The sequence below is a fragment of the Ixodes scapularis genome, unplaced genomic scaffold (genome assembly GCF_016920785.2).
Source record: "Ixodes scapularis isolate PalLabHiFi unplaced genomic scaffold, ASM1692078v2 PGA_scaffold2__306_contigs__length_199485367, whole genome shotgun sequence".
In the NCBI taxonomy this organism is placed as follows: Eukaryota; Metazoa; Arthropoda; class Arachnida; order Ixodida; family Ixodidae; genus Ixodes; species Ixodes scapularis.
In genome coordinates this window covers 139374162-139662519 of record NW_024609857.1, presented here as the reverse complement: position 1 = coordinate 139662519, position 288358 = coordinate 139374162, and the positions used below count along the sequence as shown (strand labels likewise).

Genomic DNA, 288358 nt, shown 5'->3' with positions numbered 1-288358 from the left:
GGCGCGGACTTTTGAATATTCATGCCCGGACACCGTGGATTTTTTTTTTTTTCAGCAGCACACGTAGTCGCTTAGAAGGCGCGAACATCGGTCCATCTTGGGTGGAAGCCTATAATTCATGCTAAAAACTTATGTAAAAAAATTTAAAGATGCTTACAAATCTTTATAGTGTGAAATTAGAGCGCAGCTCTTGATGTATTTTGATTTTACGATTTACTGTGCTAAAGAATTTGAGGAAGAAATGTCTAAATCTACAAATGTAGACCTCGTACTCCTGCATGCATAATATATATATATATATATAGGCATAAGTAGGTGCGCAGACAAAGCAGCTGTGGGATGATAAAAAAAAAGAATCTAAATTAATGGCGAAAAAAGTCACACAAGGAAACAGAGTAAAGTGCCGAAAACAAAGTTGTATTAGTTTACAAGAACGCTAGTTACGCGGAGAGTACACTTAAAGATGACAGAATAGAAGTCAAACTCAAAGGAGCTAGTTTTTATTTTAAAAATGGACAAAGATCGAGGTTTTTGGCACGTCTCAACTCCTTCACCATATTCCTATGTCACGTGCGCTGTGACATCAATGGGGGTCGCGCGGGGTTCCGGTGAAGCTCTCTCTCTAGCTCTCTAGAGCCATCAGTGAGTGTGTTGTCAGGGCCTAAGGAACTCAGGACTCAACCAGCGTCCGTTTAGAATCAGCCATTTAATCATCTGTCTCGAGCCCCTCCCTTATCTTCATCGTCGTCTTTTCCGGCTCACGCCCCGCGATGACTATAGCTCCTTGCACATCTCCCCCTTTTAGCTAAGGACTAAAGCGTACTATGGGTTTGACTACTCGGCCACTTCGGGTCACAACATGATCGGAATGTGGGGTCCCATAGGTCGGCTCTAGTGTTCTTTCCGCAATCGTATCTTGCGGTGGAAGGTCAGGTGATTTGGGCACTGTCGGAATCGGGACGAGATGAAATCGGTTCCGACTGAGGTTCCCATCCTGTGTGTTGACGCAGTAGGACCTTGGAGTGTCCACCGACGACTGCACTATTCCAGTTTCGCGTCGATCGGTTATCAACACTATCCCCAGGCATCAAAGGTTGAAGCCGGCGGACACCGTGTCGTTGGTCATAGTTACGCTTCTGATTCATGATCCTACGTTCTTCCCAAAGATTGAGGGCTTCTTTATCTACCTGACTTGGCTGAAGAAGGGAGTCAGCCGTTGGTAGAGAAGTACGCAATCTCCGTTCCATTAACAACTCTGCTGGACTGTAGCCGTTACCCAACGGTGTCGAGCGGCAGGCTTGTAACGCGACGTAGCTGTCCCCAGTTTTCTTCAAACTACGTTTGATATTGTCAACAGCAACTTCCACGAAGCCATTACTTTGGGCGTAGCGTGGACTGGATGTTCTGTGTTCAAAACCCCAACTTTCGGCGAACTCCTGGAACTCCGACCCTTCTATTTTTCGGAATTGTGGTCCGTTATCACTAAAGACTACTTCAGGTGTTCCGTGTCTTGCAAAGAAAGACTTCAAGCGAGTTATTATTGTAGTCGCCGTCAGACTGTTGAGAAGTTCAATCTCTGGAAACCTTGAAAAGTAGTCGGTGACGAGGAGGTAGTCTTTTCCCTCCAAGTAAAACAGGTCCATTGCGACTTTTTGCCATGGTCGATCTGGAAACTTTGATGGAATCAGTGGTTCGTGTCGGTTGTGTGTTTCTTGAATGCACTGTGTGCATGTGCGTACATCATCTTCCACTTGACGGGAAAGTCCAGGCCACCATACGGACTGTCGGGCACGCGCCCTACACTTGGTAATGCCTTGGTGTCCTTCGTGAAATCTTTGTAGGATGTCACTGCGCATTGACTGAGGAATAATAATGCGGGATCCTCTCATGAGGAGACCGTCTTGCAAAGCTATTTCTGACCTATGAGGCCAGTAATCCCTGCAGTCAGTCTGAAGCCCATTCCGTGTCGGCCAGCCTTCTTCACTGTACCCGACCAGTGTCCTGCACGTGACATCTGCAACTTGCTTCTCTCGGATTTCTTTCAACCTATGGTCGGTTGCCGGCAAGCATGCTGTAAGTCCACTGACATACAGTGCAATTTGCTCCTGAAAGTCCCCTTGACCTGTCTCCTGTAGAGGCTTCCGAGAGAGAAGATCGGCAGTAATCAAGGCTTTTCCAGGAATGTGTCTCATGTCGTATGAGAATCGCAGCATCCGAAGTTGTGCCAGAAAATTGGCACAAGGGGCTTGTGATCTGTTTCAATCAAGACGTGAAGTCCGGTTATAAAATCTTGGAACCTTTCACATGCCCACACGACCCCCAGGCCTTCTTTCTCCACTTGCGAATACCTCTTTTCGGTTTCAGTCAAAGTCCTTGAGGCATAGGCGACTAGTCGGTACGTTCCATCTTCTTGTTGTTGGCGCAGTACCACTCCTAGCCCATACGATGAAGCAGCAGTCGAAATGATCGTGTGCTTCCCTGGGTCGTAATGTGCCAACACTGGACTTCTTGTCAATGCGTTCTTCAACTGGTCGAAACTTCTTTGTTGTTCGCTTGTCCAGATCCACTCGTTTTTTGTGCTTAGTAGGCAGTTTAGCGGGTAGGCAATCTCTGACATGCCTCGAACAAACTTGGTAAGGTAGTTTACCATTCCGAGGAAACTTCTTAGTTCAGACACATTTGACGGCACTTTCATATCCACAATTGCTCTGATCCTGTTTGGGTCTGGTCGGATACTCTCCTGGTCGATGATGTTTCCAAGGAACTTAACTTGCTTAACGAAAATTCACATTTCTCTCCGTTTAGGGTCATTCCCCTGTCCTGGAGTCGTTGGAGAGCATTACGAAGCCTCTCGTGATGCTCTTCTGGAGTGCTTCCGTAGATAAGGATGTCGTCCATGTTGCACAGGACCCCTTGCAGACCTTCGGGAAACTGTGTCATCTTTTTTTGGAAAAACTCCGGTGCTGATGTGATGCCGAAGGGCAATCTCCGGAACCTGAACCTTCCAAAAGGTGTTATGAAGGTCGTCATATGTTGAGACTCTTCGGCTAGTTCAAACTGCCAAAATCCGGAATTGGCATCAATCTTAGAGAAATATTTCGCTCCAGCGAGTTGTCCCAACACGTGTTCTCCAATTGGCAAAGGATGCACTTCTCTTCTCACGTACTTGTTTATCTCGATCAAATCTACGCAGATGCGCACGTCTCCATTGGATTTTGCGATGCGACTATAACCATCCCAGAGCACCACTCTGTCGGCTCTTCCGCGGGTTCTATTACTTGCGTCTTGACCATTTCCTGAAGCTTCTCCTTTGTCTTGCCTAGCAAGGGAATGGCTATACTCTCCAAGGCGTCATCAGTGCAAAGGGAACTGCGTCATCTCCTAGCTCAATTTTGTAAGCTTCTTTCACGTGTCCCAGCCCAGAAAAAAGTTTGGGAAACTCACTTTTCGGCTTCACGTCTCCAGCACGTAAAGTCGCAACATCGCAGACCTTTTGGACGATTCCCAGCTTCTCACTGGCATCTCTCGAAAGAAGAGCTTCATCCAAGTCGTTAACAACGTACAGGTCCGCTTTTGTTGACTTGGTTCTGTAGGTCATGTCCTTCGTGATCATTCCCAGCACGTCTAGTTCATAACGACCGGGACCCTTTAGGATCTTCGTGGGCCTCTGCAGGGACGTCGCTGAAAAGGCGCTTTGTACGTCTCTGTCGGAATGACTGTCACGTCGGCGCCAGTGTCGACCTTGAAGACGATTGGCACCTCGCCAACTTGCACTGTCGCCGTCCACCGTTTTCGCATTCGATGACTCCAAGGAATGCAGTCTCTGTACTGGAAACTTGGTTTAGCGCTGCGGAGTTTCGGCATTGGCGGGCGTAATGTCCAATTATGCGACATCTGTTGCAAATCGCCTTTCGTGCCGGACACTGTTCTTTCGAATGCTGACTCTTGCCACAGCGTGAGCAGTGTCCAGTCGGTGCTTGAAACGGAGTAGAGTTGGGTACCGTCTTCTCGCCCACTCTTCCTCCACGATTGCCTTTTCTTGAAGGAGCCTTCTTTGATACGTAAAGGCGATCCACGTTGGTTCCACTGGACGTGTTAAGTCTGGTCTGTTGGTCCTTCACAACCTCAGACTGTCGCGTCATGTTTGTTGTTTTTTCAAGCGTCAGGTCTGGATCCAGCTGCAGTCTTTCAGAAAGCTTGTGATCTTTAAGCCCCACCACTATCCTCTCTCGAATCATTTCGTCGTGGAGTGTGCCGAAGTTGCAGAACCTGGCAAGCTTGTGCAGATCTGTTTGAACTCTTTGACATACTCTCCTTCTCTTTGACATGTTCGATGGAAAGTGGCTCGCTCATAAACAACGTTTCGTCTCACAACAAAGTAGTTCTCAAAGGCTTGGAGCACGACGCTGTAGTCTGTCATTTGCTGTTCAGGTAAACTGAGAGACAGCAGGATATCATCCGCTTTATTTCCCATGAAGTAGATGAGAGCATTCACCTGTTCTGTTCCTGGCTTCGCAGCGAGACCACTGACGACTCGAAATCGTTCGAAGCGGCGTTTCCACGAGGTCGATTCTTCTCGGTTCGCAAAGGTGTACGGCTCGGGGGGTTGACAAAAGAAGCTGGACGTGGCCATTGCTTGCGTAGCTGCTACTCCGGCGATATCGCCTTGGCCCACTTCTGACACCATGTGTTGTCAGGGCCTAAGAAACTCAGGACTCAACCAGCGTCCGTTTAGAATCAGCCATTCAATCATCTGTCTCGAGCCCCTCCCTTATCTTCATCGTCGTCTTTTCCGGCTCACGCTTCGCGATGACTATAGCTCCTAGCACAGTGAGCAGCGAGAACTCATTTGCTGGCGACCGCGTGACCACGTGCTGGCGGGCGCAGCGCCAACAATATGCCGAAAGGAGGAAAGTCTCACTCATCCGAGTCCGGCCATACCCGTCCGGCTCTGTCCCCCTCCCCCTCTGGCTTCTGGTGGCTGTTCGCAGTAGCAGATAGAGCTGACGGTTTTGTGGACCTAGGGTAGATGACGCCACTAAAACTCTGTAAAATAAAAGTTTTGTCGATGATACCAGGTTTTCGACGCATTTATATTTATGTTGGAACGACAAGGTTTATAGAAAAGTTACCTTTTATCGAGCAGGTATTCGCACAACTTGCTATCTTTCTGCAAGACCCCCATTGACGTCACGCCGTGTGTTCCTCATGGCAGCCGCTCGCGGCTGCAGGTCGGGAAATGTTCTAATTTTTGCCTCTCGATTACGCAGCGGAATCGCAACATTTCGAAGGAAGGAGGTGTGTTTTCTGTCCTTTATGACAAGATGAACAATGTGAAAAATAGAAGAGGCCAATTTTTTCAGCGTTAAAATTGTTACACAGCTCCTTCAAACGCAAGAACTTAGAAAAATAAATTGTCATATGGCAAATAAAATAAAGAACAAAAAAAAATAAGAATAAGGAAGGGGCCTGACGTTGGTCGACTCTCTTCTTCAGCACGGATCCAGCCCATATGGCGCAGTAGGGGGAGGGCGTTGTTAACGCGAAAGTTCGAAGGGGCTTGTAGGGAAAGAGAAGTGTAGGGGATGAGTCCATCTTTTGCCGCGGTGAGGAATGGCGGTTGTAGGTTCTGTTCGGAGGTGCATTCAAGCTATAAACGGCAAGAAAAAAAAAAATAACAAAACGTACTTGAGACGGTTTTTGGAGTTTTATAACATATTATTTGTAACGTCAGTCGACGTTTCGGCCTGAGACAGACCTTGTTTAGGCCGAAACGTCGACTGTCTTTACAAATAATATGTTATAAAGCTGCAAACCACCGTCTCAAGTACGTTTTTTTGCCGTTTATACTTTTCGACATCCTGCGCTGCCGTTTCTCTCTCTCTCTCTCTCTCTCTGTGTATATATATATATATATTTAATAAGTCAAAGATCCATACTTTCGGAATTGCTATGGTACGAGTTTATTGTATGTATTACCATATTGCAACAAAATAAAACGCCCAGGAAAAAAAGAAAAGCAAAAGGTTTGTTTTGGGCGCGTTTGTACGATAGGGCGGCGGTTTTCTAAGTTAAGGAGGCGTATATGAGATCTCCGACACTGCGGTGGGTACCATAGGTCGCAAACGGACGGCGCAGGCTCTGAAACATCTTCGGTACTAATTGCACGTAAGGCTAAGCCTATGTGGACGTCCGGTCTCCGCGACGGTCACCCCGCCTCCCCTCAGGCGCCGCACGCCGCGGAAGAGAGGGGAGCAAGGAGCAGATCGCGGGGCAAGAGGGGGGGGGGATTGCCACCGGATAGTCGTAAAGTCGTCTTCGTACCGGACAGTGAATTGAATATACAAATCGAAAAAATAAAAAAAATTAAAATAAATACAGATGTCTAGGATCAAGACCGAGCTACGGTGTGTGCAGCAGGACAGCATGGTGCGGAAGGCACAGATTCGCATCGCATAGCAATGAAAAATATAATATTAACGGATTTCGCATATGACTGGGGAAAATGGGGAAAACGAAGCGGCGGGTACAGAAGCGCGTGTGGGAGGCACATTGTTTCGTACACACGCACACACACAAAATAATGGCCCAATTCCAACTGCGAATACAGTGCCCCTTGGTCAGGGTGAGTATTGATGTTTTGTGCTAATTCTTAGACAACATTTTAATCGTTGCACGTTTTCCTGGGTTTTCATTTATTGCTTTATCGATCGAGTTGAATCGGTATATGAGATACAATTTGCGTTGCTCCCGTTTGCGGTCTGACTTGAATACGGTTTCAAAAATAGTTACCGAAAGGTTGTCGAACGAATGATGTGGGAGGATAAGGTGTTTTGAAAGAGGTAGGCTTGAGAACGAATTTGAATGAGATTTGTGATTATTGAAACGTTTCCTGAATGCTGTTTTCGTTTGCCCTATATATTGCATTTTGCAGATACTGCACTCATGTAAATAAACCACATCTGAAAAGTCACACGTCAGGTTCCCTCGAAAAGAATTGCGATTGTGTGCTGTTAGCGCCGCTATGTACGTTGCATTTGTTTGCAGACCAGACATCCCGGTTTCGTGCACGGCTTGCATTCGTCATTTGACAATGACGAATTTAGTCGAGAGTTTGCAAGTGAGTCTCTTAGGTTATGATCGTCTATAGACCACACCGGGGGCGGACAGAAACGCACGTTTAAGAATTTTGCGTTGTTCTAGAATATTATAGTATCGTCTCAGTATGTTGTTTACATTAGGAAAGTTCGTGCTGTAAGTTAGACATAGATTCGTGCGTTGTAGGTCGGGTTTGGGGGTGCGGTTCGCAATAAAGTCGTCGCGGTTCAATTGTTTAGCTTTTTGAATTGCGTCGTCAATTACACGTAATGGATATTTTTGTTTTCCCAGCACGGTCTTTAGGTTCTGGGCGCTCGCATCAAAATCTTCCTCTTTCGTGCAAATTCGTTTGAAACGGTGGGCTTGGCTGTAGGGGACGCTGTTTTTACAATGGCGAGGGTGGTCGCTCTGGTAATGAAGATAATAGAGAGTTTTAGTAGACCGCTTTCATCTTCCGCTCCGCTCTCAGGGTGCCAGACTGCGCATGCGCGGCCCGCTTCGCCGGAATGGAAAGCGGAGGTCCAGAAACGCGTTTTAGTAGAGCGTTTTTCTTCAGCGTAAGAGCGTTTTGAGCGGGTTCGGAAAATTTTAGAGTGCCTTCATACACACGCGCGCTTTTGCTTGAGTGGTGACATCTCAGCCATTTTACCGCCCAATCGTTTTTTTTATTATTTTGAAGTGCGCGCAATCCGGTGTCACTCAGCTCGAGCGCGTAGCTTTGGCTAATGCATAGACGCCATTTTACCGCTCAAGTCACGCACCGAGTGCGCGAGAGCGTCACGCGCTGGGCATTCAGGGCAACAATGGATGTCTTCACCCTCAGACAGACAGACATGCAGGCACCCTAGAAAATTTGCTTGCGTAGCCCCACAAGTGGACGTTTATAATACTAGTAAGACAAAAAAACCTAAGCGTTAACACCAAGAAAGTAAAAGGGAGCGTGATTGTAGAGGTAGTAAAACGAAGGCGACAATAATGAACACAAAAGAGTAGGCACACACCTGAAGAAATACTAAGCTATAAAATATAAATATAATCGTTCCACCTTGTGTGCGAGTGAAGCCGAAGGTATAAGCATGAGCATGTTGCTCTAAACGGTACTTGCACTGCACGAGCGCGCGTGCTTATCAAGGACGCTGAAAGGCCGGTAGTCGCTCTTGTAGCTTGTGCTCCACTCGAATTACTTATTCGAAGTAGAAAAATAAGAGAACAGGACAAAGTCTGCGCATTGCGAGTGCATCCTTTTGCGTAGTACGAGTACAGTGTTGCTCAAGGCTAGCAAGGCATCTGCACGATGAATCCCCGCTGTTCTCAAGGAAGGAGACTTCTACTAACGAGATTAACCTGGCGAGACATCGAATCTATGATTCCTATCCCTCGTGCCATCAAGCGCCGAAGCTTCCTTTCCGAACGCGGTTTGCTGGATATTTCCAACGTAGAAAAGAAACCCTTTAGGAAGCTATCCAGGATCGCTAGGTTGGACATTTGAGAAAAGGTACATGGAAGTGACGTAATGCAAAGGAGGAGCGTATCCTAGCAACACTCACGTGGCGGCTCTGCCCACTTTGACGCCGCTACGTCATCGCAAACTTGACACCCGTCACCCGTTTCAGCGACGTTCGGAGCCAACCACCGACGAGCGGAAGTAGCTACGCATTCCCTGAGGCGTCCCTACGCGCGGGATACGGGGTAGGATTTACTGCGACGCGGGGAGCAGTTCCTGCGTTTAGCGAAGGAACGGCAACCAATCCTGTGCGTCGCTGGCCGTCGCATCTGTTCTAGTACAGGTAAAAGTATTGAAAAACAATCAAAACCTTTTGGGCGTTGTTAAAACAAACCGCTTTTTTGTACCCTTTTGCAATACATTTAAGAATTAATTGGAGAGAAAGTTGTTCCAATATTATGCGGGATGTGCGCTACGCGCCTTCTTCTAACCAAAATGTCGAACCACGAGGAGCCGGGTGTGCCGGGGGCAGCGGAGGGGTCGGCGGAACCAACGGGGAGCGCGCGAGTGACGGCTGCTTTAGTCAGAAACAATTTTTTTATCTTTCGAGAACTTGCTATTGCTGTGCTCAAATAAGAATGTTTGGCGCAACATCTGTGATAATTCTTTCAAAGTGGTCCAGTGTTTATATGGTGGTGTGCTAGTCAGAGAATATATATATATTTTTTTTCCTTTCGAAATTTAACTATTGTGCTCAAATAAGACCAGAGTGTTCAACAAGATATATGTGCTATATACTTAAGATTGCCCAATTGCTTACATGGTTCCAGTCGATGCTCAGTTTTACTTCCAAGAATGAAATATTACATTCCATGTTATCACACTTTTATTCATGAAGTCACAGGTTTTTCTTTAAGAAATAAAGCAATTTTCAAAACAAACTACATGTGCACTGTCTTGAGATAACACAATCACCTAACTTTGATGAAGTACCATAAAAGAGATAATAAAATGGAGCAGAAGGCAAGACGCTTTGAAGCATTTGTAAAATGAAACAATGTCCATGACAACAATATCCCTGGTTCAATCAGCAACTAAGAAAGCAATCTCTGCAAAAGCAAGCATTTCTTTCTAGAGGTAGTCTAAATTACTTCTGAGTTCTTTGCAGGGGCAATCCAGATGACCTGTTGGTCTGGCAACTAAACCTCCGAACCTTTTCTGTCACTGTCGACTGCGTCGCGTGCCTTCTGCTCATAAAAATAAAAAAAGGCTGTATCGATTTCACCGCGATGCACTCGACACGTATCCGGAGGCAGCACGCTGGCTGTGCGACGAACTTCACAAGGTGTAGGAGCTGAAGAGAGTATGTAGCTTGTGGACGGCCATGACTGTGGAGCAGGAAGCGAAGTGTGCACTTTACGGCTTCCACGGGGAGGGCTTCACTGAGGACAAGGGTGTGACGGGGTCCTTGGTGGTCAGGACCTCAGTCGTGGTGGCGAGAGGTTCCCTGTCGCTGGCTGCGTCCGTGCTGGGCACCACCGCAGCGAGGGCGCTGAGGGGCTTCCCGACGGTGTCCCTGGTGGTCGGGACTACCGTCGTGGCGGCGGACCCCTTGCGTGTGGCGCTCCGCACGGGCACGTCTGCGGCGGGTTCCGAACCGGGCGACAAGGCGCTGCCTCATAGCCTTCCCCCTGTCCGAGAGGCCGACCGGAAGGCCGACCGGAGGGCCGGCAGGAGCCAGCCTCTCGGGAGCCGACGCTGACCTCTCCGAGCTCGGCTGAGAACCGTCCGAGCTCGGCTCAGACTCCAACTCTGACTCTTCAGGGTCGGAGTCTGACTCCGGTTCTGGCTCGCTCGATGCAAGGCAGATGTTGTGGAGCACTGCACATGCCGAGATAATGGCGGTGGCTGTTGAAGGGTGGTAATACAGAGCCCGGTGCCTTTGCAGACACCGGAATCTGTTTTTCAACAGCCCGATGCAGCGCTCCACAACAGACCTGATCGAGGAATGCGCCTTATTAAACCGGCCGCAAGCGGTGGAGGTCGCGTGGTTCCCGGGGACAGGGGTGACGAGCCAAGGCTCCAAGGGGTAGCCGCTGTCACCTGCACATGTAGAGGATGGAACATATTACATTCTTTACTTTTTAAAATAAAAGGCAAGAAAACAGCTGTGTGCAACTATGTCAATTATAATGTAACTTAAGTATGACTTAAAAGTGTGTTAATATTTCTGCACTACAGTATCAGTTTACATTATGATTAATTAGCACCAGCTTGCCTGCAAACTCCCTGTTATTTCATGTAACTATGTGTTTTCCTGGTGGGTTGTATGGGATGTGTGCACGATTCCTTAGGGGTGCTGTGTTGTATGCAAGTGCATTATTAGGCCCTTGCAACCGACAGATAAAAGCTCTGTTGCTTTTGGGAGTGTGGCCGTGACCTTAGGCACGGGCAGAGCAGAACACGCTTGTCTTTGGCAAGCAAGGGGATAAGGCGCCAGTTCGACGAACCTCTTTCCTAATCCTCGGTGGAGTTGGAGATGGGGAAAAGAGAGGGGGTGGTTAGATTGGAAAGGAGTCAGGTCCTGTTGGGACACGGAGGGTCTAATAGGAGGAGCTATATAGGCAGAGCGAAGAAGAAGGGTCAGGGAAAAGAATCCAGTGTGTGGGACAGAGACGACCCGAGGACAGATTTGGCGAGCCCCAAGTGGCCAAGGAGGAATTGATCCCATTCCGTACAAACTGACGACCGTCAAAGCGACCAGGCGAGCCCCCAGGTATCAGTGAAAGAGCTCCAACTTCATGCAAAAACCAACCAGCAAAAGGGTACAGGCAGACAGTAACAGTGAGGGGGCCGAACCGGACAGCGACTCGCACTGCGGTCGCATGCCTTGCATAGTCTATCACTGTCGTGAGATTGGTGTAGTGTGGCTTTCGTAGCCTGCAGAGTGTGAGAGTTATGTGGACATAAACAGATTAATGGCCAAACTTTGGGTGTTGTCTCACTTCAAGGAGTTCCAGCAACTGTGTCTGTGTGCCTCACAACAATCACAGTACGTGTGGTACTGTGGCTTTCAAGCAGTGGGAGCCACCGTGTGCGTAAGGAATGAATTTAGTGTGCTCACCAAGCAGGAACCGGCCGTCGCGTGGCACCTGCCCTTGCTCGAGTTGGTTTCGGAGCCAGGAAAATTGCCACACGAAGGAGTCGTGCACCGACCCGGGATACCGTGGGTCGATGCACATTATCCGGCAGTCGGCGTCACACACCTGAAAGTGAGAGAGATATTGACATGTAATTACCTGAACCCACAAGTAGTAGATTGTACTTATGGTTCACAAAGCAGTCGCAATTTCAGAACCTTTTAAGTTTATTTGTCTGACACATGCATGTCAACACACCTTCCTGGATGCAAGGTACAACTAACTACCTTGAAACAAAAATAATGTGTTTTTTTTTTACGGAAGCTTGCACGTTTTAACAGACAAGTATTATTTTTGGGAGAAGAGTCTCACGGCTCACATGCTACGTAGAGCACACGCTCGCGCAGTCGTGAGACTCCACAGCCCGCAGTCATAAAACGGCATACTTAAACCGTATCGGCAATACGTTTTTTTTTCTTTTTCTACAGATTTGGGGCGCGTTTTGACAACGCAACATGAGTGTACTTACCACCATCACGTTGAGGGCGTAGAAGCAGGTAGAAGTACTTGCGGCACCAGTACGCCGCCTTCGTGACGGTGGGGTCGTTCTTGGACGGGCCGACGATGGAGACCATGGTCCCGTCCACGCAACCGATGACGCCGGGTATCCTGCCGAGCAGCCTGAAGCCCTTCTCCGCGTCGAACCTCTCGCTCGGCGTCTCGGGGAAGTGGATCCAGCCACGCTGGACCCCGAGACGACGCACGATAGCGACGGACACGGCGCGGACCGCAACGCTGACTGTCTTTTGGTCCCGCGCTACGTGTTCGTCGCTCGCCACCATGTCTTGGAAGCTCCCCGTGCCGTAGAAGCGCAGTGCACACAACACCTGAAGCTCCACAGTCATGACGTGGTACGCACTCTCCTCACCTCCGGTTCCTCGCGAAGTTCGTCGCACAACCACCGCACCACGATCTTGGGCAGGCGGTATTGCTTCCGAAAGATCTCCTCCGGGAGCTCGAATGCATCGCGGTGTTCCCGATACAGCCTTTCTGGCGAAAAAAAAAGCTCTATTAAAGAAGAAGTCGAAGTGACGAGACGGCGACGCCTCGCCGCCGAAAACATGCTGCCAATGACACCTAGTTCCGAGCAAGTACCTTTTGAAACGTACTCGGTACAAAACGAAACGTCATTTTGTTGTCACGTCCGGTAGCCGACTCCGCCCAGTTTTGCCGACTCCGCCCACATTTTTCTAGGGAAATTACGTCACTTTTGTTTCCAACCAATCAGACGTGATGACGTCACTTCCGTGTACTAAAAAAAGGTACATGTACAATGTCGAACCTAGCTATCCTGGTTAAAGAAGGACCTGGCTGTTCTGCATGCGGGCCTCCAAATACCAGCACCCGACAGATCGGCGCAGGGTACTGCCAATCTGGCTAGACGCTTTGCATGGTTCTTCCTCGACTGGCCTATCCCAACCGTCTGTTCGTACTTGGATGAGCGTTTGGACGGAACTTGTCGGTGTTCTTCAGTTCTGTGAACCTCATCGTGGGTCACATCAGCGAGAGGTTCGGCCACCTCCTCGCTGACATGAACAAACATAGGTGGTTGACCCTGGCGAAACTAGAGCTGTGCTGACAGGTGAGACCCTGCATGGTTTGTGTAAATTTCGCGTTTCCATTGTTTCTAGCACAGCTGCTCTGTCTGGTGAAAAGTTACTTTTTTCTATACGCCAAAGGTGTACATAGGCAGTGTCAGGACAAGTCACGACGAGCGCGTTCGTAATCTATGAGTATTAGTAGGCCACTTTTATGAGCCCTCTTTGCTCTACTTTACGCTCTGCGAGAAGCATCGTCCCCACCGCGTATGCGTGGCCCGCTCTGAGTTGGAGCGTATAGTTAGCGGAGTGAGCGTGCGCTCCGCTTCGCAAGTTGTAGAGCGGACTGCCCTCAGCGTCCTTAGCGTGATCGCTTAGATCTCAAGATGGCTGCACTTACTCAATACGCGTCGATGTTTTTGACCGTGACCTCAGCTTGAAAGAGGTCAAATCAAAAAGTAAAGCGTACGCCCCGCGCGTAAAAAGTAAACCATTCGATTTGAGTTCAGTAACACAAAACAGCATAATCAAACGAAGTGAGCGAGTATCACTTTGCAACCAGCACGGCGTCGGTAAAGTCGTCGCGTTTTGTGGACGTCCTATGGCTATGCAGTCAGATGTACGGGTGCGCGTGCTTGAACGCCGATTATATCTGTGCATGCGCCCTCCTGTCGAAATTGCCACTGAAAGCTGACCACGAGCATAGCGCTCGCAAGCTGCACCAAAGAAACCATTCCTCTCAGCTTTATTTATTCACACTCGCTCTCAACTTTTGAATTGTTTAACTTTCCTCAAGAAATGTTTGCATTGAATTTCCTTGGTAGATTCGGAAAACAATAGAAACTTGAATGCAGCCTTTTTAAAAGTGCAACCCATGGTGCCGCTAGTCTTCGAGGCCGCCTTATTTTGGCCAAGTGTCTAGGGAGCAAGAGAGCTACGTCATTGTTTGTCGCGGATGCGAGTCTAAATGTATTAGACACGAATGCTGCGTCAATACTGAATATGAAATGGGTTCTAGTCACAAGTCTCGCACTAAAAGCGATGCCCAAAATATGGCGGCCGAATATGTTACGCGGTGGTGTTTTGAAAAGAGTTACCAATAACGGTCGAAAGAATATTCCACGTCAATTTTTTGTCTGGTAAAAACCAGACAGGCATAAACAGTGCAAAATTTAGCAAACACAACCCTGGACTTCTAAGCAATAGTGGTAGATTAGAACAGTTTTCAGAAGTTTCGTTTTGAATTCCGGCGTAGCGGGCCTCGCATGCACAGTTTGACGGCCTCAAACCTTAGATATATATATATATATATATATATATGGGTGGTTTCATCTCAAATCGTGCAGGCAAAAAGGGTCGAATTTTTAATTTCGATGAAAAAAATATATGTTATGGCGCTGTTTCTAAAACCGCAGTCGACATAAATCGCAAGTTCGTCGGATTTTCTGTTCTCGACTTATGAATTTTTAAAGAGGCCGCGGCGAAAAGCAGTGTTTTTCACACCCGTCGTGGGTCGGATGTTTCGCTTTATCTCCCGCCATGGATTTTCAGTCCACATTATATTATCTTGTTTCAAGCACTCTGTGGACACATTTAAAAGGCTCCAATACCATGACATAATTTTAGGCCTTTTGTTTTTTTTTCTGTAAAAATGTCAAAAACGCCTCCTCGGTCAATTGTTGACGAACTTTGACAATTAATTACTGGCGATCTACTTGGGTTACACCCAGACTTGTACCGTACGCATTACCAGTAATCAAATTACTTGTAATCGATTACTTTTTGGAGTAATTTTGTAATCAGTTGATTACTTTTATTAGGCAGTAATCACAAGAGTAATCTGATTACTTTTTGGAGTAATAAAATTACTTCTAACCGTTACAATTTGTCCACGGGACCCCCCCCCCCCCCCCCCCCCCCCCACCGGCACACGCCTTTTTTTTTATGAAATGACAAAAACAAAATTTGCTTTCTTTTTTTGCGAACGGAAACAATAATGATTTTTGCTGAGGTCAATCTCTTTCTATGTACATTTTCTGTAGAATGTCTGTTTCCTTTTTTTTTTCTTTTTTTTTCGAGCTGGGACTGGGAGTGGGGAGCCCCAGGGATGCCACATTGCGTGACAAAGGCCATTCAGGGCGAAGTTTGAGGAAGCAGAATGTAGCTTTGTGAGTCCTTCGTTCAAACTAGCCCCCTCACGCACACACACACAGAAATAAAAAAATCCTGCTTAGGGTACCTACTCGCAGCCCGCAGGAGAACCAGAACCGAAGAATGCCTAAAGCGGATGCAAAATATAACAAGGGCAGTTGAAATATTACCCCATTTCCCCTACGTGGTCTTTGTGACAAGCAATGTTTCGAGTTGAGAAGTGGTCGGGGCGATCTCTTCCGCTAATGGATACTACACATGATCCGTTTCAAATCCTGGAACTGCTGCTCTTTTGTATAACATGCGAGCTTATCCACATGTGAATAATAAAATGAGCGACGCAAACTTTGAGCGACAACCCTTGCTCAAGCTTAACAAGATCTAGAACCCCCTCCGCGCCCTCCCCCCCCCCCCCCCACACACACACACACGCACACACTGGCGAACGCCCAAATCATTAAACGTCTTCAAACGAATTCTATGCTTGTGTCCGCATTGTGAAGGTGCAACGACCACGAAGAGGAAGCCAGTTTTTCTTCTTCAATACATGTGCAAATATTAAATATAGGCTGGAAGTAGTTCATTGTTATGAGCGCTAAAGATGTGTCTTCACAAAATAAAGTAATCGGAAAAGTAACGATTACTTCTTTAAGTAATGGCCAATTACTTTGGCCGTCGAGTAATCAAGTAATCTAATCGAATACTTTTTAGCCGAGGGTAATAGTAATTGTAATCGATTACTTTTTTTTAGTAATGTGTACAAGACTGGTTACACCGATATTTTTTATGTCCACGGAGAGTCCAAAACAAGCTATTTATATTTATTATAAAATGCCTTGACTGTATGAAATATCCTTTGCGGTACGTTTACGTTAATATTATGCAAAAACCAAAAAGTACAATTTTTGAAATTGATTTTCTCAAAAAACTCATTTTTTTATTTTTTTTATTTTTTGTTCAAATGTAGATATGATAGTTGTCTACACGAAAATCAAGCCTAGAAAGTGTATATTTTGTTTGTATGATCTACATTTAAGCATCAATATCGTACAAAAACGTGCTTTTACGGCTCAAAATGGACTTGCGAATTGCGCGTCTTCACAAGCTTGGAAATAGTTTTTTTTTTTCAACGTTTCCACATAAAAATGAAATACAGTATTTCCACCCTGATATATTTATTGACTATTTAAATTTTATTATAGGCGGCAAGCTACATCAGAGGAGTTCCAAGAAGAGAAAGCAACACTTCTTAACAGACCAGCAGGTGTCGTAAATTTTTAACGTGTAGGAGTCGGCAGACGTCTTATTGATTCGGGGCCCTCATTGGCCTGCATGAACGTCCCGCCCTTTCGGAGCCAGCAGATGACCACGACCTTTCGCGCTTCTTGTGCTAGATAGGACGGCCCGTGACAGTAAAGCGAGCAGCGCACCCTGGTGTCACGAGGAGTGAAATGGTACGATTGTGTCGTTGACGCGGCGAACAGTGACAGCCACCCAGGAGGAGTCAGTCAGAGTATTGCACAAGGGAAAGTAAAGGAATCGTTGCCTGAAAGGATGAGGACACCACGGCCTTACAATATCGACGGTCAACAACTGTTCTGCCAGCCAAAACAACGCCACGTGCGCGCTAAAACCGGCGGCGCGGGACAGAAATCCCGCAAGCGCACACACGAAGATGGGCCGGTTTTGTTAGGGATGTGGGGAAATTTGAAACCAGCCATCCGTGCATGCGTGAAACGATACCGCCTGTTTGCCCTAGCTTCGAGCGCCCTATCCTTACCTTGAAACGGCCGTGCTCTCTCTCTCTCTCCGGGGAGATCCGATAGCACCGAAGGGTTATCTATTAAACTTGAGGAAGAAAACGAGAAGGGAGTGTTTAATTTTAATTATCCCCACCAACCCGCTCGTTCTGTCCTTATAAAGGGTTATCTCTTTTGGAAACAGCAGAGCCCGGAGACTGACATCAAAACGAGCGTGTTGGTAAATATATTTGTGTTTGTATTCTGCCCGGAGACTAGTTGGGTCGAAGTCAGCCTCCTTGTCAACTATAACCGTTTGTGAGGAGTGGGCTTCTCCCGAGATGAAACGTTAGCGCCGGCTGACGTGTTCTTTTGAAAAAGGGAAGGGGAAAGAGAAAGTTTGAGTAACTGCAGAAACTACCTCGAAAGCTCCTCTCCCGATATGAAGCTTGAAGCATAGTCTCGGTTACCTTCTCGCGCATCGCCTGCTCGAATCTATTCTTCACTTTCTTTCGTAGAGCCACTGTTCCGCAGAGCCGTCGTGGATGTGCGTAATAGAGGGAGGAACAGATTCAAGCATCATCTGGACGCCGTCATCCTGCCAGACTTCAATGTCGTGGGACCGACTCGTGTGTGTTTCTTCGCCCCGCTGAACTTTGTTTCTCGGGTGCGGTTTTTTCTGAACGTTTTTTTTTTTTTTTTTTCAATGTTTTCTTACTAACTGTTTGTTAGCACTGTTCAGTTGTTGGGTTTATTTCGTCATGGCGTAGCGGCCTGGCGGTGATGTAGAGAGCGTGTTCGCACGCATTTGGTTGCGTCCCGTTTAGGGAATGCCCGGGGGAGTTGGTTTTTGTTCTTGCCATGTGCGGCTGAGTTTTCCCGTCTTTATTAAATTATTGATTTTTGTTGTTTTTTTTGTTTTACCTTTACGTGCCGTCGATTTTGTCTGACTCTCCACCAGGCGTGGACCTATCGCCTTGCCACCGCTCGAACCTAAATACTTTATTATTTTTTTTAACGCAATTTTCGTTAAGATCGGAGTTGGGCAATTTAATTCCTATTTCTTTATTTTTATTTCCTACTCCTCTCTGTGACACACTCTCTGTGTGTTTCGGACCGTTTCTGTGTCACCACTTTTGTGTATTTCGGAACTGAAAGGACATTCCCTGGTGACCTGTGCGATGTGCGGTGAACAAGCCCCAGTGTTTGGTTTCGTAAAGAATGGTATATAATATATCGACGATGTGGTGACTTTCTTTGTCTTAGTAATATGACAGCTGATAGCTAGTCGTGCTACTTTACTTTGAAAGGTTTATAAATCGAAACAATACAACGTCTGTGCCTTTTGGTTATTGAAAGTCTACTAGGCCTGCTGATTTGGTTAGATATGTATCTCATGGTTCCCGCTCTTATCATAACATACATAAATATTCAATACCACAAAATCCGTTTATAATTGATTACAAAATGCAGAAGAAAATTCAAGAAAACTTTTTCACGATTCATAGAGACACATGGGTCGCTATGTCTGACTTAGGTCTTGCAAAACAAAGACGTCTTTTTCCGATATTAATGCCTAAATATAAAACATGCAAACAAAATATACACTTTCTAGGCTTGATTTTCGAGTAGACAACTATCATATCTACATTTTAACAAAAAATAAAAAAAATAAAAAATGGGTTTTTTGAGAAAATCAATTTCAAAAATGGTTCTTTTTGGTTTTTGCATACTATTAACGTAAACGTACCGCAAAGGATATTTTATACAGCCAAGGCATTTTCTAATAAATATAAAGACCGTATTTTGGGCTCTCCGTGGAAATAAAAAATATCGGTGTAACCCAAGTAGATCGCCAGTAATTAATTGTCAAAGTTCGTCAACAATTGACCGAGGAGGCGTTTTGACATTTTTACAGAAAAAAAGCAAAAGGCCTAAAATTATTTCATGGTATTGGAGCCTTTTAAATGTGTCCACAGAGTGCTTGAAACAAGATAATATAATGTGGACTGAAAATCCATGGCGGGAGATCAAGCGAAACATCCGACCCACGACGGGTGTGAAAAACACTGCTTTTCGCCGCGGCCTCTTTAAAAATTCATAAGTCGAGAACCAAAAATCCGACGAACTTGCGGTTTGTGTCGACTGCGGTTTTAGAAACGGTGCCATAACATATATTTTTGTCATCGAAATTAAAAATTCGACCCTTTTTGCCTGCACGATTTGAGATGAAACCACCCATATATATATTAATTTACGATACCCAGTTTTTTACAACCCTACAATGGAAATACGCTTTATCTTAGAGGAGTAACAAGTCCCATATCGCATGTTTTGGTAGTGTTTAAATACTGCCGTGTTGTAAGAGTGTTTTTCTTTGTCTTTTTTATTAGGCCGTCAAGGACAAGGGAACACCGCTGAACAACTGTTGGCGTTTTGTTGACCGCACAGCATGCCCATATGCCGTCCATCAAAAAAATTAGAAGACCACAAGAGGGTGCTCGTCGTGAAGCACCAGGCAGTGATGTGCGCAAACGGCATAATTTGACGCTGGACGAAACCTACAAAGACCATGGGCATTTTTTTGTTTGTTTCATATTAGAATGCATAAAATTATCGTAGTAAATCATGTTCAAGCTTTTGTACTGAGCGAAATACCTGTCCAACTGGGCTGAAAGGCATCTAGAAATATTTTAATAAAAAAAGTTTACTAACGACTCCCATTTTACTTCTCAGATGTGCGTGTGAATATTGCATCTAACCAAATTACAGTGTTACTGTTGAATTCAGTATTGTAAGAGTAGACTATGTTGCGTGGCCTTCTATTGCAAGAAAAGACCGTAGCACAAGTGAGGCAGAAACTGGGCAGGAGCTTAAGCTGAAAAACACACTTTCATAAACATACAAAAGCAATAAAAAGAAGTGTATAGTCAAGCAAAATGGTTTCATGTCACCCCCCAAGGCAGACACATACACTGCGCTCCACTGTTAATACGAACACGAAAAAAATCGCTTTTATTTGCAGTTTATTTCTTTGACAGCTATTGAAAAAGCTGAAAATTTGTCGCTCAGATTAGTGCCCCAAGCGAGCGCTTTATTCCACACCAATAGGCAAATGTCAGCCCCTCGAATTTAAGGTGAAAAATGAAAACAGGATATTGAATGCTCCGGCTAACAGTGTCGGGCAGTGTACATAAACACCAAGGCACCATATCACAAACTGAAGCATACGAAGAAGAAAAGACTCATTTCATTGGGAAAAAAAAATAATAAATGGAGCACTCGCTTTCGCGAATTTTCTCTGTCTTGCTGCCTGAAGTAACCAAACAAAATATCTGTCCGTTTGCCGACTGCTTTGGTCTTTGGTCTTTAACCTTTAATTTTTGGCTCTGAAGAGCCGCGGCACCGCGGAAAGCAGCAGCCCGTACCACCGAGGCCCGCGGTGCCACGTCTAGGGAACATGGTAATGTGATGAGTATATACGTGCTAGATGACGACGACATGGGTTGTTGGTATTGGGGAGGGGGGCAGTCCGATTCGCAGAAGTCCAGACTTCGTGGAGGCGGGTTGGGTGGGTGAGCAGCGAGCCATGAGGATCTTGCACGCCGTTCGATCAGTGCATGAAGGAGCACCAGGAACATAATGGCGCTATTGCTCACTGGGGTCCACTGGGGTCAAAGAATCATGCTCCAAGGAGGTAGTCCAGCCGAAGTAGAAGCTGCCGCCTCCTAGGAACCGAGGCCCAGGGCTCAGATTGAGACACCGCCGTCGCCCAGTGTGTCATCCTCTCAACGTCGTCGTCGTCATCTCGCATAGAAAAATCGAGCCTGCTGGCTTAGACAAGGCAGCACCTGTTCCCACCGTTCAGGGGCCGTGAAAGGATTGCGGCCAGCGATTTCTCGAAGCAGCCAGAGGTTCTTGACTACCGTGAAACGTTTTCTGGGGGACGCCTTTTCAAACAAAGTCTACGCAGCTTCTTAGTGCAGCGAGGTTCATAAGGGTCGAGCGCGCTCCCACGCATGATTTCAAATAAAGAGCACCCACCTTTCCAGAAAAGCACCATCAACCTTTACTGAGAGTGGAACGTACTTCTCAAAATGGCGACGATAGCGGAGCTGGCGCTCCACGCTCAAATCCCAGAGCGGGTCGCGCATGCGCGATGGCGACTCCGCTTTCCACAGAGCGGAGCGGGAAACCGAAAACGGTCTACTAAAACTCTCTAATGTTGTCGATCTGTCGGTTTACTGTAGAGATTTGTGGAGAGTTTACCATTTTTGAATTTTTACAGTTACATCTAAGAAGTTGATTTCCGTTTGAAAGTAGGCGTAAGTGAAGTGAATGTTCGGGTGTACATAATTGTAACCGTCTACGAAATCGAGCAGTTCCTTCTCGCTGTGTGTCCAAATAAGAAAGATATCGTCTATGTATCTCTTGTAGAAAGTTGGCCTCTGTATCCCTTGTAGAAAGTCAGAAAGAAATTTGGACTCTAGCTTTGCCACAGATATGTTGGCATAACTGGGGGCCATTTTAGGGCCCATAGCGGTTCCGCTGACCTGCCTAAATTATTCATTAAATTCAAATGCATAGAGTTCTAAGACAAGCCTCGTTAAACAATGACGTGACAATCCGATGTATCTGGTTTCTTATGAAGTTCGTACATGTCAACTAGAGCAGCTATTCCGTTGTCGTGGGGAATATTTGTGTATAGAGAAGAAACATCGAGAGTGACCAGGTATGCTCCCTTCGGTACGCACATATCCGAGATTTCTCCTAGAAACTGAGTGGTGTCTTTGGCATGCGAATCGAGAGTTGTAGGAATATTGCTTATTAATTTGTGTATAAAGCCGGAGATAGGTTCGGTTATTGTACCTACGCCTGATATAATTGTACCTATGCCTGATATAATAATATAATATTATTTAATATAATAGTTTTATATAAGGCGGAGAAGAGAGGGGAGGAGAGGCGGGTACAGAGGAGGAGGAGAGGGTCCTCTGTACCCTCCCCTCCTCCTTCTTCATACCCTCCCCTCCTGCCAGTTTCCCAGCTAAATTTAGCTGGAAAATTGACGCCATGTGACCGCAACACCAATTCAGTTCCCCCGCTAAAGTTAGCGGGGAAAATAACGTCACATGACCGCGTCATCTCACCTACTAACAAAATCAGTTTGTCCGCTAGATTTAGCGGCAAAATTTACGTCACGTGATTTCAACACCAATTTCATCTCCCACTAAATTTAGCGGGTAAGCTGAATTGGTGTTGAAGTCATGGGACGTCAGTTTTACCGCTAAATTCAGCGGGGAAACTGAAATCGCAGAGTCGCATTATGGGATGTCCCAGACCCACACACCAATTTGGTTTCTTCGCTAATTTTAGCGGGGAATTGAATTGGTGTATAGGTCTAGCTGGGACGACCCATAAAGCAACGCGCGCTTACGCCGACGGCGACGACAACGCCGCGAAGCACGGGAACGAGCGCCTTTGTGCTGCGCTCTAAAATAAACGTGGAAAGCAGGTAATGTCACGTGAGCCATTGATCCCGCTGCCCTGTTTTCCTCCCCCAGGCTACGACGCACGGAGCGAGGCCTCCGAACCTGCTCCTGGGTTGCATCACATTCGTGAGCGGCGTGTGCGTGTCCTCGCTGCCGGAGACGAAGTACATGGGACTTCCTGAAATCTTTAAGGCATACAACACCTTCGAGTAAGTCTGCCGAAGCAGCCTGAACAACGTGATTTTCAGGTTAGCGGGACGCTGGTTACGGCGACAGTCATTCAATGTTCCCCGAGTATCGAAACTCCCAAGCTCGAGGCGCCAAAATGGCGGCGGAATCTTTTTTTCTTTTCTACCTGTGGTCACCACGAACGTTTAAAAAGCTTGTTTTTGAGCAAAAACAAACGGAATAAAATGAAAGACGTTTACAATTTTCTGTGATTCCGCATTAGAGCGCAGCTCTTGAAAAAGAGCAGGGGAGGATACGGAGCGAAGGGTATACCCCTCCTCCCCCTCCCTTCCTTCTCTTCTGCTCCCCTCCCATTTAGCGGGAAATTTTCGCTAAATTTGGTGGGTAATTTTTTTCCACTAAAATTAGCGGGGAAATTTTTCCCCAAATATAGCACGGAATTTTTTCCGCTAGCGTGAAAGAATTTTCTGCTAAATTTTGCAGGAAAATGTTTTTGCCATATTTAGTGGGGAAATGTTCCCGCTGAATTTAAGCGCAGTGTGACGTCACCAGAGTGACGTCACACGCGACGTCTTAATGGGAACGTCCCATAATGCAACACGCGGTTACGCCGACGCTGCTCAAGCTGGAAACGGGCGCCCAAGAGCTGCGCTCTTTAAAGGAGCGATGCAACAATTTTTGTACTTTGCGCAAACACCGCTTAAAACGGATCCCTAACGTTAATGACCTATGAAACACGCGTTCGTTTTTCACTCCACGCAATAGAAGTCCCAGAAAAAAATTAAAGAAAAACGAGCAGTGTTCACCCCCTCAACTCGCAGCCAGAACAAGCGGCCACGTGATCTGGAGCCGATTATATGCCGCCAATGTTGATCATAGCCACGCGCTGGGGTTGGCAAAGCGTAGGACACGCGCTGAGTTCCAGACATTGTTATAGCTCGGCTGTTGTCGTCGTTGCAGCGATTGGACACGGGATCCGAATGCTTCTCGAGCTAGCAATTATCACGAGCCCAAGTCGAGTGCCCACGCAGGGCTCGGGTCCAATCTATGAACCGCATTCAAATATCGTCACTTGGGTGTTCTGCGATCCCCACGTTACGTCATCAAATTTTGCAAAGGAGAGATTGAACGAAAATAATTGCTTTTGTCCTTGGAATTTCACCGCAACAAAGGAGTTTCTTGGCCAGTGGCTTTGCGTGCGAGTATCCTTGAGTCCCACTAGTGCCGGTAAGCTCGTGTATAGTGAAAAACATTCCAACTGAATATCGTTGCACCGCTCCTTTAAGCTTTTTCTCTGGGAATATTTATTGGAGGTTAGTACAGAATAACACGGAGCTTCATGTTTTCATAAAACTTTACAAGGTTTTTCGGTACAATCAATATTTTCTTTATATACAATCATGTCTCACCGGTAACTTCAGGTAGCGCGTCCATATCCGGGCGCGTCCTAACTTTGGTGCTAAATAGCGACGCGTCCGCTTAGTAGGCAGGGCTTGGAAGCCCTGAAGCCCCTTCCCCCCATGTGATTTCGTGCCAAAATGGCCGATCACAGCCAAAATTGAACAGTGACGGCGGACGCTATCGAATGAGAAACTCTAGCAACGTACAGTGACTTATAGTTACGGCATGTGTGTCGGGCTCGTGTGCTGCCATACAGCAAAGCTATCGGCTAAAGGCCCACCCACATAGGGTGTATTCTCGACGAATTGACGCGGGTTTCAGCGGGAAGGGAAGGGAAGAGAAGAAGAAAAGAGGGAAAGGCCACCAAACCACAGATGGCGCTTTTCGTTGGCGTCTCGTCGGCGTTCGGTGCACAAAAGCACGAGTCGCGCAGACTCGCGCTTTTTATGAAACGAGGCAAAATGTAAATAGGCTGCGATATTACCGCCTTCCGCAAGGGCCCACTTCGGCGGCTAAATTGAGCCAGCAGGCCGGCCGCCAAAGCTATGGGCAAGCCAATCCTCGACCAACTTCTGGCTGTGGGGGACCCCGAGGTCCTACCACGTTAGTTTAAGTGAGGACATGGAAAAAGACAACGGACGACGTGTCTGCCTGCGATGGCGGCTTTCGAGCAGAATTCCCTTTTCGCGAGCACTCCGAGGCACTTGCGTGTACCGCCGCTCCGCGCCATCTCTTTTATTTTTATGTGAAAGATGAATATGTGTGTTTGTGTTCAGTTCAAGTTCAAGTTTTATTCGCCTCAAAGACGTTCGTTCGAACGTATTACATGAGGGGGGGGGGGGGGGGGGGGGATAGAAAAATACAAAGAAATGCAAGATGCAATGGCAATCAAAGAACTAACTAAGGCTAAAAATTAACAACAAGCAAAAACAAAGAACGAACTATACAGGATTCGGAACAAAGTTTACACAAACCGGGCACAGCAGAACTGGGGACACAGTGCGCAATTTATAGTAAACACAAGCAGACATGGCGCTGAAAACATATCATGGTACCAAAGCCGAAGATTTTTCGCGGAATATTATTTCGTTCTGTTCAGTGACTATGTCGTTTGGGAGAGAATTCCAATTTTTAATGGACAGAGCAAGAGGAGAGTATTTGTATCTATTAGTGCGACCGAATATAGGTGCAATTTTTAAGGAATGATCATGACGCAAAGAAATGTACGAGGCAGGCTTACAGTGAGTGAGCATGAATGATGGCATGTTGTAATAAAACCTATGAAAAAGAGTAAGGCGAGCGACTGTCCGACGTGATTCAAGAGAAGTTAAATTAGAAAGAACCTTTAGTTGGGAGACACTGATTTCTGTACTGTAGTTTCGATGAATGAAGCGGACGGCCTTATACTGGACTGATTCTAGCCTAATAATAAGGTAAAGTTGATGAGGAGCCCATATGGTTCTAGCAAATTCAAGTTTCGATCTAACGAGGGTATTATATGCAGTAAGTTTTACGTCCTGTTGAGCAAGGTATAAATGCCTTCTCAGAAATCCCAGAGTTCTTAATGATGTATTAACGATGTTTTCGATATGGGCATTCCAGGTTAGATCATCGGTAAAAGTGATACCTAAGTACTTGTATGATTGAGTGGATAAAATAGGATCGCAAAAAATTGAGTACGAGGGATTGTGGTGTTTTGAGGAATTAAAAGACACGAGCTTGGTTTTAGTAACATGTATGTTCATTTGCCATGTTAAGCACCATTCACCCAAGATGTCGATGTCGCGTTGAAGGAGCTCCGAATCGCTAGGATGAGAAATTCGGCGGTACATTACACAGTCATCAGCAAAAAGCCTCACTGATGACGAGATTAGTGAAGGTAAGTCGTTTATATAGATGAGAAACAAAAGTGGACCTAAGACGCTGCCCTGTGGAACTCCGGATTTAACTGTAATGGCGGGCGAGGACGTGTCATCTATACATACATACTGCTTACGATTGGTGAGAAATGATGAGATCCAACTGACGATTTGATCATTTATGTTTAATTGAGAAAGTTTTTGGAAGTAAGCGCTGATGAGGGACAGTATCAAAGGCTTTAGCGAAATCAATGAAAATTGCGTCAGTAGTATAAGAGTCGTTAAAGTTATCGTGGAGATCTGTTACGAATTCAAATAACTGAGTATCACAGGAAAGATGTTTGCGAAAGCCGTGTTGTTGAGGGTGAAGATAGCTAATAGATAGGGAATAGTGTGTATGTGATGTGTCTGTCTGTGTGTGCGTGTACATGCGTGTGTGTGTGTGTGTCTATGTGTGTGTGTGTGTGTGTGCAGGCGTTGTAAATGAAAATCGGGAGGGAAGGAGAGAGCACCCTGTCAATTCACGAGCTGATTGGCTGGCACCGCGACGCATGCTTCCGGTCCTTTTAAGTTCTAGTCAGGCGTCGACGAGGAAGAGACAGGGATATTTGTTGTCTAATTACGAGCATTTTCGTATACGACGAAATGTAAGGAGAGGAACTGGGCGTTTCAATGCTTGTGCATCATTCACTTGACTGCACTATTATTCCTGAATTTGCACAACTAAACGAGTCCTTTTTTGTCACCGCAGTGTGGCAACTGCGTGTTCAATGTAATATACAGACCTCCATAGGGGCATGTAAACGTTCTTCCTCCTGTGCTTGACAGCTTACTCAGTTATGTTAGTGACAATAATTATACCCTCTTTTTGGGTGGCGCTTTAGTATTGATCTGTTCAAACGTCAGCTATGCGCGAGGGGCCATATTCTGTGGTTGAATGACACGGTTTTAGATGTGTCACAAGAGAAGCAACAAGGATAACAAACAAAAACTCCACTTTTCTTGATTACGTTCTTACAAACTGCTATCAGGAAGCCATCTCTTCTTCAGGTGTAATGAGTTGCGTTATGAGTGACCATTTACCCATCTCTATGCTTACTGACACACACCCACCAACCCTCCAACAAAATTGGGAAGGATTTCGTACACGCACCATTACACTACAGAAACCTCAGTCTTGCAGGAAATCGATCGAAACCACAGACTAGGATATGTTTTAAGCTAACCGTTCACCCGACGCAGCATACGAAACGTTTTTGGAAATATTCAACAAAATTTATGTTGAGCACTTTCCATACAGGTTTTATCAAACCCAGCAAGAAAGCAAAAAAAAAAAAAAAAAAAACATTGGCTATCTTGCGACTTATTAAAAAAGATTGATATTAAGAATAGTTTGCACCACAAATTTGTAAAATCTAAAATATTTGAGAACCTGGCAAAGTTTAGGAAGTACAGGAATAAATAAAACGCGTTCATTCAAGAACCTAAAGAAGAACAGCATATAAATGTGTCTGGTAATGTTTTAAAAAAATGCACCAATAAACTATAGAAAAACCTTAATAGTGTAATAAATTCATCCAAACAAGATGCACTGTTAACAGAAATTGATCACTGTGGGGAAAAGCTATTTGGCACATCACTCGCAAATACGCACGTTTATTGACTACCTGGTTAGCCTTGCGGGTAGTAGTCCTAATGAAGCAAGCAGACAGGACCCTCATGGGTATATTAACGAACCAATGCACTCATTATTTTTAAGTCCTGCAGACAAAAGTGCATTAATATTGCCGAGTGTATCATCAAGAATATCGCTTCTCCGTTCATCTAGAAGATTCGCGTATACTCTTACCCCAAGCGTAAAAAGTAAGGAGGCTAGAATTATGTCTAGTCACTCTCACCCTAGTCCTTTCCAAAACATTCTAGGTCGAATATGCGAAATGACGAACATAGTAGATGAAGAGCCGTGCACCATATTGCCAATTCAGTGACTGACTCTCTTTCGCGATAGCCAGCTGTTACACCGACGCACCGTCGCTTGCTGCTGCTCCCGTCGACGCTTGCTGCTGCTTTCTCGGCGTGTGTTCTTTTTCGTTTCTGGCACAAGTTCGCCCCGATTAAATCTTTAGTTCATTCCGTTTTTTCCCGCCTCATCGTCTGTCCGCCGTTACGTTCTGATGAAGGTGCGGGGTAACGCAGCCAATGAAGCCTACCCCTCCAAGGACTCGCTGCGCAAGCCCAGTCCCCGGCTCAAGAAGACCGTCGGTGGAAACAACCGAGGCCCGAGGAATTGGCCGTGTTCGAGGTTTGCCCCGGGATTTCGTCTACTGCCAAAGGAAACCCACCGGTCGACGAAGCCGACGATGAGCAACCAATCGTCTCAGACTCCTGTCGTAGCCCCCAACGTCTACCTGCCCGTTGCCCCTAGGGCAGCTGCTTCATTCCGCGGCAATATTTGCGAAGACGTTGACGATTGGAGCCAACAGTATGAACAACTGGGTCGTCGAGGTGGATGGACGCCAGACCAGTGCCTGCAGAACATCTATTTTTCCCTTGAGGGAACGGCGCGACACTGGTACGAAAACCCCGAGACAACGATAACCTCCTGAGAACTGCTCACAGAGGGTCTGCGACGGACCTTTTCAGGTCAACGTCAACGAGAGAGAACCGAAGATTTGTTTTGGTGGAGAACCCAAGGCCCGGATAATACCGTCACCAGCTTTGTGGAAGACATCTTGCGCCTGAGTTCGCGCGCCGACCCTCAGGCCACAGAAGGAAAGAAGCTGCAAATCCTCATGCGCGGCGTAAAGGAACGACATCTTCAGTGGCCTCGTCCGTAAACCTCCCGGCGACAGTTGATGGATTTGTCATCCAGACAGGTAACATTAAGCGAGCACTGGCAACCCGAGAAGGCCTTTGCCACCGACACGGCGAAGCCTCAACCCTCGCACTGCCGCACGCTGAGCTCATCGTTGGAGGTGACAGCCTTCGCGACATCCTCCGGGAAGTCGTTCAGGAGGAGTTCTGAAAACTTCTGCCTGCAGCTGGTCGTCCAGCATCTCTCTCCATCGTCGCCACTGTCCGCGAAGAGCTCCAATGGGCGCTTCAGCCAGAAGTCTCAGTCGACGCTGCATGCACAAGAAGCACCGGCCCTGACATACACGTCGTGGCTCGTCGTCCGCAGCCTCCCGTCGCTCAACACTACGAAGCGCCCCCCCCCCCCCCCCCCCGACGTAATCCTCCATCGCTGCAATAATCCTGACGCCAAGACGAACGCCCTCAGTACGCACGCCCTTAGCGACATGCACCCAGGAAGTCGGACGTCTGGAGAACGGCTGACCACCGCCTGATCTGTTTTCACTGTGGAGAAGCCGATCACATCTGCCGGCGATGCCCCTATCGGCAACTCGGCCTGCGCGGGTCCCACCCGAATGACCCCCAGCCATGTTACGGCGAGCGTCCTCGAGAAATCGAGGGGTACCTTCATCGTCCGCCGTTTTCTGCTCACGCTTTTCGACGTGGTTCCCGCTCGCCTTAACCCTGACATCCTGCATCAGCTGTTCATAGGTCCCGCCGAGAAAGCCTGTCTCTTGTTTGCCGCTGGGAAAAATAAGCGCGGCAACCCCTGGAAGTGGAGTTGGCGTAGACCGACGACGTAAACAGCCTGCAGAACGCCGGAGACCTCCCACTCAACCGACGCCATGCAACGATGTCCAACAGCGTCAACGTTGTTATCGACGGCCACGACGCGTTGGCACTCATGGATACTGTCGCGGACTTCTCCGTATTGAGTGGGACACTCTTTCGACGCCTACAGAGAGTGACGACGCCATGGGAAGGGCCTCAACTACGAACCTCCGGGGGACACCTCATCACGCCTGTTGGAAGATGCGCTGATCGCGTCGAAATCGAGGAGCCCTGTCCAGTCAAGTTCCTCGTCCATTAGAACTGTGCGAGAGACGTCATCCTTGGCATGGACTTCCTGCGTGAATTCGGTGTCGTGATTGACCTTGGAGCGAACAGGTTGACGCTGCGAAAGCCCGTCCTAGCTCCGGAGGGATCCAAAACGACGCTAGCCGCCGTCCGAGTCATTGCGGACCACCTGAACCTGCTGCCGCGGTCGAGTGTTCTTGTGCCAGTCGTGAGCGATGCAGCCGGCTGCGGGATGTTCTTCTTGAAGGCAGAGTTCTACTGCTCTTGGGAAGAAGACTTGGCATCGCACGAGGCATTGCGGATTCCCAAGAAAGATGTGCAACTGTTCTCGTGACGAGCTTTCGACAGAAGTCGCGGCACCTAACGGAAGGTTCTGACGTGGGCTGCGTTGAGCAACTTCAAGTGTCAGTCGCCATTACCGCAACCTCCGAGGAACCTTCGCCGTCACAGTCCAACAGCATGCCGCCTTCGCGTCTGGATATTGACCCCAAGTTTCCCGGTTCAGAATGGTGACGGCCAGTTGAACTTCTCAGCGAGTGCTTCGCGACGTCTTCAAGGGTGCGACAAACGACGGTAGCAAAGCACCGCATCGTTACTAACGATGACGCACTACATATTCACCAGTCAGCAGGCCGGGTCTCTTTAAGAGAGAGAGAGAGGGAATACAAGAACAGTTCCACAAAATGCTGAACGACGATGGTATTCAACCTTCAACTAGTCCATGGGCGTCCCAGTTGCCCTTGTAAGGAAGGAGGACGGAAGACTGAGGTTCTGCGTGAGCTACCGCCGACTAAATGCCGTGACGAACAAAGATGTCTACCCACTTCCCCGAATCGATGACACCCTAGATCGGCTGCGCAACGACCAACACTTATCGTGTAAGGATTTGAACAGCGGCCACAGGATGCTCGAAGTCGACGAACGAGATCGCGAGAAGACAACCTTCGTTACGCCGGACGGACTGTACGAATTTAAAGTAATGCCTTTCGGACTATACGCACAGCGCCGGCATTATTTCAGCGCGTTATGGACACCGCGCTGGCTGGTCTTAAGTGGCAAAGCTGTCGCGTCTACCTAGAAAACGACGTGGTTGGCGAACACTTGAAGCGACTTCGGGCCGTGCTTCAAACCATCGGGTGTAGCCCGAATCAACCCATTCCCGTTTGAACCCGTCCCGTTTCGACCTATTCCCGAAACGACCTTCCCGGTTGAACCCGTCCCGTTCGACCCATTCCCGAAACGACCTTCCCGTTTGAACCTGTCCCGTTTCAACCCGTTCCCGAAACGCCCTTCATATTTGAACCCGTAGGATGAAACGAGAAGGTCGTTATGAGCCGGGTCGAAACGGGAAGGTACAAACGGGAAGGTTGTATTGGGAATGGGTCGAAACGGGAACCACCCTACTAAGAGGCTTCGTTCGGGAATTCGCCAAACTTCCGCGCCGCTGACATACCTTACGAAGGATGCCGTAAAGTTCGAGTGGACAGAAGAAAGAAAGCGGGCCTTCGACGAGCCTAAACATAGACTCCAGACGTCTCTGATTCTCGTCCACTTCGACCATTTTGCACGCACATAAATTCACACGGACGCAGGTAACATATAGGACTTGGCGCGGTGCTCGTCCAACTGCAGGACGGCACAGAAAGAGTATTTGCCTACGTCAGTCGGGCGCTCTCCAATGCAGAGATATATTACTCAACGACATAAAAGGAGTGCCTTGCCGTCGTCTGGGTGATAGGCAAGTTCCGCCCGTAGCTGTACGGAAGCCTGTTTTGAGTGGTCACACACCACCACTCGCTTTGTTGGCTTCCAAACCTGAAGGACCCCTCAAAACGTCTCGCGCGGTGGAGTCTTCGGCTTCAAGAATTCGACGTGAGTGTTACAAGTCCAGCCGCAAGCATAGCGACGCCGATTGTTTGTCGAGGGCACCCGTCGAGTTGGCGTCTGAGCGCATCAACGACAGCGACGACGATGTTTTTGTCGGTGCGGTGACAGTAAACAACAAGGCAGCACTTCAACGAAACGATCGTGAGCTGTGTGCACTCATCGAGCATCTGGAGGCATGTAATTGGCGCCAGATCACATAGCAGCTTGTTCTGGCTGAACGTTCAGGGAGTGAATGATGCCCGTTATTCTCTGTTTTTTATGCGACTGCCACTACGTGGAGAGAAAAACTAACGCGTGTTACGTAGGTTATGGATGTCAAGGATGAATTTTAAATGGTATTTTATGAAAGTACAAAAATTGTGCGAATGTTTCCAAGTCAGCGCACGCCGATAGGCACGCGCAGAGCCGAGAGAGCGAACTGAATTCCCGGTACTTCAGAGGACTTCTTGAAAACCATTTAAGTGACCGTTACATAGGAATATATAAGATGTGTAAAAAAATAAGATTTTATCAGCTTCAGTGCATGATTTCAGTGCATGATAGCTTGGCCGATCCCGAGTCTTTACCTCGATTTTTCAGGACCTCGTTTGTTTTGTCGTACGCGAAGTTCCGACCATTTAATTTTTCTCCTTTCTTTGGACATAATGGACAGCCGTGCTCTTCGTGTAATAATCTGCACATAAGTTGCTTCAAACGCCTCAAGCTTTAATATTTATATACTGCCAACTTAAGCGTTTCGGGGTGCCCTCCTAGAACGTTAACCAAACATCCGTCTTCAGACACTCCAGACTTTTCAGAGTGCAGACTTTTAGTAATTGACTCAACTTCATTAAGAGGTTTTCTGGAGCTTTGAATACCATAAAATTGGTGCGCCCATATGTATATAACGTGAATTCAGTCAGCCATTAGGGGGGACACTACCCAAGAGGGTCAACTTTTTAACATATAGCTTAATATGGAATGAAACTTACAGTATATACTGGCAGTTACAAGGCACAACGCACTGCAAAGTTTCACCTGTGTACATAAATTGTAAAGTAAATTTTAGTCGTTTTTATCAGGAACACACGGACTTTGTTTAGGAAAACTATCATCGGGAAACTACAGTAATACCCAACATTTTTCTACTTCATATCTGCAGCAAAATGCCTGGAGAGTGCAACCGTGAAAACAAAATTTCCAGAAAGTAATTTATTTTATGGTAACATCACAGTGAAAAGTAAATTAATTTTTTTGCCTTTTATGACGTCGACAAAAGCTTAGCATCTTTTATAAAAGAGATCCACAAAGACAAAAAAAAACAATTTCACAGTTGTATTGCCCATAAAATTCCAGTCAGGGAAAACAATGAGTGAGCCTTTCGCCTTGTCCCATTAACAAACGATAGTTTTCCTAAAGTGAAATTTATGCCAGAAAGCGGAACGGATAAAAATGCGTTCAAAGTGCTCTAACCTCTGCCTTTTCTTTAGCATCGGTGAACCGAAAATAATTTATAAAAAAATTACTATGCAGTGTAAACTAATGACACTTTCTGGGAATACTCTCTAGAGATGTTGGTGAATGAAAGTATGACATTCTTCAAAGTTTACTTTTTTTGCAGAATTTTTTTTTCTTCCTGGGTAGTGTCCCCCCTTAAACGACGCTGCTTGCCTCTGATGTAAGGTGGTAGAGAAATCAGTGCAATACGACTGTTAAACTATAGTTTCTAACGTGCTTCACGCATTAGGAATTCTATATACCCACAAGGTAGCAAACTGCTCGCCAATTTCGAAACTAGCAAGTGGTGGAATTAAACCAAGAATCCCTGGATATTAAATCAGCCATTAAATCAGGCTGTTTTCCTCTCTGCTGTAGGGTGGCGGATTAATCAGTGCAATACGACTGCTAAACCATGGTTTCTAACATGCAGCACATAGGGATTACATATCCACAAGGTAGCAGACTGCTCACCAATATTGGAGAGTAGTTAAACCAAGAATCTCCGGGTTGTACAGCGCATATATTTGCCTCAAGGCTGAAGCTCTGGCGATCTTGCACAATCGGCCAACGGTTCCCTCTTCATTTATCTACCACTGCTGGTGAAATTAACCTCTTTTGAGAGCAATAAAAGTTTTGCCCCTGGTTACATGCGGTATTTGCTAGCGCTGATTAACGCAAGCCGTGGATAACAGTGTCACAGCGTGAAGTGATGTGATGCTGTCACTTGACGTCATAGTTTCATGTGACGTCATGGTGTCACGTAACGTCACGTAACGATGCTACGTCACGTTGTAGCTTCGTCGTGTCCCCTGAGGTCGCGCTGTCACGTGACGTGAGAGTTTACGCAAAAAACGACGACCCGAGAGTTTTCTCTTTACGACTCCTCGCCGTTCCTGCACAGCGGCCAGACACCAATGGTTGTGAACACCAGTATACAACATCATCAACGTTACGTCAACATCCAGACTACATTCCAGGCGCGTACACCAAGAGCTGGCCATATAAATGATGTGCATATAAAAGCTAATTTTGAAGTTGTGTTGTTAGAGATCGATAAAGAAAAATCGGTGCTTTGATACAATGATCAATAGCAGGTGCAAAAATTCCCGTGCACGGGAAATTGTTTTCAGAGAATAACTTCTTATTGCGAATTTGGGTCGGTTCATCACAGTGGAGCGACCAGAACACGAACTTTATTGAAAGATGTCCTTGAGATGGTGGCGCTCTCTTCCCAGAAAATAATTTAGGTACCTTTGAAACCTATCGATAGTTACTGACAGAGGTGAGAGGGGCTAGGCGCTAGGCTTTCCACCTTTAACAACGCTTCGGTGCCTCGAGCAACTCGAGTGCGCGCGCGCAACCAAAGCACGGTGGAAGGCGTGGAGAGCGAGCTGGAGGACGGGCATTTGAACGACACGCCCTGCGACAGCGACTCTAACCATAGCCTCCTCTATACTCATAAAGCCTGGCAGTTCGACGACGGAGTCATATGGCGAATTCGCGTGGTTCTTTCCGCGCGCTCTCGAGCGCTCTTTCCAGAGCGCGCGAGATCGCGTGGTTGAAAGAGAGTGCTGTGGCCTGATCGGGTGGTTCATTCCGAGGGCGCCTCTCCCTCTCAGAGCGCTCTCTGGCACTCCGCCTGTAGCCGTCGGAGTGCGGAGCGGCGCAGGCGTCACGTGGTAGCTGGACGGGGAGCACGTGGTTTTGTTGACGATGGCCGGCAGCGGTTTGTGGTGGTGTGCGGGTACGGCATGACGGCGATTGATATGTGGTTCTACAAAGTGCTTGTGAATTCGACGGTGCGAGGATTGTGACAGACGGGACGACATTCCTTTGCGACCGTAACAGGAAAAGTCGACGTGTGAAGTATCCCCAGTGCTTTCACGAGATCGTTCATCTCACGGCGGTGAATCCGCTAAGCCTAACCGACGAAGAAACAGCTCGCAGAGCTCGCCGCTGTTTTACCGGGTTTTGTGATCGCTTCAAGAAATTTTCAGGTTTGGTAAAAGTGCGGTCAAAGGTTTGTGTTGTAAAATAAAGGGAGAGCCGAATATAATGCACCGTGATTTGTGTCACATGGCAATGCTTGCGCGATATTTTGCCGGGAGAAAAATGCGGTTTATTAACCATTTTATATTTGCCTGTTCTGTCGTACATGACCGTTATCGCAGCGCGTTCACTGACGAAAACGCGATGAGTTGACAACTCTTTCCAAGCGTTGGCTTTCGTTCCGTTCTGCGAAAATCAATTCGCATACTGCTGTTTTCTTCTTTTTTTTTTGCATGCCGATGCGTAAAACAATTTACGTCACAACAGTTATTTCGTCACGTTGCGAGCGTAAATTTTGCTCAATCGTCCACCGCACGCTGTAAGATCGTGTTGTTTTTAATGCATTACCAATGTCAAGAAATATTAATTCCGTGACTGGTCTGAGAATTTCGGAGCGCTCTGAAGCCAGCAGTTGTGATCGGCTGAAAAGGATCCAGAGTAGCTCTGGCGGTGAGGAGGGGGCGCTCTGCTGAATCGAGGTCAGAGGAGAGAGGCGACCATGCGAATTCACCATTAGAGTGCCTGGTCGCAGATTTGGAGCGCGAGGATCTGCTCGCAAATAGCTTCAAAGAGCAATTCCCTGGGGAACCGATAGGGGGAACCGGGACGCCAGCGCCACCTTTTGCAGCGGCGAAAACCCGAAACACACTTGTTCGCTCGGGAGAAGTGTGTTTCGGCGCCTCGCCGCAGCGGGGCTCTCGTCTCATCCGCTGTCTGTCGCTCCACCTTTTCCATTTCGGCGGCCGCTTCTCGTGGCGATCTGCCAAGCTTTGTCAGTATAGTGGAGGCTATGCTCTAACACACCTAATACATGGCCTTGCACGTAACGTCATCACACCATGATTGTAGCACTTCCTAGTGGTTTTTGCTCGAAAAAAAATTGCTTCTTTGCCATACTATCGTGTCAAAACTAGTTGTACCACAGTATGTGCGATGTGTAAGTGTGGAGAAACTGGATATGTATGTGACGACTGGATGACGCAAACGGTAGCGTGCGTAAGTTTATTTTTAATTAGTGGAATAAAGAGGCGGTGATAAAGTGGTGTGCACCCACCTGAGTGCCGGCCGCTCGATGCACACCCTTTGTTTAGGATGTTCGGGGTGTCGACCACTCATCCCATCATAAAGAATACTACGAAAAATACTATCACTATACTCCGTGTCACTAGTTGTGTGCAGTACAGGCGAAAGCAACGCGAGGCCAGGAGGCAAGGGGCAAGCACTTGGAAGTGTGTGTGTGTGTGGGGGGGGGGGGGGGAGGGGGGGAGGAGAGAAACCTGCTCTCTAACGTTCCCAGTGCTCTCCCATCCTCCCCTCACACTACATCGCCCTCCTTTCTCGTCCCGCCTTCCTAGTGCTCGCCCCTTCTCTCTTCGCCTGGTGTTGCCTTGCATGCACTGCACACAACTAGTGACGCGTAAAATACATCCCCGCAGTTCCGTGTACGGGAGTTTGCTAAACGTGTAATTGTCTCGACTACAAGCGTGCGCACAATTTAGTAGGCACCTCGCCACCAATGATGGTCACTATGCAGTATGCACCCGACGAGTAGCGTCACCGTCACCATCGCCGAGTGACTGCGCGGTGTCCCTTTGGCGCACCTTGTGTTTTCTCTGCTTTCTTTTGTCTCTCTCCTGCGCTCTTTCTCCGGAGAAGTCCGGAGCTCGCTCGTTTGACGAAGCAGAGCAGCGCAAAAACCTCGATACGTGATGTATCGAGGTTTTTGGGCTGACCTTCGGGTTGGACTGACCTTCGGGTCAGCCCAACAGCTCGGAGAGAATCTTGAGGAAACGACAGAAAACTCACTAGGTCCACGTTAATATATCCCGGGAGTAACACGAATGCACTCGAGGAAGATGTTAGGCTAGCTTTTGACTCCAATCAGTGAGGCTGCATGCGCTGCATCAGCTTTCGGCTAGAAGTCGACCTATCCACCTCCGTTCCTGGTTTGTGAGGAAAATGGTTAAGTGCCATCCATATAACACGTTCTTTGTTAAAACCGATTCGGTGGTGGAAAATGCATGTTACGGAAGGTATGCGCTCAGCTGCAAGACGAGCACAATACTCCCCGGATATGACGTCAACGCATGCCATGCGTAAAAACGCCGAGGCACGGTTTGCGTGGAAAGCGTAGTCCCGTGACCTTTTCTACTGAGACGTAGCCTCACGCTACTATGTAGGAATGTATGACGTTGCAACTCAAGAAGGTAGGGCGAGGGTAAGACGGGCCGGGGAGGAGAAAGCAGACGGAACGCTGGAGACAAGAAGGGGAAACCTCCTTTTCTTGCGAGCGTTCCGTCACTTTCGCAAATCAATGGTCAACAAGAATGTGCGCTTCACTATATAGTTCGTTTTCAATCTCTCTCAGTGTCAATGGCGAAAAAGATGCAACCACTCAGAACGAAGCTCCAACCAACCTACATAGACGCCTTGATACAATTCTATTGATCAAGGGGCTTTAAAGCTGTGTGTGTGCTACTAATAGGTTGACTGGGCCCGAGTTACAAGTGAACGCTTACGCAGCTCTTGCAGCCAATTCCTGCTTCACGTCGCGGTAACGTCTAGAGTATATATCTTGGCATGCGAACGCAAAAGGAGACGAGGGACACACAAAAACGCGTGTTTTTTGTTTCCCTTGTCTCCTTTTGCGTTTAACCAACACGCTCTCCTATTTCTAACTAGAATATAGAGACCTCGAATCATCTGCTTAGTAGCATCTTCAACTTCTTTCATCAGTAGACAGGAGGCCGCCATTAGTATAGCATATATGCTATACCGTCTATAGACTTTTTTCGTGTACTCTCGTCCCCAGCCACCTAATAGGCGTATCCGGTATGGGCGACGAAAAAATAATAAAATGTTTCAACCTGCAAATAGTTAAAAAATAGAGGGGAGGCAAAACGAGAATGTGTAACTATCACGCTTATATCGTAAATGCCTTCTATTGGTGTGGCGACGGCAGAAGAATGTTGTCGCCCATACTGGGAGTGACGACAATTCAAGAATACGGGCCGGGGAGGAGAAAGCATACGGAACGCTGGAGAAGAGAGGGAGAAACCTCCTTCTCTCTTTAGCGTTTTGTCTGCTTCCTCCTTTCCGGCCCGTCTTACCCTCGCCCTACCTTCTCGAGTTGCAACGGACTATAGTTTTGGAAGTTTGCTAGGTTGTTCTGGAAGAGGATATGGATGTTATATGTCTGGTGTTTTAACACAATAACAAAGAAAAATACGTATTTTATGCATACTTCGGCGCTTGTAATGCGTTTAATAATTATTCGCAGGTTCGTTGCCCTCCCGGTCACTATGATGCATCACAAAAAGAAGCTCAGTGGAACATCCAGTGCCGTTTCCTATTGGTCAAGCTTGAATATCACCTCTAGGCTCTCGTATTTGCCCTTTTCCCGAGTGTCTGCGGGACCCCAAACACACCCTCGCCACGGATCTGCCGCTCACCACGATCACACCAAACAGGCTGTGACTGATGAATCATTCCCCCTGCCAAAGAAGCTATTCGCCGATGCCCCAACTGAGGAAACAAAGGCGCAACAAATCGTAGACAAGTCTCGGCTGCTGCCTTCTACGCCGACCCAAGTGGACCATTCCGCTTCTTCAACAACTCCCAAATCACCGTCATTACCACTGGGGGCCCAGTTTATATCTTCAGTGGCGGCAAGGACACGCTCTGCCGCAGAACAGTCACCATTGCGACAGCCACACTCCCCGAACCAACCTCCGTCAAAACCGCTCGCTGTTGTTGTACCGTCATCATCCACATTGATGACGGCCAAGGCTACCATTATGCCTTCGAGGTCGAACACAATGACAGGTCAGGCAGAAAAAAATAGAAAGCGGAAACGCCGCCAGACGGCAACACCCACGTCGCAACCACTAACACCGACTGGGGTTGAGCTGTCTTCGGAGGTGGGCGCCCCGCAATAACGGAAGATCTTCCGATGAGACCGTAAATCACGAAGCCGGGGAAGCTGCTGCTTCAGGTCAGCCCAACAGCTCGGAGAGAATCTTGAGGAAACGACAGAAAACTCACTAGGTCCACGTTAATATATCCCGGAAGCAAATCGGTGATGATATTTAAACAAACAGTTGGTAGGAACACATCACAAATAGCTCAGAACCAGTGCAGTCCTCCCAAGGAGGACTAGTCTAATTACTCGGGTGCACTTAAGCCTCTTTTACATGCATAACCCGTGTCTGGTCTTCCGCACATGGTGTATGGGGTAAGCGTCGCTAATAGAGAGGGACACGAGAGAGTGTTGTTCTATTGCGCTGGCTGAATACGTACAACTTTTAACTCACTTAGAATATTTTGCCTAAAAAAACGCAGAAAGTACGTACGCAAGGCTCACGTTGTACAAAATATAGCTTGCGCAGCGATTTTGAGGAGAAACGTAACCTTTGTGTCAACTTTCGATGCCTCCGCCCGTATTACATAATTATTGTTTTGTTTTTGTTTACGTAACCTGATCAAAAAGCTGACAGAAATATTTTGATCACAAAAATATCGCTTTATACTCGTAGAGTACAGTGCACGCCATCACGTAATAGGCTAAAGCTGTTAATTGTGGTGTTATTAGTTATGTTATACTAATTAGTTTCATTTTCATACGCATCAACAACCATACGCCTATATGAGGCATGCCATTGGCCCTATTAAAACAATGTTCTAAATTACTGAACTGCACGTGTTATGGTGACCAGTGAACAATACAAATAAAGTGAGCATTGTCACGTTTTTTTTTTCTCATTTAGGAAAGTTTTATTTATGACGCCAGCAAATGTGATCTTCTTCAGACTTCCAATGTTCCACAATGTTTGGCATTCCGGAAGGTTTTCTAACTACGGGCACTAACGTGATATCTGCATTGCGTGTTGCTTGCGAGTGCTTGGGTTAGGTGACAGGATATGGATACCGCAGTGGGGTCACTAGGGTCAGCTGCACCCTGGGTGGTGGCCTCGCCGCGACACGCCCCCCCCCCCCCCCCCCCTACCACTGCTCGTCGCCCGCCGCAACCCCCCCCCCCCCCCTTTCTCGTAGCCCGCAGCCACATTCTCTTGAGCGCTGCACCGGGACCCCGGGGCGGTCCTTCCGGCTCCCCCTAGTGACGTCACTCGAATACCGTCAATAGTACCGTCAATAGAGAGTGAGAGAGAGAAATGTTGAAAAGAAAAGAAGCCTGGAAACCGTCAATAAAACACACTTCCTCACTGTCACGTGCTTTTCCGCAATCATCGACCCAATAAAGTTTTATCTTTTTTTCCTGTTCTATTGCGCGGGCTGAATACGTACAACTTCTAACTCCCTGCATAAAAGATGTGCGGCGTCGAGCGTCTGAGGACCTGGTTGTATTAGAAGTGGATGTTTGGTTCCAACGGCCGTGATTAAAGTCTCTCTAGGTGTGGTCGGGCATGCGCAACCAGAAGTAACCAAGACTGCACCTGAAAAATTGTATACTCGTGTTTGCCTGCACACTACTGTTTCTTTTTTCTGTTCTATATACCGTTTTATCGTGGGTAACGCCATTTTGAGAGCGAGAGAGAAGAGGGGAAAGGGATACCTGCGCTTTTCCCCTCGCTAGTGCGGTAGAAAGAGTGAAAGTCCCGGATGGGAGGCTTCGCCGGTGTTGGGTGTATGCATTGCCCAAACTTCGTTCGCGCTTTCTTCTCTGTTTTAAGCTCTCAAGGTTAATTCGAGCCACGGGCTTCGATGGCGAAAGTTCTAAGTCATCGGGACACTATTGCTCGGTTATAGGGTGCACGAATAACGACAGAAAGCGTCGAATACTGTCCGCGGCCTTTTGTAGCTTGCACGGAATCCGGCAAGGCGTGGGCGGCTTCATTGTCTTTAGGCTCCATCGCTTTCCATATGACCCCGATTTCCGGCGGCAGTGGGTTTCGTCCGTAAACCGAAAAGACTTTTCCACGACGTCATCCTCTCGACTGTGCTCGGAACATTTTGTGAATGGAGCGCGCACTGAACGCTGTACCGCCGATGAACAAGGGGTACGCTCGCAAGGTGCGTGCAAGTTTTCTCGTGGTACTTTTTGTTTCAGCTTGTAACTTTTTGTACCTGAATTTATCTTAATTTTGAATTTAACATTCTGTTGCTGAAAGTTGAAACATGATCATGCATCAATTTCGAATCGTTGAATCATTCACCGACTCGCTCCGGAAATAAGCCCGTCTTGACTCTGCTATTTTCAGTTCTCGACAAAAGACACTCGTCAACAAGGGATCTTAAAATAAAGCGTTTATAAACACCTTCACGCCGGAGTAAACGGAAAACAGCAGAGTCAAGATGGGCCTATTGCTGGAGCGCGTCGATCAATGGTTCAACGATTCGAAATTGATGCATGAGCATGTTTCAACTTTCAGCGACAGAAATTGAAGGTTTCTTTCCAGCTACATTTTGTACTAATTTCGAAAATAAGAATCTAGTCGCGTTGTGACGGTCAACAGATGTTCAGGGCTCTCTGGTATCCCGCAGGAAATCGCGATTCAGGAAAACCTATAGAACTAACTTTTCGACAATTTCCAGACACACTCGGCGGCGGAAATGAGCCTTCAACTAAGTGTTGTAGATGATAAAACCGAGTCAGTGTCACAACTTAAAAATATCAATATTAAGACAAATTCAGTTACAAACAGTTACAAGCTGGAACAGCAATTATTAGGAGAAACTTGGAAGCACCTTGCGAGCGCACCCCAAGTTCATCGACGGTATTAAGTGCGGTGCACACTGCATTCACAAAATGTTCCGAGCACAGCCGAGAGGATGGCCTTGGGGAAAAGTCTTTTCAGTTTACGGACGCAACCCACTGTCGCCGGAGATCGGGGTCATGTGGAAAGCGATGGAGCCTAAAGACATTGCAGCCGCACTCGCCTTGCCGGATTCTGTGCAAGCTACATAGGTCCCCGGACAGTATTCGACGATTTCTGTCGTAATTCGTGCACCCTATAACTGATCAATGGTGTCCGACCGGGGGATTGCCGCCATCCAAGCGCGTGGCTCTAATTAAGTTTAGGAGTTTAAAACAGAAGGAAGCGCGAACCAAGTTCGCGCAATGCATACACCCAACAACGGCAAAGTCTCTCCTCCGGGACTTTCACTCTTTCTGACGCAGGGTCAGAAAGAGTGACCCTGCGTCACTCTTTCTGTCTCAGCGGGTGTATACGCCCGAACGCAGCCTACGTTACGAGCCGATGCTACCAATCAAACAGCCCCAAAAGGGCAACGCGATGGCGTTCATCATTCTTCACTCTCTGTTCAATCATCTATAAACCAATCAAGCCCAGTGAATGCTAGGTGACGTTCGCTATAGTATGTGTGCCGCGGTGTGTGTTTGCTACAGCCTTGGACTGCGCTCTGATCCACGATAAAACAAGGTGTAGTACTGTCGGATAAAATTTAAAAAGAGTCATAAAACAAATTTTGGGCTTTTTGTCCTGCTTTAGTTGTAAATTATGTGCATTATGTTTAATTCCTTCTGTATTTTCTTCAGCTGGTTGTTGTTGCTGCCAGTACTGTTTTGTTTTTTTGTTTATTTTGCATCAGTTATTTTAGGATTTGTCTAGAAATATAATACGACATAAGTGTAGAAACGTCAACCTTTTCCTACTTTATTAATTTAGTATGTTTTATATTGGTAGCATATTATGCTGTATCACGTCTACTTTGTCTACACCAGTGATTCTCAACCATCGATGTTTCGCGGACCCCTTGTGGATCGGCAGAGATGACGGAGGCCCCCATTTGTGGTGAGGGAAAGGGCCAGGCATAGGCTAATTATAATAATTATCTAATAAATTGAAATAACTAAAGGCTAGTGTGAAGTACCTTATGGCGAATTCCACTGGTCGTTTTGGAGCGCGCCGGGATCGACTTTTCTGGAGCGAGCCTATTTCACTGGGCGATCGGGATCGAGACGGACGTGTTCCACCGGTCGTTTTGGATTAGCTTCCGCTCCAGATCTCGACCTGGATCCGATGGCGAATTCCACTTGGCGTTTTGGAGCGCGCCGGGATCATTTGACCAGATCCGGAATGGAGCACACGATCCGAACTGGGTCGCGGCGCCTACGGATCCCAAGTGGAACATGACCACAGCTCCGGGATCGCGGCGGGTTCCTTCCCGTCATTTAACTGCCTGGGAATCCCCTTTCCGCGGCCGCCGCGGTCGATTCGAAGACGTTTTCGCAATCGCAGCGCCAACACGTGCTCGACGCACGAGCGGCAAAGATGGCGCAGGAGCTCATAGCAAAGATTGTCGGAATGCCCGCAGCGCGGCCAAAACCTTCTCTTTTCCTTCCTGGAAAACGAACCGCCTGTCGAGCCAAGTAGTAAGCAAGCACCGATTTTATTATTCTGCTTCGTTCCATGTGGCTTGTTCTGTCACGGAACGAAGACTTTTTGGAGCCATTCTCAAGCCTATCTTTGTTGTAGACCCATCGCAACTGCCGTGGTTGTTGGATCTTACAGAAGAAACCATCGCTAGCGGGAGCGCGGGCCACGGAGAGACCAGTGGGAGCGGTGAGGAGATATTTATCGGAAAGCTGTAGCCCTGACTAGGGTGCCTTCATGTGCGCTTTGCTTGGGGTGATGACATCTGGCCATTTTGTTTCGAACGTTTATTTTTATTTTTTGTTCTCAAGTGCGTGAAAGAGCCTGTCCCTGCACGCGCTCGTGGCGCTGACTGTGCTACGACATTTTGTTTCATGCGATTTCTTTGTATTTCCCCTGTGAGCACGTGCTGTCGGCATCGGGTACTACAAACGATGGCATCACCCTAAACAGAAGGACATTGAGGCACTCTAGCCCTGACACTATTGCTGGTTTACCCACCAGTCATTGACGCTCCTTTGGGCTGTTACCCGGTGTCGTTTTCTACGCTCCTACAACGTCCCGCCTTTCGGCAGGCGGGGAAGATGCTAATAGTGGCAGCAGTATAGTAGCTTAAAATTTGTTTATATTATTGTTTGTTGTTGTAGTTGAAATGATAGTCTTTTTGCAGTATCCCAATCAGTCGCACATGAGGCCATGCAGAACCTTCAGACCAAAGGTGGGAGCGGAGGAAAAGGCAAAGGTGCTGGTGGTAAGGGATATCAAGACAAAATAAAGTCGAAAATGTTCGGCCGCGAATATGGTAGAAATCTAGATGACCAGTATGTTTCATACCGTGTTTTCCTCGGAAGTTTATTTTCAGAAAAGTGCTTCTGGTACAAATTTTCTTTCAAGTATAATAACTGCTCCTAAATCCGCTTAAATGCTCCTGTGATGTAGATGTCATCTGCTTAGCTGTAATAGCAAAGCGTTTGTGACAGTCTGGATTTGGAGTGCATGCAATTACCTGCTGCACTGGCGCTCAGAAGTGCTATACATAAATTTGAAACAACCTTTTTTTGTAGTCTCGGCCATAACCTAGCTACATCACACTAGAATGAATCATGACACTATTATACTTTCACAAGCATGGTGGGTATTGCATGTTACATTGATGTGTAATGCTCGCCAGCTCCTCTACACCACAATACTTGCCCGGAACTACTCAACACATGTCTATTAGAAGAGCCTACTTTTATACAGATATTATATGCAAGGGGTAGTAAAAAATTGTCAGCACTCTGGCTGTAGAATAATTTTAAGTAGCTTAAAAAAAGGAAAATACATAATTATTCCGCACAATCGATAAGCTTTTAAACAAATGTGTAAACAAATTTTGTATTCCCCTAAAAGTTCTTTAAGTAACTATTAGTTACAAATGCACTGCTGTATTCACCTCCTCATCAGACATCAATCTTGGTGTTCATAAAGCTTATTCTAAGAGGTATTTATTGGCGGATGCCTGCCTATGATCAAGAAAAAGTTCAGAAGTCAACGATCGGCTAGAAAATGTATGCTTACAGTTTTCTGGGACTGTCAGAGAACTGCTATTCAAGCTCATTGTGTTGTTGCATGACAATTTGAATCTGCCCACTGCTACCAACACAGTCGAAATCCTCGGAAACCTTTGTAATGAGGATGAGGAGTTGGAGTATCATCCCAGTAGTCCCGATGTCACCCCATCGCACGATTACCCCTCAAGAAATTTCGCCCCATCGCCCCATCGCACGAGCTTGCAGTTCTACCCAAAAAATTGCAGAGTGAATACGAAAGAAGTTTGGGAGATAGGCAACGTGCTTTTAAAATCTGGTCGATCATGCCGAGAAATGATGTATTTCCCTTTCTTGAAAGGTAAACAAAATAAAATCTAGAACCCAAGTGTGGAAACTTTTACTCCCTCTTTACATTTCTAACGTGTTTCTCTTTTTGAGCTTGTGAGTGGAGCGACGGAGAGACGAAGCTCCTACTCGATTGCTATGAAAAGTACCTGCCTCAGATTGGACTCAAGAAATTTAAAACTAAAAAACAAGTATTCATAAAAATTTCAGCAGTTCTATTAGAAAAACTTGGCTCAGTAAAGACATCTGACCAATGCACTACTCGTTTTAAAACTGTTCAAAAACGAAAAAGGCAGCAAGGAGGGCTCGTCGCCCATCCACTTCAGCATTGTCCAGCAGCCCTTGCCGGACAGCTGCAACAGCAGCAGCCAGGAACAGCTCACCAGGAGCTGTGGCTGGAGCCGCAGCAGCCAGCAGCAAGTACACAGCACCAGCAAAGGACAGGGGATCAAGAACTAGTGCCCCGAGAGTGCTGCACATGCAGCAATTTTTCGAGAGGCTGGTGCAAATGGAGGAAGCGAAGGCCAGAAGACGTGCAGAAAGAGAGGAGAAAAAGGAAGAGAGGCGGGAAGAAAGAAAGAGGGCAAATGCGGAAAGGCACAAAGAGCGACAGGAAAGGCATGCGGAAAAGATGCGCCTTCTTTCCCAGGCACTCAACATCACCAACAGTTGAGAACAACAGATTTCAACATGGCAGACGAATGGACCTCAGTGAATAAAAATCACCCATCATACAATTTCATAGTTTAATGTGCCTCTGAAATATACATTAGGCAACATCACTTACAAAGTTACAGCTCTCCATGCAAGGCTGGGCAGGAAAAGACTTTAAAAGTATTAAAAAAAAAACGCATAATGATGTAAACAATTATAGAACAACAGATCGATTTTCCTTTGATATCAAGCAATATGTATGAAAAACTCTTGACAGAACTTTTTGAGCAACACTTATGTTTCAGCGTAACTTGGTAAACGGTAAATGCTACGGACAATCTTCATGAGTCAATTGAGCACAAAGCAAAACGGATTTCAGTTCAGCATTGAGGACCACACTTTGACGGTGTGTATAGACAAGTGCCTTACTCCAATGCGTTTGCAGGGGTCATAGCATCTACCGGTTACCAAGTTATGTTGAGGCGGGGTATACGTAACCCTCATCCTTTTCTCCAAAGAAACTGAAATGGTTAGCTGCAGCCAATAAAGGAAAGGAAATAAAAATTACTGGATGCCCATCTGCACAAGCACCGCCCTTCGCTTCTGCTCGCCACGCTTTCGCAAGCCAGCTTCATTGGGACAATCTTCGTCTTCGTCGGGCACTCTGCGGACTATAGTGGTGCGCTGTCGTCTTCGTCCTCCTCCACAGTGTCGTCGCCACCAGGTTTGTAAAAGTTACTTAAAAAATGTACCTAAGATACAGTTACAGTTACTCATACAAAAAGGTACTTAGGTACGCACCTAGGTACTTGCTTAAAGATGTACCTAGGTACAGGTACAGTTACTTTAAAGATACTGCATTTATTTATTTTCCGTAAATTTGTCAAAATATATCGGAAGGAAAGCTTTTTATACTATGGATACACTCAAAAAGTGAAAGCCGTTTACAACTCCTTGTAACGCCGAATTGTAGCGCAGCTTTTGAGGAGGAGGAGGGAAGGGTACTAAGGGCCACGTGTTCTGGGGGGGGGGGGGGGTCACGTGAGGTCGGGGTGGGGGTCACGTGACAGGGTAAAGGGTCACGTGACCCCCCTCCGAGGTCACGTGATCTCGGGAGGGGGTCACGTGACCTGGGGGTGTCACGTGACCTAGGGGGAGGGGTCACGTGACCAAAATTTCCCCGCTAAATTTAGCGGGGAAATTTTTCCGCTAGATTTAGCGGGGAAATTTTTCCGCTAGATTTAGCGGGGAAATTTTTCCACTAGATTTAGAGGGGAAATTTTTCCACTAAATTTAGTGGGGAAGTTTTTCCGCTAGATTTAGCGGGAGAATTGTTCCGCTATATTTAGCGGGGAAATTTTTCCGCTAGATCTAGCGGGGAAATTTTTTCCGCTAAATTTAGCGGGGAAATTTTTCCGCTAGATTTAGCGGGGAAATTTACCCATAATGCACCGCGCGGTTACGCCAACGGCGACGGCGACGCCGCTCAAGCCGGAAACGGGCGCCTAAGAGCTGCGCTCTAAAAGGAGTTCGATAAATGTGCTTGATTGGTGTCAATGCGATGTCCACATCGGTGTTGAGTCCTCACGTGCCTTGTCCCCAAACTCCAGTTGGTTCACCGAGGCCACAGCTTCCACTGTTTACCATGTCACACCGAAACCGCCGAAACTCGCTTATTGACGTTCTTGCCCTCAGAGCCGGTGCTGACGCCGACGGGCCCAGAAGACGTCGGCCACATGAAGAAACGCATGAGTCGAGTGCATATGCACCTAACCTTCGCGACGACGAGCGAAAGGCATTAAGCTTCCTAGTTTTATTTTTTCTTTCGTTGGTCAGAAGAAAAATGCGTTTTTCCTTTCTTTCAAAACTTTCTCAGTTTTGATAACTGCAAAATGGTATATACAGTTTCCACAGAACTTCAGTGGAAACTGTATATAATACAGTTTCCACTGAAGTTCAGTGGAAACTGTATTATATACGCAACGGTACATTGCTTTACTATTGTAATTATAATTTATTTGCAATTATACTTTATATTGTATTTATGGCAGAGCAATGCCACCACCAGGACAAGATACAGGCAACAGAAACTGCGCACATAGTATAAGTGACCTCCTCCCTTGTAAAGCTGTCAAGGAACTTCAAACACGCAATGAAGTCGATTTCAGTTTGAGATGAAGGAAGCAGGTCGCTAGTTTCCCTTAACGGAGTTCTGAAACGATTACATAAATGCGTTTCGCTAGAACGGCATCGCTAATTCACCGTTCGCTCAAATGAACACCTACATTAACTAAAGTTTGTCGTTCGATGAAACATCATTGGCGGGGCTTCGTTCACTAAAACGTCGTTCGATCAAATCAGTTCCTCCAATGCCGTACCCAACTCAACGTTAATCACGGCACATGGTAGTGTGTTAATACTTCAAGATTTATAGTTTCTACTATTTGAATAGAAAAGTACCTGTAAAAAGTAGCTTCACTTAGTTACAAGTTACTGGAAAATGTACCTAAGATACAAATACAGATACCGAGAAATTAAAGTGCCTAGGTTTGTACCTCAGGTACAACAAAAGTACCTAAATACCGATTTCCAGTTACTTGTACCTAGGTACTTTACAACCCTGGTCGCCACCATCAATACAAAGATTGTGGAGAACAGAACATGCAATAATAAACTTCGTTGAACAGTCAACACCCCAGAACTCTAGCTGCTTCAAATGCCTAAAGCGATTCTTCAAGTCAGCAAACATATTTTCAATCAGAACTCGTGTTCCTGAAAACTTTGCAATGAAAATGCGCTCCTTCCTGGTTTGCTTCCTGTAGTTTCTATGTGGCGTCAGCAAACACTCCCTGATAGGATACGCAGCGTCGCCAAGTATGTGGTACTTGTCGACACTGCATATCTGAGGGAGCTTTGCAGCGATGCTTGACGTGCGGAACACCCTCCCATCGTGTACTTTGCTAGGGTGGCCGGTGAACACGTCTACAAATCTCTTACGACGGTCGCAAACCGCCTGCAGTGTAAAAGATAGGAAGTGGGGCCAGTTGACGTAGGTGGACCGGATCTTCTTAGCAGGGGCGAGTGGCGATATAGGAACCGTCGATGCACCCTACGCTGCCTGGAACTCCAGAGACCTGCAGTAAATGGCAAGTTTACTATGATTTATACAATGAAACTTTTTCAAATCAATATTGTTAACAACACAGGTGCACTTCTGCCAGTTTTTGGTACAGTGGGACATAACAGAACTGTTGCATTGTTATCAGCCAGTAGCCTCAAAAATTACAAAGCAAGCTATTTAAACTTTGCATAACCATAATAACAGCTTAAACACATGTTTTGTCTGTCATACAGGCACCACCATCGGCACATGCCAACAGGGATACCAACAAAACCGAATGGCAACCAGAAACTATTTCAGTAGGTTTACATACACTTTGGGTGGGCCATGGTTGGCAATAAAAGCCAGTCTTGTCAAACACCTGAATAACAAAACGTCTGGGCCCTTACGGCGGCAAATATAACAGTGTACACCATTTGCAAAGTTACTGATTCCCGATATCTACACTTTGAACACATAACTAATAATGTGTTTTTTATCATTTATTTCAAACAAAAAAGTCTTCATCACGACATTTAAGGCCCATACACAAATTAGCGTTTGAGTGCGTTGCGGCGTCCTTGAGGCCAGGAGCGCTCGGTTGCGATACAACGCGCCTTCCCACAACACTCGGTAGCGCAACGCAAGCGAGTGGAGACTCGCTCAACTCTTTGAAGTGTTGCGGTGCGTTCGACCAATCAGAAGCCGAGAGAGGAGAGTAGGGTCACGTGGCAATAAACCAACGCAAGGGGTGTGAGTTACGTGGGCTGTTCAAAGTAGGACAGTTTGTATCCTCGAAAAGTGAACAACTACAAGTAGCACAAAAAAAAAAAATTACAACTCTGACCTTCTGGAAGTCTTCTGCCATTGGTAGAAGGTCACCGGGGAACTTCACTACTTCCACACCAATGCTCAGGATGAAGTCCACTACCCGCGTCATCATTCGATGTAGGGAGCTCTCTGCGACGTTGAAGCGGCCAGCGACATCCCGAATGCAGGATCTGTTGGCTGCGTACCTGTATAAACAGAACAGAGTACACAGACATTTATCATGACTGCACAGCATGAGGCAGGCATTGCATAAATTTGACTGATGACAGAAAGTCTGAAATATTCACAGCCTAGCCATGCGCAAAGTGCGTTCCGCCGAAAACTGTCCGTTCGGCAAGACCGCTTGTTCTCGTAACTTTGAAGCGAATCCGCGCATGTGACCCTTTCCTGCTAATGCAGAGTTAACAGCAAAAGGAAAAAAATGCTATAATGTGGCCCTGCAAGCAGAGCCTATACAAGTTTTGCAAGTACGGACTCAGGGCGCTGCCATCTTGCTTACCTGAGGTGCAACCGACCATAATCAGCAAGGCGTCGTAATCTGATTATGGCCATGGGAACCTCAATTGAGCAAGATGGTGATGCCCTGAGGACATACTTGCAAACATGTATTTCTAACGTGCCCGTGTGCAAAGCTCTCTCTCTTTCTTCCGGCCAGCACCGGAGGAAAGAGGGATGAGCTGTGCACCTGAGAACAGCGAGGGACCACACCGGATCGCCCAACTGCTGGGGAAACGACCCAGTACAGCTTCGCTGTCAAAAAAAAAAAAAATTAAATTAAATTAAAAAAAGACTGAGACGGGCCATTCGTAAACAAGAAGGCGAAAAGAAAGTAGATGAGGGCAGCAGAGTCGTTTCTCTCAAAAAATGACCTGTTCAAATCGTCTGTGCCCCAAGGCAAGCTCACCGGAGGTTGGCTATGCTCCAGTGCCCGTAAACGTTTCGTCCAGCCTTAAGGCGAAAGACACGATATGTCTGCCAAGCTTTCAAAATGGCCCACCATCTCCATATGACGGATATTGAAGGCAGTTGAAGTAGACGAGCACGGGGCGGGCTAGAGGAAGCCTTTTTCTCGGAAAGGATGTTACGTCCTCAGCTATGCACCAAGGCGAGCTCACAGGCAGCTGGCTATGCTCCAGAGCCCAGGAAGCTCCCGTCAAGCTAGCTGAACGTCTACCCACGGTTTATGCACAATCACGGAGGGACAGCATTTTCGCACCCTGGATTCTAAAGAAAAACATTTTGCGATGGCCAACTGAAGCGTGGAGTATGTAAGTGACAGACCACTGGAAACTGGGTTATTGAAGTGTGAAAGCCATAGAGAGGCCTGCTTTTATGAATATATCTTCACATATGTTCACATCATTCTCCCTCCAATTGCTTTCTTGCGCTGTCCCAAGCAAATTCTGACAATAAATATATATATTACGCAAACGACGACGACGGACACTGTCGCGAAAGACGAAAAGGAGCCCGCGCAGTTGTGTTGCACGAGCTGGGAGTTTCTTCAGGCATATTTGTAGCAGCCATCGCTGTTGTTCTTCAATAGATCACCCTGAAATATAAATATCATATTCACCCTCACAAGTGGTGGAGGTGCGGGGTAGTGCCCGTGACCCAGCCCCGTGACCATCGCTCGAGGTGCCAGGACATCGTTCACGTGGATCGTATGAAACCGTACTTGTGCTCAACCCACTGATCTCCACTAGAAGGGGCTGGATGGCGCATTGAGCAAACAGGTTTGAAGCCACCGGAAGTGAGCGGCTCGTCCCGGAAGTGAGCGCTTGGCAGGCTTTGTAACCCTTCCGAGTGCTGGTTCGAAAAGCGCCGAGGGCGCTGGATTTTAGCTTGTTCCTTCAAGAAAGCCTGCTTGTTGCGCAGTAAGAGCGCATGCGGACCCGAGAAGTATGATTGGAAGCCATTCAATGTAAACATTTTGAGATTCTAGTTGATAAAGTTGTTCCAAGTTCAAATGCCCCATTTTCGGGATTTAATCCAGAACGGGAGTATTAAAACCCAATCAAAGACTCAAAAATGCATGGTCCAAGATATCGACTGAATGCACTAGGAAGCCCAGCGCACGCCCGACTTCAGTGGCTTCACCTGCACCAGGCTCGGAGAGGAGCTAAGCGCCATCCAGACCCCTATAGTAGAGATCAGTGGCTCAACCTAACCAACACGCCAGTGCCGGACGCCCGGCCCTACCACCACCAGGGGGAAACGTTACGAAGACGACGACGGACACTGTCGCGAAAGACGAAAAGGAGCCCACGCAGTTGTGTTGCACGAGCTGGGGGTTTCTTCAGGCATATTTGTAGCAGCCATCGCTGTTGTTCTTCAATAGATCACCCTCAAATATATATCAATATATATATATATATGTTCTAGGCTTCCCTTCTTTTCAACACTTCTCTCTCTCTTTCTCTGACAATATATTACTCTATTGCTTCTGAAAACAAAACAGGAAATCGGGATACCCCATTTAGAACCATATAAAGTATCTCAACGGAAACGCCTCACTCTGGTAAGAAAAATAAAATGCAACTAATTCACCTTCCTGAAAGTTGTTCAGCAGCTGCATGTTTGTGCACTTGGTAAAATGTTTTAGTCGCGCGATCGCTAATTTTATGCAAATTCCAAGTGAAATGACTGGCACTAATACACCTGATGGTATTTGTAGTGTCCTGAGGACACGAAGAAAGGGTCGACTAGTCCATTCGAACGTTGAACGAAAAAGCGTTTTTTATTCGAGTCATAGGTTGCCAGATCACGTTATGGTATGTACAGTGTTTCCAACATAAAAGCAGAACACAACATCATCCCCCCCTGAAAAACGAAACAACTAAGCAAAAAATGGCTAATTTATATGAAAGTCCTGCAGACGGGAGGGACGCCGTCGTTCTCTTGTCGACGGTCCTCTGCAAGGTCCGTCCGACCACGTCGTTCCTCGAGCCTGTGTAGGCGCCGCAGAATCTTCCAGTCGAAGTCCAACAACAGGGCATTCATCTTGTGACACTTGTACCGGCGATGTCAAAACTTCCCGACGTTGTTCTTCAATGGAATCTGGTCCAATCGTAATTTGTATTGGCGTCTCCGAAGCTGCTAGGCGATGTTCGTCAACCAAGTCTGCGCCTCCAGAAACTTGACATGGTGTTGCCAAAACTTCGCGATTCTCCCCAACGGAGTATTCGCCTTGGTTGTCCGAGACGGTTCTCCTGGCTGACTGCTCTTGATCTCCAGGAACGGGTAGCAAGTGTAGCAACCGTTTACTTCTTTCCGTGACGCACTCCTCAGGCACAGCCACCAGCTTGGAGGCATTCCAGCTGCGTCCGTCTTCCAAGCGGAAAGTGCCTGGACCCACCTGTTTTTGTATTTTCAGTGGTCGGGAATATGATAGCTCACCCTTACCGCCATTTGTGGGTTTACGAACCCGTACGAAATCTCCCTCTTTGAATTTTGGAGTTTTGGCACTTCTTTTTGCATCTGTATACTCCTTCGTCGAGCGCTGCTTGCTTTGGACACGAGCTCGTAACTGTTCCATTGCCGTGGCTGGCTCCTGGAAGAAGTTCTTTGACGGAAGGCCCATGATGTCAAGTCGGGTCCTTGGTTGACGACCGTGGAGGAGCTGAGCAGGAGACACTCCTGTGGTTGAGTGTGGGGTAGACCGATATACGCCCAAGTAGTCCACGACGGCTTCTTTAAGCGGTCGTCCTTCCAAAGCTGCAACTTGAATAAAGTCCTTCAGACTCCTGTTGAATCGTTCGACCAACCCATTGGCCTGTGGGTAGTATACCGACGATACACAGTGCTTGATTCCTCTTTGGTTCAGGAAGTCTTCAAAAAGCTTTGACTTGAACTGTGGCCCGTTGTCTGTAACGAGTTCTTCCGGATAGCCCTCCCGACTGAACACGCCTCGCAAGAAATCTATCACCGCTTGTGACGTAACTGTATTTGCAAAACAAACTTCCGGCCACTTGGAATGGTAGTCCACAAGGGTGACGACAAACTTAGGACCTGCGGTGGTCAGGTTCAGCGGGCCCACGATGTCCATAGCCAGCTTCTGCCAGGGCTTTTCCGGGAGAGTAACTGGACGTAGTGGTGCCACGACCGGTTTGGCTGACTTGTCGGCTGATTGGCACACGTGACAACTTCGCACAGCACACTCCACCTGCCTGTCCATCCGGGGCCACCAGAACTTGTCTCGAAGTCTTTGTTTGGTTTTCACGATGCCAGGGTGTGCCTCGTGTGCAAAAGAAACCAAGTCCGAGGTCAGCGAATCCGGCACAACAACTTTGTCTTCCCTGAAGACTATGCCATCCACCATAGACAATTCTTCCCTAAGCTGGAAGAAAGGCATCAGCTCCTGAGTGAGCATCCTCTTTGCCGGCCATCCCTTCTCAAGGTACTTGGTCACTAGCTGTAGGGTAGAATCCTTGGCCGTTGCGACTTGCACTTGATCCTTGGTGATGCAAGATGACACTAAAGACACAACTTCTTCCTCCATCTCTGGCTCTGCTGCTGCCACCAAAGGTAGTCGGGACAGCGCATCTGCGACAGCATTGTCGCTGCCTCTCTGATAGACGATGTCAAAATTGACCTTTTTCAGAGAATTTTGTGCGCATGCCCGAACTTGAGGAGAGAGTAGGAAAGGGAAAGGCGCCATCTTTGCGGGCTCTCGTCGTACGCCGCCTGGCTTCGCTCGCATCGCTAGGCGCGTCTGTCCGGCACTGTCGCGATGCCTCACCGCTGCTCGGCTGTTGGATGTACAAACATAAAAAAAACCACGCCGAACGTGAGCTTCTTTAGATTCCCGAAAGCTATCGCGCACCTCAAGAAGAAAGAAAAATGGATTCAAGCGCTGCGACGCCAGAACTCTGACGGGACGCCTTGGCAGTCATATGCGAACTCGCGTGTTTGCAGTGTCCACATCATTGGAGGTTAGTTCAATCATATTTGTTTGAACTCAGGAGATACCCGTTATACTCCGTGCAGGCTAGCCATTCCCGACACCTGTCTCCGCACCGAGTTTGCTTGCACGGTATAGCAGGGCAGCAAAGAGGCGGGACGCCAAGCCGTTGTCACGAAAAACAAACCTTTACACTTTCGCATAGTGTAAGAGCAGGTCAGCTATGTACTGGCATGTTCCGCTCAACCTGCAAAATTTATATTTACGCTTGAAACTCATTAAAATATTGAATAAAAAAATGTCCTACTACAGAATTTTATATCAACACGTCATCTAGTTCTATAAGTAGATCGATGACATAGCCTGGCCCTTTTTAGTTGCATGCTGAAGTACCACGAAAAAGACGAAGACGACAAATCTTTTTTTTTTTTTAGATAACTTATCGCGTCACGCATAAAATATGACCAAAGGACTGGCACATACGGATCTCAATACAAATGCGCCGAAAGGATAGCGACTATGGGGCTCATGCCTTACAAATATTGACACATCTTGCAATCCTTAAGACACATTATTACATCGCCACGGGTTTTACCGGAGAAATAAACTAACCCTGGGCAACGCAGTCGCAAGATGCTTGAGCGATATCGGCGCTCTTGGAAAGCGATATCAGTTGCCTGTAATGTCCCGGTTTCATAGACGGTGCGGTGCACACGTGCTCCTTACAAGGTGAACGGTCCGGTAGGGATCAAAGTTGTTCATCATGACCTTCTTGGCGTACGCTTCTTTGAAGGCCCATCCCTTCCGGAGTTGTCTGCAGTCCTTCGCGAAGGACCGATCGACGCACGCTGTGTTGACGACCGGTACCGATGCAGCATCGGCACTCCATCCGTCTTGAAAAGCGTACAGACGGATAAAGTCGGCAGTGTCGAAGACGGTTGCTTTACTCGATCCTCCGGGATCGTCATCAGCCATTTGTAGAGAACGACAGCCGGAAAACAGCGAGAAAAACTTTTCACAACGAACGCCCCAAGACGATCGCGTCGAGGAAGCGGACGGGTTGACGGGAGGACGGACTGAGCCCGCAAACGTTTTGAATTATCTCCGCGAGGGTGCGCCACGGTCGCTTCAACGAACTCTGAAAAAGGTCAATTGTAGTAAAGAAGTCTCGCTGACCACCTTGCAATTCGTAGTGGCCTCCTGCCGGAACCTCTGGACGATAACAGAGTCACAAGCGCCTGGTGATCCGTTCTAAGTAGGAACCTTCGGCCCCAGAGGTAGATGTGCCAATGTTCACAAGCAAACAAACACGCCAACGCCTCCTTTTCCCCAGCAGAGTACCTCCGCTCGGTAGAAGTCAGTGACCTGGATGCAAAGGCCACAGTGTGTAGCTCTTGCCCAGCTTGTTGCTGAAGGACAGCTCCAAGGCCAGTGTCTGATGCATCGGTAGTCACAACTACTGGAAGGTTAGGGTCGAACATCTTGATGACGGGACCCGACGACAGAACCTCTTTGATCTTCTCAAAGCTTCTCTGCGATGCGTCATCCCAAGTGAATGCCTGGCTCTGACGCAGAAGTTTCCTGAGAGGCTCGACCACATCAGAATAGTGTGGGACAAAACGGGAGTAGTAGCCTGCGAGTCCCAGAAATGACCGCAACGCCGAGACGTCCTTCGGTACTGGTGCTTGAACGATGGCCTCCACCTTCGAATGCAGAGGAGCGAGGCCCTCCTTGCCCACCACGTGTCCGAGGAAAGAAAGGTGGTCTACGTCGAACACGCCCTTGTCATTCAGTTGGAGTCCAGCCTCGGAAATGCGCCTCAGGACACGTCTCAGGTTTTCTTGGTGCTCGCTGGTCGTCCTCCCCCACACAATGACATCGTCAATGTAACAGAGAACCCCACTGCATCCTTTCAGGATGAGCGACATCATCTTTTGGAAGGCAGCCGGCGCTGATGCAAGTCCGAAACAGACACGCTTGAACCTAAACAGACCATCGTGGGTGACGAAAGTTGTTAACTCGCGGCTGTCGGGCGTCAGTTCGATCTGGTGGTACGCAGATGCCAAGTCGAGCTTTGAAAGCCTGGTAGCACCCACCATCTGGTGCAGCAGCTCCTCAGTATGGGGAAGTGGGAACCCATCCACGATGATGGCTTTGTTCGGTTCCCTCAAGTCGACGCACAACCGGATTGTGCCGTCCTTCTTCCGAACCACGACAATGGGTGAGGTCCATTCCGCTGCATCCACCCGCTCGATGATGTCGAGACGTTCCAACCGTTGCAACTCTTCAGACACCTGTTCGCGCAACGTAATGGGCAATCTGCGTAGCTTCGCAGCGACTGGCTTCACCGATGCACGCACCTTGACTTGATGAACGAAGCCCTTGGCCAGGCCAAGCTCGCCTGAAAAAAGATGTGAGAATTCACCGCGTAAATTCACTGGCAGCAATTCCGCTGAGTGCGCGACAGTTTGTAGACAACTGAGCGTGTCGCCGTGGATGTTCAGTTGCAGGTTCTGAATGGCATCCAGTCCAAGAAGTGACTTGCCACGCTGTACAACATGAAACAGAACACACGTGCGTGTGTGTTTGTAGGCCACGTCAGTTAAAAAACAGCCTTTCACTGGGATGCGCTTTTTGGAATAATCCAGCAGCGTCACCGTCGCGTCAGTCAGCGAGCGGCCAGCGAAGTGCTTGTGGAAGATATCTTCACTCAGAAGTGAAACAGACGAGCCGGTGTCGACCAGAAACCGTAATGTCACGCTGTCAACGTCGATGTCGACGTAGATCCCTTTCTCTCGCATGTTGTCAGGGTCCAGGTTCAAAATCGTGACAGAGTTCGTGGCCGCCGACGATTCTTTCGCGGCGTGATTTTCCTGCCGACCTTCTTGCCTCCGCTTCGTCTTGCACACCGCAGCAAAGTGCCCCCGCTTGTTGCAGTTGCGACATGTCTTGTCTTTGGCCGGGCATTCCTTCGCATTCGCGCGGTGCGCAGTCGAGCCGCAACGGTAGCACGACGCAGTCGACGCCTTTCCGGTGCTCCCACTCGTCGGCTTGTCGACAACTCGCTGGACGACGGGGTCTCCAGCAAACTCCTTCAGCTCTCGCTGAGTCTGTTCGATGTGCCTGCCGAGGTCGACCGCGCGATTTAGTGTCAGACTCGTTCCCTCGAAGAGCAGACGCTCGCGTATCTGCTGCGACGCTGTTCCCTCCAAGAGCTGATCGCGTATAGCCTTGTCAGCTGCCTCTCCAAAGTTGCAGTCCGACGACAACTCACGAAGTGCGGCGGCGTAGGCTTCGAAGGCTTCTCCCGGCAGTTGACGGCGCTGACGGAAACGATGTCTTTCCATCAGTTCGTTCGTCGCAGTCGAGAAGTGGTTGTCCAACACGTCCAGGGCTTCGTCGAATACGTTCTTGTCGTCATGCCCTTCGGTGACTCCTTCCTTTCCTTTTTCTTTGATGACCGATGCCGGAGTAGTCGGTGCTACACTATTGTAGATCCGCTGTCCTTCCAGGCCCAGCGCATTGAGCAAAATGGCCCTCCTGCGTTTTGGCGCGAAGTCGTCGCCGCCAACGGCTTTCAAGTAGTTCAGGAAAGCTAACTTCCACTGCCGCCATGGCACGCACGCTGGTCCCGGCGTAGCGAGGAACGGGGGTGGTGACGGACTGTAACTGAGCATGGCGTCCGCTCACCGGCAGCAGGCAGTAGCAGGCCCGGCAGGGTTCTTCAACGGTCTTCCCTCGTCGCCATTATGTAGTGTCCTGAGGACACGAAGAAAGGGTCGACTAGTCCATTCGAACGTTGAACGAAAAAGCGTTTTTTATTCGAGTCATAGGTTGCCAGATCACGTTATGGTATGTACAGTGTTTCCAACATAAAAGCAGAACACAACAGTATTCTTCGAACAGCTCAGCGTTTAAATTCAACTTGGGTCACGAACGTCTAAACACGGGAACCAACAAAACCAGACTGAGCATTCGGACTAACAATCTCTGCTTTACTGTCGATTTATTTAACGATGACATAAAGTAATCATACCAGAGAAACGACAGCACATGCTCTTCGGGCGTCTTCGCTGGTGATCCTCCGTGGGTCGCAGGTGGGAACATAGGCGAGGCTCCGAAGTTGTCAATCAGCTCGTAAGCGATCGGCCGCATGAGTCTGAAGTTCCTGCGAAACTGAACGTAAACAGTGCTGTAATTTAATCATGACGTCAAAGACACCTGTCGATAAGCGATGTGTATCAGCGTAGCCCACTTATCTCTTCATCCGAATATTTGTGAACAGTGTACAGGTAGGTCTCGATTTTCGGCCTCTTTTGCGGGGGTGCGAAAAGACAGTCGAACTCATGCTCGACATACAAGCGATCCTCGTCGTCGCTGCTACTCGAGCCGCCGCTGCTGGAGGAGCTGCTCGAGCAACTTGACGACGAACTGTCGTCAAGCAGCAGCAGCAGTAAGGTGGGCGGTACAGGTGGCACCTTCCGAGCGGCCATTACGAAATCTTCTGAAGCGGGATGGGCGAGATCCGGCGAGATGGCCCGCGAGAAAGGAAGTCACGTGTGTGCGTCGAGGGCTGGCCCGGCTGGCTTCCGGTTGAATCCGCCGAAATCGTCGGAGCGACGTTTCTTGGATCCAAATCGAGATCTGGGGGGCTAAGCTCGGCGCGGCGAGATCGAGGCGAGTTCTCCGCCAAACTCGCCGACCGCCGCGATTGGTCGGCGCCGTGCATGACAACACGCGCCGACACTCCCTAGATCGTGACGTTAAACGGAGGGTTTGAGCAACACCTCCTAGAAGACAAGGTCGTAGTGCTCTTCTCGTGACGTCGCAAAGGAAGGCCATCGGGGGCGCGCGTCGAAGCGAATGCAACGCGCGTAGATCGACCGTCGTAACGTGTTTTTAGTCCCATACGCGTGTCATATTAGCTAAAATGAAAGCTGCAGATAGCAACGGGTCTAGAAAACATTTTATTACACGAGCAAAATATTACACCGCTAAATAATCGGTACGAAATGGCACAAGGTATGCGTACAAGACGTCTATCGAAAAATGTGATTGTTTTAAGTCGAAAACATTGAGTCATGCAATTATTGTTGTAGGAATGCATATCTTATACAGAAATACTTTGACAAAATGGCGAGACACGCAGTGATTTTCAAACAGCAAAACAGAACATTTAAAAAACAGGTAGACATAGTCAACGCGGACAAGGCAAGACAAGCGTTTCTCACGATCATGTAAGCGACGTTATCGCGACCAGTCACTCAATTCTTGCATCATACCCCGGCCACATGGCAAAATTAATGTAATTTCGATCGAATGACATTATAGGGTCGACAAATCCGCTTGCGGCGCTCGTATAATCACTCAAGACCGCGAGCTGATTAAATCCTATATCACTGAACGAAAATATATTAACGTTTCCCTGTGGCAGGGGTACTAAACTTACTACTTAGTCTACTAATTAATTTACTTCTCCCTATGGGCTCGAGCTGCCTTAGAACAAAACATAACTTATTTTGTATATAATAATACTATCACCTTAATACAGTTAAGATTCTAGTATAAACGCGGAAAAGGCAATAAAATAACTTTAGTATAAATAAACACAGAACCACAAACAACTCACTTTCAATAATCACACAAACTTGATTTTCATCTTCCAGTGAAAACTAGATTAGCGCGCATATTTACAAATGTCGACACAACTGCATACGAATAATGACAAGGAACAAAATTGCAATTTATCATGCGATTAAAAAAAAAAACGATTGCAGCATCTTACTTGCGTCCTACATGAACAAGAAAGCCCGTAAATAAGTTGTTTCTCACCTGTCGATCCTATCCATACGCCCCACAATATCCGTTACGAACACATTTGAACACGAACTCCAAGAAGCCTCTCTTTGTCGAGAGAGAGGTCTATCGATTAGTCGACCAGAGCCTTCGTTGGCTAGTTGTCACACGTCACTCAAACCGTAGCAGGACTTGTTTCACGAATGCACGTAAATGCCGTAGTATCAAGCAAACACACAAAAAAAAAAAAAAAAAAAAAAAAAAAAAAAACTACCCGAGACTACGGTGATGACAGGAATACTTCGGGAAACAAGTCTCAAAAGTACCACACACGAGAGCAGCGGCGACGAAAGGCTTAGCGTTGTCGACCCATCTCTTGCTGGTGTGCGCTCCCTGCGACAACGACTGGATTTCTTTTCGGATTGCTTCCCTTCTGAGATGTTTCAGCGTTCCTTTTCAGACAGTCAGCAGCTCACACACAACGTAAATTTACCAGAATCGGAGCCATGTGGCATCAGCAGCATCGCAGCCGGTCCTTTCGAAAAGTGTGGGGTGCTGCGGAACTGCACGTAGTCCCGCGGTTACGGGAATACTCATAAATATAATTTTGGTACTCTCAACCTTGGTAGCGCGTTATATAATACGTTTATATTATATATATAATAAATTGTACAAGACTGCGCCTTTAAAACGTATATTAATGTCGGATAAGCGCGCATGAACGAACACCACCGCGCCGCTTGCACCGCTTGTCGAGGGACATTGTTTTCACGTCGATAGCGTATTCTCACGTAGTTGCGCCATGGACTTCCTTCCTCCGCCATTGTGACCTAACCTCTCATAGCATCTTCGATCAACTCGCACCGGAATCGCCCTGAAACCAACACAGTGCACAGCGCTCCTCGGTCGTGCAGCGCGATGTCGGTGCAACATCGAGGACAAACTGCGCCGCGCCGGTGCACCGCGGCGAGCTTCACCTTGCGTCACTTCGCGTTTTGTTCGTTTTTTCTTGCGTAGGTCAGCGCACGGTGCCCGTCTGCTGTCAATTGCTTCTATTCTTTTACTCGCGGATTTGACGGTCTCACAGAAATAAACATCGTGGACGTGATTGTCGATGGGGTCACGAAGCGGGTGACAATTCCACATGTATATGTTGGCCATCATTATTGGTTCAAGGAGACGAAACACCAGATAATAGCCGTACCCTGCTGTCATCGAAACGCTTCGCGCCGCTTTCCACGAAGTTCGTGCTTTTCGGGCGCTCCTTGCCACCGCAGCAATCGCCAGTAATCACGGCGATGGTGAGAAGCTCGTCGTCTCGCCGTCAGAAGACCCGAGGAAATCATCTAGTGCAGCTGCGAGGCGTGTTCGTTTTTGCAAGGTCGCCCTCTCGATAGTCTGCGCGTCTGCTACTCCCGCCATCTTCTCGATTCCCGCTCCTGGCCGCAATGCCTGATGGGACTGCCCCCCCCCCGGCGCACCGCCGATTTTCTTGGTGCCCGTTGGGGCAACGAAAAGCCGCACCGGGAGGGTGCGCTTCGTTGATCGAGGACGTCCGGTGCGCACCGGTGCACTTGATCGAAGATGAAGGGGCGCACCTCAGTGCCCCGGTGCGCACCGGTGCGGATGATCGAGGATGCTATCAGAGCGCTCTGGCCTTCTTCTCTAGGAGGTGTTGGTTTGAGGCGGTCGGAGAGTTGCATATTCGGAACTCGCGACGAGATGCGGTGACGTCATTGTGACGGGGCAAAAGCCGCCGCGGATGGGAAAAGCTTGCCGGCTCCGACCTAGGCGAGTTTGGGCGAGTTGGGCGCGAGATCAGGGAGAAGCGTCCAAAATGGCAGCGTTTTCGTTCGTGTTTTGCCGTCGCCATAGGTATTTAAACCACGCCAATGTGTTTGACATGGACGACGTTCATTTTCAACAACACTATCGCCTCTCGAAAGACGTGGTAAGGATGCTGTGCGATGACCTGCGTGGCGAACCGGGTTTGAGGCGATGGAGCCGTAAATGAACCGTCGCCCCCGTCGTTAATCCTACTTCCAAATTCTACAAAGTGAATCCTAGAAACAAATGTGTTTTTACGGCAATCTGCGACCAGGAACGCAATTTACCATTACCTACAGGCTTTTACAATTATTTTGCTGGGTTGCTGTGCTGCGTAGATGCAAGATAAACAGATGATAGAAGAAAAGCAATATACATGAATGGCGCAGACTAACAACTGTGTAATTTCTTTCTCATCTTTCTTCTTCCACACCGTATTTTGACAAACGAATTGGCCGTTAGTTGTTTCTTCAGCAGGAGAACATGCCAGAACATTGCGACATTGTCGCCTACTGTAGATAAGCAATTTAGCCAGTGCGGTGTGACTGCTAGCCTAGGGTCTTTAACGTGCACCACGTAGTAGTGATACACGACCGCATGCCGGTACGATGCTCATCAACATCGAAAAGGGCAGGGGTGGGGGTGAATCCACGATCCTGGGTTCTGCAGCGCGTTTCGCTCCACGTGCACTCTATTCTGAAAAAAAAAATATATATATATATATATTGTGGCTGTGTGGTGGGAGAAAGATGAGAAAGAAATTACACAGTTGTTAGTCTGCTCCATTCCTGTATGTTGTTTTTCGTCTAACTCTGCTTTAGTTTATATCTTTATCAAGAGCGTTTTTCTTGCATCTACGTGGCGCAGCAAACCATCACAATGTCTAGTCAACTAGCCCACATCCAAGCAATGTTTGTATAATTAGCATCCCTCCTGTTACCTATTCTTATTTGTCATTTACAATTTATAAAAAAATTGGGCTGTATTATTAAAATACGACGACCAACCAATCCCTAAATCAGGGGCCCAACGTTTCGAAGCCGGTTCGGCTTCTTCTTCAGGGGCGACTATGGAGGAAAGGAGCCGCAATCTTCCTTTTCCTCTATGACGGAGGCGAATGTGCATGATCCCATCTTCTTCCTTTTTGATCGTTTTTCGAACACAAGTGGTGGAGTCCGCTCACATATACAGATGGCAGTGCACCAAGAGACCTATTAATGTTTGTTGGCGTGGTCTGAATGTGCCAAGATTCGAGGAAGAGCCTCCGGCGAGGATTAGTTTCAATGTCCAGGATACGTGTGTTTAGAAAGTCAATGCGGTGGTCATTTTTTTCACAGTGTTCAGCAACCGCGCTGCGCTCTTGATCGAAGTTGCGCACATCAGCCTTGTGTTGACGAATCCGTTCATGATAGTTCTTTGTTTCCCCGATGTACGAGGACGGGCACTCCGCGCAGGGAATCTCGTACACCACACCTTGCGCTTTCTCTTTAGGGGGCCGATCGTTTGGTCGTGGCATAAAGCGTCCAAGGGTTGAAATTGGCTTGTGGGCCATCTGAATGCCCTCCTTTGCTAGCACCCGTGCCAGCGCTTCACTTGTTCCCTTGATGTATGGGACGCTGATGCGCGTGGTTGGCCGGCGTTTCGTATCAACCTGCGACTGGTGGTGTTGTCGGCTGCGGTTTTGACGACGGGCAATGCGGTGTATGAAGCTGCCCGTGTATCCGTTCTTCTTGAGGTCGCAAATGATGGTTTTTTCTTCTTTTTGTCGGTCAGAATCAGTTGAGCAAAGGTTCTTTGCCCTTGATAGGAGTGTGTTTACCACCGATACTTTATGGCTCGTTGGGTGGTTGGAGTCAAATTGTAAGTACCTTCCGGTGTGCGTTGGTTTGCGGTAAACTGAGAACTCGAGATGGTCTTTCTGCCTTTGTACAAGCACATCGAGAAACGGTAAGGTGTTGTTTTTTTCCCGTTCCACGGTGAATTGGATGTTAGGCTCGATCGAATTGAGGTGTGTCAAAAAGTTGTCTACTTGAGAATTCTTCATGACGCAGAAGCAGTCGTCCACATATCTTAGAAAAACCTTGGGGCTTTCAGCAAAGGACTGGAGAGCCTTTTGTTCTATGGCTTCCATGCACAGGTTTGTATGTATGTATGTATGTAGGTTTGTTGTATGTATGGTTTGTATGTATGTTGATACTACCTAAAACTTGGTCTGCCTCAACGGGGAAGATTCTCCCAGCTGTAGATGAGAAATTTAGCCATGCAGTGCCGTACAACCGCTAGCCTGGGGTCTTTAACGTCCATCCCGCAGTAGTGTTACACGACTGCACGCCGGTACGATGCTCATCAACATCGAAACGGGCAGGGGTGGGGATTGAACCCAGCATCCTGGGTTCTGCACGGACCTTTCGCTCGACGTGCTCCGAGCTGGCGTGCGCTAGCCCAGCCGGCCACCAATCCCCCGATTTAAATAAAATAAAAACCCCTCACTGCGGAGCGTAAGGAAAAATCGGAGCTACGCTGGGGAACTCGCCGCCGCCGGGGGGGTCGGAAATGTAAGAGGGGGAGTGGGAAACTCGCCGGGGCGGAGTCAAAAGAAGCTCCTCCCCTCCCTCGTGACGTGGCATCGGAAAAATTCCCGCCGGAGGCGAGCTTAGCCCCCCTGGAGCGGGAGCTAATCCAAAACGACCAGTGGAACACGTCCGTCTCGATCCCGATCGCCCAGTGAAATAGGCTCGCTCCAGAAAAGTCGACCCCGGCGCGCTCCAAAACGACCGTGGAATTCGCCACGAGAAAAGTCGCTCCGAGCATTTCGGCGGATTCAACCGGAAGCCAGCCGGGCCAGCCCTCGCGCACACACGTGACTTCCTTTCTCGCGGGGCATCTCGATCTAGCCTGATCTGGCCCATCTCGCCTCAGAATTCTTAATGGCCGCTTGCTTACCCCTCGGCTCGACAGCCGGTTCGTTTTCCAGGAAAGAGAAGAGAAGGTTTTGGCCGCGCTACGGGCATTCCGGCAATCTTTGCTAGAAGCTCCAGAGCCATTCCTGCCGTTCGTGCGTCGAACACGTGTTAAGCCTGGTTCAGGCAGTTGCGTTTGACTGCGTTTGACTGCGTTGCGGCTGCGAGAAACCAAAACATCCCAGCTGCTTATATCTCGAGCCAAGATGATTCCTTGAATTGGATTTCACGCTTCATACGAGGCACAGATGTGCCGGTGAGTCGCTTTCGCTTCTCGACGCAACGCAGACAAACGTACTCAAACGCAAGTGTTTGAATTAACCGGCCTTTAGCGGCGCGATTGCGAAAACGTCTTCGAAACGACCGCGGCGGCCGCGGAAAGGGGATTCCCGGGCAGTTGAATGACGGGAAGGCATCCGCCGACCCCGGAGCAGTGGTCATGTTCAACAGGGGATCCGTAGGCGGCGCGACCCCGTTCGGATCGTGCTCCATTCCGGATCTGGTCAACTGATCCCGGCGCGCTCCAGAACGCCCAGTTTGAATTCGCCATTAGTGAAAAAGTCATTTGTAAGAGCTTTCTGGGTCCAATAAACACATATGAATCATACAAGATATATAAGAACGTATAAGAACAATATAAGAACTATTTAAGATATATAAGAATATATAAGAAACTTGCGATGTAAGCAGTCGCGCGATGCGACTAGATCGCATCGCAAAAAAAGCTAGACGGTCACACCGGCGTGCGCGATGAGCGAGTCCAAAGCCTTCGTTGGCGAGCCGTTTCTCAAAAACTCTCGCTCCGAACGCCGTTGATTGGCTCAGCCGCTCCACGACTAGATCGCATCGCAAAAAAGTAGGGTCGAGTAGCGACTGCTCAAATCGCGTCGCTTTTTGCCCGCGATGGTCGCTTTTGCGATGAAAGTTATCGCGCGACTAGATCGCATCGCCGGTGGGAACGCGCCTTTACAGTTGGAGCCGAAGCTGCGAGTTGGGCAGGCCAACTGCTTTGGGCAAGTTTGCACCGCCGCTAGCGATCTGCTTACTCAAGGGCGTCCTTGACCAGACACCACCGTCGCTCGCAGAGCCATAGGAGCTAGCGTCAACGTACATGAAGTTGTACCTGGCATCTGTGAGCGCAAAGAGGACGACACTAAACGTTTTCTTGTAGTTGTAGTATATAAACTACCAGATTTTGCCGGCTTCACGATTTCAACGTGTTTGCCATCGATGGCGGCGACACAGTTGTGGAATTGCCACAGCATCTTGAAATCCTCAACTTTCTCCATCCATTCTGCTTCTGTGGCAGGTGTGCGCACCAGGTGATCCAGCGTGCTGCAGATGGCGAGGCACGTTTCCCACAGTACCCACAGTGCCTCGTGCACAGAGGCTGGTGCCAGCCGGAACTGATAAGCCAAGCTCTTCTGGCTTTCTCCTGGAAATAAGATGCACACCAATATTAGTGCAAGTTCGAAGAGGGAAAGAACTCGTGCAGAGCAGGCACTTATCTCCGCAAACGCGCTTTTACTATCTTAATAAATGTAAAAGGTAACACTAAATATAAAAGGGAACACTTGGTCCGAACTCCTGTTAGATATACGACTCCCACAAAGTAGGTAGGGGTCTAAATTTTGCGTTTTAGCCCTCGTCTGAACCGCAATTTGCTCCATAACTTGTAGGAGCGTCAAAAAAGCGTCATCAGCTGTCCCCTATTATATTTCTCACCACCTTAGCTTAACCGGTGGTACACTCAACTTGTGAGATGGGGTGCGTGAAGTATTGTATTTTAGGTTATTTTAATATTATCATGGGGAAATTTCGTTTTTCTCTTATAAGGTCTGATCAAGGTAATATCATGTTCTCGATCGTTCGCATTTAGACACCACCGCTGGCGTTAAATACTGGTAGACTTACAGCTTTCCGCGATGCGAGTTTATTTATGCGGGCCGAAAAACGCAGTTTCGTATTCTCGATCGTGCCCGGCACTTCTGACTCTATTACAAGCTGAAACCATGCAGTGGGAGAAACTGGACTTACCTGTGGCTAAAAACCTCAAGGTGAGCTCGAGTCGCGTGTGGGGCTTCACGCTTTGCCTCACGTTGGTGTCTTGTTTCTCGATAAGGGGCCCGACGCGGTAGGACCTCCTTGAACGTTGTCTCGTCCATGCGCAATAGCTCCCGGTACGCCCTCGGGTCGGTCAGGCGCAGTTCGGGTCACCAAACTGCTCTGCGTGGCCGTTTGCTTATTCAGAACTCACTCCCTGGCCCACAGTTCCGGTTGTTTTGCGGCCGCTTCGTCGCACTGAAAACTTTCGTCGATGAAGAGGGCCAACGCGAGCAACTTGCGCTTGGAAGTGTCCATGTTTCCGCTGCTCTCGTAAACCGGGAAGCGGCGAACTGCACCTCTGGGGATATTGGGGATATCCTCACCGGGTCCCTATTATTTCGTCGAAACTCGTTTCGTGGAATTACGTTTCGTGGACAACTTTTCGTGGACACACGTTTCATGGACACACGTTTCGTCGACACTGTGACATTTCGTCGACAATCGTTTCGTCGACAGCACCACCGTAAAACGTTTCGTCGACAAACTTTTTTTTCGCTGTTCCGAAAGGAATGCCGGAAACCTAAGGTACAAGCGCTTGTAAGAGATGACAAAGACGATGCCAAGCGCAGTTGCTCTCCAAGGTGAGCAACTGCGCTATCCTTTCGCTCTCATCCGTGCCACACGGAATAAGTAAGAGCGCGCAGGACTTCGCGCGCGGCCTATTCAGATATTTGCAAGTTCCGATGCCCGTTTATGGAACCGAAAGTTACTGGAAGAAAAAAAAAAAAAAGCGGTGGAGAAAAATATGCGTAGGCGCAAAACAAAACTTCGTTCTAATGGTGGGTTGCGGAAATGGGCGTAAACACTGATTTTTTTTTCTTTATATTGGTTATTTTTAAACAAAAATACAACTTCCAGCTTTTTATTGCAACATTACAACCCTAATATTTCACTTGAAATTAAACATGTTCATTACCCTCAATTAGTCAAAAGGAAAAGTGATGCGGTGTTTTACTGGCTACTGCGGCTTATACGCGAGAAAACTGTTTACTCGCACTCGTTTCATCGTCATTTATTTTTAAGGGCCGTTTAAAAAGGACATTACATAATAAGGGAGCTGTCAATGTCAAATAAAAATAAATAACAAAAACACGAAAACCAGTAACACTCGCACTACCGCGAGCACGCTGCCCGCGAGTAAACCTTAAAAAAAACTACATTGCAATGCAAAAACGGAAAAACACGAGAATTGGTAACATATAAATAAAACATTACATCAATTTTAGTCTTATTACACGAAGTAAACCATAGTTGATATCAAATGTGCAACTTAATGTATTATATAGCTTCTCTCGAGCGGCCGCCACACCCAAGGCCTCGGAGGCGGTAGATACCACTAGACGAGATCTGTCGGCAGCAGCCGACTGGTCCTCACACGCAACATTAAATTTTTCTTTTATCGATGCCAGCAGACAGATACTTGGGGTAAGTTCGTGGCCCAGCTCTTTGCATAAAGGAGCGGCTTCCAAATCTCGTGTTCTTTGGTCACATATTGGTTTATGTGCATGCAAAATTGTATTACAGACATAACATATGCAGAACTATAGTGTTATTTAATATCCAGAAGCTAAATATGCTAAAGTCTAAAACTCGTATGCGGTGTGGTAAGTACACTACGTTAAATACCCGGTGTTTTGAGGAGAAAACAACCGTGTTTTATCACCGTAAAGTAAACTACGCGTAGCCAAATGCTCAGTTTCTTTCAAAGTTTATTGCTTGCGGCTAAGCTCAGATGCCAATTCGCTTAAAAACCGATTTTATGCCATTTTCAACGGTAGAAAGGCTGTGTGCACCGCAAACAGGCCTCGTTTTTTTATTCAATTTTTTTTAAGACCTTCAGTGTTTTGACGTGTGGACTGTCTATGGTAGGTTCAGGTGACTCTTGAGGATTCTATCAAAAGACGCGACGCGCGGAAAGATACACTTGCTCTCGAAACGATCCTGCCACTTGTTTCAAAATAGTCGGAGTGCCGGAGGCCAGTCCGCGAAGGGTTGCATTCGATGACGTGCAGACACCTCGATCACGTATGCTGCCGAAAGCGTAGCCCTCAAGGGCAGCGCATCATGTTGAATGTTTTAAGAATCTAATTTGAGAAAGGAGAGTGGTCGAGAACAAAACTTCCCGGCTTTGACAACGCTTCCCCAAAGGTTCGGGCAAAGACGCGAGCGAAACCATACAAATCGTAAGTTCCGAAATCAGTGCGATCAGTGCCCCCCCCCCCCCGCAAAATAAAAAAAAAAAAAGAAAAAAAAAATTAAAAAACTGGACGAAACAATTTTCGGGGTGAGGCAAGATGGCTGCGCACTGGTTCGCGAGCTGTCGACGAAACGTCGCAACATCTGTCGATGAAACGAGCGGGTGCTTGTTTCCACGAAACGATCTGTCGATGAAACATCGCAGTGTCGACGAAACGATTTGTCCATGAAACGTCGTTCGACGAACTGATTGCCACCGATCCTCACCCCGGACTGCGTGAGTACAGAGGGCGGGAAAATTTTGCTCTTCGCCGACTCCGTCCTGCGAATGCTAGCCCGGTTATCTCCGAGTGTCGTCCTCTCCGACGCGGCTTTTCCTCCTCGCAGGTTTGTGACGTAGCCGGTTTTTCAAGTTTTCGCCGCGGAGATACATCTCTCGTGCGAATACACTATCAAAGGTACTTCTAGTAGAAGCAAGAACCGCAATTCGACCCGCAAAAACCGCGTAATAAATATTAAAAATATTAAAAGAAGGACAACACGGACTTCACTATATTAGCGATGTGCGCGACCAAAAATGTGTCGTTGCGGTAAGCTTTCCACGATTGGCCAAACCACGGGCACATGAACATTGTCAGAATGTCAACTTTGGCGGTGTTAGTTTCGGATTGCAATGGCTCCTAGCTTCCGCTGTGCTTTTTAAATGCACCATCGAACTCGTCGTCGCACCTGATGGTAAGTAGCACTGATCTCTATGACAATTGCTGGATCGCGCTTTCCCGCACCGCAAATGAGGCCACCGTCGGCCATCTTACGAGATATGCTCTAGCGCTGTCAAGCCTAGACAGTTACCATGGTTACCGTGTGTAGGTCACGTGAAAACAGAGGCGAAGGTCACGTGACCGCCACCTTGACAACGCTTCAGCCAAGGTTGGCTTCAGCGGATCTCGTAAGACGGCCGACCGGTGGCCTCAACGTTGGGTGGCCTAAATCGCGCAATGGGCTCGAAACGGGGAAGCGCGATCCAGCAGTTGTCATAGAGATCAGTGGTAAGTAGCAAGGGTAACAACTGGTGGACGTCACGGCGAGGCAAATCCCAGTCGTGACGTCACGGAGGGAAGCCATAAGAGGGCGCCACCGAAACATCTCGGCCAAAAATCTACGCCAAACAACGTGCAAGAATAAAAAAAAAAAAAAAAAAAAAAATATTGCAACATTATTGTTTTTATTCTCCGTTCCACCTTCAGTCCGAGCGCAGTGGACGCCACGAGCTACCCCAGCCGATTGGGCAGGGCAAGGTCACATCACTCTCAACTAGGGGTGTCGCGAACCGGCCGCGGTTCGAGTTCGGCCAGGTTCGACTTTTTCGAACTTTTAGTGGAAAGTTCGTCGAACCTCGTATTGAGGTTCGACTCGTGTGCGCATGCGCGACAGGCTGGCCAGTTGGCTTCGGATTGGATGGCAATGGCTAAGAGATGAATTAAGTGCAGCGCTGATCGGCTATTTCAGTCAATACAGTACTAAAATTTAAGTTATTAACTTCTTCAGTGAATAGAAGTAGTTTCTTTTAATTGCAGCTGTTCACACAATAAAATAACCCTTTGCATAAAAAAGAAATTCTCCAAACCTAGACATGCTTGTATTAAGGTCTGGCCACACTGTCCACAAAGTCGAACCGGTCGAATCTGGTGAAAAGGTCGAAGGTTCGTCGAACCGGTTCGACCCAGTCGAACCCCGAAAGGTCGACCAACAAATCTGGTTCGACAAAAGTTCGCGACACTCCTACTCTCAACGCTGGTTTGGTTGGGATGGCTGCTAGCGTCCGTTGCGCTCGGACTGAAGGTAAAACGGAGATTATTTCTTTTTTTATGTATGTTTTTTTCATACATGCTAGAGATTGCAATCAAATATATCAAAAGGCGCGCTTGTATCGCTAGCCGCAGCACGTCCAGATGAATATCTCAAATAAAATAATTAAATAAGCATCACACCTTTTCTATCTACGTCCCCAGAGCATCTGTTCACCGGTCTACTACAATACACAAAAATTTGTAACTCGACGTAACAAGACTTTTTCTTGAACTCTTCTGCCTCGCACAATGCTGTTGATGACTGGGTTGGGAGCGCGTCCCCGCGGAGACACGCCGCTTCCTTCACTTTTTTTCGATTACGCCCTCTCCGCACGAATGGGACGGCCGGAGAAGCGGTCGCGCGCTTCGGGATGTCGGAGACCATGCCAGCATATGTTTGTCTTTTTAGACTTACACTAGGTGACGCAAGCTACCGCCAGTTGCAAGGCGTATAGCCAGTAACATTTATCCAGCTGCCAACATCGTCCAACATCTATCTATCACGATTCACCAGCATGGCGGCATGGACGGCATGGAATGCCGGAGTCCGGCGTGGCTTTGTTGCTCGAAGGACTAGAGCCGAATGTTTCGGATGTTTCCAAGGTGCGCAACGAACGTCACTAGTTCTGCAAAGCGTCGTGTGCGAGTGCCTTGCGCGTGACAGCGTCTGCAGTCGCCGGGAGACCGGCCTCAAAGCACGACGGGCTTCGTCCTGCCACAAAGGTATGCGGAAAGTACCAGGGGGGCTATGTTGCGCTTTTTGCACTCCCAGGAGACTAGGGAGAGGGAGGTGACTTCAACGACACAGCAAACGCAGATCGGGTGTTGATTTCGTTTTCTTCTGTCAACATCCAATCTGCATTTGCTGTGTCGTTGACGTGACTTCCCTCTTCCAAGTCTCCTGGGAGTGCAAAAGGTGCAACATAGCACCCCAGGGGGGCTATGTTGCGCTTTTTGCACTCCCAGGAGACTAGGGAGAGGGAAGTGACGTCAACGACACAGCAAACGCAGATTGGGTGTTGATTTCGTTTTCTTCTGTCAACATCCAATCTGCATTTGCCTTGTCGTTGACATCACTTCCCTCTCCCTAGTCTCCTGGGAGTGCAAAAAGCGCAACATAGCCCTCCTGTTCGCACTGTCACGGCTGTGGCACCAAGCAGTGTTCGGCGCTTTGCTGTGGTCTTGTGCACCGGGATTCCTTGAAGGCTCGGTAAACACCAGCCCGCAAACATTTTAGAAATGTGACATTGATTCGTTCGTGCCATCCCGCAGTAAATGTTTTTTTTTTTAATTAAAAAGCGGCGCGAAATTCACTTCAGCACCGCTCCCCAGTTGTTTGGTTCTGATCAACGGTGCTAAATGAGCTCAGTCGACAAGCTCCGCATTAAAGCGCGAAACACACGTACGACCAAACCGTCCGATCCGACGTCCGACCGCGCAATACGACGGTCGCAGGCGAGGGTTTTCAACGCTCTCCGATGCTACGGAACCCCCTCGCCCCCCAAGGTCATTCCGGCAGTCCGCACGTCGGATCGGACGGTTTCGTTGTACATGTGTTTCGCGCTTAAAGCGCGAAACACACGTACGACCAAACCGTCCGATCCGACGTCCGACCGCGCAATACGACGGTCGGAGGTGAGGGTTTTCAACGCTCTCCGGATGGATGGATGGATGGATGCTACTGGCTATACCCTTTGTATCGGGCGGTAGCTTGCGCCACCTAGCCTACGTCTAATAAAGACAAACATTTGATTCCCCCGCCCTTCTAAGCCAATTTTCTCTCCCCCCCTCCTCCTAACTATCACCAGGTAGTGCGGGATATCGCCAGGCTGACCTTTGGGGGATCGGGCAAAAAAACTAAAAACATCACCCCCCGCCTCTTCCCCCCGGCGAGGGAGTCGCCAATTTTCCTCTGGTCAAACCTTGTCGGCGTTACCCCTGCACCCAACCCACTGGGGGACAGGGTTGAGACTTTGGGCCTGAGCCACGCGGGAGGGAGTCCCAATTTTCCTCTGTCCCGCCTGTCCCCAGCTGTGCTAGTTAGTTGTGCATCATTCAATTTTCCCTAGATAATTTCCACCAATCTTCTAACCGCCTCTTTGTTATTGTGATCCTCTTCTCCTCCGTCCTTCCATCGTCGCCAGCAAAGCCCAGGGCCCCGGCCAAACCCGTTACACCCTCAGGAAGGGCAGGACGAAGCCTCGTGCACCTTACAACTAGGTGCTCAAGTGTCTCACTCTCATCACGGCATGCAGCGCATAATGTGTCTATCTCCTGAAATTTAGCCCTATACGTCCTCGTCCTCAAAACTCCCGTTCTCGCCTCGAAAAGTAAAGAACTTCCCAGCGAGTTGTCAAACACATTTTCCTTTCGTATGTCCTGTTTTTGTGACCTGTAAACCGTTAGAGTCGATTTTTCCTGCATTCTTCCCTCCCACATTTTCCTCTCTGCCTCTTTCACTCCCTTTTTCACTGAAGTAGTCTGCTCAACCCCATCATTAGTGAGTAGGTATTTAAATGTAAGCTTTCGGGTTCGGTTTGTCCATTTTGTGTTTATGCTCTTCATGTATAAATACTTGTACACCTTACGTGCCCATCTCGTATCATCCATTTCAGTCAACCTTTGTTCAAATTTCAACTTACTGATTGCTTCCCTGCTCTCAAAAGACGACCAGCCCATGTCCCCCTGCACTCCCTCAATTGGTGTGTTTCCATGTGCTCCCAGTGCCAATCTGCCTACGCTTCTTTGCCGAATTTCTAATCCTGATTGAACCTCTGATTTCATGCAGAGCACCCCATTGCCAAAAGACAGTCCAGGTACCATCACTCCTTTCCATATACCCCTGACCACTTCATATCTGTTATAGTTCCATAGTGCCTTGAGCTTCATAATAGATGAATTTCTTTTCCCTTTTCTAATTATATTCTCCTCATGTTCTTCTAGATATTTCTTTCCCTCATTGAACCAGACTCCCAGATATTTGTATTTTTCTACATGGTCTATTAAAATGTCTTGTATCCGCAGGGGTCCCCTCTTTTCATCATTAAGCACCATTACTCCAGATTTGTCGCTACTAAAGCTCATGCCCAAGATGTCCCCTTCCTCTCCACATATGCCGGCTAGTTCCTGTAACATATCCTGGTTGTCTGCCATAAGTAATATGTCGTCCGCATACATCAGTCCTGGTATTACCTGTCTTACCTTTCTCCCTCCTTCCATATAACTCACATCAAAACCTAAGTTGCTCTGCTCTAATTTCTTTTCCATTTCCCTGAGATATATCATGAAGAGCAGAGGCGACAGTGGACAACCCTGCCGGAGCCCTCTTTTTATTGCTGCGGGTTGTGTAATTTCTGCTTCCCATGTTATAACTACCTTATTGTCTGTGTACACCTGCTGCAGAAACCTAACCAAATTTGCATCCAAATTATACTCTTTCAGCCGACCCCAAAGTATTTCCTGGCTCACATTATCGTATGCTCCCTTGATGTCCAAAAAAGCTAACCACAGCGGAGTTTGGTTCTTGATTGCTATTTCTATACATTGAGTGGTGACGAATAAGTTATCTTCCAGTCTTCTATCTCTTCGGAATCCATTTTGAAGCTCACCCAGTACTTGCGTATCTTCTGCCCATTCCTGCATTTTCTGCTTTACAATCTGCATAGCTAATCTGTAAAGAACTGAGGTTACCGTTATCGGGCGATATGACTTAATGCTGTCTTTGTTTCCTTTGCCTTTATATATTAGTCTCATTCTACTTAGTTTCCAATCATTGGGTACTTCTCCTTTCATAATTGCTTGATTAATCACCTGCCGTAACTTCAATTTGCTTGTTTTTCCTAGTGTCTTTATGAGTTCCATGGGTATGTTGTCGGGGCCTGTTGCTGTACCTGCTGGAACCTTACTTTCTGCCTTATCCGATGCTACGGAACCCCCTCGCCCCCCAAGGTCATTCCGGCAGTCCGCACGTCGGATCGGACGGTTTCGTCGTACATGTGTTTCCCGCCTTAAGGCGCAATCACACAGCGGAAAGACGTGCGTCGTGGGGTGAATTTTTTTGCTTATTTTTGTATAGGCAGCCGGCAATGGCCAGGCGGCGCCACGATAGTACTGCATTCAGCACGACCAACTCTATTACTTCCGACCACTTCACCCGGAGCGCGCCTACGGGGAGCGCTGTCCCCGGATGCGGCACGCCTAGTTTCGCGCCACTCTACTAGATGGCGCCACAGCTCAGCTGTAGAGTTCTGCTCTACAGCTGCCCTTTGTCGCCTTTGTTGTTCATGTTATACTTACAGGGATTGGAGAACAAACTAGAGCGGAGCGGATTTGGCTTCAACCTTTCTTTCATCAAGCAAGGTGAATGGATTAAACAATCACTACCGGGGCTGATGTATGCAGATGATATAGTGCTAATGGCCAGCAACAAAGATTTGCAGAAATTAATGGATAGCTGGTACAGAGGGAGATAAACTAGGTCTTAAATTTAGTCAAGAAAAATCGGCAGTGATGATTTTTAATGATAAAGATGGTGGCGAGCATAGGATACAAGAGGTCATGTTGGAGGTAGTGGATAAGTACAGGTATCTTGGGGTATGAATAAATAATGGTGTTCAGTATCTAACGGAGCATGAAAAACATGTAGCGATGAAAGGTAGCAGGAATGCAGCCGTCATGAAACATAGGGCTCTGTGGAATTACAGTAGGTATGAAGTGGTGAGGGGGATTTGGAAAGGGGTCATGGTTCCCGGCCTGACCTTCGGCAATGCGGTCCTGTGCATGAGACCAGATATTCAATCAAAGTTAGAAATTAAACAGCGGGGCGTAGGTAGGCTTGCTTTGGGAGCTCATGGAAATACGCCGAATCAGGGGGTACAAGGCGACATGGGATGGACGTCATTCGAGGGCAGGGAAGCTAGCAGCAAGATAGAATTTGAGGAGCGTTTGAGGGAAATGGAGGAAGAGCAGTGGGCTAGGAAAGTTTTCAGTTATTTGTACATGAGGAATGTAGATACCAAATGGAGAAAGCGAACTAGAAAATTATCAAGCAAATACTTGGGCGGCAGTGGGGGCGCCAACCAGGAATTACGGGTTAAGAAAAGGATAAAAGAAACAGAGAAGGGTCTGTGGGAAACGGGTATGCAGACAAAACCAGCACTGGAGACGTACAGAATGTTCAAACAGGAAATTTGCAAAGAAAATATCTACGATAATTCTAGGGGAAGCTCTTTGTTGTTTGAGGCCAGGACGGGAGTATTGCAGACTAAGACGTACCGGGTTAAGTACCAGGAGATGGACACTTTATGTAGTGTGTGTGGGGAGCAGGAGGAAACGGCTGAACACTTAATACTTTTCTGTAAAGGGCTTCACCCAACAGTTAACAGTGACCGGGCGGATTTAATCAAAGCATTGGGTTTTAAAGACAGTGACGGAAAAATAGACTTTACACGGGTAGAAATAACCAAGCGGAGGTTATCAGACTGGTGGCTAAAATCGAGGCAGGGGTGAGATTTAATCTTGGAATTCAAAACATATAATTAGATTTATAATGTTGGCTAGGTGGCGCAAGCCACCGCCCGATTCACAGGGTTTAGCCAGATCCATCTATCCATCCATCCATCCAGAGTTCGGGAGCAGAACGAAGGCTGAGCTCTCCGCGCGGCCGCAAATTGTCGATGAACAACTGACTTCCGCCTCATTCTTTTGATAAAAATTTCCTGAACTGAGAGTCTTTCCATCAGAGACCCCTAAAAGAGGCAACATGCGATTTAATGTACATTTTCGTTCAGCCTGGGCAAAAAATATAGCCACAGATCTATTGGAGTTCACTTGAAATTTCCTAAGAACTCGAGGGTTTATGGTACTGAGGGGTTGATGAATTTTCAGCATAAATTTTGTGAAGCAAGGTTAGTTCTAAGCGTGCTTTTATGTTAACTTGATTGGAAAATAGGTGTTGTTTAGTGAACTACTCAAACTGAATAATATTTACCTTTGCTACTGACGGCCTTTATCCACTCGTCCCGGATCCTTTTGGTGGGAAATTCATAAAAGCTGACTCCCACTTCCTTGCCTTGTTCTCACTTGCAGAACGGTACGCGGCAGTGCGTTTTCAGGTAAGATCGAACAACCATATCCAGTGGCCATTTTTAATTTTGATGAAAAAAAAAATTATTTTGCTTGCTTTATGGCCAGAAGAATAAAACCAATCCTTGTTTTCGGAAAAAAAATTGTCTTTGCGAAAAAGTGACAGGGCTGAATTCCACGCACAACGTCCCAGTCCTTTGGTTTCGATTAGTTTCACGTTCGGCAGTTTAGTGTTCAGTGGGGCAACCATCTCTGACGCCGACTTGATCATGACTTGGTGGGCCGTCGGAGGCTGTACAACGTTTTCTGGAGCTTGACACGACCCTAGATTTAATCACTGGCACTGGTGCCATGTCAAATTGCGGAAAAAACACACCTCGCTGACGTGTATTTGTGGCTCTGCAGCTTATGTAGTTGGTACTTGTTCCTTCTGCACCATCATTTGTGCAGGTCCAGTGAGCATACCTAAATTGGATTCCACGATTCTCCAAACCATTGTCTAATAAATTAAGTTACAGACAATCTCATTCAATCGCAATTTTTTCTCTTTTCTCTTTTTTTATGGATCTTTATTTTCTACGCGTTGTGCGGCCTTCCACGGCAGCGGATCAATTGGCGCCTCACAGGTTCATGTTCTGGCGCGTCCTGCTTCCTATATCATGTTACTGTTAAGGTTGTAGGCTGATCTGTTTGCAAAGTCGCTCCGGTTGCTTCCTTTACGTCGCGTAGATGGAGACGCTATACACCGGCTGTTGAAACAGGCACAGCGAAGCATGTTGGTGGCGCACCTCGATCGCTCGGGCCCATGGGAATTTTTGGGTCGGTTCTACGAAAATGTATTACGAATTTTCCCTTCAAAACTACCGTCCACCTCTGTGCTGTCAATTTGTCTTTTCCTGACCACCCCGTAGCATTTTTACGCTTTTTTTAATACTAATGAAATGGTGAAGAGTGGGTATGGGCACGCCCCATTTATAGCAACCGCGTTAGCGTCAATTTGGCCATGTTTCTCGCTTTACAACTCAAAAGCCACACAAATATTGCATCATGTTTTTTGTACACTCTGTTAGTACATACTATACACTTTAATTTCAGACAGTTTAAATAATATTAATGATGGTCTTTTTTTTAAATGATTTTCAAAATAATGCATTTTTAGTTAAATGCTTCTGTGTGAGCAATTCTTGTAAATTTCTCCCGCTAACCAGGACAACAATATTTCATGCAAAAATTAACTACATACAGGGCAACACACTGGCAAAGTTTGAAGACCTCAGCTTTTATAGATATGGAGAAAAATATTCTATAATCCAGAGCGTTATTGCGCAATGTGCCTGCCGTGTTTGCGATTTTGTTTTTCTCTAAATAACTACCCTAATACTCGGTGATTAATACTTTTTGTCAATTCTTCCTATGCCTAATTTGTCAGTGATTGTTTCTAGGCCCGTAGCCAGAACAGTTCTTTGGGGGAAACCGCCCGAAATGTCAACATCGCGCGATACGCAAAACGGGACGTGACTGAGGGGGCGCTTACAAATGTTTTTCGCAAAGACACTTTTTTTTTCCTAAAACAAGGATTGGTTTTATTCTTCTGGGCATAAAGCCAGCAAAATATAGTTTTTTCACCGAAATTAAAAATGGTCACCGGACATGGTTCTTCAATCTTATCTGAGATGCCCAGCAAGCAGTTAGACCATTCTGACTCTTCTCCTGTGAGCCCGTCTAATACCCCTGTCAGTCGGGAAAGTAAATGTCATTTTGATCGAATGTGATTCACCGCTTGGCAAATCGGCTGTTGATGCTGGCTCTGCATGGGGCGGGTGCACGCGCAGCGTGGCGTATTAAACACGCAAATTGGCCGATCTAAAATGTCATTTTCCTTAAATGCCATTTAACGTGCCCATCTGACAGGGGTATTACATTCTTCAATATCTGACCACCGACACGCGATTTCAACTGCCGCAAGCGTAGAAAATAACTTAGCCCAAAAGCAAGAACGAGACAAACCACGTGTAACAAGCTCGAAAATAAGCAAGAACGAACGCTTCCCGAGGCTCCGAGCAATGCTCCGAGGCGCACCAAGTACAGCCAGTGCAGCTGAGACGGATTGCCATCTCTCGGCAGATGCGCGTAATAGAACGTCGCCAAGGCGCGCGCTGTGGCCTTCGCGGGTGGAGTGGTCGGAAGTAATAGAGTTGGTCGTGGCATTCAGCGCCGCAAGCGGAGGCGCCTCTGTTAATGGGGCGGCCTATCTGCCCGCCGGGCCGTTGCGAGCGGCGGCGGCCCCGGTTTCAGCAGTCCCCGTGTGCACCTGCGTGCGTCCCTGGTTTTTTCATGCGGTTTTTTAAGACCATCGGGAGCCTTGATGGGTCCAAGTGTTTAGAGAATATTCTAGAGTTGTCATCTGGACACCAGTTTGAGTTGTCTTCACTACTTGTGGCCGCCCAATCGGTCTGTGCATCGCTCGTCTCCCAGGAAGTGACACAATACAACGAGAAGGCAGCGAATAGATTTATTGTACATCCCGGTTGCCCGTCTTCGAGAGCCGGCAGTCCGGACCCGCTGACCCTAGTTGTCGCCCATCGTTCAGAACTCAGTCGGAGCCCGTGTCCAGCAGGCCTGCGGATCGTCCTTCCCACTCCAGTGCTGCATAGGCTAGCTGTTCCGGGCTATCACAGTCAGTCTCGCTGCGGAACCACTACGGGATCGTCATAGCCCAGGCCGGTATGGCCAGGGCTCGCCGCTTCCGCCAGTCCTGACCCGAACTTCGCTGGTGGAATGCTCCCGGGGATCGCCATGGGCAAGACCAGCCAGAACGGCTCTATCGTTCCTGCCCGGTCCCAGTCTCGTGCAGCACGCTCTTCCTCTTTCCTCGCCGGCTGGCCCCGCTCGCGCCTCGCTCGGCTGTCCTCTCCTCCCGACGGCCACTCACACTAGAATAAAATTTGGAACTCAGCATGCTACATAACCGTACGCACATCGCAAAGCCTGGTGTAAAAAGGCGACAGGCAACAAAGTGTATGTAGAAGGATATCTACTCTTCGCACGAGCTGTTTCCAAACAAAAACATTGGCAGCCTGCTTTCTGCACGCCGTCACATTTGTTACTAGACTCAGCATTAAATTTGGTTGCTGAAACAAACGAAACTTTGTGCTATGAAAATCCACTCTCGCAGGTTTGGGAGGTTTTGGTTGCGACCACGCGTGCCGAACGGCATTAGCGGTGCCGGAACGGGCCGACGGGCCTTTCGCTTGAAGACCTGATCGCCCGATTCTTGACGTCACAGCGAAGCAACAATCGGCCCGATTGTTCCTATCGTATTTCCCTATGCGGCTGTCAAAGCGACTCGTAATACAACTTTTAATATGTTAATTTGCCGAGTAGCCTGCGAAACGAGTTCGTCCGACCACTTTCCGAGCCTGCACATATATTTTCATTCACTTCCCCCCAATAGTTTCTTCTCTCGACAAACGCGAGGTCTCCCGAGAAGACACCGCCGTCAAGTGGCCCTGTGTGACTGCTTAGTCTTTTACGACGTTGGCGTCGACGTGGACCAACGCGTGTTTTTTGCTCAGTGTGAATGCGCCTTTAGCCGCGCTTCGGAAAGCTGGCCCCCTCTGTTCGCGTGAGCGTGGTGGTGCTGTCGTCTCAGCCCGCCTAAAGTTCCTGTATCCGGGAAAAGTGGCGCATTCTCTTCCCTCCTCCTCCAAAAAACCTTCCTTACCCCACCTCTAACTTCCAGTTTACGACGGAAACACCCTCTGGAATTTCCCAAGCGTCTCAATGTCTCGGTCAGCTGGAGCGGGCGGGGTGCCGATCGTGTGAACTTTTCTAGTCTTATAAGTGTAGCATTGACCTCATTTAGAGTCCACATTCGCATCTGACCGTCTTGAAGCTGCTCTAGATCTGTTCGTCCAACCGTGAATCTCGAAAGTGTTTTGGATAATCGTCCCTACCGAGTCGCATGATCGGTCCGTGTCCCGTGAGTCTCCGTCCACCCTTCGGCTTCACAGGAATTGCAAGTCGTTTTTAATCATCATATCAAACCGCCAAATTGCAGTTATATTCATTAGATTTCAAATGATTCACTACTTTTTTTTTTAATATATGTCCTTGGCGAGCTTTCGGGAGGGTTTGGCCTACGGGCGCTAAAAACATTAGGCGGCCTAGAATGCGAGATACTTTTTTTCTTTCTAATCGAGGAAGCATTGATGTGGTTGACGCTAAGCTAGCATTTTTAAGCTGACTACAGTACTATTAATGATAAAAAATGGCTACATATTTCTGTGCGTGTGTACTGTATGCATGCTGTAAAAATTTGCGACACTGCGGGCCCGGCGGGCTTTTTGGTACGGGCTATGGGGCTATGCGGTGCTGCTACTCTTTCGAACGTAATAAATACTCTTTTCGTTATTTTATCTCAACCTGTTTTCTAGAAATGAAAACTTTGTTTTCATTTAGTTTTCATACTCTAATTTTATCAGTGTTTATCTTTTATGCTATTTGTTCTTATATATATAAAAAACAAAAACTCTTTATTTACGATTTACGCTGCTTTTAAACTCCTTTGCCAGCATCCTAGGGCTAGAAACTTGGCGCAGACTTGGGAACCAGCGCTCGGTTTCAGCACCTAATGGAGTGCTCATGAATTTTACTTTTATACAATTTTAATGATGACCTGAAAGTTCTCTATTCAATATGTTAATATTCATACATATTACCATTTGTAGATGTATATAAGGGAGTCTACATCAAATCTAAGAGTCAAGCAATTGCAAGTTATTTCAGTAGATAAGGAATGAGGTAAAAAAAAAATCAAATGTCATTCATAGCGAGTTCGTTTCACGGCACTCGTGCCCACGCGTGCCCACTCGCAGCGTGGAACGGGTTCGTTTCGGCCGGCACTCCACGAGTGGTTGCACTCTCCGAGTTCGTTTCAGCGCTGACACCCCACGCGTGCATGCACTCGCTGCACCGAGAAAATCGGGAGTGCGCCAAAATGCAATCCCGTCATGCCTCGCTCCGGCGGGGCCGGCGAGGAGCGGGAGCAGACGACGAGGGTTCGTCTGCTACGATATGTCCCGGAACCGAACGGAAAAAAAGTAGATTTTCTGATAGAAATCGCGTCCCGCGGGCCACGAAATCAAACGCGAGCTTGAATTGTGAGCGTCTGCTGTTTCCCGAAGAAAGCAATTGACAACCCGTGATTTATTTGCAGGTTTTAAATCGCTCTGTTGCCGTACAAACGCTGAAATATACCAGTGTGTAAAGGAATGCTCAGAACAAACGTAACAGCGGCCCCCGAGATATCTATCACCATCCGTGTGCGGGGAAAAAATTTAACATTTGTCGACAAAGCTCCCCCAGCAGAAACCTCTGACTGCTCAATAAGCATCAGAGAAAGCTAAAGATGGTAACTTTACCCGAGGATTGGGCAACATCATCATGTTTAACATTTACCTACGTCAGCTAACTTGCCCCGTCGTATTTTGTTCGAGAATGTTCTTGTTCTCGACGCCCTCACCAAGGCTAATATCTGATCCACCTATAATGACGATCCAAATAGAAAGTTCCAGTTTTGCTGGATATTCCAACAGGCTAGTTTTAAGCCGCACCCTTTCAGCGGTTCACGCATAATACCATGTTCAAACGGATCATGCTTGTGCTCGGACAGCATCATCAGGTTTCTTCAGTGTAAACGGTTATAAGGATTGAAAGATCTCAACCAGCTGCTTTGTAGACAGCTGGTTGCGGAAATTTACGCCGTCTGTAACTATCTCTGCGGCAGCCGAGCTGCTTGAAGTCATCGCAACTATAAACTACAGGTTGCAGCGACCAACGTTCCTAGATAAACGTTGGTAGCGACTGCATTCTCGCATTCCCACGCATTACTCCGATCAGAAAGGCGCTAGTTTCGGTTTAAAGTCGGTACCTTTTCTACAACATAGATGGCGGCAGAATCAGTCTTTTGCACTCGGTGCATTTGGCGAGTTCGTTTGAGTCCAGTTTTCCGTGCAACAGTCTGAGAGTGCGATGCATTCTGGGAGAGAACTCGAACGGTGCCAGTGCGTGTGAAACGAACTCGCTATCAGAGAACAATGCAAAACAAGTGAATGCGAGATAAACATCTCCATAAAAATACACAAGCACAGATGACGTTAAAGAGAACAAAATCAAAGTCAATTTTATTTGTTTCACAGAACTGCCAGCCAAGTAAAAGGCTATGCCAGGTGTATGCACTACAGGTAGAACACATGCTGAGTACAGAACAGTATAGATCACAGAATTAAAAAAGGAGATAAATGACACGGACACACACCATACGCCATCAAAATGCTTTCTTAACAATCCACAAATGTGCAGGTAGCTTTGCTGACAGGTGCAGTCACTTTTATATATCATAAAATACTTATAAAGCCCTTACACCTTCTAATGATCTGACTGATATGTAACACCTGAGGAGGGAATGAATTGTACAAACTGCAAGGGATTAAACGTCGAGTTCCTTGATGAGACGGGTCTGGAGTTATCTGTCTGTAGGTGCATACTCAAGATAAGGATGCACGAGTGTGTTATATGCTGCAAGTTTGACTCACCTTGTATGCTAAGAATCCATGATCTTGTGCATTATGTCCGACACAAACTTGAAGTGCTGGAGAGGCCAATGAAGTCTGCGTTCTACAGGCAAAAGATACCTCAATTCCCCAGTACCACAATGAAACCATATGGGAACCGCAAGAAAGATGAATCTTGAACATGTTCTCGAGGGTACCTTTACTCCATGCAGTCCCCTTCATACTGGACTTTTCGAGACACTCAAGTTCATCTGTGACGACAAGGCACTTTAGTCAAAATTTTAAATTGTTCTCTTTATGTTGCAACTGATACTCCTGTCATGCTTTTTTTTTTCTGCATTCAATACAGTTGTCTTAGTAGCTCTTTGTTATTCATCAGTACTCCAGAAAGACTGGCATTCTGATGATACTACCTGATACCAAGTGTAAACAGTCTGTCTGAAAAATAAAAAAAGATTACTATTTAGTCTTGTTAAGTGGCTAACAGTGAGACAATAAGCTCGGATGTAAGTATTGGTGTGTAACTGTCTGCACTCTGTCAGAAAATAAACGGCAGTCGAAAATGAAAACTCACCAGCTGTTGCTGCGGCAATCTGTCCAGGACAAGCTGGGGAAGCAAGGGCTCGTAGGGTACTGCTCAGACCTTGCTCTGGCAGCTATGGGACGGCACATACTTCTACAGGGTCTGTCCCAAAAGTTCCTGGAAATGTTTTATTTATAAATCATTTATTCAATATTAGTTTACAATCTTTTCAGAACTCTTCAAAGTATTCTCCTCCTGCTTCGATGCACCGTTGCCAACGCTTCACCCATTCATTGAAGGTGCCCCGGAAGCTGTCATCAGGAACCTCTTTCAGTGAGGTCGTCTCTGCTGCTTTTACCGTCTCCAGCGTCCCATGCTGAGTTCCTTTCAGGGTTCTTTTGATTCCTGGCAACAAAAAGAAGTCCAGTGGTGCCAGATTGGGGCTGTACGGTGTCTGAGGCAGCGTTGCCCCAGACACCAGTTGCTGGCCAGTTTGGCCAGCAACTCGGAGACAATGAGTGGGGTGTGGCTTGACGCGTTGTCATGGTGCAAGATCTAATTGTCGCGAATTTCTTCTTTCTTTTCGGACTCGTCGAACCCTGTTGCACAACCGTTTTGAGCACTTCACAGTAAAACTCCTTGTTGATTGTTTGTCCCTGTGGCACGAATTCACTGTGAACCACACCTTTTCTGTCAAAAAACACAATGAGCATTGCCTTGATTCGCGATTTGCTCATCCTTGCTTTTTTTGGGCGAGGAGACTCCATGGTGTGCCACTCGCTGCTCTGACGCTTTGATTCGGGATTGTACTCAAAAATACACGTCTTGTCCCCTCTGATCACTCTGTCCAAACATTTTGGGTCCGTTTTGTAGTGTTCATGCAATTCCTGGCACTTCACTCGTCAGGACCTTTGGCACCATTTTTGCGCAGACTTTCCTCATTTGAAGATCCCCCGTTAAAATGCGACAAACAATTCTTTTGGGTATTCCACACTCCTCTGCAATCATCCGAACACTTAATTGCCAATCTTTGTCCAAAACATGACACACTTTTTGCACCGAGTTGTCTGTCTGTGATGTCGACGGGCGTCCCAAGCGGTCGTCGTCATTGATGGGCTCCTGACCTTCCCGGAACTTCTTGTGCCACATAAAAGTTTGGCTTTGTTTCATCGCGTTGTCACCGTATGCTTTGCAAAGCATTTCGAGCGTCTCCGCCCCATTTTTATTCAGTTTCACACAAAAATTGATTGCATAATGTTGCTCCAAAACTGGTCCATTTTTTTCTCGACGAGGGTGCAGCAGGTATCTCTGCGCGGAGCATGACCTGCCTCTACAACTGTCCGCAGGCAACTGAGACTGGTCTCGTTTCGAAGCTCAGATTCCCCACTAATTTCTCCGCCCGAAGCCCTGCCCCGCCAGGCGGCATTGCAGACTACAAAAAATCATTCCGGGAAGTTTTGGGACAGACCCTGTAGAATGAATCAATGAACAGAGGCCACAGTTGTTGTAGGTGTGCCTCGGTTGACCTGGAAACCGTATCATTGTGCTAAACTCATAAGCAGCTGCAGCCCAGCACCCCAGCCTTCCTATGTCACATTCTCAGGGTAGCTAAAATGTTTTCATTTTGGCTCGAAATAGATCGCAGAAACGTCGCGAGATCAATAAAAGAACATTATCATTTATGGACAACTGCAACGTTAAGAAAGTAGTAGTTAACATAAAGCAAATTTAAATTAACGTGTGCTTATAAACGCGTCAGCAAGTTGCTGTCAAGCACATGGAGCATGCATACGCTTACACAAATGAACTCGCTTAACATAGTCATTGAGGGTGTCTCACAATTCGTACACTGTTGCCGCAAAGCTGTAGCAGGTACTGTAAAATAACGGTTCTAATATCTATCGCACATTTACACATACATCTCCAAATATACACACAAATCCGCGCTGATTGGAAGTGATGTCTTGAAATTCTTGCCCCTTAATCACACGTCTCCGAAATGGCACGCACACGCAAGGGAGCGAGGTTGTCACACACGTAAAGAACACATGAAAGAAATAACTCAGTTTTTTTGTTTTTTTTTAATTTGTAAATACTGTACGCCCTTCTGGGTGCTTTACAGGAGTGGAACTTCAGTTTTCATATCGTGCAATATTATATAAATTTCTTTACACCTTATACATTTTATATCAATTTGCAAAACCGCACTGGTTCATATCACTTCACATCACGCTACACAAGCTATCAGTGTACCTAGGGTGATTTCAGATAAGATCGCCCAAAGGGTGGCTGGTCGACATTTTTAAATCAACTGATGTTTTCATATGCCATTGTCTAGTGTCTGGTATAAACGAATCCACACTTAGTTTGGACCAGAAAAAAAATTTGGGGACAGGCAAAATCGTAAGGCATGAAGAGGTGGACAGTTACATTAACATATACTGATGGAGGGGGCACGTTTGAAAGTGAATAACTAAAAGGATAATGTTAGAAGAATTCTAATACTTTTTAAAAACAAACTATGGGTACATCTTGTTTGTAATATGAAGTAATAATATTTATTTAGATTTTATTTATTTTTCTAAAAATTGCCAAACATGCCTGCTCGAACGACAAATGGCAAGATTTGGACAACTGTATCTCAGGAAATAATTTAATAATTATCATATAATTTGTAGGTAGTATTTTACTGATATGTGGCTATTATTTAAAAAATAAATAAGGCATCTCAGTGATACGATAGTCAGGATATATTCAGGCAAACATCGGAAAAAAATCAAACAACAAAAACTTCCGACGGAAAAAAAACAACAAAAAAACACCACCTTCGATTTTTTTTAATTTTGGGTAACCTGCCATGCTCGATTTTGGCATTCATTTCTATTATAATCATGTTTCATTATTTTATTGAGAAAGAAGACACAAGTCCCCAAAGTAGGGTCCTTTTTCAAAGCCTACGCTTAGCAGTGCCCTATACGAGAAGTGACTCTGAGTTCCAGTTTCAGGAAACTAACACACATCTTTCATATGTTTTTATTCAGATGAGGTCACTGACAACTTGAGCAATCGGTCACACACTAAAAGTGAAGAGAAACTATATACAGAATTTTACATACAGCGACTAGTGATTTTACATATTAGAGACTAGTGATTCGAGAAAAGATGATGCAGTGTGAAGTTTTACTTTCCGGTATAACGTATACTTAAAATAAAAGAAACAACTTTACTTCCACACACAACAATAAAGATAGAATACTAAAATTGTTTAGGTTAGTTATGTATTTCCGGGGACAAACCATTTCAGGTGAGGTGTGCCACCACACCGGACTGTAAGAGCTTCGATACTCTCTGTGTACGATTGGATCGTGGCAAGCCGAGATATTTTATCCTGCGCGAGGATAACATTTCGTGATTCTCATATGGTGATCAGATAAGGATTATAAGCTATCATGAAGTAAAATAGTAGGTTAAATACCCTGCGCAGAAAACTGTGATAAATACGAGATAACCCTGCATTCAAAATTAGCAGTCCTTGGGGCATCAAATTTGGCACTTTACACTAAGGCTTTCCTCAATGTACCCATTTAATAAAGTTTCTTCTATTTAGATCCAACTGTTCGTGCTACATATATGTCACATTCTGTTGATGACTTGCACAGCCGCCACGCGTGCCAAGAATGAATGCCCGGAAAGGCGTGCACTGTCAGCCACTCTTCTTTTTGTTGACGATACCGAACAAGCTCATTTTCGTCCAGATACACAAGATGCACCCAGTTTCCCAAATAGAATGCTCATCATTCTCCTGGCCGTCTGAATTGTGTTTATTGAACGCTCTCTCAGGTTGTTCAGCGTGGCCCGGTGCTTCATGAGTCCGCCCACTCCGTCGCATGCATTTTCCCATGTCCAGATGCAGAAAATAACCACTGGGCATGTGGGCAATCATTCTGTGTAGACTGGTGAAGCTGGTAGCGATTCTTGAAATGGCTGGCGGCTCCGTCACTTACATACGTCACGTGCAAGTATACCGCAACGTTGTCTTCAACCCACTCTCACTTTTTTTCTAGAGTCAAGCACGTGAGAGTGACGTCGTCACACAGGTCCTCACTGATGATAGCAACGCTGTTTGTAGATTTTCTCATCGTCACTACACAGGTAAATATCGTAACTTTTTTTCTTCAGTGGTATGCTTTAACTTTGTCAGGAAGCACGATGGTCCAGTTTTCAGCATAGTCAAAATAAAAGACAATGCTCCCGCGTTGCATGCAGCTGCTTTTCTTCTTAGATCGCTTTATCTTGCGTTTATCGGATATGGTTGTGAAATATCCAACTTTCAACCGTTTTTTGACCGGCTTTCAGGAAAATCTCAAAATCCAATGTTTTTTTTTTCTTTTACAAGGTCATAGGACTTTCATGTTGGAAGCACAATCTCTTTATCCTCTGGGATATGAAGTTCCTTGAGTGTAAGAGACTGGCCTTTTTGGCAGTGATCGCAATCTCCTTCAAGACACAGACTTGTTAGTGGGCCGCACGGAGTTCGGTTCATCAGTCTTGAATGTTGAGCCTGTAACGTTCTCTACAGCGACAATACAAAGGTAATAATTGGTGCAGCGCACACAAATGCACACTTCCTGGTGTGGAATACATTTGACCCATCTAGGGCGGAAGGAATAAAATTTCGTTAGCCCAAGGCCGGAATCAGGATGGTTGTCTTTGTATACACGAAAGGCCTCTCGGACCGAGCGTGTCAGGAAGCGGTTTGGGAGGAACGTTTTCTCCCCGTCGAGCATGAGAGAGATCACGTCCTTCTGCTTGGGACCTTGACGCGAACATTGTAGCTCGTCTTTCGTGAAGTACTCTAGGGCAGCAGACATGTTCTAAGGGCTCACCTTGCACCTTGTGTAAGGATCCGGCTCATACCGCACGCCATGCTTTTCCTTACCTAAAACGTAAACACTGCCGCCATGTTAACCTTCCCTAGGTTAACATGGCGACAGTGTTTATGCTCTGTTGTATTTAGGTGGAGCACGAGTATTTGGGAGTTCTGCTCTCTGTCGGTGTGCTTCTTTGTGCCTGATATTATCGCCCGTAAAGCCAGCGAGTGAGATGGCGACAGGCACGACTGCTCAGTAAACAGGCATCGGTGCTCATATTGTGCTGGTTGAAGCGAACCCCCTTATCCTTAACAGCGAGTGGGGAAATACGAAAAAAGATTGTATCGGCCGTTTTGCCAGAACTAGCGACGAGTGTCGCTTGCTACTTCCATCAACTATTGCGCCATAATCGTGATCTTCGCGAGGACATGATTGTTGCTAGCCACAGAACACTATCACGCAGAAAGGGAATGCTTGACAATGTTTTTATTCTAGATATAAGTCAGGGATATATATAAGAGAGAGAGATGGAGATAGAGGGTAAGAGAGAGGGGCACATAGCGGCCCTAGGAAAAAAAATTAATCAAAGTTCCCAGTGAACGATGGCTTTGAGCTTCTCTCGGATCACTAGTTCGTAATATGATAGCTCTTTGTAGACCGTAGTTTCTCCTCAATTTTAGTGTGTGAACGATTTCTATAGTTATCAATGGCCTCATCTGAATAAAAATAAATAGAAGATCTGTGTTAGTTTCATGAAACTGGAACTCAGAGTCACTTCTTGTATAGGGCACTGCTAAGTGTAGGCTTTGAAAAAGGACCGTTCTTTGGGAAGTTGTTTCTTCTTTCTCAATAAAATATTGCAACATGTCTTTAGTAGAAATGAATGCTTAAATAGAGTATAACAGGGTACCCAAATTTAAAAAAAGAATCAAAGGTTGTGTTTTTTGTTTTGTTTGCATCTTAATGTTTCGTTGTTTGATTTTTTTCCCATGTTTGCCGAAATATATCCTGACTATCGTACCATTCATTTACCTCATTAATTTTTTTAAATGTTAGCCATGCATAAGTAGAATAAATAGTATCTGCAAATTATATAATAATGATTAAATTATTTCATTAGATACAGACCTTCAAATCTTGCCATTTGTAGTTCGAGCAGGCATGTTTGGCAATTTTTAGAAAAATAAATAAAATCTAAATAAATAATATTACTTTATATTACAAGCATGGGCGTCGGCAGGGTGGTGCAAAAGGGCCACTTGACCCCCCGCAGCCAGCGTGCCTACCCCCCCTCCTTTCCCCAGCTCTCTCGGGTACGGGGGATCGAATGACGTTGCGAAATAGCTTTTCTAGCAAACGGAGAAACCGAAAGCTATCCTAAAAATAAAATCCACACACTTTTGCTTCCTTGGATCCTTCAGCAATAAACACAAAAAAGAATAAAATCTCCCCTCGGTCAGTTGCGATCAGTTGCGCCCAGCTGGCAAAAAACAAAACAAAAGAAAAAAAAAATAGGGAGGAACATTTACTTCCGAGAACACCGCAGTCCTGTGTTGAGAGGGATCACAGGCATTCGGATGAAAGTCAGTAAAATGCCCCAGAAACAGAGCATCTTCTACACAGAGCGGGTTTCTTCCAAAAAGCCCAACAGAAAAAATCGGCGTAGCTATGAGTTGGAGATAGTCCGCACTCCCCTTTCGCTCCGTCTGCATAAGGAGTGCACGGAGTGAGCGGGCCCCGGGGGGAAGAGGGGGGGGGGGGGGGGGGGGTAGCTTCGGCATTTTGGGGGGGGGGGGGGGGGTGGGTGGGTGGGTTCGACTTCCCAAACGAACCTCCTGTCTATGCCACTGCTCACGCCAGTGCTTTGTTTTGTATATGTGCCTTTGGGTTTTTCTTCTCCTTTGCTCGTAGCATGTTGCGGTCATGGGAAAGGAGAAGAGAGGGGTCAAAATCGGGGCCAGGCGTCCTCTTTTGGACAATGGAGTTCTGCGAAACTCTGTTCGTACCATGTCAACAACGATACTCCCCCGGGCCATAACTCAGGCGGGAGAAGAGTGTCGAACTGTCCTCGTTGACACCACCATGTTCACACGTGTGACACGAATATCTTTGACAGGGTTGCCCACTTTGCTGTTGCTGGCTCTCTCTTCTTGGCCCAGTTGCTTGAAAGGACCACATTCCGCACCCAATCCCACTTTTTTATATAACCGTGGGCTGATATGGGGTCAGCAGTGAAAATGGACATTAGAAGATATTTTATACGGAAAGCTGACAGTGATAATGACAATCTATCTTGTGCAACAAAGAAGCACGTGACCTCAGAGCCCTGTCATGACCCGTAATCTATCGATGCACCTACTGTCTCCATCACTCCTGATCATTCTCTGGCTTAAAGAGCCAGCTGGACATTGGCTTTGCCCTCAAATCGACTCTCACAGGTATGCCAAACTCGTCTTTAATTGTGGGAGTATTCATGCAACGCTGAGCTTGATCAGATATATAACAACCAATAGAAAGATAAGAACCAGCACTCCAGTTCTAAAATGAGACAGAGCGAGCATGGCAAGCTAAGGGAACCCGCGTTGAGGAAATACGGAAAGTCACAATGGCAAATAACCCTCCTGCGGTAGCCCCGCCGTGCTAGCTTTCCAACACATCTAACGCAGCTTTCAGATGTCTTCCATGAACCCACAACCCGGGAAATGCTTTGAATTAATATTACGAGCGAAGACAATTTTGTGCAGAAAATTAGACTTGTATATTTTAGCAGAGGCCAACTTGGGGTAGCTTTTAAAAACTTGTGTAAACATCAAATATTGTTCAATATGGAAATAAAAAGGTATTGTTCATTGCTGCGACTTGCAAGTGACATGCAAGACAGTGCGTGTGACTTGCGTGCACTGTCTTGCTATTTTATTGAGTACGGTACATTTATGATGCAAATACTTGTTTATAAAATCTTTGTGCTTTTTCATCTCTGAGAGAATTATGAACTGAGTGGGCTGTTTTGTTGTTTTGCCGGGATTTAGACCAAATTGTTTTTTACTGTGCCTGTACATATTTATAAAATTGTTTTTTTTTTTACTTTGCAATTACTGATGCATTGTACTTTTTTAAATAATTGTTTCATAAAAAATATGTGTATCTTGCAAGCTGTATTTAGCTCTTTTCGTATTTTACTGTCAAACCCCCCTTCCCCTTGAGCGCACACAACCAAAAAGGGCTGTCAGTTTGCCCCCCCCCCCAAGACAAAATCCAGCCGACGGCCATGATTACAAGCAAGCTGCACCCATAGTTTGCGTCTAAAAAGTATTATAATTCTCGTAAAGTTATCGTTTTAGGTATTCACTTTCAAACATGCTCTCTCCATCAGTGCACATTAATGCAACTGTCCATGTCTTCATGCCTTACGATTTTTTCTGTCTCCAAATATTTTTTCAGGTCATAACTAAGTTTAGATTCGTTTATACCAGAGACTAGACTATAGCATATAAAAACATCAGTTGATTTAAAAATGTCGACCAGCCACCCTTTGGTCGATCTTATTTCCGTTGGTACGGATCCCACACCACGCAGGCCTATTCTACGGTGGGCCGTATAAATGTTGTGTATGCAGTCAATATCACCTGACTAGTGGTTTTGCCTAGGTTTCGCTTCAAAAATCCCAACTTTTTTGGAGCCGTACTGTACACATTGTCAATGTGGCGATTCCATGTGAGGTCGGCTGATATCGTAACTCCTAAATACTTAAAGTGATCAACTAGAGCTTTGGGATCGTTTCCAACTCAATATGTGTAGAAGAGGATGTTCACTTTTTTGCTAGTGATTCTGGCGGATACAGTTTTATCTGGATTAATTTTCATACCCCATTTTCACACCATTTTTAACAGAGTTGACAGACGAGTTTAAGTTTTCTTGATTCATGGGGTCGCATACTTTAGCATAGAGTAAAGGTCCGTTCACACTCTTGCAACCGAGTACGACCGAGAGAGACCAGAACGGTTTTTAAGCCTCTTGCAACCTCTTAGGACCAGCTCCGCTGCAGTGCATCCGGTCCTAAGAGGCAAGAGGCTTAAAAACCGGTCTGGTCTTTCTCGGTCGTACTCGGTTGCAAGAGTGTGAACGGGCCTTAAGAGGTCGTCTGCAAACATCCTAGCTGTAATGTTAGGGCTGAGTTCATTCACAATATTGTTTACCGTAAAATCCCGAGAGATAGCCCACCTAACATGAAGAGTAAATCGGGTGAAAATTTGAAGTGGGCTAAATTTCGGTGTACAATCAGAAAAGTTTAAAAAAATTGCTATTTTTAGGTTGTGTCCCTTCCAAGCTTGTTGGAACGAGAATACAGCGGAAACGAACGACGGACCAGTAGTAGAGTACCGTAAAAACCCGCGAATAATACAAAACATAATTTGAGAACTGCGAAAAAAAAAAATTTATCCGCGTATAATACAAAACAAAATTAGGAGTACGACAATATTCCTTATTTGCGTCATAACTGAACCTTAATCACTGTCATCACGTCCGTCAGACTCCTTGTCCGACGCCTCCTCCCAAAGGCAGTATAGTCTTCAGTGCCGTCGAGCGCATTTGAAATCCCGCACTTGAAAGAACGAGCGACGAGCGAGCGCCGACGCAGTGAAATCTTGGCACGGCGCATAAAGCGAGTAACCCAATGTCGGCTCGCCAAAGTTCTCATGCAGCAGCTCGGTGTTTACGGCGAGGTGCCGTTCACGTTGCTCTTTTACAAAGTTGGGGCGAAGTGCCATTCACGTTGCTCTTTTACAAAGTCGCTGAGACTTGCCTCGACGTCGGCGAACACGCCATTCTTCGGGCTCCTAAAGCTTTTTCTCGTTCCGTTGCACGCAAACAGAGCTTGCTTTTGTCGTCTCCATCCGCGGATGCTGCCCTCATTTACGGCGAATTGTCGTCCGGTTGCCCTGTTGGCAATGCCTTCCGCAACCAAAAAGACTTTTCTTTTTGAGGCGGTCGACTATCGTCTTCGCGCCAACGCCATTGCCGAGCCTCACTGTTGACGGATGGTGGCGCCTCGAACATTGTGATTTTAATGATGATGATAGCTGTTTTGAGCGCCTTATTGCTTCAAAACCGAAACTACGTCAAACAGCGTTAGATCGCGCCTCATCGAAGCTGAATTGTTAGGACCCGCGTACAATACGAGCCGCAAATTTTACATAGCAAAATTTGAAAAAAAAAAAACTCGTATTATATTTGGGTTTTTACGGTATACACAACACTACTATTACTAGTAGTGGGCTATCTTTCGGTGTTTAAAAGAATATAGCAAATCAATCCAAAAATTGGGGTGGGCTATCTTTCGGGGGTGGGGCATCTCTCGGGATTTTACGGTATGTAACATAAAAACAAGACTGGACCCAGCACCAATCTCTGTGGGACGACCCCCAAGTGGTTGACATTGCTCCGCTGATAGCCACAAACTGTATTCTGTTAGACAAGTAAGCCTGGATCCATGCAATTTCCGGCTTATTAACACTGTATTTTAATAGTTTTTGTATCCATTATGTGAAACTCGGTCGAAAGCCTTCGATAAATGCAAACAAACCGCGTCGATTTGGCCTCTCTCATTCGAAGAGCAGTAAAAGTCACCAAATGCACCTGGTACTTGTGTTACTGTTGACAGACCGCGCCAGAGTCAATGCTGGTTTCTGTGAAAAATGTTATTTGTTTCGAAAAAAGCATGAAGACTTTGAGAAATTATGTGTTCAAAAAGTTTGCAGCTCGTGCATGTCAACGAAATGAGACGATAATTGGCTACATTTTGTTTGTCATCGGATTCGTGGACTGGAACAACCTTTGCACAAAGCCAATTCGAAGGGACGCTGTGTTGACTGAGTGACGCTTTGAATATAGTTAAGTATTTGGCGACCCATTCCGCATATCGTTTAAGAAATTCATTAGGAATCTTGTCTGGTTCAGCGGTTTTCTTTGTGTTAATATTTAACAAGAGTGAAAGGACACCGGCCTCTGAAATATCAATGTCTGGCATAGACGCAAGTATGCCTTCGTCGTCCTCCAGGTCCAGAGAACAATTGCAGGAATCAATAAACACGGAACTGAAATATTCATTGTACCTCTGGGCCATTGCATATGATCCGAAATGACAACGCCGGTGTCTACAACAGAATCTATGTTCTGTTTTGATGGCGCAAGATATTTCCGAAATTTCTGTGGTGCTGTTTTCATAAACTCCGGCAAGGTGACGCCGAAATATTTTTCCCGAGATTCCTCAATTTTTTGTTTTAATTCATTTGAGAGGCTGGCAACGTCATCTTTGCTGAAAGGTTTTGTCTTGCGTCGCCGCTTTATTTTGCATTTTAAATTAATAATGTCACGTGTTATCCATGGATTTTTGTTTATTTAGTGCTTTATTTTCTGGGGGACATACATCTGCAAGCAATGACTTACGGTCTTTTTAAAGTAATTCCACATTGTGTTTACATCACCCGTACCATCGAGACCAGACAGACATTTCCAAGTAATCCGGTATTCCTACGTCATTTGCACTATAAAAATCATACACGCATGCATCCTGCCGTTTAATGGCATCAAATGAAGGAGTGGTATTACAATTCAGTAAAACAAATTGTGGTCTGAAATCCCATCGTGAATATCCACAAAAAAATTACACAACTTGTTACTTACAAAAGTCAGGCCTAATACCGAACTGCCTGCGTTCCCCCTTCTTGTGTACTCTTTTACAACTTGCGCCATATTGAAATTAAACACCATGTCAAGCAGTAATTGAGCATGTTTAGCCTTGGTGGCACCAGCCCCAAGAGTATCCCAGTCAATATTAGGCAGATTAAAATTACCAGCAATAATAAAATTTGATTTATTGGCGACATTAGTAGCAACATAGTCATGAACTGATTCCATAATTGACAAGGGGGAATCAGGCGGCCTATAAACTGCTCCAATTACATATTTCGTGCCACAAAAGTCAATTTTGCACCAAGTACTTTCTGTGTGTGGTTTGTTTCATTCATATTATGACAAGTAATTGACTTCTTCATAATAATCGCAACACCTTCCCCTCGCATTGGTCTGTCCTTGCATATATAATTTTGTATGCAGGGGGAACTACTTCACCATCCTGTATCTGTGAGTTTAACCATGTTTCGGTCACATTAACTGGATGTGGACAGTGAAGCGTCAAAATATACTCTAGTGCTTCGACCTTGTTAATCAAACTTCTGGCGTTCACGTTCATTATTCTTAGCTGCTTCGATGCTCCTGTGCCCTTATGTCACTTGTTTACAACTGGCGCGGGTCTATCTTTGGCTATTTTATTTCGGCAGCCGGCCTCGTTATCCCAGAAATACAAATCACTGCCAATCTGGAGCTTATCTTCAAAAAGTTTAACCCGACGCCCAGTAGCTCTCTCCGTCTCCGCACTATCCCAAAGCTGTTTTCGTTTACGTAATGTTTCCTGGCAGAAGTCAATTTGAAGGGAGATGCTGGAACCTTTTCACTTGTGACAGTTTTTAAAAACCTCAATTTTTTTTGTTATAATCACGGAACTTCATTATAATCTGACGTGATCGTTGCTCGCTCTTCTTTCCAAATCAATTTATTTGTTCAGCCATCTGTACTGTCACACTGAGACGACCACGAAAGAGTTCCTCAAGTACTTTTGATTGAACGTCATCATTTGTTTCGTTTTCAGGCTTGGGAACTCCGAATATGATCATGTTGTTTTTACGGCTCCTGTCTTCGAGGTTGGTTAACGCAGCTTGTTGGTTTGTAACCATTCTTCCAAAATAGGAAGATTGAAAAAAGTTTTTTACGAGAAAATGCAGTCTTACCTAGAAAAAAAAATTGGCGGATACAGCCTGGCGATTTCTTTCTGCTGCTCTGCATTTCCGCGCAATAAAACGCGCTCGAGCATTACTCCGATTCTTTAGACCCTTAGTCCGATGATGATTGCTTATCGCTCTTGTTGTCCTACAGTACACCATTTTGGTTGCCGTCAATCATGTTGCAGATGCTGCACTTGCGAAACGACTTGCACACCATTTCGTCTGGGAGCAACTTCTATGCAGCTCGGAAGTGGCAATCGTTCCAAGCAGCCAGTGGGAGTCAGATTGCTGTGCATTTCTGCATATGTGATTGCTTTTTGCTTGAAAGCTATTGTATACTGCCATCTCCTTCTGCTCATTTTTGCTCAGAGAGCAGCAATGGCGATTGCGACACGAGAAATGGGAAGCGGCACCAGGAAAAATAAAATGGTAGCATCAGGTGTTAAATATTGTAAACGAAGAGGAGGAATGTGTGCGCGACAAAGGACTGAAGACGAAGAAGTACGAAAAAGAAGCGCGAGGACAGAGAACATCGAGACGATCGAGGCAGTGGTGAGCGTTGTACATATCCTGCTAAGTAAATGCGATTTTCCAATTTACACCGTGGACATCGTTCCTCTAACTTTAAGAAATATTGGTGCCGAAACCCGGGACTCTGCTACCTTACTGACCCAACCGAGAGGAAAGATCGTCAATATTAACGACATGGAACGCGTGAAAAGCAAACGAACCACTCAGCGGCCTCTGCATACATGTCTACGAACCGAGGCAAGACAACTCATCGACTCCAACCAGCTCAGCCTTTCTGCTCTGCGGGTTTTGCACGATAGACTGAAGACTTGCAATGACGACCTGCAGCAGCTCAACGAGAACTCGTATTCGCTTCAGTAAGCGAATACGAGGACAACGCAGCTGCAAGCTTGGCGCTGCTCCGCCATCACATTGAATCGCTCCAAGCTCCAGGCCCACCGGCCCGAGGAATCGATCAACAAAACGAAGACTTCCCACTTGCTCCGAGTGCACAACAAAATGATCACGGCGATCACGGAGGTCCAGGGCGGGTAGGTGCAAGACTTCCCAAACTAGAGCTTCCTCGTTTTGACGGAACCGTATCCCAATGGCAGCCCTTTTGGGATATGTTTTGCCATACTGTTCACGAAAACCATTTGACCAACATTGATCGGTGCCACTACCTGAAGACTGCTGAGTGGGCCCGCAGCGAAAGCCATTGCAGGAATCCAGGTGAGCGAGGCATCCTACTGCGTCGCAATCGAAATATTGAAAAACCGATTTGGAAGCGTAAAAATTATCCAGCAAACGTACCTTGCCAACCTAAGAACGCTGAAGCCAGTCAAGTCATCTGGTGACGTGACTGAACTAAGGGAACTCCTGGACAGCGTACAGATTAACGTGCGAGGCCTAAAAGCGCTGGGTCTGCCGGAGCTGTGTACGCAGCAATGTTATTAGAGGTTCTTACCAAAGCAATCCCAAGTAACATCGTTGTTGACTATTATAAATGACAGAGTTTCCAAGAGAACACAAGAGAAAATCGGTCGTCAGAAGCAGAGCTTGAACAACTCTTATGCTATCTGCGTATAGAAGTGGAAGCCCGCGAGAAAACTGGGCTCGTCGCACTCACAAAACGAAGGCTGCCTGACGACACACGAAGCTCATACAGCAGCCATCTACCTTCAGCGGCGGTACTTCATAGTGACGCGGCTAAACAGCAAAGTGACTTTTTTTTTTGCCTTTCGCCAACGCACAACACCGAGAACTGTTCTTCTGAAATCAGTCTGCAGGAGAAGAAAAGTCGGCTAGCAAAGGCAAGTAGATGCTTTAAGTGTACTGCTATTGGACATCGGGCGAGAGACTGCCGCCGTAACGTACGCTGCTCAGAATGCAGGGGCAGGCACGCTACTGTTGTTTGCGATCCGATGTACAAAGCAAAGCAAAGAAAGGATCACGCGAAAAAGAGAGCGCCATCACGCATGCGGCAACCAAGGATGCATCCGCGACCTTAGTGGATAAACAGGTGCTCTTACAGACATTTAGAGCCTGGTTGTTGAACGAAAGCCAGTCGTGCTACATCAGAGGAGTCTTCGACAACGGGAGTCGGAGAACTTCCATAAGAGAAGACGTGTCGAGAAAATTGGGATTACGCACGGAAAAAACAGTTGACTTGTCGATCAAAGCTTTTGGAGGATCTAACGGAGCACCACGAAGGAAATACAACTTAGTACAAGTCGCCGTGATGAGCCAGTTCAGCCATTTTCAACACGAAATCGAAGCAATTGAAGTTCCATTTATCTGCGAGGAATTAATTGAAGCTCCCGCTACACACTCTTTTGTCCATAGGCTGACCAAGGAAGGATGGTATATTGCTGACTTTCTGTTATTCCCTGGACTCAAAGGAGAAGCTGGTATCAGCTTACTTGTGGGAGCAGACCAGATATAGAATCGATTCGCCCAACCAGGGGGCGCTTCGAAATTGCGATGGTAGCGCCACCGCAGTACAACACATGGTCGTGTCGCGCCGGTCGTGCTCGTAGCGTTGCATTGGCGTCGCAGGTATTTCGAGCGTACGGTGAAGATTTAGAGAAGGATAGAAAGCGTGCGAGAAATATTTCTCATGGTGAGTCAAAAAACGATAGAAAAGCTTCAATAACACGCATCTTCCACCGAGAAAGCGGTTGATTTCCCCGCCAACGAGTCGGGTCCGCCTCGCAAGTACGGCCGTGCCGGCCGTGCGGCGTCTACGAGATAACTTTACAGGTGAGCGGCACTTGTTTAAATTTTGCGCTGTAATAACATTGTGCCTTAAAGATTACTGATCACAATGAACCACTGTTCTCGTGAGTTCTGTTAGACGACGTCGGGATACTATTTTTCGGTCGCTGAACCACCGGCAGACTACGTTCTCGCACTAGAGGCTACGAGTGGGATAGCTTTTCGGGCTCGCCCACGTCGAAGAAATATTAACGTGTCGGGGATCGTGCGGGCATAGGGTGATAATTCCGGGAAGAGATAAGTCCCCCGCGTACAGTTGAGACTGCAGGTCCTCGCTGGGCTGGAGTCGCGGACCGGTACGAGCATTTTGCCGACGCTCGTAATTTTATTAGTATTGTTGAACACGCGTCCTCATCAGCCTGCCTCAGCAGTAGGGAACTAAAACGCCAGGGCACGACCTGAACAAAGGCCTCGTAGATTTATTACCAGGTTTTTTTGTCCCACTTCACTGAGGCAGTAGGTTGCAGTTACTGGGGACCTGCTCCTGCTGATTAATGGTACTTTTTCTGCGAGTTTGAACAATAATGTGCCGCGAGATTCTGTCAGAAAGAGGGGCAAAACAGTTGAAAACGAAAAGAGGCTAGCCTAGACTAAATCTCCAGCATAAATGTCTGCTATGCATATGACTGCACATAATTTTAATCGAATTTTCATGACAATGTTCAGTTGGATGGATTTATAAAAAAAAACTTCATTTCTCTTTCAGGTTCAAGTTGTCCAGTCCACATGCAAGATTTTCAAATATTGGCTGGGGGCTTGATTCATACTTTACTGTGTGGGACATTTTAGGAGGAAAATGTTGTGTAGCAAAGAAAACACCAGTGACACATGATAGGTTGTCATTAGTACAACAATTTTTATTTTCTGGAAAAATAATCCATGCCTGTCAGTGTTTCATTGCTGCTTCACTGAATAAAGTTTCTTTCGTGGCATGTTGGCATGTTTTGAAGCGTTTCCAGGATTGTACCGTATTTTCCGGGCTATGCTTTTAAAAATGAAAATTTTAGGCTGTGCGGACTATGCGGGATTTTTGTTTTTCAATATTGTTGATTATGACGAGACGGATTTTGTGAATGAAAGGGTATGTTAATGATAGTTTATGTATAATACCAGCTTCTTTTTGCGCTAAGAAAGCAGACATTTCTCAAGGTGTGCTGTCTATGAGAGGATATTCGTGACAACTAGGTAAGCACCAGGTGCAGACGATGCACTGTATGTGTACAATGTAAGCAAAATCTATTTTTTACCCCAAATTTGCCCCTGTGGACTATAGTCTGGAAAATATGGTACAGCAGCATAATGCATCGCTTTCAAAAATGTTTTGTTGACAGTGAAAACGATTTTTATTGAGTTTTGTCACGACCACGAGTAGGTAAACACACAACCTTGTGACAATATAAAAATTCTTCTCGTGCTCTTAACACGGTGACATTGGCGCAGACTCGAAGTATGGCTGGCAGGACACTTGCAGATGATGTACACATCTCGAGAAGCAAGGACTGTCCAAGAAATTGTAGGGCTGAGAACCCCGACTATTTCAGAGATCTTGCACGGCAGATCAGCTGTTGAAGATATTCCAGATCTCACGAAAGATGTCTCCCAGTTCGTGAGAAAGCAGTCGTCACCTAAGCTTATCCATCTTTAGCCAAGCTATAGGTCTTGGGGTACAGACTAAACCAAAACGTGCAACTCGAAGACGAAAGAGACTACAGAAGTTGCCAATGAACTAACAATACTTTTAACTGGCTAAGAACCGGGCACACATAGAGAATGCAACATAGATGAGGAAAGGTCACCTGTATCTTCGAGCGAGGGAGTGAAAATTAATTTAAATTAACTAAGAATCTTTCACGAGAAATTACAGGGTTGGTAGGTTTCCTGCAATTAGTCTTTATTAAACACCTCAGCTGGCATCTCGTCTAGTGACTTGTTGCAGGATGAGCCTCAGCGTTGTCCTTGCAGGTGTTCACGAAGTGCACGCTGCAGATCCTCGCTGACGTTGGCGGAATCAAAACTGAAGCGCCCCCACTGAAAAATAAGTCAATAATATAAGATCTCTGGTGTGATCAGCAGAAAATCGACACGAAATAATAGAAACTGTTATTGTCCCTAGCAAGTAAAAACATAATCAGGCTTTCTTTTTATTTTAAAAAGGAAGGGGGGGGGGGGGGGGGGGCTGGCTGGTTGATGCTGTTTGGAAGTGCATTCCTTGTGTGTGTTGTTTGGGAGGGGGGGGGATGCATGTGTATATTATAGCGTCGTACATGATGGCTATAAACAGCTAAAAAAAAACGGGAACAGCGATTAAGAAACACACACGGCAGAAGACAGCTGCAATCGCAACCCCCAAAGGCCCCTCCCCTAGCTAGACGTGTGCTGACAAAGTCAGAACGGCAGGCAGGGCGTCTCTTGTGAACAGCCGAGCTCCAGCACGTCTTCGTTGCCCTTCGTTGCGATGTGGCTGCACGTGAACGCTCGACGGTCGCGAGATAGAAACCCTGTCGACGGTTCGAAGCTAGTGCTGGAGGAACTGAAGCTTCTCCCTGCCGTTCTCACCCTGCCAGTGATTGTAGTTGAAATATTCGTGCCAAAGGGATCCAACATCGCGACCGAAGCCCCGTCAAACACCTCGAGGGAAGCGACAGACGCGCACGAAAATCAGATATTCCGTCACGCAGGCACTGCCAACTGACTTTCCCGCGTTCGGTAGTGATTCTGTTTCTATTCTGACACCAATTCTATTTAGTTTTTCCCGCGTATTTAGCAAAACTGATCTTCCAACGAACGAGAAACTTACTTTTGTCGGAGCACCGACGTGGTCCAGGCTTGGCGCCGTTCGAGTCTCGCACGGCTTTTCAGGGAAGCGGTAGAATTTTAAGGATCGACTACAACAACATTGGAGATTGTTGCTGCGATCAACAACGAAATATTCGTGCTAGCCGGGCTTTTATATCGTCTCTATCGCAATGAATGTTATATCCGACCGCCTACGACGGAGAAGCGAGGCGAAAAACAACGAGCCACTCGGACTCCGGCGTCCCGCCAGGGGCTGGAATGGCGCTGTAGTCGGCGGCGAAACTTGAGCGCTTCGGTCCTATGGAAATTCCTCCTGAACGAAGTCTGTTTGCATGGCGAGGACAAGTGCCTGGCGGCTATAAACACGAAGCTCGGTTGGACCTTCCAAGGACCCGTGACATCTGGCGGCGGTGTTTTCACAGAAGCTGGAACACACATCTGTGTTCTCCAAACAAACGGCGTCGAATCGGAAGTTTCCGACACGCTCCAGCAATTCTGGGAGCTCGAAAGCATTGGAATACTTGACGCTTCAACGAACTTCAGCCACGACAGCGAAGTTCTCCAACAATTCAGCAAGGATATTGCTTTTAAATACGGAAGGTATGAAGTAGCTCTTCCCTGGAAGAACCTTAACGTGGACCTGTCAGACAACCATACGGTTGCAGTCAAGCGGCTACACAGCTTGGTTCGACGGCTCATCACAGATACAGAGATGATCCAACAGCATGACGCAGCGGTCCGGCAATACGAAGTGGATGAACATGCAGAGAAGATAACTTGCGGCCGAAGCATACTTGACAAGTGTTACTACATGCCTCATAAGCCTGTGGTACGAGAATCATCAACAACGACAAGACTGCGAGTCGTCTTTGACGCCTCATCCCATGCACTTGGGGTAGCTTCACTGAATCATCATCTGGAGAAAGGGCCGAATTTGACCAATGACATGGCGAAGACGCTAGTGAACTTCAGGCTGCACAAGATAGGTCTCACGGCAGATATTCAACAGGCTTTTCTTCAGATATCTATTATAGGAACCGACAGAGACGCACTATGATTCCTGTGGTTTGAGCAGATGCCAAAGACAGGCCATCCCCTGCCTAAAGTGGAAGAGTATCGAATGACTCGCATACCTTTTGGAACGACGGCAAGTCCATTTCTACTGACTGCCACATTACAGCATCATTTCAAGCGTATGGAAGTAGCTTTTCAAAACACAACTAGGCTACTCTGCGAGAACTTTTATGTGGACGATCTAGCCACGGGAGTTTCGACTTCAAACGAGGCATTTCGTGTCTACAGAGAAGCTAAAGTCATCCTTGAGGAAGCTGGCATGACGCTTCAGAAATGGACCACAAACGGCGAGGCGCTTCGACGACATATTGGAAAGGAAGTTGCACCGTCTTCGGCTTCGGCAGCTAGAAAGGTCCTCGGTCTTTTATGGAATACCGACACCGACGAGCTTCACCTTAATGTCGAAACAGTGCTGCAGTTCCTCGGAGACAAAGACAACACTAAGCGTTTTGCTCTTCAGACGACAGCGCGACTGTTTGACCCTTTGGGGTGGTTGTCTCCGTTTCTCATCAGGATTAAAATCCTTTTCCAGAGGATTTGGGAACACGGCACCGACTGGGAGGAAGACATGCCTGGAGCATTACAGAAAGAATGGGACGAATGGTGTGAAGAATTCAGGGCGTTACAGACATTTTCGATTCCCAGATGTGGGTTGAAGAACTTTTTAGATAACTCTGCACGCCACCAACTTTACGTGTTTGCAGACGCCAGTTCGAGTGCCTATGGTGCAGTGGCCTACCTCAGGATCGAGGATACAACTGGAAATGTGAGCGTCCAACACTTGCTCTCAAAGTATCGGGTAGCTCCTATCAAACGTATCACCCTTCCTTGCTTGGAACTAGTTGCGGCAGTTCTGGCCGCTCGTTTAATGAAGTTCCTGAAAGAGACGCTGGCAAACAAGCATTGGAACATGATTTACCACTTGTGGACCGACTCAACTGTCACTCTATGTTGGATCAGAAGTCCTGCAGCCAAGTGGAAACAGTTTGTTTCTAACAGAGTGACAGAAATACAGACAGCAACGGATCCGTCTCACTGGAGCCATTGCCCTGGAAATGAGAATCCAGCGGATCTCTTGACTCGAGGACTTTCTGCAAAGGAACTTTTAACGAACAACCTCTGGTGGAGAGGACCTGAATGGCTATCAAGAGCACAGGAATGCTGGCCTGGGATAACTGCTGCCGTCGAGTCTACAGACGTGGATGATGATACGATATTGGAATTGAAACGTGATGTTCCAGTTCTCGTCAGCGTGGCAAATGAGCCGATATTTAGCCCTGACAAGTACAGCACTTGGACCAAGATGACAAGGGTGACAGCTTGGATAAAGCGTTTTGCAAACAACTGCCGTTCACCGACGACGCGTCGTGAAGGTACACTTACAGCCCAGGAACTTCGAGCAGCTGAGAATGTATGGTTACGTCAAGTGCAGCGAGAAGCATTTGCAAATGAAATGCTACAACTAATGAAAGGAGAAAACCTGGAAAATACTTCGCCAATACGAGACCTCCATCCCTTTATTGACGACGAAGGACTCGTCCGAATTAGGAGCCGCCTTCAAAACGCGGAGTTGTCCTACAACGAGAAAAGCCCCATACTACTTCCAGGTGAACACTCTGTGACAAGACTGATTGTTCTACATGCTCACAAAGCGGTGCTCCACGGAGGGGTCGGTGACACCTTAACTGAACTGCGTGCTAGGTTTTGGGTCACCCGTGCACGACAGGCTGTTAAACGGGTTACCGGAAAGCATCTACTTTGTGCCCGGTTCCGTCTTAAAGCGGCAAGTGCGCCGATGGCTCCCCTCCCAAGTGACTGAGTCCTAAGCTCTCGTCCCTTCGAAGTTACGGGAGTAGACTTTGCCGGACCTATTTTCGTGAAAAGCTGTAGCGTAGTGAAAGCATACTTTGTGCTATTCACTTGTGCTGTGGTTAGAGCCATTCATCTTGAGCTTGTAGACCTTACGGCAGACTCTTTTCTTATGGCTTTTAGAAGATTCTGTGCCAGGCGTGGCACCCCGCGAGTCGTGTACCCGGATAACGCTGCAACTTTTTAAAGAGCGTCAAGAGAACTAGCTGCAATGCACCAGTTGCTGAGAGAAGATGAAGTGAAAAACTACTATGCTAGTCATCATGTAACGTGGAGATTTATCGCAGAAAGAGCGCCACGGGGTGGGGCGGTTTCTGGGAAAGGCTCATTGGAATTGTGAAGACGTGCCTTCGCAAATTATTGGGAAAGGGGTCTTTCGATCTGCAACAGCTGGGCACCTTACTGTCTGAAACCGAAGCGGTTGTGAATTCACGACCGATCACTTTCATTTACTCCAGTTCCTATGAGCCAGACGTATTGACTCCGTCTCATTTTTTGTTAGGTTGTCGTATTCTATCTCCAACAGATGCTTCAGATGAGTCAAAGGCTCAGCTAGAAATCCTTAATCTTTGGATTCACCGACAGCGTGCGATGGAGCACATGTGGAAACGATGGCAGCATGAATACCTACTTGTGCTCCGCAGTTTTCACTCCCGAAAAGTGCAGCGTACTCATAATTTAAAAATAGGTGATGTAGTAATAATTCATGATGATAGTGTACAAAAACTGTTCTGGAAGACTGGGGTCATTACGGGACGCATTCAAGGCAAAGATGGTGTAGTGCGGGCATGTAAGGTAAAGCTGCCAAAAGGGAGTGAAATCATCAGGCCTGTACAGCGTTTGTACCCCCTTGAAATTCCCACCTCGGGCCCCGGAGTGTGTTAAATATTGTAAACGAAGAGGAGGAATGTCTGACTGAAGGACTGAAGGACTGAAGACGAAGAAGTACGAAAAAGAAGCGCGAGGACAGAGAACATCGAGACGATCGAGGCAGCGGTGAGCGTTGTACATATCCTGCTAAGTAAACGCGATTTTTCAATTTACACCGTGGACGTCGTTCCTCTAACTTTAAGAAATATCAGGCACATATAGTTGCCAGACTTTTTTTTTCTTTTTCGCCAATGACCGGCATATAAGACTATATAGTCCGTTGCAACTCGAGAAGGTAGGGCGAGGGAAAGGAAGGCCGGGGAGGAGGGAGCACACAAATTGTTAAAGGAGAGGAGGAGGTTTCCCCCTCTCTTCTCTAGCGTTCCATCTGCTTCCCCCTCCCCGGCCTGCCTTTCCCTCGCCCTACCTTCTTGAGTTGCAATGGACTGTAGGGTCAACTTCTTGTGCATTTGCAAAAAATAATTTACCCATATTCCGGTTTATACAGTAGATTTGGTGTGAGGATAGTGAATTTGAGGCACGCAGAAAAAGCTAGGGAAGTGTTCGTGGCAAACGCCAAGATGACTACAATAGTGATTTTAGTGTATGCTATAACCACTGCAGTAGTAGCTTTAGTGGGGTAATGATATTGCCGTCCTTCACTGGCGGTGGGTACATAGAGGGATGAATGGATCCTAATGGCTGTACCATTTATTTTATATCAGGTGGTAGTTTGCACCGCTTAGCCTAAATAACTTACTTTTCCCGCCCTCAGTGGTGGAACCGCTGTGCCATTTGCGCCTAACTCTTCCAGAACGAAAACCCTGCTACATGCTGTTCCAAAGGTTGTATTTGTGCACAATTTGCTTCATGTCTGCACCAAAAGGGAGCTGTTCTCAAAAAGGAAACTGAAAGTGTGGCATGTGGCAGTCTTGGCGATGCCACCGTAAATGAAGAAAGTGCAGTTATTTTTTCGGATGCCTAAGTACTATGTGCGAACAGTAGGGCTGTGCGTATATTCTAATTCTATGCTATTTGATATTCACTTCAGTATAAACTGCAATATTCATACTTTTCAAAGTATTGATCGCGGCAGGTTAGCCCCCTTGAGTGCGCTTCTCCTCAAGTGTCGATGCACCATGGAGAAGCAATATCCGCGGAGCTGACACCGCAATCTTGTGACTGACTTCGCCGCAGCGCAGCCGTGCACAGACCTTCAAAGAGGTATAACGCACGCGCGCGCCTAGTGTAATAAAAAAAAAGAAAGAAAACGGATTGGTGATATTTACATTGCAGTAAAATCTTCAAAATTTTACTGTGGCTTTTATGGAAGGGTGTAAGGCAGCAATGTTTTAACAACCTGTGTTCATTACTTGTGTTTGTTTTGTTTTAATTCAGAATTGAAAATATTTTCATATAGCAAGAAGGTTTATAAATCCGCTCAATTAGGTATGGTGGGGCTCCCTTATAGTTTAATTTTATGTCGAATTTGTCATTTACTTGCCATCCTAAGGTAGGCATTGGACTGTCTGAGGGTGCAGTCTACAAGTATAGCTAAATTAAATTTAACAGAGCTCATAAGTGGGCAATTAGAAGCTTGGGAACAACCTTTGTGAATTCAGCTGAATTTTTGTTTAAGCATGCTGTAACAGTAGTGAAAGGCATCGAGAAGGGTGCAGCAACCATTTAATATTTGATTCAAAGATATTCAACCAAAACCGCTAACAAGAGGTGGTGGTTTTGGCTTTGGTTAGGGGTGGGTTACCCCTGAAAAATAGCCCACCCTTATTTTTGGGCTGATTTGCTATTTTCTTTTAAACATTGAAATATAGCCCACTCCTATAATCACAGTGTTTGGATCAATGATGACCTTGGCATAAATGCGTCTACTTAGCTATGGCGGGTTATAAGCAAACATTGCTGATTGGGAAGCACAGTCATCTTTGCTTCGTTGCTTCTCGCCACGATAACAAGTTTGACAGAGACACATGATCTAAAAGTAGAATTTTTTTCAACTTTTCTTAATTGCACACGGAAAGTTAGCCCACTCTTTATTTTCACCCAATTTTCTCTCGATTTTATTAGGGCTATCTCTTGGGATTTTATGGAATTCACTTGGAATTTTCTTCAAAGCCAAGAATTCATTATTTTCACGTCTAACGAAGAGTTATCGGTTTTTGTGCGAACGGTGCTCACATCGATCACATGAATAGGTAATGCTACTCGTTGTGATCAGTTAAAGAGTAGCATGTGCTCCGCTTAGCTGCTCTAAGAAGAGTAGCAGGTTGAACATGAGCGAGGGCAGCGTGAGATACATTCAGCACAGAAGTGTGTTTAACACAAACCCTACAAAGTAGCCAAAAACACATTTTTATGTCAAACACAAACCGAGGATGCCATCGGTACTCCTAATAGGTAAATTGAGACATCTGGAAAATTACCGGCGTACAATTGTTCAATAAATTAATAAACATCTGTAGTGGTCAGGTCCCCTGTAGGTCTGATACCTTAAATATCTCCCAACACTTCAACAACTGAAGTTTTTTCCACAGGCTAACTTTTAAAGAGATTGTATAAAAGTTTTCGACATGGAAGCTCAATATTGTCTGCTCGAAAAGTGGGAATCTCTGCTCCAGAACCCATTGTTTTCTGCTACGAGAGCTGCTCCAAACCACCATTTGTCCGTTCCACCACTGCACCCTTTAAAATGTTGCCTCAAACTTTTGTCCCCCATTAGACTTCATAGACTATAACCCACCAATTCTGTGTGCAATTTCACACTTCCCTAGATCCTGCCACCAATCCTGTAACCTCCTTTTTGTGATTTTGTGAATACTTTGTTTCTTGGAGCCTGTGTTTGGGTTGGTGAGAACGACATCAGCCGAATGCCGGCGTTCGACGGGTGAGTGGAGACAAAGGCAGCTGGCTTTATGTCTACCCACTAATTATTCCAGTTGGAGCTCGCTGTTCTGATGTCTCTGCACAATCTCGCCTCCTCCTCTCTCTTTCCACCCACATAAGGGATTTTCAGAAATTTTCAATGCCACAAGGGGCCTGTTTCGGTTAGCCGACGCCATTAATCTCCGTGTATTCGTGGTCTTCGTCGGCTGTCGTCTGCGGCCAAAGTGCAGCTGTGGCTAGAGAATGTGTTCCCAGGCACAGACTAGGGGCACAACGAGCGACCGATGGTGGACCTGGCTGTCAAAAGTAACGCTAAGAAAACCCGAGTATTCATGCAGCAACGCGGCTCTCTCTTCACACACACGACACTACTAGCAGTGTCCGACTTCCTAAGGGCACTCGTCAAAATGGTGTGCTGCCACAAAATATTAGTTCCACCAATCACGAGAGAGACCACGTGATATCACGTGCTCGCGTAATCGCCGAGTTACGTGATCACGTCCTCACTGTAGGATACGTGATCAGGTAATAAATGTAGGTGCGTTACATGGTTGGTTTACTTTATGTCACACTGGGATGTGACCACGTAACATGGCGTCAGAGCGTTGTATGTCCAGTAACTTGATGTTGCAGTGCTACGTGATGCATGTTGTCACAGTGTCACGTGACCATGTAAGTTGACGTCAGTATCGCATCACGTTCTGACATCATGGGATGTCAGAGTGTCACGCTGCTCTGCACAACATAAGTGCAGTGATGCGATTGCTGCGCCATTTGCACCGGATTGTGCCAACATGTTTACCCTGCTACGTCCTACATTTCGGCAAAATGTGAGGAAGTAGTGCCAACATTGCACTGAAACTTAATTCCACTTAACTGATGCTCAAAATATAATCGCTCAGGCCCCGCTGCACGGCCAGATCGTTATTGTAGGCTCGTGTGAACTTTCAGAACTTTTGAATATCTTCTCAGGTTAGATCTGTTTACCCAACTCTGGTAGTAATGGGAAGTTTTACAAGATTTCTCATGTTTGTGGTCTGTTCTGGTTGGTTAGTTAGCTTCGTTGGGTGGGCTTCTCCCTGCGCACGGGTGTATTGCAGTGAAGGGAGAAACGCATAGAAGGGATTACAATTTTGCGTGCCTTACTTCGCTGCTATGCTTTTGCATATGAAGGGGAAAGCAGTTCTTTAGAGCAGGACATTACACACCGATATGTTAAAAAGAAAGAAAAAGGAGTTGGTGGGCACTGAAGTGACAACCCTGCATTGCAGTAAACATTTTAGAATAAAACTGCTGCTAGTCTACATTCTGACAATATATTTTTCAAATTCGAGATTTAGCTATGGCACTTAGGTATTGGGGAAGAGATCAGACCATGGCACCCCAAGCAGTTAACTTTAGAACTAACTACGCTGATGGGGAGAACAAATACAATGACTCAGCATTCAGCTGACTTAACCGAATGCGGTGTCAGCGTTCAGCTGGAGCTCGTGTTCTCCGGTGAGGGGGGGGGGGGAGGGGCTCTTTTGTTACCACTCCGGCCTGCATGAACAATGCAGCATGTACGGTGCCCAGCCCTGCACAAAAGCAGAAGTGGGTCAAGCTCGCACTGACGACTGCTTTCGGGAGAGATCCGGCACTTAACAACACTTCGTTTATTGTTAAGTATTTTTCATTACACTGTGCCCCACGCTCTATTGAAAAAGATTACATGAATATGCCCACAAGGCCTGTAGGCGTGTGCACAGGCCTTGTGTTGGGTAAACACCAAGGTGGGGGGGGGGGGGTAACAAACGAATCAGAGCACCCTCTATAGTTTGATTCCTTTCCAATAACGAGAAGATTGATATGAATACAGTTGAACCCGTTTATAACGAACCCGGTTAGAACGAATTATGGTCTATATCGAACACACGAAATTTTAAGATCAATATTCATGAGAAATATACTTTCTATAACGAACCACACATCGGTTATATCGAACTGCGAGCGCCCGCTACCGCCCCCGTGGAGACGCGCGGGCTTCCCTGCAATGCACAGAGTGACAGAGGACAAGAGAAAACCAAGAAAAACACGATGGCCCTTGAGAAGATGAGTCACAAAACCGACTGCGAACGCCCGCAACCGACCCCCGCGGAAGCGCGCTGGCTTCCCTGCCATGCACGGAGCGACAGAGGACAAGAGAAAACCAAGAAAAACACGACCCTTGAGAAGATGAGTCACAACACCGCAACCGGCCCCCGCGGAAGCGCGCTGGCCAATGATAGAGCAAGCGTGCAATGACGTTCTGATGACATCATCCTGCAGCCGTACCAGGCCGGACATGGCTCTTTTGTTCCTAGCGTTTTGCCGAGGAGGCTCGTTGTTCTTTGTGTCCTTCCTGTTCCCGCAAGAGATGGCGACCAAGGTGCGTTCATCGTTACCGTTCTCTACCAAGGTGGAAATAATCCGGCGCGTTGAACGCGGCGAGAAGAAGTCAGAAGTCGCCGCATCCTTCAAGATCGCCAGAAGCACGCTGAGTACGATTCTGAAAAACAAGCCAGCGATCCTGCAAAAGCCCCGAGATCGACCGAACGCCGACGGAAAGCGCATTCGGGCGCCTGCCTTTGACAGAGTGGAAAAGGCGCTGTACGCGTGGTTTTTGGATATTCGCGCTCGAAACCTTCCAGTTTCGGGCCCCATGTTACAGCAGAAAGCAAAAGACTTTGCCTTTTTGCTCGACGTTCAAGATTTTAGTGGCGGATCCGGATGGCTTCAACGGTTCAAGGAACGTTACGACATCGTCGGCAAAGTTGTCGCCGGCGAGAGTCGAGCAGTCGACAATGAAAGCGTCAAGAAGTGGATCGCCGAAAACTGTCCAGCAATTACGGAGCAGTACAGGCCCTGCGATATTTATAATACCGACGAAACCGCACTGTTTTGGCAGCTCCTACCCAGTCGGACCTTGGCACGACAAGGCGAGAAGTACCATGGCGGCAAGCTGAACAAAGCTAGAATTACGGTGCTCCTCACCACGAATATGGACGGGAGCTCCAAGCTTACGCCACTGATCATCGGCAAGAGCAAGGCCCCTATGTGCCTACGGGGGTGTCGGTCTCTTCCAGTGAAATACACTTCAAATGGAAAGGCCTGGATGACAAGGGTGTTGTTTGAGGACTGGCTGCGCGACTGGGATGAGAAGTTGTCCGAGAGTGGCCGCAAGATTTGCCTCTTGCTTGACAATTGCTCCGCGCATCACTGTGGTGCCACGCTAAAAAACATTCAGCTTCGTTTCCTGCCCCCTAATGCGACATCGATGCTGCAGCCGCTAGATCAAGGCATCATCCGTGCCTTCAAGCAAGGTTACAGGAAGCGTGTAGTGGAGCAGCTGCTCACCAAGCTGCGTGCGGGAAAAGAACTGAAGATTGATTTGTTGGGTGCTATTGAAATGCTTAGCCGTGCTTGGAGCGACATCGCGCCTAACACAATTAAGAATTGTTTTCGCCACGCGGGACTGTACCTGGATAACGACAGAGCAAGTACTGAAGAGGCAATCGAGGTTACGGATGACGACTTAAACGAGATGTGGAGAGACCTCGGCCGTCTTCCCGACGCGGTCCCGGATGGCGTGGAGCTGGAAGATTTTCTCGGAGTGGATGATGATGTCGCAGTGACCAGCAGTCCTTCAGACAACGAAATTGTCGCCGAGGTCGTGGCGGCTTCAGCAAACGACGACGACGACGAGGCAGAGGACCCAGAGGCATCTTGCCCGACGCTTCACGAGGCGCTTGCAGCGACGGAAGTGCTCCGTCGCTACTGTTCCCAGCTTCAGGGAAGTGGACTAAGTCTGGTAAACCAGCTATCTCGCGTCGAGGACGAAATTTTGAAGGACGCAGTAAAAGCGAAGACGCAGGCAAAAATTACCAGCTTCTGTCGGTAATATCAAAAGAACAGGTAATAAAGACTTCTCTCTGTCGTAAGTGCCACGACTTTTTTTTCCTTCTCAATTTTACGGAATTATCGTGTTCATTTATTGTCTGTTACCTAGAAATTTTCGGGCTTTCTTAGATGATATGTTTCAATATTGAAATTTATTGATAGAAATATGAATACATATGTTCCATCATGAAAGCTGCCTCGCGATAACACGGCTCTGAGCGCCGGCGTGACGCTCGCTACGCTCGGCAGCCATCGCCGCTATTCCGCGCGGTTTCCTTTCATCTCTCTCGCTTTTGCCGTCCTCACGAAATAGCGATATTTGCTATAACGAACTACTTGATATATCGAACTAAAATGCGTGTCCGATGGAGTTCGTTATAAACGGGTTCGACTGTAGCTCTAATATTATTTTTTGTCCATTCCCTTATTTTTACCTTTATATAGGTTCCTTCTGTTTAATGGCACAGTCGATGGAGTAAATTAAGACTTAAATAACTGCAACAGTGGACTGAAGCTCAAGCTTACATGTCTCCCAGAACAGATAATTCAAAGAAAATTCGTCCATATAAATGTAGAACTCATGTTTTTAAGTGTTTTTTTTTCTCCCGTGGTCAATTCATGTCTGGAATAAATTACCTAATGAAGGTTGTAGAAATTTCAATGTCAGAGCTGTTTCTTGAGAAAGTCCAGTCGTTATATTTAAATGTCATATTCAAGTGTCTCTAAAATCTAAATTTGTTGTGTGTGTGTTTTTTTTTGTTTTTTTTCGTGTATAACGACGTTTTATATTTGTTATAATTTTTTCGATCATGTATACTGTTTTTTGTCTGTCCCCCTACTGTAATGCCCTTTTAGGCATTGTAGGTATTCAAATAAATAAATAAAATAAATGAAGTATTTTTAAGACATATTTATTAACATGGTGATTTTTCTAATGAAATTTGACATGAAGCCAGTTATCAATGTTCATTAGCAAACAATAAGAAACTTTGTTTTTATCTAAATTAAGAATTGCAGTTTCATTACAAGCTTTAGAACTTAAATGAAACATCAGTCTGGGCACTACTTGGTTTGTTAAAATCTAGTTACAGCAGCTCATACAGTCCTTCGTGAGTCAGCATCTTACTGCAGTTTATTGCCACACATACCGGTACCGCGAATTGCGCAGTTGATGTTATCCCCGTCGGACATCGCATGATTGATAATCGTGCAACGTCCGACGGAGGTGGTCGAGGTTTCGGAATTTTTATGTTATAAATATTCGGCAAAAAAAAAAACAAAAAAAAAACGGGATGGGCGATTTTTCGGGTGCGGGCGTCCATACGAGATTTTGTGGTATACTGCCAGTTCTGTATTTGAGGGATTCAAACCTGCTGTGCACTTGATGCCAACAGAGGGTTGCAAAGAAGTGGGAAGGAAAAGTAGACATCATATTTTAGTTGCTCAGGCCAATGCACAAATTTTAGCATAATATTCAAACTGGTATGATTGTAAACAGTGTGCACTTATGCTCCAAAAGTTCCTTATGCTGCTCCACAATGGACCTTTGGCTGCTCTAACAGGTGCCCCAAAATGACTTGGAGCAATTGCATCACAGTAAGAGACATTCTTGATAATGGGGTTGGTGTCTGCTAAATGTAGCGAGAAATGATTGCATGTGTAGCTCCAGCAGAACCTTAAGTCCGCATTGTGCACAATTCTGACTTGGTGATTTTTTTTTTTGTTGCAAGAAGTGAAGGCATCTCGACGAGACATTTTGGCTCATTAGCATAGTGGAAAAAAGTCCCAGTTCGTGCGTGCAGCTCTTATGAGTGATTCATTTTTTTGCGAGCAATTGTGACACCAAAATGGCATGCAGACCAAGGTACCAAAAGGTGCACACTACTATATAGCTGCCATTTTGTACCAAGCCCTTAGAACATATTTAAGAGAATCTATGTACAAAGGATGAATCCTTAGTTTTATTCTAGCCAGAAAAACGTTTCATCTTTGAACAAACTTTTGTGCTAAATTTTGAAATAAACTACATAGCACTTCCACTGTGCGACACTGCTGATGCATACTGATAGGTGTTTCTTTTCCTTTCTGTGCGAAACAAAATGCAAGTAGCCTTGGATGCAGTCTGCTAACTCAGTGAGAGATGAAGAAACTGGTGATTGTGTTTTCATGCTGGATCACGCCTTTGGCATGTTTTGACGCTGCATATGCCTGAAGATTTCCTAATTTCAATTCATCACTGCTGTAAAGTGATAGTCTTGCCTGGGAAGAAGGCTTAGATGGTTTTCCTTGATCAAGTTAGACTGTTTCCTAGCTCTTTTATTGCACTATGACCACTAACTGTCCGTCAAAAATTGTATGAATATCAATGGGTAAACAAACCTAGACCAGAGTTCATTTTGGCTCTCAGAAAGGCAACCATTGATGTGCTTGCTATGCTGTTTTTTTTTTCTTCTATGGCTTGTACCCGGTTTTGTGTAACTAAATTGTTGTCTTACCTGGATATCGTATGGGAGTTAACATGACATTGCCAGTGTCTCCGTAGTGCTTCTCTACCATGGCATTGACACAAGCTTTTCTTGCAGTCTGAGTGCCCAAGCTGTGACTCTGGACCCGCTGGAATTGGCCACGTTCAACCTCCTTTGCGACCTTGCCTCTGCCGTCAACTCCCCGGGGAGTCAGGTACCGTGACTTGGAATACTCTTGACACGCTCCAGGCAGGACTCCTGGACCAGTGGCATTTCAACCTCACTTTGGACACTAGCAGTTCAGTGTTTCCAAGGGCTTTTGAAGAGTGCGCTAAAAAAAAAAAAGAAACCGAACTGCGTGGAGGCCTGTGATCTCCGTACATGATTTTGGTGTGCGGGCACTGAAGAAGAGGTTTTCCCGTTAGAAAATGTTAGCATGTTTCTGGTGCTGACACTGCTGGCAATGTCAGTGGCACGGCAACCTTGTATAACATAATGTAGGCACCTTTCTAAGTTTGGCTTTGTAGGTGGTGCCCTTTTAACAATAGTAGCGTCGTCTGCTTTAGTGGTTCTCAACCATCGGTGTTTCACGGACCCCTTGTGGATCGGTGGTGATGATGGAGGACCCCGTTCGCGTAAGGGGAGGGGAATGGTATAGGTTAAATGTAATAATTATTTATTAAATGGATATATCTAAGGGCTAGAGTGAAGTAGACCTCTCATATTTACGCACACACGAGAAAACTCGCCCTAAAACTGAAACATTTCTCGATCTGAAAAAAAAGACAACTTTTATTGCCGGGCTTGACTGATGAGGCAGGGCTTCGCGGACCCCTATTTGATGGCGGTCTCTGCGGCGGTCTCTGCTGCAACCAGGAAGGTGTGTACATCTTTTAAGGACTGACCAGGTTACTGAGTGAAGACTCTCTGCTGCATTCTGCGTCTTCTTTCCCTTGTACCGGTCAAGGAGCTGAGGCTCGGTGAGGCGCTGGTACACTGGCAGGAGGGCAGTGGCAACATGGTTCGCCAGCTTGTACTTGTGAGCTTGCTGAGGCTCGCCTTGGGCTTCTGCTGCTCGATGTCTACACCAGCTCGTGGGTCCAGGCAGACAAAGATGGTGATGAGGTTCTCCATCTGTCAAAGTTATGTGATAGAACATTACCATCACCGCTCGCTGCATCTCGTCGACGTCAGGGTGGCTTCGTAAAGTCATGCCATAGTAGCTGGTGAGCCTTTGATCAGGTCCTGCGTCGGAGCACCTCTTCCGTCGAGGGGCTGTCCTTCTTGCCCTTGGTGATGAGGGCACGCAGAGCAGATCCCATCCTCTTCTGAGTGTGGTTGATTCAGTCTTCCTTTTCAAACGGAATGAAAACATAGGTTGCATCCTTGCTGAGGGCCAGAAAAGTATGGCTGTAACCGTCGCATACAATGTTTGTGTAGCGCAAATTATTCTTGTCTAGGGAACGTCCAAAGACAACAGGGCCACCTTAGCTTCCATGCTGCCCGGCTTCACTTCACTGTTCCTCTGACACTTGTGCGACTGCATCCGCTGGCTGTAGGCCTTAGCACCTGGCTTTCGGCTTGCTGCGCACCCATACAAAGGTTTGAAAGAACCATAGAGTCCACCACTAACCCTGTGTAATATTCAATCACGGTACCCACACCAATGTGGGACGTGTGACTGCGCGTCATTCATGTGCCGTCATATACCACAGTCACATTCTCTGTGAAGGTTGGTTCCATTTCGTTGTACACTTTGCACACAGCATCTATGGCGTCAGTGATTACACCTGCTGCAGCTATATCTGCGGCAGGGCTGAACTTGGACTTGAGGTACCCCTGGAATGTTTTGTGTTACATCCCCCATGTGACTCTTTCATAACTGACCAAAAACCTGTCAGTGCAGTTGCACCCCTGCCAACACTCTTTATGGCCTGCATTGACTTTAAGTTCACCTCGAAGGCCCGGGCGCCTTCTTGTGGCGGTGATGACCACTGGTTAGCGACAACGCCACACGTAGAATAAGTTAGAAGCATCTTCACCGCCAAACCAAGCCTTGTTCCTTGCATGACGGTGACTCCCGGCTGCAAGCACTTCGGGCATGCTGTCTCGCTGAGGAGCACGTTCAGTGCTGTGACCTGAACCACCAAATACTTGTAGGATGGCTCTGCACCCGTGGGTTTCTGGCCTTCGCCGGTTAGATTCATTTTTTGCTCAGTTACCGACACTGAACTCAATGACTCGTGGACTGCAGCAGTGCACTCGAAACTAAGTTCGGTTGTAAATGCACCTGAACGGTGCGATCGGTGCTTGTAGAGGCCATGTCTTCGACGCCAGTAACAGGACACAAAGTGCTAGCCATCCGCAGCAAACTGCGCTTCAACAAGACGCGCCAATTTGAAATTCGGCGCAGGGAGAAGTTTTTTTTACTTTTCTTGGCCATTGGGGATTTCCGCTTGCGCTTGCCGAAGCGATGTGTCGTCCCATACTTCTTTTTAAAAGATCGTCGATCCATGATTGCGCGAAAAAGTCAAAGCGGGTGCAAGAAAACAGCATAATCCGAAACAAAGAAAAGCACTTTCTGCGAGCAGGTGAAAAGCGGCAGAAGAGCATACGCTCTCTCAGACACTGGCGCCGCCGGCGCTGTTGCTAGGGGCAATCACTTCGCCGGCCAATGACTGAGCGTGCCCCACCCGCTCGCGCGGACAAGGCCAATCAGATGGGGAGGCTTCCTAATTTTTGTGTTTTATGGCTTACTTCGCATTCGAAGAGACGGTAGATGTGGGAAATGGTAAGATGATGAAATGCGCTTTCCATAGATACCAAGATGACCGCGACCAGTAGCGCCGTCTCGGAAAAACAAAGGTTTGAAAAACATGGATTTTTCAGATTTCAAGCAATATTTCACTACCTGACCTCATATAAGTGATAATTTAGCGCACTTCTGGATAGTTTTCAACAAAAAAGCTTTGAGATGGCGTAGAGGAAGACCCATAGATGAAGTAAAGACTCGTCCTTCCTGGAACGATGCTTGTTTTCCCAATCCGTGTCGTTTCCCTCGGGCTTGATCAGGACCGGCTGATCGTGGAATGCTGTGCGGCGCTATGGGTGTCTGCCGTTCTTTTGCAGTCAGAAACCGGAGGACTTGATGGACGTTTTATGATAAATATATTTACAATGGAGCGCGAAAATGGTACAGGGGCTGTCACGCTGCTGCTGCCGCTTGCGGCAGCCCAACGCCAATTATAGCGCCTCGGCGCCAAGTTCTTTGCCGCGCATGGCAAGGCTCTGTCCCGCGAGATAGAATACGCGGGGACCTCGGGACCGCAAGAGGATGACGACTTGCTGTGCAGACGGGCTCGTTCAAACTCCACGCTCACACGCTCAGTCAGGGCTTAAGACAGTGCGCCAGAACCCGCCCTGTCCAATGAGGGTTTAATTTGAATCCCATTGGGCATGGGCCCCGACACCCTCTCAACCAATCGCACCAGAGACCATTGCTGTTGCCGAGGGGGCCATTAAGGTCGGGTCCTGCAGTGGAGTGTCTAAGCCCTGACCTGTTTATATTCCAAGGAATATCTACTGGTTCTCGGTTTTGGCGAGAACCGCAGATACGTGCCTCGCTGGAAAACATTCTTTCACCGAGCGTGGGCAGAAGCCTCCTAGGACACCAAAGGCACGCCGGACCCATTTGTGCGGCTGGGGAAGCCGTTTCACGGAGAACCCCACGATACTAGGTCCACGCCGGCGCGTTTACATGAGCTGTGCCCGGTGCCCTTGGGCAGAAGCATCCAAGGACACCAAAGGCGTGCCGGACACTTTTGTGTGCCCGGAGGCCCCCTGCCCTGGGTGAGAAAGGGAATAGCCCTTGGGGCGCCCTTCATGGTTAGCTGAAGTCGGGTAGACTTGACGAGCTGTCATGTCTAAACGAGGGGACAATTTGCGGCATCCCTACATGCCCCCCCCCCCCCCCCCCCCCCCCCCGAAAACTGCTATAGGACTTTTGGACTTGCCAGCAGTTACCAAGACAGGAAGGAATAGCCACAGCACTAACATACAAACACACTGCTTAACCTCAAGCGAGAAACAAAACAACAAAACACCTGGCTTAGAATAATCAAGCCTGGCACCTCTAGCACAAATTGCTAAATAAAATTGAGAAAAAAAGGACAAAACCTCTTACTATACTCCGTTTCTCAACTGCCCTCTTGCTGACCTGGATCGCTCGCAACAACGACACCATTGGTGCCGCAAAAGCTTTTACAACCAAAATATACCAAAAAAACAAAAAAGCATTGACAAAGCATGGCAAATCAACATTCAAGGAAAAACTGAAAACGTATGTTGAACATTGAACAACTCTGGAACGTTCGCTTGCACAAAATGACCACGGCAGTGATCGCCTCCCGACCTGCCCACGGCTGACACCAATCCTGTATAGAGAGTGATTAAGCGCTCCACTGCCACCCTGCAATCACTCCACCCCCAGGCTGTTGAACAGCCTAGAGAGCACGTCTGCATTAAGATGTTCCCTTGACTCCTCGATTCTTGCCATCGGCGTCTCTCGGTCCTCCGGGCCAAACGCCACGCATTGCACTTTGGAGTTGCCGGGAGCCGCGGGCGGCCTCCCATTTCTCGCCCGCAAACATGCTGTGGCTAGGTGTGACGGGCTGTCACACCTGTAGCATGTCTTGCTACCAAACTTATTTGTTAAAGGCGTCGAGCCCCTAAAAACTTTTTTTCCTTCCAATTTTTATGAAACCTCTCCTTTCCGGTCACTTTTCGCTCCAGAAAAAGCGGGAACGGCACCACGGCACTCGGCCTGCTCGTACAAGGCGAGGAGGTCTGTTATTTCCGTTCGATCAAACCACTCCCTTCCTTTCTTGAGGGTTATGTACTTGAGATCCTCTGCTCCAACGGACGCTTTCAGTTGGTCCGCCACTAAAAGTGCCTTTAGTTGTTCAAGGACTCCATGCCTCGTGCTTCCACGTAGTACGTTAGGTAGCTCGGTAGCCGCGTGGCAAATTGTTGCCAGCTTTCATTCTTTCTTTTTGAGGATAAGACAAACCGCCTGCAGTACTTGTCGGGCGAGAGTCGCAGCTCTTTTATCACGGTCTGTCTGATACGTTAGAACGAAAACTGGTCCCTCTCCATCCGTGAACAAATGTAACTGTGCCGAGCCACCACGAGTGGGTACACTAGGTGTGCCTGAACCACGTCTGGCACCTCGTATCTCACAAACAGACGCTCTACTGTGTCGAACCATACTGGCACCTTTTCGTCAGTTGGAAATTTCGGGATGGCTCCGTGGAGCATTCTCAAAAATGCCTGAGTGTTTCCCCATTTCTGCCCTCCTGACCGCGATTGCCTGCCAGCTCTCTCCCTCTCCACTCTTCCGCACTCAGCTCCGCGAGTCGGATGTCCAGCTCGAGCTGCTTTGTTTTTTCTCAAGCCATCTGGGCGTCCAACGAACTCACCTCCACCTCCAATTCCTTGTCGCCAGTTTTACTAGTGCCTGCCCCACTCCGCCAGTTATGCTTCGCCATGCGGCTGAACGCGCGGGTGTCAGTCGGGCCCGGTGGTCGAGTGGAGTTCACGAAGGTTGTTGACGCCACCGAACTCGCGAGTCCCCGACGTCGATAACCGCACACGGAGTCCGTTCCCCTAAGTCCCGATTTCTGCCGCTGCAGGCTTCGGGCATTGACGAAGTCTTCTTGAGGCTGGCTTCTTGAGGGTAACCCGTTGATGAGTCCCGCGGAGCCGGTATACCGCTGGATCAGCTGGCAGCTGTTGTCCAGGTCGTCTTGAGCGCTTGTCGCCGAACCCTCCCACGCTCCGTACCAGCACCGTCGTCGTCGTCCCTCTGGCACACAATGTTGTCCACACGGCTGTCGACATCCACGATCCTGTTGGCTGCGCCAGTATAGATTCGTCCTTTCCGGAACGATGGTTGTTTTCCTGGTCCTCGTCGTTTCCCTCGGGTTTCGATCAGGATCGGGTGATTGTGGAATGCTGTGCGGCGCTGTGGGTGTCTGCCGTTCTTTGCAGTCGAGAACCGGAGGACTCGATGGATGTTTTATGATAAATATATTTACAATGGAGAGCAAAAATGGTACAGGGGCTGTCACTGCCGCTCGTGGCGGCCCAACGCCAACAATAGCGCCTCGGCGCCAAGTTCCTTGCCGCCCACGGCAAGGTCTCTATCCTGCAAGAGAGAATACATGGGGCCCTCGGGACCGCGGGATGACGACTTGCTCTGCACATGGGCTCATTCAAACTCCACGCTCACACGCTCGGCCGGGGCTTAAGACAGTGCGCCAGAACCCGCCCTGTCCAATGAGGGTTTAATTCGAATCCCATTGGGTTTCAACCCCACACCCTCTCGACCAATCGCACCAGAGGCCATTGCTGTTGCCGAGGGGGCCATTAAGGTCGGGTCCTGCGGTTGAGTGTCTAAGCCCTGACCTGTTTATATTCCAAGAAATATCTACTGGTTCTCGGTTTCGGCGAGAACCGTTGATACGTGCCTCCCCGGAAGACGTTCCCTCGTCACCGAGTGTGGGCAGAAGCTTCCAAGGACACCAAACGTGTGCCGGACCCATTTGTGCGACTGGGGAAGCCGTTCCACGGAGAATCCCCCGATACTGGGTCCACGCCAGCGCGTTCACGCGAGCTGCTCCCGGTGCCCTTAGGCAGATGCCTCCAAGGACACCAGAGGCTCGCCGGACACATTTGTGTGCCTGGAGGCCCCCTGCCCCGGGTGAGAAAGGGAATAGCCGTTGGGGCGCCCTTCACCGATAGCTCAAGTGGGTAGACTTGACAAGCTGTCATGTCTAAACGAGGGGGTGATTTGCGGTATCCCTACAGGTGCGAAATGTTAGACTTTCTAAACATCAACTTTTTTTTACATTTTCTGCGAGTTGATTCCCGCGTCCTTCGTTAAGTGGATCCTGAAATCTTGTTAGGATGATCTCCGAAAGCCAGGAGCCTGTCCGTAGAAGCAGCAGTGGAAAAGTAAGCTGCAAGAGCATCGTACTGCTTGAGTAAACGTTCCACTGCTGCGAGCAAGGACAGCCACCTCGTCTAACTTGGATCAAGCGGCTTGTGTGGCTTCAGATTGAGGAGGCTGTGGAACTTCTTGAACATGTCCCTCCTCTTTGGGCTTGCCTTGAAGTAGTTGTACTCGTCTCTGAGGAGATCCTCTACTACACGAGGAAGCTTGACACAAGCGTAGGATGCATGGAGGTAAAAAGAGTGACATAGGCGCTTCAGGATGAACAAGTTGGGGGTGTTTTTCTTGAACAGCATCATTAGCGAATAATTTGTACCCATCATAACACTTGCACCGTCCAATGCAAAGCCGACCATGTTGTCTCTGTAGGGCACTCCTGCTCTCTCAAACATGCCTATGAGGGCCTTGTAGAGCCCGCCCGCCGAAGCGTCTTCTACAGGGACGCGGTGAAAGAATGCATCCAGAATCCTGTCGCCCTCAGAAACCCTGGTCACGACACAGAGATGTTTGCAGGAGCTGATATCTGTCGGTTCATCAATCATGATTGAAAACTTGTTCCATCAGAGGAGATCCCATAGCTGGGACTTGCTCTCTTCACCGGTGGCTACCTTGGTGATTGCTGTCGTTTTCGTCCTGCTACAAGCGACCTGCTTCGCGATTTGAGAGTCAGGTGAAACTCGTTGCACGAGTTTTGGCAGGTGGTCCATGATGGTGAATGGCAGGTTGTGCTCCGCAAGAAACAGTCATTCTGGCCTCTGCTTCTTTCACCTGTGAGCCGAGTGTCATCCCTGATGTCATGCTCATTAGCGTTGGCTGATGGTGCAGATTTTTCTTGATTTCTTTGTTTCCAGATTTCATATGCCGTTCCAGTAGCGTCTTTCCAGCAATTAAATGCATGTCGCACGCTTTATAGTAGGCATAGGAGTTACCTTTTTTGTTGGGTCGGAGCTGTCCTTCAAAGTTCTCCCGTTCCCTTGCAGATTTGTACTTTTGTTGATATTTTTTCTATTCTGCCAGTCCCACTTTGGCACGGGTCAGTCTCCTCATTACTTGTCATCCTAGTGCTGTCGGAATATTTTGCATGGAAAGATAAAGTACAGCTTTGATGAGTTTAAAGATACGTGCTTTAACAAAAATAAGTTTGGCGGTCTGGAAGATAACTAAGCCTGTGGGATTTTGGAAAGGCAGCATGCAAAAAGAAAACAAACATTTAATTGAAAACTAGATGTTTCACTCTTATTTCATAGGAAGGATACTGTCCCTAACCAAACCGGGTTGTGTGGTGCGAGGCCTCGAGCTTACTTGACTCACCTTGGGACCACGCTCGGAACCGACGCAAGCCATCTGAATATCTCAATGCTTTAGTTCAAAAGCTCGCCAGATGTTGATGAATGGCCTAACTGAACCATGATTGGACCACCATGCATGAAATCAAACGCGCGCAAGAAATCCATCTAACATGTGAGCCAGGAGTCTGTAGCCACAGCTTCCACCGTGGTAAGGTGAAACTAGCGACACGGAGGTGTTGCGGCAGAAAGGCAAATGTAGGTTTGGGTCTAGACTGATTCACTAAACGCTCTTCATAGATGGCGCTGACGGTGGCGACGCTCTAAAGCCCCTTCATGTTTCAAAAGTGACGCAAGGTGCGTTGATGCACGAGGCTTGTGCATACCTGCCAACTCTTCCGAATTTTTCGTAAAATGTACGAATTGGGAGTAATTTTACGATTTTACGAATCTTGCTTCAAATCTTAGGAAAAGCATATTTTTAAAATTTTTTTTATTTTATTTTTATTTATTTTTTTGTTGTTTTTGTAACTCCGTTGTTGGCGATATCTTGCACCGCCACAAGAGGACGATAGGTACCGTCCACAGCAGCGTCGTAGTTTTTACTATCAGTCTATCCGGTGGCCACGGATCGAAAACCAATCCAAAGCTCAAAGCCTTTGTTCGTGTGTTCGGCGGTGCACGGGTGCACATTGGTTCGGCGTGCTCAGACGTTGTTGGGCCTCGTTGCTTCGGTCAGTTTCGAGGCGAGAAGTGCGGCGTCTGTGTTTGTTGCACGTGTAACTGTAGCATTCTCCTGGTCACTGTGGCTTCGCGGCGCAATGCCGAACTCCAAACCTCAAAAGAGGTACTTTCAGGCGTTCCTTAAGTCCTACACGTCGAAATTTCCGTGCTTCGTGCCGCCCAAAAGGTGAGAGAAGTTTGGATTCTGTAGCACGTGCACGTGTGATGTAAGCGTTTCGCACGCTGGCCAGGCTGACATTAAGCTGCACATCGCTTCTCGTCACCCCCCCCCCCCCATCATGGCGGCACAGCGCAGCACAGAGCTAGATTTCAAGTGCCATGTTCTTCCCAGAAGTGGCGTGCAGCACGCGCTCGAGCATTTCCGCAACAATGAATGGCGCCACTTTTCCCAGGATAGAGAAACTGTGATGCGCGCACCTGGGGAATTGCTCCCTCCTCTCCTGCCTCCCTCTCCCTTTTAATGCGAAAACATTAACTGTCTCATGGAGCGAGCTGACGTCATCACTTTGAAACGCCAAAGAGGCTCTTAGTTTCCGCCGCAATCCCAATAGGAGCGATTCGCCTTTAATTCCATTCGCTGGCGTGCGTTGACAGGGCTCCCATTGGCTGCTGCGCCATGGTGTGATGATGTGAACGGGACATAGAAGAAAAGGAAGAAAACATCACAGATGTGACGGCTCAGGCAAGCTCGTGCAGTGCGGTTTCGGGGTTGGACACAGAAGGAACGAACACGGCCAAGTAATGTCCCGGACGGACATCTGAGGCCCATGGAGGCACCAACCAGGCTTGCCGGGGAGCCACCGCCGGCACCGAACATTGAGCCCTCGTCATCCGGAAAACGCCTAGGGCATCCGAGGTTCCGACAACACCAGAAGTGCGGCGGCGAGTGAGCAAAACGCCCCAGACTTGACTTTGTGTATATATTTTTCGTGGTTACCATAACGTTATTATTCCGATCCTTTTCAAACAACCACATCCACCGTGTCGGAATCCTGAGTCCATACATCTTACCATCAGACATGGCCTCCGAAATCCCGAAGTGTGCGCGCGCTAGTACGCAGCAGACGACAAAGGGAGCGGACGAGCGGCTTGCATGCTTTCGCATTCACAACTCATAGGAAATGCCCAGATGTACCTCAAACGTATTTATTTTCACGTTCTCGTTTTTTTTTTGTTTTTTTTTCTGCGCTTGCTGGACGCTTTTGGTTCTCGGCGCCTCGCACTCTTGCGCGTGGCGCCGGATTGGCCAAGCGAAGCCTGCACGCAATGAAACAGAATGGGCAGATTTATTGAAACATACTTTTATTAGACACTTCTAAGTTGGGTGACATGCTTTCATTATCTATTCCCATCACCAGTGGTCGATCATGCACCCTTAGGTGGGCCAGCAAAAGAAAGTAGTTAATAAAGTCAGAAAATGATACACAAAATGGTACACACATTTCTATACCTAGGCTGATCTGTCTAAGAATTATTATAAAAGTTGTCCGAATGTTGTATACAGAGAAATGCGGAACAATGAAGGCACAAATTAACAGATGTGCCAGCACTCCTTCAACATTTCCAGGGTTCTTACAGTCATACATATATTCGCACTGCCCTATAGACAAACGAGGAAATACAAAGTGTGTAAATGAATATCACATCATTAATCTCTTTACACTTTTGGAAATCAGGTATGGAGGAAAAATGTGGAATATTGTTAGTGCTGCAAATAACCAACTTCACAAAACCATAGTAAGGTGGTCAGTTGGGCGAGTTGGTATCGAACGTGGTTAAAATTGCAGTTTTTCCTTCTCTCTCCTCTGTTCCTTTCTATTTGTGCGCAGTTTTAACCATGTTTACATAACCAGATCATCTTCAATGCGCTATTCACAGGGCAGTGGTGGAACTGCCACGCCATTTGCGCTAATCTGCGCCAAAATGAATAACCTGCTACATGCTGCTACAAAGGCTGTATTTCTGCACAATTTGTGCCATGTTTGTGCCAAAAGGAGCTGTTCTTGAAAAGGAAACAAAGCGCTGTTGGAGATGCTACTAAAAATAAAAAAAAGTAAATTTTTTTCCTTTAGGCACTATATGGGAAGAGTAGGGTTGTGCGAATATTCGACTTTTCAAATAGTAGTTTCAGATAATAGGCTATTTGATATTCGCTTCAAAATTAACTGCGATGTTCTTACTTTTCCAAGTGTTGATCATGGTGGGTTAGACCCCTTGAGTGCGCTTCTCCTCAAGCACCGTTGCATTGCAGAGAAGCAATACCTGCAGAGCTAACACCATATTCTTGCAACTCGGTTCGCCGCAGCAAAAATCATACCTTCAAAGTGGTATAATGCATGCACACATCTGGTGTATTAAAAAAAATGAAATAATGTGATTGTTGATATTTACATTGCAGCAAAATCTTCAAAATTTAACTGTCTGTTATGCAACGATATATGTTGGGTAACAATGTTCTAGCAATCTGTGTTAATTATTTGTGCTTTTTTATTTTTTAAATTCAGAATCGAAGAAAGTATATGCATATAGCAAGAATATTTATAAATCCCCTCAGTTTGGTATGGCTGGGCTACTTTATAGGTTTAATTTTGTCAAGTCTCATTTACTTGCCATCTCAATGTAGATATTGGACTTCCTGAGACCACAGTGTGTAGATATAGTTAGATTAAATTTAACAGAGCTTATAAGTGGGCAATTAGAAGCTTGGGAAGAACTTGTGCGAGTTCAGCTGAATTTTCGTTTAAGCATGGTGTAAAATCAGTGAAAGGCGTAGAGAATGGCGCAGCAACTATTCAATATTCAATTAAAAAATATTCGGCCAAAACCACTATACACTTTGAATTTGCTTCTAACCCAAAATCCATTATTTGAACATGCCTAACTACCACAAAGCAGAAAAGTCTGCATGGTTCAGTTTCTTGGCTTGCAAATGGCTCCGGCACAGCTGCCTCAGGCAGCTGTGCCAGAGCCATTTGCCTTTGCACTTGTGCATAGTAGGCATGGCTCCTGCACAAGTGCATATCCTCATCAAGGTATGGTACATTTTTGCTCGGCTCGGCAGCTTTAGCAGCGGTCGCAGCTTCTGAAACGGGCTGCAGCTGCCACTGGCGCACGTGCTCTGATCATGGCATGTCTTATTGTCCATGGACATTTCACCTCGAGAATGGCGCTACCACAACATAAGCAAGACACAATCCCATCAGGAGAAGCTGCTAAGAACAGTTTTTCTGGTGAGACAACAATGCCGGACATATTTACCTGAAATCCCTCATGCTTCGGCGACTCTTTTGCAACGAAAGCTGCTTGTGCCTTAGGCTCAGAGTTATGACCCCACCAAATACTAGGAGTGTCTGGTACTGTTGAGTAGCCCATGATGTTTGAAAGCGCTCCCTCAATTCCAGTTAAACAGGACATAATTTTTTGAAGGACAGAAGCAGAAACTCTGCCTTCACGTTGCTCCAACCATTGAGGTGACGCCGACTGCTCTCGTGTGGTTTCCTCAGTGGACCTACATTCTTCTGCTGGTAACTGAACTTTCTTAGCTTCCGTCTCGTTCAGGCCATGGTACATGTACGACATTTTTTCGAGCCTGCACACCGGTTGCTGGGTCAACATTTCCTTGTCTTCATCGTTCTCCTTTTCGCCTTCTCCTTCGGAGGCCGTGTCGGTGTCGTCACTGTCCGTCATGACTTTTAAAAGAAGCGTGTCTAGAACCAAGCTCTAAAAACAATGAAAACTTAGGATTAATTTCGTTTACACATCTTTGAGCTAAGGATAAAAAATTCCGAGGACACCTAAGCACTTACGAGTTGTGAATGCGAAAGCATGAATGTCATTCTTCCGCTCCCTTAGTTCGTCTGCGGCATACTGGTGTGGACGGCCACGTTTGGTAGTGCCGAAGTTGCGGCCAACGGCCGAGTGCGCGCTTGTGAAGTGGCCGCGCTGCGCTAAGCTCGGCTGCGCAGCCTCTCCGGTGTCTGCCCGTGCGGGCTCTGCGGGCTCGGCGGCCAGTCGCTCCCTCTCACCGACGGCCGGGTCACTGCGCTGCCATGGAGAGGGCTTCTCTGGTGGCGTTCCTTGGAACTATGCCAGGCAAAAGCCAATGGGAGCTTCGTTCCTTGAAAGCCAGCCAATGAGAGCCTATCCATCAGATCGCTGCTACAGACGACAGGCTTCGCTCCATGGGGTCAGGGGAGTTTAGGTGCCGTTTGATGCGGTTGCAAAAGCTGATAAACGGTGGTTCGCTCCATGGGACCAGTTCATGCTTTTTCATTAAAAGGTGTAAAATGGACATGTCTTAGGCAACAATGTTGAGGTATGTAGCCCCATGGCCAATGGCGTAGCCAGAAACTCTTTTTCGGGGGACTTAGGTGGCATGTTTCCAATTTGGGGTGCAGAGGGGCAGGGAGGGTCATAATGCATGTGTATATTATAGGGTCGGCCAAATTGGGGTGGGGGAGGGGGCTGAAGTCTTATAAGCCTCTCCCCTGGCTACGCCACCGCCCGTGGCCTCACCCAAGGACACCAACACAAAGCGTAACTTGATTGTTTGTCATGGAAGCTCACCATAAATACATTGGCCCCAGGCACTTTCATACTCCATATCTCCCACCCTTAAAATTACCAACATTCAAAAGACCTACATGCCTTTGTTTATACCTTAGCTGCAGACATAAATTCAGAAAAACCCTCAAATGATTTCGGCGCCTGCTTACTGTTGGAGCATTACGCCTTAGTAGTTTCTTCGAGACTGGGTTGACCACGTGCATACTTTTCGAAAGAGAACCTACACGAATTGTGGCGCAGCGCGGTTTTTATTGCAAAATTAGTTTATTTATTTGACGCGAACGCGAGCCAGTCTTAGTTATATCCTCATCCCACTAGAGCGACAAATACCGATCTTTGTCCTGCGACACCACAAAGTTTTGCGTCGCTGATGCTGTCCCTTTGTAACATCAAATACCCCCGACAAACGTCGACAATCGATCGACGTCGTACAAGTTCTTGTTTGTCATCCCACTTGAAGCACCGTGAGCAGTCCCACCGAGGAACACCTCTCGGAGACAAACTTATCCTCCTCACCCGCTTGTACCTTCCGCTGCCTCTCTTCCCAACCCTCTTCCCGTGGTTCGTTCGGCTGCTCGGCTTCGGGAAAAGGCCTTGTGGCCACCTAGGCTTCCTACTCGTTCCCATCCCTCGACAGCTCGTAGTGCTCGTGGTTGTCGTGTTCCAAAAGAGAAGCTGCTGTGGCTGGTTCTGCTCGCGAAAATCTGATGTGCGAGGTGGTGCTTCAAGATGCCAAAGTCTACATCCCTGCATCAAGAGGGATACGCCGACTTTCGAGGACTGACCAAAGTAAGACTGCTCACTACGAGCTAGGACACAGCATTCCAGGAGGCGAAAGAGTTGTTATCACGCTCCGTGATAGTTGGGTTGCCATATGTCCCCCCGAAAATGCCTGTCCTCTATCATTTGGCTACAAACATCATCTACATTGACGTGAATTCTGTGGCACTCACCTCGAATAACCCAAACAAGGAACGATTCGGAAACTCAGGTTCGGGAAAAAGTTTAAACTCGATAGTCACGATGGGTTGCGGAAAGTCGCCAATGGCAAATGAAAGCTAAGTTGAAGCTTTAACTAAGAAAGAAAGTAATTGTCTCTACTTTCACTGTGTATGTCAGCACATTTTCCACCCAAGGAGCGGAACACAAAAACTGCGTCGCCTGACTCTCTTTGTTTGTGTATTTTGAAGTGTTTTGTTGACAACTCCAGTCCTACTAAGCAACAAGTTTCTTTGTCCCCGTGTTTTGCGTCTTGTCCAGCAGGTTGGATGGCGGACTGCGACAAACATGCTGTCTGTCGGTGTCGCGTGTCGCTGTCATTTGTTGCTCTTTGTCGCTCTAGTGGGACGCGGCTATTACGAGCTTATTGGCTATGAGAAGACAGGATGGTTTACCACTTTCTTCCTTCAGATTTGTCCATCCACCTGTTTTTCTCTTGCGATTGGTAGGATATTGTACAAGCTACCCAAAACACATGCCTTAAAATTGAGGTAATGGCTGATTCTCTTCTCACTAAACAAGAGGAGAAGCAATGTTGAGGCATGCATCTGTCAGGCAATATGCATACATGCACACCATTTTTGGTCATGGGATTTAAAATCGGATCGAGAACAACATTACCGCCATAGTTCAAAACTGCTCACGTCATACACATTTACGAAAGCGAGCGTCATCCAAAATAGCAGAAAGGAAGCGAACGAGTTAGTTTCATTGAGAAATATGCATATTAAAATTTGAATTGGTTCATAAAGATTTAATGCTCAACTACTGGCAACTTTCTAAATCTATTTCAATCACTTCAAATCTTTCCAAAACACTGTAATCGGCGCCGGTTCGGATAAAAATTTGTCTCATCACTAGTACTATGGTATTTCTTCCCTACTAGGGACAGTCCTGTTGAGCCCACACACTTAAAGTGGCACCTTAATGCTAGTGGCACATTGCATAAAGCTAGAAGGAGAAAGGCTTTTTTTTTTTGTCACAATAAGAGACACCTGTATGCAAGCTCGAGGGGATGTAAGCTTCCAGCCGCACATATTTTTGTATCCTCTTGAGCATATCAATACTGAAACATAACTTAAGCGTACCTTGATGGTCCGCAAGAATCCCTTCAATTGCTCATCTGTGCATGTAGGTAGGGGTGCTGGGGAATCAGATGAGGGTGTAGGTATTTCCTTGTGCTTGTGGGGTTTGAAGAATTGAATGGCCTCCACAGGAGCAGCGTGCATGTAGCATATTCAATCACCTTATTAAACAGCATTTTCACACCCTTTTATATCTCACACATGGCATTCCACAAAGTAAAAAACCTAGAAAGACCCGTGCAGATGCTGCGATTTGCAACAGAGAAAAAATAAAGCAATTACTAGACTTCCCAGACGCACGCCTCCATTCACACGGTGTTTCTGTTGGCGTAGGATTGTTGAGGCCATAGTTGACGCCTGCCTCGACATTGAAAAGGAGTGCCGCAACGTGACTGCAGAATTCGCCAAGGCTAGAAATACAGTTCAGACAATCTGTGTAACATCCCCCACATACCCCAATGTAAAAGCAATACATTGTGAACTACTTTTTTTTTTTTTGCAAACTCAAATTTTTGTGATTTTTTTTTATCTTGATTTTTGTTGTTATTTTATTGGGTTAACTATGGATGTCATTCACCAGCTTGACTCTGTGTTTTTCAATCGATTTCGAGAGCACAAAATTTCGCGACCGGGAGCGTTATGCTATCTATTCATGACCATTGAATAATTACTCATGTGATACATATTTTGGAGACAATTTTTAAATTGAGAAATGCGCGAAAATTAGGTACTCGCGTTCTGCCAGGCTGGGTGCGGTACAAGCACTCGAACTAGCTAGGGTGATCAGACCGTCGTGATTAGCCGCAGGCGATCAGAATGTCGCATTTACAGAAAGCTGTAGCAGTGCGCTACTTATCCAGCCATACAGGTGCGGTGAGCGTTAGCCACTTTGCCGTCCGCATGCACCAGGGTTCACGGCGTGTACTGCTTGGAGACCGTCTGACTTGTTTCGACAGTGGCCGTAAAAAGGACCACCTTCTCTGTCTTTTTGGCTTGAAGAGCGCGGACGTCCTCAACTTTCCCATTTATAAAAAAGTTGTACCCTTCAGACATCTTAAAACTTTTAAATTCTTCTTTAGTGTAATAGCAGGTACCTTCTACTATCACTGAGGGCCACAACTATCACTGCTATCACTGAAGGCCACAACCGGGTGGACCCCAAGAACACGAAGCGTCGGAGATCGTTGTCCAGCGGATCCGGGAGCTCTTGCCTTCCACAACAAGCTTCTCGCGATACCGCAATTGTGCGACATCGTCCAGCTTCTTAAAATAGTCACTTGACATTCCAACCGACGAGTACACAGTGAAATAAAGACAAATGCACTCGCCGAGACGCGCCACCGATTGAGATGCCCAAGAAAAAGCACGACCGGAAGTGTGCAGCCGGAAGTCTCCTGGGACGCACAGGATGCAGGGGTCACGTGGCACCAGCGTTTGTTGGTAAACATGGACAGGGCCTATACCACCCAATCGCCGCCCACTTTTCTGCTGCCTCGACAATCGTTCTTTATGTTGTTTGGCAAAAGTTTGCCAATTAAACCTTTATTTTCGGTTCTGTTCATCCTCTCATCACCTTCATTCGTGACAATATGCTGTTCACTTTTACATAGAATACAAATAAATGCCGTGTGGATAATCTTTTCTCGTGGGGTAAGTCCTTTTTTTTTATTTCTTGTTGCAGGTTAAGAAGGTAGGGCGAGGGAAAGGAAGCTGGGACAGGAGCAAGTGGACTCCATGCTAGCGAGGGGAAGGGATTTCCTCCTCTCCTCGCCAGTGTTGCGTTCCTTTTCCTCCTCCCACCTTCCTTTCCCTCGCCCTACCTTTTTGAGTTGTCACCGGCTATAGACTTTTCTCGCAGCAGGGACGAAGTTGGAACCGCATAGACACGGGTTGAAATAGAGCAACCATCTTGGACAGTCACGTGATCAAGCTAAAGGCGCAAACGACAGTCCGCTTTGCAACCAGCGAATGGAGAAAAGACTCACTGCGATTTTTGGTAACTACAATCAAACGTCCACAAAACATTGTACGATCAAGATTTGTCCACGGAGCAGAGAGCAGTGAGAGTGTCAAAGGACTGATCTGACTCCAGGGTCAAGTCAAATAGCGCATTTAGAGATCCATCTCAAGTCAGGCAGTGTAAACGGAATGCTTATTTTACACGTTTTACGGCATTTATTCATCTTCGACTGCATTGCATTTTCCACGGCCTCAACGGGAACCTGCGGTGCTTCACGCCTGCTAAACTTTCGGGGTTGCGACAATCCCGTATGCAACAATACCTACAGCTTCGACGTTTGGTCTTCTGCAACATCCGATAGCAATGTTAAGAATAAACGAACAAAAATGCATGAATCAGCACCTTCAAATTGATGTGTGAACAGCGGCTGGCGAAAGGGCCTTCCCAGTGTTGCAAATATTTTAGCTAGATGGCGCAATGTGTCACATTAAACTTCATGGCCCTGAGGGTATATTGTTGAACTTCTACATTACATCATATCACAGACAGCTTCGGCTTAAGGAATATTTCTACCAGGAACAATGATTAGTTCCACAACTGCTAGTATTTTCTACAGAGTTAACCAACGAAGGTGCCCACTCGGTTACTTAAATGCTCCCAAGTGTTACAATATGCACTGAGACAAAGTGACGTACCAAGCATATAAGTGGGTGGAACTTGTCAAATGTGCCATCATAGAACTGGAACATCTGAAGCTGAGCTGGAAGCAAATAGCAAGTTTGAGCCTTCGAAATTTGGACGTAATGTCATGCTGAAGGCTTTTGCTTCCATTGTGATGCGTTCGCTAACAATCTGTGACTGTAGCAAACCTGTAAGATCCAGCATGATCACCCCAATGAAGCGGGTGTTTTGTTATAGCGCAGGTTGTTTTGCTTTAACACATGGGTTTTCAAACTTTTCGATTTCGAGCAGCCTAAATTGTTTTTGATTGACAGCCAAGGAACTTGTTTTTTTGTCTTGGCGTTGATGTGACAGAGCAGTGCAGAAGCCTACGAGCCTTCTATACAATAATTAACATACCAGGGAGTGACAGGCTCATGGTTATGTATCAGGGGGTGGCTCAGACGGGCGGCGGAGAAAAGCTCATCGGAGATAAGCTCACCGTAGATAAGCTCACCGGAGAAAAGCTCACCGGAGATAAGCTCACCGAGAAAAGCTCACCGCAAAACCGGCAGATGTGGAGAAAAGCTCACCGATTTTTTTTTAACTCAGCGGATTCTGCGTCAAACCTTGCCATTTAACATAATTCGCATTCGTCACTTCATTGAAACTATGTCCACTTTTTCGTAATACTCTTCAAGTTCATTGGGCATATTTACTAATTCATCAGAATTTAGTAATCACCCATTTTCTATATTATTGAAGCCGCAGGTACAAAATCAGAACATCGTACACCAGTAAAAAAGGCAACAATTTATTGACAACTGGCTGTGTGCCATCAGTAGCTCTGTCAAATAAAGAGATTTGTTCTTTGCAAGCTAATATGAATAGCGGTGTGTGAACCGTTTCAGTTCCAAATATTGTGTAGTGCCTAATAGATTAGTAGGTGTTTGTTGATGTAATCAGTGTCGGCTAACGCTGTTTTTTTTCTGTTAATTTCACTAACAAAACTTTAGTTGCGAGAACAGATTCGTCCTGTTGTGTTTGTTGTCTTCACTTCGTCGTCATTGTTTGAGCGGTTTTCATCATGTATGACATTTACCAACTCGCCCTATTCGCTACCTTACAGAAGAGTACTTCTTACATAAGTCACGAGTAACAATGGTGCCAGTGTGCAGCTCTGAAGGTCATGGGTAACTCGCCGTAGAAGGGCACTATCACACGAAGGGAACGTCTGGAAACACCAGCACGAACGGCTACAAAACGTGCATATCCGTGGAAGAAAGAAACCTCAATATTCTACTGACCGTTCTATCCTGTTTTCAAAGGTTAACAAAAGCTTCAAAGAGGAATTCAGGTACCGCGTTGTTGCGCATGCAATTTCGGATGTTCGCCATTGACAGTTTTGCTTTTTAGGCTTTATGCAGACATTATTAAATTTTCGAACTTTTTCCTGTTCTTCAAGTTCATAAACTTTTGAGTTGGGCTTTCGTTGCCTACAGAGTAAGCCACAGAAAACACTCGCCCGCAATTATTAATTTGGAAGCAATATTATTCAGTAAGCTTAACAAGTAATACAAAAAAGGACATTTTCTTTTTTATAAAGCTGACGAATTTTAATGATAATAAATTGATATATGCATGATCCAACAGCCTCCATATAAAAAGAAGAAAAACAATCGGTGAGCTTATCTTCGGCGAGCTTATCTCCGGCGAGCTTATCTCCGGCGAGCTTATCTCCGGCGAGCTTATCTCCGGCGAGCTTATCTCCGGCGAGCTTATCTCCGGCGAGCTTATCTCCGGTGAGCTTATCTCCGGTGAGCTTTTCTCTGGTGAGCTTTTCTCCTCGACTCAGACAACATGAGATAGTGTTCAAGCAGGGAAAATGCTTTACATGTTGGCAGAGACGGCATAAGAAATTTGGTAGCTCGGGGAAACCCTGAGGGCACTGTGGGGAACACTTGGGTTTCTAGGAACTTGGTTTGAGAACACATGCTTACACAGGGTGTTCGACAGGGTTAGTATGGATACTCAACCAATGCGAGTATCGTGTTGTGGCAGAACCATGAATACATAAATGCTTTATTCAGGGAGAAACAAAAACTTCATTTAATTGAATGATTACCAAATTGTGCCTGTAGGATGTTCCTAAAGCTTCCTGGAACCTTTCTTCGAGTTTAGTACCCCAAAAAACATAGAATGGGCATGTACCCAGATTACTTGCTTGTGGTCCTTATACCTGCATCTGCATCTTATAATACTTCCTTCACTTCTCCAATGGAACTGTTGATGCATTCTTGCAAACTATGATGATGTTGCTCATCGACTAGAACACAGCCCCATTGCCCTCTTTTTAGAAGGGACTCATCTGAAGGAGAGTAACTTAAATATCCTGAAACATTCTTGGGTGGTGCCAGCTGAACACTAATAAACACAGAAAATTTACAACCGCTGGACTATCAACCACATTAAAGCCGCCTTCTTCCGTCACTACTCTCAGTATTCACAACCTAGACTGAAGCCCTCTTCTTCCTTATTTTCAACCCTATACCTATTCGCAAAAGTGAAGCTGCTTCATGTCCTTCAGGACCCCTGCAGAAAGTTTTTCTTGCTTGTGCAGCATCAGGGAAGGTGTGCCAACACATTCATCTCCTTTTTCATCAATGGCCAATGCCTTAAGGATTTGACGTGCAAGTTTTTTTTAATTTTTGCCTAGAACCTTGATGTTTTTCAAACTTGCAGTGCACCAGCATTCTCGACAATGGACTGGTGGATGTCCCCCTGCTGATATGTTCCTTAACAAAGCAGCATGTTCCCTTGTCCAGTCTTTGATGCAAAGACCGGTTTGGCCTATGTAGCATCCACCGCATGATAATGGGATGTTATATATGACTCCTTTTTCGGATGATGCATACTTTGTCCTGTGAGCAATCTCACAAACTCCTCCTTTGAATTCTTCCTCCTGGTTTACCCTGCGACACATAGAATATGCCTTATTCGGCGCAGAACAAACCACATGGACGCCTTGCCATACAGCAATATTCTTCAATCTCTGAGTGATGCCGTGGTTGTAGGGCGCAATCGCTATAGAATTTTGTGTATTTTTCTCTGTTTGGCCATTTTCTTTAAAGTTCTGCTTGATGTTGCAGATCTTTTCACATGTCTCTATCAATAATGCATTTCGGTAACCAGCATTTCCTGAAATATTTACAGGTACTAGACGCTGTTGCTATCATGTACCGATTAACCGATTAGTAACTCTTCGTTTTTTTACGTATACCTCCTAACGACATGCAAAAGTATTAATAACACACAGATTGTTTTTTCTGGTGCAGGCCTATTTATTGTTGCCTGCAATTGCCACTTGCAGCTTGAGATATTGCAAAAGAAGGTGATCTGTGCCCTCGTACAGATCCTGAAGAATTTCATATTGCCATGTTGTATCATAAGTCTCCTGCAAATATAAGAAAACAGAGATGCAATGCTGCAGAAGCACGAAAGCCTCATATATGAAAATCTCCAAACAAGAAAGTTGGTCTAATATTGAGAAATATTTTCTAAAAGTGACATAACATAGAGGGGTTACATGGAATGTCGTCATAGTCCTACAATGTTGCAATTGTATGAAAATATAAAAGGAAACATAATCACGTTAACAGAACTCAATAACGCGTAACGTGGTGCATGGTCACGCACACTGGCATGTAATAATTTCTAAATGAATAAAAAGTAATACAGGAGAAGTTTACAAGTGCTACTAAAAAGAGGGTACTTGGAAAACCTTATAGAAAAGACTTACTCAGCGATGGTGAAATCTACAAATGGAAATATAAAGGTACCAAACATACACGTGGAACTTTTTTTTTTTTTTGAGGTAACCTCAGATTTTATTAGGCCAATAATGCAAGTTTCCACGAGCTGTCTCAATGAAATTGCGCACAACACACTTTCCTATTAGTAGCGCGACCCTGCCCTGAAAATCTCATAGTTCGTAGTTTTTTTTAAATTGGGAGCTAGCTGTAGTATCCCTATTCAGTTAAGCTATGTGTTGCTCGTAACTTACGATTCACATGAGCTAACACGATTTCACTGCACACACATGTTGCTTGCAGCAAGTTCTCACTGGCACAATCCATGTTTCCATTCAAGCGGTCTTGATTAACCACAGGTGAAGCAGGGAACTCGGATGAGGTCCTCGCTCTTGAGCTTGAAAAGGGCAGCCGTGGAACTCGCTTCTTCGTGTTTGGTATTATTCCAGGCGCTTGGGTCGTCGGGTGATCTGGAATGTCAGGCGATCGTATCCCGAAGCCGCACCCCCCACCTCGGCTCACGACTAGGCGCCGAGGCGGCGGGGGTGACTCATCATGGCGCGGAGAAAAACATCACGTGATGGGGTGCCTACGTTTTTTTACCTTTACTTCCGGTAGACTTTCTAGCAAGTTCTCAATCAAATGTAATAATGAAGATGCTTGAATCATAAAAATAGGCAGTGTTTCCACCAATACAAGTAATTGATAAAAAAATACTTATGACAATTTTGTCTTTTATGATAGGTTTCAACTATGACTCATGACAAGTGGTAAGCGGTGGTTAGAAAGGAAATCACTTATAATGCAAAATTACTTTTCCTAAAAATTTGCCTGAACTGACATTCAAATTTGGGGTTTGTAGTCGCTGTCTAGAAAAGCTCTTGCAGTCATTATATTTTCAAAAGTATTAAGTGTAGCCTTGAAGTAATGCTCGTGTTCACTGCACAAAGGGGGTAAGCTGTTAGTGCATGTCTGATCTGATATTTTCGGCATATAGCTTCACCACCTTATCCCCATTGCCTGAATATGGCCACCAGCAATTTTCAATCACCCATCAAACCTTACCCAAACTTCTGCCAGGTGAGGTGTTGCCAAAACTGGAGAATATACCGTAATATCCCGAGTCATCGCCCATCCCCGAGCCATCGCCCACCCCATTTTTTGGGCCAATATCGATTTCCGAAAAAACACCGAGTCATCGCCCACCCCTTCAAATACCCCAGCGCGGACTCTGTGATCCGCGAACACTCATCCTACCCGAATGACGCGGCCGCGGACCTTACAGTTCGAGGACGTCCGTGACAAAGTAAAACAGAGGAGGGAAAGACACTTCTTTTTGTTTACCTCCGTGAGCGACCCCAAAGTGGACGTGTATCCGTGCGAAAAGAAAACGATGGAGATAACAAAATAAGAGTTTGTTAATGTAACCCCGGAGTGTTAAGTCAGTCTGTCTCCGCCGAAGTAAGGTCACCGCGAACCCGCTCCTTCTTCCCGCGCGTCGCGACCCCGGTTGTGCAATATTTTAGGCAAAGCCAACGCGTAAATAAAGCTTTGCTGGAACGCCCTACACAGACGTTTGCAGAGCGTCCCAACCGTGCATTGATAGCCCGCCGTGCACGGACGCACGTATGTACGCACCACACAAGAAAGTTGCGCAAGAGCTTGAAATTGACAAGGCGCCCGACTTGGCCCGACGCCAAAGTATATGCCAACGCGACCGCCGGCTTTCCCGCTTTCCCAGCATTGCCCTTGGTCGCTTCTTTGGTCCGCTCGCTCGTTGCGCCTGGTCGGTTTTTCTATTTTCTTGTAGACTTTTCTTTCTTTTTTTTTTTTACTAACTAGGAGAACATAGTGGTGACATTCTTTCACGGAACAAACGTTCGCGCTATATGCAGATCGGCGGTGTTTCTAGCGCGTATGCAAGCAACGGACTTCGCTATAGTAAAATATTCTTTCGTGAGCATTTTTTTCTATAAAACAATGAAACTAAATCGAGTTTTGAGTTTGATGTATCTCTTGTGCATCAGCGCTAGATACGCAGAGAAAAATATGCGGTTTTTTCCGCTTTTTTTCAAGTGTTGGTGCTCACCCACCGAGACATGGCCCACCCCACTTTTTTAATGAATTTCAGGTGGTAGGGGGGTGGGCGATGACTCGGGATATTACGGTATGTGCGGTCAGGCACATTTTCTGTGCGATGCCCATTGCAAATTAAACAAAGTTTCTTGAAAATGCTAGCCGCTGGTTTTAAAAATCCAGGTTATATTTTAGGAAGCACAGTGCCGCAATAGAAATCCGTGTCCGCCTTGGAAAATCATGGCAGAGAGCGGCTGGTGTCTACGTGGTTGTGGGGCTCAAGGCGGCCATCGTACGAGGTGGCCATAATGCTCGTGAGAGCCACAAGTCATGAATCACGACAAGCGTGAACCTTGCATAACACCGCAAACAGTCAGTGTGAGAGCCACAAACTACAGCCGCTCACAAGCTTCATCAAGACCCCCGAATAGTGCTTAAGGCGTGCTTTCCACTCTCGGCTAGGCCAGTCACCCTGCCGCTCTGCGAGTCAGCCCCCACATCGCCCACCTCATTGCAGAGAGACCAAAGAAGAGTTGGTAACTGCCACACACCGTCACTGTTACCCTCTGCCGAAGTTCTCTTTGATAGAAGGCGGTTTGTCAACACCATTTATACTCCATCTCATCTTGCAACAGACTAAAAGTCAAAGCTATGGGCCACCAGGTTCAATGGCAGAGCAGCTAGAAGCATGTATACTGCACTGATGTGCAGTATAGCATGTTTTTATCTGGCTACATGCCATGATCCCCTGAAATGTATGCCCTGATTGCTATCCGTGATCAGCTGGCTCAGTATTGACTGCCATTCCGTCGAAGAGTGCTTTTGGCGAGTTGTGCTGGCCCTCTCCTGTGATCCTGTGCTTTGGTAAATTTTATCCGGATCCTCAAGTGCAGCGGCCTTCTTCGATTTCCGACGGCTATAAAGCAATAAATATTCCTCATTTTGAAGCAACCCGAGACTGAGGAAACAAAAGATGACAAGAAGAGAAGGTGAGGATACATATCCTTCAGCTTCGATAGCCCCAGTCACCCGGTTAAAGGGAAGATGGGGCACTTCTGAATTTGAGAAAAAACGCTTGAATTGCATTCATTTGGCCTTTAGAATAACAGATAGCGCAATTATATTTTAATGTGACGCGCCGGAGAGCCATACGAGCAATTTCAAAATAGGGCTGAAGCCCCGCCTCCCTAGCCTTGGGCAGCCAAAAGATCCGTCGATGACGTCGCGCACAGCGACTGTCTTTCGCATTTTCTCGCGCTTGACAATACTTGAGCAAATGGTTTGGGTATTCGGGTTCACAGGGTAGAAATACACTAGAATTCACTTCTAACTCATTTTTTTCAAGAAGCTCCGTAGCTTCCCTCTAAGGTAAGGTTTCTTGCCCAGTCGAGAACTTCCAGTGGCTACACGTCATGTGGTCCTAACCAACATGTGTCGCACTCCGTTGCTTTTTCAAATGCAAAGCTTCCACCTCTTTTTGCAAAGCTTCAAAATGGTGACCTTTAGTGGTCTGAACTCTTCACTGAAAACAGCAGGGCGGGATTTTTTTCCCCATTATAATTTAACTGCTGTAGCCTACTTTAACAAATGGATAAAAAAACTTTCTTTTAAGTGTGCTAACTGAGAAAAGTTAATTCGTGGATTGTAGGTATTAGGCTGCCTAATTACCAAGTTCAACACCGTTTTAGTGCCCTTCTAAAGTAGAAGCTGCTACTACCTTTTACATTTTTTTTTTTTACAGTAGAAAACTTACACAGTGTGGGTAAGGTCTGCATCACATTGGAGTGATTGGATGCCTTGGTTGTTTTTTTCCAAGGTCTCTGTGTCGAGTAAAACAAAGTGATCACAGTGAAAGGGAGCTCCACAAAGTATGTAAGCTTAAGCTGTCAAGGGACAGTATTCAACACATACCTCCAGGCTTGCCAGCATCTGTGTTCTCCACACATTTATTTATTTATTTATTTACCTCTAAAGGCCCACAGGGGGCATTATATAGAGGAGGTATATGGAATGTCGTCATAGTCGTACAATGTTCCAATTGTATGAAAATATAAAAGGAAACGTAATCACGCTAACAGAACTCAATAACGCGTAACATGGTGCATGGTCACGCACACCGGCATGTAATAATTTCTAAATGATTAGAAGTAATACAGGAGAAGTTTACAAGTTCTACTAAAAAGAGGGTACACGGAAAACCTTATAGAAAAGACTTGCTCAGCGATGGTGAAATTAACAAATGGAAATATAAAGGTACCAAATGTACACGTGCAGTTTTTTTTTTTAGGTAACCTCAGATTTTATTAGGCCAATAATGCAAGTTTCCACAAGCTGTCTCGATGAAATTGCGCGCAACACACTTTCCTATTAGTAGCGCAACCCTGCCCTGAAAATCTCATAGTTCGAAGTTTTTTTTTAAATTGGGAGCTAGCGGTAGTATCCCTATTCAGTTAAGCTATGTGTTGCTCGTAACTTACGATTCACATGAGCTAACACGATTTCACTGCACACACATGTTGCTTGCAGCAAGTTCTCACTGGCACAATCGATGTTTCCATTCAAGCAGTCTTGATTATCCACAGGTGAAGCAGGGAACTCGGATGAGGTCATCGCTCTTGAGCTTGAAAAGGGCAGCCGTGGAACTCGCTTCTTCGTGTTTGGTGTTATTCCAGGCGCTTGGGTCGTCCGGTGATCTGGAATGTCAGGCGATCGTATCCCGAAGCCGCACCCGCCATTAAGGAGATCGCGGCGCATGTGCACGACTAGGTGCCGAGGCGGCGAGGGTGACTCATTGTGGCGCGGAGAAAAACATCACGTGATGGGGTGCCGGGAGAAGAGAGTTGATGCTACCCCCTCCTTCCTTGCCGCCACGGGGGTGCCCACATGTTGAATGTGTTGAACGACTCAAGGAGAGGCCTTTTCACAAAACACAGCACTGTGCACGAAGACAAGACAGGAACTACGAGGGAACACAGCACCGCTGCGGCGGCGGCAGGCCCGAAGAAGACGCGGACCGATTTCGGAACATCGTATTAAGCACACGGGACAAAACGCATCCTAATTACATCGCGTGCAAGCAGCGGCGACAGCCTTAGTACTCACGAATGCAAAAGTCTTTGGAAAATAACGCTCGAGAAAGCACGAAGTAAGCTCATGCTGGAGAAAGCACGAGCTGGACACGTTAAAACGGCCCCAGCTTTGTTGGCTTTCTTTGTACGTCTCTTAAGAAGGAAACAAAGTCGTAAGATTTGTTATTGCAAAACCGTCCTCACAATAATAGAACTCATGCCTGTAATGTAAAGCTAGAATAAAAGTTCTTAGCATATATATACAAGATGTTTAAAGGAGCTGTGCAACGATTTTAACGTTGAAAGAATTGGTATCTTCTGCTTTTGATATTGTTCACCTTGTCACAAATGACAAAAAACATGCCTCCTTTCATCGAAATGTTGCAATTCCGCCGCGTAATAGCGAGGCAAAACTTAGAATATTCCCCGACCTGCAGCCGCGAGCGGCTGCCATGAGATACACACGGCGTGACGTCAATGGGGAATCTTGTACAAAGATAGCAAGTTGTGTGAATACCTGCTCGATAAAAGGTAACTTTTCTATAAATCTTGTCAATCCAACATATACATAAATGCGTCAAAAACCTAATATCATCGACAAAACTTTTATTATACGTAGTCTTAGTGACACCATCTATCCTAGGTCCACAAAATCGTCAGCTCTGTCTGCTACTGCGAACAGCCGCCAGAAGCTTGAGGGGGAGGGGGACAGAGCCGGACGGGTATGGCCGGACCCGGATGAGACTTTCCTCCTTTCACCATATTGTTCGCGCTGCGCCCGCCAGCACGTGGTCACGCGGTCGCGAGCGGATGAGTTCTCGCTGCTCACTGGTGGCTCTAAAAAGAGAACTTTTCCGGAACTCCGCGCCTACCCCATCAACATCACTGTGCACGTGCCCCGGAAGACGACGTACGAGTTGAGAGGCGGTAAAAACCTGGATCTTTTTCATTCTTTTAAATAAAAACTGGGGTATTCAGGCAAAATCTGTTTTCTGTAGTTCACTTCAGAAGTGTCAGGCATCAACTTCCACAATAATTTAAGCAAAGCCCTGAAATTGTTGCACAGCTTCTTTAAGGAAGGCGGAAAAATTCGAAATTGCGAAAACTGCACATCACCAAAAAAGGTGTGTTTCGTATTGGTCCTAGGCCAGGGGCCTACTTAGGAAAATTAACTAATTTCGGGATAATTGAGTTGTTAATTATTTTCATGTAATTAATTTTTTAACACTGAGTTTAAGGGTACGCTTTTATTCAGAAACTTTGTGAGCATCATCGAAAAACACAAAAGTAAAAAAATTTGAGTGCGATAGAAGGCATGCGAGATATTTTACAGCTTTCTGAAAAACTGCACAACTTCGATGGAATTTTAAGTTTCGTTTTTTGTATCGGAGCGCTTCTGGGCACTGATGACACCGCGCCCCGTGGAGGAAGAGCGCAACCAGCCTCTGCTGCACTGTCCGAGCACAATGCAGCAGAGGCTGGTTGCGGCAGATGTGCCAGCTGCCAAAAAGAAGGCATTGTTTTGGAGAAAGCACCACCTAGTGCCACCACTCAACTTTCTTTTCTCCAAAATGTGGCACCTGACAGAATAGTAGATGTGCCCTGTTGAAACAAGCTTTTAAGAAAGCACATGCTTAGTGTATGGCGACCGCACATGTACAATGCCAATCACTTTTGTATCGTCCATGAATTCGCAGCTTTGCCGAAGTTGAGCAACAGGGCATCGGCTGGTGCCCCGTGATCAGAGGCAGGCCAAAGCTTAGCAGCTGGGCATCAGCCGTACATCTCAGGTCAGGTGCTATAGCCGATCCCTTGCTACTAGGCATAGGCCGTACTTTTTCGATTGGGTGCTGGCCCTACAGCTGAGGCCACACATTGGCAACTGACTTGCAGTTAGGTTACGTTGGCAGTGCGCCTGCGAGCTCATCTTGCAATGAACTCGCGAATGCACTGCAAAGCATGCCTGTGCCTGACATTTTGCCTGCACACTTTTTGGAAGCTGTATCAGTTAGAGATCAAATGTGGGGATGCACAAACTCATTTGGAGCTGGTTTTTCTTGTTAAAACAAAAAGCTGAGAATTTTCTGGGACCATCTTTGTTAACCTTTTCCATTTCTTTATTCCGGCTCTTGCTCCGCCCACCATCACGGTCGACAAATGACCACAGCGATCTCTTCGTGACGTCTTGAACCGTCGCCTCGCTCAAGTTTGCATACTTCGCCTTGCCCGCAGCTGAGAAAAAAAGGCGTTCAGTTTATACATACTATAGGAAGTATTCACTGGCGGCCATAGCTGTGTGCGCGACTGCTGAGCGTGTGCTGATTGCGAGCTTCCACAGTTCTTTTGTAACGTGCGTTCCGCACCCTCAAGATTGCCGGTCTTAGCAGCCTATTAATGTGGGCTCGTTCTGAGCATGCGCTCTAGACAGCACCCACAAATATGGCGCCCAGTGAATACTCCTTATTAGTGACGGACAATATCATGCACAATCATGTGATACCAAAAAACAGGCTGAAGTTGCTTCACTTTGTTGGATATACATTGCAAGTAAAAAAATCAAATGGTGACTATTATGTGCAATTTTGTTATTCAGAATTGAACACAAAACTGCAGTTATTAGAGGTGCATAGACATTTCATTATCTGCAAGAAACTCTGTCGATGGATCATTATTCGACACTTTGGAGGTTTCATTCATAACCCATATCACTGAAGATTGCATGTCATCATGGTCTCTTCTAAAATTAACTTTTCCGTTAAACAGATTCTTCATTTGAGTGAGTTTAATACAGTATTTACTTTTATACTGTTCAATGACCATGCAGTGTGTGAGGTTACTTCTGCAGCTCGATCCTCAAAGCCACTTAGGGTGGGGTGAGACTTAAGGCCTGTGAAATTTTAAGGAAATGTTGTGAATATATTTTGGTTATACATATTGAAAGAAAACAGTCCAAGAAGATATAAAAGGAAGAGAGACACTGGATAGAACAGAGCGGTCAGTTCTATCCAGTGTGTCTCTTCCTTTTATATCTTTTTGCGCTGTTTTATTTCATTATATATAACAACTACCAACTAGCCGATCTTTCAACATGATTACAATATACCTTAAAGTTCCGAAAGAACGCTTACCCAAAATGAAAAGATAAATGGTGAAAAGACATGGGGTGGGCTATTTTTGGGGCCACAGGAAAACCTTATAATAAAAGTTATGAATTCGCGTTTCACGATGCGATACACGCACGGGAATCGGCTACGAACTCCTGTGTCACGGGAAAGGATACCACACTTTGCGGGCACAACAAATTTGCGTTCTGCCATGCGAAGGACCGGCGGAAACCCGCCAAGAACTCTCCTCTCACGGGAACGAAAATCGCGGATGCAGTAGAACCAAGTTTTATGGAGCAGTAAGCAGGCGTGAACCCACTACAGACTTGCCTGTCACGGGAACAGACATTGTGCACGCAGATCGTGGACAAAAACGCGGGAATGAGCTACGAACTTACATGTCACGGGAACGAATACCGCAGATGGCGGATGCAGCGGAATCGCATTTGACGAAGCAGTATACATACGGGACCCCCTCAAGTGTTACGGGAATCGATATCGAATGCACAAGTCACAGACAAAAACGCGGGAATCCGCTACAAACTCTCACGTCACGGAAACGGATACTGCAGATCGCGGATGCAGCAGATTCACATTTCACGATGCAATATACATGCGGGAACTCGCGTGTTGCGGGAGCCGATGGAGACTCGTTGCAAGTAGCAGAAGTGCTGCTTTTCAATTGGGCTCATAAGGTTTGGTGGAAGGAAGCTCTTTAAAACAAAACTACTGCACAAGTCAAATGGATTGTTAATCGTCTGAAAAAAAAAAAGCTTTCATAAATTTGTTTTTCAATTAATTGCATTATATAAGTAAAAATAGATTGTTTATATTTGAAGAAATCAAAGACCATCAAATGCTATTTTGGACTACTGGCATTTTTCAGGGGACCCCGTGGTCAACGCCCGTTATCTTTTTGGCTGAGAGAGCTTTGGGTGCACGCTAGCCCATGCCGGGGACATTCTTGTCTGGAAGTTTGCTTCAACAGCTAGTGTACTTAGACTGGCTTGCAAGGTTTAAAGGACAATTTGGACAATTTTTAAGTGAGAGCTAAAATGAATAAAAATAAAATTTTTCTCTACTTACACCACCAAACGGTATAACAGGCGTGAAGGTACAGAATTCTTCGTGACTTGTACAACTGTGGTGTGCGGGGCCACATGCTTCAGTGCATACAGAGCTTTCTGAGCGAAAGAACTTTTCAAGTCCGATTAGGCTGCACACTGGACACTGCACCTCTTTGCTGTTAAAATTAACAGTCTAGCAAAGGTTATGCCATCATCAGTATCCTACTCTTTATAGGTGAATGATGTGCAGATATCTGTGCCTTCCTGTAACCTCTCCAGTGTTGAACGGCAGTTGCAACTTACAATCAATAGGTTGTGTAGGTGGGCAGATGAAAATGACTTCAAATTTTCTCTTGAAAAAGCAGTCTGCAATCCTTTCTCCTTGTGCCGTTGTTGTCTCTTAATCCTTCCTTGCATTTTAACTGCATTCCAAAATTGGTCCAGCAAGAACACAGATTTTTGGGAGTGATCTTTTGACAAGAAGCTTACCTTTGTGCCTCATTTCTGAATGATTTGAAACGGAAATGCTTGACGTCATCATGCATCCTAATGGTGCTGTCGCATATGTTGTGGGGCTCTGATAGGCCGTCTCCTATGACTGTATAACTCCTTAGTTCAATCCCGCCTTGACTATGGTGCAGTAGTAGTATATGGGTCGGCGCAGCCATCTGCCCTTAACATGCTTGACCCAATACACCAACTTGCTACAGGTGCATTTTGCATATCTCCTGTGAGGAGTTTGTGTGCTGATAAGCATCAAATGTCCCTCGAAAAACGGAGGCAGTACCTCAGGGAGACCAGGGCGTGCCTCGCGCCAAGCCGGGTGGTCGCCCGGCCGCGCCGAGCGCCGGCTCGATGTTCATGCTTGGATCACATTCTCGTTCTTGCGGAGTTCTCGGAGTCGGGGGAAAGTCGACTGCTCTGCTCGGAGGTTGGAATGAGACTCCTGATGGCCCACGGAGAATCTCCTTGCACAACATCTACATGTTAGGATCAACAGCGCCCTTTGATGCGGTCGGTACATAAAGTTTTGCTGGGTGCCGAGTCACGTTGGGATTTTGGGCAGTGAAGACGTGGATAAATTAACCGTGTCTGCTCAAGGCTCATCAATAGCATCCATCAATAACATCCATCCCTACCAAGATTTGAAACCACTTCTGAGGAAATCTACTTTTTTGCAAATGGCAGCTGGAATGGGATACAGAGAGCAACAACAAACTCCACATTATCAAGCCTGTTTTGGGCATATGGGAGAGCTCTTATAACGGGGAATGTCGTGTGGAGGTACTCTTGTGCCGTCTAAGGATAGGTTACTCCCGTTTGACACATCAGTATCTGCTTCGTGGTGAACATCGTACACATTTTATGGCATTGTTTGTCTCATCAACCACTCCGTCAATCATGTTTTCCCAGACGCTTTAGAGATCACCTCCCATTTCATCCCTCATTTTGGCTTGGCGATAGCCGTTCCTCTCAACCGTGTTTTAGACTTTTTAATACAATTGGATATTTATATCATCTGTAAATTTTTAGCCTCGAAGTAATTTTTGTTACAGTATGCTCCAAATATGTTAAGCTTGGCACATTATAGCCCTCATTGCTGCTGCGCCAATAACCTCCTAATCATTATCATCATCCGCATAGTTGGTTTCTTCAGAATGAATATGTCATTAGTGTTTGGGTGAGTTTCGATTGCATCTGCTAGATTTTGCAATCCTTCATGGGATGCTATGTTAGAGTGCCAATGTCAGTCTTAGAATAGCAGCAAAAACTTTCTTGGCTTTCCCCTCAAATATTAGCATTTTTTGAAAATAAAAGAAAAAAAGCTCCACATTGTGTTTTTAGGTCACAAATCCTGATAAGTATTCAACAAATGAAAAAAATCATTGCATGACTCTTTTGTGTATTATTTCTAAGGATTGAGTTAAAGAGAGAAAACTCCCCTTACTCCACGCAAACCATTTGTGGCAGCACAAATTTTTAAAAAGATATGTTGACCTCTCAACTACATCCTTGAAGAATTCTTTGAGTCTACAGAGATGCATACACTGTCTTTGTCACTGATGTAGACGAACAGGTCTCCATGCTTCACTCCTGTCAATCCCATCTGCACCTGCACTTGGCAGAAGTGTGTGCTATTATGCTTCAGTTTTAAACGAGCGTTGTCCGTGCCCTTCTCTGTTTTCTTACAAAAACTTTTTCGTTGTCTCTGGGCATTTTACCTCAAGCACTCGACTGACGCAACACTTGCACTCTACCAGTCCATCTGGACTTGCACCAATGTATGGCCATCCCTCCATGATAAATAACCTGCACCCTCTCACAGCCAAGTCCTCATTCTGGGAGTGCTTCCCCTTGTAGCACTTCTTTGCATTGCCTCCTAAGTCACTGCCTTGACGCATTGCAGCCGTTCAAACATTTGTTTGCCTTAAGATCTTTCTTAAAGAGGGGAGAGATAACGATTTCTGAACTTCGGTCAAAAAAGCATTTGTGGAAGTTGCCCTCTGACACTTCTGAAGTAAAGAACAGAAAACCAATTTCGCCTGCATGTCCTAGTTGTTGTGTAAAAAAAAAAAAAAGATAAATATCGGCATTTCTGGCACTCCTCAACTCACTCCCAGTGTTCTGGGTCACACCTGGTCGCACTCCTAGTGTCAGAATTCGAGGTGCCGTGTAGGTTCTCGTGTCTCTCTCGAAGGATGCTTCCTCTCCCTCTCTCTGCTGACATTAGCGGACTAAACTGCAGCGTTATGCTGCAGTTTAGAGCCGAGCAAGGTCACGGCTTCTCGCCGTAGTTCCTTTGGGTGCCACTCGCGGCTGCAGGTGGGTGAAAAAGCTTGACTCTTGCTTTGCTATTATGCTGCGGAATTGCAACATTTTTTAATGAAGGAGATGTTTTCTCTATCCTTTGGGACACGATAAACCATGTAAAAATGACGATATGCATATGCTTTTAATCTTAAAATTGTTGCACCCCCCTTTAACAGGGGTCTTGGGTCATGTGGACCGATCTTAGTTGTGAGTGTTTTAACTCGTGTGTACACGCTGTATGCAACAGACACAGTTATCATTCCCACTCTGTGGTGCATCCAGAGGCTGTATTTCACCTGATGCATTGTTGCCCTCTCGATGTCCTCAATGTCTTTGCTACTTACTCTCCGGTAGGTGCCAAAGTACCTCCTCCAGCAGTAGCCCAATGTTGCGGCCACCAGAGAGTTCCCTCAGCTCGTCCAAAGAACCCAGAATGTATAGGCCCCTGGAACCAGGCTTTGGGAAAGCGTCCAGGTTCCAGGTAGCTTCCGTAGCTGCTCAACAACACAGTAATGTTGGCAATAAAACATGACCCACTTCAAAATATTGCACAAACCAGAAGCAATGTGCATACTAATAAGAAACAATTTAATGCTTTATGCTATGCTGAGCACATCCACTGATTCTGTGAGCTAGGACTCAGACTTTGTTGAACGGGAGAGGATAACTCGAAGATTACGTTAGTGCAACCACAGGGTGGCTACTGCCCTTTACGTGCCCTCACTGGCGGTTCCAAGACAAGCCTTCGGTGCAGCGGTGGTGACAACACCAAAAGTGGAGCAAACCGCAGCAGGTCTGTTGCTCAGTGGGTGAGTTGTTCCCCCTTTGTTTCCAGCTGCATTAGCTTTGTGGATCTCCTCACGTTACATAATCTGTTGAAAGGGAAGCATCAAGAGGCTGATGACTGCAGATGTGGTGGCTGGAAACAATGCGACTGGGCAATTGGTGCCGCTAGTGTGTTTAGATCAAGGTCGCACCGTTTCCAGCCACTGCATATCCAGTCATCGGCCTTTTCCTGCTTTTCTTTGAACCAGATCATTGAATATGAGGAGATTTACGAAGCTGGATGCAGCTGAAAGCAAAGAAGGGACAACATACCCGCCAAGCGAGTGGCCTGCCATGACCTGCTCTGCTTTCAGTGCCATCGCCACTACTGCGCCGAAGACACACCTTAGAATCCGCAGTGATGGTGCATAAAGGGTGGTAGCCACCCGGCGGTTGCACTAACATAACCTTTGAGGTATCTACTCTCCCATTTGACAGAAGTCAAGTCAGAGTTCACACAGAATCGGTAAATTTCTGACAGCTCATGCAGGGCAGTAACTGCTACGACTAGCCCATGACAGCAATGTTTTCCCAAATGAGCATCCTTCAATTGGAACATGGTGCCGTGTTGACGCCTCCTCTACTCTTGCCGCGATAATTCGTCTTGCAAGCTGCAATAATTCACACGTCCAGTCAGCCTTTCACCGAGCAAGACCTTTCTTGTGGCTGTGGTGTACTTAAAGTGCTGTGCACAAGCACGGAGTGCGTGAAGGCATCTCCAAACACCCCTCCGCGAGCCCATATTTTCGTCACTTCTATGCTGAAGCCTTCTCAAGCAGGACCATGCCTGTGTCACTGTCATGCTTTGGGTTAGTAAAGCTAGTGGCACTTAGCGTGAAGCCTATTACGGAGTTCTGTGTCTATGCGTGCGTAACAGCAGTGTATGATTCTTTATCGCTGTAGCAAACATAGATTTCTCACTTGGACAACGGTGTCATGGTGCGATGTTGGAGTTTCGCGGCACTATAAGGTGTCGAACAGGTTCACTCCGTCCTTGCTGGCGTCTGCTTGTCGTCTCCCTCGTATGGATGTGCTTGGGAAACAGACGAACCGCAGACATGTCGTCAGGTGATCAATCCGACCGCGGATCAGTACGTCGGGTGAATCAGCCATAACCAGACAGCAAGGATCCCCAATGACTAGGTAAGATGAGCCCACCAGTTTTCACTGTTTCACAGTTATGGTCCTGTTAATTTGAGATCTCAGAAAACCCGTGAAAGCAATTTGGGGAATTTCAGTGTTTTTAAGAAGCCAGCTTAGTTTGGTGCCCATGACATGAGTGATGCCCTAAAAGGTGACCATAAGAAACAATTTGGGAAGTGCCTAGTTTGTTAATCAGAAGTCTTACCACTAATCCAATGCTTTGCAACAACCAAACCTGTTATTGGATTAAGTTACACGTGCAACAAAGTTTAGACAACATGCCACACTTCCAAGCAACGTTTGTGAGATGCATAGAGATAAATAAACCATGGCTTTCCATCTTGTAACATAAGCCTGAGATGATTAGAATGGCAGCTGACCACATTGTTAATAGTATGAGCACTGGTCCTGTCTGTGTCATGCGAGAATTCAAACAAGCAGACGACCGAACCGACACACACAGACAGAGACACACCTTAAACAGATCTACAACTTGATTCAGTTCCATTCCTAATAGTGTTAAAGCGATGGTGAACCGAAATTTGGATTTCAGAAAAAATAATCCAGGAGGTGTATGCGGGACGCTACAATCTTTACAACACTACTCGTAAGGCGATATCTCGAATGGACAGCCGTATTTTTGGAAAATGAGGTCGAGATTGAACCAGGCCGACGAGGCGCGTGACGTGAAGATACCTAGTTTCTTCCTCTCTTCGCTTTGCTCCCTCAAGGCCGCGAGGCGGAGAAGACGCGAGGCCGTTCCCTCCCCTTCTCGGAGAAACATGACGTAGACATTTCTGTCAAATGCGCCTCCTTTCTTTGAAAAATATGTTCATCCGTTCATGATATCGCTGTATGAGTGATGTTTTGATGTTTTTAGCATCCCGCTGCACGCTTTTGCCACGTGTTTCGTGGAATCCAGATTTCGGTTGAGCATCCCTTTAAGGTACTCCCAGTTAGTACTGCTTTTTGCTGCTCAAAGCCTGCTCTTATGAGCACAATGTTTTAGCATCAGAACCATATTCAAATTAAGCATGTCAAAATCAGCTATGTCGACCTTTTGACAGCAAGAAAGTAACCTGCCATTCAAATACAGTACCTCGTGGCTTCGCTGCGGCAGAGTCATTTAAGACCAACAACTACTGCATCTCCCACAGAAGCGATTGACATCTGTGTACACCGAAATAACAGCCATATGTGCCAAAACTGACAGAAATTAGCGTCAGATTCATAACACGAGACCTTTCAGTACCAGCAAGCTGTGCCATATTAACACACTAAACCACCAAACTTCCAGCTAAGCATGGTTCAAAGGTAAATTTGGGGGCTTACATGCCTAAGCAACAAAGGGCATCCAGAATGACCTATTCAAAGGGCTGATGATTCATTTTGACTGTCTGAAAATTTGTGTAGTGCAACTGAAATCAAGTTGTATCACAAACTATTATCACACAATGGGCTACTATGCTGGAAATCAGTTATGCGCATGTGCATACCTGTTTCCACTGCCGCTTCCGAGTGCATTTTAGCTGCAGACTGATGAGGCACATTCTTCACAAGTCTCTCAAGGATGTTTCCTTGCAGTTGGGGAGTCTCCTTGAGAGTTACCTTCAAAACAGCACAAAACAATGTCAAAGATGTGGATGCTCACTCTTAATAGAGATTACGATATTGAGTGATTATGTTAGGCATTCTTCATGGACTGGCAGCACTTTTATATAGATGAGACAACCGGCATATTTGACAAGTGTCATGCGGTGATTTTGACGTCATATGATATTCTGTCACTTTAAACTGTAATCTGGAAATGCTTTGCTTGGACATATTCTGTTGAAGCTATATTTACTTGGTAAAAAGATTAGGAGGCTGCTCTTAGTACACGAAAGCTGAAACAACTGGAAAAATGTATAGCTAGAACAGTGGGCCTATATTTGTAAGGAATAAAATGTAATTTTGCCATAGAGATGCTGTGGAGCAATCAGTGTCATTGTTGGTGTACCCCAACCACTCGTTCATCAAGACACATAGTCATAAAAAGCTACCTGGTCTTCAATGAGAGAGCCAGGCAACGGTTAGTGTGCCACGGCGACCCTCCGAATGGTTTCTAAGGCAGTAGTCGGCGCGATCCTTATTGCGGGGGCCTGTGTCTCACCCTCCGAGAGGACACATTTGTGACACACCCATGACCCCTTGGCCTTTGAACTGCGAGATTTTTTGCAAAAAGCCTAGTGCCTCGCGTGGCCTAGTCAGTAGCGTGTCTCGCTCACAACCGAAGGGTTGTGAGTTTGAATCCCACCTAAAATTCTTCAAATTTTTCTTTAAGGCAAATGTATTACTTTATAAAGTGAAATCACTTGAGACATGTAGCAACCTTTAATTTACAATACATGTCAGGTTTTAATCACTGTCATTCCAAGTGTGACATTACGCTTACGTGAGTGTTGTGAATTGTTTGAAATTGTTGCGCGAGGTTGTGGCTGCGACGTCATACCCTATCGACCGATCTAGATTTTTGCGTCATGGCACCGACACCCTTTGTCTGCAACCCAAGCTCCTTAACGCTTTCGCGTTAAAATTCTAGAATGGTAACACGTTCCACATGCATCTGTCATCATGTCATGTTAGTTATTTACTTGCAGTACAGGTGAGCACGTGCAACACGTAGGAACTGGACATTTCATTGAATGCCCATTTCATTGAACCAGTTTCATTGAATTGCCTGATGCCATTTAATTCAATCTTGTTCTACTGAATTTAAGAACATTAGCACATTTTACATGTTTAGAGGCTTCTGCAATAGGTTTGAGGTTACTATCGAATTAGAAGAAATAAAAACTGCTGGTTAGATTTTCCACAAGGACTGTGAAGCGAAGCGAGGGGTCTGTTTAGGGCGTAGGTTGCCCTGCCATTGGCGGTTCATTTGCTAAAACGTAAATTCGCCTAATGTCATTCACTAAAACGTAATTTGCTTATGATTTGGACCCATTCAAACACGAGCATATTTACTACCTGGATCTATTCAAAAATGTAGGATTCTAAATAGTTATGTGCAGGATGCTTCGGTATGAACTTTTCAGTTCATGACCATCTAACTACAACATTGCCAGATCTTTCCTGAAATGGCATACATGAAACGGATGTATTTACTAACCCCATGCCCATTGCATTCCGATCAAATAGACTTACTCCTTGTTCAGTGTATTCATGGCCTCTTGTCTCTGGACGCTGCGTGCTACCTTGGGTGACTTGAATCGTATGAAAACCGATAAAGCTTCTCAAAGTGTCTCAAACCGTTGAACCTTTAACTGTCCGAATGTTGAACTAGGCCTGATGAGTCCACCACCAGCACGACTGGTACGATCAAGTGGATGGGTGGATAGTAAAATAATAGGTTTACTATTTGCAATGTGAGGTACTTCGTGCCACCAAATATACATAAATTTCATGAATGCCTTTTGACTACACCATTTTGTTTTTCCTCATCTGAAATCATTAGCTTTCCTAAACTAACGTCAGGATTAATTAAAAATATATACCCACCATCCACACCCACCACCCCGAGGAATGGAAAGTTTGCTGAGGCGTTTGAACAAACAGTATTTGAAGTTCCTTGTTCTCGTCTGTGATGGCAAGCACCTTGGCATCATAGGTCACTTTGTAGTGGCTCACTTCCTTTAACAGCTGATTTGCTTCATCTTGTCCATAAGATTCGGTTCCGGTTCAGTTTCACGGCTTTTGGTTCAGCTCCAGTTCAGTTCCAAGGAGCAAAAAATAATGGTTCGAACCGGTTTGAGCCGCAAACCTGAGAATGTATTTTCCGCGTTTCTTTGGCAAGTGGACAACTACCACCGGGCAGGGGAAGTAATCACTAGGATAACCTTTGGGGAATAGGACAAACATTAAAAAATATAATTAAAGAACCCGTCACTCCTCTTTGTTTGGGCGAGAAAGTCACCAATTTTCGTGTGCAGCCTGCGCAGTCGGTATTACTTAAACCACACCCACGGGGGACCGGGTGGAGAAATTTGGCAGGAACTATGTGGGAGGGAATCAGCATTGTCCTGTCTACCTGCCCCCACTTATTCTGGTTGTATACCTCATTAAATTTTGCTAGACTTTTCAACACCATTCAAAAACATCCTTTTAGGGCACAGCTCTTAGGGGCCCGTTTACGGGTTAAGTGGCGGCGCCGTCAGCATAAACGTGCGTTGCATTATGGCATGTTCCCATAATGACATCAGATCTGACGTCACAAGGGTAAAATTTTCCTGCTAAATCTGGCGGAGAATTTTTCCGCTAAATTTAGCGGGGAAACTTTTCCGCTAAATTTTAATCTCATGGCGCTCAACCCAGAAAAATTTTTCCGCTAAATTTGGGAGAAATTTTTTCCACAGAACTTAGTGGAAACCTTTCCCCGCTAATTTAGGGGAAAAATTTCCTGCCAAATTTAGCGGGGAAATATTTGCCTTTGTGGCATCACGTGACGTCACGTCATGTGAAATTGAGCTAAAAACCCTTTCCGCTAAGCTTAGTTGAAAAATTTCTCTGCTAAATTTAGCAGGGAAATAGTTGTCATGTGATTTCAACACAAATTCTATTTTCCCGCTCAATTTGGCAGGGAAATTTTTGCCAAGTTTCCCACTAAATTTAGCGGGAAAAATGTTGGTAAGTTTTTCGCTAAATTTAGCAGGCATATTTCCTTGTTAAATTTAGCTGGGAAAAAGTTTTGCTCAATTTTGTGTGAAATGTAGTGAAAATTGCCTGTTAAATGGAAGGGGAGCAGGAAAGGAGCACTGGAGGGGGAGTAGGGGCAAACCCTCCCCTCCTACTCCTGAAGAGCTGCGTTTTAATTCGGCGTTACAGAGAATTGTAAATGTCTCATTTTTTTTGTAATCCACCCCTCCATCTTCATCCTCGAAAGCCAGGGCCTATCTAGTCACGGCAGCAGTGTTCTAGCCTGGCCACGTCTGCCATCTCGAGCCTATTGCACCTTAGAGCCACTTTCCAATTCTCATATGCTGTACATTGTGTGTATGCGGTGGCAATCAGTTCATGCAGCAACGTTTCATAAAGGATGTTTCGTGGAAACAGCAATATTTCATTGACAAAAGGTTTTATTAAAACGAGCCCGCATTCGTTTCGACGCTTTTATTTTTACAGCAAGCTTATAGACTCTTTGTTTTTACTCTAAGTTGGACGTATTGCGTCAGTGTACCCGCTGTGCAACCATACCCATTTTACATGAAGTGGCATCGTACGCCAGCCTTTAGGACTTGCGAATTTGCTTCTTTGTCCTAGCTGTCTGTTTCTGGCCGGTTCCAGTATACTTTCAGCGAGCATTTGTGAGGCCAGTGAACTTTGTGGAAAAATATTTTGTCCACGAAACATTGGAAAAGTATGCTGTTGACGAAACAAGTTTGGTGAAACGTGTATTGACTGAACGTTTGTCAATAAAGTTGTCAATGAAACATTTGTCGACAAGATAGTCTATTTGCCTTAGGTATTGGCCCCGAGATTCGATCGTTACGTGTGCTGTAGGGAAAAGCTGGACTATGCCTTCTCGTGCAGCTACTTCGAGCAAGGAGAATGCTACATATGCGCGAGATAGAAGCCTCAACAGGCCCCATTGCAGCGCGTGCTCCAGTGGTAGAATCAACTGCTAAAGTCAAGAGCCCATGCTCCGTATAACACTGCACTGTAACACTGCAAGAGCCCATGCTCCATAAACTCTGCTGTAGGTGGTCCAACAGCTTATACAATCGTGTGCGCAACAAAGACGAGGACAAAAGCAGAGAAGGGGACACAACAAGGCGCAACTTTCAGCTAAATTTTATTGAAAACGTGTTCCGGTATATATATAGTCTCAACCATCGTCACAATGACAACAAAAAAAAGACAAAAGTATAGGAAGAAAAACACCATGACAGAGCATAACTGGGAAACAATACTATCTCGTTCTCAGGAAAAACAATTCCTTCTCCGATAATGCGATCGACGGCATAGCAACACACATGTCTCCTAAATAATCAATGTGCTCGGCTTCTATGATTTCGCGTGTTACCGCTGACTTGCATTTCCCAATTTTTACACATTCATCCAACAGTGGGGTACAACCGCATGTCCTGCAATGCAAGTCAAGAAAGCCACCGTTCTTTTTTTGCACGTTGTTATTGTGCTCGCGAAGCCGATCATTTAGGCAGCGCCCCGTCTGCCCGACGTAGTGGCTGCCACAGGACAACGGAATGCGGTAAACCACGCCATCTGTACAGTCGACAAATTTCGTTCTGTGCTTCTTTTCACAACCGTGTTTGGCACGCACGCCAGGCTTTGATAGTTTGCACAGTTCCATGAGCTTATTGGGCGCAGAAAACACTACCTTTACATTGGATCGCATTGCTATTTTCTTTAGATTGTGCGACACTCGGTGTACATACGGAATCACAACAACTTTTCCTTTTTGTCTTACCGGCTGGCTCTCATTGTTTTCTACGAGACAGCGCTTTCTTAGAAGGCCTTCCGCGACCGCAACAAGAAGGTGTTTTGGATACCCAGCTGCGAGTAAGCGCAAAACTTGCTGATTAAAACCCTGGGGGATCAAATGCTCACAGGACTTTTTTAGTACATTGGTGAAACACAGGTTAACAATACTCCTTTTGACTAGCTTCGAGTGGGCTGAATGAAAGGGAAGTAACGGCTTATTCGCACGTGGCTCATAGCACCAACAGATGTGGTCGTTGAGAAATAAAAATCTGATGTCAAGGAAGCGAATAGTGTTGTTCACAGGTATCTCATGCGTGACCTCGAGTGGGCCAAAACATTCCTTAAAAGTGGTCAGGGTTTTGACAGCCTCTGCTTCAAAAGCGTTTGTGTCAGATGCGATGAAAACTAAAAAGTCACCTACGTACCTAAAAACTTTTTTTACCTTTGATCCCTGAAGCCGGCTGTTAAGAGTACTGTCAAGTTGTGCTAAATATATATCGCTTAGAACAGGCGCGATACACGAGCCGATGCATATGCCCTGTTTTTGCAAGTAAGGCTTGCCTCCCCACTGAATAAAAGTTGTTCGAAGATAGAAACTAAGTAATTCTCAAAAACCGCTGCTTGATATCCCTAGCTCATTTTGAAAGGCTGTTACTCCAAACTTGTCGATGCACTCCTCCACACACAACAGCAAGCCGGAATGTGGGAGGGAGTAATAAAGGTCTTTCACATCGACCGAAAACGCCCTCAGAGCGTTTCCTTTTTGAGTTCTTACGAAGTCTAGCACTTCTTCTGAGCTTCTGACGAGAAAAGGGTCGTCAACGTGTAGCATGTTAAGTTTCTCTTGAAGATATACTGCGATTGATTTTTGCCACGTGCCTCTTTCGGAAATTATTACGCGTAAGGGCATTTCTAGTTTGTGGGTTTTGGCACTGAAGAAAACATCTAAACACTCGCGCGTACTCTTTTCAATGCTCCTTACAACACTACTGAGTTCAAGTTCCTTGCACAGATTTTTGGCTTCTGACTTTAGTTTTGGCAGCGACACACTTCTATGGCAATTAAACACCTTCTCAACAGCTTCCAGGGCTTTCTCATTGTACATACCATGTGAAAGAACCGCAAAGCCTCCCTCCTTATCAGCAGGTAAGACGCAAAGGGAATTGTCCTTCAGGTATGTCAGCGCCCGCTTTACGGGTACCTTGGTAGCAGCCGGCTTGCAGGAACGGACGACGTCAACACCCTCAGATACGCAGCGGGCAGAGTCCTGTTCAGGGACGCGCCTCGACACCTCTCGAACCAGAGACAGCAGCTCGGGTGGCGACTTTTTTGGCTCGACAGCAAACTTGGGTCCAAGACGTAGAACTTGCTGGACGTCTTCTGGTAGATGGAGTCCCTCGGGCATGTGAAGCGCAGTCCACTGTGCAGGAGGCTTTTTCGGCAGGCGCTCACGAAGCTGACGCAGTTGCAACTGCCAGATGAACTCTGTGGTTTGATCCGCAAGTGTGAGGTACTCACGAAGCTGACGTCTCGCTGTCAAAGGATCCGCCCTGCTTTGAAGTTGCATGGCCAGGTACTGCCTCAAGATGCGGGCTTGCCGAAGCCATCCGGCTTTTAGAATTTTGCACACCCTGGTCCCATGTCCCAAGGAAGGTAGAAGACCGCCAAATAGCGTACGTACGTCGTCAGGTAGAACTTTTGTCCGTATGCAAAACGACAGAGATCGCGCTCTGCACATGGCTGTGGCGATGAAGGTGACTGGCACACGGATCACGATTGAAACACATAAAAGGGCCCGATGTACTAGAAATGAATTCAAGAAGAGTGGTTGTTTGGGCGAGTTGGTTTGACATCTTATACAATCGTGTGCGCAACAAAGACGAGGACAAAAGCAGAGAAGGGGACACAACAAGGCGCAACTTTCAACTGAATTTTATTGAAAACGTGTTCCGGTATATATATATAGTCTCAACCATCGTCACAATGACACTATATATATACCGGAACATGTTTTCAATAAAATTCAGTTGAAAGTTGCGCCTTGTTGTGTCCCCTTCTCTGCTTTTGTCCTCGTCTTTGTTGCGCACACGATTGTATAAGATGTCAAACCAACTCGCCCAAACAACCACTCTTCTTGGTCCAACAGGTTGGCGAGTTTCTCTCCAGAGAGCTCGAGCGTCAATCGTCTTGAGACTATTGATAGTCCCAGAAACGACAAGTCCTGGGCTGGGTGTCAGTACTGACTTCTCCAAGTTTACGGCAAAACCCAGGTTTTGTAGGCGGTTCACAATTAGATGTCCCCGTTTTGCCAGTAGGGAGGGGGATTGGTCCATGACAAAGATGTCGTCCGAGAACATGACGATGCGTCCCTTGGACCGAAGATAGGCCGCGACTGGTTTCAGTAGTTTTGGGAAAACTCTCGGTGCCGATCCTAGGCCAAATGGTAGCATGTTCCAACAAAAGGTCCTGCCCCCCTCCCGAAAGCCGACCCACGGGTAGCCCTCGTGGCAGATTGGGACCGACAGGCATGCGTCCTTCAGGTTGATACGTATCATGGAGTCGCCCTGCTGGGTAAGATCCCTCACCGAGTGCCACCCCTACATCTTGAAGTGGTTGCATTCCACCGACTTGTTTAGTTGTCTGAGATCTAGGAGTGAGCGCACCTTGTTGTCCTTCTTTGGTACTACAAAGAAGGGGGAGAAGAACTTCACTTTGGAGGGCGGTACCCGAGAGACTGCTCCTTTTTTGACCAGCTGGGACACTGCCTCCTGGACCTTATTTGACTGCCCTCGGGTCGGCACGCTGTGCAACCCTTGAATTGTTGGTACCTCTGTAAACTCCTGCTTGTACCCCTGCATTGTCTAAAGGACCCATGCATCGTGGGTGAGCAACCTCCATGCTTCGCGGCAATATGCCATTCGGCCCGCGGGCGGTAGTGCTAAGAGGTGCGGGTTTACACTTTCCTCAGTGTCCTTGGTGAAGGTAGGCCCCCCTCGTGTAGCTTGGGGAAGGGGGCTCCATATGAAAGTGCTGCTGGCCTCCACTCCGGCTCTGGGCACTGGTCCCCGGGGCAGCCGAGCTGCGGGGCCTCTTTGCCGCTGGCTCTGCAGCGAGAGGGAGCGGATGGCGGGCTTCCCGGAGGACCTTGATGGCCTCGTTTTTCGTTTAGAGCTGCCCCAGGAAGCCCTCTCCGAACAGCAAAGGGGATCCTTCATCCCCGCCGTCATGGGTCACCATCTGGTGGAGGTCTGGGGCAACTTGTACGATCACCCCCTCCCGGCGCTCTTAGGAGAGCGACGCAAAGAGCCGCCCCAGATGGGCAGTAGCTGCCCCCAAGTGGTCCGCCACCGTCCTCCCGTCCTTCTCCAAGAGGCCGATCTCCAAGAGGCCTACTAGTGGCCCCATAGCCATAGCCACAGTGTCTGGGCCCTCTCTGGGCGCCTGGCCCCGCGCCGTGACATTTGCGGGCCGTCCCGAGCCACCCTTTGGGCGGCGGCTCCTCTCCTTTGTCAGGGCCTTTATCTCCAGATTCGATTCCGGCACCGTGGCAAAGAGGAGCCTTGGTCTCAAAAAGCTCATCAGAGCTGCCCGGCACCGCTCAGCGCGCCCCCTTGGAGTCTCAGTACTTCTCGAGGAAGTCCAGGACGGCAGAATCTACCTCCCGGGGTCGGCCCTCTGTCGGTCTCCCCAGCCAGGAGTGGGACTTCTCCGTGGGCCCCAAAGGTTCCAGGTCTGGCATGTCACTCCATTCATTGTTTTAAAGTTCGACACCCTCTGTGGCCAAGGGAGGGAGGCGGGTGGTGAGCGCTGCTACCAAAGTAGCGATGCCCGCCACCGTTCACTGCAGCTCCGCGATCTCGGCGGTTGACATCTGAAGAGGCCCGAGAAAGTCACATATCGGTATAGAAACAATTACAGCCGCACTGATCTCCGTTGTCAAACGTGAGGAATAAAGGTGTTAAGTGTCAGTGGCCCTTGTGGCTTTCCAAGAATCCGTTGCGTCTTTCAGAATTGGAGCTCCCAAGATGCGAGCGGGGACACAGATGTCCTGAAATCGCCGCCTCTGCTCGGGGCCAGGGCCCATAGAACAAGGGAGATCAGACCCTACTGTAAACCAAAAATAGTCCAGCACAAAGGGTAAAAAAATAAATAAAAAAAGCAAAAATTGAAAGCCTACGATGACGCTTCGAACAAGACTACCCGGCACGACGCTAGGCCTAGTAGCCGTGGAGTGGTCATGTTTCAAAACTGATGCTTATCATGGTTCTCGTCACGTTCAGCCAAGCACGGCACTCCTCGCATGCGTTAGAGACGAGTCAATGATTGTTTTTGCTGTTGTTTGTCAACGCACATTGATGAAACTTTGTGAGGGTATTCATTATTAGCCGTACAAGCCAAAATTGCAATTTTAAAAATAATTTTTTTTTGCGAAAATTTTAATTGAGGTTGTGTCCCCCCTTAAACTGCTCTTCAAATAAGCAGTGTTTACAATGTTACCAGTGACAACAGTGGAGGCTTTGAAGTAGTAGAACGCAAAGGGATTTATTAGCGTCACTCCGGCTTTTCGTCGCCCGGGTGTTAGGATGTGGTTGATTGTTGTTGTGCTAGACATTCTAGATATTTTTCGTGAATGGGAGGAGACTTTATGTTGTTGTCACCTTTCATGCTTTTCCATGATGTATACAGCAGCAAAAAAAAAAATTATTAGTGCAGTTCGTCGAAAGCACTAGATTTCCATGAAGGAATTTTGAGAAAAATGAGCTACAATCGCAGATCAATGCTCAACAGAAATAGTACCTTGATAAAAAGTTTCAGAACTAGAATTGTGTTCGTACTGAAAAGGTGCCACGCATTATGCTTTCTCGATACCAATTAACCACAAATTTTTGGTTTCAATTCACAGTACTTTTTCGCGACCCACTACTTGCATTTTCAATTTTGAAACTTCAAAGATATGTACAATAGTGTAGATATTGCCGAACAATAAAAGAAGGTGGTTTGAGTACCTTTATTTTTCACTGCCAGGTATGTCGTCAAAATGATCCGAGTCAAATACAAGTAGACATGTTACGGTTCGCAGTAACCATCCTCAACATGTTGGTGCAAATTTGTCCCAATCCAAAAGCTCCCCGTTACCTGGTACCTTGTTCCAGCAGGCGTGGTCGTCGTCATCAGTGCCTCGCACCATCGCCTCAAACACTGCGTCCGGAGGCAGTGACAACACTGGCTGGTCTCTAGCCCTGTCACTGTTGTAGGGATTTGGTACCTGTGCCGCCATGTGTTTTACCGCTGCTCACACAAGGATGACTGAGGGTCTCTTCGTTTAATTTGTCGGTGGCCAACCTGCTCTGATAAGAAAACCAGAATTTGAAGCTCACTTTGAAGAGAGTGTGAACAGTATATGAGATGAACAATACAAAGTGCACATTGCATTTTCGAAATACCTTGCGCGATAAAAACAATTTTTTGGGGGACTGCGAGCGAACCCAACGCAGGGCATCTGGCAAAACCCAGTGAAGGATGGAGGATTACTTGAACAAACTGGGAACCTTCTCACGGGCAACTGAAAACTGCACACTTAGTTACAATAAATAGGCCTGTTCCACAATACGTGAACAATGTGCATTAGGGGGAAAACCCCAATTATACAGTGAAGGATGGAGGATTACTTGAACAAACTGGGAACCTTCTCACGGGCAACTGAAAACTGCACACTTAGTTACAATAAATAGGCCTGTTCCACAATACGTGAACAATGTGCATTAGGGGGAAAACCCCAATTATACACTACCATTGGGACCTCCATAGTGGTTTCGGCTTCTGTGGGTGAGCCCCGTTTGCATGTCCTGGTTGAATTTCCTGCATGCAAGGTTGAGCCCATTTCCCCTGTGGGCACCAAGGGAAACAGCAGATGCAATGATGTCAGGTGATTTTGTTAAAAGGTATGCATCAACGAGGGTAATTTTGGATGCAACGGAGGTACAGTGTGAAGTGCCGACCTCTCCGTTGCTTCAGTCGAGTACACACTGAATGTACAAGTCAGCGAACACCTTTAAAGGGCTTGTCGGTCTACTGCAAAATGGGCTTCTGGCCTTTGTGTCCAAGCTTTACACAGGATAGATATCAGACAGAGAAACTGACACCAGAAGCAGCTTTTTCGAGAGAATGATTCTGTGATGGCAGATAAGGCTTTCTTCATTGAAAATTACTGCATCAGTCGTAAATATAGTGCTTGTGTGGTCTCTTTGTTTCATACTTGTTTGTGAGAGGGAGCATTTTGTTGAAAAGGCAGAAATGTCTGCTGGCGTGATGAACCGTAAATGCTACCGTGCTGAGGGAAGGGGTGACAAACATGATTGAAACATAACAGTTCACCGAGCCAGAAACATCTTTATTAAGGCGAAAGACTGATATGTCTCATCGTTCAGTCGAGCTTGAGAAAGTGCTGGCGACACGAAAGGTCCTAAAGTATGCCAAAAGTATGTCGTCAAGGTTGCGCGCTGTCTTCGGAGGTTTGCTATCACATTTACGTGACCACTCAGGCAAATTAGAGCCAATGAAATTAAGAATGATGACAAAGTGAATTAAGAGGAATCAAAGTGAATTAAGTAAATCGTGTGTCTGTCTTTAATGCCTCGGCACTTGGGCTTTCACCTTCAAGTCGTCTTGGGGATAACATAAGAGACCCTGTAACTTTTCATCATTTAGCCCCAACTACCCAGTCCTAAATGTTAAAGCAAATGCACTCAATGACTATTCACTTCTCTGAGCAGACAACGAAGTTTCCCCAGCGACATCCATTCAGAGCCATTTGGCCGAGCACGTGAGCATTGTAGTCATCCCGGTTAAGATGTGGCTCATCGTTTTCTTTGAATGTTATGTAGAAGTTCTGTATCCTGGCATAATCTGGTTCAGTGTCCTTGAGTAAATACAGACATTTGATTTCCAGGACTCCGTACGAGAGCTGCTCTAGATCATAAACCAGCCTGTCAGGTGTGGCACCAAGCCACAATAATCCAGGGTTTACTACTAAGCTGCACTGCTGGAGCAACACATTCTACTTGAAGTTAGTCGTAACAGCTGTATTGTAGTCCACAGCTGAACTTTCATTTCTTAGCCCATAGTAAACTGCACGAACATGTAAAATTTCTTTTGGCTCGATGAGGTTGTGCAAGCCCTTTTCTGTCCACTGTTCTCGCTTAGATCCACGACCAAAACTTAATGCGGTTAATCGATTACTCCGCGCGTCTCTCCAGTGCGCACTCCGTCCTTGCTGTCTGGAGCAGGGACTTAAAATGAAAAATATAACTTGAAAGTAAGCATCTTTGACAGAAATCTGCCTGGTTTGGAGAAACAATCCAAAAAAAGAAAACTCAAACCAAAAGCTCAGAAACAAAAAGAAAGTCGATCCCAAAACGTTGGGAACTGTTTGTTTTTAAACTTTTGGTGTTTTTTTTTTGTTCTTTTTTTTTTTGAAAAAGATAATGTTTTAGTATGGTTACTGTTTCCTGGTGATATCGGTTTCGTTTCTGTTTTTTTTTTTACCGAATTCCAAGGCAATTCAAAAACGTTAAGAAAAAAAAATTAAAAAAAAAAGGAAAAACAAGACAAGAAAAAAAGTTCTTCCCTGCAGCTGGTCTAGCAGAGGTGGTGAAATCCACAGGTGGAACGTACCGCCCTCTGTCGACGGCCGGCGCAACTAAACAAAGTCGTGTGCACTCCCAGTTCACGTGCAAAATTCGAACTGGAAGCCGGCAGAGCTGTTACAAAAAAAAAGGATGGTAGTGGAACCAGAGACTTTTGTGCGTGGTTCGATGCACGGAGGCTTAAATAAAAAATGTTCGGTCTAGGAACCAGCGGTCCACTAGTGCCTAGCACTAACTCCAGCAGCCAAAAAACGAGCGACCGTTGAGGGGTGATGAAGTCTTGGAGATGTGCTGAAACTGTGCGCTGTGGACTTGAGAACCTTCCAAGAGTAGCGGGGGGTATCCGGCGGTGCCCGGGAGCACGCAGTGGTCTCGGAGCCGTGCAGACTCAGCCAAAGGTGCGACCACCAGGAATTCGGCATGCGAACCAGGCGTGACCGAAGTGAAGCTGACTTTGACTTCAGTTTCTCACGGTCAGCGCCACGCCAGCACCAAGCGGTGGCAGGCGGAACTTGTTCGTGGGAAAATCCCAACAGGGTTGCCAAACAGGGGCAGAAACTCGCGCTGTGGTGCAGCAGAAAAATTAACTTAAAAACGAAGCGTGAACTATGCAAGAAATCCCCGAGGGCGCTCTTCACCAAATTTAAGGGCGATTCAGAAATGTAAAGAAAATAAAAAATGAAAAAAAAAGGGAAAAAAAAAGACAAGAAAAAAGTTCTCCCCTGCTGCTAGTCTAATGGCGCTTTCACACTGGAAGCGGATCCGCGTTCGCGAAGCGGATCCGTGCGTTCTCAACCGCAAAGCGGCTGAGATCGAGCGGTTGGGGCGCGTTTTTGCCAACCGCTTCGGGACCGATTTTTCCCAACCGCTTTCCCGAACCGCAAAGCGGCAACCAATCACAACGCGACACTGAGGCTGACGTCACGTCAGCATCTCGGGATCTCGTTCCAACATGGCTCCCGTCGCGAGTACCGTCGCCAAATCGGCTAAGCCTAACGCAAAAAAAAAGTCGACGAATGTGAGGACTGATGTTCTTCTGGATGTAATCAAACAATACCCCGTCTTGTACGACAAGAGCATCCACGATTTAAGGATATCAAGTATAAAGATGAAGTGTGGACGATGCTCGGCGAGAGCCTGGGAGGGATACCTGGTACGTACCATTTTAATTTCACGTAAGCTACACGCGTCAAAGTGAAGGACAACTTTTTCCGAATATATGATTCAACTGAACGACCCGATCGTACTCGCTTGTATACTTAGTAAACAGGATAACTGGGCGAGTTGGTATGGATTCATAATGGAACAAACGCTTGTATACGCCGAACGCGATCTGGGCTTCTGGGCCTGCTTGCTAGAATCAGCATGGCTGTTTGAAGAAAGCTTGCCAAGCGTTTGCGACTCGGCTTCACGTGCCACTCGGCTCGTGCGCTAGCTTTGGCGGTGCTTTCTTGAGACGCTGATTATAGCAACTGGGACGGCGTGCTTGAATCGGCGTCTCGGCCGAGTGAAGAAAGCCTGCTGAAGCCTGGGGCGCGCGAGCGCTTGAGACACGACTGGCCACTCCGCTCGTGAGCCAGCTCTGGCGGTACTTTCTTGTGACGCGGATTATAAGCAAGTTGGTCCTGGTCGTGCCCCGAAAACCGCTCACGTTCCATTAGAAGTCTCAAATAAGTAAACACATGTTCTTGAATTGTGAATTCTGAACATCCCTCATTCTAGTGCGACGCTAATATGTCAGTATTCAGCTGTTCGAGGGCCTTCGCCCAGATATATTTTCTTATGAGAACGTGTTGGACCGGACATTTGCTTACTTCAGGCAATACTCGCGCTGCCAACCCAGGTTAACGCTTTCAGCCTGCAAAAATAAATAGAACATGGCCTCACCCATTATTCAATCATTTTTTTTACAGCCAGTCACGGTTTGCTGTTAGCAATTAATGAATGACCGTTTCATTTCTGCAGGTGTGGACCTCGTCAACAAGTTTAAAAACGCTAAAGACACATACCAAAAACACAAGAACAAGATAACATGCTCTATGAAAAGTGGAGCGGGAGCAGCCCAGGTGGGCAAAATAACATGGCCTCACTTTATGCAGATGATGGAGTTCATGGAACCAGTCTCCCCCAATCCAATGTATGTAGCCATGCCTCTTATGAAATCAATGTTAATTTTATAACTGAAGTTCTATATTATTACTCCCCATGCAATTTCAGACTTCACACAAACCTGCAGTTTGATGAAGAGGAAAGGTTAGTCACACAAATGTTTTAAATAGATAAAATTAAAAGGAAATTCAAGAAACACTTTTAACGAAGCGAGACATCTTGCATTGTCCCTTTGTTGAAAAAGTTTTTCTTGAATATTCATACCACAACAAAAATAACCAGAAAGATGAACAAAGTAGTCATGTTTCACATGTGTTTGTTGTCATTCAACGATTTATTATTGTGGTGCTCAAAACAGCAGTGGTGCCACCAGCAGTGGTGCCACCAGCAGTGGTGCCACCAGCAGTGGTGCCACCAGCAGTGGTGCCACCAGCAGTAGTGCCACCAGCAGTAGTGCCAGCACCAGCGGTGCCACTTGCAGCGGCGGACATCTGGGGTGTGGAAGGTGGGTCCCAAGTGTTTCAGTGCTCTGCTGAAAGCTACAGTTGATATAGTTTGATGGCCGAATACCTTTTTTCTTCAAGGAATACTCGGCACGATGACAGCGAGATGGAGTCGTGAGTTGACATTAGGATCATTTTATTAAAGCCGCACGACCTTGCATCAAAGCTTCATTGCATTTACTCTTTGGCAGGCCTGCTGACAGCATTCTGCCAAACCTTGCGGAGCAAGACGGCCCAGTGTAAGCCTCACTTTTCTAATCTAAGTTTGTTCTGCCTGCCAAAGGTTTGGCCTAATCTTGAATTTCATAATTTGCGTAGGAAGTTAAAACTAAAGTCACAAGCCATTACACAACATTAACACAGGGGATATATACATATGGGAAATAAAACAAGCTGCTGTTCTGTCCTCTTCACTCAAACAAATGCAGGCAACAAGAGGAGCCAGGAGACCAGCAGCAACTGATCAACAAAGCAAGGTGAACAATCTCTAGTTATTATAAAACTGTCTTACACTATTTCGTTCCATCAGGCCACATTCAAGCGGATCCAACATGCAGGACCCTGTTGGCACCTGCGTAAATCTCTTGGAGGAGATACGGGAGAGGCGTGCGAGGAAGGCAGGTGGCCCCGAAGATCCAGTTCATCACTTCTGTGCGTCCCTTGCCGGGAGAATAAGAACCCTTCACGAGACAAAACAAATTGAGATAATGCATGATATTGAGGATCTGATTTACAAAGCTCAGTGGGAGCACTTCTACGGTCCAGACTACTGAGTGCCAAACTAATAAAGTGTGAAAGAGAGACTTCTTGTTCTAAGTCAGTTGTCACAAGGCCCCATGACCATCTTGTCTTGCCAGGGGGCAGCACCTCCAGTCACAAAATGGTGGGCAAGCTTGTCCCGCATCTCGTATGCCTCCCTGCAAATAAAACAACCTCAAATATCAAATCAAGGAAATGATTGGAGATGTTTTAAATAGGCTGAAACAAGTCGTAACGCTGACGCCATTTTGGCCAAATGGCGGCCCTTCCCGCGCGAGCCAATCAGCCGGCGGCGCAAGGCGTGAGCGCATGTGCAAGAACTCCCGGCTGCTTCCCAGCTGAGTGGGACGACGCGTAGCCTCAACAATGCTCTTCGCCTACAAGTGTTGCGTCAAAATGGTGGTCGTCTCCTCTTTGCTCCCTTCTTTCTCTCTCACTCCTTCGGCACTCTCCTCTTTTCCCTTCACTTTTCTCCTCTCCGGTACCTTCGTCGCCACACCCAATGGCCAGGCTCTCCCCATATACGGCTCTGGCTCTGGAGGAGTGTGTACTGCGGCGAAGCAAGACGCAAAATCGCGATGCCAACTTTATCAATGCTATTAATGCAAAGGTGCAGGCGAGGTGGACAAAATAAACTATAATAATCCATTCTCCAGGGATTATTATCGTTCATGAGTACTACACGCTTTTCGCTTCTCTGCAGTACACCAGTGCCTGGTGAAAAGCGCACTCAAAGAGACTAATCGACCCTCCAGCAGTACGGACGATGAACATGGTAATTCGTGCGAAACTTCCGAGTACTGTCAGTCTTTCGTAAGAAATGCAATGGAATAGTATGTCATTTGAGTCGACAAAGAAAACATTTTGAAAACTCGCATAGCATATTGTATCGGTTCGATTGAGCGGTGAGGCCCGAGTTATTTGACTTTCAGTAATATTAAGGTGAAATAAAGTTTAGGTGCAACGTTGCCGCAGATTCCCCCAGTTTCGGCAAAATGTAGCAGGGTAAGCAGCGCAGTTTGGCACAAATGGTGCAGCAATCACATCGCTGATACTGATGTGGCCCATTTCCAATGACTGGCATCATTTTCTTAGCCACTGAAAACTGCTTCATGGCCTCTACTAGCCTGATACAAATAAACACAACTATAGTAACATACCGAGTAAAATTAAACATACTTGGCTGAATTGTAGCCTCTTCTGGGGATGCCTCGCAGTCCAGCGTTCTTGCTGGCTGCGTCCCTTCTCCACGTGCCCTCAGTTGTTCGACCTTCCCAGTCCTCCTGGTCGGCTGTGCCAGGAGGGCAGTAGGCGGCAGCCGATGCTTCAGACTCCTTTAGCAAAAAATTGTGAAGGACAACGCAGGCTGCAACAATCTTGTCAGTATTCACCTCGCTTGCCCTGAAGGGTCTTCTCAATATTCGCCACCTTTGGGCGAGAATTCCAAACGTGTTCTCTACGACTCTCCTGCCACGGCTCAAGCGGTAATTAAAAATCTTCCGTCGCCGCCTCAACTCCCTTTTCTTTCCTTGGTCACTTGCGTCACCTTCATCATCTGGAAGCTGGTCATCCACTCCATCGTCTTGTGGTTCTTCATTGGACGGCTCTGAGGCAGAAGGTTGAGTGTCTTCAGCTCTTGCAGTGAGGCCTGTAATGTTAGAGCCAATATCTTAGCAAAGGAGCTGTGAAGTCTTCAAGAAAGGGCACCTCAAATGTGGTAATGTGAAGTTGCATGAGCATGATACAAAGGAGGATAAAAGTGCAAATGAAAACTTTCTATAAGTTTTTTAATCTTTCCTAATAACCAAACTACGAAGCTGCTAAAGATCACTCCTGACAAAGAGTGCATGTTGTAACATTGTCATAATGAATAAAGGTCATGCAATTAAAATGTCATTTAAATTCCCGATAATGAGATAATATTTGGTGGGTGGCTTGCTTGTGTGGCCAAATTACTACATTTGTGGAAATATAATAAAAGAAATTGTGCATAACACTGACGAGAACAAAAACAGAGTTATAGGCTTTATAGGCTGGACTGCTTTCTGCAATCAAGCCAAAACAATATTTTTATATTGCTTGCACGTGATGTCCTCGCACTGCAGCAATAGTCATTCCTACTTGTTCTGGCCGCGAGAAAAAAATTGGTGGTGCGAAAGCATAACCTGCACGGGTACATGCACAATGGCAAGGTTTTTCACGATGCCCACTGATGTGACACGAGTGCAAGCCATGTATAGTCTATCTATCAGCACACTGTTTATGAACAAGCCCGCGTTTGCCCCCACCAGGTGTGCGCACTGCGGATGCGCGAAAACCAGAATCGCCCGAGACGAAGCACCAGCTGTTTACAGCACAGGGATAATGTCTTCATGCGAAGATACCATCTGCGAAGATTGCATTGGCATGGAGAATAGTGTTCTCGAGCTGGCTATTCGCTATGTTATTTATGCTCAGTGCAATGATTGGCTGTATATGTGTTCTGTGGGAAAGTAGATGCAAAAGCCCTGTCCATAAATAGTGCGGCTATTACTCGAGTAGATACGGTATATTAGTGATAAATGTCTTTTCTCAAACAATTGTATTCAACTACAATAAAAGGTGGCGGCATGGTGTTCATTATTTTATTCTTGAACGATATGCTAAAAATACGACATGAAAAAAGCCAGGCATTACATACTTTTTCTTGGGTATGGCCTCATCAGGTAAGGTTTTAGCGGAAAGGCCTCGTCCCCCACCAGGTAGTAGGGTAGCTCCCCTTCCTCTCCAACAGCTGTTGGAAAAGGCAGTCCCTGCTCCCCAGAGACGATGAGCTGCTGGATCTTGCTGCGGGCAAAGATGCCCCCATCGCTTTCACTTCCGTGATGGCCAACTTCAACGTAGAGGAACCTGGGATAAGAATGGGATTTTTTTTAACATTAGCAGTAACCAACTAAAATGCAAGAGCTAGACCTCATAATAATAATTGTGCTGTGTGTATGTATAGACAGCTGAAAGTTAGTCAGCTGCAGCGGGCATCTGGGCTGTAGATTATAAATTTAACCAGTGCAATACAAACCGCTAACCTGTGTTCGTTCAAGGGATGCTGGACCGAAATCTGGATTCCAGAAAACACGGTGGCAAAAGCGTGTAACGGGATGCTACAAACACCAAAATATCACTTGTACAGCAATATCTAAAACGGATGGCCGTATTCCCCCCCTCCCCCCTCCCCCCCCCCCCCCCAAAAAAAAAAGAAAAAAAAAAAAAGAAGCGCATTTGACAGAAATGTTTACGTTTTGATTATCCGAGAAGGAGAGGGAACGGCCTCGCGTGTTCTCCGCCTCGCCGCCTTGAGGGGGCAAAGCAAAGAGAGGAGGAAACGAGATATCTTCACATCACTCACCTCGTCGGCCTCGTTCAATCTCAATCTCTTTTTACGAAAATACGGCTGTCCATTCAAGATATCACCTTACGAGTAGTTTTGTAGGGATTGCAGCGTGCCGCCTACAGCTCCTGCATTGTTTTCTGAAATCCTAATTTCGGTTCACTATCCCTTTATTCAGCACCACACAGCAATGATATTTGGCCGCATGCAAGTACAATGCTAATATAGATCAAACCGGGCAGAGTTGGGGATTCAACCCATGATTTTCTGGGCTCCGCAGCTTGGGCTTTCACTCTATGTGCATCGGTACTCGCTTTAGAGACGCCAGCTGCTTCCTCCGCGACTATCGACTTGTAAAGGATTAGCATCGTTGAAGGTTTGCGGCGAGCGATCGACACAAAAGACTGTTCGCCACTCGGCTGACAGCGAGTGTGGCAGCAGGGGGGGACAGGTTTGGTTGACTTTCACATATACCCAGAGACAATGTCATCGTAGTTCCCGTAAGCGCGACACGCGACTGCAGAGCAGCAAATAATTAGTATTTTCTTTGCATTTACGCAGCGGAATAGCAGATTTTCGGGGCAAGTAGACACGTTTTTGGTTACTTGAGCTTTCATAAACATTATAAAAAATACAAGGTGCCCATTCTTTCAACATTAAAATTGTTGCACTACCCCTTTAACACTTTCGGCGAGCATAACATGTTACGCCTGCAACATGTCCTCTCAGTGCTCAGCGGCGTTCACGTGATTATCGTAACATGCCTACGCAGTGTGCTTCTTGGGAGCCGTCCGGCCGTCTCCTCCGTTTTCTGCGTCACAACTAGGGTGACCACCCGTCCCGCGACTCGCGGGACTGTCCCGCATTGAGGGCTCGTGTCCCGCGTCCCGCAAGAAATTCTCAAATCTTCAAAATGTCCCGCATTTCACATTGTCGTAACATTCACTGCGCAAATTGTGGCGCTTCCGAACAACGGGCAACGGGGAACCGCGGAGGTCGCTGATAAATGTGTGAATCTCGATGGTATGTCATTTTCTTGCCAAGCACTGCGGGAAGCAACCTTCGTTCTTGCAAGAGACCTGACGCACATGCGCCGTTGTGCCTCTCCCCTTGATGGCAAAATATTGCAAGCGAAAATTGCTCGCCAAAAGCTGAAAAATAAAATATTGTAATTAGTTGGAAATCGTACTGTATCATGAGAAAAGGTTGTTGTGAAAAGCTCTTCTTTGTTTTTAGTGAAGACGGCCACAGAAGGCAAAAAACCTGCAACTCACAACGGTAAAAAACAAACAAAAAAAACAAGGTTTTATTTTTGTGTAGGAGCATATTAATATAAGAGTAAGTATCGACAGTAAACAATAAGCCGAAAAATAGTTACTGTTTTTTATTTCCTTTTGATGCATTGCTGTCTGGTGCCGTCGATCTTTATGTTTTCAACTTAGATACGATTACAAATAAATAAAAGTATATCACTGTGAGTGAAACTTATCTTAGTTTAATTGCCGCATACAATTTTCAGGTGCATAATACGCTTTCAGACAGCACAGGATTTCGGGGTGTGCGCGTTGGTGAATTTCCCTTGATACTTATTTCTTGGGTCGTGAATATACCGTCCTTTTCTTACTCTCCCCCTTTCCCCCCCCCCCCCCTCCCCCGTCAGGGTGTCCCGGATTCCGCCGGCAGGAAAGTGGTCACCCTAGTCACAACTGTCGTCGTCATCTCACTCTCACTGTTTGTGATATTATGTCTGGGAGCTTGTTCACATCACGTGCAAAGACTGATGCCAAAGTTGTGACCCCTTCGTTCTATGTAGTAGACACCAAAAATTGGTGGAGTGTGGTGCAGATAACGCTTTCGCCTGGCGTACGCCCGCCCCACCGGGGGCCGCCCGTCATTGCGTAGAGGATCATGTGACATTTCGTACCACGTCTTTGGCGGCCCGAGGCCAACGTTCTGACGAAGCCAAAGTTTCGGTTTTGATTTCTGCTCATGTATAAAATAAGATTGTACAATATATATCTCATTTTTCACAAAGGAAATAACGTAGTGCCCTTTATTAGGGCTGTTTAATGTGAAATAACTCAATATCCCAAAATTCTTGGAATTGAGCGGAGTTGCCCCTTAAAGGGACACTGACGGGGTATTTATGCTTGCCAAGGTTTTTATTTGTACATGACATACAAGAGCCCAACAACCCAGAACACAATTTGCGGCTCAAAATTCGGTTTCTTTCCGCCCGAAAACCGCTAATCAAGAACTGACCGGTTCGAGTCGCACCCACTTTCTTTTTTATGGTCATGTGCTGTTTTCTATGGTTTATGATACCCATTTTTTGTGGCTTCTAAAAAGCCGCAAATATGGTGACTGAAGAAAACAAGTTGCACAGGCACGTGACTTCTGCCAACTCTGTCCTCCTCTATATTTCTTCTTCCTCCCTAGTCCGGTTTCGGTTTTGAGCAGTTGTGTTTCTTTTTTCAACCTGATATTTTTTTATATCTACTTTCCCTGATAATTTGCCTTAAAGTAGGGGATTTGTCGCCTTTATTCTGTATATGCATATCTTTTGCCTTGTACATTAACTTAACATTTAGTAATAAAAAATCAAAACTTGCTGGTACTTAGCATCACTAATTGCCAACAAGGACTTGCTGAGAGATCCCTTGTAGTTCCGATGCAGGCTGCCAGAGAGTGAAGGGCACTCGATAGTGATGTGCTTACCGTCTATGGCTCCCACACAGTTTGGAACGTTCCACCTTTCTTCGAATTCAGTGGCGATCTATTGAAAAAGGAAAAAATAAAGATTCAACATTACTTCTTATTCTCCTTGAAAGCTTCAGCCTGCTAGGATGCACAGAAGAATTGGTCAGCACGAGACATGAGAAATAGTCTATGTACCTCATAAATTTTTCATTGGCAGAAAATATTTGAGTGTTGCAGCACTCAAAACTGTACAGCTTGTCGTTCACATTTGATAACCCTATGCAGAGAGCAAGTTGTCTGCTTCTTGTGCAGAAGTTGTGGTGATGTCAGAACGAAACCGAGCTCTAATTGGCTTCGACTGAATTTTGAAAGGATAGTAGGAGACCTGAATGTAGATGCCTCAAGGTCTACTCCCTATTTTTTTTTTCAATTTTCAACCAGCCAATAAGAGCTCGGCGTTCTGACATCAACGCAGCCCCTGTGCAAGAAGCAGGCAGGTGAACTTGCTCTCCGCATTATTACGCCATCACAAGTAGGAACCATAAAGCCGCAGTTGCACTGCTCATACATCATGCAAAACATACGTTATTCGCTGCAGAGGCGATGAGCGGATAATCTGTGGACACGCCTCAAGCACCTTAGAAGCATGTTTGTTTCATACATGGAGGTAGGAGGCTTCTGGAGTCGACACGACGCTACAGAGGTACACGCCCCCAACAATGACCAAAACCAAGAGACGCTATCGGACGAAAAGGAGAGCCGACTTGGTGCCAACAGCTGCTTTAATCCCCCTCCAAGGACCCTCCCAAGCGTGACCAAAGCAGCTGTTGGCACCAAGTCAGCTCTTCATTTCAGCTGCCTCCCGTGCTTTTACCCACTTCAGAAGCTCATGCTGGGGTCTTTAACGAGCATAACACAGTAGTCATACACGACCAGACGCCGGTATGATGCTCATCCAATCTGATCGAAATGGGTAGGGGTGGTGATTGATTACAGGATTCCTGTATTATACAACACAAGGTTTCGCTCCACGTGCTCTGAGCTGCGGTGCACTAACACACACGGCCACTGATTTGTGTCACACCAGCATTGTTCCCACCACAGAACAACGAAAATTACACTGCAATTGGGCAAAGTTACACCAGGTGAACATTTTTCTAGAGCTTTGCATGATCGCTATTTATATTACCCGCGCACAAAGAAGAGAGGAGGTGAGCAGTGGTGATATAAAAAAGTTACCTTTTTCCACTGTTCGGGCTGTTTTGGGCATGCCACATAGACAGGCCCAAGCACCTCCCAGAGGGCGCTGCATACCTCGGCTATTATCTCGCAGCATGTTGACCTTGCTGTAAAGAAGTTGTAGGATACGCTTCTCAACGTCTCCCCAGCGGCAAGAAACCTTAATAAAAAGAAGAAAAAAAAGAGCAGTAATAAAGAAATGAGATTTCTGCCAAGTCGCCCTTTTGTGTGTGATACACCCACTCCGTCTCGATGATGGCTCCAGGGTGATACTTCCTGGTGAGGCGGCACACCTGCTTCCACAAGAAGTTGTGCTGCTCTACCCGAGAAAGTTTGATTGATGGACACTCCTGGAGGATGTGAAATAGAGTTTCAAGGGCGCAACGGCACCTGTGGCACAGCCTTGCTGAAGCGTCGGTGTTGTGACGCTGCAGCAAGGCGTTGGTGGGAAGGATGTTTGTCCTGAGTCGTAGGGCCTTAATGCGGTCGCCATTCTTGAGATAATGGGTGTCAGGTTGCAGCCAGGTGTTGCTTAGTGGCTGACCGTGATGGGAGAAGAGGTTCCTTTTGGCGTAGACAGCGCAGTGTTCACTCCACCAGATGGTGCGGGAGTGACGCAGCACTGCTGAGAGCTTTTCCGCATCAGTGAGGTCAGCCGGCACCTGGAGCTGTGATGAAGGTTGGCAAAAGAAGGCGCCGATGTTAGAGTTAAAAAGGCTGTCGACTGCGAGGTTGCCCAGGTGCATGAGCCTGGCGAGCGCCTTGAGTTGCACCTCTGAACCTACTCGCTCGATGTTCATCACTCCCAGTCCGCCGTTCTTCATGGCAAACACACATGAGTGTTGGGAAATGATTGGGGGAGGTGTAGGATGGACTTTATGCGAGTCCTTAGTCTTTTGTCAATCCCTGCAGACTCCCCCGCCGACCCAAGAATTGATGATGCGGTGTACAGAAACTTCGGTGTGATCAGAGTGTTGATGCACCGAAGTTTCTGGAATGGCTTCAGGGAGGCGGACTGGATGATGTCAAAGTCGTCATCGGTGGTAGGTGAGTGCATGATGGGACGCTTGTTTACGTAAAAGTCAATGCCCAGGTATCTGATGGGCGTGTTGGGCGGCACAGAGGGAACTGGGGTGCCCGCGACCATGACTGGAGGGATGTTGTAGATGACTGCGTCCGCGGACGCCCTCCACCCGAAGAGGATCGTCTTGGCTGGGTTGAGGGAGAGACCAACCTCGGCCATTCAACAGCTGAAGTATACAAATTGGCCGTCGATGAAACTAAAAATAACTTCAGCATAAAATTACCTTCAATGCTCACTAACAATCCAAGGCAGTTTTGGAACTTAGTCAACCCTGCCGACAAACATTTAATACAACTTAAAAATTCAGGCGGAGAGGTCATTTCCGGTGAAGATTGCGCTATGACTTTCAACGAATGTTTCATCAGTGTCTTTAGTGATCTCTTAAATGCCGACCATCCCATACTACCATCTTCTGATTTTTTGCCCATGTTACCAATTCTGTTTGATCCACCCGGTATTGTTAAAATTATTGAAAACCTCAAGCTGTCGTCGGCATCAGGTGTCGACGAGATAAACGCAAAATTTCTAAGAAATACCAAAGTGTACTTCTCGATCATCTTGTCATCTTTGCTTCAACAATCACTTCATTATGGCGTCTTACCTGAGGACCGGAAAGTAGGGAAGGTTGTTCCAATTCACAAAGCTGGATTCCGCAAATCTTTGTCGTGCGACACTTAGCTCTTGGATGTGATGCTGTCCACCTGGTGTGAGGGAGTGGACATCAGCGGGTCATAAACCCTGTGGAGCTCCTTTAGCGTTGTGGTAGGATCAGCGCCTTGCATGCATATCTTGTCCACGAGCACCTTGGGCCCCAGCCGATGAAGTCTTTGGTGCTCCTCGTATAGCTGACGGCGACGTTGGGCCCTGTTTCGGGGTGGAGGTGGGGCTCGCTGTCCACATCCCTCCTCCTGAGCCTTTTTTGGGGTCGCCTTAAAATGATGGAGGATGGTGTTAGTCTCAAGCATTCCTGCTGGCCGCAAGCACATGGAATCGATCAGTGCCTTGTCCGTTAGACCCGCCTGCAGGAAGCTTTCACGGAGCCGCTGGCCATTTGGCCAATTGGCCATTTGGTCAAATGGGCCAAATAGCCAATTTGGCCATTTAGCTATTTAACCATTTATTCAACACAACAACACCCGAGTGATACAGCCTAAGTCCTTGGTAGACCCAAGAGTAGATGCAGCTCTGGGGTGCTGCACTGCTGGTCTTGCTCTCTGATAAGGCAGAGGCACCAGAGTTTGCCACCAACCTAGGCTGGTGGCGGGCCTGAACTAGTGCAACGGGTTTCGACGTCTTCGCCCGTGGCTTGCACCACAGTGGTCATGTTGCGGTGCCGACGAAAGCACGCCATGCCGCCTTGGAGGCAGCGGACAGACATGATCTTGAGGTCGTTGTCGGTGAAGCCAAGTTCCTTGAGGTCATGGGCACTCTCAGCCGCCCACACCTTTGGAAGTTGAGTGTGATGGTTGACATGGCCACGCTCCCCACTCGGTCTCCCCGGATCTGGTCAAGGAGGTCTGGGACGCTGTACTTGGCCTTCTTCTGGGCATGGTGGAACCCCAGTCCCAGGGTGGTCCCCACGATCTGGGCGTCCAAGACCACGCAGTCTGCATCTTTGTATGCGACGAGGTCCGGCTTCATCACGGTCCCAGAGACGGCGTAGTGCGGCTCCCACTGGACCTGCCACTGCAGCTGTGCCAACCGACCGCAGGCATAGCCTGCAACGTTGTCGTGTCGTTCGATCCGCCCACGGTGGCCACGATAACAGGCCTGGAGCACGTGGCCGAGAGATTCCGGTGCCTGGCACCCAGCGTGGCAGTTGATGTCCCGGTCTCGGCCTCAGCCTGTACGCTTCAGGGTGGGGTGGGCATTGATCTTATAATTCACGAGATAGATGAATTCCCGGCCGGGTAGAAAGTGGGTGCCATTTGTCAAGCACCGGTGAGCTGCCGGGACCTTCCTTGACTCCCTTAGTGCCTTCCCGTCACAGCTCCGGTGGAGCAGCATGGCCCACATCCGATGGACCTCCATCTTGGTTGTAAGATATCTGCCTTGATAATTGGTGGCAGCAGTGGCTCTCCTCTGCAGGCCTGTGAGCAGCGGAGTCTGGATTGCTGCCTCGCAGCTTGGGTGGCGGCTGGGGGACAGGTTCCCCAGGTGCTGGAGCAGCATGGATGGTATGGAGGCTCACAGCGACGTGATCTTGAGAACCCCCCTCAGCCGCTGGGGCATGGAAGAGGCCTAGGGGTGTGTCGTGAGGCAGGTTTAACCAGCGCCGCACAGAGCCCCTGATGGAGGCATCCATCTTTCTCAGTAGGTCATTAGTCCAGGGCCCCAGTACCAGCCGATGGTAGAGGCGCGGTAGGAGGTGGAATCGCAGTATCACCAGCCTCTGCTGGGGCTGAAGTGGGGCCTTGCTCACTCGCATTAGCAGCTCCTGCAGCTGGGTGCGGAGCCGATGTTTTTGGTCCCTTGTGGCGAGAAGGTGACCCCCAGATAGCGCCACAGTGTGGTGACTTCTGATGTCGGGAGGGGGCTACCCGCCACAGTGAAGATGTTGTCCGTGGAGATCTTGAGCTTCTTCTCACGCCCCGATGGCTGCATGGAGAGCGTGAAGCTCTTCTTGATGTTCACCCGCAGGCCACGGGGCATGAAGAAGTCCTGGACTTGGTTGAGGCGTAACTGCAGCACTTGCGGTGTCGACGCAAAGACGACCAGGTCGTCCGCGAAGGCCGTGGCATCGAGGCGTAGGTCTCCAGCGACGAACCCAATGTTTGGGTCGACGTTCGTGAAGTATTCGTCCAGCACGAAGTTGAACAGGACAGGCGAGAGGGTATCTCCCTGCCTAACATCCGTCGTAGGCTGCACACCAAGTGTCTCCCCCTGGAACTGGAGGATGATCCTGGAGTTGGTGTACAGGTCCTTAATATGCCTCACGAACTTGCTGGAGAACCCAGCCCGCCTTGCTCCCGTCAGGATGGCCTCCACGGACACCTGGTGAAAGGCCTTGGTCAGGTCGGTGCTTGCCATGTGACGTGGCAAGCATCGACCGACAGGAGCCAAATGTTTTCGGCGCAGCCATTCACAGGCTGGAAGGCCCGTTGTCAAACGTTTTGCGGCAGCGCCGCCACCGCTCGCTTGGCCAGGATCCAAGAACCATCCAAGATGGGCCTGAACTGGGAGGGCTCCGGGGCATCCGTGTATGTCGCCCGAGGCAAATAAGCACCAGTGCACAGAAGAACAGTGCTATCAAAACTAGCAAGGACGGCCAGTGATGCGATGATAGCTGCTAATCTTGTAACCAGCTACTGCCCAATGGAGGTGGTCTGTTTCGCTGCCGGCATGACGGATGGGAGTAGTCTTGAGGCCGCGTGCTCCTGCGACTTCGTTAGCTTTGCCCACCACCCTACCTAGGGACGTGCATGCCGCCTATCCTTAAACACATGTCGCACCTTAATACATTGGAGTAGCTCATTGAAAATATGTCTCTCGTAGATCCTTGTGAATTGTTGCCTTAAATTCCTCAAACATCATGGCATCAAAGACAAGGCAATGCAAACAAAACATAGTCTCGTCAACATAGACAAAGAACTGTGAGCTCTGGACACTGCCATCTGTAGATTCACCTGTGTGACATATACAATTTTCTCCTGTCTCTTACTAAAGTTGGTTAAGGCATTTTCCAGTTTGCAAGGGCACTTGACCTCCAGCAGTACCTTCCTGCCCTTGCAGCAGTGGCAACTAAATGAGAATTCCGTCTGGCGAACATCCTACAAGTGGGAACTTTTTCAGGAGGAGCAGGCCAACCTCCTCGATTAAGGCCTCATGTCCTGCAGCCCTCAACTTCTTGATGTATAACTCGCACGCCTTTCCTTTTCCACACCTGCCCTCATCGCTGGTGTGGAAACTGCGTTTGACCGCAGGATCAAGCTGAGCGGCGTTGCCACGTTCACATCATTCTTCACTCGCAGTATTGTCCTTGCTTTAGTGAAGCATGTGTGACCTATGCTGGCTCTCACCAACTCCTTCCTGTATGAATGCCAGACAGGTGAAGTTGCTTGGCTCCTTGTGGCTGCCTCAACTTGACTGACTGCAAAATCTGTTCCATAGACCTAGCAGAGCCATATTAGGACTTCCCCAAAGCTCTTGCCATCCAGTGCAGTGGCTTCACGATGCAGGAGTGTCATAAATGGCACAGGGGCAGCCAACAGAGTAGAAAAGATCAAACCAACAAGGTTTATTTGACAATGTCCTGAATGATAAAGTGGACTGGTGTAAGTCAAAAGAAATGTAATTAGATTAGGCAATCTTTCATCTCAAAATTTAGAAGGGCACATTGGTAGGTTAGCTCCATGTTAAGGGACGAAAAAATATACTTTTAGTGTAAGGTGCTGGAGAAATTCAGCCCTTAGCATTAAGACCTCACTTTGAATTCTTTGTGCATATTCTGCCCAAATGCATTGCAATAGAACCTGAGCATGCACCTGATCTAGCTTCACCATTGTGTCCTTCCACACAATAAAGCTGGACTGCTATGGTCACAGTCACCGTGACAATAAAGCATCACTGAATGGGTGCGCGCATGAGTACTGCATCCAAAGCCATGGCAAGAGCCAACGCCATTTGTTCCAATGTCGTCTACTAAAATCTGTTGGCCAAATCCTGTCAGTGGTCTGCATCGCTGAGGGGCCATGGCAGTCATGGGTCAGGGCAAGCTAGGATTCCAAGCAGGCCACTGTTCGTGATGTCACCCCTCACTTCTCTTTGCGCCGCTAAGGGAAAATGAATTATAATCTCAGGCTTGAGCTTGTAAGAAGCCTCACTGGAACCATCAAGGGTTTGGAAAGTTAGGCTACTATACGAGTGTCAGCAGTGGCCAGGTGCCGACGTTTCGTTAATTAGTAATGCGACATTGATTAGCGAAGAAAATGAATTCATGTTTATTTAGCATAGATTAAGTTTGATTACATAAGGCATTTTGCATCCATTACGGGGCGTACATCGAATCATTCTGATGATGAGACAATCTCTTGTTCCTGAGGCAGGTGCTCTGGGCAAAGTTCAGTTTAGTCCTGCGAATTGCTAACCTGCATTTTTCGACGGACCATGAAGGGGGTTGAAGTCGAGCTTGATACTCGCAGGTTTGACAAGCATGCGTTGTGGATATACGTTACACGTCCTGTGCGAGATCACCGCGTAGGCTGAAACTGGACAAAAGGAGTGGAGCTAGCTAACACGTCCCGGTTTAAAATTGATTTGTCTTCAAATCACACCTTTGATGACTGCTGCATAACTTTATTGCCCGTGAGGGCATCGGATTCGTCTCCGAGGCCACCAGAAGTTTTCTTGATTTGCTCCGTTGTTCGCTCGATGTCCATGAGTCCAGTTGAGTCACGACAGAGGTTCATAACAGCGTCCTTTAGCGTGGCTGGCACAACGATTCTCTGAAAGTATTGGCCCATTTTCACTAAGATCCCATTGGATGGTCCCTGGTCACTCCCGCACTGTGATGCTAGTCGTTGACACAGCTGGTCGAGCTGCTGCTGTTTTTGTAGGTGGCTGTTCGTACTCACTTGTGCATTTAAGCACATGAGTGAGGGGTCTGCCACTCTGGCGAAGATGAGAACAGTCTGGGTGTAGGTTTGGACCCTTCTGGGCCCCCCGGGTGAGGCAATGCACCACTTCGACCCCCGCTTCTCGTAGACAGGTGTCCTGGCTTGGCCCGACCAGTGCTGCTGAAGATCCCATTTGACGAATCCTACATTGCTGAAAACATGCCACGCCTGAGTCGTTTTTATTTTTCTTCAATGCTGCCACGTCTTGAGGAGATGTACAGAAGTGGCAAACTCAGCATCTGCTTGGAGTATAGGCAACTCGCTCTTATGTAATGTTTAAAGTCGACTTTCTTTTTTTTTTCTTTATGTGTCTCCATGCCATCATTAACGATGCCATCGGGTGTAGCAGAAAGCCGTGTTTCTTCTGCACTAACCAGTCTCACAAAGGGAGACGACTCGCCGAGTCTCTTTAACAAACTCCTCTTGCATTACAGGCTCACAAGCTTGGCCATGACTGCATTGCCATACCTGGCTACATGGCAAGTGTGCTTTAAAGTTGTATTTCTATTTGAAGCAAAAAGAATTTGTGCTTAAGATAAGGCATGGTGTGGCAGCTAAAGTGCATATTTAGTGGTGGTGGAGACAAAAGAGCATTTCATTATTAAAATTGTGTAACAAAAGAAGCATTTTGTGATTCAAATTTATTGTGTGCTTAGTAAGTTAGGTATGGAGCATCCACCCATCCCAAGAGTCCCCACACTTGGTTTTGTAATATTGGTAAAATATGCTAAGGACTTGTCGATAACTTAAAGAAGCACTGAAGTGGTTTCAAAAACCACTTCAGTGCTTAAAGAAGATTGTTTTTCATGTTATATTGTTCAAAAAGTTAATAAAAGTTAGATTCTATACTACAAAACCACCTATTCATCTCAGGGCAACAGACAAACATGCAGACTTTTTTCTCGCATAACACAATGTCTGAAGCAATGAAAGTTATGCAATAAGTGCAGATTCAGAACAATTTTATTGTAACTCGTTTTGAAAAGTCAAATAGTTACATATTCGGAAACTCTGTGCCCCTTTAAGAAGTACCCTTCTCCGTTTGTCACAATTGTCTCACTTTTTGAGTGGGCAGTTTCTCAGGATTATTAATAATAATACCAAAGCTTGCTATTCGATTTGTATTAATTTGCTCAATTTCATATGTTCCTATGTTGGTGCACCCCTAGTATTCGGTGTTCAATGTTCCAAACAAATGAAGCGTGAAATCTGCAGTCATTTTAAAATCACTTTATTTACCCCAGGAAACATTTGAAATGCGGAGCACTCCAAGTAGGGAAGTTTCGAGGTTGGTGGCCCCATTTTTTCGCCCTTGACAACACTTGCATGCACTGTAAAATCTTAGGAAGGGGCCACTGGCCCTAAAGCTATTTTGGGGACATGACTAGAACGGCTGTATGTTTTAAACTTTCTTCAGTGACAAGGTTTCTGAAGTTTATTAATTCCCATCTTCTTTGATAGCTATAAACACACATTATGATTCAAGGAAAAGAACAAGATGTTGCAACACTTGGCATGAGCATTGATAAACATTTTTGCAATGCCGAGTTTACTAACTGAACCACATCTTTAGCAATAGGAAATACCACCATGGAAAAGGAAATATCAAAAGGGGCTGCACCGGCTAATTCTACTGAAAATTCAGTTAACCAGAAGAAATAAACAAATTTCACGTGACAGGAGTGAACACCAGAGGCAGAGATACTACGTCCATTGCATAAACATGAAGAGCAGAAAATTGATATTCTGTATTGCACATGGATACCACAGTCAAGAAGTGCATAACCCAAACAAAATTGTTTGTTTTCTCGCAGCAACATTAAACCTGCACAGAGCACACCACTGTGAGTGCAAACAACATCCATGCTTTTTCAAGTTTCACTCAAGCAGCAAATTGAGGGGAAAAAAATTTTACCCCCAAGTTGGTGCCCCCTACTCTTACAAGAGTAATTTTGACAGTAATATTTAAATTGTGAAAGTAAAACTAGAAAAACCAGCGATGTACAAAGCTTGGCAGCTTTAACCGGAACACTGATTGAGCCTTCTTGCAATTCCTTTTTTCTTTGTACCCGAGCTTAGTGTTATGCTAGCACCAAGATATTTGTCTCCCTTTAAATCAAGTTCATGCACAGCTTCAGTTTGGGTAAATGTGCCCTAGATTTCCCATGATCATTTATTTCCTGAAATTAAGAAATGCTGTGAGTGTTCTGGTAAAAACTGGCAGGGTCTGTACATGTACAAAGCCTACAGCAAAGACAATAGATCTCTTGCGAAATTCCCGAAACATCACAGAGCATGCAGGGAGCATAGTTGCACATGATGTGCATACTGGCATTGGCAGCAGTTGTGCACTGGAAGCAAAAATCCGAAACAAGTAAAACTTTGCACATGCATTCCCAAATGCTTTTTAGTTGGGGTTTGTCTCGAATCTTTATTACAGATAAGGTGCCCACGCACAGCATGTGTAATTATGTTCACTGCATGGCCTTTGATGCTTGCGTAATAAACAATTTTTTTACACAACACTGGCACTTATTCCGGTTCCTTGCTTTGCAATTAGTGGTGCTTTGAGGTTGCACAACCCAGCACAGACAACAACCATATCGCTTATGGTTCGTCTCGACGTTATGCATAATGCAGACTTGAAAATCCGGTATGTCTTTATGTGGTTAATTGCCCTCTCAACATGAATGCGCAATGATGCTATTCGTCGTGTTTCCGTCACTTCACATTCGGATAGCTGGGGTTTCCCTAAAAATATAAAAATCAAGAGGTATTGAATGCCCTAAACCCAAAAGTTTGCACACATGTAACCTAAAGTATACATTTTCCTTCATTACTCAATGCAAGGACACAACATTTAATAAACAATGCACAATAAGGAAGAAAACGAGAGAGCATAATTAGCTTCAACCAATCATACCGTAAGTCGGACAACGGCACGCTTGTAAGTCATGGGAAATCAGTTTCTCTCGCTGCCATGCCACATTGCCAAACAATTATTACCAAGTCTGTCTGAGCCATTTGTGAGCACACAAGCACTAGTACTGGTTAAGGCATGGTCAGCATTTCCTAGATAAGTTTGTAGCTTATATTAAGTAAATGTTTATTGGGGACTTGAGTGTCCTTCTGAGGAAAAAAGAGGTATGAACCAAAATAGGCATGTAACTGAAGGTGAGCAAACTTAAAATGTGGTATCACGCCACATTTACGTTTGCTCACCTTCAGTTACATACCTATTTTTTCATTAGCTCACAAAACCTTCAGCAAGGATTAGCATGTTCAAAATTGTAAGGTAGACTGCAGACTCACTTTTAATATGTGGGTCATCTCGAAACAAAAGTGTGCAACTCAGGGCCGTAGCCAAAGGAGGCCCCCCCCCCCCCCTTCCCCCCCCGAAATTTCAGTTTTGCTGGCACCTCTTCCCCTTCCCTCACCCAGGCCCGCTTTACAAGGGCGGGCTCCCCCCGAAAAAAAATCCTGGCTACGGTACTGGTGCAACTGTTGAGATTCTCTCTTTATCAAATGTAGTCAACACAATGTGCCACACTACCATTAACCACAAGACATACGCCAGAAAAAGGAAAGGAAATATAAGAAAACAGTTGGAAAAATTTAGATGAGAAAGCTTGCGAAGCAAAGAACCAAGAAATAAATATGGCCAGGATGGCTAACAGAAGTATTGTATGCCAAAGCTTTCCCTCTTCTAGCTTATTCCACCAAATGATCTTACCTCTCGTGAAGGCCGGCATGTTAAGCTTGATCCCCTGAAGCTCCAAATGGGCATCCAGGGTCTGCCATGATTGCATCTCCACGCTGAAGATGGTCTTCCACCCCACAGTGTCAGACAATATACTTGTCGGAGGCTCTTCCACCATACGCATGGGAGACAAACATGATGAACCCATTCGGGGCAATCGCTACCAGAAACTTCACAGTGTTATTTGCTTTGTAAGCACTGAAAGTTTGTGCCCGAGCCATGAGCTTTCTTGGCCTTTGAAGGATGATTTCGGTGCAATCGAAAATGCATGTTGTGTCGCTGTAACCACTTTCAACGAAAGATGTCGGCATACTGTTTTTTATGCTTTCACGTGGCAGCCAGAAAACAATGTACTCCATTATCTTCTTCAATATCTTAAGCATCTTGTGAAAAATGGTAGAAATTGCAGTTACAGAAATGCCAAACCGAATAGCCAAGTCCCCGTACTGTAGCCCCAAGCGCAATCTCATCAGTGTCAATAACAGCTGATCCTGTAAAGGCAACTGTGAACGAGTTGTTGTCATGGTGGCAACTGCTTCTGCAAGGCTTTGAAACACATCTTTAGAAACACCTGTATAAAACAAGATGCTTGAATGCAACATAGCCAGTACAACGGAAGGTTTTAAAAACCCTTTGGCGGAATAGTCATGATCTTGTAATTCCAAGACTTCCCACTGCGTGCTTTGGTCTCTTGTTGCCACCTGAAAAGTGCAATGTCAGGAGGTTATCTGCATTTCTAAGATTATGTTGCTTAAAAAGGGCAACACTTACTCGTGGACAGGGCTGTGCTTCTGAAGATTTTAGTTTGGCATGTCCAGACTGCAAAACCTCTGTCAGGATTCACAACAATACAAAGTTAGGAAGCTAGCTTACACAACTTTTATTTTTTTCTGTCATGCATGAAGCAGTTTTCATTTTGTCCCCTCATGCCCGTCTCTAAAAGTCATGCGAAACAAAGCAGTGTTTCAGAGGCACCAAAATATCAGCACCAAAATTTGTTTACAGGCCAGAAACCAATCAGACAGCATGTGTAGTGGGAGAAAGGTCTCTCAGCTCTTTGTGCAGCACAGACTTTGTGCAGCACAGAATTTTGCCAAGGACCAAATGCAATATTTTTCTACTGTGAAACTAAAAGAGGTGTGCCTGCCTCTAACGCCCTTCTTTATCAAACAGGGATTAGACACTATCTGAACTGGCTAGATAATTTAGGCCAAGACGGTCTGCCGATACTGCACGTTGCTTAACAGCCTCGCTTGTTAACGTGGCTGGCCGCCCTCCTTATTGTCAGCGTGTCTGTCTGTCTCCATGTGACACACATGGAGAATGGTGTAGTTGGGCTATGATGTATAAATTATCTTCCTAGCAAACTATAAAGATACTAGTCACTTCCGTAACACTGTACAGCACGACAACTATCACATAGACAAGAGGTGGACAAGAACTTACCATAGCCAGTGGAACAACTGTAACTTTTATCGTTGCTGCCACATTTTCTTGCACTGGGCCGATCCGATCCTTGGGTCTTGGGGTCAGCAAGCTTGCTGGGCCAGCCACGTGCCCTGGGTTCTGCTGATGAGTGAACAAAGCGTAACAATCATTACAAGAGCACCAGGCAAAGCAACTACACTCGTCTTTGCAACATAGTCTGCTTACCACATCCGGCAACCGGATGGTTGCGGAGTGGCACGAGCGGCTGCATCTGCAGAGCCTCTGAGGCATGCGAAGGCGAGCCTCGGAGGCTCTGTCTCCGAGGCATGCGAAGGAATACCGTATTTATTCGAATATAAGGCGGTCACGATTATAAGGCGAGGGGGCAGTTGAAGGACCAAAGAAAAAGAAAAAAGTTTGCACACTAATATAAGGCGAAAGAAACGAAAGAAGGCAATTAAATTCCTTACCTTTCAGCGAAGCAGACACAAGTATTTGAACTATCTGCACACAAAGATATTTACCTATTCGGAGCGAGACGAAAGACAAACTTAGAAGCTGTTGTCTTCAGAAGTGGTAGCATCCGAATCATCCTTATCACTTTCGCACTCAAAGAGGTCAGCGTCTTCGGTGCCGTCAAGGGCATTGGAAATGCAGCACTTGCGGAACGATGCTGCAACCATAGCTTCGGGGATCGCTGCCCATGCGTCGACCACCCACTGGGCGAGCATAGACGGGGACGCCCGCTTTAGACGTCCCGACGGCGTGAGGGCCACAGTGTCAGACGCCATCCATTCATTGTACAGCCGTCTGACGTGTGCCTTAAAGGGCTTGTTAAGACAAACGTCAAGCGGCTGTAGTTGGCTTGTCATGCCCCCCGGGATGACGACCAGCTCCGTGCGTTCGTCCACCAGCTTCTTCTTCACACCCTCCGTGAGATGTCCGCGGAACGCGTCGAGGACCAGCATTGACCTCCGGGCGAGCAGTGCCCCTGGTCTTCGGCACCACACCGACTTAATCCAGTTCAGAAAAAGCTCTTCCGTCATCCACCCCTTCTCCTGGCAACGAATGTGGACGTTCTGCGGGAAGACCTCGTTCTTCGGAAAGGTCTTTCTCTTCAGGATGATGAAGGGGGGCAACTTCCGCCCATCGGCGGTGCAGGCTAACATAACGGTGATCCTAGCCTTCTCGTTGCCTGTAGTGCGCAGGCTCACTTGGCGATCACCTTTTTGGTGAATGGTCTGGGGCGACGGCATGTCAAAAAAAATCGGGGTTTCGTCGGCGTTGCCCATCTGCCCGAGTAGAAAGTCGTGGTCGCGTCGCAGGCCGATAACATATCTCTGAAAAGAGATTAGTTTCTCTTCGTAGTCCTCGGGCAACTTCTGCATCACGGAGGTCCGCCTTCGCAAGGAAAATCCGGCCCTCTTCATATATTTCTGCACCCAGCCCCGGCTAGCTTTGAACTTGAGAGCGGGGATGCCACGCTCTCTCGCGATTTCGCGCGCCTTCATCTGCACGATGTCGGAAGTAACGGCCAAACCGCGGCCTCTCCTCTCTTTGATGAACTGCGTCAGCACTTCTTCCACTTCGGGGAACGCTCCCTTTCGCGGGCCACGGAAAGCCTTTCTCGTCGCTGCGCAGGCGAACAGCGCAGTCTTCTGTTTGCGCCAACGACGCACGTTGTTCTCCGGAACACCAAACTTCCGACCCGCCGCGCAGTTTCCAGAAACCTCCGCCTCTGATACAACCTTCCTCTTGAAGGCTGCATCATAGTGGCAACGGTGACTCGCCATTGCGCTGGTAGCGTAAATAAGCGAGCACTGAAAAAATCCTGCCGCAGAGACTCGGCCACTCCAACAAAAAAATGCAAAATGGCGTCCCAACTTGTTTACAAACTTTGCGGCTACTACTGGCTTGGAAGCGGCTACTGCTGGCTCAGCTCGTTGATATGGTTGAAGGCGTCTGCAGCCATCGCGTCTCCTGCATCGCAGCTGCCTAAACTCGGTAGTTACTATCTGTAACTTGCGTTTGTGTAACATTTTGTATGTTTTATTCTTAAATCTCTGCGTTAGATTTGTAACAGTATTGTCGGGCTCTTTTGGAAGCTTGGAAATGGTTGAAAGGCGGAAACCGAAACTGTTACACCAAAATTGCCGTATTGCTGTACTGAGCTTCGAATATAAGGCGGGGTACGACTTTGAGACTAAGGATTTCGGAAAAAAACCTCGCCTTATATTCGAATAAATACGGTACTCCCAAGACGCTGCGTGAAGAGTTGCCTCACATGTCCTGCATCTGAAAGCGGCATTGTGCGGCAGAGTGCACAAGTTTCCAAAAGATCAACGGGTCGGGATCAATGGCTGGCTGCAATTCCTGTAGAACAGTTACGCGAAGCTCAGAAAGCGGACGCTACCCGATTCATATGCTCCTTGCATTTTGTGGAAAGTGACTACATTGAGTTCACAGGTGTCAAAAGTGGAATCCCATACCATTTAGTTCAGCGACGTATCGTTTACAACATTTATTTTTTTTCAGTGATATTTGTAAAAAAAGAAATGTAAACATAGCAAGATGCTTGACAAAAAAAAAAAAGGTACACCCACACCAGGGATCGAACTCGTGCCCTCTGCAAGTGAGGCGGACGTCTTTCCACTGATGTACTGAAGGAGCTCAATCATGCGTAGTAATGCAGCGGGTAGACTGTATGTCGGAAGTTTGCTGCCGATTTCCCTTCAATACATGCACTCCCGGCTTGAAGTCGGGCAGCACCACGCATATGCCACATTCGCACCTCGTAAAGAAACCGTACGCGTGCATATTCAACTCGAAGTACGCACTTCGTGCTTGACGTTTGAGCGAGCAATGTCTTCAGCCACAAGAAAGGACGACGGCTCGGCGACGTCTTCGTGCAATCGGCTTGCTGGTCGTGCGTGTCGTGCGGGATAAATATCAGTTCTTTTGATTGGTCCAAAATTTCTTCCATGATCTCTACCGGTTTTCTGTTGATGAGGTAGCAGTTGCCCTTTCTCACTACATGCAGGACACGTTTTGGTGTGGGAAAGCAGGTTCCTCCAGTGTGCTTCGAGAGCCTGCGGTTTACTTAAAAGAGGGGTGCACTCTTCGTTCGAAGCAGTGGCTTTAGTTTCCCCAGGAAACTGAAACGCGAATGCACTGAAAGGCAGCCGTCAGCCAGACAACTTAGTGAGTGCACGTTGTATGTGAGCTGTCTTTCTCCGTACAGAGCTGGTGTTCCATACTCTTGAACAAAGAAAAAAGGTCCTTGGCAAAAGTATGGTACCCTAAATAAAATGCAGGTGAGGCAAGGATCCTTACTGCCACGTGCAGCACTAAAAAGTGCTTGTATTTGGTGTCTGGAAGAAGTCCCTTCAGTACAATAGGGCCAACACAAAGCAGAAACGATAGAAATTTTGTCGACTTCCATCGCTCCACTACATCAACACCTCTCGACTTTCTTTGGAAGTATGGTGGAAAGGATTTTCGACACAACTCAAGTCTTTCAGTCAGCTTTTGTTTTTGAGCAGTGCTGAGACATCCTCTGCCACACAGCCATGCCTGTAAAAGACGGCGCATCACGCTAAGGCAGACAAGATGCATGTAGTCCAGCGGAAAGAGCGCGATCATGTCGAGTTCAAGATCTTTGAATGGAGAATGGCCAACATGATGTAGTGGATCTTCTCTGTCTCTGAATGTTCTTTCTGTTTGTTTAGGGGCATCAAGCTCTGAGAAGGTCATTCTTCCCTCGAGGTGCAGTCCCCTTTGGGTACACGTCTCACAAGTTTTTTGGACAAAAACTGGCGGGGGTATCGCATGTTACTGCCGTCAAGCGAACACTGATGCATGACCCTTTGTAAAAGAGGCCATTTGCTGTGAGCGCCTCCATTTGTCTTAAAAAAAGGCGCAACAAAGCTTGATAGGTCTGGAGGCTTACCTTTGCCACAAAAAAGGCGGACAACGAAGGGGGTACTTTCGCCACAATTTGTCAGATGGCAAAGAACGGGCCAGAAACCAACACCACCTAGATAATTTTAAGCCTCCTCACTGCCTCCGTGACGTCATGCACTTGGCCCGTCGACGAGAGCTGCCGAGACGCAGAAGCTTCCCGCGCGGCGCTTACTAGAGGCGTAAAACCAAGTAAAATGCCTATTTCTGCATTGCCGCGATAGATGCATAGCATATGAAATTTACAAATGAATGCCAAGTTACATGGAGATGGAATACTGCTGCTGCGCTCTATTATGGCGGTCGTGACTGCTTCCGATGGCATTAAAAAGAAAGGTACACAAGGCCCGGCTAAATTGCAAAATATTTTTTACAATACAAGTACAGTGTATCACAAGGAAGACTCAAACTTTTACCTCTTAATACGGCCATTATGACAGACATAACCACATTGTGCAACAAAAAAAACCTAAACAAACCAGCTTTAAAAAAAAAAAAAGAAACCCAAGCCACTTGATCATTTATAACAATGTATCAATAATGTATCGCAACAAAGAAACTTTCAGCATTTGGTACAGTAATATTCACAGCCATAATCAAATTGTGCAGCCTTTTTCTTTTATGATATAGTGTCATTCGTGCGAGCAACATAGTTTTTCAGTAGCGTGTTGACAGCCGGTTTTAAAATGTTCTTTAGTACTGTATCTGAATGGTGGCCGCTTGCACAAATGTCCAACTCCTCCCTGCCACTTAGTAGAAACGCATGATGCTCAAGAGGACCATCCTCTGGTTGGTTTCTGCATGAAACCGCTGCTCATAATCCTTACTTACAAGGTGCTCAAGACTGTTTTTGTCCCAAGAACAACATCTACAACGAAAGGCTGCGGAAACTTTAAGCCTCCTCTGCCAATGCTGTCAATGACTACGTGCTCACTTTGCTGCAGTTCTCGGTCAGTGATTATGAGCTGTGACTGACAATCCTCACATGGCTGACATTTAATTGCAGCATGTGCACAATAGTCGGCAATGTATGACAATGCAGGAACATCAATTTGTGATGCCCTCAGTTCACTTTGGGTGAGCTTGATGCCATACTTTGCTATTAGCATCTCGGCATCAAGCTTCTGTTCTTTTGGTTGCAATGACAACGGCATATCCTCCAGCATAAATTTGTTCTGCAAGCGAATTTTTGTGTCCACCTTGAATACTTCAGTGACCGACACCATGTAATGAGATCCACACATTTGGCGGTACTTCCTGAACCTGGCCTCTAGGCAATCTGTTTGAAACTTTTTTCAAAAGGACATATTGAAAGCCCAGCTCATCAATGCAATACCGTGACAACTGAATCAATGAATATGTGCTTAGTCGGAGGGCAAAGTGGGTTTCCTTTGTCAAGCCACCACCTTGGGTTCCTCTCTGGCTCCACCTGTCAAGCCAGCTTGTCAAGGTACCGCACTTGCAAACAAGACATCTCTTTCATAGGCTGCTGCCAAGCATCACGCAGTCTGTGCCCCTTTTCTGGTGTCTTAACATTCACAATGCTCCACCACCTGACAGTCAAGTCAATGAAGGTGGCTTTCTCCTGCAGTGCAGCCATTTGCAATTTCTGCACTTGAAGTGACAAAGCTGACGATACAAAGCTGTTAAAACTTTTAGCACCAATTTCACGTTTTGACGCTCTAGGTGGCTTGGATAAAGTGCTTTGTAGGTCAGCCCAAAGGCAACCTTTGTAAGCTTGCTTTGTTCACTCTTGTACAGCTTCCTCAAAAAAGTAAACAAAGCTTTCTGGTCCTCATCACTTTCACGGCTTTCAAAAGGAGGGCAAAAAAATGTCTTGTCGTCATCCTTCCGATTGAGCCAATAAATAGACCCTTTGCAAAACGTACTGCGCCACGACGGCGGGGACTTTTGGGAACCCTCGGTACAAATCACGTGCTTTCTCGTTGCGCCTCTGCGACTGCGCGCGCGTCCCGGCAGCTACCGTTGGCAACCGTTGCAGCTTATTGCCGCCATCCCGCCCATCCGCCGAGTGGTACGTCGTTGGCGGCGTACCGTATCTGTGGCAGCGTAAAGGCATCGCAACAGGTGAACTTGTTTAAATACGCAGTGGTGGCAATGCCCACAAGACTTTTGGAGCAGCTCGTGTAGCAGACAGAAACATGTTTTGGAGCAGCTGTAACAACTTTTGTAGCAGGGGTCTGCCGCCCAGCAAGACAGGTAAACAACATCACAAATTTATTTATTTTGTCATGTACACAGATCTCTTGACTAGAATCAACAATAGAAACAATTCAAATAACCCACAATAAATGACAAAACAAAAATTGATTAGCATGTACCACTAAAACCAATACTTGTATTGGATGCCCCCGGTAAAAACTAGCACCGCCCAGCATGACAGCAGAATATAAATTAATGTGTCTGAAATGTATACAGATCTTTCATAGTATGATGTGAAAACAGTAGCCCAACCAATTGGGAACAGAACATATATTACATTTCTTTCTGGTGTCTCGCACAATACAAAGTACAGAACAAAAATATTGACTAGCATGTACCAATAAAAAAAAAATAGCTGTACTGCATGCCCTAGGTTATAGAGGCTTGTTAAAATAAAAACGGAAACACCACCCAGCAATACCAAGTCATAAATGCACAGATCTCTTGTTTAGTACCATGTGAATACAGCAGTGCAACCAGTGAGGAAAAGAACATATATTGTTTCCTGCTGTTTTCCACACAATGTAAAACATAAAACAAAATATTGACTAGCATGTACCGATCAAAAAACAATACTCTTACTGTGTGTTAAGCTAGAACATGCTTAGATAGAAATGGAAATCTCCACTAACATTTCTTTCCTGTCTGTATTTTTCACCATTTCCACCTGCCTCATGCTGGCAGCCATTTTCTCCTTAGTCTGAGTCATTACTGCTTGGCCACTCTGGATGTCACTAAAGATCTTTAATTTCATACCACAATCAATCAAAAGCTCTGCATTTCTTAACATGCGTTCCGCATCAGCCACTTCTTTTTGTGCTTGAGCTTCAGTTGCGCCAGGCTTTGATGAAGACAGTTTGTCAGTACGCAATCGCTTCAATGCCACTTGTTCGGCTGCAATGCGTTCAGCATAGCGTTTTGAGGCGCCCTTCATGGCTCGGATCACATCTGGACGAACAGAAAACTGGCAAGGGTCACTGTTGTACCTTTCAGCAAGTGCCATAGAGTGTGTTGAATACTGTTTATACTCTGTAGAGAAAGGCTAGACCTGGTCATGGCAAAACTTTGTTGTTCCGGCTAAAGCCATGCTCGACATCCGCATTTCCATGCGAAAGGGAGAGCAGAGCCTTGACGAGCTTTGACACTAGTGAGTTCTTTGTTTTATTTTCGCTGTTTTTTATTTCGAAAACACAATGCCAGTACTTATCCAGTGCCACTTCGGAACATGCTGCTGGCGGTTCCAAGCTCAATATTGTTGCTTCATCCAAGAGACACGACACCTGACTTGGCTGAATCACCTGTGTTGCACATTTTGCAAGGTATCTGAAAGATTCCCTTGTAGAACCAGCAGCATGTACGTCACGGTGCAAGCACCTAAGGTGCTGGAGAGTCATGTTCGTGAGGGGAAGCCTTGTTATCAGATATTTGGAGCATGTGATGTAGAACAACCTTGCCCCAATTCTGAACGCTGTCTTCTCAGTAGGAGTCCTCGACATTACTGCTGCTTCCGTGTCAGCACCGAGTTCCACGTTTGGTTTCCTGTTTTGTGAACACTCAACATCAAGCCCAGCCAGTTTTACCCCTGATAAGCCCTGGAAGGCTTCCAATCTCAAAAATCTTGCCAAGATTTTCTTCAGAATCAGTACCAACTCATTGTAAAGAACATGAACCAAAGGCTCAGTCTTTTGGAAAAGTTTAAGAAACCCAGTGAAGAGCTCAGCTGCATTTTTCACGAACAATGCCTTTGCATGGAACGTTTTTTTCATTCAAGTTGCTCCTCAACCGTGCTTTTACACTGCCCCCAATGCGCATTGGCGACTCTGCACTTAGCACGCTCTTCAAAGCCAAAAACTGCTCAAGCAGGTGGTCCAGAGCTGGCATAAGCGATAACCAGCGGCAACTAACATGGTGCAGAAATACCGCTTCAGGCAATCCGGAAAGCTTCGGATATTCTTTCAGATTAGCACTTTGTACTGCAGAGTTCTTAAAAAAATGGTAAGTGTCAACTACCACAGTTTCAACCTCAGTGCCAAAGGAGTCCAAAGCATGCGAAAAAGCATTGTGTACCTTGTGCAACGTACACTCACCAACATCCACCAGCGAACCATGCTCACGAACCAGTTTCTTTTTTAAAGACGTCATAACATTCGGGCCGTCACGGAAGAATAAAAAAAAGCCTGCTCGAGGAATATTTTCAGTGGCCTTGTTCACACACCTCACAAGTATTTCTGCAGTCGCACTACCCATATAAATGAGTGCAGGTGCTCTACAACAACCTGCTTTTGAACCTCTGAAAAGTAACAAACAAGAACATCGAGCTGCTGGCACCGCTGCTCCTCCGGCAGCGGAGTTTCACCCACTGCAATGCTGTAGAAAACGCCGGCCTGATTGAGTTCCTTCAGTGCAAGGCTCTCAAAGTAGGGCCCTAGGCCATCTGACACGACATAGGAGGCTTTCTTCCTACTGCAAGAGAAGTCCTTTGCCACCTTGAAGTCCGGGAACATTGCACGGTAGAGATGGGTTGCTGTGTCTGCCCAAGAATAAAGAATTCTTTTAGTGTCACGGCCAAGACAAAAAGTGCCTCACTGGTGGTCATACGATTTGCATGGGACATGACTCTGTTGGAGGTGGAAAAATCCAGGACCGCTTGAACTGCTGCTGGCCGCTTCAGCACTCCATCAGAACCTCGGTGACTCTTACCCCCGAATTCAGGAACACCACTTTACTTTCCTCGTTCCTTACCTTACGTAAGAAAAGGAAACGGGCTCACTTAAAGAAAGGTGCCATTTCGCATCAGAAACGCGCCTCGCCCTTTCCTTTCAAGAGGAGCAGACGAAGAAAACCTTCGTCGTGTAAGGAAAGTCCGAGCGTGTCCAGTGTCAAGATTATAGTAAATTTTTATGTCGGAACTCAGAAATGAGTTCGCAGAACAAGTAGATTATAAAATAATTACCGTGAAAAGTGTTTTGTAATTGTATGCAGCTGAGAACGCGAGTGTAATTTAACGAAACGTATGTTTGGCTTGTTTTGACTCCACATCGCGTTCTCGTTATTCTCGTCTGGCAACATACGACGAGCGGTCTCTCGCGCTCGCTTTGGTTCCCTTGCTCGCTTTGGTTCCTCGCGCTCACAGTGGTTCCTCGGTAATCTCGATTTTTCACTTTCCAATCCACGTTATTCTCGATTTTTCACTTTTTAGTGCACTTTGTCGGTTCCCCGCGCTCGCATTCGTCCCTCAGTATCCTCGATTTTTCATTTTTTTCACTTTTCAGTGCACTTTGTCGGTCCCTTGCGATCGCACTGGTTTCTCGATTTTTCACTTTTCAGTGTCTTATTTTTTCTAAAGTTCCTTTTGTTTATCTGCCACGCGATGAACAAGCCAAAGAAGTTTTTTTCGGACAACGAGAAAGCCCTGCTCGCGGGGCTAGTTGTGAAATATAAACTGATAGAAAGTAAGGGGACAAACAAGGCGACGGCCAAGGTGAAGGTGGCGGCGTGGGCTGCCCTTACCGTGGAGTTTAACAGCACCCACGGATTCTACAAGCGGGACGAGGCTCAGCTCAAAAAGTGCTGGGGCAACCTGAAGACGAAGTGGAAAAAAGAGAGGGCTGTGGAAAACCAAAACCGCATTGCGACAGGTGAGTTACCCTTCGATTCTACGTTAAAGCAGCAATACAGGCGAGCTAGTTACATTGACAGTGTGAACTCTGGAGCAAGAAGCTGTGTTCGGAGCTCAGTTCTCTTGTCCTGCGTCCGTGTTTCCTTCCCTTCAGGATTTACGGCATAAATTTGTACGTGTTCGCTGCCGAATCTATAGTGACTGATTGGCACTGTACTGTGATCGGCTGTTCCTATTCGCACTCCGAGTGCGGGTAGTGGTTGATTCTAATCCGCACTCCGAGTGCGGATTGGGGATTTTTTATCTGCACTCCGCACCTGGCGCGATTTTGTCGCAGGAAACTTTGAACACAGTGGTTTAGAAGTTTATTTATTTACAAAGTGGTTTAGAAGCTCCCAACTTAGTGTTGCGAGTGACACTGGCATGTTGGCAGCCACGACGAGTCTGGAAAGGTTAGTGGTTCTGGTTTCGGAGTTACAATACTTTTAAACAGATGTTTTTGTCATTATTGAAAAAAATTAATTAGCATTGGGTGGTGCACTTCTGCGCTAGACTACCCTTAAAACCCCAGAGGCGCCAATCCTGCGTTTCAGTCATGTCTCTGTGCACCCAACATCACTACGTGAGGAGGTGCGTTTCTGTACCTAGTTGATTTGTTATGGCTCTAGGTATGAAAAATAACCGTAACAGGCCCATAGTTTCGTGATCAATGTGTATTGCGCAGTGCATGCACTAGGGCCAGTTGTTTTATTCTGAACTTTGAGAGCATTTCTTTCCTGCCCCAACTTCATTTGACTGTATATTGTGCTCTTTCTCTTCATTTTCTTTTACTAAAATGTAGGAAACTCTCCTACAAAGTGACTTGTGTGTTACACCCACTTAGGAGGCGGACCACCAGGAACTGGAATGAGCCAGCTGTCGGTGCTCGTGGGAGCTGCAGCCCCGCACATGGCCAGGCGGCTGGAGAACAGTGCAGACAGTGACGGCAGGCATGCCAGCCAGACACTCTTCACGGTGGCCCAGATCCTGGAGCCCATGGTGGTGCCCCAGGCTGATGATCTCTCATTGGATCGCATACCTGGTATGGGTAGAAGCTGGACAGAGGGCTTGTTTTGGGTTGTCCTGCTGAGGGACGATAGCCTTCAGCAGATTCTCGGCATGTCAACAGATAGCTTGTTGGCAGCAAAACGGGCATAGTGAAATGTCGCTGAGGCAACTTCGAAAGTGAAAGACCTGAGTAAGCACAGGTTTAGGCGACTCAAATACATTTCCTATCTTGCTTCTCAAGTTCTGTAGCCAACAGAGCCACTCGCCATGCTTGCGATACTTGCCAATAGACCAGTTACAAACCGTACAGCGCCAGGACGGCAGGGAATTTCGGGAACCCTCGGTATTGTTGCGTTCGGGAGGGTGAGGACCTCAGGCGCGGAACCAAGAGTCGGGGCTGTGGCTCGCTGCTAGCATGGCCCCGAGGAAACAGGCCTGGAGTGGGAGTACTGAAGGAGAACTTTTATATACAGTGAATATACAAGTCGCATGGTCGACTGGTTAATCGGCAGTCTGCAGTGGGCGACTTCGGGCTCTGAGCCCGAATTATATAGCCCTCAGAGGGCGAGAAGGCCCTCTGAGAGAGAGAAGCCTTCCCCGGTGTTCGAGTGTTCACAAGGTGTCCGAAGTGCGGGTGCGGCTGATGCAATTTCCCGGTGTTCTTTCAGCGAGGGGCAGATGATGTAATCCCTCGACGTTCTTGCCGCGCTGCAGTGGCTGATGTAAGGAGTCGACGTTCTTGCTGAAACCCAACACCGACAGACCCACACACGCACAGGCACGCACACGTATGCCGGTGTTTCTCCTTGCGAGGGCCCGCGATTCCAGATGGTCTTGTGGCTTCAGGAAGGCATTCTTTTAGATGCGGAGCATCTCTTGCTCGGGTCTATGTCCCGCGGCGTCGTTGTCCGCACTCACACTACGCATGCGCAACTCTCCTCCTTCCCTCTCTCCAACAGCTGTGCGTTACTCTCTCCGCTCTCTCTCTCTACCAGCTGTGTGCACTTCGCGTGCGTTCGCTTCTACTCACACCGCATGCGCATGCGCAACTCTCCTCCTCTAGTCTCCTCTCCTTCAAGTGTAAATATAAGCAGCGGTAGCGCGCTGCACGGATTCCTCCTTTGATTTCCTTGCTCTCAAGACTGACTGACTGACTGCGCGCGTTCAGTTCACCGCTGTTGACTCCACTTCACTCTGTTCTTCCGATGAAGTGTGATGGAAGCAACAGTCCCGTCAGTTAGTGGGTTGGCGCAAGCAAGCGTCAGCACCACCCCACAAACTAATTTAATAACATACAAGTTAACAACGTTATTAACACCGTTAATAACGATCCGCGATGCTCTGCATCACCCCATGGTTCCCCTCGGGAAGATGGTGTAATTTTTTTGAGTTTAAAGCCCCCAGCGAAGGCCGTCGCAACACACACACTTTCTCGTTGCGCCTCCGCGACTGAGCGCTCGTTCCAGCAGCTACCGCCACGCTTATTGATAGATTGTGTTCAACAAGATAACCCGTGAACAGGCATTTGATAGGCCTGCGCCATGTTTTCTTCAGAGGCGTTTGAAAAAGCTGCCGATGGTTCCTTGCCTTTCTGCAGCACGAAGGCATGTTTTTGAGAGTCAATATGAACTTTGATGTCCGTCGTGGCACCGTGCGATATCTTCACATCACAGACACTAATTGTACAGGATCCCAACTTGTCACCTTTTCGCGACATGATAAAGCTTGGAAACTGAGTAGTGTACAACTTCCGAAATTTCTGCAAACATTTGTCCGCCATAATTTTAAAAAAAAAGCTTTGAAGCGTTTCGGAAGTTCAACAATAGGAAACTTCGGCCGTGCTCCATAATTTAATCGATCTCGCTTGCATTCGAAAACCTCGATTCCGTTGTTGTTCTTCCTGTGTTGCGACGTGATAATGCCGCGCGCGCAACTTGCCAAGTAGACAGTGCGCCCGTGGCCAAACGGTTATCGTGCTTGGCTCCCACGCAAAGAGCTGAGGTTCAATGCCTGGCTGCGGATACACCTTTTTGTTGTTCCTGTAAATGTTGCGTTCTGGCTGGAAATTCGAGAACCCTGTCACTTATTCAAGGTTAGGATGTTCTACACTAACCTTCTCCGCCGATTGTTTCAGGAGCCCAGCACTTAATCCTGCTGTTCCGCCTACCTCGACGCCTGCGATGCTAAGCTGCTTCTATTTTGTTTTGGGCACAAGTTTGCCCCGCTAAGTGTTTAGTTTCTCCAGTTAATTCGCCACCTCATCAGTTGTCATTCGTGACATTTTGGTGGAGCATATGACCTGGAGGAGAAGCTGGGATTTCAAATATGCCCTTCGGTCGATCCTTGGCATTCGGAAATTTGCCCGAATCCTAAGCTGCTGCGCTACCTAAACTGTCACTCGATGATCTGCGAGTAACCTGCACCTACTTTCGAGTATTTTGGATTTACACGCCGATGATTGCTGTGTCAACAAAGTGGCTAGAAAAAAAGAAAGCTTTCATTGTGGCCATTGTACAGGAGACTTGAGGTTGCTTCTGTACAATTGGAAGATAGGACCGAAATTCGGAAGGGTCCCGGGCACTTTGAGAGAGTTGGCAGGCATGCAGATCACTTGAGCGACTTGATGACGGAAGATCCGTCTTGGAATCCCCAGTAAGGGTGGCCTAAAGGGCATTAGATACCATGTGGCTATATTGATGTATTCTTTTCAAGGCTTTGGTTTTGATCGACGCATCAACAAAGTCAATGGCCGCATTTACATGAATGCTATTTAGTCGCATCGAATCCAGTTGTCGCATTCAATGTGGTCATGTAAACAGCATAATGTGCAAAGAAAGCGCATAGCATTCAAGTCGCTAGACAGAGGTGGATTGAGATGGCGAGTGCGCGTTCATTCAGCCCATGTAAACAGAAGTCGCATCACACTTTGGAACGGGGAGGATTATGGGAAAGCGCTCGCTGCAGGACAGAGTGAGGTTGGCGGTGGCCAACCTCGTCGGCGACGTGGAGAGCGGTCCCATATGGTCGCCCACACTTTTTTTTCCCGAGAACAAACACAAGCTTTTATTGCCATCGTAAGTAAGCGGAATATAGCGGAGCTGCTCGGTGAGGGCGACCCCCGTTCAAGCCTTGCGAAGTGCGACTTGCGCGTCCTAAGGGGTCCCAAAAGCTTCGGCGCAAGCACGAAAGACACCGAGAGCTTCGAGCACTGTAGAGCACTGCATGGTAGCAGGGAACGAGCAGCTCCTACCTCGGTGGTGTTCCCTCCTGGCTGCGCAGAAGCCTTTCGGACTCGGGGTCCGGTTGGTCCGGTCGCGATCGGCGAGGTCTTCCTCAAAGCGTGTACACACACGTCGCCTCTGGTCCAGAGTGACCCGGCGTCCCAACCTGGAGCCCTAAACGCTTGGGTTTTGATGTTTCTTCTGTCTCGTAACTTCTTCCACAGCACCGAAGACAGCGGGCACTATCTTTACGTTCACTGGACGCGTCAAAAGGTCTCCACGTGCGATGCACCGGAAAACGTGGTGTGGCTGGTGCCAGAACTGCATAACTTCGAGCTTTGACATGGTGTGGTGCCACCTTCGTGTAGGACTTGGTGCGCATTCATGTAAACGTTGCCGCGTCGGTTTCGTTCGAAGAGCGAGTGAAGTCGATGCGCTGAAGTCGCTTTCATGTAAACGAGGCTTATGCGAGATAATGCGCAAAGTGTGGACGATAAGTTTATTGTCCTGTGCGCTTAACTTTTTGGCCTCTGAACTAGCATTAATGGGCAGATCTTGACGCTTCCGCGCAAGCCGTAACCTCGCGTAAAGTTTCTTCTGACGCATGCTTATTGGCCAAGCCGGTACTCAGCATTTCAACATGCAAACCTCGGGATTTTATTTGCAGACAAGTCAACATGGTGCTGTGACAACCAGCATGTACTAACGCCGAGCTTGCTCATTTACATTAGTATTGCTGGTCAGCAAGTTAAAATATGTGTTTTGTATGTCCATTGACAAAATTAACTTTTTTGCGATTTATGTTTTTTCGTTGTTGCTGATGCTTTAGTTCGTAATGTAAAACTCAAAGACGCCATTGAGAAGCTCAAAGCTAGCGCGCTTCTCATGTCTTCTGTACTGACCTGCGGTGCCTAAAATGAAGTCAGCGCTCGCTTGCATTCTTGTAATTCAACTTCACGTTTTGACACAAAGTTATTTTGTAATAATATGGGCACAACACCCCATACAATCTGGTTTCAAGAAAGCGACAGTCAAGCACAACTGCGAGAAATGTCACATTGTTCACTGGCCGCATATCTGGGCGTGAATGCCTATGGTGCGCACCAAAAAAAAAAAACGAAAATTACTCCAAGCCCATTTGCTCGGTGCTAATAACCATGTTATGTGTTTGCTTTTTCACTAACTGAGTTTGCTAATGTTTTCCATTTTTCTTGTATGCAGATTACCCAATGGATCATGAAGAGGACGAAGCCCTTGACCCTCCCGCAGCTGTGGTACCCCCCGCAGCTGTGGTGCGCCCCGCAGCTGCAGTGCGCCGCGAAGCCGTGCGTCCCGCAGCAGCGGCCTCCTCTGCATCGGCCAGGGACGACTGTGCCAGCTCCTCAGCTGTGCCCCAAGAGGTGCCTGCCCGTGGCGGAGGGCGCTTTGGTGTGCTGGAGCGCACAATGGGCGCCGAGCAAGATGTCCGTCTCGGATATTTAAGACGCGACCAGGAGAGGAAGGAGGAGGAGCACTCTTTCCGTCTCGCATATTTAAAAAAAGAATTGGAGATGAAAGTGCGGGAGCACAAGCTCCGAATGAGGAAACTGAGGAGCGAGAATCAGCTTTTGATGCTCGAGACTGCTGAGAAGAAAAAATAAATGGGAAGAGGCGCACTCTTTCTATACCTTTTATTTATTTTATACTTGCTTAAACTTCCAAATTCCACAAGGCATCTGTGAGAGCTACGTAATTAACGATATCTGCCGTGGAAGATATTGTTAATTGGTCGCTAAAAAAAATAGTGTATCTATGCTCAGTCTACCCGTTACTTCAACCAGAATGAAAACCTTGGTCATGAGATGACAGGTTTTGAAGGTGCCTTCTTTCCCTGATTGCTTACACTTCCTGATGGCAGCTATGAGGCACATGGCCACGAATACACCGGTCAAATTAACCCATTCGCTCCCGCTTGCGTCGCACGCTGCTGGGCCGTCTGTACCGCACATTTCCCCCCTAAAACGGCCACACTAGGCGCAACTGTTTTGATTGTATAATTTTACATTAAAACTCGGTGAAGTAAAGATTTTTATTTACATGCTTAAGTGGTTCGTTGAAGTCTTTAAATCAATAGGCCCTCACAGATTCTTCCTCGGATAAAAGATCTCTAAGCACTCCATCCTCGGTCGCTTAGGCGTCGCACACCCAGTGCATTCTTGTCGTGATTCGGACTCGCTGTCGGAATTGCGACAAGTGCTGTCGGAATCGCTCCCGCCGTCTACAGAAGGCTCCAAAAACTCACTATCCTGAACAGACATCCCGTTATCCTTACTGTCGGAAAGGATATCTATAATTTCATCGTCAGAAAGGCCGCACCACACACTGGACACTGCCATCTTCTCCAAGCAGGCAGCGATCGAACGGGAAAGACACACAAAAGAGCAAGCTCAAACAAACACAGCGCACGGAACGACCCTCGCCATCTGTTGGAAATGTATCTAACTGCACTACCCCCAAGTCTACATAGCCCGCCATCTATGAATAGCTCTTTAAAACAGAAATTCATGCAGACCGGCAAATCGCCGGCTGTGACAATATGGCCCCGACAGCACACCTGGCGATTCGCCGGCTTTGGTAGCGAATGGGTTAAGTGAAGTGGCTAGCAATTATTGTGTTTCTCTCACTGGTTCCTGTGTCGGCCGGGGCAACGGTGGCAAGGGCCCCTTGCGCCGGGGCCTTGGCAGGGGAGGCAGGGGCACAGCTGGCGGACAAGGGTCCGACATTTTCCGTCCCAGGTTGTGGAGTGCCGCACACGCCGTGATGATGGCGGCAGATCGTGTCGGCTTGTGTTGGAGCCTCATGTCAAGGCACGGAAAGCGGCGCTTCCAGACCCCAAAGGCCCTCTCTATGCTGTTGCGAGTCTTGATATGGGCCTTGTTGTACCTGAATAGCAAAATCCTTGTTAGACACAAGAAAGTTCTTCAACTTGAGGTCAAACTAATATTTATTCTGAGGTCCCATTTATGAAGTGCTCGAAGAAACATTTTTGCCAACTGAAGGAGTTTACTTGAAGGTGCGTGCACATGATGATGTTACTTCTATACATTTAAAACTCGTCAATGATATGTATCTGAGACGGGACAAAAGGAGGCAGATACCTTGGGCGTCATATGTCTATCTTCTTTTGTCCTTTGTCTCTTGTGCCAGTGTGTGTAGCACTCACTTGCCTTATTATTCTTGCTTGTCGATGTGTAGCCGCTGATTGTAATCTCTGTACTCCCACTCTTATTTCAACTCTATTTGGCTCGTACAAACCATAATTGTGACCGTCTTTTAAGGCATTGTATCAAGGTGAGATAAACCATTCTTCAATATTTACACTGTGTCCCACAGTACTTTGTATTGAACATTGTTTCCAGGGGTTCTAGCCTGCCTGTATGTGGTTGAGGGGGACATATAAGAATGACACTTGACCTGATCTGCACACTGAACAGTGCATCAAGTCAACGTCACCACCGGTTTGCTATGCAATGCATCAACATTTGACATGATTGGTTCATAACCACTGTATTTTCACAAATAGGCTGCTACAAGTCTTCCCCCCACTAGGGGGGGAAGACTTGTAGCAACTAGGTGTCCGCGATGGCGATGTGGCTCACAGAAAGCGAGCCACACGCAAAGACGCGCACCAGTGCGCGGGTGAAAGAAAAAGAATGAAAAAAGCCACGAGATATCACTCGGGCAGGTGGCTCGAGAAAGGTTTCGACGGCTACACCTTCAGCTGGCTGGTTCCCGGTCCGGACGGTATCTGTCAATATATACTGTAAATAAATGAAGGGCCACCTTGGCCCTTCATTATTCGATATTCGATAATTTAGATCACTCCGGTTTACAAAAGAGATTTATACAACATATTTACAGTCTAGACATATGGAGGGCTCTTGAAGGTTGATGTTGCATCGATCAACGGTTCCAACTAGCTCTGCTCGCGCCGGTGGCCTCACTTCATCTTCTTCTTAGCACATGCTCCTTGGTCTTCTTTTCCTGTGAGATGTGTAGTCGGGCGCGTATCCACATTTAGCGAGAAATGTCCTCAATATTTAATATCCTCCCCGCCGAATGAGCATTGCTCATTCGTTATGAGCTTCCAGTTGATGTAACAGTTGAATGGGACGTCTAATCGTTGTTCCTCCTGACAAACGGACCACGCAGGATCGGACGTGGCCGTCTCGTCCCGGGAACACTTGCACGACGCGGCCAGTTTTCCAGGTTTGTCGCGGATGGAAGTCGTCATGCAGTAGCACCAAGTCATTCACCCGTAAATTACTCGAGGCTGCCGGTGTGCTGTGATGAAATGACCTTAAGGTACAGAGATATTCCTGGCGCCAGCGCTTCCATAGGGTGGTCGATAGCATCTCACGGTACTTCCAACGGCGAGTTAGATCGTTGGCTGATGACAACATTGGCTCTCCTCCACGAGTTGGCAAAGAAGTCAGTCGTTTACCGACAAGGAAATGTGCGGGTGTCAATGGTTCTGGTTCGTTCGGGTCAGAGGAGATGGAGGTCAAAGGTCGAGAATTAATTACAGCCTCTATCTCCGTCAATATGGTGCTCAGCTCTTCATAAGTTACGTAACTGCACCCCAGAACCTTTTTCAGAGGGGTCTTAACTGATCGAACCATTCGCTCCCAAAACCCGCCCCACCAAGCCGCTCGTGGAGCGATGAATTTCCAGTTGATGCCTTGACTGGACAGGTAGTTGAGTGACTCCTGTTCTCTCATTGTTTTCCATATCTTTCTGAATTCAGCAGACGCTCGGTGGAAAGTCTGTGCATTATCAGAGTAGATCGTGTGGCATAGTCCGCGACGGGCCACAAAGCGACGAAATGCCAAAAGGAAACTAGCTGTAGACAAGTCGCTCACCACCTCCAGATGTATTGCTCTAGTGACTGCGCAGGTCAGTAGCAGAATGTATGATTTCTTTATCTTGCCTTCGTCCTTGGTGAGGACAGGTCCGGCGAAGTCGAGCCCCGTGACTGCAAAAGGGTCCGCCTCCAACACTCGGTCTCGTGGAAGCGGCGCGACTGGTTCAGTCGCACTCTTGCTGCTCATCCTTCTGCAGACAAGACAACGGCTCAAGGCCTTCTTAACTACTTGTCGAGCTCGTATAATCCAGAACGTCTCACGCAGCTGAGTTAGAGTGTCCATGCACCCTGCATGTAGCAGCCGTCGATGTGTGCTAAAAATCAGTAGTTCCACAAAGTGGTGAGTCGAAGGCAAAACGACAGGATGTGCCGTCTCATAACCGAGGTCTGAATGTTGTAGGCGTCCTCTCAGTCGTAGCAGCCCTCTGTCATCTATAAATACATTCAAAGTGCGCAGGTCTGACGAGCCACTGCACTGTTCGCCTCGTTCTAGTTGGTTTAGTTCATCCTCAAAGGCTTCCCTTTGAACTTGAAGGAGCAGCCTAAGACGTGCCTCCCTTATCTCTTCAGGTTTGAGTGGACCCTGGAAATTCTCTTTCGTGTGTCTACAATTATTGACAAAACGTAGCACCCAAGCAGTGACCCGTTGTAGGCGATTCAATTCTCCAAACTTTCCGATGTTTACCACAGGCGTACAGGAGCTCGTAGCAGTGTGGCTCACAGTTAGTTCTGAAGTTCTTCTTTCTTCATTGGCTGCGGTATCTTGGCTACCAATGGGCATAGTAGGCCAACATGTGGGTGACTCTGCCAGCCACTTTGGTCCTTTCCACCATAGGTCACACTTCTGTAGACAGTCCGGAGGGACGCCCCTGGTTAGTAAATCCGCCGGGTTCTCAGCTCCAGGGCAGTGTCTACAGTTACTGGGATCTGTCCTTTGTTGAATCTCCATAACTCGGTTTGCCACGAATGGTTTCCATTGAGCAGCCAGGCCCTTTACCCAGTGTAGAGCAATCATTGAGTCTGTCCACAGCGTCACTTCTGAGAGATCCGACTTAAAAACTCCCTTAAAGTAGGCACAAAGTCGAGCGCCCAGCAACGCTCCCATCAGTTCCAGTCTCGGTAGAGTCAAGGTCTTTACTGGCGCAACGCGCGTCTTGGCCATAACGAGGGTCACTGTCGTCTGGTTATCACAGTCACTACGCAAATACGCGACTGTCCCATATGCCTGGGGGCTAGCGTCCGTGAAGACATGCAGCTCAGTTCGACCGCCGTATGCAGCATAGCGACGAGGGATCGAAATGTCCTCGAGATGATGCAGAGCTTTTATCCAGTTGCTCCATCTCAGACTTACGCTTGCAGGTAGCGGAGTGTCCCAGTCCAGCCCAAGTGCCCAAAGTTCTTGAAATAACATCTTGGCTGTTATCGTCACTGGGCTGAGGAGGCCGAGGGGGTCGAAAATTCTCGCTGATGCTTGCAGTACAAAGCGTTTTGTGTCACGGTTGATTGTCAGAAGCTCCAACGTGCTTTCTAAAGAGTATTTAAGCTCGTCCCTCTCTCTATTCCACTTAAGTCCCAAAACACGCGTCACACCTGACCTCGGTGTGGGAGTATCACAGGAGAGGCTTCCAACCCCATCTTCGTCAAATCGTTGTTGCAATGTCTCGCTGTTGGAACTCCACTTCCTGAGCTTCATTCCTGCTGCGCTCAATATTTGCTGGGCTTCCTTGTAGAAGTTTGTAGCTTCTTCAAGCGTTTCAGTGCCAGCAATCAAGTCGTCCACGTAAAGGCATTCGTCCAGTACTTTTGCAGTCTCAGACAAGTCGTCTGAGACGTTGGCCAGGTGGTGCTTGATAGTCGCTGCCAGCATGAAAGGGCTGCTCGTTGCACCAAATGGGACGCGCGTCATGCGCCATGCTTCAATCTCCGAACTTGTGAAGTCTTCTGTAGGGGAACGTGCGTACCACAAAAAGCGAAGGGCATCACGATCCTCCTGCTTGATCAGAATCTGTAAGAAGGCCTTCTCAATATCTGCGGTGAAGGCAATCGCAGGACGTCGGAAGTTGATGATCAGCTGTAACATGTCCGGATTGAGGCTTGGGCCCGTAGACAATGCATCGTTGAGGGACAGACAGCCCGGTGCCTTTGCAGACGCATCAAACACGATGCGTATCTTAGTCGTAGAACTGTCAGGTCTAAAAACAGCACGATGAGGCAAGTAGTAAACTCGTTTCCAAGTGTTATCCACCTCGCCTGCTGGCACTTTTTCAGCAAAACCTTCTTTCAGGTAGCTACGGATCGCTGAGTCGTACTGCGTCAGTCTTTCGGTGTTGCCTTTTAAACGCCGAACCAACTTGTCTAGACGCTGTAGCGCAACGGCTTCGTTGTTCTCTAGGGGTCGATTTAGGGGCTTCCACGGGAGGTTTGCCTCATAACGGCCCATGACCAGAGCTAGGGAGGAAGTGAAATCTTCTCTTACTTGTTCTTCCTCTTTTCCGCGCGGAGAGTCGTTCACGGAGATTCCGAGGCTCTCCAACTCCCAGAAGGCTCGAAGTTCGTTTGAGAGGCTCAAGGTCGGTTTTGCGACGCCGGTGTTCAAGACGGCCACAGTAGTGCAGGACAGCACAGAAGAAACCTGAGGAACTGGGCCCTGCAGTGTCCAGCCAAAGTCCGTCTTCAGCGCGACCAAGGATCCGTGTATCTTGCGGACTTCCCCGCTCACCATATTCCAATAGTGATCTGCCCCCACTAGGATTTCAATGCTCCGCTTGGAATTAAGGAAGGGTGAAAGGGTTACATCGGCTAATTCTAGCTCTCCCACGCCAGTAAGGTCAACCACGTTGCCGGGAAGCACCAACTGGTCAGAACAGATGTTTTCTATTTCAAGGGCTTCCAAGCAGTGTTCTTTGCGGCTGTATTGGCTTCGCAACCAAAGTCGCACTAGCCGACGTTTTCTCGTAGTTCCACCGGCTGTTCTGCCAAACGAATAGATGGTCACCTCCTCCTCGCCGATCACTTCCAACCTCAGCTCTCGTGAGAGCTGCTCGGTGACGAACGAACGTTGGCTGCCTCCGTCAAACAGACAGCGAGCAAGACGCTTCCGGTCTCGTCCGTCTACCCATACTTGAGCCGTTTGTAGCATTACGGCGTTCTTGTTGATGGCATTCAAAGACGCCAGGGAGTGGAGCTCGGTAGTGTCGGTCGCTCCTTGATAAGACGGAGGTGACGTACCACAAAGTGGAGTGATATGGCGTCGGCCACATTTGTCGCAGCGAAGGAACCGATTTCGACATTCTTTTGAGGTGTGTCCTCGCTTCGCGCATCTGTAACACCTCCCTTCGCTCCTTAGCCGTCTCTTCTTTTCTTCGATCGGAATCGCAGAGTTACATTGCGGCGCTTCATGTAATTCGGAGGAACAAAGAGGGCACCCGTCGTTTGAGGGTTTGGCACCAACTGCGAGGGAAGCAGCAGACCCCTTTCCTCGGAGATTGTCGCTTGATCGATCTCTGTCGCTGTGTATTTTCAGAGGTTGCGGTTGGTCCCGTGTACTGCCGTCGTGTACCTTCTCTCTGCTATCCAGCTCTACACGCATTGATCGCAGGACAGCCTCAAGATTTGAGCTTTCCGGTGTTTCATTACTAGTACTCTGACTCTTGTAGAAGTCCACGGCCCAGTCAGCGGGCAGGACGCAGAACAACGCAGCACACAACATTGCCCCGTAGCTGTCAGAGTCGATGCCCAGAGTCCTCAGCGAAGCGATGTTGCAATGAACGTGATCATGTAAACGACGGAGGGCTCCGACGTCACTCAGCGCCTTCACTTTTGGTAGGTTCAGCAGCTGCGTGAGGTGTTCTTGAACAAGGACGTCTTTCTTGCCAAATCTTTCTTTTAGAAGCTCCACGGCATAAGCGTAGCTGCTCTCCGTTGCTTGAATGCCGCTTACCGCCGCCGCCGCCTTGCCCGTCAGCACAGTCCGCAGGTATAGAAACTTCTCCACGCCGGAGAGCTCGATGTTGTCGTGGATCGCCTGTCGGAACTGCTCCCAGAAGGGAAGCCAATTCAACTTCTCTCCATCAAACCGTTGGAGTTCGAGCTTTGGAAGTTTAAGCTGTCCAGCTCGGCTCTGGGTTTGAGTGGTCGATCGTTCTGTGGTCTCGGTGACCCTGCTCTCGATAGATGACGATGTCCTTGTCTCTAGGCGTCGAAGACGTGTCCGCATTCGGGTGATCACACTTTGTGTCTCCCTGACGGCCTTGTATTCTTCGGCGAGGTTCTCGCTCTTTACGTGGACCTCGATGAGCGCATCTTGCTCCTTGAGTTCCCTTGCCAGGACATCCAGCTCGTCCGTTATTTCTGCGAGGCGTTCTTCGTGATGAGGCCTGAAATCCTCAATTGACACCGCCGCTTGGATCTCCTCGCTTAGATGTTCAATTTCGGCTCGCGTCACCAACCTTTTCGTCTGGAGCCGCTCCATGTTCGCTGTTCGCTGATCTCGTATTGTCGCTGGAGTCCCGGGTTGTGGCCAAGGTGGCCACAACCCGGGTGTTACACGGTGTTACAGTGATACACGGCGTGCGGTCGTGTATCACTACTGCGTGAGCACGTTAAAGACCCCAGGTTAGCAGTCGTACTGCACTGGCAAAATTGCTCATCTACAGTGTAAACCAGTGTCGCCTCATCCTGGCAGACCAACCTTACACTGTATAAACACTAAACGTCCAATTTGACTTTTTGACTTTGCTGCTCTATCCTGATGCCAAGTTTGCAGCTGGGGAGAATGCCAGAAAAAAAATCTTACTTGTCACCAGGCCCATCGGTTGTTCCCGGATCTGCCAGCGGAGTCATCAAAAAAGGCGTGCAGGCGTAACCCATGTCGCCCAAGAGCACTCCAGGCATAACCGCTCTCTCGTACAGCACACGAGCACGGCAGTTGTCGAATATTCTATTGTCGTGGACAGAGCCAGGCCAGCTTGCCACAATGTCAAAGAATTGTAGCTGGGGCCCTGTGATGGCCTGAAAATGCACAACCACCATGGTTATGAATGTTAAAGCAATAAGTAAATGCAAGGAATACTAAGCTGAGTTTACAGCCTTTGGTCTTTCTATGGATATAGAGGAGAGCCCACTCATTGGCTATACAGAAGCTACCTGTTGGATTGGGACTCCAAAATGTACCAATACTGGGGTTCAGGATTTAGGGAGTGGTGGGGCTTTGAGTCTCAAGCCTTGGTAGCAACCTATCTCCCTCTGTAATGAAGCTGGAGCAGCAGTGCATCAAACGTTTTTGCTGTAATAACATACCCTCGTTAAACCGAATTCGAAAGAGCGATACATGAGATGAAATTGGAGTGCCGCGGTTGTAACGAGCACATTGAATAAATGATGAATGGACGTGAGCGCACATAATGTGTTCTCTTAAGTCGCTCTTACCTGCACGTTGAACAAAAAGTAGCCCTTCCGGTTGCGGTACAGTTCTGCGTCGTCCCCGCCGAGGCTCTTTATCCGGACGTGGGTGCAGTCGATGCACCCGGTTACTCCTGGGAACTTCGCGATCTTATAAAAGTCGTGCATGGCTGCGTTACATCCAGCCGACCCCGCCTCACCCGGAAACTTCACAAGTTTGGGGAAAAGTTCCCGCGCAATGAGATCAGTCACTCTGCCAACGACGTGACACACCGTCGGCTGGGAGACGTTCACCAGATCGCCGGTGACTGTCGAACGCTCCTGCCCCGTAAAAGCGGAGTGCCACTAGCAACTGCAGCAGAGGTGTCAGCGGTTTCCCACGATCGTCCCAGCTCGGCTGAAGCGACAGTGTGCACAGCAACTCGCGCACCGTTGTCTTGGCGAATCGAAATCGCGCCAAGAACTCCCGGTCGTTATACATTTCCATGGGGTTTCGCCGATCCCTCGGCGGAGGCCGCAGGATTGCTGGGGTAGGGTAGGCGTCCCCATTAAGGCCTGTTCACACATACAGCGGAGCGCTAAGTTAGAGCTACGTGAGCGCTCCAAGGAGCGCTCATGTGGCGCTTCCTGGCGCGTGACTTAGTTGTAACACAGCGCGCGATTAGCACTTCTGTAGCGCTTTGTTAGCGCTCCAGTAGCGCCTTGTTAGCGCTCCAGTAGCAGTGTTGTACACGTTCCTCAAAAAAAGGAACGAAATGTCGTTCCTCGTTCCTTCAGCTTTTTGGAACGCGTTCCCGTTACAAGTTCCATACGTGAAAAAGGAACTCGTTCCCGTTACAGTAAAAAAATGGAACGTATCGTTACATATACGTTACTTTTGTATTGTGCTAATTACCATATTTGGTTAAATCGAGCAAAGATTTTTTTTTTTTTTATTTATCACATTAAATGGCAACATACGAATTTGAACTCCCTGACGGAAGGGCACCAGGGGAAGAAAACTAGCTGAAACAGAGTTTCATTTGTTGGTATGTTTCGCGTTTCTCGTGAGCAATTCAGACGAGCCAAATCTATAGTCGGTTACAAGTCAAGAAGGTAGGAGAAGCTCCTCCCACAAGTGTGATGCGCCCGTTTCAAATCTCTCCGCAGTCGAAAGAAGAGTTCACTGGAAACGCTCCTTGTTCCGCTTCAATGGATTCCCACTTGTCTCCGATCCCACTTTTTAAGAAAGCGACCTTTGTATTCATCGGAAAGGGGAACCGAGCCCCTGAAAGCAGCCTTTGTATCCATCGGGGGGGAAGCTAATCCCTGAAAGTCGTATTTGTTTCCGTCGGTGGGGGAGAACTCTAATCTCCCTCTCGTGGCTTCCACAATGCTAAGTCAAAGTCGAAAAATAAAGCAAATATGTACAGAAAGGCAAGACCCTCCTCGCGCGTTGGCCGCGACGTCAAGGAAACGGTGGGACGCTATTGGATGCGGAGGTGGCGGAGGGATATCTGATTCCCTTTGAGGGGCATTTGCCGCTACCTTCTTAACCTGTAACTGACTATAGTGTTACCCCAGATTGCACGAGCGTTATACAACATCCTCACACGTCTCAATCTAAGGAAGTCCATTGTTCGAACGAAACAACAGTTGCTTCGCGATGTTCCTGTCCGCAAGGCGAGCAAGTGAAGGAGAGGTTAAGGCTTTTGGAAGGTCAGTATTGAAAACTACTAGTCCTGCTTCGTGAAGGTCGGATTCGAAGGGGGATACTAAAGGTTAATTTTTCGTGTATCTCTAAAGTGACAGATGTTCGGGATACAAGGGGGCTTGATTAACGAAAAGTAAAACAGCACCAAACCAACGGAGGACAAGAAGACGAAGTGTACAAACCGAGCACTGACTCTCAACAGATTAATTGTAAGAAAACACAAATTGACAAGGATCACGGATCATAAATACACATCAAATCACCGCCCCCCCCCCCCCTTCTCCCGGACGTGTCAAATTTGCTCAATAATGCCAACATGGAAGGCGAACTAACGCACATATCTTTTTGCTTCGAAATATAAAATGCCTCTAAAAGTTCTCTAGTCATCTCTTGACTGTGTCGTCCTAAGATACTCATTTTAGCAAGAACGGGTTTGCAACCGCACCTATCGCAGTGTACTGCCAAGTTGCATGCTGGCGATGACCTAACCGATAGAGCCTACAAGGACCTGTTCTTTTGTCGTGGCTGTAGGTCTCTTTGTTGAAATTGAGTGATGTCTGTAGTCGGCCTTAAATTTCTGAGTGTATCAGGTTTTGTGGAAGCAAAGGAAGTAGCTGAGTTTGAAATGCCTCCCCTTCTATGTTGCTTTTTGTACCGCAGCCTCGGGCACTGAAAAAAGAATCGGTGTTCGCTAGCTCTCCTGCACCCGACTGTTGCCAAGCGAGGGCCACACAAAATAAACCCTAAGTAACAAAAAGTTTAACGAGGTCCTGCTCTTCATAGAGATATTGTTTTTGTACATTTATAATTTCCTTCTATAAAAAAAGTGAAAGCCGTTTACAACTCCCTGTAACACCGAATTAGAGCGCAGCTCTTGAGGAGGAGGAGGGAAGGGTACTGGGGGGTGAAGTGACCTGGGGGGGTCACGTGACCTTGGGGAGTCACGTGACCATGCCGACGATGTCATCAGTGACGTCACTGATGACGTCATCAGTGACGATGACGATGCGGACTCCGATGACGTCATCAGCGATGATGACGATGACGATGCGGATATCGGTGACGTCATCAGTGACGTCACTGATGACGTCATCTGTGATGATGACGATGACGATGCGGATGCCCCCCGAAGTCACGTGACACCCCAGTTCACGTGACCCCGCCGAGGTCACGTGACCTCCCTGATGACGTCATCGTCACTGATGACGTCACCGGCACCCGCATCGTCATTGTCATGATCACTGATGACGTCATCAGTGACGTCACTGATGACCTCACCGGCATCCGCATCGTCATCGTCATCATCACTGATGACGTCATCAGTGACATCACTGATGACGTCACCGGCATCCGCATCGTCATCGTCATCATCACTGATGACGTCATCAGTGACGTCACCGGCATCCGCATCGTCATCGTCATCATCACTGATGACGTCATCAGTCGGCACTGATGACGTCATCAGTGAGGATGACGATGACGATGCGGATGGTGACGTCATCGATGACGTCATCGGGGAGGTCACGTGACCTCGGCGGGGGTCACGTGACCCTGGGGTGGTCACGTGACCTGGGGGGTGTCACGTGACTTCGGGGGGGTCACGTGACCTCGGCGGGTCATGTGACTTCAGGGGGGTCATGTGACTTTGGGTGTCACGTGACCTTGGGGTGACCTTGGGGGTCACGTGACCTTGGGATGACCTTGGGGGCCACGTGACCTTGGGATGACCTTGGTTACGCGGACGCCGACAGCGACGGCGACGGCGACGCCGACGCCGCTCAAGCCGGGAACGGGCCCCTAAGAGCTGCGCTCTAATAAAAATTACCCCACTGGACAAAAAAAAAGGAACGCCGTTCCTCTTTCCGTTCCAGTAAAAGTGGAACGAGTTCCCGTTCCAGTTCCACAGATGCAAAATGGAACGGCGGCGTTCCTTCGTTCCTCCTAAAAGAAACGCGTTCCAGGAACGCCGTTCCTTGGAACGCCGTTCCGTACAACACTGTCCAGTAGCGCCTTGTTAGCGCTCCAGTAGCACCTTGTTAGCGCTTCAGTAGCGCCGTGTTAGCGCTTTAGTAGCGCTTCTTGTACTGCGGTGCTGCGGATTAGCGCGTGCACTGCGGCTCCGGTTCCTGTGCTTGGGTGTGAATCAGCAGCACCATGGTGGACATGTGGGATGCTGAAATAGAAATGCGACCAATGCATGCTCTCACATACGCGATTAGCGCATGTGTGTGTGTGGACGGCTTAACGCCCAGAAGAGCCTTCTGGGTGCGCGACATCTTTCGCCACCGAGATACCGACAGGTATACCTAGTGAACCTTGTTCCTAGGCTGAGGGACCGAGACACAGAGCTCTTTCGAAGGCGATTATTTTGACCTGCATGTCTTTGAAACCAGGGTCACGCATATCGAATAGAAAGCGATGAGGTCGTACCCAATCAATTAGTCGCTCAAAGTCCATGACTCTGGGCCGCCTGCCCGACCCTTTGCTTGGAGAGCGGCTCTTTTACTTCCTCTTCTTTCAATGCCAAAGGAAAAACAACAACAAAGGAATCGCCGTGCACGCGCTGTTCCGCAGCAGCAAGCACGGCACAAGGAGCGTGCAGAGCGTTAACAGAGCGCTTCTGTAGCGCTAACAGAGTGCTAACAAAGCGCTTCTGAAGCGCTAACAGAGCGCTACTGAAGCGCTAACCGAGCGCTACATCACGCGCTAGGAAGCGCCACATGAGCGCTCCTTGGAGCGCTCACATAGCGCTAACTTAGCGCTCCGCTGCATGTGTGAACCGGCCTTTATACAGTTCAGCGGCCCTACACCAGTACTCCACAACACTCCCAAAATCGTCGAAATCGTCCAACTCTCGAAAAAACGTCGCCATGCCAGTCGAAGAGGCAAGGAAAGGAAAGGAAGGATCTAAGGTAGCTACGTCGCTTCCTCTGATCTTTAAAGAAAGGAGTAAGGAAAACTTACCTAAAGGAGCCAGTCTAAGGTTAGGCTTGTTTATGATTCGCAAGTGCGCCCACTTACGAGAGGAAAGGTGCCCCGGTAAGGAAAGGAACGTCCCTAAATTCGGGCGTTAGACATATTTATGTGTTCCTTACTTTGCGAGTGGCGTTTCACCGCGGTTACGCCGTGCTGAGAACAGTTGATTATCTGATCACACACAATGCAGTAACCATCCTCTTCTCTCCCCTGGTCTGCACTAGAGCACAATGCGGTCTCCATTGTCCTCTGTCTGTTGCAGTATGTCCACGTTAAACTGGTTATGACGCCCTGCACAGAATGTGCTCGACGTTAATATTTCCTTGACGATATCAACAGAATTTACCATGACAGTATTCAAATGTGCGTGGCTTTTAAAAGATAAGTCACTAAATGCAAGATTCTTGAAAAAGTTAGATATTTTCAGCCTGGCTATTGGCTGACTGACAGAACGGCAAAGTTTTCACAAGTCATTGAGCGAGCAAAATATTTAAGAAGCCTGCTCTTCTTAAAATTTGAGACAGCAAAATATTTAAGAAGTCTGCTCTCCTTAAAATTTGAGACATACGCTTAAACTCGTATACACGCCGGGGCTCCCAATACATTTGCGACACAGCTAGTGCAAAGACGACACTGTACCGTTTCACATAATGGCCAGACTCAACATTTTGCAAATTAGGTTTCCAAACAAACTTGCGGGCTAAAAAAAATATTGAGATCAGATGTGGTACTGTAAACTCCTTAATTTTAGCGAGGGATTAATTAAGCCATCGCAAAATATTAGTCATGCAAATAACACATACCATAGAAACGAATAAAAAGCATACATACCATCTGGTTGCCAATTTTTTTACCCGCAAAATTTCCCAGAAACTTGCGCTTTCCAACTTCGCAAAACGTCCAGCCAGCAAAAATAGTCGTTACAGAATTAACCAGCACCATGCTTTACATTATTGGTAGGTAACCCGAATGAGATTTCACCACACTAGGTAGTAGTTATGACGACAAATTTGAAAAAGAAAAGAGAAAAACAAGCGATGACCAGTTCATGCCGTGCTCCGTATAGCACAAGCGCACGTGATGATGCTTTCTTCCCCGCTTATGGAGATTTTCGCTTTAATAATAATATTTTCATTTGCACATTATTATTATTATTACTAACTGTTCGAGAATCACAGAAGCAGCCCACTCCACGCGTATCACGAAAAGCGTCAATTGCGAGTCGATTTGCCAATCACAAGCGAAAGTGTTCAAACACAGTTTGAAACGTGCGTGTTAATGTGTTCAGTTTAGGTTTGCTACAAGGATTAAACCTGCCACAACCATGCATCCATAATGACACGCTCTCAGGTTCTTTATACTATTTAACTCGGCAACATACACCTGTTGAAAGCGCCATCGCAGAAGCACCGAGGCGAACGGGCCCACTCACCCGAACAAGGAAGACAGGATTAGGATTGAATCCTGTTGGCTATCAATTGTCATTTTGACTATCTATAGTACTCCCTTAGTATTGGCCAGTAACTTGCGCCGCCTGTTGTTCGTTCTGAGGTGACAAGGAGCTGTTTGCGATTTTCGGTCGTGGAAATGTTCCTTTGGAGCAGGGATGGCACAATTTCAGCAAAAAACACCCAATTGTAGCAGGATGTAGCAGCATTTATGAATTGGCGCAGCTAGGCGCAATTGGCACAGCATTCCCACCACTGATACGTTATTCGTCGTAACTTACCTTCACGTACTGAAGTGTCGCCGAATCCAACTATCTTGCACCGCAACCGTGGCAGGTTTCGACCAGGTTCGACAATGCGTTGGTGCAGCGGATGACAGAGCCAGTACAAAGGATAGGGATGAGAAAGGGGCAGCCGGTGGTTCGTCGCTCACCTGACTTGGCTGTTGTTGCCGTGGTAACCTGCGCCTGCTTGTGTAAGTCATGTGGTAGCGGGAGGAGGGGCGTACCGAGGACTCCCATTATTCGTCGCGCGGGCTTTTTGGATTTTTGCAAAGGGTCTATTGTTGCGTATATACTTGAGCAAGTGAACTGGTGTCCACAACATGAAACAGTGGCTGCTGCGGGTTGGCAGGATGCGGGAAAGCAATACCGGGCTCATTTTGCTCACTAAATAGAGACATCATTTTCCGGTTAATCGCATTGTTGTCTGTTATGACTGCAAGAACATGCAGACCGGCACTTTTAAGGCCCATGGTTACTTTCTTTAGAAGATCATGCAGCTCCATTGCTGTGATACGAGTTACGGGAAGGATTTGAGCGACATTCTTATATGACGAAAGCACCCCGCAGAGGGCACCTGTGAAAGCAGGTGTTTGGAGAGTGGCTTCTCCACGTACCCCGAGCCCCGCAGGGGGCGCCTGCACCTTAGGTGCTAGGTGCTTGGTGAGTAGCGTCACCACGAACCCCAAACCATGTGGGTTCACCCACCCACGTCTGGCTGTGCGTGGCACACCCAAGTCCGGGGAAAGGGGGGTCCTTGTGGTTGAGCTGACCCCGGGGTACGTTTGGACCCTTCGGGGCCCCCTGGGCAAGGCAATACACCACTTCGGCCCCTGCTTCTTGTAGACTAATGTCCTGGCTTGGTCCGACCAGGATGATCCTGTCAGTCACCTCTTCTACCCTCTTCTTCCTTCTTTCACTTTTCCTCCCACCTCTTTCTCTTTTCTTATACACTCTCTTCCTTTCTTTTTCACCCTCTTAGGCGGTAAGGGCCAACCTTGAGTGGAAACAGGTCCTGTCTCTGCAACCACACTAGGGTATAGTTCCCAGGCAGCCCTGGTAGAGTAATTATGTCAGCCAAGCCCATCTTGCTATGGCACATTACCTACCCCCTTGTTGGGCTCCGTGGTGGGTGGTGCACCCGGGCACTGTACTTTCCTCCCATCTCACATGAGTCCGCACAACAAAACCTTTCTTGATTGGCCTCTGAAAAGAGGTTGCAACGAAGCTCGAGTCACTCCCGAAACATCCAAAGTACTCGAAAAAATTTCAAAAATTTCTTTTCTTACACTCTGAAGAAGAAAAAACACTTGCCAAACTGTCCCTTTTCTTGGTTGCCAAGGTACTGGAAGGAATCGTTGAGAAAGATTACTCTGCTAAAAAGATGCCATCCGGTGATTTTCTTGTTGAGATCAACACCAAAAAACAAAGTGATGCCCTCCTTTCTCTCAAGGCTGTGTCTGAATACAAAGTAAATGTTACTCCACACCGCAGACTTAAAACAATTCAAGGAGTTATCTCGGAGGACCGCCTAGTGGACTCATCTGAGGAAGAACTCGTCGAAGGCCTTTCAGACCAAGGAGTTGTTGCTGCTCGTCGCATCACCCTTCGTCATGAGGGTGTAGAGCATAAAACAAGACATATTATACTGACCTTCGACCAGCAAACTTACTCGGAACACACAAACTGTGTCTTGTCTCGTGAAAGCGCCAGCCGAACAAAAAATAAATGGCTCCATGACGTGGTGGGCAATGAAACAACCCATGCGGGGGAGTCTGCTTGCTCAAGGCCGGCTTTGCAGCTGGACCGGCAACAGCGCAGCAACTTTTTCGGTGGGACGTCTACTCTTAGCACAATCCTGTCAATACTGCCTGCCGTGTTCAGTGTTTGCCGATGCCCTGTTCTTCAGACGCCGCTGCAACCTCGCCCCTGTAAGCCTTGAGCAAGCGGCCTCGTCTACTTGGGCTGTTCCTTTGCCTACCACGTCATGGAGCCATTTTTTTTGGATCCACCAGGAAAGCTCTTTCACAAGATAAGCCACTGTTCACGTGTTCGGAATAAGTTTGCTGACCACTGTATGCACACTGTGTGACACTGTTATGACATCTGCTCTTTGCGTTTTGCTTGTGCATAGTTGATACGCATCAAATTTTGCTTCTGGTGTTGGAACTCCAAATGAGAACTTTTCACCACACTAGAGTTTGCAGCTGTTCGGTTATAAGAGAAAACATTAAAAAAATCTTGGGGATTGCTAGCTCATGCTGTGTCGTGTAGTGTACATCAACAAGACTGGAAACGCACTTGGTATGTGGCCTTGCCATGCCAACATCAGCCACCATGACCTAAGCTATTTAATGTACTCCGATTAGCATTGGTGTTACATATCTCACAGTTTAAGAAGCCATCTTAAAAAGAAGTTTATAGACGTAGCATACCAAACACTGGCTATTGTATCATAAAATTGTGTTCATAAGCATGTCTACAATTTAGTTTCTCTAAGACTTCCAGCTTGTATTATTAGGGCAGAAACGTTAACAGGAACCAACCTCAAACACGTGCACGTAGGACTCCTCAGTCCTGCTTGTGGGGAGGGTTTACACTAGAGGCAGCATTTTCTGCACGCTGGCCGCGAGGCCACACCACCCGTGGAGGGTGTACAGTTGTGTGTATATCTTCGGTGTTACGAAGAATGTTCCATCACCGAGCGCAGTTGTGCTGTCGCACAGGAGCTTCATGTTGTTTGCTGTGCTGAAGATGAGGAAGTGTGCCCCCTGCGCCGACCCTTGGTACAGCAGGAAATCCTGGCCATCCAGAGTCTGGTTGTAGGGGCTCACAATGTCTACATCCTCTGCACAGGTCGGTTCAGCAGGACGCATGGCATTTCGGGCCCTCCTTATCGTCTGGAGCAGCGCCCTGCGGCTGGGCAACACCAGGGCGACCTCGTTGTCCATTGTTGCGAATGCATTCTGCAGGGCATAATGTTATCACATTTAGCACATGTTGGCGAGAAATCTTTACAGGTGGGAGAAACATTATAATAATAATTATCAGATCTTCAATCTGTCCCAAACAGCTTTAAATCCTTAGCAGGTTTAAACTTGCACGAAGTGAAAGACAAGTAGGACCTACGTTTGTACATGCTACACAATGAGCATTACTATAACACTGTTCTTGAAATTTGCAAAAGTACAAAAAAAGTCTATGTCAGTGTTAAAAATCTTGTCATACATAAGCTGCATCCATAGGAAAAAGTTGTAGATCTATTTTGTTGCTGGGGAACATGAATTAATGTTTTACTTAATAACTGGGGAATCGATGACAGTGTTGGGCAACTTATGTTGGAACGCCATGTCATGAACTAGTCTTCTATCCGAAAGAGGCAAAAGGTCAAGAGTATCCAAAAGACTCGCGTAATCATAAAAAAACTCTCCAATCAGCGTAGTGATCATAGACAATTCTCACGAATTGTCTCTGCTGTACTAACTCTAACAAAAAGGCATACAGTGCGAAGTAAACGGGGACTAAAGGAAGTGCAAACAGGACAAGCGCTGACTCTCAACTGAAATTTAATCACATGGAAACAAAACAAAGAAAACAACAACTCCGCCCACGTCACATGATACATTCACCACGTGTCCAAAAAAACCATCTCTTTGCTACTCAGGCCCAGTGACGTTTGGCTTACGCAGTTCGCGCCGGCTTTGATGATTGCATGCGCCTCTAAAATTTCTCTATTCACTCTTTCCCTTCCATTGCCAATGGTACTAGTCTTACTGGAGATAGGTTCGCTCCCACAACCATGACAATGCAATGGCAAATGCCCCCCTACAGCTCCCACCACAGATCGCAACGACGAGTCATGCTCCCGCAGTCTGTGATTAACACATCTTCCCGTCTGACAGACGTAGGCTTTCCCACACGTTAGTGGAATCGTGTAAACAACTCCCACCTTGCAAACAACATATTTATTCTCATGCTTCACCGAGCAAGCGGGGCCTTTGTCCTTATCGGCAACTCTCGCGCATAATTGCGCCAGCTTACACGGAGCGGAAAACACCAATGGCACATCGTACCTCAAGGCAACTTCTTTCAAGTTGTGTGAAATTTTGTGGAGATACGGTATTACGAGCAGTCTCTTGGCCTTTCCCTCCAGGGACGGGGTTCCCCCTTGAGTTTCCTTAACAAACACTCTGCAACGCTCAATAAAACCGAAGTTTGGAAACCTGCCACGGTCAGTCTCTGAACCTGCCGGGAGAAACTATCTTTAACGACATGATGACATGACTTCTCGAGTGCAGCTTGTAGGCAAGACGAGGCAATGCTTCTCTTGACCAGCTTAGAGTGCGATGAATCATATGGAAGAAGACCCTTCTTTGAGCGTGGGTGATAAGACCAGCAAATGTGTTTAGCAATGAATTTTAATCTCAAATCCAAAAATTGTAGGTAAGCCCCATCCTGAAGTTCGTGAGTGAAAGTGAGCCCCTCCGAATGATGTGTGAAAACTTCTAAAACAGACCTCACGACATCTGCCTCACATATGCCCTCCAACCTAATAAACAAAACCAAAAAATCATCCACGTAACGAAACACTTTACAAACTCGCTCGTCATTCAGTTTTTCAGAAATGGCCCTATCGCACTTGGCTAAAAAAATATCACAAAGCACAGGCGTCACAAACGAACCGATACAAATTCCTTTTTTCTGAACGTAAAGTTTACCGTTAAATAGGATAAAAGTTGACTCCAGACAAAAACTTGAGAAGCTCTAAAGACCCATCAGTACACACTCCGCTAGCGTTCTGGAAGCCAATCTCGCCATTTCTTTCAATACATTCACGAACCGCGACAAACGGAGCGCAATGAGGGATGGAATAGAAAAGGTCCTCAACATCTATGGAAAAGCCCCCCACATCTGTGACTGCACCACTACTAAGGTAATCTATGACACTCTGCAAATTGCGCACCAAAAAGGGATCACAGGTCTCTAACCGACTTAAGTGCTCTTGCAGGAATCGACTGACCTGTCTCTGCCACGCCCACTTCTCGGTAACGATAGTCCGCAGGGGTGCATTCACTTTATGTGTCTTAACAGAAAGGAATACATCAAGATTACCTTTCGTGGTCTTTCCAATTTCTTTTTCCAGCTTGGACACTTGTAATTCTTTGCACAACTTGGCTGCCGCACGTTTGACCCTTTTTGGCTTAAGATTGGTGATCTCGAAGTTCTTAATCGCATTGTCAGCCTGAGTTTAGCTACAGAACTGTTGTTCCTCTTGTTCCCAACATATGAAGCAGTTGTATAAACTGTACCCCCTTCAGCATACGCTGATACTCAGCAGCTTGAGGCGACACTTCCAGCGGATTTGGTACAACCCCACTGAGCTCCTGATAGGGACACCCCTTACCCAGCAGGCGAACTCCTTCCATCTGAAGGCAGACAGATTTTTGTGTCATATGAGACACGAGGTATAAACAGTAGCTGGAAACTGCACTGGTAGTAACCAGCTCTTCAAGCTCACACACCACATTCTCCAGTGCTAGTGTTGAACAAATTTGATGGGGGATCCCCTTCGCTGCTTTAATACAGGAGTTCAATTTACCATTGCTTGCCTCAAAGGGAAAAGCAGAGTGCGTCCACGATGTGCTCCATCTGGTGGACGTTAAATGTCATGGCTTGTTCACTATACAACTGTTGTGTTTTTACAAGAAACTCAAGCATGAGGAGCTCGCAGAGGTCAACATCTGCGGAAGAAATTTCTTGCTGCAGCATTCGGTGCAACGCTTCATCCAAAGGGGCCCAGTGGGAGAGGTATCTGCTGGGCAGCACTTCACTAAGCACAGGAACACTGTAATAGAGGGTCCAATTCTCAAGCTTCTTGGCCTTCCAAAATTTTCATTCCTTTAAAGACCTAGGTGCTCTCCTGACATTCTTCGGAGGCTTTATGCTTAAAAGCCTGGCGTCCAGCGCTGCAATATCTCGGTCCACATAACACGTCCTCTCGCAACCTTTGAGCCAGTAGTCTAGAAACTGTTTAGGTATGCCTAGCGAAACACAATGCATATAGTCTGGTACAAAGCCCCAGACTATGCTCAAATACGATATAGCTTCGCCAATACTGGAAACTCCTCCGAAAACCTATGGGAGCGGCGGCGAACGTGACAGTGGCGCCTCTAGCGGACTCGGAGTCTACGGAAGCGGACAACGCAATGGAAAAGCATAGGCTCCGCGACGTCCTCGAGCTTTGCGAGCCCCGTTTCTTCACCCCAACAGCTGAAACATTTCATTACGGTCAACCCGTTTGCAAAGCGGAATCCACTGATTGCAACTGCAACGACAAACAAATAACAATGCGCGCATGAAGAAAGATGGAGCAGTTTATTTAGAGGTCTCAAACGCCGCTCAGGGGGATCACACGTGTTTAAAGCGCATCTGGGAAGCAGAAAAAAGGTGTTTAGCCACTCGTACTACGTCGTAAGAAGTTACTGTTTATCCGTTACAAACTGCGTGGTCACAATTTATTACCTGAATAGGTGATTATTAAATCGTGCGCAAACAATATGTTAAAATTACCAGAGCAAGCTCACCAGTCTCTGCAGCATTACAAAAACAAAAAGTATCGCGAAAAATGACCGTGCAAACACTTTCCGAACTTTGCAGAAAAGATGGGATCCCATCCCAGACGAAAATAAAAAGAAATGGAGAACAGTCGCGAACAGCGGCCGGCGATTTGCAGCATTTCAAACTTTTCAAAAGCCTCTCATAGCCCTTCAATATGGCCCTGCTGTTGTCTGCAATCAAATATTCTCTTCGTAGCAGCTCGTTCAGTGTCTCCTGAACTCTAGCCTAGTTTTCAGCTAACCTTTCATTGACTTCACTCCGACAGTCTACCTTGTTGGGCAAAGCGGAAGAAGGTTATTTGGCGTTGATCCGGCCTCTTCCACTGCCTCGGTGACTGGAGGAATTACAGTAGATGAAAAAATAGCTTGGCGGTTATTCGAAGTCGGAGTGGGGTGCTCAGCCCCATGCTGAAAAATCTTGGGGGGGTCCTGGCCCCCCTCCCCCCCCCCCCCCGGTTCCGGAGTCCCTGCCAGGGTGCAAGCACCAATTGCACCCATTGTAGCCATTAAACTGGACAATTCCTTTCATGGGGGCCCGTGCAACTGAATGTACCGCTGAACAAATGCAAAAAGCTTTGAAGTTTTCTTCTTTACCTTTGAAGGTTAAAGGAAACCCTAGATCAGAAAGGTCCTGCATTATATCAACAAATGCTTTCTGAAAAATATCCATTTTTGGCTTGTTCTATCCAAACCAAAGTGCTGCTAATACTGGCTTATTCATGCGCTCTTTGGGAGGAATCTTTACTGAGAGTTGTATTGGCCATACGGCTGTGGATGATGACTTGAATTAACACTGGGGACTCGTCATCGTTGTTGCTGTACCGGTTCTTAACCTCACAGCCGCTTGTGCTCTTTTCATCCGACTCATCACCACCGGTATCGTCGTCGCTTTCTCGGCTCTTAATCTCAAATTCGCAATCGTCTTCGATTTCACATTTTCGGCTCTTCACCTCGGAATTGTCGACGTCGTCGTTGTCATCATGGCTCTCGGATATTTTTTGGAGGTTGTCGTCTATCAGAGTTCCAACTCTTTTATCTACATTAACCTCACTTTTTTCAGAATCAAGTGAATTTTCTTCAAAAGAAGCTTTTTCGAGTATAAGTTCAGTAAAAGTTTCGTCTTCCACGGTTCCCCGCATACAGGATTTAGTTCCACAAGTGCAGCTTTTAACAACTTTTGCAACTGGGACCGAACATCAAATGTGATGAAAAAAGGAGCTCCAAAACGTCAGACAGCTTACAAAACTTGGCTACAATGTGGACATTGAAAGGTAGTGCAGCCTGGATCAAATTTTCCAATAAAAAAAAAACAAAAACACCTGGAGCAGTAGTAATGAAAGGTGGCACCGCCTGCATCAAACATCTTTCTGAGAAAGTAGCGTGATTCTGGCACGATTGGGTCAGCAAAAAAGCTGTTAACCATTTTAACAAAATTACTTAGACCAGTAAAAGGGAGGTTGTTGGCTGCAGCATATTCCAGCACCATCACCAAAATGTCACCTTTAGAAACCACTACACGTTCTCCGATAATTCCTTGAAATAGCGTTGCAAAAGAACTTGTGGCCTCTGTTGCTTCCAGATTAATAAAGCTTGGACTTGGGTTTGGGCTAGTTGGTTGTACATTGATAGACGTGCTGCGCTGCGAAGTTCTACAGAACAAACGCGTGATTAAAAAATTGAAAATGAAAACGATGAGTTTACATTGAGGTGAGGAGAAACACAACGAACACAAATGGGCGCAGATCTGCGCCCATTTGTGTTCGTTGTGTTTCTCCTCATCTCAATGTAAACTCATCGTTTTCATTTTCAATTTTTTAATCACGCGTTTGTTCTGTAGAACTTCGCAGCGCAGCACGTCTATCAATGCTTCCAGATCTTCATGTGACCCGACCTCTTCTGATGCGTCTTGATCCAATGAAGCCTGTAATTAAGCAATGGTGCAACTTTTAAACACTCTATGACACTCATACTTACATCAGTTAAAACAGTCCTACACACATCAGTGTTCATGCTCCTAAAAGGGCCGTAACTGCAATGGCGTTGCACTCTCATGGACTTTCCTTGGCTATTTAATATTTCATGAAGACTTTTTGACTATCGCAACACTAATGTGCCATCCCTCCCATTCACATTGTTAATCGCTGCTTCACTCATTATGTCAATTAGAGTTCCCTTGTATCCCAATGTTCGGTTGATATGAGACCCTGCTGAATAAGACCTACCATAGAATATGCACGAGATACCCTTCCATTATCGAAGCAGTCGTCTTCAATGGAGTTGTCTGAAGTGGAGTAGTCCTGCAAGTTGCAACAAGGAATCTGATTAGGTGTTATACCACTAATGACAGAACATTCACGCTACATCACTTTGAAACTTCAATTGCATAAGAGTACAAAATCGTTTAGTTAACTGCAGTTACAAATGAATTAATTCACTTTTGACCACTTGCATTTAATAAAGCGTATACTCCGTACTTACTGAGGAACCACAACTGGAGTTTTCAGTTGAGTGATGTTTATACCTGACTGAATTTGGGAGTATATTTACTGATTTTAATTTGACTCTACACTGGTCTGCTGCAAGCACAGCATGGTGAGGCAGAGAACAAAAAAATGACCAATTTTAATGCCAGAACAACAAACTAGGGGTGTGCATCTAGTGATTTCTTAAACAAGAACAAATAGTTTTCGAAGAGAGGGTAGACTGTTTTGTAAAGAGAAGTAAACCGTCGAAAGAACAATTTAGCTTACTGTCTGCAAAACATCCTGCAATCATTAAAAAATGCAAGACTGTACTCGTCGCGAATTCTTACAAGATTTGGTTTCGGAGAAACAGACCATTCTGTTTGCACCTGAAATGCATACATTTTGATAGAACTAGTGACACTGCAAGGAGCTGACTTATTTACATGGTTCTTGAGGTTACCTGGAAACAATTTTCACCTATACTCGGTTCTATCTCTGGCAGAAACGAGTGTAGGTGAAAATGATTACAACTGAGTGATATGAAGTAGATGCCGAGACAAAAAAAATGAAAGCCGTTTACAACTCCCTGTAACGCCGAATTAGAGCGCAGCTCTTGAGGAGGAGCCAAGGCCACAAAGGTCACGTGACCACCCCTGAGGTCACGTGACTCCCTCCCCAAAATCCCGTGGGGGTCACGTGACCTCGGGGGGGGGGGGGGTCACGTGACCCCCAGGGATATCTTTCTGCTAGATTTAGCGGGGAAATTTTTCCGCCAGATTTAGCGGGGAAATTTTTCCGCCAGATTTAGCGGGGAAATTTTTCCGCTAGATTTAGCGGGAAAATTTTTCCGCTAGATTTAGCGGGGAAATTTTTTCCGCTAGATGTAGCGGGGAAATTTTTTCGCTAGATGTAGCGGGAAAATTTTTCTGCTAGATTTAGCGGGAAAATTTTTCCGCTAGATTTAGGGGGGAAATTTACCCATAATGCTACGCCGACGGCGACACCGCTCAAGCTGGAAACGGGCGCTTAAGAGCTGCGCTCTAAAACAGAGTAGGTTTTACAGCTAATGCAGGATTTTGGCATCACAAGCTGCAGAAACCTAGTAACTGCGTGAAGAAAAACCGCGCAGAAAGAGTGCATCAGAGAACACAAGAAAAACCGAAGCTATAAGATCACAGAATATCACAGTTTGCAAAAAGCTTTCAAACAAAACGAGAGTGCCGAACCACATAAGGGAAGGAGCCACTGATTGTAGTGGTACATAGCTTTTAACCAAGATGATACAAAGTGCCTCAGTATGACATGTGACAGTGGCAAGTTCTACCTCTCACTCTCATACATGACAATATAAGGACACTTGTTACGACACATTCAGAAAAAAGTACTTCTCGCGGACTTGTCACAGGTTAGTGTCATCGCCCCCTATATCGCTAGTATTGCAAGGTATTGCCGAATGGCGTTTACACCATACGTATAGACAAATTGCTACAGCTGATGGTGATTCTGCCTAGGGCTAGGAGAACAGTACAGCGACACCTAATGAAATTTATCACTGGCATGTGTAGGGTGCATGTCAAGGAAATTTTTATTTGTTAAAACCGTTCCTATTTGTATATTATTTGTAATATATTCAAAACTTTACATAAGTACTTTTGATTCAAAAATGAATCGAATAAGGCAATACTCAATTTGTTATTCGAAAATTATGAATATTTGCATGAATATTCGCGTACCCCTACAGTAAACACATGTTGCAGACCCAGTTTACCTTTACATTAAGCTTTTTAAAACAGTAGCTCCTTCACTTAGCTGTTTCTTCATAGTGTAGTAACAATGATTATAATTACCACTGATGAGTCTCGCCCCCGTTGAGAGCAGCAAACTTCGTCACTGAGATCATCTGAGGAGATGCCTTGCTCCTGTGAAAATTTTAATAATGCACTTTTAGACACTCATAACAACAAATACAGCTTTCATGTTTCTAATAGGATAATCCATTAATTCTTAATATTAAATCTTCTCATTGAAATTAAATAGAAACTGCATACCCCTGGAGGATGTTCTGAAACTTCTGTGCCAGGAGAGTCCAATTCAGATCCACTTGGATCCCGTGGAGATGCCTGTAAATTTATAAAAATACCAGCTAGATTCCCCACGACAGGAGAGCTAGGTTAACATAATTCTTTGCTTTCCAGAGAGGTATACAAAGCAAAAAGAACCATATTTATTCGAATATAAGGCAATGTTTTTTTCCTTGCTTAGATTTTTCGTTAACACAACTTGTTGCTGAACCTACTCGAGTCACTGTGTCTTCGGCCACTGTACTAGATCTCATTTTATCCTCTGACTCTAACCTTGCCTCTTCCATATCCTGAAATACGGTATGTTTTCCATACTGGGTATCAGCGATCACTCCATTATACATTTCTCGTTACACCAGTGTCTGATGCTAGTAAGTCACCTGTAGTACAAACCTGGTTTCATTGAATTGTCCGCAGTTACCCCTAAGGTGCTCCAAAATACAGATTTTTTTATCTTTACTGCTCCAAAATGCAGATTTTCTACTCCTAAGTTGCAGAAAATACAAAATTTTCTGTTCTTTGGCTGCTCCAAAGTACGAATTTTTCTGCTCCATCATTTGCTTTAAGACTAGTTTGGTCAGCCCGACACCTGGTAATGTGACCGATATAACAATTCACTTTCCCTGGTAAACTTAGCAGGAAATGAGATGTCACATGACCTGATGCCACGAGGCTTATACACCAATTTAGTTTTCCCTATAAATTTTGCGAAAAAATCGATGTCACGTGACTAGACGTCATGGCCCCTGTACCAACTTGGTTTCCCCGCTAAATTTGGCGGGAAAGTCAACGTCACATGACTTAAGCACTTTCAGTTCCCCTCCTAAATCTAGCGGGAAAATTGATGTTATGTAACTCATACACCAATTTAGTTTCCACACTAAATTTACCGGGCAATTTTTGCCATGTGACCTATGCACCCAGCTTTCCCACTAAATGTACTGGGGGAAATTGATTAAAATCAGGGTATTCCTTCACTCCCCCAAACAACGGTTTTATGTCTCCTAAATAATTTTAAATGATTCCACCTTGAATGCTGCCCTTCAAGCATTATAGGACTTTGAATATAAAGGATGCTGCCAATTTTTATATTGTTTGTATACTTACATACTATTACGACCTGTATACCATGGTAAATGTTTAAGTAAGAGTGAAGGCTTATCACATAACACTGATATTTCCACCCCAAGTGGGCGTGTAGAAACTAAAAGTGTATATTGTGTAGTTACTAAAAGAATCTGAAACTCTGGACACACAAAAAAGGAGCGGGGCAACAATGTTGTCTGTTGAGACATAGTACTGTTCCCTTTTTTGTCCATCCTGTGTTTTTTTTTAACTATGCATCACCAGTTTGTCTGCACAATATATTTATTTTGTGCATTTTTCGTCATCTTTTTCTTGCTCCCAACGCTAAAATTTATTGATAGACAACGAGGGTCAAATGAATCTAACACACCTCAAAGAAATCTGAAAAATCAGTTTTGATGCAATACTGTGATTTACCACGATTAGTCTCTAAAAATTCCCACCTGAACTTCTAGTCTGACATTCATCTTCCGTAAGTTGTCGGGCGCCACAAGCTCCTTGGTGAGCTTGTGGGCTGCTCGTAGCTGTTCACTGCTGTCAGCCTCGAACAGAAGCCTGTAGTGGTTGAAGTCAACCTTGTATTCACCCATCTGTGGGTGCGAAATTTGAATAAAATATAACACATGCTCGAAAATAGGTTGGCAACAGCAAGGGCTAAAATAAGCACAATTCTACTAGTACTCTTACCATGCCATACTGGTGGCGTAAGAGGTGATTTCTGATGCATTTGATCAGGTGAGGCATGTCGTACATGAAGTAGAGATGGAGGCCTGGCTCGCACGGATGCTCAACTTTGTGCTGTGGAGACTCTATTTTCCCTGTCACACCAAACTCCGACCACATTGCCTTGTTGGTGCTTGTGCCGTTACTAATTATAGCCACAACAAATGCATTTTGCTTCTTGAGCTCCAAGATAGCATGCAGGACAAGTCTTGCAAGAACGTCACCTGGTGCAGCATTTCGTGTTGCAAAACTTGCTATTGGCTGGACCCAAGCATGGAAGAGGGGTACAAACATTAAGACAAGTGCGTGGTCAGCAGCAGTGTCCTCTTGATACATTTCATCTCCATAATCGATGAACCCATCAAGCTTGTACGTCCTTGTGTTATACGAGACTGCCTTGCGGACTTTCATCTCATCTAGAATTAAGGTGCCGTAGCACAGGTGGCCTTCTTTTTCAGCAAATTGTGCACCAATGCTTGTTAGAGCAATTTTGTTAAAGCCAAATTCGCATGGAGCTCCTTTGATTATTTGTTGTAGTCTTGATGTTGACGGCAGTGGGAGGAGGTTCATTTGTGTCTTGAGGTGGTATGCCTTGGAGCTTGATATCCGATGCAACAGGCAGGTCATCAGCCACTCTGTGTTGTACCTCCTTCCTCGCGATGACTTGGCTTTCATGGCAGTTAACGCACTTCGAAAGGCCAACCGCTGTGTAGTTGGTAGGCATTCGATGGCAGCATCAATCTTTTCTGTTTTGACAGATGAGACTTGACGTTTTAGAGTCCGAATTTCTCTTTGCAGTTTCTCTCGGATTGCAGTGGTTTTGATTATCTTCTTCCTCAGTTGTTTTCTTGCCTGGCGGGATGGCCTCTGAGTCTTAGGTGGTCTAGAATCGACCGCCTTGTCTTGCCTCCCAAATTGTTTTTTTAGCTTGACGCACTCCAGGCAGCAGCTTGATTGGGACAGGACTGCACAGTTTGTCAGTTTGTTTTGTGCCACTCTTCGCCTTCTTTCAGAGCGACTGTAGACGTCATGATGTTGGGGCAGCGTGAGGTGCTGCAGCCTTCACACAACTTTAGTGTGTCAAGGTAAGCTAGAAAGGACTTGACTTTCGTGACGGTCTCTAGCACTAGTGGGGGACACTGGTCACTGGTTCCTTCCCCTTGATAAGAACTACTTGGAATCAGCTTGCCCCTCGATCTGACTGTGACTGTCAGGTCTTGCTTCAGGGCCACTGCCTTTTCGACTGAAATTATGCTGTCATTTGCTGACAGCTTGTAGAACACAATATGCTCGTCTAGCGACGTGTTCACCGACCAATCCTCGAAATAGGATTGTCCTCTGATTTGGGCCAAGACGCCGATGAATGTTGAATTTTTCGCAGGTTCAGAAGGACGGAGTTCTTCGTCACCATAGCCTTTTCATATGGTGTTTTGAACACTTTTCTCCTCTTTTTCTTAGTCGCTGGTTTAAACTGTAGCGACCGCGGCGGCGACGAAAATACGCTCGGCACCGCACCTTTTTTCAGGAGCCAGCTGCCCCTGGGGATGAGCACTGTTTGTCCTTCAACTTTGTGTTCATAATTCTTAATTATGTCGCTGCTTTTGAAGTGAAGGTCGCATACCTTGCTGGTGGCAGTCAAACGGAACTCTGATCGAGGTATCGCCTCTTCCCAGGCCTTAGAGAGTTCAGGATCTTGCGGTGGTCGAAAGAAATGTCTTCCTGCCTTGCGCCGAGAGTCGTACCAATAGGTGGTATTGGTCGTACCCACTCGTGCATCCAGGTGCACAGCAAGTGGGCATGTCCGTGGTTTATAACATACTTGTGTAATCTCAGCCTAGCTCAAGTTTGCACGAAGCAAATCGGCGCGTTGAAAAGAACTGCGCAATCGTCTGCTATTTTTGCGCCCGGCTGCTTCAAAGTAGCAGTGTGCCTAGATTTCAGTGTGTAACTGCTTGATCGGGATCACGTGGTTTATGGGCCACTTTTGCCACGTTTGCGTCGATCTTTTGCGAGCATCGCCAGCCTTTGCTTAGCCTCACGGCCCACTTTCTTTCTTTCTGTACGCCAACTGACGCATACGCATGAGCAATCAAATTGCGCCTGAGGTGTCCGTCATTAAATTGAAAATGCTCCCTATAGGAAGCGAGCATGCCGGCCGTGTCGCGGCAGTCGCCTATTGTTCGCCGCGACCTAGCGGTAGCCACCGCAGGAGCATCGGGGAGCAATGGCGACGAACAGCACGACAGACAGTGTCCCCGTCGTGATTACGAAGGAATTTAAGGCAGTTACGAATTCGGAAAGTTCCTTCTGTAGCCGGTGCCGTCGGCGCAGAATCATCGGGAAGTAATAGCAACGAACACCACAGAGGACAGAGGGCGATTAGGAATCCGGAAAACCTCTTCGGTAACCGGTGCAGAATCATCGGGGGGAACCAATGGCGATGAGCAGCACAGCGGACAGTGTTCCCGGGGTGATTACGACGGGGTTTAAGGCGGTTACGAATCTAGAAAGCTTCTTCCGTGGTACCAATATAAAGAAGAGATACTCCTTCGTGATCCTGGCCGCGTGTACGACGTGAAGGAGGTCCGTTTCGACGGACAAGTGGATGTCACGGAGCGCCGTACTCTGCTAACAAAATTAAGCGTGCCCGCAAAAAAATGTAGTTGGCGTTGAGTGGACCGTGGTAATTATGTACGTTTATTTCTGAATCAGCTTGACAATAACTGGGCGATTTTTTTCGCGCCGTTCCGCGATTCCCACTACTATCTTCCTGTAGACTGTTGGAAACATCCAAGTGTAGGCTTAGGTGGGCGACCGCACTCCGCTTCTCGATTCCGGTGAAGTATTTGCCGCACACTTTAGAGTTTGCCGTCGGTGTCGATGCTGTTCCATCGTCGCTAGAATAGAAAAAAAGTTAATTGTATTATTCGTCAGCAGCTTAAACAAAGCGCGAACAGAAAGGTAAGAAACGCCACTAACCTGTATGGACGCACAAGTCGCACCGGCAGCCTGGTCGCGCAGTACTCTGCCTCGTACGGCCGTGCGGCTTCGGAGGGACGATGTAGTACTTCGTGCCGTGTGCGATCTTTGACGTACTGTTGCAGCCGACCACGCAGCAATTGTTGCGGCTTTCTTGGTGCGGAATAGCCATCTCAGAAATTACAACGCTAACCCACTACAAGGCACAACCAACGCAGCGACTGGCAGAAGCTCCCCGATGCGATGGACCCGTTTGCCGCTAGGGGCGCCCTGGTCGGGGCTTGAATTAGATGCGCACGGTTCCTATGGTTTGAGTTGCTCCCTCTCTTAATTGTAGAATCTCCAAGAGCATGACGACGATGATGATGGTGTGACTTTTGCCATTAGCATTAAAAACGGCCGTGTTGGTAAATATACTTAAAGAACCGGAAAGAATAAACACGAAAATGGGACGAAAACTGACGCATACAGCTCTTTCAACTCTCAACTTTACAGCAGGTAGCTCTCGTTTCCTGCTAAACTTAGCAGGAAATGAGATGTCACATGACCTGATGCCACGAGGCTTATACACCAATTTAGTTTTCCCTATAAATTTTGCGAAAAAATCGATGTCACGTGACTAGATGTCATGGCCCCTGTACCAACTTGGTTTCCCCGCTAAATTTGGCGGGAAAGTCAACGTCACATGACTTAAGCACTTTCAGTTCCCCTCCTAAATCTAGCGGGAAAATTGATGTTATGTAACTCATACACCAATTTAGTTTCCACACTAAATTTACCGGGCAATTGTTGCCATGTGACCTATGCACCCAGCTTTCCCGCTAAATGTACTGGGGGAAATTGATTAAAATCAGGGTATTCCTTCACTCCCCCAAACAACGGTTTTATGTCTCCTAAATAATTTTAAATGATTCCACCTTGAATGCTGCCCTTCAAGCATTATAGGACTTTGAATATAAAGGATGCTGCCAATTTTTATATTGTTTGTATACTTACATACTATTACGACCTGTATACCATGGTAAATGTTTAAGTAAGAGTGAAGGCTTATCACATAACACTGATATTTCCACCCCAAGTGGGCGTGTAGAAACTAAAAGTGTATATTGTGTAGTTACTAAAAGAATCTGAAACTCTGGACACACAAAAAAGGAGCGGGGCAACAATGTTGTCTGTTGAGACATAGTACTGTTCCCTTTTTTGTCCATCCTGTGTTTTTTTTTAACTATGCATCACCAGTTTGTCTGCACAATATATTTATTTTGTGCATTTTTCGTCATCTTTTTTCCGCTCCCAACGCTAAAATTTATTGATAGACAACGAGGGTCAAATGAATCTAACACACCTCAAAGAAATCTGAAAAATCAGTTTTGATGCAATACTGTGATTTACCACGATTAGTCTCTAAAAATTCCCACCTGAACTTCTAGTCTGACATTCATCTTCCGTAAGTTGTCGGGCGCCACAAGCTCCTTGGTGAGCTTGTGGGCTGCTCGTAGCTGTTCACTGCTGTCAGCCTCGAACAGAAGCCTGTAGTGGTTGAAGTCAACCTTGTATTCACCCATCTGTGGGTGCGAAATTTGAATAAAATATAACACATGCTCGAAAATAGGTTGGCAACAGCAAGGGCTAAAATAAGCACAATTCTACTAGTACTCTTACCACGCCATACTGGTGGCGTAAGAGGTGATTTCTGATGCATTTGATCAGGTGAGGCATGTCGTACATGAAGTAGAGATGGAGGCCTGGCTCGCACGGATGCTCAACTTTGTGCTGTGGAGACTCTATTTTCCCTGTCACACCAAACTCCGACCACATTGCCTTGTTGGTGCTTGTGCCGTTACTAATTATAGCCACAACAAATGCATTTTGCTTCTTAAGCTCCAAGATAGCATGCAGGACAAGTCTTGCAAGAACGTCACCTGGTGCAGCATTTCGTGTTGCAAAACTTGCTATTGGCTGGACCCAAGCATGGAAGAGGGGTACAAACATTAAGACAAGTGCGTGGTCAGCAGCAGTGTCCTCTTGATACATTTCATCTCCATAATCGATGAACCCATCAAGCTTGTACGTCCTTGTGTTATACGAGACTGCCTTGCGGACTTTCATCTCGTCTAGAATTAAGGTGCCGTAGCACAGGTGGCCTTCTTTTTCAGCAAATTGTGCACCAATGCTTGTTAGAGCAATTTTGTTAAAGCCAAATTCGCATGGAGCTCCTTTGATTATTTGTTGTAGTCTTGATGTTGACGGCAGTGGGAGGAGGTTCATTTGTGTCTTGAGGTGGTATGCCTTGGAGCTTGATATCCGATGCAACAGGCAGGTCATCAGCCACTCTGTGTTGTACCTCCTTCCTCGCGATGACTTGGCTTTCATGGCAGTTAACGCACTTCGAAAGGCCAACCGCTGTGTAGTTGGTAGGCATTCGATGGCAGCATCAATCTTTTCTGTTTTGACAGATGAGACTTGACGTTTTAGAGTCCGAATTTCTCTTTGCAGTTTCTCTCGGATTGCAGTGGTTTTGATTATCTTCTTCCTCAGTTGTTTTCTTGCCTGGCGGGATGGCCTCTGAGTCTTAGGTGGTCTAGAATCGACCGCCTTGTCTTGCCTCCCAAATTGTTTTTTTAGCTTGACGCACTCCAGGCAGCAGCTTGATTGGGACAGGACTGCACAGTTTGTCAGTTTGTTTTGTGCCACTCTTCGCCTTCTTTTAGAGCGACTGTAGACGTCATGATGTTGGGGCAGCGTGAGGTGCTGCAGCCTTCACACAACTTTAGTGTGTCAAGGTAAGCTAGAAAGGACTTGACTTTCGTGACGGTCTCTAGCACTAGTGGGGGACACTGGTCACTGGTTCCTTCCCCTTGATAAGAACTACTTGGAATCAGCTTGCCCCTCGATCTGACTGTGACTGTCAGGTCTTGCTTCAGGGCCACTGCCCTTTCGACTGAAATTATGCTGTCATTTGCTGACAGCTTGTAGAACACAATATGCTCGTCTAGCGACGTGTTCACCGACCAATCCTCGAAATAGGATTGTCCTCTGATTTGGGCCAAGACGCCGATGAATGTTGAATTTTTCGCAGGTTCAGAAGGACGGAGTTCTTCGTCACCATAGCCTTTTCATATGGTGTTTTGAACACTTTTCTCCTCTTTTTCTTAGTCGCTGGTTTAAACTGTAGCAACCGCGGCGGCGACGAAAATACGCTCGGCACCGCACCTTTTTTCAGGAGCCAGCTGCCCCTGGGGATGAGCACTGTTTGTCCTTCAACTTTGTGTTCATAATTCTTAATTATGTCGCTGCTTTTGAAGTGAAGGTCGCATACCTTGCTGGTGGCAGTCAAACGGAACTCTGATCGAGGTATCGCCTCTTCCCAGGCCTTAGAGAGTTCAGGATCTTGCGGTGGTCGAAAGAAATGTCTTCCTGCCCTGCGCCGAGAGTCGTACCAATAGGTGGTATTGGTCGTACCCACTCGTGCATCCAGGTGCACAGCAAGTGGGCATGTCCGTGGTTTATAACATACTTGTGTAATCTCAGCCTAGCTCAAGTTTGCACGAAGCAAATCGGCGCGTTGAAAAGAACTGCGCAATCGTCTGCTATTTTTGCGCCCGGCTGCTTCAAAGTAGCAGTGTGCCTAGATTTCAGTGTGTAACTGCTTGATCGGGATCACGTGGTTTATGGGCCACTTTTGCCACGTTTGCGTCGATCTTTTGCGAGCATCGCCAGCCTTTGCTTAGCCTCACGGCCCACTTTCTTTCTTTCTGTACGCCAACTGACGCATACGCATGAGCAATCAAATTGCGCCTGAGGTGTCCGTCATTAAATTGAAAATGCTCCCTATGGTTTGAGTTGCTCCCTCTCTTAATTGTAGAATCTCCAAGAGCATGACGACGATGATGATGGTGTGACTTTTGCCATTAGCATTAAAAACGGCCGTGTTGGTAAATATACTTAAAGAACCGGAAAGAATAAACACGAAAATGGGACGAAAACTGACGCATACAGCTCTTTCAACTCTCAACTTTACAGCAGGTAGCTGGACAGATTCAGGGCGCTCTCTGAAAAGCTTTATTAAAGAGTACAAGTGTTTTGACACGGAGACCCTAGAAGGCAGATTGAAGTCAGTGAGGGGGGGGGGGGGGGTACCCCCTCCCGTGGCAGCTCCACAACTGAGGTAATCTAATAACGTTGGGTGAAAACAGAGTGAAACGGAGGGTATATACTCACATATACCTGCACGAGCGTACGTCATGCACCACCAGTTTGTACCAACAACTCTTGATTTGGCCAAATACTTTACTAGGGGGAATACAGGACACTCCGCTCATTTGCATTAGACGGAGCGATGGCCGCGCCAATTCCTCCCCTGGTGGCGCGGGATAATTTGGGTGTGTCCCTCTCCCTATTTTCTCTCCCCTCCTCTTCCATTTTCTCCTCCCGCCAGGACACGTGACCAATATGCGTCACCGACGATGCCAAACGCGGGCGGGCGATCACGCGGGCGCCGGACTAGGTCGGGATGCGTATTTTAAAAAAGGAGAAAAAAAAAAACAAAAAAAACGCGCCAATTCCTATTGGTTTGCTTGAGTGTGACGTCATTGGCTGTTCCCTTTAGCGGCAGCAACCCCTTTTTTATTTTTGTTTTAATTGCGGAATCCACGGAATTGCTGCGATACACACTGGCGCGGGGTGCAATCGCGATAAAAATAGTTTGCAATGCTTTTAATTATGAACAAAAGTTGTTCCATTAGCGTTAAATAACGTCAAAAGACGGGATATTTGAGGGAGGGCGGTCCGCCGCCATCAAGATTTAACAAATGAGCGCGTGAACTCTGTGGTCATACTTTGTGCACGACCGGACTCTGCAACGTATTTTCATCAGTTCCCTTCTTTCTTTCTTTTCTTTTTTTCGACGTTTTCATTCTTTAAACATGTTGCAATAAAATGCTCGGGCTTTTTTTTACCATGCTGCCAGTTTCAGGTCAAGTTTAACCGTTCCATAGGAGCGGCGGAACGCAATTCTCACTTGACACCACCTTATTTGCGAGTTTTGCACGATTGCCCCTGTCTGCAAAATTCCTCTTACAGCCCCTTGTCATTAGCCCCGCATTTTAAAAACCCAGAGTTCCACTTTCTCCTTTTCGTTTCCCCCGCTTTCCAAAAACCCCGTCCTCACTGCACTCGTCCGATATTCTGCTTCCGGCTTCAAGCAGCATTGTTCCATGTCAACCTAACCTGTTTAGGGTCTACAAAGGGTGTATTAAGTGAAGGGAACAATGAAATGAGGTTAACTTGAACCGTAGGAAAACTTGGAATGACGTAGAAGTCACGAATTCAAGAAATCTGCATCCCCAGCGATGCACTCCGCTGTCGTAGAAGTAGCTCAGACAGAATTATAACTTTCCCTGCCCAGACGGATACAAATATTTCTTGTAATGCCATAAGAATAGAGTTTGTTAGGTGCAGAGGTACCGCACCATAAACTGTGATTAACAGTTTTGACGGAACCCGCTTCGTCAAAGCTGTGATTCCACACATGCTTTGGAATCGACGGCAACTTTGGTTCTCTGCCTATTTGTAAAAGCTGGAATTTCAAAGGACTGGTATTTTGCTGGCAGTTGTCCCTCGTGGTCCCAGGGCATTGAGCAGGAGGCACCTCAGTCGGCCTTCCCAAGGTTCCCTAAAATGGGCAACTTTGATAAGGCCTAACCATTGAACGAGTGGATGCAAGCTCTGCATCAAGAGTTTGGCAGGGCACTCGGACGGCTCAAGATGGGGTCCAATGAATGTGGCCGCGGGCCATCTGAGTGTCACAAATCCCGCATAAGATGGCACCACTTGTTGAACAGTGATGTGATTGCTGCGCCAAGGGGCTAATCCGGTCACATCCTGCTACATTCTGCCAAAATATGGGTTATCTGCGATAAGCCTGTGCCAAAAAAAAACAATTTCGGTCGCCTTTCGAAACCGAAGCTGAACTGAGTACCGTAATTGAGCAAGCGTGTGTTATATGGCGCAAGCGACCGTCCGACACAAAGTACCCTGCAGCATCAATAGTCCACCTGGTCTTGCATGGTTTTCCCGTCGTCTCGCGTTTCGCGTTCTCGTCGTCTCGTCTCGTGAGTCTCAATCGTCTCGGGTCTTTTTTTTTTTGTTGATATTTTCAACGATAGACGCGGGTGTGTGCGGGCGCTCCGACGCTAGTGTGCCGGGTATCAGCCATGCCGTCATTGTCATTCTGTGAAACGAAACCACGTGTTTTTGCGCTGCAGGAGTTATTTTGTGAGCTGAAGCACTCGCTCCTGAAAGCAACGGCCATGGGAAAGCTATATTTGGTCCCTGCCTTCCAGTCACCGTGGTCGCGCGACGTCGGGTGTTGCCGTCCCCACGTCGCTAAGATATGGCATTTTCTAATATGAAACTAAGTACCGCCGCCTGTTCGTCAACATTCGTGTTATTTGGTAAATCAGACGTTATTACAAAAATCCCTCTTGAACTCAAAGACTGCTGTGTCGAAGTATTGATTAATTAGGTTTCTCTCGGTGGGATATCCTTAGAGAGGGACTCTGCCGCGAAAGAAAGTCGGTGAAGTGAGCTAAAGCAAAGAAGGCAAAGTCTGCACGCTGAACCCACACAGCGCACTTGTTTGTCTCGAGTTCAGTTTTTGCACAAAGCGCTTCAAAAACTTCTTTACCCTGGCTCGCGATGTCTGGCATCGACGCGCTCAGGTTCTTGTTTTTTGTGTGTAAAGTTAGCTTGTACCTTGTTTGCCGGCCTGGCAAGCACGCACCGCTGGACTGTTCTTTGTCGTATGCTCGACGGTTACAGTTTCCATACAATTTTGGGATTCAGTTGGCGACGCAGCGGATGGCATGGTTTTGGTTTCGATCGAACAGCTGTTGTCTCCGCTCGCGCGACGAAGCACGTGCAACTGCAAGCCTGCCGAAGTTTCCCTCACGTGCATGCAAACATGATTGCACGACAGAGGCACCAGCCGAGATGCTTGCAATCCATTCTTTTACGTTTGCTTACTTTTTACGAAAATCTGGTACGTCGTGAACCAGTAAACCGGTAGCAAGCGGTTTTTCGGAACTGCTCTGCAATGCCTACAGCACTGTACATTTGTGGGATGTCTCAGAAGTAAAAACACAAGCATCGAGTTCCGTCACAACACGTCATATCAGAACACAACACAAAGTGCCCTTCGTTAGTACAGCACTTAAAACAAATATATACCGTAATATCCCGAGTCATCGCCCATCCCCGAGCCATCGCCCACCACATTTTTTGGGCCAATATCGATTTCCGAAAAAACACAAACGCCCACCCCTTCAAATACCCCAGCGCGGACTCTGCGATCCCCGAACACTCATCCTACCCGAATGACGCGGCTGCGGACCTTACAGTTGGAGGACGTCCGTGACAAAGTAAGACGAAGGAGGGAAAGACACTTCTTTTTGTTTACGCGTTTACTCCGTGAACGACCCCAAAGTGGTCTTGTATCCGTGCGAAAAGAAAACGATGGAGATAACAAAATAAGAGTTTGTTAACGTAATCGCGGAGTGTTAGGTCAAAGTCTGTCTCCGCCAAAGTAAGGTCACCGCGAACCCGCTCCTTCTTCCCGCCCGTCGCGACCGCGGTTGCGCAATATTTTAGGCAAAGCCAAAGCGTAAATAAAGCTTTGCTGGAACTTCCTACACAGACGTTTGCAGAGCGTCCCAACCGTGCATTGATAGCCCGCCGTGCACGGACGCACGTATCTACGCACCAAACAAGAAAGTTCCGCAAGAGCTTGCAATTGACAAGGCGCCCGACTTGGCCCGACGCCAAAGTATTTGCCAACCCGACCGCGGGCTTTCCCGCTTTCCCAGCATTGCTCTTGGTCGTTTCTTTGGTCCGCTCGCTCGCTCGCTCGCTCGTTGCGCCTGGTCGGTTTTTCTATTTTCTTGTAGACTTTCTTTTCTTTTTACGAACTAGGAGAACATAATGGTGACATTCTTTCACGGAACAAACGTTCGTGCTATATGCAGATCGGCGGTGTTTCTAGCGCGTATGCAAGCAACGGACTTCGCTATAGTAAAATATTCTTTCGTGAGCATTTTTTTTTCTATAAAACAATGAAACTAAATCGAGTTTTGAGTTTTTGCATTTCGCCTGGATTACAGGGGGAGAGGGGTATGGTTTGGTTAAGCTCGCCTTAGTGAATCGTGCACTAGCTTTTAGCGGCTTAGTGAAGAAATGCATTGTCAACAGAACGTCGCAGGGGCATGTGGCCAGAAAACGTAGTGTATATGAAATGTATGTCCATGAAACGTATTTCCAGAAAACGCGTTTCGAAGAAACAGTAGGGATCCTAAGAAATATTTGATTCTCACTGAAGATCGCTTCAGTTAGTGCGTTTCCACTGGTCAAAAACATCAATTGTCCCAAGAAAGGTAGTACTTTGGCAGGGAAAGAGCGGAAACTTTTTCCGGGCAAAGAAAACCTCAAACGTACAAGTCACAAGAAAGTAGACGAAACGTCCCTCTCTCCGTAAAGATTAGTGTGGTCATGATTAAAAAAAACAAAGAAGTACCTTGACATCCTTTTTGAGCACTACTGGGTAAAGTGTTGCAGGCTCCTAGGACGATCACATAATTGAAGTCATTTTTCCTTCGACGCGCAGTATCTCGGGAAGGCTGATCGCTTTTAATATAAATACGATGAAACTGATAATGATAAAATGACATCCCCTTTGAATAGTCACCTGAAGATTTTTTGTACAAAGATAAGCAAACCAATTAAAAAGTGCTTTTGTATTTTTATTTTTTTTTTAATTCTTGCTTGGTGTTATGATATACAATGAATACCTGTATTATGAGTCGGATCTGGTTCCACATTTTGCGGATGCGGTTCGGATACGGATACGATGCTTGTGGATGCGGATCGGATGCGGATAATCAAACTGTTATCCGCGCAAGGCTCTAGAAATCCGTGCGTGGGCCCTAGAACGGCCCACTCATGAATTTGGTGTCAGAAACTAAGGAGGCATAAATGTGGGAGACGGTGGCTCCAGTAGCAAAAGCAAATCTGAAAGCCTTCAAGTTCAACACTGAAGCGACATAACCCAAGCCCCGGTCTGCCCCTTCACTTTTTTTCCCCGTAAACCAGGTGAGGTACGTAGCAGCGTATGCAAAAAAACTGGGTGTCAACGCATAGAAATTCTTAATTTTTTTAATTTTCTGATTTGTCTAACGTTATCTACTGAAACTTCTGCATTCTATCACCATTGCTAATATCGCATTCTCACAGACTAGGTTTTTTAATGTGAAAGCATTAACTGGGGGTCCCATGGAGCGAGCCGCCATCATCAGTTTGAAGCACGAAAACGGCACTTTAAATCCTTTCACTAAGTGAAGCCAGCTCCCAGCATTGAAACCACGTGAAAGGCTTAGACAACGGCAGCTAGTTTCCTTGATCCCAAAGGATAGGAGTAAAGCTGATGGATTTTCGGCTTTGGTCCTATTGGCTAGCGCATGTCGACGAGGCTCCCATTGGCTGCTGCGCATCAGTTTTAACAAATGCTCACCCGATGGCACTGCGCATCCGTCAGAGTGCTGTTAAAGGCGGGCACTCAAAATTTTCTTCAGCGTGGCAGAAGATTCCCCCTCTTTTCTTTTTTTCCTCCTCCCCTTTCCTCCTCCATTTTCCTCCTCGCTTTTTACGGCCTTCTCGCACGAGTGCTAATGGGCTTACCGGCCCCCCGACAAAAGCTCTGTAACCCTTCAAGGTTCTCTGCTTCAATCCCAAACACCAGGGATTAGTTAGGCAGGCTCGGTATGAGCTCGTGAGGGTTCAGGCTGGCTCGCTTTTCTCCTGTTTTTTTTGTTTTTTTTTTTCTTTTTTCAGCTTTAAAACACACTCAGACACTTCCGCATGCGGCCACATACGCTACAATATCACATATTTATCTCGAGTGAACGGAACTTGAACATCACAGTAGAAAGAAAAAAAGATGGGTATTTTTATTTGAACTTTGAGCTCTACCCAGAGAGTTGAGAATTGGTCGTTCTAACAACGGCACACTGAAGAGTGATTGTATCAGTATTTCGTGTTTTTTTTAAAAATAATAATCACAAGTAAATACAAGTCAAAAATATTGGAGTAAGAGGGCGAAGCATCTAAAATTAGTCGCATTTTGACAATATAGTCATGTATCGAAATGAACACAGTCTGACCAGTTCTGGGGCATAATATATATGTTCATACTACAGGTGTTTTCTAGGGTAATGGCTGCCTCGTTGAAGGAACTAAGAAAAGTAAAAAACAAACTTCCATAAAAGCAAATCGGTTTACGATTTTTTCATGCATCTTCAGTCTTTGAAAAAAGTTCTTCGTGGCCAAAGTTGCATTTAGTTTCTGTCAACAAATGTAACTGAGAACTAAACAGCCAACAAATGTGTTGCGTATCAGCAAAGAGAGCGGGAAAGACGGAGATTGAATCGGCAAATTCAAGATTTTCTACACGTAAAATAGCGCGCAACTAGCAATAATAGCAAATTATGTCATTTATAAGAAGACAGCAGGTATTACGAAGTTTTCATTTTGTTCTGTTCCCGTTTGTTCGCAGTCCAATGAGAAATGGAATACCCAGATTGCCTCTGCAGCCCTTCCATAATTGTCTGGGGCTCTGTCAGAGTGGTTGAAGCACAGCGACCATCACCACAAAAAATCCAGGAGTTTGGAAGGTGTACTACCATAGGGTTTGGGGCTGCTTGGTCAATTTAGGCGCCTGGCAGTCGCCCGGCCTCCATAGAACAAAAGAGGCACAGCGGCCAGCTCGACGTGATCGCCAAGCGGGAAATCATGCCGAAATGTGTCCTTCAACACTTGCGAGATCTATACCCGAGCCCAGCCGGGATTTGCTACATGGGACACAAGTGGGAATAGGGGACATTGATTGGTCAGTGTACATGTAGATTTAGCTATGCAACTCGAAATAAAACAGAGCAAGGTTTTCAACATCGCCAAGCCCAGGTATGACAGAACTGCTGCTTGTAAACCCATTGTGGGTTTTTGCATGTCGTAAGGCGGTTCTCTAAGATCTCGTAGAAAGTGAATAGGCGCATTCTTATATCCGTTTGGTATGGTGGGGAGTCTCGAGTGGCGAATGTTGTGCGAAGTTTCCGATTTGAAGTACTCCGCTCAGGATTGCACGTACACAGGTCCTTCATCACAGATGGTATCATGAATGAGCATTTTGAGGCTGACAAATCGTTATAATTCCTAATTAATTTATAAATCTAGAAAATCAACTAGAAAAAGAGGGGCGCTTGGGAGATTTGGCAATTCTTGAATATAGTCGTGCGGGGCAAACTGCCCCGTACTGTCTACAAGCACAGAAAGAAAGGAATGCACTGCTATGTTGTGTTTTTTATGCCTGTACTTGTCTTTCGCACTGTACGCCAATTAAAATTAAAACTGCAATATTTGTAGATTATGTATGATTATCTTTCCTATGAAAGAAATGTAATCATGCAAGTTCGGCATCGTGCCACAATTTGTGCAAATGCCATTTTATGTGAAATTCAATGTCAAAACAGTACTTACGCTGGAAATTATGAATCCGTCGTTCTTCGCCATCCAAATACTGTGAACTACCGATCTTGGCTACGAGACCATAGGTCCACAAAAGATCACGCTGAGTAGAAAATTTGCCTTTTTTACCACAAGTACGGGAAAGCATTTATTTTTCAAACAGGTCGGGTTGTGATGCGTGGTTGAGCACTGGACGTCGCAGGACCGTTGATTGGGCACTCGTTGGCGCCAGGAGTGCATGCAGTGATCCATTCGTGCTGCCTGCGACGAGTGTTGAAATTTGAATATGGTAGAAATAGCATGAATTAACAGTCTTAGAATTATTTTAAACTTGAACTTTATTTAGATTTTGATCGTACCTTTTATTCATCGTCGTCTTCCATGAGAGAACCACTTGCCGAGGAGGCCGTGTTGTCCTTGGACGCGGCTTGGCAGATTAGGTCACAAATGCTTTTCACGAATCTTTAAAAAACAAACATGAAATAAAAAGCAATCATTTCATAAAAAGGTGAAAATAATCTGGGAATTTACCTGTAACTTTTTTTGCGGTAGTTTTTCTTCCCACCCTGCCTGTCCGGGTGCCGGCAATCCTCCATGCGGTATGCCGACGTGCTCGTTCGTCCAACGTGCTCGTTCCAATCGAGCATAGCGAGGCTCTGTCTTAGGTTATATGTCTCGTTCTGGTAGTGGATGCGTTTGTCCAGGTACATGAGTTCCGTGTTATTGAAGGATTCGACGTAGAAAGTGTCCTTCGACCTCACAAAATCGTGTGCGTGCTTGTACACTGTCGTCGACTTGATAAAATTTGTCAAGAGATCGAGAGCTACGGGATCTTTAACGAGCAGCGTACTCGGAACGTGCCCAACCTCCTTGCATTGTGATTCCGAAGCACAACACCGATGGTCACCGGAAAAATGATTGACGCCATTTAGCAGTGTTGCCCGTAGGGTGTCAGCATCACCGCCACAGGTGGCCATCGCGAAGTAGACATGGTTGCGTACTGGCTGGCATTTGTTTTTGATTGATTGATTGATTGGGGTTTAATGGCGCAGCAGCGACCAAGGCTATAATGCGCCAACAACTAGGACTATTGCTGAATCAAGGTTGAAGAGGAGAAAGAGCTATAGTAGCTTGTAATTTAATAAAACAATGATCATGAAAGTACAAGCGCATAAAATGTGGCAATGAATACGATGAACTATTAAAATTATAGCTGGTCCAAGAGTCTTATATCCTTAAGAAAGTTAAAAACACACTTGTGTGGAATCAACAGCTCATCGCTGAGTAAAAGGGCGAGATGTAATGGTGTATGCTCTTGGTAAACCTTAGCAAAGTGTCTGTGGCGTTCTTGGTCATACAAAGGGCATACAAGTAAGATATGTAGGATGCTTAACGGAATGCAGCAGTGTTCACACTCCGGAGCATCCTCCCCACGCAAAAGATGCCCATGGGTAAGACGGGTATGACCAATTCGCAGTCGGCACAAAACCACCTCATAAAAACGCTCGCGGTGTCGTGCACTCACCCATTCCTGAAGTAGTGGTTTTACTGCGCGCAACTTATTGTTTATTTCTCGGTCCCATTCCTCTTGCCACTTGCGTCTTATGGAAAATTTCAGAACATGCCTATAGTCTCTGTAAGGTATTTTCCACAGGTCGACTTCTCGATCCTTAGCAGTACTTGCTGCTCTGTCAGCATCCTCATTTCCGGCAATTCCGACATGTGAAGGAACCCAGCATAGTATTATTTTCTTCTTCCGTTTTGCGGCTGAAATTAGCCTGTTCCTTATTTCTATTACAAGTGGATTGCGATCATTTCCCACTCTGGCAAGAGCTCGTAAAGCACTAAGTGAGTCGGTGTAAACAATTGACTTGCGAAGCTTTTGTTTGAGGATCTTATCTGTGGCGAGGAGTAACCCAGAGCTCTGCCGTAAAACTACAGGCACTGCCATTTATTCTCCGGACAAGCTGCATCCCAGGCCCGACCACTGCGCAACCCACAGAGGAATCAGTTTTACTACCATCAGTGTAAAAACTTATAAAGTCGTGATACTGTACTTGGAGTTCAAGGAATTCTTGTCTCAGGACTTCGCGAGGAGTGTCTTTTTTGTTGAATTTCGTTAGCTCCAGTTCGCACTGAATGGGAACTAGGTCCCAAGGGGCTGCCGAACTCAAACACTGTACAACTGGAGGCAACACGTCCAGTCCTACAGACTCTGCAGAATTGCGAACCCTCATGGCAAGAGGTGGAACAACTGAAGGCTTGTTACTGAAGGTTCGCTCGTAGCGTATTCGTTCCATACAGTGTAAGGTTGGATGGTTAGGAACCGATCTAATTCGCATAAAATATGTGAAGCCCAGTTCAGATCTTCTTTTCTCCAGAGAGAGCTCGTTTGCTTCTGCGTATAGACTGAGAACAGGAGATGTGCGAAAAGCACCGGTAGCAAGCCGCTAGCAAGCCGCAACCCTTGATGATGAACAGGGTCCAGCATTTTGAGAACCGATGTCCGGGCAGAACCATACACAATACAACCGTAATCAAGTCGGGATCGAACGACCGACCGATAGATACGCAAGAGACAAAGACGGTCAGCACCCCAGGAGACATGCGACAGGACCTTAAGTATATTAAGCGATTTAAAACATTTCATCTTCAGGCTCTTGACATGCGGAACAAAAGTCAATTTGGAATCAAATATAAAACCTAAAAACTTGTGTTCAGTTTTCACTGGGATAGGAACATCATACATAGTCAAAGAAGGTTCGTGCAAAACTCCGCGGCGACGTGAGAAACTCACACAGACGGTCTTCTCAGGAGAAAATTTAAAACCGTTGACATCAGCCCATTTGACCAAGTTGTTGATTGTGAGCTGGAGCCGACGTTCACATATGGATGGATTACAAGACGATACAGAAATCTGCAGATCATCGACGTACAGTGAGTACTGAACAGATGGAGCTATTGCGCGGACAATTGAGTTCATCTTCACAATAAAAAGAGTGACGCTAAGTACACCACCTTGAGGTACTCCATTTTGCTGCGTAAATTCTCTAGAAAAAGTTGTCCCAAGCTTCACGCGAAAAGTCCGGTTTTGGAGATAACTCTGAATGCCACTTAACATTCGGCCCTGTACACCTAAGCTGAACAGATCCTGCAGTATGCCATGGCGCCAGGTTGTATCAAATGCCTTTTCCAGGTCAAAAAAGATAGAGACACAATGCTGCTTATTTACAAATGCCTCTCGCACAAGTCTCAAAGCGAACTAGGTGGTCGACCGTGGATCGTCCTGAACGAAAGCCACATTGGTACCTGTCAAGAAGATTATTACTCTCTAAATAAAACATCAGCCTTCTGTTGATCATCCTTTCTAATGTCTTCGAAAGACAGCTAGTTAGTGCTATAGGCCTGAAGCTGGAGGCGCAGGCAGGATCTTTTCCTGGCTTTAAAAGGGGGATAATGACGGCAGCCTTCCAGGACAATGGGAAAAGACCCTCGACCCAAACTCGGTTGAAAAGATACAAGATGAGCTCTAGAGTAGATGGATGAAGGCGCTGAAGCATTTGATAGTGGATACCGTCCGGTCCAGGGGCAGTCTGTCCGGATGAATCGAGAGCTATCTGCAGTTCGTGCAGCATGAAAAGAGAGTTATAAGGCTCTTGCAAATTACCGGTCGTAGGCACAATCTTTTTTTTCTGCATGTAGCTTATGCCGCCTAAATGATTGCGTATAGTGTTCGGAACTAGAAACAAATTCAAAGTGCTCACCAAGAATGTCAGCCTGTTCGTCAAGGCTTGCAGGACATATTCCATTCCGGCACAAGAGTGGGACAGAGAAAGCGCCGTAGGAACCCTCAATTTTATGCACGCGGTCCCAAACTTCCTTTATAGATGCACTGCTATTGATTGAAGAGGCATATCCTCTAAAGCTTTGCCGCTTGGCTTGTCTTCGAATAAACCTTGCCTGGGCCCTTTTTCTTTTAAAACCAATCAGATTACTTGGAGTAGGGTAACGCCTAAAGATACCCCATGCACGATTCTGTTCCTTTTTTGCCTGGCGGCAGTCTTTATTCCACCACGCCTTCGGCCTTTTTGGGAGATGCGAGGACGTCATGGGAATGGCGATGATTGCGGCCTGCAATATGTGTCGAGTGATATGCAGAGTGACATCATCGATGGAAAGATCATCAAGTGATGAACAAGCTAAAACTGAAGAGCTGCTAAATGTTGCCCTGTCAGCCCTCTCAAACTTCCAACGAGGGGTACGCGTTTGAAGACCAGCAGGAGGACTGTTAAACTCTAAAATAATTGGAAAATGGTCACTTCCATATGGGTTTGGGATGACCCTCCATGAAAACAGCGAGTATAGCGAAGGATAGCAGATACAAAGGTCGATGGAAGTAAAAGTCCTGGTCGCTGAACTAAAGTGTGTGGCTTCTTTGGTGTTAAGTAAGCACAGTCCCGCGGAAAAAAGAAAATGTTCAACAAGTGCTCCTCTAGCATCCCGTTTACCACTCCCCCACATAGGGTTGTGTGCATTCAAATCGCCTAAAATTAAGTATGGAGCTGGGAGCTGACTAACAAGATCCTCTAGCTCTTCGTACTGCAGCTGGTATCCCGGTGATATGTACACTGAACAAACAGTAATTACCCGGTCTAGCAGTATTCGGGCAGCCACAGCCTCGAAAGTGGTGTAGAGAGCCACTTCGGCAGATGGGGCTGTGCGCTGGGCAACTACAGCAACACCACCAGACGCCACAGAGAAGTGCAACCTATCTTGTCTAAACACTTGATAATGGCGGAGTACATTTGACCTAGTTTCTTTAAGATGCGTCTCCTGCAGACAGAAGGCAGCAGGGCGGTGTTCGTCTAATAAAAAAGTGACATCATCATAATTACAAAAAAGCCCACGACAGTTCCACTGTAAAAACAGAGACATGGTAAAGATTAAAATTGGAAATTAAAATTAAAACTATAACTGGCCTTTAGGACACCGTAAGATAACTAAGTGGACACTTGCTTATGATTCATTTCTGAAGGGACTACGATCCCTTTGGGGGCAAAATTCTAGGAAGTTTATTTTTCTTTTTCTTTTCTACGACCTGAAAAGGTACTGATGACTCAGCACGTGAAGGGACCAGGTCGTCGTCAGAGGGTGGCATGCTCTCATCCATCATTTCATCTACTGACTGCTGGCTTGCGGTCGAGTATGCCTCGTCCAGCTGGCCAGGCTTTCGAGAGCTGGTCGAGGCGGGAGTGGGCAAAGCCCTGCTTCGGCCTGAAGAGCGAGCAGACGACGAGGGTGTCCGCTCCAGCTCCTTAGAGGAGGTGGTCTGCGACAAACCCTCTTTAGGGACTGAGGGTGGTGCGAGAGGCACCACCCTTGATGCCTTTGGAGGGGATACCTCCTTCGGTGCCATGGTGTCCATTGCCTCCTTTAAGAGAGGCGCGGCAGCACCATTCAGGCACTGTGAACCTTTTGGCTCCAACGACAAACGTGGTTGTGGAGCCGACCTTGGGGGGGGGGGGGGGGGGGGCAGGGGGTGTCGGTGGGGCTGCCAGGTCTTTGGGACAAATCTGGGTTCCCACCGAGGTTTTCGGTGACACGCCCCCTGTGCGTGTTACCGTAGCGAAGGATCCTTTCTGTAGAAAAAAAAGTCGCTTCCTGGCCTCAGGAAACGAGATGTTTTCTTTTACTTTGAAGGTAATTACTTCCTTTTCTTCTTTCCATTTTTTACAAGAATGAGAGTAAGCAGCGTGTGGTTCGCCGCAGTTGACGCAGTGTGGTGGGTTTGCGCAGTTGTCTGACGGGTGATCGTTCTGACCGCACTTGGCGCACGTGGTCTTGCCCCTGCAGCTCTGGGCACTATGGCCGAACCTCTGGCAATGGAAACATCTTCTGGGGTTCGGCACATATGGCCGTACTCTACAGTTCAAGTACCCAGCCTTGATTGACTCGGGAACTTTGCTCAACTCGAAAGTCAAAATGACGTGTTTTGTTTTGATCTCTTGCCCCTCTCGACGGAGGGAGATTCGCTTTGCAGCGACAACTCCTTGGTCACTGAGGCCATCTACGAGTTCATCTTCTGTACTTTCGAGGAGGTCATCTTCAGAAATCACACCTTTTACTGTATTCAATGTACGGTGGGGAGTGACTGTCACTTTATAGTCAGAAACTGAATTTAGTGATAGGAGTGCTGTGCTTTGTTCACTGGTTTTAATCTCAACGAGCAGATCTCCGGATGTCATTTTTTTGGCAGAGAAGCTCTTTCCAACAATGGACTCAAGTGTTTTGGAAACAAGGAATGGTGACAGTTTCGCCAAAGGTTTCTCACTTTCAGAGTGCATCACTAAGAATCTTGGAAATTTTTCTGCAGATCTAGTAGGATTAATCGCATGTACTTCGGTACGGCCCCTTTTGGGGGCCGATCAAGAAAGGTTTTTTGTTTAGTACCCATAAAGATGGGAGAGAATTTCGGTGCCCCGGGTGCACCACCCACCACGGAGCCCAACACGGGGGTAGGCAATGTGCCATAACAAATATGGCTTTGCTGACAACATTACACTACCAGTGCTGCCCAGGCACTATAACCTAGTGTGGATCCGGACAAGGGGTCTATCGCCACCCAAGGTTAGCCCTTGCCACCTAAGAAGGTGAAAAGGAATAAAAGAAGAGAAAGATAAGAGGGGATAGTAGAAGATGTGGCGACTGACTGAATCATCCTGGTCGGGCCAAGCCAGGACACCCGTCTACAGGAAGCAGGGGCCAAAGTGGTGTGTTGCCTCGCCCGGGGGCCCCGAAGGGTCCAAACCTACCCCGGGCTCAGCTCAACCACCAGGATGCCCTTTTCCCTGGACACGGGCTCGCCACGCACAGCCAGACGTGGGTGGGTCTTAGCCACTTTTTACTCAGGGTCTGTGGTGTCGCCAATGTGGCTGGGGTCCGTGGTGACGCTACTCACCAAGCACCTAAGGTGCAGGCGCCCCCTGCGGAGCTCGGGGTCCGTGGAGACGCCACTCTCCAAACACCTGCTTTCACAGGTGCCCCCTGCGGGGACTGGCATTTGTCCGAGAGTTGCTGATGCCACGTTTTTCCTTCATTTTTTTTTGGTCCCGAGGCTATGGTCATCATGCCCTTTTTTATACTTTTTTGCTGCGTGCCAGCGGTCGTTCGTGTTCGTTGTATTTCCATTCCTCTCTCGGATGATCTTGTTGACGGAGGTGTTCCTGTCATGGGCGTGGTCTTTCAGTTCGATTCCTTTTGAATCAAAATACTCGTACAACTTCTTCGTACCCACGACTTCATGCTTCTGCGACGAGATTTCATCATTCTTGGTGACATGCACAATTCCTACGATCTTGTGTGTCTCCTGGCCTAGGGCAATGACATCTGTATGGTACGAGTTTTTACAGCAGGCATGCCGTGCGTCTGTCTCAATTCTCATCATGGGAGAGGCACATGGGGGCTCGCTTGCTCGGCGCTCTTCTTGCTGGGCGGCAGTCAAGGATTCTATCCGCAAGAGGCCCACTGCCGCTTTGACCTTGATTGTAGCCCTTTCCAGGGCCCTCGGAGAGTAGGGCAGCGAGCTAAACTCGCAAAACTTCCGGAACTGCACCGGCAGCATACCGCTCTATATAAATGCAAGTGCGAGATGACAAGCGACAGTGCGTGAGTCCCCACTTATGGAGCTAGAGCAAACAGTCAAAGAATGTTCCTTACACCTCCAGTGGAGGCGGGAGCCGAATCCGCAGGAGGTCAATTTTTCCAGCAAAAGCGTCTCTGGGCAACTTTCCCTGTGGTCTTGCAGAGTCTCAAGCATCTTGAAGAGCGCAGACGTGTCACAAACAATCAAAGCCGTCTCACGTGACAACGCAAGCGCGTCACTTACTCGTGCAGGAGTGGTGTGAGGACCATGCGGTGTTTCAGACAGGGACTGTAAGGCTCTCGTCATTATTGCACTAAGCGGATCACCCTTATATGCAGCTTTCGCACCTTTCAGGAGCGTGTCAAACGTCGTGATGTCATCTTCTGACGAAAAAGTCAAGCTGATGGTGCGGCGCAACGCGCTCCGCTGACACGTGTATTCTTTTACGCTACCATCTTTCATCCTCTTTCTCGAAACGAATGTAGAAGGTTCAGGGACCTCCATGCTTGTCGGTCTAGTCGATGTGGTCGCTAAAATAGTAAAAAGAAAACAAATATAGCACTGTGTTGACCAAAAGTAAAAAAAAAAAAAAAAACATATAGAAATTAAACCAAAAATTATACGCACCGCTATTTAAGAGAAATCCTTGGACCGGGTATTGCTGCCTTGGATGTTTTCTCGAAAGTAAAAATCGTTCATCAAACAGCTGGCGAAATGAGGTTGTTACAGAACTCGCTGTAACCAGCAAGTGCCAGCCAGCAGAAAGAGCTCGTCACCGTGTCTGCTCGTGTGTTTCAAACCGGGATGTACTTACTTGAGGTAAGGCAAATGCAGAATGCGTTTTCGTAAAAAAAGTCTTAAAAAAAAAAAAAAAACGCTGTGCGAAGAAAAAAAAAGGGGGGGGGGGGCTCTTGATTGCAACAGTGAAAGGTCTACTTCACGCTAGCTCTCAGTATTACAAATTTATTTTGACGAAATCATAATGACCCAATACGTTTCCCCCTCTCATCACCTCGGATGGGATCTGGACATTTTGGCGAGAGCTGCCGTGTTTTGGTGTGACGGTTCGGTGTAAGGCGATTCGGTGCGGTCTTTGCGGTGCACGGAATTTTCGATGCGCGGACTTTTCGCTGTACAAACTTTTCAGCGTAAATACGAGTTTCGATCTTTCTTTCTTTTTTATTACAAGAAACACGACGTAAAATAGTATAGAGACAAACGGGTAGTACTTACACAGAAAGACCAGAAGTTCAAAATCTGTCGGCTTCCGATGCAGGACACACTTATACATTTCATATCGTCATAGGCTTGCCGTGTATTATTCCATAGCTCAACAGAGTACAGTGATTTTTCCCAAAATGAATAATCATTGAAAACATAGCTACGTTTTCCTTCTCGAATCACCCATAAGTAAATCTACGTAAATATGGGGTGTCCGAAATAACGCACCCTAATTTTTTCCTCTTAAAAATTGGACACCGTACGCGAATTGAACCGACTCTATGTTGTTAGCAAACGTCTTGCGAGAGCTGCCGTGTTTTTAAATAACCCTAAGCACATAAATGTTTAAGATTAATTACCTAACTTTTTGAATGTTGTACAAAGAGACGAAATGTCAATGGAAAAGCTCTAGAACTCCTTGAGGAACACCCAAATCAGCTGTTTGCAACGTAATATAACTTAGGTAAATGGTCAGCTAGAACGATAGGGACAAAACACAGACAGAGAGAAACAGAGACATACACACCGCTGACCATCAACTAAGACTATATTTCTTCTTCATCACTTTGACCCATAGATTCACACCTAAAGTAATGCCAATGAATCATCTTAAACCCTTAAATTACACTACTAAATTAAAATACAAAAAAATAATTAATTACATTAAATTAAATTTAATTTAATTTGATTAATTAATTAATTTTATTTTTAAGTGAGGGTCCGGTTCCTTCTCTCTGCTTGCGGGCCGGCCTTTAACACATGTCCAAGGCCAGCACGCTCAGGGGAGCGCGCGCGCTGACCGGCGACGGAAAGTATGCAGCAGACGAAACAATGGAATAGACAAGCGGCTTGCATGCTTTCACATTCACAACTCGTAAGAAGTGCTTAGGTGTACCTGGAGCCTTTTGCAATGCACAATTTGTTAGAGTCGTGATGTAGGCAAATTGGTTCATGGTAATCGGAAATAAACGGCGTGCAAAAATACAGACAAGGACAAGAGGGAAGATGCAAACAATACTTTGTTTATGTGGGCCGAAAAGTTGGGTTTAATTTTCTTTAAACAACCCGGTGTACTTGCATGCAATACCATTGACCATGGAACTTCTTTGTCGCCGAGTTATTTCAAGAATAAAAATTCACATTTTCTTTCAGTCTCTTTTTTGCAAAACTCAAAGATGGAAGTTGTGGGGATCGGATTGGCGTAGTACGCAATGCAATCCCCGGGATTTCGTCATCAAGCCTTGCGATTGCTGCAATGACAACATTTAAATGCGGCTCATACAGTGAACGTGAGCACTGCATGAGCATTCAATTTGGGCCTTTCAATGCCTAAACATGCATTCAAGTGGTGGCTTGTGCCCAATCTCTGCGATGACAGGAATAGCCAAACCTTTGCAGTTCGAGGGACTCACTATGTGCTCTGTGTTTTGCCAACCCCAGCATGTGGCTTTGTTAAACATTGGCAGCATTTAATCGGCTCTAGATCTTGTGGCCGCTTGTTCAGGCTGCAAATAGGGGGGGGGGGGGGGGGGGGGGGGTAAATGTTGTTTCCTTTTCTTTTATTTTTTTGCAACTGCCATTGCATAGAGAAAAAAGCTAATGCACTCGGGACAGCAACCTAAGTTGCTGTCTCGAGTGCATCAGGGTTTTCTCGACGTTACTGTCCTGAGTGACTATTTTACCAATTCTAAGGGAAAAAATTTTAAAACTTGACTTGCTTGTTTGTGCTAACTGTGCCGTGCTTCGCACATTCTTTTAGTATATGTCGGAACAATGCCGCCTTACCTGAAGCTTCAATCAATCAAGGTACCTACAAGCATGGGGAAGCATTCTACCATGGACGAGTCAATGCAGATGACTTTATTCAGACATATGTAAGAGATGCAAGCTTACACTGATACGTTTAAAATACATTTTTTTTATTTAAAGACCTTACACGCCCTCAAGGGGCATTATGTAAGGGGGGGGGGGGGGGGTTACAAAGCAGAATAAATCAAAAGTATAGAGCACAAAAACAACAAAATCAACCACACTTAACAAGACATGCGACAAGGGTCCCAAAAAGTAGTTAAGTCTTGTCGAAAAAGAACTTGATCACGTTGACAATGTTATCAGGCAAGTCAATTTCAGCTAACGCTAACCGCATGTTAGGTTACATCAAGCGAAATTGTTCATTAGCCCCTGTCTCACTGAAATTAACTCTTTACAAAGTTTTAATTCGTCCCAAGTTAGAATATGCAGCTTTTGTCTGGGATCCCGGACTAGTCACTCTCGTATCTACATTGGAAGCCGTTCAGAACAGATCCGCTCGTTTCATCCTCACAAACTATCACCGCACCGCTAGTGTCACCTCTATGAAAACAACTCTCATTACCACCTTTATCCCTACGTCGTAAAATTTCTCGTCTTTCCCTATTCCATAAAATGTATCACCATAATTCCTTCCTGCGCGACAAAATAATTGTTCGGCCTGTCTATGTTTCCTCCCGTCTTGATCATCAACATAAGGTGGCTATTCCTAACTCTATCACAACCACGTTTTAGTCATCTTTCGTTCCCCGTACATCCCAGGAGTGGAACCACCTTCCCCGGTCGATCGCCATTATCACGGACTCTGAGCTCTTTAAAAGTACAATAACTAATTACTTTATTACTGAGTGTGTCTAAATATGTATTATGTTATTTGCATTAACCTTCTTGTTGCTCTCCCCCTCTGTAATGCCTTCGGGCCCTGAGGGTATAATAAATTAAATGAAATGAAGTTGTTCCAGTCAGCAATGGCGAATGGCAAAAACGAGCAGAAAAACAAGGATGACTTACAAGAAATAAGTTTAATCTTACGTGAATTATCGATGCGGGCTGAAACATAAAACGGTTGGGAGAGAAGTGATGAGTGAAGTGATGGCGAGTAGTAAATTTTATGCAGAAGACATAGCTTTGATACCCTGCGGCGTATCTCAAGTGAATGAAGGTCAGCACGAGTTTTAAGGTTAGTTACACTGATATGACGTGAGTGATCAGAAAAAATGAAACAAACGGCTCGGTTTTGAAGTGCTTCCAGTGAGGCAACTAAGCAATGATAATGACGGTTCCAAATGCTGCAAGCGTATTCTAGGATCGGTCCAACAAGCGTGACGTATGTTAGTCGTTTAAGAGAAGATGGGGCAGAATTAAGGTTACGTTTTAAATAACCGAGACTACGGTCAGCTTTTGAAAGAATGTAATTAATATGCATATTCCATGATAGATCCGAGGTTAGGTGAACTCCTAGGTATTGGTAAGATTGGACTAATTCCAACGGGGTATTTTGAATGTGATATTGACTGGGGTACGAACAAGAATTATTAGGACGAATGAAACGAACGTGGTTACATATAGAAGAGTTTAAAAGCATGAGCCAGTTAGTACACCATGAGCTGATATTTAGTAAGTCGTCTTTAAGGGCAGTAGGATCTGATGGGTTACTGATCCGACGATGAATAACGCAGTCATCGGCGAAAAGACGAATTTGTCTTTTCGCCGATGAGAAAAAAGAAGCGGGCCCAGCACACTACCCTGAGGAATACCGGAGGTGACGGGAACAGTATTTGAACGATGGTTGTTAGCGATAGTGTACTGGGTCCTGTTATGTAAAAAGTCTTTAATCCATTTGAATACATGCGGGTCAATATTTAGTGCAGATAATTTCAAGAGCAAACGCTGATGGAGGAACGCGATCAAATGCCTTAGAAAAGTCGAGAAAAATAGCATCAGTAACCTGATTGCTGTCTAAATTAGTGTGAATATGATGTAAGAAACCAGCTAGCTGTGTCTCACAAGACAGTCCTTTTCTAAAACCATGTTGATGAGGTGAAAAGAAATGATTGTTCTCAAGAAAAGTAACGAGGTTAGTATAGATTATATGTTCAAGTAATTTACATGACACACTGGTTATAGGTATTGGCCTGTAGTCATTAGCAGATAATTTATCACCACCCTTGAAGACAGGAACGACCCACCCGATTTTCCAATCATTGGGCCACCTAGCCTCTAGCAATGGCTGGAAAAATATTTCAGAGAGTAAGACACAGCTAATGTCCCTAGTACACTTCAGTAATTTCGAGCTAATGCTGTCTTCACCAGCGGATGTAGAAAGTTTAGAGCTGTTATTAAGGTTAAGAACACCGTCCGGTGTAATGTTTACGTTAGGCATGTTATTGCTTAAATACGAAGGAGAGGAAGGGATTGCCCCCAGTGGTTCCTGAGTAAACACAGCACCAAAAGTCTTATTCAACAGCGAAGCACACCCTTCCTCAGATACAATGTTTCCGTTATCAGTTAAGTGAAGTACGGCATTAGCTTTTGGATTAACTACCTTCCAAAAGTTTTTTGGGTTATTCAAGAGAAGTGACGGCAGATCTTGAGTAAAATATTTTCTACGGGCTTTCCGACTCTTCTCCTTGTACAAACGATGGCACTCCTCATAACTCGCCTAGTCAGAATCGGAGCGGCTTCGCTTGGCTTTCCTGAAGCGATGCTTTTTTTTTTATTTAGTATTAGCTTCAGGTCCCGGTTAAACCAGGGCGCAGAATGATTTGTTTTTGTACTGATTACGGGAACAAATTTTTCAACTAGGTCAAGCATTGTATTTTTAAACAGTAGCCAGTTGTGTTCCACAGTACGAGAAGAAAAATCGAAAAGAAAATCTTGAGCGAACACTGTCAGATTTGAATTAATTGCATCATAGTTACCCTTTGCGCAATTTCTGATAACCTTTCGTGAAGTGACATTAGTAGGCACTGGGAACATGGCATGAAGGTGAACAAGCTTATGGTCGCTTAGGCCATCGAGGCATGATATATCTGAAAACACGTCAGGGAGGGTAGTCAAAAGAAGGTCCAAAATAGCACTACAATCCGTGGTAATTCTGGTAGGACTTTTAATGAGTTGGGTAAAATTAAATTCAAGGCACAACTCAAGAAACCGTCCCGGTTCTGATCTTTGTAGCAGAGGAGGATTAGTCCAGTCAATGGTAGGAAAATTAAAGTCACCGAAAAGTGTGATGGATGCATTGGGATAATTGGCAACGAGCCCGGCAAGCGCATCATGCAGCGCATCAACGAAAGAGGCATCGCAATTCGGCGGGCGGTAGCACACTCCGACAAGATGGTGCGACTCTTTGGTATTTATACATATAAAAAGCAATTCGAGGTTAGTGGCTATTTTAAATAAAGCAGATGCGATGGTCTTTCTGATTCCTATCAAGACGCCTCCTCCACGCCGACCAATCCTATCGCAATGATAAATGTTAAAAAATGGAACGCAGTCAAAAAGTTCTCTGTCATCAATAGAATCATGTAGCCATGTTTCCGTGATAACAATCATATCAGCACTGGTGGAATCAATAAAACTTTGTAATTCATCACGCTTGTGCATGAGGCTTCTTATGTTAGTAAATAAAACAGAAATGGGATTTTCAGAGATACGTGAAGGTGCTACGCATAGTTATTCAATCTCAGGCACAACAGTTTTGCCCACAGGATCATAAACGAAAGCGTTATTACCAATGGAAAGTTTATTATAACGAAGCTTAAATCTTTCACTTTGAACTTTCGCAAAGGTGAGCAAAACTCGTCGCGCTTCACGCACTGCTGGGGAAAAATCATCATTTACAGAGTATGCCGTACCTTTTAACTTGCGGCCATCGTTAAGAGTCAAATCCTTGTGCTTAGTAGACAGCATTTTTACTATTACTGGGAGGCTTTTGTTCGGACCAAAACGACCCAATTTGTGGGCACGTTCAATCCAGCTTTGATCTAAACTAAGGCCAAGCTTCTCTGAACACATTTTTAGGACCACTTGTCCGGTGATCGCCCACGTTTCATTATCTGTATCAGGTAAGCCATGAATAATCAAGTTGTTACGCTTTTGTCTATTTTCGGCATTTTCGCAACGAGCCTCAAGAACAGAAAGACGCCCCGCCACCCCAGATAACACTGTCCCAGATGTCACAATCTCTCCACGCAAATCTTTTAGTGTTAAAGCGCTAGCGGACGCTTGCGTTTCAATAACTGTAACTCTAGAGGACAGCTCGGTAACCGATTTATTTGTACTTTGCAGATCTTTTTTAAATGTCTTTAATTCTTCGATTACGTTCCTTTGCCCTATTTGCAGCTGCTGGGCAATAGCGAAAACGGAAGCCGACTGTTCCGCCTGTTCCTTAGTCATTGGACCCGGATTGCATTCAATATCCCCGCTAACGAGAAGCCGGAGGCACATGTACAAGGAACAGACATAGGTACGAAGCCTATGGCACAAAAAACGCAAATGGGTCGGGCACGACACCGTGATCAAGAACAGGTCATTATTTTTTAAACATGTATGTGAATGTAAGCCTACCTGTATCAGAGGTACACGTACGAATATCGTTCCGGACCCGGTGTCGTGCCCCAAGTGGCGTAGCGAAGACAGCTGTTTAAATAGTCCCGAGTGCGTCACAGTGCTGCGGTGTTGCCAGACAAGCCACGTTGAAGTGTCCGAAGTTGACGGTGCGAAAATGTTCGCGCCCGGCGTAATTACATTCGGCAGCAGGGAGAAGGCGGGAAACGAATCCAGGCGCCCGTGTTCCACCGAAGACGTTGAACACGGTAGGCGCAGGTCCACGGGCAGTAGAAACGAAGCGCCCAACTAGATGGCGCTCCGAAAGTGCGACGGTGGCGCCGTCTATGGAGGAAAAAACTAAAATGGATCGCGTTAGTCGCGTCAGTCAGCATCGGTAAACAGAGGAGTAGTGGGCAGTTATTCTGTATCGGTTGCGGTGCGGTTTTGAAAAAATAGAAAATCTAGGCGAATTTTTTCGGGGGTCAAATCAAAAGAAGGGTGAAAAGCTACGGCAGCACGTGTTCTCCGTTGAAGAGATAGTCGACGGCTCTACCAACGAAGTGAAGCCCAAATGTGTCTCCCAAGTGCGACAGAACGTCGTTTACAACATCACTTTGCAGGTGAGCGGTGTTTGTTTACATTTTGCGTAAGCGTAACATTTTATTTTCTACTCGTTACGAGGGCGATTTGTAGTCACAGGGGTCCATTTTTCTTTTTGTCAGCTAATAGGTGAGCCTCGAGTGCAAAAAACGTGCTGCGGACAGTACGGTCCCTGCTTGAGCTCTAGTTCGGCTATCGTAGTGTTTACACGTTGCGGATGACATTTCCGTGCTAAGACTGGTTGCTAAATGAAGCTACAAGGACCTTCCGTTGTTCTCCTCTAGCTTTCAACGTCCCCGCGGGCTATTTCGGCTGCCACCTGCACCTGCCGGGCTGGTGTCGAGGGCCGGTGCAAGCACTGCGCTGCAGTATGTTTTTTTTTATTAATACTCCCGAAGACTTCTCATGCACCAACCGGCCTCAACAGTGGGGCAGACCAAACCACAAACCAGTGTATGGCACGAACAAACCCCTCTTGGATTTGTTCCCAGGTTATTTTTCTCGTACTTCACTCAGTAGCTTACTCGGTGGTGCATTACATCTAAATTTTAAGGAGGCAGCCTCTCGTCCCGTGAGAAATAGTTATCTCCAGTGAGGTTTGAGCATGAGTACAGGGGTGGAACGGCTGCGCCATTTTGCGCCAGACGCATATGTCTGCGCCATCCTGCGCCATGTTGCAGAAACTGCGCCACAGCCAGTACCTCGCGCCATTATGCGCCAGATCGCAAAACGTGCGCCAAGAAACTTTTTATTTTGTCTTGGTTTCGGTTTTATTGACTCGATTGGCAACAATGAGCGCGTTCAGCCTGGTTGGCCTTGCAATCCTTTGTTCTGTTTATTCTCCCTGTGTATCCCGAGTCGGAAGCGCGCCAAAAAACTCGGATTCTAAGCGCCACACCACCTGCGACTGGATTGTTATTCTTCAACCATAAGCGGTTAAGCAAGTCGGCTGAGGTGAGGTCGAGTCGTTAAGCGTCAAATTGCCTGAGGCTCTGCGGCCCGGGATTCGGACGTCAGCCAGTTGAAAACAAATGAGCAAGATATTCCTTTTAGTACTTCATCGTTAGAAGTTGGAACCGCATTCTCGCAAGATAAATCGTGATTTGATTGAACTGAAACGCGGCCCGATCCGAAACCTTGCCGGCCAGCAGCTCGTTTGCGAGTGATAGATCTGCTCGGTGTACTTTAACCTTGCTCCTGCTTATCGCTTCAAATACGATAACTTCGTTAATCGTAGTCTGCTGCTTCGTAATCGAGTTGCACAATAGGATAAACGCGAAATTCGTTGCCCTGTTCCTCCGTGCAACTGCACGTCCATTGCTTGCGCACGTCACGGGGTTCGCACATATAATTACTATGTCGAGCACGTGTGGGTTGTGCGATAAGCAGTGCTGGTTTGCATTTTGAGCAGCTGAAAGCCGCTCGGAAAATATCAAGGACGCTATCTTGAGAAACAGGGTACTGGCTTTTTGATTCTCATTGAGGCTCACAAAGTTTCAAGTTTTCGCATCTGTTACACTGTTATCCCATCTACCTAGGTCCCTAACCATTCATGTTCATCTGTTCTGCTAAGTACGATTGAAATTGCTCCCGTGCTTGTCTAAGACGCAAGCTGAAGTGCAATGAAAACTGATCTGAGCTGCTCCTAGCCTGCTCCAGAACGTAGATTTAGCTGCTCCCAACCTGCTCCAAAACAGCTGTTTCAGCTGCTCCCGTGGCTGCTCCCAGGTACATTTCATGAGTTCCACCCCTGGAGTAGGTAGTAAATTTGGTATGTGGTAACAGATCAGCCTAGGTCAATTCTCTACAATTGGTTCACAATTGCCTAGGCCGTGCATTATTCACGTGGAATATCATTTCATTTGTTGATACAATTAAATGCAGCACCCATTTTAGGGCACCATTCTGTGATGTTCAGCTTGATGCCAATATGAAGCCTTTATTTTTGCTTTAGGTCCAAGAAGCACATGTCCAGATGTTCAGCCTGCTTCACCTTCAATTATTTTAAAGCATTTCCCAGAGGTGGAAGGCCCCCTTGTCGAAATTCTAGAACTTTCTGCCAGGGGTGTTGATGACACCATATGCAGAGATGTCCTCAACTCCATGGTTACCCAGGTCTCCCGGGCTGTGGACAAAGCAAGGCTTGCGGGGCTCCTTGCAGCCATGAAGGAACCTCGCCAGGTGTTCCACCACATGGCAGCTTCCTTTGTGGGCCTGAGGATCTCTCTGAAAGCGTTTGACTTTTTAGCTGCACTTAGTGACAGGCTCCAAGAGCAGTACGTCGCACATGTCCTGCTTTTGTGCGACGTGGAGCATATGGCCCTGGACACCGAAGGCCAATCTCAGAACCCACGGCATGTTGTCGACTATCTGCCTTTCAAGCATGTTACAGCCAAATCTAATCTTTACTACAATGGGTTCTTCAACCCCATTTGGAAGTTGATTCATTGCAGTGTTTCTGATTGTACTCTATTGCTCTTCAACATTTAGTCTCACCATTGCATGCAAAGTATTTATGTGGCATGAATATGTTCAAAGCTTTCTTCCTCTTGCCTGCCGACTACATGCCTGCAAACGGAGCCTTCAGAGTTTCACTGTGATGCATGCCATGCTGTGAATGACTTTTGTGGCAACTAAAGTTTCATGGATTATGCCAATAGGAACGAAGGATGATATATTGATCATTCAAATATACTGGTGCCTCTGGCTTATGGCACAATAGAACTATTGCTATATTACCCAAGCATCAAAGAGAATGCAGGGATTGGTGTTCCACGCCCCGCACGTGCTGGCGTCAGCAGTAGTAACTTTTCTAAAGCAAAAGCCTAAAAGAAATGGCATCTTGCACGCTCGTTCGTCAATGCTTTATTTTGGTTATTTACTTTGAATCTTTTATACGGGGAAGGCGTGCGCGTGTGGTGCATGAAACACCAATTCCTGCATTCCGCTTAATGCGTGGGTAATATACACTCCGTGCGGGAACTATAGTTGGCGCTTCGAAAAACGCGCGCAGCGCCGCTAGCGGAGGAGCTGGCGTTCGACTGTGAGGCGCGTTCAGCAGCCTGCGGCGCCTTTTCGCATGCCAAGCTGTGGCGGCGGAAGCGCGCACGGACGAAACTTTTGCTTTTTGAGCCGATAAGTTGAGGGTGACGTTGCATGAGTGCTGGGGCAGAAGGGCATTTAGCTGTTCTCCACTTCTTATATATTGAGTTTGAGTCGTCATTAGGGGTAATTTCTCTAGTTGCGGCCGAAAAAGGAGTTGGAGTAATTTTCCGAAAAACGAGACGGCCGCCACCTTAATTGCTCTGAGTGGGAAATTTATTTCGCTCGTCGCTGTAAACCTAAGACTGCTGGAACGATGATATTTGGAGGCGAGTGAGAGGTTCACTAAGTTTGTGCACGAAGAGAGCCAAGTTTCTTTAAGACAGCAGGTGTGACAGTTATGTTTCTAACGAATAAAGAAATAAAGCTGTACGGGATATCCAATATTGGACCCAAAATGTTGTGTTATAGCGGGCTGTGCAAAGTGCAGATTTGGGCACACAGGTGCTTGGACTTGACAGTAACATGACACAGCACTTATTATACAAAAAAAAGGTGGCATAGGGAAACCAGGTGAAAATTTGGTTTGGGCGGCGTAACTCAATGGGAACCGGTTTCGACCATGAAAGGGCTGTCAAGAGAATACTACTGGTCGGGGGAGGTGGAGACTTTAGAGGTAGGAAGGGACTAGTGGACTGTACTTCCAATTGAAACAACTTTACGAAAGGTGGTTCCAAAGCCGAGAAAACAAAGTTGTCGGCCAACACATGGTTTGGCCGCCAAGGGCTTTTGCGGTCAGCTGTTGTGTAATAACCTGTTGTGCGAGGTGCTGATTTTCGGCGCACAGGTACTTTGGCATGACCGTCACTTGGCACAACACTTATTATAACAAAAAGAGTTGGCATAGCGAAACCAGGTGGACATTTAGTTTGGGCGGCGTAACTAAATGGGAACTGGCTTTGACCGTCAAAGGCTGTCAGATAATACCACTCATCGTAGGAGGTGCACACTTTACAGGTAGGACGGGACCAGTGGACGGTACTTCCAGTTCGAACCACTTTGCGATAGGTGGCTCTAAAGCCGAGAAGAAAAAAATGTTGTCTACAAGAACTCGGAGTGTCATCGTTTCCACATCCAAAAGGAAGCTGGTCAAGAAAGAAAGCACACCACATAAACTTCCATACTCAAACGTCGATTCTCCAGTGATTCCGAGTTTCATTGTTGTTTTCTTTAGATTTATATATGTCACTTTTTTTTACCTTTCGAATCTTTTTCATGAAGTACAGATTGCGTGCCATACTTGTCCGGAAATATCATCGACACGTACGATGGGGACGAAACTTCTTTGGAGGGCATTCCTCCAACGAAATTGGCACTGCATACCTGCGAGTGTGGGTTCGTCCCATCGGCGCTGACACATGTAGGCGTTACTGGTACGAAAACAAACGCAGAGCGCAAAGCGGCAGTGTAGAATATGTCAGCCGTACCGACACAGTGGCAGACATGATCGGGAGACCAAATTTCTCACGTCGTACGGCACGGCTCCATCGTTGTCGCTGTCCCACAAAACATCGGCGAGGTGAAAAACTGTGAAACTTTGTCTCCACGAGATACGACGCATAACTATTGAAGCACTTAATGACGCAGCAAAGGCAGCACTTCATGCTGTGAACCCAGCGCAACCGCACCACTCCGACTTCAATGCGTACCAACGTACGCGGCGTGGTTTCGGTTTCGTTTTCTCTGGGGTTCTCGCTGCCTACCTTCGGTACCGGCCGCGTGGCGGCGCGGCAGTCGCGTCGCACGGAGTGTATAGCAATCGGTCCATTCGCCATCAAATGCAAAATTTCTGGCTGAAAATATCTGCTATTAAAGTTGCAATTTGGAAAATTCATGATGCATGTTTGCTGCAAATGACATTATTTACAGTGCATTAAGAAAGCTTGAATGTGATGGTCTCTGCTTGGCTGTTTGCTTCCTGCCTGATTAACACCTCCAGGGCCCGTTTTCTCGAACGTGAACCGTGGTTTAAAGTTAACTATTGTCCCTAGAAGGGGGAATTCTAGGTCACGTGACTTGGAGAGCAGGGGCGCCGAGGGAGGAGCAGTACCTAGAAGCAAAATGGCCGCGACATCGCTTAATGAGGGCTAATAGTTCTGCTTGGTTCTGCTAAACATTCATTTCGATCCGGCTGTTATATTAATGACGCACCATCAACCTATTAGCACGTCAAGCAAAGCGGTAGTTCAGAGGGACTACTAAACTAACCGACGGCAGCATTCCGCGAACGCATCAGTCTTCAGCAGTCCGGGATCCAAGACATATGACGGTACATAAGCCTTGCAAGTGTTTTTATGGTGAGTAAAAAAATATTTAGCGAACGAGTGTTGGTATATATTTATACTAACACGTTTAATTTGCTATTCTACGCACGCCAACTCGTGAGCAGCGATTACTTTGCGGAGAAAGGAGGTTATCTTTGATAAAGTCTTCGTTCCGGGTGAACACCTGGGACATTGTACTGTTTTTTTTTTTTTTTCGCAGTGCGCCGACAGTATGCCGACAGCCTCGAGGTTTCTACATATCTCCGGTGGCCAGCGAATCAACGGTGACGAGAAGCTTAGCTTCTCGTCACCGGTGGATCGGTTGGGCAAATGGAAGAGAGGGCAAACAGTTGACATCAGCAGGAATCTTAGAAATGTGCGTTGCAAGGAACAAAAACGAGACTACAGCACCGGCGTTGCCAGACTGGAAGGAACATGGGAAAGTTATGCGTTGTTTATGGCAAAACATATTGAAGGAAATGTTTTTAGATTTTCGAATATTCGTCGACAAACTATGGCATAGTAGCTAAAACTTCTTCGTACCATCGGAAGCAAATAAATTGGTCTTCAAGTACAACATTACTACTATATTTTGACTTAAAATACCATACTAGATCGATAACAACCAGCGGAAAAAGAGGATAAACAAAATGACTGGCTTGTTTCACCGATAGATGGCGCATCTTATTGCCCAATCAAAAATAATTATTGTTGTTCTATATCCAGCCGTTTATTACAGTACCTAGGTACTTTTTCCTTCCTAGGCACCGTGGTTTACCAAAATGGGTTTACCATCGCTTCGAGAAAACCGGGCCAGGTGTCATGAAGAGCGCCGCATGCGCATAAGTAGCACCACGGCCAACCCCATCCGCACCAGAGGAGGCGATCATGAAAGCCTTAGCCAGAAGCATGGGCCGGCCAAAACGCTTCTCAAACAAAGCTGTGCAGTACGGTAATATGCACATATATTCCCGTCTCGGCCCCAGCCACGCATGACATGACCAGGTGGCAACAAATGCATAGACCATTGTCCGAAACCCTCGCTCCCAGCGATCTCATCTATGTTTCTGCCCACCTTTTTTGTTATATTAATAGTGCACAAAATCTGGAGGTTCTCGGTACGAGCATATAGCCTCAGGTAATGCTTTTATCGCCAAGGCTAATTTTTCTTTACATGAGCTCGTGCTGGTAGCATGCGAATGATGCAAGGGGGACTGCGGTTACAATGGTTCTTGCATTTTGCGGCAACATTGGCATCGGTGTTCTTGGTGTTTCATGCTTATGCATTTCTGTCGTTCCTGCACTGCGATCTGCAAAAACCTTTAAAAAGCTCATCCTGAATACCTGCCCAGCCCTGCTGCTGTCGGTGGTGCCTGCATCGACAAAAATGGCAGCACGAATGGAACATAACAATTTCTGGTCTCTAGAAGCAAAGTTTTCTGTGTAACTTTTCTGACATTGCTATTGTTCTGGTTGATCTTGTTAAGCAAGGTAGTACACTGTAACGGCATGTTACCTTTGAAGTAACCTATGCAGGCATGATTTTGCATTTTGTTGCCTTTCTTTCTGTAATATGCGTGCAGGTATCCAGAAGGAAGGCACCGCAAGAGAAGAGCTGCGGGAGAAGCTAGGCACGCCAATTTTCCAGGTAGATGTTTTTTCTGATATTCATTATCCTGGGTCGATAGTGCGATAAGGTATTCACTGTGTGCAATATCAGACAGGTCTCGTTGTGATGCCCCAGCAGCCCTGGCTCTGCTGCAGCCCAGACGGTCTCATGATGGTAGACAGTGAGACGGTGCTGGTAGAAATTAAATGCCCAGAAACCTGCCAGGACTGCCCCATTCTGGATCGTGCCGAAAGTCAGTGCAATGTTCCCTACCTTGCATACAGAGAAGGTGATCTGTCACTTCAGTCACCTCACCCGTACTACACCCAAGTGCAGGTTCAGCTGTATGTGCTGAACCTGCAGAAGGCAGTATTTCATGTCTATAGCCCAAAAGGCTCAGAGTCCATCCTGGTGAAAAGAGAGGATGGATTTCTTGCAGAGACCATCCCAAAACTACAACATTTTTACTTCACCTATTTTTTCCCAATTATTTGCAAATGAGGTTTTCAATGTTTATGAAACAGAACATGTCACATTTATTGCACAGATGAAAGTGTAACAGCAGAAAACATGTCAAAAGGAAAATTGACATGCTACATGTACTAGTCTAATTTTTATGTTCTGGAAAAGGTATTTCGGACCACTGTATTGCTTTTACAAATAAAGTTTTTTTGTACACAAAACTGCTTTCAGTCTACATTTCTGGTGACAGTGACCTCCACTGCGTTCAGAATTTACGTTAAACTCACTGGGTTCCAGACTGGAGTGTTTTTTTTTTTCTCTTCACCATTCATATTCGATTTGTCATCCATGCATGACTAGCCGTCGTAACCTTCACCAGGAAAAAATAGTGGTGGTTTTAACATTGGCACATTATATGACGTAAAAAAAGGAGCTTGATCAGACTGGTTACACTTTATAAAACAAAAAATCTAAGCACTACACATAGCGATGTTCGTTTAAATTGCAAGCAAATTCGTATTGAGCGTTTAGTCAGTGCAAGGTGTGTCTACCTTTAGGAGGCGGTGGTTAGTTGCAAGTGCCAAACATATCTTGAACACGAAACCAGGTACAGATGAGTGATTTGGGCACAAGGTTACAAACCAATTTCAGTACTCGAATGGGGCAACACCCCCACTAACTAGATCACCACTGAGCAAGTGAATATTATTTTTTACTCGGATTCTAAAAAAAAAGTGTTTTGCATATAATTCATACACTTCATGAAGTTTTAAAGTGAAAACATTAACTGTCCCATGGAGCGAGCCGACATCATCAGCTTCGAAGCCGCGCCAAACGGCACCTAAACATGCGCTCCGCCGTCGACGCAAGTATTTTGCAGACTAAATTAGGAAGCGAAATAATGACATGCATTCTTTCGCATTCACAACTCATAAGAAGTGCTTAGGTGTACCTCCAGCCTTTTTTCTTACAAAATTTGGTTGAGACTAAAAGAAAAAAATGTTCTTACATTTGAAAGCTGTGTGCCATCATACACTGTAAAACAAAATACACCTTGTATGGCCATAAAAGTCCATAAACTGCCACATAAATGATGAAATTAGTTATGCTATGTATGGATAACTTTTTTTTTACTACGGTTCCTGAGGTGAAAGCAAGTACACAATGTCTGACGATCCCTCACATGGTACTTTCACTGCAATTAGCTTCTGTCAAATAGACTGATTTCACCAAATGTTTGGCATATGGGTGATCCTGCCATAACTTTAGTTCTCAGGAGGCAACCAGCAGTGCACGATATCGCTCATACTATCTCGTGCTCTGCACATGCAGAGCTTAGGCGAGGTTGTCTCAAATGCAGAAAAACTAAAGTCCCCATTACGCACCGCAGCAGCGTAGCCAAACTGGTTGGTGAGATCGGTCTCTTCGAGGCAACCTGGCTACTTTTACTTCAAATAAAAACAGACTGCAAGACGTTTCCACCTAAATTATGATCTGTGGAGCCTACTGTAAACGACTTAAATGGTTGTCCATGAGAGGTTAACGCATGTTTTGAGAAAATTTCCTGCATCCTGCTTGCTTCAAGGGACACTTCAACGAAATTTGAAATATTCCCGTCGTGTTCAAAAATAGGTTGAATATGATCCATAATATCCGCAAATGACAATCACAGGTTCGTATTTTGAGCCTGGTGGCTGTATTTTTCGTTATAAACGGCCCGCTCGGAGAAGGCCCAGCGGAGACCACGTGACATCCAACGCAATCGTGACGTAGGTCGTCTCAAGACGAGCAAAGCTACGGCGAGGCTGACGTCGAGAGGATGGCCTAGTCGTTCCAGCCACCGATGCGGCTGCTTTTGTACGAGTTTTGAGTGACGGGTTAATCTTCTGTAATCTTGTAGGGGGACAATAGCGACTTCTCGGGAAGAGGGGAGTTCCTCCTGCCCCTCTTCTCTCGTTGTGGCCGGAGGCGAGACAACCTCCGTCACTAGCTGTCAAGGTTCCTAGATGGGCATTACAAGCGAGGCGTTAGCGACATCCACCAGGTGCTCTTTGCTAATCGTTTAATTCGTTTTAAAATTCCCTTTCGTGACTTTTTAACAAGATATTGGTATGTTCGATGTGGTGCTGCTCCTTTGAACACATATAGACCAAAAAATGAGCGCCAAAATTTCGTTGTAGTATCCCTTTAAAGGGAAGATAGGGCACTTCTACATCTGAGAAAAAACGCTTGAATTGCGTTCATTTGGCCTTTAGATTAACAGATATCAAAATTGTATTTCAATGCGACGCGCCGGAGAGCCATACGAGCAATTTCAAAATAGGACTGAAGCCTCGCCTCCCTAGCCTTGGGCAGCCAAAAGAGCCGTCGATGACGTCACGGACAGCGACTGTCTTTCGCGTTTTTCTCGCGTTTAAAAATACTTACGCAGCAAATTGTTTGGGTATTCTGGTTCACGGGGTAAAAATACACTAGAATTTACTTCTAACTCATTTTTTCCAAGAAGCTCCGTAGCTTCCCTTTAAAGGAAATGAAGCCAAATGTCATAATTTTTGCATGGAAAAGGAGAAATGTAGCTTAGGAATGGGGAACAATAAAGGACAGACACGGTACAACTTCCAACTAGAGACAATGTTTATTTCCACTGAAGTTTGTCTGTTACTATACAAGCTTCGGTGCAAATAAATACTGTATCTAGTTGGGAAGTTGTACTGTGTCCGTCCTTTATTTTCCTTCCTTCCTGGGCTATGTGTACTTTACCAACATGCTCATTCTGTCTTGGAAGGAGACATCTTACTTTTTTATAATGGGTGCCTGCATGTTGACAAGAGCTGAGCAAACTTAAACGACCTGGTTCATCTTTCGGATAAGCGTGACTGGAACTCTGTGCTTCAGAATGTGAGAAGTTTTGAGCCTCTGTATTACCCTTTCTGCATGAATGCGAACTTGTGCGATGTGGTAAGTATTGTCCATGTCCTCCTGAGAAAACTGCTGACCAGCACTTGAGAATGGTGGCATTACGAGGACAGCACCCTTTTTAGCCACGGTAGTTCGGATGCTTGGAAAGCCCTTGTCACTTAAAACAACATCACCAGGCTGAACCAGGGACAGAAATCCAGAGTTAACAGTTATGTGGCAGTCACTTTGTCGGCCCCCATAGATCTTAGATATAAATGAAATCATGCCGTTCGGAATTATGCCAATCAGCAATTTGATGGTGTAACCACTTTTGTAGCTGGAGTACAGGTAGTGCTGTTGCTCAGGGTCAGATGGAGATTCAGTTCTAATTTCTGTACATTGCACAATAATGAATGTGCAATCTGGGTAGTGCGTTTTAAAGGCTGGTGGTAGCGACTCCTTGATAATTTCACGGGCTGGCACAAATACCCATCGTCACACTAAGAGTGTCCAGTAGGGTCCTAAAGATCCGAGAAGCTGTGGTCTTGTGGACGGAAAAGAGAGCGGCCGGTGCGGTGTAACTGATCCCCAACTTAAGTTTCATTAAGAAGAGAACGAGTTTGTCCTCGGCCGGAATGTCACTACTTCTGTACCTGGTTGCGGGTGTCAGACACAGTAGGAGGCTGAGAACGGTCATTGTGACACCACATAGGTCCTCCAGTGCCTGCTCTGAATCTCTGAGAGACTGGAACTCAAGGAAACCGCACCGCCGTCGCCAATCTCTTTCTGTGCTTGGGGCCGTGCTTGGGGCCGTGGTTGGGGCCGTGCTTGGGGCCGTGCTGGGGGCCGTGCTTGGGGCCGTGCTTGAGGCCGTGCTTGAGGCCGTGCTTGGGACCTAATGGTTGGAAGGAAAATTAGAATAAAATATTCCCATTAAACACAGCTGCATAGGATAGAAACTGAGTTATGACATCCTCCTATAGAGAATATTAAAGTTAAATGTATTATTCCTCTGTTAAAATTACCTCACCCACCTGCTCTGTGTGAGTGACCTGCGTTGATCCGTTGTGTCCATCTGTAGCAGACAGCAGGAGCCAAAGCGGCCCACCATCCAGCGCCTCGTCATCAGTCTGCGTCGCCTAAGAAACAGTAACACGGAAATTAAATTAGCACTCAACATCCTGTGCCACAAACAAATCTATGAATACTCTGCACTCACGATGGTAGGCACTGAAAAGTAAGAAACAAAGGTCCAGAGCATTATACTCTATTTTGAGGCAGAACTTGCATTTACAGTCCTAGAAGTGGGGCCTTTAAATGATATTACTTGCAGTTACAGGGTGCCTCCCACCCCCCATAAATTGTTGTTAATTACCATTGTAGACGTGCACTTCGTAGGCATAGCTTGGGCTGCCGTGTGGACGAGTGTCGCAAAGGAATCCCAGTTGGAATTCTCGGCCTCTGTTGTCGCCTCTGGCTCAGAAACCGTGTGAGGGTCAGGAGGCGTCCCCACTGGAGGTGGCATGGATTGGCAGCGGCTGGATCGTTTCAGCATCCTGAAAGGTTGAACATGTCACATCTTGCACTATATGCTAGACCACATTACTATTACCTCTTTGCCCTCTCTACATTGGGCGCCTTTTTCTTGTAGACAGGCGGGAAGATGGTGGGGATGTAGGAGGGGTGTGCCTCAGCGTTGTTTTTACAGTTGTCCACAAAATGGGCACTACAAATTCTCGTCGCCGGGGACGGCAACCACTTGGAGTCATCCTCGCTGGAAAATAAAATAACCTGAGACCGAGCTCTGGCCTCACCAGCCGAAAATCAGGCCGACCTTTTATTAGCTTCCAAGTCGACATCACATTTTTAAATATCTTAGGTGAAATGTGTTTACCAGAGTAGCGTAGCGTCACTGTATAAATGCTACGATACGAGCACGTAAATCGCAAACTCTCGTGATGCCGGCATTGGCACAGTGCTTTACCACACTTGGCATATCCACATTTTTTATGCTGACCGTCATACTACCGTATTTTCCAGACTGTGGTTCGCAAAAGAGAATTTGGGGTCAAAAATAAAAGTTTTTGCTCAGATAGTCCGCACGCGCCGCATATTCCGCACTTAGTGCCTAATCCGAACGTGCAAATTATCATACACAGCACACCTTAAGAAATGCCTGCTGTATTAGCTCACAAACAAGCTTGTATCATACACAAATCACTATTAATATATCCTTCGCGTCTTCCCACAGGGAACGGTCCACCTTTAGATAGTCCGCACCGGGTGAAATTTTAACTTTTAAACATAAATAGTCCGAAAAAAAAAAACGGTAATTCCGTCCTCCCATTTCATTATCGGCGCATTAAGGGGTGTCCAAACAGGACACAACAAAACGCACGACTTCGACAAATCAATTTGCACGATTTGTCGGAGTCGTGCGTTTTGTAGTGTCCTGTTTGGACACCCCTTTAAGCGAAATCCATGCACTACTAATAAAGTACAGGGTGTCACAAAAGAAAATTTACACGGTCTTTTTTACCGCAAAAATGAACTAGGAATCGCCGAACGCTCATTCTCCGCCCAAAGGTAGAGCTAGTGGTCACAACCAGATGCCAAAGTTTCAGCCCGATCCGATAACTTAATCAAAAGTTATAAGTGATTTCCTGAAAATTTCAATGGGAAAATGGCGGCCGACGGAGTTTTCAAACACATGGGGCTCTATGGCGCCAGAAACCGAAAACGGGCCAAAATGAGCTCCATTTTCCCATTGAAATTTTCAGAAAACCACTTATAACTTTTGATTAAGTTAACGGATCGAGATGAAACTTTGGCATCTGGTTGTGACCTCTAGCTCTACCTTTGGGCGAAGAATGAGCGTTCGGCGATGCCTAGTTCGTTTTTGCGGCGAAAAAGACCGCGTAAATTTTCTTTTGTGACACCCTGTACTTACTTCTGTCGGCGCACTGCCGTGATCCAAGCTTGCCGTCGTTGGGTCTCGTACGCTTTGCCAGGGAAACGGTAGAAGTGCAGAGAATTGCTAATCCGTTCCCTGAGGTTGTTGCTACAGCCAACCACGCAACAGTATCGTGTGCCAGGTTTGCGTTTCTTTTTCTCCATTCCTCCTACGTAAATAACTCGTGAAACGACGAAGATGGCAGCGAAACGCGTAGCAAAAAGCAGCCAGACGCGCCGAACCACGCGATCCGATAGTACCAAAGCGTCTCACTAGGGCCCGGGATAGCGCTGCAGTCAGCGGCGATACTTGAGCACTCCTCGCATGTGGGGACATCGAAAGGCCCAGCAACACATGTATCAGAGTTACACGTATGAACATCGTTCCGGACGAAAACATGGTCATGTGGTGCAGCTTGTGCCAGTGAGTACACTGGCTAAGCACTAATGGTGCAAAACTATCGATAGTACTATCGATAGTATCGATAGTCGCCAGAAATCTGACTATCGAAAGTAAAAAAACTATCGATAGTACTATCGATAGTCGACTATCGAAAAACTATCGATAGTACTATCGATAGTCGACTATTGAAAAACTATCGATATTCGACTATCGATAGTACTATCGATAGTCGACCATCGGAAAAATATCGTTCATCGACTATTGGAAAACTATTGATAGTCAACAATCGTAAACCTATCGATAGTACTGTCGACAGTTTACTATCGATAGTTTTCCGACACTAGCAGTTTGCGTCGCTCCCTTTTTTTCTTTTTCTTGCTTTTTTTTTTTTTTCAAATCGGACACCAACTAGCCCAAGAACTTACCATCCCAACTTTGGTTCAGCTTTCAGTGATGACGAAGACGGGAGTTTGGGTGAAAAGAGGAGGAAGGTCAGGCGAGTGGCGGTGTGGCAACTGTGTTCGCTCTAGTGGTGGTGCAAAACTATCAATAGTACTATCGATAGTCTCCATAGCCGCCAAAAATCTGACTATCAAAAGTAAAAAAAACTATCGATAGTCGACTATCTAAAAACTATCGATAGTACTATCGATAGCCTACTATCGGAAAACTATCGATAGTACTATCGATAGTCGACTATCGAAAAACTATCGATAGTCAACTATCGAAAAGCTATCGATGGTCGACTATCGATAGTCGACTATCGAAAAACTATCGATAGTTTTGCGACACTATCGATAGTTTTTCCAAAACTATCGATAGTGTCGATAGTCGATTTATCGATAGTTTTCCATCACTACTAAGCACATGAGTGCTTAGCCAGTGTACTCACTAGCCGTGTTTTCATAATCCGACTTAAGCGCATTGTCTCCACTCGTCCTTCTAATGAAGCAGACACGTCAATGTTTACATGGATGGGCATCAAGTCCTACGCGAAAGGGGTGCCACGCTGTGTCAGATCTCAAAGTTATGCTGCGTTTCCGGCACAAGCTGCACCACATGACCATGTTTTCCGCTTCTTCAAACGCGGAGGCCTTTTCGATGCTTTTAACAAGCTTAGAGATTGTGCCGCTGTCCTCAATGCTGTGCACGAAGTTACAAGACGCAAGTAACATCAAAACTGATGCGCTTTGAGCTCCGCGTCGCGCTGCCGGGAAACTCTGCAACAGAGGCGATCTGAGTGCGCACGTCCTGGCGGGCGGGATTGTTTGCGAGTGCTCTGGGGACATCGCTGCGCCTAACCTTGCCAAACATCGCCAACCACGACCGGACCCCAAGGCCGAGAGGCTCCAGCGCAGGCAGCAACCCCACAGAAGTAGGAGCCACTCATTCTGTGGTATTATCAATGAGGTATAGGGCCTTAGAGTGATAAACTGGCAGCTGAAAGTGACCCCCAATTGGCCGCCGCCATGTACAATTTTGACCACTAGACACGTGACCAGGCCAAATCTATGACGTAACCAGACCAAATCTCTGGCGTCAACGATAAGATGGCAGCGCCCAGTGCGTGTCGGAAGCGTTGTGGGCGTTGATCGGAGTGTTTGGATTTCGTGTGCGGAATTTGTCTTTTCAGGGTTTTGTGTGCTCTCCCGCGTAGGAATAACGTGAAGTACGAGGGAATGAGGCTTTTCTTTTTTATTTAATTCAGGGTAAGCCAGATTCGGTCCCGTGCTTCTCGTACGGGCTCGGATCACTACCGACCGGTGCTGCTTCGGACATCGCTCGGTCGTTCGAGTTTAATTAAGATATCCGCAATCGTTAACCACGAGAGCTCCTCGATAATCGCTGTGTCTAAGGATACGTCGAACCCATCCGGAACGCGGAGTCTGAAGGTATGTCGGACGTAACCAGAACGCGGAGTTCTAACGGTACGGCGGATGTGCCCGGGCAATTTTCTTAGCTCGACGGTCAAGATTCGCGTTTGAGGCACCGAGAGAAGTGTTGAAATCTCCGAACTGCTCCGTGCTGAGCTAACTACGGACCACGTTACCACGTGATCCGTAGCGACGTTAAAAAGACCGACGACGGTCACTCCGGGCGGACGGTGGCTCCCGGCCGCCTGCCGGGTGCCTTCTGTGAAGGGGCCACAGTCGTGTAAGCAGTACTGTACCAGCTTCTCTTATGGTTATGTGTTTTTCGAGCAGCTTCCCAATCACTAAACCCCACAAACGCGTGCCAAACTTTCAAAAGGTGTCTGCCAACCTGGAAAACCTTAAACTCCCAGGGAATTTCGGATCATCTGGGAAAGTCAGGGAATCATTCAAAAAGTGGGCTAAATAAGGGAAGACGACTAGTTAAAGCGGCATGGCGGTTGCTCGTCGGCACGGCTATGCTGAATGACATTGCCGAAATTTCATCCTTCGACTCAAAAACTTAAGGAATTTGATCAAAATAGTCAGGGAAAAACTTGGAAAAGTCGGGGAATTTGAAATCAGTAGTTTGTTAGACACAATGTTTGATTTTCTTGACACTCCACGCGTTTTTACACACGACAGGCACACGCCCGTGTATCACACGGCGGCCAGGCCAAGCGGCTGCCAGCCACTTATGCAAGGTCGTTAAGACGCAAGCGTGGAACGCTTTCGGACTGCTGCAAATACACCAGCGGGAGCGTCCGGCCGCAGTCCGACTGCCCACGCTAGGACACCCGACACAGACTCCGCGTCCTGGGTACGTCTGACGTATCTTTAGATTTTGCATCCTAGGTACGTCGGACGTATCTTTAGACACAGCGCCTGATAATAGTAGTGAATAGGGTCACGTTCAGTGCGCAAGTCACGTTATTACACTCGGAGAGCAGAATTCCATTCCCATTGCGCAGGTAGTTCCCCAGCCAGGCATGCACTTGAAGACTATGTTTCACTCTTTCATAAAGCAAGCTTTGCGGGACCCCTCCGCCCTTGTGCACCCATTCGCAGGTCGTGTCGCCTTTCCTCACGTAACTCCCGCAGGTTCAGCAAGTTGCCGAGCCACTGCAGCCCCGGCGTTGCTCGCTACATACAAGTGGTGGCTCACGTCGATCGTCCAGCAGCGCACTGGAGGGACGCTAAGCTCGCAGCCTCCTTAGTGCACACAAGACGAGGTTGAGCAGAGCTCCAAGCTCTTCTGACGCACATGTGCACTCCTATGAGACAGGTGTCGCACCCCGATTCCTAGAGATGTGGTCGCACTGGCAGTCCTGTTGGCTCGTGCGACAAGTACGGGTAGAGTTAAACCTGGCTTTTCAAATGGGATACAGTATCAAGCTGTGCTGGGTACCAAGCCATGTGGGAATTTCAGGTAATGAGAAGGCGGATAGGCTAGCAGCCTCTGTTAAGGATGCTCTGGAAACACCCGTTCAGCTGCCTCAATAAGATTTTAAACCAGTTCCCAAAAAAGCAATTTATTATGCCTGGCAGCAAGACTGGGACAAAGAAATAAATAATAAGCTACATGTCATCAAACCACGTTTGGAGGTATGGGAGAGTTGGCACCATAGAGACCGTCACCATGAAGTTTTAATGTGTCGTTTGAGAATTGGACAATCACGTGTCACCCATCGACATCTTCTTTGTGGTGAGGACACCCCAGTCTGTGAGCATTGCGGTGAATTGCTAACTATACTGCATATTCTATGGCACTGCAAATTCTTTGATCAAGAACGTCGTACAAGTTACTGGGAGATGAACCTTCAGTTCCTTTGGTCATTTTTTGGATTCTCTTAAAAATACTGGCTACCTGCACCAGTTATAGATCCTCTGCATAATAATTCGTTCCTTTTACTAGAGAGTCTTTTAATTATTTCTTTGGCGCAGCATGGCCTATGTTGCATTTTGCGCCATTAGACACCTAATAATCAATCAATCAATCATGAGTGCTGTCCTCAGCAAGCTGCTCAGCTATATTCCGCTCACAATTATAATGGCTATAAAAAGCCAGCGTTTCTTGTCGAAAGAAAACTGCGGGCGACCACACAGGACTACTCTCTGCCGCCAAGGTTGGCAGCCGCCATGTTCTCAGTTCACTCGCTTCCGCGGCGAGTGCCTTCCGATAGTCCTCCCTGTTTCGAAATGCGATGAGACCTTTATTTACATGATCTGAATGGATGCGAATTTGCCGTCTCAATCCACATCTGTCTTTAGACTTGAATGTAATGCACTTCCCTAGCACATTATGCCGCTTACATGACTGCGTTGATTGCGACAACTAGATTCAATGTGACTAAGTTGCATTTACGTAAATGTGGCTACTGGCAAGGGTTGCCACTTGGTGCACTCAGCCAAAACTTCCGTTGCTGCCATGCTTGAGGCGTACAACTGCATTAACACGCTCGACCACTGTTCCCCTGCACTGAAACTGGATTTTCATTGCATTTCCTGTTTAAGTATTGATGAATATATGACGATAACAGAAAAAGCAACTACTAAATTCTGTATTTCTTTAACAGCAGATTTACAACAATGTCCTTGTGCTCTGGGTCTTGGAGCAAATTGCACACTCCCAGCATACCTACGAGAAAGTGCAGTCATTTACGTGCTTGGTAACAAGATAGAGGCTGTCACACAACACTCGGGACACGAGCAGATTGCACACCCCTAGCACGCCTACAAAATTCGAGTGCAGGCATTTACATGCTTAGTAACAGAACATAGAGGCCTGCACAAAACACACGGGACACAAGTAGAATGCGCACTCCTTGCACGCTTACAATTAAAGCTCGAGTGCAGGCATTTACATGCTTGGTAACAAAAAAGATAGAGGCCCACAAACAACACTCGGGACACGAGCAGATCGCACGCTTCTAGCACGCTTACAAAGTTCAAGCGGAGGCATTTACATGCTTGGTAACAAAAGAGAAAGGCCCGCACACAGGACACAATCAGATTGCACACTCCTAGCACGCCTACAAAGCTCGAGTGCAGGCAGTTGCGTGCTTGGTAACTGAATATGGAGGTCCACACACAACACTTGGGACATGAGCAGATTGTACACTCCTAGCATGCTTACAAAGTTTGAGTGCAGGCTTTTACGTGCTTGGTAATAATAAAAATAAAGAGGTATGACAAAAAACGTTCAAGCGGAGTAAGTCCCAGCATAAAGATAAAAAGGCTGTCACAGGTTGAAGCAATCCGCACACTGTAGGATATCCACGAAAATGTCACCAGTGGCATTAGTCACCCCTTGCATTAGTGTCCTGTTTCATGAGATTTTGCGTGTGCCCCCTCGCTCTCGATACTTAGGTGGATGCTGTGCTTCCAGCTGCTTGACCTTTGTGGCACTGGGCCCTTTGGGTGGACGGCCTGCAGGCACTCGTTTCGGCCTTCTTGTGATGCCCTGCCTGTGCCGAGCGATAGCTGTTGGCTGTACTTTGATACGAGCTCCACATCTTTTGGCTCTCGTACATGCCATATTGGTTGCAACAAGTGCAACCTTTACCTTTCCCTCGTTGCACTGCTTCTTCATGTGCGTCAGTATGTGCCGCTGCTGTGCTGTGTAGCTAGGACACTCCAGAGCCAGGGTGCGATGGCTTAACATCTCTTCATAGATCTGATGAAGGAGCTTCAGATATTCCTGGAAATGGAATGTCATTTTGTGATAGTTATAGAACTAAGTTATCACAAACGATTTTCATTCTTTTTTAATGGCTTCTAAAGAAGAAGTATCAGAAATATGCAGATTAATGAAGCATACCGATGAGATGGGAATAATGAAAAAGCAATTTATGTAGAGGAGTTCCAACAGATTCCTTTTTCACTCCGATAAGGATACTTGATTGCAATACTGTGCATGTGCAAAGGCCCGAGGAGAAAATTGAAATGACGTGCTAAAACTCTGTTCAGTTGCATCTATGATGGAACCTTATGTATGAAGGTATTCCCGCATGCAGCTAAACGCTTACTAGTTCATATGTTAAATCGGTTCTGTTGCAACTGTCATGACATAAGGTAGTTTCTGTCAATATGAAGCAACTTTTATGAATCTTTAGGATTGTTAGTACCTTGCAGCAGTTTTTCATACGTTAAAAGAATATTGCAACAAAATTCTAGTGCCTATTTTGCTGTCTAAATGTCAACCACATTCTGGCCACACCACGGAGACACCTTTATTTTGAACATAATTGTAAACCTGAGACTGGGGCAGGAAGAGAACACAACAGAAGGTAGTAAAAGAGGAGGCAACGTCTCAAACTCAGCTGCAAAGTTTATTTCGAACACGCTTTATATACCCCATCTCCAACGTCGTCTCTACAAAGAAAAAAAACAAAACAAAAACATGACAAGAGGACAATGACACTTCGGTAAACCTTCTCTTATCTCCCTTGACCTTGGCTGTGGGACACTCACACAAAGGGTCACATTCTAGCCTAACCACCGCTACCCGGCGAACGCAGGTGAAAACACTACTGAACACAAAGAAAGGGTTTGACCTTCAAAGGTGCCTTCCCTCTAACAAATCACTCAGTCCAAAGAAACAATACTATACACTGCTACCAGCCGGAACTAGGGCCATCTCCAAAAATGAGAACGACATTGCCCTCCTACCACGAACCACAAATAGATAACACAGCGACTTTCTCGAACAAGTTCGCCGGGTAGCGGTGGTTATGCTAAAAACTTGTTCGAGAAAGTCGCTGTGTTATCCATTTGTGGTTCGTGGTAGGAGGGCAATGTCGTTCTCATTTTTGGAGATGGCCCCAGTTCCGGCTGGTAGCAGTGTATAGTATTGTTTCTTTGGACTGAGTGATTTGTTAGAGGGAACGCACCTTTGAAGGTCAAACCCTTCTTTGTGTTCAGTAGTGTTTTCACCTACGTTCGCCGGGTAGCGGTGGTTATGCTAGAATGTGTCCCTTTGTGTGAGTGTCCCACAGCCAAGGTCAAGGGAGATAAGAGAAGGTTTACCGAAGTGTCATTCTCCTCTTGTCATGTTTTTTTTTTCCTTTGTAGAGACGACGTTGGAGATGGGGTATATAAAGCGTGTTCGAAATAAACTTCGCAGCTGAGTTTGAGACGTTGCCTCCTCTTTTACTACCTTCTGTTGTGTTCTCTTCCTACCCCAGTCTCAGGTTTACAATCATGTTCAACTTACACCAGCTCGCCTGCACTCTGACTATTTTTTCGTTAACCTTTATTTTGCTTGAAAAGACATTATAACATTATTTAGGAACAAACCGAAAGTCGTTACATCACTCTGAACTTAAAAGCAGCACTGCTCCGTAGAAGTACGGTGGCAAGCTGCGTGCACGCGAGCCCTGTTGAACCACATTTCCCTTCTCTCTTGGCCTATTCAACTCCTGCGGGGAGTGGCGAGGTGCAACTAAAGCAGCCAGGTTGTAACACGTTGACGACACCAAATGGCTGAGCTCATAACCACGTTAGCCCCCAAGCAGCTTTGCCCGTGCTGGGCCAGTGAATGTCACGTCTCTCATAATGCATTGCGCTCTTGTAGGGATACTACAACAAAATTTCGGCGCTTATTTTTTGGTCTATTTGTGTTCAAGGGAGCAGTATCACATCAGACATACCAATCTCTTGTTGAAAAAGACAAGAAAAGGAATTTTTAAACGAATTAAACGATTAGCAAATGGCACCTCGTGAATGTCGGTAACTCCTCGTTTGCAATGCCCATCTAGGAACCTTGACAGGTAGTGACGCTGACTGTCTCATTTCCAGCCACCACGAGAGAGGGGAGGAAAGGAGGAACTCCCCTCTCCCGGAGACACTTTTTTGTGTGTCCCAGACATGGCTATTGTCCCTCTACAAGATTATAGAAGGTTAACCCATTACTCGAAATTTATACAAAAGCAGCTTTGGGGTTAAGTTGCGGTGGGTGGCCCAATCGCTGGCGTGCTTCGGCCACTTCGGTGGCTGGAACGGCTCGGACATCTTCTCGACGCCAGCCTCACCGCAGTTTTGCTCATCCCGAGACACTCTACGTCACGAATACGTCGAATGTCACATGCTCTCCGCTGGCTGCTCTCCGAGCACTTGCCAGAGTGGGCCGTTTATAACAAAAAATACAGCCATCAGGCTCAAAATACAAACGTGCGATTGTCATTTACAGATATTGTGGATCATATTCAGCCTATTTCTGAACACGACAGGTATATTTCAAATTTCGTTGAAGTATCTTTTTAAGTGGCTGATCTTCAAGCGCTTACTCGAACAGGTTTTTGGAAGGAAAAATATAACCATCCATTAAAAATGCAAGCGTGCAATCGTCATTAGCAGACAGAGTTTGCCATAACTTATTTCTGAATGTGAGAAGGATATTTTGACTTTCGATTAAGTATTCCTTTAAGGGGGTTAAAACAGAATAATGAATGGGTGGATTATTCTTGAAATGTAATTATCATAGGCCACATGTATACACATGAAGATTTGTAATTTTTGGAACTCTAGTTTTTGCAATCATGAACTTATGAATGTTGATAATTTTCGTCTGGCGACCAGACAGCACTGTCCAATAGACCCTTTCCGGAATTCAGTGCCATCTGGTGACTCAAATGGCAGTTTATCTTTTACTATACTAATGGCGGCAATGAGCCTGTGGTCTGCAGTATTTAATAGGGCCCCGTCACTTAAAGGTCAACGGTAAACGAGATGTTCACTTCACTACAATTATTTTTCAATCTCTTTTAGTGTCGATGGCGAAACAAATGCAGCCAGTCGGAACAAAGCGCCAACCCACATAGACGCCTTGATAGAGTCCTATACATTAAGAGGCTTTGAAGCCGATTGAGTGCTACTAATAGATTGACTGGGACTGAGTTAGAAATGAACGCTTACGCAGCACTTGCTTCCAATTCCTGCTTCACGTTGCGCTAACACCTAGAACGTATAGGCCTCGAATCATCTGCTCAGGAGCATCTTCAACTTCCTTCATCAGTAAACAGAAGGCCGCCATTAGTATAGCACATCACTGATCTCTATTGTAGTAGTAGCACATATACCGTTTTCAGATGATGATGATAGTGATCAAAGTGGCCAGACTGAATTCTGGAAAGGGTCTATTTAGACGCGCCATGGCACCCATAAACCATGTGATCATCTTTAGTTGCATGCTCGGCCATTCTAGATGCCCCCATGCTCACTAAAGCTCTCCTTGCCACAGTATGATCGCACACTCTCGCACTCACCCTCTTTCCCTTTGATCTTTCCCCCTGCATGCGTCATGCAAGATCTTCACGGACAACGGCCAGTTTGTCCTTGATGACCTCGTCGTCGCTGCAGCTTATTGCCAGCAGGTCGAAATCAACATTAGCAGCTTCGAAGATCTCTTGATAACAGTCACTTTCATTGCTGCTGCAATCAGTGTCAAAAACTCCGGTGAAGCGCGCGATGTCGTGGGCTTATCGTCTCGAAACCGCGTGCTCTTAACTCGGAAAGTAAACGAGGGAACTGAAGCACGAGACGCCAAGGGAGCCAAGTCTGTGATTGTGTGCAAGGAGATGCCACTCTTTAGGAGGTGAACAAAGTCACCGGGACCCACCAACACATAAAAATCGATTTATCCATAAAACTATTGTGCCATTTTCAAGCATATTTAGCAAAAATATAGGAACATACAATTGGTGCTAGCAGTATAGTAATCTCATAATTTACTTGGCGTGTCCTAACCCCTTTAGGCCTCATGCATGCAACAGATATTTGCACAACTGAACGTTCATTGGCTTGTCCACGTCTGACAAACACTTGCATGTCAGACGCACTAGTCCCAAGAACGTCCCATGACCGAGGAGAGTTCAAACGAATAAGGGTTGAGCTTTGTGATTGCAGCAAAGTTTAACAGCAAATTTTGGTTGAAATGGAAGGTATCATGTTAAAAAACAGTGGTAATGATACCTTTCATCTGCTATGATACACATTTGGATGAAACACACACAACAGAAAGCTTTGTTTTGCTTGGTTGATTCAAAAACAACATTGTTTGTCATAGTTGGTAAAAGCAAAAATTTTGATCTTTCACTGCAAAAAAGTGTATTTCTGGCAAAAAAGAAAAAAACAATTTGCTCACTTATCAACAATCTTCATGGTAGAAAGAAGGGTGCTAGAAGTGATAACGACTTCCTCCCGCAATTCTCAGCTTGGAGTATTGCTAATAATTTTAACAATCTTTTAATTCCATTTTGCGTCCTTTGTTAAAGAATATTTCCTATGACTTGTGCCTTGGAAAGGATATTGACATATTTCAAGCATTGCCTTTGCCCGATCTTAGCTTGCTATTGATGGAAACTATGGTTCATAGGCATTTTTGGTATAGTCAATTTAAAGTTATATATTTACGTTTTTCTGTTCTTAGATTTAAAGCTGTGAAGCCGTGTAAAGTGCATCTAAGTTATCTAAGTTTATTTTGGCATGCATTCTTGAGTACTGTCTGCGTCATATATCAGCAGTTCCATCATTCAGCTGGTGTGTTTTACTCCAATTGTATATCCTAGAAGTGTAGTGATTGAAAAATCCAAACCTCATTTTCTTGCTGAAGGTTAGAGTCTGGGTGCACCATGCTGTGTGCTTCGCTTGTTGTGGCTGCCTGTAGACAGTCTGGTGGGCCTTCTTGATTTTTGGGCCGACTGGTGGATGGCTGCTCTAGGTCTCTGAAGTTTACAAAGTACTCTGGCTCAGGGCATCGGTCTCCTAGTGCCAGTCTTCTCAGCTCCAGCCGATCTTCTGGTGTGAGCGGGGGTGCATTTGGGAAGGTTCCTCCAAATCTCTCAAGGACCAACGCTTGGTGCTTACAAAATCCCCCTGACTGACCAACTCGACACGTGCAAAGGCCCACGTCCTTCCACACATGGTAGGCGATGTTCTGCCGCTTTGCACTGGGCACTTGGAAGGTGTGCTCGTCGAGTTGTTTGATGGCGTCGTCAGCTTCAGGGGGAATTCTTTCGCGCAGCTTGTCGTACAGGAGCAAGTGGGCAGCTACACGATTGTTGGCATGTTTCAACAGCCGCCCTCAAGGTACTGCTCCCACACAGTTGTGACCATGTCCACAAGGGCCACTGCGTTGTACACTCTCTGCCTCCCAAGGATAGCATCCTTCAGGATTCGAATGGAGGCTTCCGCGAAGTTATTTTACTATGACCACGGGTCATAACTCCAGCGCGGAAAAGGAGAGCCCATTCCT

At 46.6% G+C, this 288358-nt stretch overlaps 5 protein-coding genes, 1 non-coding gene and 3 pseudogenes across 6 annotated transcripts; 3 read left to right on the top strand and 6 right to left on the bottom strand.

Moving 5' to 3' along the window:
• Positions 1–72426: 72426 nt before the first annotated feature.
• On the top strand, positions 72427–205130 carry LOC115327698. Its single transcript, XM_040210919.2, has 4 exons — positions 72427–72633; positions 116602–116698; positions 200075–200272; positions 204681–205130. The coding sequence occupies exons 3-4, from the start codon at positions 200098–200100 to the stop codon at positions 205097–205099; spliced, it is 594 nt and encodes a 197-aa protein (XP_040066853.1). The 5' UTR covers positions 72427–72633; positions 116602–116698; positions 200075–200097; the 3' UTR covers positions 205100–205130.
• On the top strand, positions 112425–114020 carry LOC120840414 (tigger transposable element-derived protein 6-like). The gene is made up of 2 exons (XM_042291559.1): positions 112425–113058; positions 113413–114020. Exons 1-2 carry the CDS (start codon positions 112425–112427, stop codon positions 114018–114020), a joined length of 1242 nt encoding a protein of 413 aa, XP_042147493.1.
• On the bottom strand, positions 149865–154437 carry LOC120840413 (annotated as a pseudogene).
• Positions 166827–170240, top strand: LOC115323136. Its single transcript, XR_006078006.1, has 8 exons — positions 166827–167978; positions 168791–168962; positions 169043–169078; positions 169353–169439; positions 169519–169551; positions 169629–169676; positions 169866–169913; positions 169967–170240. It is a non-coding gene; the product is annotated as an uncharacterized LOC115323136 (transcript).
• LOC120840412 lies at positions 179836–180227 on the bottom strand. Its single transcript, XM_040210931.1, has 2 exons — positions 180075–180227; positions 179836–180030 (listed from the first exon to the last, which is right to left on the bottom strand). The coding sequence occupies exons 1-2, from the start codon at positions 180225–180227 to the stop codon at positions 179836–179838; spliced, it is 348 nt and encodes a 115-aa protein (XP_040066865.1).
• Positions 186660–188587, bottom strand: LOC115327701 (annotated as a pseudogene).
• Positions 205131–222561: 17431 nt separating the features above from the next.
• LOC115327699 lies at positions 222562–231156 on the bottom strand. Its single transcript, XM_040210922.1, has 3 exons — positions 231090–231156; positions 229000–229074; positions 222562–223126 (listed from the first exon to the last, which is right to left on the bottom strand). The coding sequence occupies exons 2-3, from the start codon at positions 229000–229002 to the stop codon at positions 222755–222757; spliced, it is 375 nt and encodes a 124-aa protein (XP_040066856.1). The 5' UTR covers positions 229003–229074; positions 231090–231156; the 3' UTR covers positions 222562–222754.
• Positions 231157–247817: 16661 nt separating this feature from the next.
• Positions 247818–248659, bottom strand: LOC120840405. Its single transcript, XM_040210921.3, has 3 exons — positions 248214–248659; positions 248042–248144; positions 247818–247943 (listed from the first exon to the last, which is right to left on the bottom strand). Exons 1-2 carry the CDS (start codon positions 248657–248659, stop codon positions 248045–248047), a joined length of 546 nt encoding a protein of 181 aa, XP_040066855.1. The 3' UTR covers positions 247818–247943; positions 248042–248044.
• A 25076-nt stretch (positions 248660–273735) lies between these two features.
• On the bottom strand, positions 273736–282823 carry LOC115315858 (annotated as a pseudogene).
• Positions 282824–288358: the final 5535 nt, after the last annotated feature.

Excerpts from the sequence above, each read along its gene's own strand:
- LOC120840414 (XM_042291559.1), top strand. The coding sequence starts at position 112,425 with ATGGCTCTTTTGTTCCTAGCGTTTTGCCGAGGAGGCTCGTTGTTCTTT. Across the intron at positions 113,059-113,412 it reads TCGGACCTTGGCACGACAAG|ATCAAGGCATCATCCGTGCC; the intron begins GCGAGAAGTACC and ends TGCAGCCGCTAG.
- LOC120840412 (XM_040210931.1), bottom strand. The coding sequence starts at position 180,227 with ATGAAGCCGGACCTCGTCGCATACAAAGATGCAGACTGCGTGGTCTTG. Across the intron at positions 180,031-180,074 it reads ACCAGATCCGGGGAGACCGA|GTGTGGGCGGCTGAGAGTGC; the intron begins GTGGGGAGCGTG and ends CAACTTCCAAAG.
- LOC115327698 (XM_040210919.2), top strand. The coding sequence starts at position 200,098 with ATGAGCCAGCTGTCGGTGCTCGTGGGAGCTGCAGCCCCGCACATGGCC. Across the intron at positions 200,273-204,680 it reads CTCATTGGATCGCATACCTG|ATTACCCAATGGATCATGAA; the intron begins GTATGGGTAGAA and ends TCTTGTATGCAG.
- LOC120840405 (XM_040210921.3), bottom strand. The coding sequence starts at position 248,659 with ATGGCCACCTGTGGCGGTGATGCTGACACCCTACGGGCAACACTGCTA. Across the intron at positions 248,145-248,213 it reads TACCGCAAAAAAAGTTACAG|ATTCGTGAAAAGCATTTGTG; the intron begins GTAAATTCCCAG and ends TGTTTTTTAAAG.